The sequence below is a fragment of the Anabrus simplex genome, chromosome 1, assembly GCF_040414725.1.
Source record: "Anabrus simplex isolate iqAnaSimp1 chromosome 1, ASM4041472v1, whole genome shotgun sequence".
NCBI classification, from domain to species: Eukaryota; Metazoa; Arthropoda; class Insecta; order Orthoptera; family Tettigoniidae; genus Anabrus; species Anabrus simplex.
The window spans coordinates 1,109,956,378-1,110,244,735 of NC_090265.1; the positions used below are offsets into that span (position 1 = coordinate 1,109,956,378).

Genomic DNA, 288,358 nt, shown 5'->3' on the forward strand with positions numbered 1-288,358 from the left:
GAGATTTGGTGCAACGAATTCAGTAGGAATACTTTATTCAGCCATATTAAAATTTAGCACCTGTTTTGGCGTGTTAAATTTTGAATATTTAAGGATGGCGTAGACAGGAGTGAGCGACGGGTAGCAGATAGAGGCGGGGCGGCCGTCCAGTTCGTGTTCCATGCTCTCACTCTTAAAGGAGCAAACGTTGACACCCAAAACAGGTGCTAAATATATATGTGGGCATCTAATTTTGATATGGCTGAATAAAGCATTCCTGCTGAAGTCATTGTACCAAATCTCAATCACATCGGAGACTTAGAGCTGGAAGAGTTTCCTTGTGAGCTATGCGCAGCGACTCAAAGTTTCAGACGAAATGATGAGCTTCGTTGAGAAGGGTATCAGGGATTCAGCATCATAAATAAAGGCTAGCCATTTTAAAGACAATCAAGGGTGATATTAAAATAATTTCCTTTCATCTTACAGTATAGCCTATGTCCGACACAGTCGGCCAGCTTCAAAAGCGAACCCTCGTGGACCGTCAAGTTACATGGCATCACATAACCATTATTCCTCCTAAAAGATTTCGTACTGTTTTACCTTACACACGAAACTGGCTATTCTGATCGATTTGCTTTACGTCGCACCGAAACAGGTAAGTCTTATGGTGGGGTAGGAAAGGCCTAGGAATGGGAAGGAAACGGCCGTGGCCTTAAGTAAGGTACAACCCGATCATTTGACTGGTATGAAAATGGGAAACCACGGAAAACCATCTTCAGAGCTACCAATAGTAGGTTTCGAACACACTATCTCCCGGATGCAAGTTAACAGCTGTACGCCGCTTACCGCACGGCCAAATCACCCGGTAAACTTGCTATTCTAATGAGAACAAATTCTATTTCTCCAGGCTCAGGACTGAGACTACAATATGAACACATCTCAGACCTTACTTAATATCATACCACTTTCACTTGAATATGCCCATTTTAAATACATTTCGACGGTCTTGTTTGAATTTATATTCGCTTTCAACCCTTATCAAGACTTCATAACTTCCAAAAATTATTTACTCAAATATTTTGCCTAGAGTACAATTCCGTGTTAAATTTTTATATATTTAAAATTAATGTCATAATTAGTTCTATTTTAGTGAGAATCCAAGTTATGAAATTCATAACGATTGGCTGTTTGAATATCCATTCCCTTGTTTTGTTTGTACGTTATAACATCTTTTTTTTTTTGCCTAATGGTTGCATTCTATTTCCCTTTGAATTTGCATTTAATGTGTATTTTATGTTTCCAAGGAAGAGATTTCTCAGATTTTAGTACATGCAAAAAATTAGGTATATTAGTAACAGCTAACCAATACTCGGAACTGTAAGAGAGATACGAGTCATATCGTTTGTTATCTTGCACAAATAATTTGATCCACTAGCAGGGCTGTAGTTCAGGGTATACGCGAGTATACGCCGTGAGCCCTCTGCTTAACTACTCTCATTAGAGTATGCATTCTGATTTCTTGCGTATAGGCCTACCTTCTGCTTTCGTTTATTTTCAATTTCGTCATTCCCTCAGTGTGTTTTAACTCTCCAATTGCGAACGTGGAACGTTCAGCTTGATCATTAACACCATCAGTCATCACTGTTCGTTGCTTACATCACAAGCCTTATGTTCGTATATTCATTCAAATACCCCATCCAAGAGCTTGTTCTACTGAGAAGTGCGTCTCAAGTCCAAAGAGGCATTTTGGAGTGTTTTTAATAACATACATACTGTAGCTCAAAGTAGCTCAAATAGAAGACTACTATATAAGCAATCTATGGTTCTCAAATTAATGCATTAAATATGGATTTCTTCTTTTCCATGTTAAAACGCCTCCTCTGCATGTATACCCCTTAGCCTCATTTTTTTTTGCTAGTTGTTTTACGTCGCACCGACACTGATAGGTCTTACGGCGACGATGGGACAGGAAAGGGGTAGGAGTGGGGAGGAAGCGGCCGTGGCCTTAATTAAGGTACAGCCCCAGCATTTGCCTGGTGTGAAAATGAGAAACCACGGAAAACCATTTTCAGGGCTGTCGACAGTGGGGTTCGAACCTACTATCTCCCGAATACTGGATACTGGCCACACTTAAGCGACTGCAGCTATCGAGCTCGGTAGCCTCATTTCCTGATAGGGGGTCGGGAATGCGGTGAGATTAAATTATATGGCATGTTTTCGCGGCCGGATACTCTTCCTGACGGCATGCTCAGTGGAGGAGCTAACGACGATGAAATGAAAGATGCGAATGAAATTGAGTAAGGAGGTGGGAGGAAACGGTTTGGCATAAGAATAGGAACTGTTCCGGCATTTTTTTTGAAGTGAAATTTGAAAACCAAGGAAACCATTCTCAGGAAAGCCAACGGTGGGGTTAAAACCCACGCGTCATCCGAATGCAAACCTTGGCTCTATAAGTGTAACGCTTACCTGCACGGACACTCCGCACGGTCTTAAAATATCTTCTACAGTATATGCCGACTTAATGCAAAACCAGGGAATTTTGTTGTAACTAGCTGTAACCAACTACATTTTTTTTAACACCAGGGTGGTCTGGCATCCAATATTTGTCATGAGGTGACTTAGCGAACAAGAAACGAAACAAACCTCATGGCACTGCAGCCCTGACTGGCCTTGGCCTACCAGGTGACCGCTACTCAGCCCGAACATTATGAGCTTCAGTGCGACGAATCTTCCCGGCAGTTATTCTTGGTTTTCTAGACCGGGATCGCTATCTTCAATAGCTCCTCAATTGTAATCACGTAGGCTGGGTGAATCTCGAACGAACCCTCAGGTCCAAGCAATAATCCCTGACCTGGTCCGGAATCGAATCCTGGGCCTCCGAGTGAGAGGCAAGCAAGCTACCCCTAGACCGCGGGCCTGGCACGACTAGCGTATACATTGTGAAAATTCTGGGAGTAGAGCGCTGTCCACTAGTACAGATTATGAGAAGATACTTGTACACTATATTGCTCACACCTTCACAGAAATCGGTATTTATAAATATATTTCATTTTTTCACAAAATTGCTTATAAAATAATTTAAAAACGTGGGAATTTTAAAGAAATATGCAGAATAAGCATGAATAACATATTAAAATATTCTATGCTTGCTGGCTAACACAAGGAAGGAGAGGGATTTCTTAAGAAAATAAATTTACTGACTCCAAACACAGATATGACTATTAGAAATATGTTACGAAGACTTCTGTATGGAAGTGAAGTGAGGACAGGAAGAAGTGCAGGAACAAAGAAAATACAATCTTTTGAAATGTTTTTTTGTTACAGAAGAGTGATAACGATGAGATGGGTCGATCGAATCATGAATGTTTTTTTTTTCCCTTTTGCTATTTGCTTTACGTCGCACTGACACAGATATGTCTTATGGCGACGATGGGATAGGAAAGGCCTAGAAATGGGAAGGGAGCGGCCGTGGCCTTAATTAAGGTTAAACCCAGCATTTGCCGGTGTGAAAATGGGAAACCACGGAAAAACATCTTCAGGGCTGCCGACAGTGGGGTTCGAAACCACTATCTCCTGGATGCAAGCTCACACCTGCGCGCCCCTACCCGCGCGCCCAACTCGCCCGATAATCATGAATGAAGAGATAGTCCACTGAATTGGTTTGGTGAGATGAGAATGATTTAGTGAAATTTGACCACAAGAATGGATACTTTGACAGAACAAATCTTCAGAAAACCAGGCCTTGTTCAAATATATATATATATATATATATATATATTTTTTTTTGCTATTTGCTTTACGTCGCACCGACACAGATAGGTCTTATGACGACGATGGGACAGGAAAGGACTAGGAGTGGGAAGGAAGCGGCCGTGGCCTTAATTAAGGTACAGCCCCAGCATTTGCCTGGTGTGAAAATGGGAAACCACGGAAAACCATTTTCAGGGCTGCCGACAGTGGGGTTCGAACCTACTATCTCCCGAATACTGGATACTGGCCGCACTTAAGCGACTGCAGCTATCGAGCTCGGTCAAATAATTTGTTTGTGGAAAGTGTACTCGTAGAGGGTAACAATGTTAAAGGATAGAGTGGCATAGAGAAATGCATCCAACCGGTCTCTTGAATGATTTTACAAACAACAACAACAACAACAACAACAACAACAACAACAACAACAACAACAACAACAACAACAACAACAACAACAACAACAACAACAACAACAACAACAACAACAACAACAACAACAACAACAACAACAACAACAACAACAACAACATCAACAACAACAACAACAACAGTTGTCAGTCTAAGGTTCAGTTATTGCGCCTTTTTTAGAATTTGTTTTACGTCGCACTGACACAGATAGGTCTTATGGGATAGGAAAGGCCTAGGAGAGGGAAGGAAGCGGCGTGGCCTTAATTAAGGTACAGCCTCAGCATTTGCCTGGTGTGAAAATGGGAAACCTTGGAAAACCAACTTCGGGGCTGCCGACAGTGGGGTTCGAACCCACTATCTGCCGGATGCAAGCTCACAGCTGCGCACCCCTGACCGCATGGCCAACTCGCCCGGTCAGTTATTTCACATAACTTATCTCGCATTAAGGACTCAACCACGCTCACCTGCTACATTTACTCGGTCCAAAACGACAACATCATAAATAACTGGGTTCTACGATCGTAATAAAATACCTACTTTAGTTACGAAGTACCAGGGTTGTAATAAAATAATGATCTTAATTGATGATGCACATTACGAAGCGATGATAAGAACTAAGAACGGATAGTAACTACTTCTTTCTTTCTTTCTTTCTTTCTTTCTTTCTTTCTGTCTTTCTTTCTTTCTTTTCTTTCTTTCTTTCATTAGCTTATCCCACTTATTTCTGGGATCGCTGGAGCCACCCACGTTTAGTTTGGATTTGGCCGGGGCTTTAAAGTCTGATGCTCTTCCTGGCGCCACGTGGTTTTCATATCAGGAATGTATCATGTTATGTTATGCGTTATCGGAACAAAGTAATTACAGTAAATGCAGAAATAACAACGCGTCGCTGGAACAACATCCACTACAGAGCTGGACAAGTTTTCAAAGTTGTTCGTCGCTTCAAGGGTAAACAACAGTAAAAGTCAACAAAATCTGGACTTGAACACGCTGATTTTTGTGGATCGACTGGGATTCGAAGAACAGTCTTCCGGATGGCAAGCCACCAACTAAGTCACTGAGATAAATCACGGTCTCCTAGTAACTACTTCACTACTGTTAAGTTACCTCGGTGCAGTGCGTACAGGCTATTATCCAGCTGACTTCAGCAACTATCTGCTGCCCGTTACTGACATCAAGGTGGGAAAAACAGTATCACCGTTATCAATTCCCGACCTGTCTACCTCCTTAGTCCATTTTCCTGACATGGGGTCGGGGATACTTTGGACGGCCCGATGTCTTTTCTGACGCCAACCTCAGTTGAGGAGCTTATTAAGATGAAATGAATGATGGTGAATGAAATTTGGGTAATCAGGTGGAAGAAATTGGCTGTGGCCTATGAAAAAGAACTGTCCAGTCATTTGCCTGGAAATTAAAATGAAAAGCCACAGAAAACCATTCTCAGGACAGCCGACTCGCTCATCACCCGAATGCAGAATTTGGATCCATAGCCGCAGCGCATTAACACATGCGTGGACCTTCCGCTCGGTAAATTTCCGACCTATGGTCATTTAATAAAACGTACTTGCTTCGATCTATTCTATCATCGCTAGGATTTTGAATATTGCCTTTTTTTATGCTATTGCCCGGTATATTGAATTTTATTACATCCAAATTCTCCGAGCAACGAACGGTGTTATGTTCACATTTGTGTACTGGACGCATCTTGTTCCACCAAGTAGGGTAAAGAGAGAACGAAAGATGAATATGGTAAGTGTGCTGTACTTGTGTAAACATGGCCACGTGTTTCTGGAAGTGAGCTGCAACCTTGTTTGAGTTGTTGACATGCACTGTGGCGGTGTAGCAGGCAGCGCCAATCGACATGCAGTAGTTAATTATTCATCAGGCTGGTGAGCAGGCGGTCTAGCAAGCCATGTTAAGTGTCACTCCCGTACACGTAGGATTTATACAGCCCATTCTCTAGATTGACTTTCAGCACGAGCTCAACAAGATAACAGTATCCACTGGGATACGCCCGCCAAAGAAGGGAACCAAGTTTTATAGACCACCACCTCTGACCGCAATCGTGTCACGAATTTTCATAGATCTGGCAGATCTCTTCTTTGTTACTCTGAACTGCGACAATATTGGGAAAACAGTATTCAACAAAATTACTGAGTGAAGATTAATTTTGGCTTTGGAAAATATTTTTGAGCTCTCAGATGGTTGAATTGTATAAGTTGCCAGGAATTCATGTCTTTTCAGAAAGATTATGTACCATATCACATTTAGAATGGTTTATACCTACACTGAAGTTGAAGTCTGGCTTTGACAATATGGTCGCCGCAGGGTCTACGGTTTAAGCCTCCCTGGTTCGATTCCTTTTTAAATTGCAATTTGTTTTATGTCGCACCAATTCAGATAGACCCTTGGCATCATGAAGACGACGGGCAGATGACTCATAGTCGATTTCATTCAAAAGTACAACCTGTTTGTATATGTTCTTCTTGGCATCAAACGAGTGTGTTACTGGTACGACAGTCAAAATGAATTTTGTAATACCGGTGTGTTAGAGTTTCGTAATCGTAGGAAAACATTCCTTAGGAAAATATGCTTCTTCATAACTTCCACAAATACAATTGTATGGATCTGGCATTTGAGGTATCATGTTCGATGTGGGAGGCTATAGCTATAATTTTATTTCTTAGAAAAAACAGTTTATATTCAGGTTGAAAGAACTTCTTTAATAAAACTTTTAAAAGTAATGAATATCACCATTGAATTCTGTAATCTACTAGTTTTACGAGGATATGCAAGATAACGAAGAATGTGTCTCTGTTCCCAATATTATGACAACAATAATAACTCTGGTAATGACTGCCGTTAGACCATCGACGTCTGGGTCGGCCAGGCTGAATAGCTTAGGCGGTAGAATACTGAGCTCAAGTTGGCCGATTCGAACCCGACTTAGTCCGGTGGTATTCGAAGATGCTGAAGTACATCAGCCTCGTGCGAGTAGATTTACCGGACGTAAAAACTGCGGCAGCGCGGTGTCTCCAAAAAACCATAAAAGTAGTTAGTGGGACGTAAAACCAACATTATTATATTTATTATTATTATTATTATTATTATTATTATTATTATTATTAATATTATTATATCTGGGTCTTTCTCAGTATCTCTTTTCCATTTTTATTTCCATATATATTTTTCGGCTCCATGGCTAAATGATTATCGTGTTGGCCTTTGGTCACAGGGGTCCTGGGTTCGATTCCCGGCAGGATAGGGAATTTTAACCATAATTGGTTAATTTCTCTGGCACGGGGGCTGGATGTATGTGTCGTTTTCATCATCATTTCATCCTCATCACGACGCGCAGGTCGCCTACGGGAGTCAAATAAAAAAGACCTGCATTTGGCGAGCCGAATTTGTCCTCGGAAACTCCCGGCATTAAAAGCCATAAGCCATTTCATTTTTTCCATATTTATTCTGGAATTCATACTTAATTGAACCGTTTTACATGTGCAAGCTATCTCAAGATTAATATTCAACACTGTATTAGATAACTTTTCCACCTTTATATCGTTCCATACGTCTTCTTGTTATAGAACGAGGACCTAATTCCAACTGAGGTACTGCCTGATTCTTCTCTTGCCAAGCAGAACATTTTCCCAGGCATCATGTTAGCGGACAGCCCCGCGGTGTAGGGGTAGCGTGCCTGCCTCTTACCCGGAGGTCCCGGGTTTGATTCCCGGCCAGGTCAGGGAATTTTACCTGTATCTGAGGGCTGGTTCGAGGTCCATTCAGTCTACGTGATTACAATTGAGGAGCCATCTGACGGTGAGATAGCAGCTCCGATTTACAAAACCAAGAATAACGGACGAGAGGATCCGTCGTGCTGACCACACGACACCTCGTAATCTGCAGGCCTTTGGGCTGAGCAGCGGTTGCTTGGTAGGCTATGGCCCTTCGGGGATGTTGCGCCATGGGATTTAGTTTCGGATTAAGCTAGGAAATCAAATATATCGTAACGACCTATTGTTTAGTGAGAACTGTCGTTAATCACTGTTAATACTAACATTCGAGTATTTATTACATTAGTTTCTTGTTATAAGGTTCCGTTGGATCCCAAACAAAGTCAGTTGTTTTCTGAGACTTTACGACACATCATGTCGTTTGAAAAGCCACGTAAAGGTGAACATATTCATTCCTCAACTGAGCTTGACGACAGGAAGGGTATCCGGTCATAAAAATGTGCCATATCATTTCATATCTCCTCACTCCCTGACCCTTATCAGAAAACGGGTCTAAGGGGTAGACGTACAGTTTTATTATTTTCATTCTTGACATTGTTTTCTATCTTGTTATTATCCTTCATTTCTTTTCTTGTTCTTTTCCTTTAGAATTGGTTTTACGTCGTACCGACACAGATAGGTCTTATGGCGATGATGGAACAGATAAGGCCTAGGAATGGGAAGGAACCTGCCATGACCTTAGTTAAGGTACAGCCCCAGCATTTGCCTGGTGTGAAAATTGGAAACCACGGAAAACAATCTTCAGGACTGCTGACAGTGGGGCTCGAACCCACTCTCTCCCGGATGCAAGCTCACAGCAGAGCGCCCCTAAGCGCACGGCCAACACGCACGGTTTTCTTGTTCTTATCCTTGTGGTCATTCTTATTCTTGATTCTAATTCTTATATTTTATTCTTGTTTTTCTTGTTCTATAGGCCTAGAAGATTTGAATAGGATATGACTACTTTTATCTCATAATACGGTTTGTGGTAATGTGATTTTTATGTAATGTCCCAGTTCTTTTTTCCGTAACCTATGGTGGAGCATCTTGGGGATCTAATCAACATTGGCTTCAGACGAATAATAAATATCACTGGGAGAGCATGTGATTAATGAGAGGAAGTGTAGACAATTTCTCCTTTTGTCTAGGTGGACGTCTTCCTGCTGCTAATATGCAATCCCGCCCACAAGAGCGGAAGTGGTGGTGCGAACATGACGGCAAAGTACTCCCGAAAAGTGGACATTTATCATACAGAAGGGGGAGCTTACGGTCATAGGTTCCTCCCCGTCATTTTTTTGCCACTCTGAAGCACAAATCATGAAGATGCACAGGATATGAGTCCTCTCGCCGACAGTCATATTTATACCCGACCAACGTACGACTTATGCAACCCTCTTCAGGATAACGCGTAGAAATTAATGTTCACCGATTCTGTAAATTCAGTCCTTCTATGGCACAGAGCTTTTTAAAGCCGAGCCTCAATTGGCTGGGGCTTTAGATTGAATTCCTGTACCACGCCACAACGAGTTATGTATTCGATGGTTTCGAGGGACCGAGAGTAATTAAATATTTCTATCGATATATGGTTAAGGCCCCTCAGTATTCATGATGGCCTGATGTCGACCATTTACCACTGTGTCCCGGATTCAAATATTGGTGAATCTAAGTAAAATTTGCGCTAGACAAAGCGGAGACGGAACAGATTTTCTCTGGGATCTTCTATATCAATTTCATTGCAGTATAAATTCATTATCATTAATTTGTCATCTTAACAGGACTGACCACCTGGCAAACTTTCATAATTTGCTAGTAGTTGGGGATTCATCATTCGAACCACACCCGTCTATAAACGTGTGCATGTGTTATTATTATTATTATTATTATTATTATTATTATTATTATATGAGAAAAGCCCATTTAGGACTACGAAAAGTACTTATAGTTCCGTTTCTATGAGTTTTGACTTGACAGTTAACCGGAAGTCAGACATTGATGCCAAATTTTTACGAGTACAAACAGCTGATTCACGACTCACAACATGAACGGAAATGTATAGTCGAATATAAGTCCAGAATCAATTATTCCTTGTAGCAACATGCAAACTTTCATAATATTAGAAATAACACATAACAGATAAAACGCAAGAAAATGAAATTAAATTTCTGCTCACCATCTTTGCTGGTAAATTCAATTTCTCCTGAGGAAGGAAAAAATCCTACAAAGGGAATACACCGCTCATTTCTGAGTCACAATCTGCATTGTCATCTTCTGTTGAAGTTTCACTCTCGCTTGACCGTAACGAGATAATAACGTCTTCGACATAATATTCTGTGATACTTTCCTTCTCCCAAGCTTCACTTATCTCCTATTTTGTCTCACAAACTTGCTCCAGCCTTCCGCACTTACACGGCCTACGGCTTCCGAACGAAGTCTTTCAACTTCCGAAACTGTGAAGAGTCGCAAATCAGTTCTCTGGCGTTAAAACTGCAATGGAATGGTGGAAGACGAACAACTTTATGCCCATGTCTCCTGGCTAGGTACTAGGTTTTGTTTTATTTCACAAGATGCATGAGATTCTCAGTCAATACTCAATCAATCAGTACCGATCTGCATTTAGGGCAGTCGCCCAGGTGGCATATTTCCTATCTGTTGTTTTCCTAGCCTTTTCTTAAATGATTTCAAAGAAATTGGAAATTTATTGAACATCTCCCTTGGTAAGTTATTCCAATCCCTAACTCCCCTTCCTATAAATGAATATTTGCCCCAATTTCTCCTCTTGAATTCCAACTTTATCTTCATATTGTGATCTTTCCTACTTTTAAAGACGCCACTCAAACTTATTCGTCTACTTATGTAATTACGCCATCTCTCCGCTGACAGCTCGGAACATACCACTTAGTGGAGCAGCTCGTCTTCTTTCTGTCAGTTCTTCCCATCCCAAACTTTCCTTATGTCATCGCAAACCGAAATATTGTGCTCCTTCAACCACTCAATTAACTCATTATTTCTAGCCGTCATTGTTATCGCTTTGTCAAGAATGACGGAGTGAACTGACAAAGACCGCAAAAAGAACTAAGCACAATATAACACACATCTGATAGCACGTGGTTACAGTAAACAACTTATCGACAACACTGGTTACTGGAACTAGAGTCTAACGCGCTCTATGGGACTGATCGGCTGCCTATGATTGGCTCTTTGTTAATTCACTTAGCCTCCGGCAAGAGGCAACACTGAAATGTCAAATCGAAACTCATAAGAACTGAATTATAGATGCGTTTGTTTGCCTTCTTTGGTGCGTATATTTCCTTCATTTCTTTGCCGTAGGCTTCCTTTCTTTCTATGGTCCAAGTTTTTCCAGTAGTTTTCTTCAATTCATATTATTATTTATTGTCTCGGTCGACTTGCCATTTGCAAATTTGGATTTAAAGAACTCCCGGTTTTGGATTTCTTCTTGAGCGATTTAAGGTCGTTTCTGATTTCGCCCATCGATTTCAGAGTGTTTGTTTTGGAATCTCCTGTTTTTATAGAATTTATCTATTTGTTATGTGAGTCTGACAGGGTACATTCTTTTGATGATTCGTAAACTTTGTGTTTTCTAATGTCTACGAGATGAGCCTCAACTACCGGCGGGTCGCAGACGGCGGATAGTGGACAGCCCTCAGGTATAGAGTTAGTCGTGAATAACGAAAACCCCCAATAAGCAGCCCCTGACCAAGGTGGCACTTGTCAGCAGACATTTTTTACAATTTTCTTTACGTCGTACCGACACAGATAGGTCTTATGGCGGCGATGGGATTGAAAAGTCCTAGGAGTGGGAAGGAAGCGGCCGTGGACTTTATTAAGGGCACTTGCCTGGTGTGAAAATGGGAAACCACAGAAAGCCATATTCAGGGCTGCTGACAGTGTGGTTCGAACCCACTATCTCCCGGACGCAAGCTCACGGCTGTGCTCCCCTAACCGCACGGCCAACTTGCCCGGTTATCAACAGATTGTAGAGGAGCCTAGGGACGAGGGAGCTCCATTAAAGCCGCACAAGATCAAGGATGACAGTGTGACAAGGCAAGCCTTCACTTCCGTGTAAGTGAGCACACATGTAACTTCATGCAAGTGAAGTTTGCCAAACTGCTGCCTTGCAAAGAGTAGAAAACCTCAAAGGCTAGGGGAGAAACCCCGAGAGAAAGTCTAGCAGGCCAAAGGCTAGAGGGCCCTTCCACAAGACTTTGGAACTAGTGCTGGTACCCCATATGTCCGAGAAACAATTATTAAAAGAAAAAAAAAAACCGGAATGATTTAGCTGTTGTCGGCAAAGAAAGAGGAAATGGCTATGAATATGGCAACATGGAATGTGCCAGGGTTAGCCTGGTAAGGAGTGCGAATTAGTGTTTGAGATGCTTAGAACACGGCTGAATTTACTGAATGACTGAGACGATGGAAAAGAAAAGGAAATGGATGCGAACAGCTAATGAAACCATATAGCGGTGAAAGGTTTCTATTCATTCAGGTATTAAAAAGAACCAGAGAGCTGAAGGAGGTGTGGCCATAATCATCCCTGAAGGATACAGACATCAAGTCTTAGTGGAGGACCCCAACGAAAATTTGGGTGATCTGAAATTTGAGCAGCAAACCCTATGATAACAGCCTGCGGGCCTAACGGAGACGATGTTGCAGCAGACAAGAATAGGTTCTACGATGAGTTGCTAAGGGTAGTGGACGACGCCGGGGGTAGCATAGTTAAATTTGGCGATTTCGGTGGTCGATATGGATACTGAGGAAATGTAAGGCCTTCAGAGGATATATGGACAGTTACACCAGAATGATGATGAAAAAATAATCCTGTACGTAAGCGTAGAAAATGATCTTGTGCTCACAAATACTTTTTCGCATAAAGAAACACATCAACGCAAAACGGAAGTACCTAACCTAAACAAAATAATCCATGAACGACTACTAAAGCACTATGCAAAATGGATAATGGTACAAAAAATTAGGACGAAGCCACTCACAAAGGCTATCAGGAAGCTGTCAAAGAGCGGATGGGCTCAGCGCAACTACCCCCAGAAAAGGAAGAGCAGCTGGAAGAGAGGATTATCCTAGAGGCAGCGACTGAGGCTTGTGGTAAGATTAACGGGAATGGAAAACAGAGAAGGATGTCTTGGTAGACGGATGCTGTGAAGGGACATGTTAAGACGGGTTATGGAGGAAGAACTTACTCACCAGGTACACAAGAGGCCATGAAGTCTATGGGCGCCAGGAGAGTCAGACGAACATGGTGAGAGATGAAAAACAACTGTCTTGGGAGATGTTTGGAGATGTTAGAGGGCTGAACAGCAGTGAACGGAGAAACAGTGCTCTATCAAATTGAAAAAGGCAAACTACTACGAAACGAGGGTGGCATTATGGAACGCTGGAATGAATATTTCAAAGAGCTGCTTGGAGAGAGCACGGAAAGCGTAAACGAGGATAATCATGTAAAAGGAGAACAACAGCAACGGGAGAAAACTTGGATGGAGAATAAGGACACAACTTCGAGGAACTCAAGCAAGCAAGCAAGCAAGCAAGCAAGCAGGCAAGCAAACACTACGCAAAATGAAACCGGGAAAAGCTGTAGGCCACGATTAGATAGCACTTGAAATGCTCAAGTTTATGAGTAAAAGCGACGAAGTACTCTCCAATGACCAGTCCGGTATACTATTATCAACCAATTGACCATTTTCTCCACAATTTTATTGTTTTACTGTTACCACTTCTACTTTTTCGCTCCGACGTGAAATTGTTACATCAATTCATGACCACAGACTGCTCAATTTGATGAATCCGATTGCCAACATATTGGGAGACTTTAGTCCAAAGAGTTAAAGTGCAAAAACAGAAGAATATATTTCTGAACTGGTCGAAACATATATTTATGCATTTTTATTGATTACGTATTTAATTTTGTATTTATTCTCTAAATAGATGCAACTCGAGATCAGGATGAATTCTGGAGCTCCTGGCTCTTAACATGTCGCTAAATCTATTCACACTGGTCTGTCTAATTTATGCACTCTTAAAGGTCACCGACTACGCTAGGATTCGATTCCACAACCATAAACGTAGAAGGTAAGTTCCTCAACCAAACAGAGACGAACTGTGAGTTGATCAATATGTTCCCAATATCAGGGCATGGTATTTAGTCGATTGGTTGACTGATTGACGGATTAAGAATGTGATGGACCGATACAACTCAAGCTTTATTTTATTGGAAACAAGAAACGGAAGAGCGAGGAAGCACCTTTTGTTGGGTCGTGAACATGACAACCTTCCTTACAGACACAAATTTCTATGCACGGCTGAAAATATTATACTATTTTAAATGTAAGATTTTTGCCTAGTGTATGTGATTAGCCCCAACTGTGTGACGTGCTTCGCAACCGAAGTGCTCAACCTATGGTCATAATTCTGAAAGAAGCGTTCTGACGGTTCTTAGAGGGAGATCCGTTTACTGCATGCTTGGGTGGGAATAAGGGAGTAGGGGGTATGGTTGCCATGGAAACGTGGGTGGGTCCACTGTGGTTGCCATGGTGGCCGACTCGTGTTGCTTGGAGTTGCCAAACCTCTCACTTCTGAGCAGACTGAACGAACGAACAAGTGGGCCGGAAGCGAGGGGAAGGAGAAAAGCATCCAGGAATGTGGCAATACCGTGCAATGGCATATGCAATGCTCCTCCCTCCAGCCCTATCTGTCAGAATACTTCTTTCAATATTACGGGCCTAGTCTGACATTGCTTTCTGTCACATTTCTTTCATTCTTCCTTCGTGAGTTCCCCTAGTTAACTCTTGTACTCTTTCGACCTATGTAATAGGTTTAGGAGAAATGTGAAGTCTTTCCTCCTTCTTAACTGAGACCCTCACTGTTCGAGAGGCTGGGACTCTTTTTTCCTTTCTCCTTGCGTTAGTATAAGGAGTGATTGGCAATACAGTCGCTTCTTCCTCTTCTTCTTCTGTTGCTTTCCTACACCTATGGGTCGTGGGTGCGAAATTCGTTGCACATGTGGATTTGGCCCTGTTTCACGGCCAGATGTCCTGCCTGACGCCAACTGTTTGTAGAAAGATGTAATCACTACCGTGTGTTTCTGTGCTGGTTTGAGGTGTGGTGTGTGGTCTGAATATGAAGAGGAGAGTGTTTTAACAAACATAAATAGACAGAAGAATTAATCAGACGAGATTAAAAACCCTGATCAGCTGAGATCGAACCCGGAAACCTCTCAACCGAAGACCTTAACGCTGACCATTCAAACACGGAGTCCGACTAACAATACAATAGCTTGTTTCTTACAATATCAAGTACCACCATTAGTTAAGTAAGATGCATTATACTCTTCAGGGGTAATTTTTAATACTGCGCTGCCGAATTTTAGAATGTTCTATAAAGGAAACTACAATAGTTAAAACGGAGTGTAACCTTTCGATTCATTAAATTGTTAGGAGCCAGGCTAAGTAACAGAGTCAGTGCATCGCTGACCATCTGAATTCAAGTTAATGGGCTTGATCCTGGCTCAGTGCGGTGGTAATTAAAGTGCTCAAATACGCCAGCCTCGTATCAGTAGATCTACTGGCATGTAAAAGAACTCCTGTGTTATAAAATTCCGAAACCTTGGTGTCTTCGAAAACCATAAAAATAGTTAGTGGTACGTAAAACAAATAAGGGCATATTATTAAAAAATTGAAATATAACAACATTCCTGAGTTTGGTTTCAATGGATCGAGTGCATTATAATCGAATGTGCTTTTTAGTGCCAAATGTGAACGAAAGTACTCATACTCTCTGAAATAAAATTTAACGCACTATTTAGCTCTCTTATAATATTATCGATGTCCGACTCGTTGGCTGAATGGTCAGCATACTGGCCTTCGGGTCAGAGGGTCCCGGGTTCGATTCCCGGTCGGGTCGGGGTTTTAACCTTCATTGGTTAATTCCAGTGGCTCGGGGGCTGGGTGTTTGTGCTGTCCCCAACATCACTGCAACTCAAACAGCACGCATAACACTATCCTGCACCCCAATAATGCTCAGTTACCTACACATGGCAGATGCCGCCCACCCTCATCGGAGGGTCTGCCTTACACGGGCTGCACCCGGCTGGAAATAGCAACACTAAATTATTATAATATTATCGATTAAATTTAGATAGCTAAGCTGTTAGACTGATTATATCTTCTTTCTTTCTTTCTTTCTTTCTTTCTTTCTTCCTGTTTATCTCTTTTTTTTAAACTTCAAAATGTCTCTCTCGCTTAATTTGAATATATTCTATACTAACTGAATTTAAAACGTCGGCACTGTCACTTTCCATTTTGTAATAATCGAATCTATCTCTCTCACTCACAACAGAACCTCGGTATTACAGGTGCCACTAGATATCCCATCATACAAAGCTCACAACTGATTACCGACTGTTTTCCCAGCTATTGCTAAACGTCGTTGCATTTTACATTTTGTTGTCGTTTGAAGCTAGCTTGATTTCTGTGCCTCCTATTGAATACTCGCAAACAGAGCAGAGGATTTACTGTCTGTAGTCTATAACTTTAGAATGTGTGGCTGTGATATATCGCTTGTCCAGGAGAGTTTGGCAGCCAGCCATACCAACTTAACAATGGGGTGTCTTGGTTCGAGCTTTATCTCTCTAAGCCCGCTTCCTGCCCAGTTCAGCATTGAGTTCGTGTCTTTGTATGGATAATGTTGATAAAAATGTAGTTCACATGCCATTGTAATAGGTCGTCATTCAATATATCTCTCTATCGAATTGATCTCTATGCATTACGTGCAAACTAGTTGACTAAAGCTATAGTATACTATATACTACGGAGAAGGAAACTGCTAATTAGGCACCTCATATTAAAGTCGTTCTGCTTCTTCTGGATCTTAGAACATGCTATTATGATTTCCAGATAGCTGATTAAATAATGATAACAGATTCGTCTTATATTTAAAACGCATTGGTAAGAAACAGTAATTAAAACAAATATTGTAAAATGTAGCACTTAGGTTTTTAGTCAATTTATATAAAAAAAATATCGACTGTTGAGAAATACTTTATCTGAATTCCGTAAACAATAGTAAGTGTACGACTATGCACTCGTTACTCTGTAGATACTCGTCTTTTGCTCTTCATTATACGATGTGGCTCTGCCTCAATGATATGTGTATAGTATAGTAGTTAAGTGGCCTGATCAATCGGTCTGCGAACTATATAGCCTTCGATAAGTTATTGATGTGAGTGGTGATTCCATATATCTAACATGCATTTCCTAGAAGTTCTCTGAGGTTAATATCCGGTGATTTGGGAAGTCGGTCAGATATTTTGAAATAATATCTACATTTGTATTAGAGATGATTGATGTATGAGGTAACTTAACATTAAGTTAGAAAGGGATATCAACAGAACGAAAGGACATGTCATGACATGGAGGAATATACCCAGACCTAAACAGCTTCATAACGCCGGCGTTACAAAGGGATGAGCTGACTAGGAAAGATGAAAGTTAAGAGCCTGATATAAGAAGCAATCTTAGTACAGATCATGCAAGCCATTGGAGGCGTCCATAATATCGATACTAATTGGGATAGCTTGGTTAGTTCTATGGCCGGCCTCCTGTTCTGCAAGGTATTTATTTCTGACGTAGGCTGAGTGAAACTCAGGACCATGCGTTTCTGAATTGTTCGACTTCTTACAGGGAAACAATTCCACGTTACTTCTGGGTGAACTGAGCTAGGTAGCCTCTACCTGACTCAAATGGTTCTGATGATTACCACTCATTCTGTTTATATATTTCTTCTTAAAACTAACTAAGCGGTTAGGGCCGCGCAGCTGTGAGCTTACATGCGGGAAATAGTGTGTTCGAACCCCACGGTCGGTAGCCCTGAAGTTGGATTTCTGTGCTTTCCCGTTTTCACACCAGGCAAATTCTGGGGTTGTACCGTAATTAAAGTCACAGCCGCTTCCTTCCCACTCCTAGGTCTTTCCCCTCCCATCGTCGCCATAAGACCTATCTGTGTCGGTGCTACGTAAAGCAAATTTGTAAATATAAAAATTACAAAATGTGCCGCATGAGATATGATACTGCCGTTTTAAAATACACGAATGCCACTCGAGTAAAGATAAAATAAGGTTGGATGATATATCAATCATTCTTGATATCATTCACACATATGTGTATTGGATATCCAAGTTCCTGTCCGTTGAACATGCCCAGAGTTGATGTCTGCCTGCTTGTACTGCCTACACCATGCACTGTGGATGCAGAACCTTGAGTTGGTAGCACACAACATGAATACAATCTCCCACGGAGAGGAGTAACAACAACAACAACAACAACAACAACAACAACAACAACAACAACAACAACAACAACAACAACAACAACAACAACAACAACGGGGCCCATTCTTCTTCTTCTTCTTCTTCTTCTTCTTTTTCTCTATCGCTTTTCTCACACCTGTGCGGTCGCGGGTGCGAGCTGCGTTGCAAATGTGGATTTGGCTCTGTTTTACGGCCGGATGCCCTTCCTGACGCCAACCCTATATGGAGGGATGTAATCACTATTGCGTGTTTCTGTGGTGGTTGGTAGTGTAGTGTGTAGTGTGAATATGAAGAGGAGAGTGTTGGGACGGACACAAACACCCAGTCCCCGAGCAAGAAGAAGTAATCAGAAGCGATTAAAATCCACGACCCGGCCGGGGATCGGACCCGACACCTTCTGAACCGAAGGCAAGTACGCTGACCATTCAGCCAACGAGTCGGACAATAACGGGACCCATTATGCCTTGATACCTTCCACTCATCTGAAATAACCATTGGCATGATCGTTGCATCGGCGACTCACTTAATTTTCGAATCCCAGTCAGAAGACAATGCTGGAATGAAATGAAATCGCGTATGGCTTTTAGTGCCGAGAGTGTCCGAAGACATGTTCGGCTCGCCAGGTGCAGGTCATTTGATTCGACTCCCGTAGGCGACCTGCGCGTCATGATGAGGATGAAATGATGATGAGGACAACACATACACTCAGCCCCCGTGCCAGCGAAATTAACCAATGATGGTTAAAATTCCCGACCCTACCGGGAATCGAACCCGGGACCCCTGTGACCAAAGGCCAGCACGCTAACCATTTAGCCATGGAGCCGGACGCTGGAATGAATATTGGCTGTCTTACGTGCAAGGATAAGCCACACCGAGCTCGATAGCTGCAGTCGCTTAAATGCGGCCAGTATCCAGTAATCGGGAGATAGTGGGTTCGAGCCCCACTGTCGACAGCCCTGAAGATGTTTTTCCGTGGATTCCCATTTTCACACCAGGCAAATACTGGGGCTGTACCTTAATTAAGGCCACGACCGCTTCCTTCCCACTCCTAGTCCTTTCCTGTCCCATCGTCGTCATGAGACCTATCTGTGTCGGTGCGACGTAAAGCCAATTGCAAATAAAAAGGATATGCCACGTGATCATACTAGTGTAGATATTCTCTCTCGTTAGCCCCACATACATTCAGTAGTTCTATTGCTCTTTGCAGGTCTTCTTAAACCGCTGTGCCCTGCAGTTCTTCAAATTAAAACAGTTCTCATAATTTATTGCTTAAGACTGCTATACTCCTGGAGTTTATGCCGATTAAGATATTCCGACAAATACAATGGACAGATTCCACCATAGCAGGCACGATCTTGAAAATCACACTACCGGGCGAGTTGGCCGTGCGCGTAGAGGTGCGCGGCTGTGAGCTTGCATCCGGGAGATAGTAGGTTCAAATCCCACTATCGGCAGCCCTGAAAATGGTTTTCCATGGTTTCCCATTTTCACACCAGGCAAATGCTGGGGCTGTACCTTAATTAAGGCCACGGCCGCTTCCTCCCACTCCTAGCCCTTTCCTGTTTCATCGTCGCCGTAAGACCTATCTGTGTCGATACGACGTAAAACAACTAGAAAAAAAATCACGCTTTGTGTTCAGTCTGAGCATCGTTCTGTAAAGAACTTCACAAGCATGGGAACATCTGGTATACCGTTTCTACTGGATAAGATATTCGATAAACGGGTAACTCTTATGATTGATAGGGTCTTGTGAAATTGTGTGATGATGAAGTTTGTTGAGATGTATGTTAAGAAAGGGGAAAAATGAAAGCTTCACTGTCACTTAACAAATAACACAAAAATAGTGATTATAAGTTTACCTTCCGCACCCCAGTACTTGCTACATTCAGCGGCGCGCGGAGCGACTGGTGTTTGTTTACACGCTCGGGAAGGATGTTGTCAAGCGGTGCTCAGTGCTGCCAACCTCTGTACTTAAGAACTAATGAGGAGTGGTGCTTCGATAGCTGCTGGTGGTGATTATTTTTACACGATTCGGCTGGACTGGTTCTTGCCGAGCGGACGGTTAGAAGCCGCAAAGCTGCCCTAGGCCTCTAGTTTCGAGTGGAAACACGATTAGTCTGGTGTTTTTTGTTTGTGCTTTTATTCAGCCGGACTTGGTAACACAATGTATTTATCTGCATTGATGGCAATGACGTCACACTCTATTCGCGTTCACGTTCACGTTGTTCACGTTGACCAATGAGAATGCAAGTAGCTACTTTAGCCACGGCCGATGGCGGGTGCTGCTCTTTATTAGGTTATAAAAGTAAATGTAATTCTGGGGGCGGGTTGGTAGGTTCCTAGACATCGCAATGAACACATCTCTTCTCTAAAATGAATTCCAAGTAAGATTTGCATTATTTTAGCTTCTTTATAATGTTATAAACTTTACATAGAACAACTGATTTTGCTTTTTTGCTGGCTGTCATCATTTTCGATAACGCTGAGTTATAGGAGGTCTAGGACTGATTAAGTAATGGCTTAAAGGCAAAACCTTAAAATTTTCCTGGTATAAATTTGAGAAACCACGGAAAACTCTCTTCAGGACTCCTGGTGGTAGGTTTAGAACTTACTATATTATTAATGGAAACTCGCTGCTACGGCATCACCCGTACCACGTAAAAATCTCGCTCAGCCAGAGCTCTTGGAGCTGAATATAAAGAGACATTGCCTCATTCTGAATTCACTGGTGTTAAGATGAACATGTAGTTTAATTTCCTAATCCGGTACGAACCGTGAAGCGATCAAGCAAGTATAAAGCATCTGATGAACGTGGGGAGAAGTAGGAAAGACGTTCGCTTGCGTAACGACAGGGAACAAGAGAACAGCTTATTAGTTCTGATATTTCAAGAGGACTCTGTCTTCAAAATATAGCGTAGGCCTATATTTATATTGGTTCATAATTGGAGCGAAGCGATGTAGGAACCTTCTGTTCCATTGGCCAATTTTAATGACCAATTAAAACGGCGAGGAAATAAATTCAAATATTTCCTCAAGCGCACTCCTCGCAACGTCCACAGGGTTCTGAACAGCTTACTATGTAAAGAATATTACTGTAGAATAACTGAATTTATTTGCGAAGCATGTACTGTATTTTCATTCATCTATGTCACTGTGTATTAACCCTACGAGCTCTTGGCTTCTGAGCGTGGGTTGGCAAACATGGGTCCCCTAGCTGAGCTTGGCATTTTCCCACTTACTTGTGCTAGTCTCCTCACTTTCATTTATCTATCCGACCTTACTTCGTCAATTCGCGTTCTCGTCTAAAGCCGATGGTATTAGTTTTATGAGGCCTATGGTGTCCTCATTTGCACGCCCTTCGTGGGCCTTCCCATTGTTTACCGATACTCTCATTCCTTGAAGTTTCGGATCTCTTCCATTTTTCAACCATTTCTTTCACCTGTTAATCGGAGCTGAATCGACGGCCTCTTAGAGCATTTTTAAGTGGACCAAACAGATGGTAATCCGACGGGGCGAGATCGGGAACGTACGCAGGTTGCTCCAACACCTTGGAACGCATCAACTGAAGAGTTTGAGCGGTGTGGGCGGCGGGATGTATACGCGCATTGTCATGCAACAAAAGAACTCCTTTCGACAATCGACTTCTGCGTTTGTTGTGAATTTCAGCTTTATCAGCATATCACTGTAACGTTCACTGTTTACTGTTCCCCCCTTTTGCTGGTAATGTTCCATGACTGGACCTTTAGAGTCCTAAAACACTGTGATCATCACTTTTCCTGCAGAAGGTTGATTCTAGAAAAGTTTTTGACTGGGAATCCGAGATGCTTCTATTCCATGCTCTGACGTTCGCTCTCTGGCTCAAAGTGGTGAACCCATGTTTCACCTCCAGTGATGATCCGTTTCAGAAACGTTTCGCCTTCGTTAGCATGACGGTCCAGTAGGTGCTGACTGATTCGCACACGATTACGCTTCTGCTCTTCATTGAGTTGTTTTGGAAGCCATCTCGAACAAACTTTGTGAAAGTTAAGCTTGTTATGAATGATTTCATATGCAGAACCATGGCTAATGTGCATATGCTTTGCACATCATCAACAGTCACTCGTCTGTTATTCAGGATCATATCACACACTTGTTCAGTATTGGCATCAGTTATGGCTGCAGATGGACGCCCTGATCTTTCCTCATCCTTAACGCTCGTGTGACCCCTTTTGAACTGTTCAATCCACTGGTAAACACTTCGCTCTGGTAAAACATTGTCATCGTATTGTGATGAAAGACTTTTATGAATTTCCGCTCCTAGTACACCCTAAGGCCATAAAAAACGGATTACGGAACACTGTTGTTCCTTGGTGCAAACAGAGAGTGGCGCTGCCATCTTTACGTAGCAGCAGCGTAAGCTGTACTGATCTGACAACACTGAAACCTACCACAGACATAGAAAACGGTGCCATCTAGCGGCTAGTGAGCACACAATGCCATAGAAACAACCTAAAGGCAATCAGAGCAAAATTGCAGGTACTTACTGACTTGCTTACGTAGGTGTATGACGACTCCATCGCCCAGAGTCAAGAAGGCACTGCATTCATCCAGTCGAATGACTCCCGGAATAAGGAGTGCCTCTTCACCATGACAACGACCTCCTTGGACGGTTGATGAGCAGGCGCAAGTTCTGGGCAATCTCTTATCCTTAAGACTAGAAATAATTCCTAAAGTCAGGGAACCTAAGGTCAACGTCATGAAGATTTAGAAAGCTACCGGAAATCACTACATTAAAGACCTTCAGGATATCCTTAGTACAGCATCCGTGCTGAGTTTTACTACTGATGGTAGGTCTGCTGATCATGGGAATCTTATACAAGGATCCGATACGAAATAAAAGAAAACAGCAACACCTGCGAAATCCTCGATAAGGCGAACAACAAGCCTTTTTGCTGGCACAGGTAATGTTAAAACTCTACTTAGACTGGTTGAATAAATGGGGTAAAAAGCTCAATGTCGAAGAGTAAATTAGATGCCTGAGGGATTTGTGAAACGCGAAGGTCAAGTAATGGAGATTTCAATTTTGAAGACTTTAGGGCACCGACGACATGCTCCAGTTACCTGTTCTAGTCTGCGTGTAATGGTTAAAACGTGCCGAGTGGAAGCATAAATCGTAAACGGAGACATCTTCCAAATACAACGAGGAATGGTTATTTATTTAATGTAAATCACGGTCACTCTATGTGAGATTTGTGCTGGACAAAGCGGAGGCGGAGGATTTTCTCCGGGTACTTCAGTTTTCCCTGTCATTTTTAATTTCAGCGATACTCTCCAACATAATTTGACTTTATCTCTGTCATGTCCGACTCGTTGGCTGAATGGTCAGCGTACTGGCCTTCGGTTCAGAGGGTCCCGGGTTCGATTCCCGGCCGGGTCGGGGATTTTAACCTTCATTGGTTAATTCCAATGGCCCGGGGACTGGGTGTTTGTGCTGTCTCCACCATCCCTGCAACTCACACACCACACATAACACTATCCTCCACCACAATAACACGCAGTTACCTACACACGGCAGATGCCGCCCGCCCTCATCGGAGGGTCTGCCTTATAAGGGCTGCACTCGGCTAGAAATAGCCACACGAAATTATTATCTCTGTCATTATTCATTGCTCCAGTGGAGTGCGACAGTCTTCAGCAGCCATTCCTAACCCGGTCGAATGACTGGAAACAGGCTGAGGATTTTCAACGGTTATTCCTTTCATGACAGAGAAGCACAGTGTCTTATACTGTATGTTATAAATATATCATACGTGAGAAGTTTAATGTCTGGAGGCACTATTAAGTATATAATTTCTTACCACAAGGGCGTCACTGGAGAGATCAGGAAAGCCTTAATAGCCGAACTATCAAATGGTGTTCAGTCAGTAGCCTATTTTCTTTTGTTTATCTTTTTTATCATGTTGTTATTTATTTATTTATTTATTTATTTATTTATTTATTTATTTATTTATTTATTTATTTATTTATTTATTTATTTTATGCTTTTTTATGTGGCGAAGTTAGGGCTCACGGCCCTCTCTTACACTTAACCACAACATACAGTACATAGTCGCATGATTTGGAAAAATAACATTGTTATCATACTCTCGAAACTACCTAAAGTAATGGAGTAATATTATAACATATTATAATTGTTATTTTTTCACCTAACAATAGCTGTAAATCATAGCTGTACTCATACACACTAACATTCATACAAGCTGATCACGTATTTAAGAGGAAATCACGACAAGACCGTTTAAATGAGACTATTGAAGTGATAAGGAGAGTGTTCTATAGCCTTGCCTCAGACAGTTGGAATGAGTGGCTGTATACATATGAGTGATTAACTGGTATCATAAGGGTAGAAGTCGATCTGGTATTATGTCCATGGGTAGATGAGAGGAAATTCAAATGTGAGGATAGGTATTCAGGTGTAGATTCATTCAGAAGTCGAAAAATTAGTGTCGCAGTATGTAGATTTCTTAGTTGATCGATTTTCAGCCAGGGAAAAAATGTGTCCTAAAGTTAAAAGAAAATATAAATAGTATGCAAGAGTTCATTGCCCATTGAAGTTTCATAGCTTGTTCTATTGTTGCATCGGTTAATACGACATCACATGTTCGGCTCGCCAGGTGCAGGTCTTATGACTTGTCTCCCGTAGGTAATCTCGCGTCGTGATGAGCGAAATTAACCAGTGATGGTTAAAACTCCCGACCCTGCCGGGAATCGAACCCGGGACCCCTGTGACCCAAGGTCAGCACGCTAACCGTTTAGCCATGGAGCCGGGCTAGGGGGTAAAGGGATGTATATACCTTTCTGCAGGCAATTGTTATATGGTCATTCCAGTTTAATGCGTCATTCATGACAATATCTAGGTTTTTTACAGACTTCTGAAAAGGTGTAGCTTAACCACAGAGCATGAGAGTAGGCTGTTGTGTGATGTTTAGAGTATTTTAAAGCCTAGACTGTCCTATTATGATTGCTTGCATTTCCTTCGCGTTAATTAATAGGCAGTTCTCTTTTGCCTACGAGCTAATTGAATTTAAAGTCGAGTTCATTTGGTGGATTGCTTTGTCAATGGCGGAGACTTTAAAGTGTGAGTATATCTGAAGATCGTTTGCATAAAGGTGATAGTTGCAGTGATTCAGATGAGAAGAAAAGTCATTAATATAGATTAAGAATAAAAGAGGTCCAAGAATAGACCCTTGGGGATGCATAGTAACACGAGATATATTTCTATGAGTATATTCGATATTTTTCATTTTCTGGAGCAAATATTCAATAAAAAATTCTACTACTTTGAATCACCCTGCTTACTTACTTACTTACTTAGCCTAGTTACCTACGTTATTCAAGACGTCGATATTTGAATCTGAATGTGCTTTCTTGAGGAATGGAAATCGTACGGGTGTTTTTATAATTCTATAAATCTTACAAAGTAAAAATGAAAATAAACCCCCAGTGATTGTTACGAGAGAGAAAGAGCATAGTTATGAACGTGTAATATACTCCCCTCAAGGCTTGTAGTATCTGATAAATAGAGATGAGAATTATAGGCATTAAAACAGCTAAAATAGGCAGGCATGTAGGCTATTAAATTAGCCAAAATAGACACTAACGTGTAAAACAGGCATGAAAAAGTACTTATAATTTAATAACACACTCAATGACTATAAAAGGAATTTACAACAAACAACTTTTCAACGTTTTCCGGTAACAATCTTGTTCTCCTGTCGGACAAAATGTTTTGTACTGAGAGAAAGATCTCTCAACATCACAGGAAGTGATTAGAAAAAACTTCAATGAAGACACTTCGTCTGGTTTTAGTTCAACTGCTTCATCTACCTCACCTCGGAGCTCCCTGGCTACTTTTACCGTCGCTTTCCATAACTGATTCTGCTGCAGGATTCTTATGGAACTTTTTGCTGACAGTGGCTACCTTCCCAGAGGTTCGGTCAAAACTTCTCCTGACTTCTTCCACAACCCTAAACGACTCCACCAGGGGAAAGCCACTCTTCTCCAACTCGGTGATTGCTCCCGGCAGCTTGTTGAAGTTTGAAGATGCTCCAGTTTATGCAGGGGGATATTAGCTCCCGCCATTGCAGAACACAGGTCTATAGAAAATTGCTGTTGGTCGCTGTTCACAGTGGACTGGTAGAAAAGCTGCGTTGACACAGCTTTCTGTAGTCGTGTCAAATGCGTCGCAGTATTTCTATGTTGATCTATATGGTATCTTTCCACATTTGATATGAAAAATAATAAAATTGACTTAAATTACAATATTTTTATATCTTAAATTTTTACAGCTGGGCTAATTGGCAACAATGCTTAGTATAAACAAGCATTTGTTTATTAAAAAAGAAAAAAACATTTGAGGTGATATTTGTGGAAGTACAAAACTTTAAAGTAGGAACAAGAGAATTCGTAATTTACATGGAAATATGTCTTCACAAATATTCAGTTACAATCTGGCAGTTTCCTGTCGAGTTCACCGGGTGAAAAAAGTAATAAAAATGACGTGAAACGGTACCTGAGTAGCGTAGAGGAGAGATCCTTCCTATATGTTTGCCAAGGACTCATCAAGCTGCCCCTAGCAGTATTCTTACTTATATAGAAGAATTAAAACAGAGGTACTATAAATATCAGATTTGTGAACATTTTATATGTTGCTGTTCCCTGGCTTTGGTCAGCCGGGTCAGCTGTCATGAAAACTAATTTATGTCACCTGAAATAGATCCTGCATCACGTGTGCCCACAAGGCTGCCACCCTCGTTGGAAATGAGAAAACTGCGCGATTTGAAATTGTCGTGACATACGCCCATAATCTTACTTTTTGTCACAATTGAGCAAGACATTAGATGAGATGCTAGAGCTTACGCCTCCCAGTCTCTCTTTGCTTGCCCCCCCCCCCCAGAACAGCGGTTACTAACCGGACCTCACCAATACCACTTTTCTCCCAATTCTTCCCAGCCCAAACTTTGCAACATTTTTGTAACGCTACTCTTTTGTCGGAAATCACCCAGAACAAATCGAGCTGCTTTTCTTTGGATTTTTCCAGTTCTTGAATCAAGTAATCCTCGTGAGGGTCCCATACACTGGAACCATATTCTAGTTGGGGTCTTACCAGATACCTATATGCCCTCTCCTTTACATCCTTATTACAACCCCTGAACACTCTCATAACCATGTATATTTCTAGAAAATAGATCTCAGAATAATAAGATCAAATGAAATCCAGTCACAGTTATATGGGATGAAATCGACAGTCACCACATTCTAATTGCGGCTAAGTGTGATATAAAATTTGAGAAGTATACCCTTTATTTACAATCCCATTTATGAGATTACCCCAATGAAGATCTTTCCTTATATTAACACCTAGATACCTACAATGATCCCCAAAATGAACTTTCACCCCATCAACGCAGTAATTAAAACAGAGAGGACTTTTCCTGTTTGTGAAACTCACATCCTGACTTTTAACCCCGTTTATCATCATATCATTGCGTACTGTCCATCTCACAACATTATCGAGGTCATGTTGCAGTTGCTCACAATTTTTTAACCTATTTATTACTGTATACAGAATAACATCATCCGCAAAAACCTTACCTCTGGATCCACTTCTTTACTCATATCATTTACAGTATATAATAAGGAAACATAAGGGTCCAATAATAATGCCTTGAGGAATTCCCCTCTTAATTATTACAAGGTCAGACAAAGTTTCGCCTACTCTAAGTCTCTGAGATCTATTTTCTAGAAATATACCAACCCATTCAGTCACTCTTCTTTCTAGTCCAATTGCACTCATTTTTGCCAGTAATACTTAATCTTCCCATTGTATAAAAATCAAATGAAATCCAGTCACAGTTATATGGGATAAAATCGACAGTCACCACATTCTAATTGCGGCTAAGTGTGATATAAAATTTGAGAAGTATAAAAGCCTTAGACTTCAGGAATGTGATTGTGGCACAAAAGTTTGGAGATGCAGCTAAAAGAGTGGCGGAAGGAACGGGACCTCGGGATAGGATAACATAAGAAGAGACTTGGAGAAAGCTACCACAGAAGTCGTACGTAAAAGAAATGTGGAACCAACGAATCAATGGATGATAAAATAACCGTGAACTTACTGAAAAGAGGAACAAATTAAGACAAATAAACCCTGATGAACATGTTTTTAAAAACGTGATATTAATGAAATATTGCATAGGAAAGAATAGGTGTATGAAGAAAATAAGCGGAGAAGTTGAAGATGATCTATAGAAGGGAAAATGACAAAACCTGCTACGATGTAAAAATCTTCGAGCTACAAGCAAAGAAACAAAAGCAACAAAATAAAGAGTAAAGAGGATACGTTACAGTTTCAAACTGAGAAAGTATGTTGCCCATGGAAAGGATACCTTGAAAACCTGTCTGATGGCACAGTAATTACTGACACAGGTTTTTCTATAGAAGATGAAGAGCTAATTGAAGATGATGATAAGAGTTCCAGCCGTTATTAAAACCGAATTTACAGCACTCCTAAACTGAATCGAAATGAAGCAATTCATGCGGACAACATTCAAGGGCTCTTAAAATGTGATGACACCTTTGAAGGACACGTGTTCCAAGTTATTACTAACATATTTATTTAATTCCATGAAAAACATAAAAGAGAACAAGTCTCCAATTACAGTATACTTTAAACATTAAAAGTATAACAGTACCCATATTGATGAACATAATGATGACAAGGAAGAAAAAACAATCGTGTAACAATCACTACGAATCTAATTACTACTTAACTGATGGAGAAAATGTTGCTTGTTCCAGCCGAAATTTTGATTCATATTGTTGACGGCCATGCATATTGTGTGAAGTGTTGAGTTATTGTGATTGGCTGTTTTCACGTTTTCACGTAAATGAAACTCGTGTTTTCGCTTGTAGGATATTGAATGTGAACAATAAAAAAAATGCGAATGATCAAGGATGCTGTTTGCAAATTTGTACATAAATCTCTAGGTGATATAATATATTTGAAATGGGCATCTATGAACAGGTAGTCGTAGCTCACATTCAAAGGAAATTCACCATATTTTCTCGTGAATGGACAATTACGGAAACGTTTCCGGACTCTTTGTATTATTTCTGTACTTTTATTTTACACGGGTCATGTATAACAGTAGCGTATTCCAAGTCTAGAGCGTAATAATGGATTGTAGAGTACAATAATGGTTGCTATTCCATTAAATAGTTTTACATTTTGCATGACAAATCCTAGCATGTTATAATAGCTGTTCTTTCAATATGACTTTGGAATGTTAACATGAGATCGAATAATCTTCTATGATTTTTAAAGTTCTCCCCTAACATAGAGTAAATAAAATTTCCGGCACTTTGGCTCTTGAGAAAGAAATAGTTGCTTATATAGAAAATTGAATTTTAGTTTGTTCTTAATGCTCCATTCGCAGATGTCATCTATACTGCACTGTATAAGATGGAAATCCTCTGTTGTTGAAATACACCTGTATAGTTTCAGATCATCTATATAAAGTAAGCATAATTTGGGAGATCATCAATAAACAATTAAAAGCAGAATGGGTCCCAGATTTGAACCTTGCAAAATTCCGGAGAAGATAATTCTTTAGATGTGTTTCTTCTAAAAGTGACGTACTGTGCTTTGATTTTAAGTATGAACTGAAGAAATGAAGTAGTGGCTTATAAAACATATCAAATTTAATTTACTTAGAAGCTACCCATGATCACTTTGTCAAATGCATTGTTAAAATTTGCGTTTATTACGTCCGTCCGAAAGCCCTCATCCAAGATCTTAGAAATATCCTTTGAGAAACTTACCAAGTTGGCAACTGTTGACCTCCGGAACATGAAGCCGTGTTGATACTCTGACACACATCAGTTTACATTAGAAACGATATATTTTCGTAATATAAACTCGAATAATTTTGATACTGATGATCATATTGCGACAAAACAAAAGTTATTAACCAGTAGCCGGTTTCCAGATTTAAATATTGGACGTATCTTGTACTTTTTCCAAGCAGCAGGTACCATATTGGTCGTAAGTGCAAGGCCATAGGAGTGTGTTCATCTCTAATTGGTGACGTCACTGCTGTAGTCTACAGGTTAATAATTTGGACTAAGAATAAATACTCGGAAAGACAAAATTCATGGTAGTCGACAAAAATAAACAACCTGCTCAAGACAATCTAATTTTAAATAACCTGTCAGGGAATTCTTCTTATTGGTAAGTGTAATTAACTCAGAAAGTACATAGGTATCAAAAATCAAGAAAAGGACACAAAAAATTTGTTACTAAATGAAGACATCAGTTTGGAGACAAGAAAGTCGATCCTCAAGACCTTTGTTTGGAGTGTTCTGCCATAAAATTATGAAACCTGGACTCTAAAAATATTGGAAGAAGCAGGACAAGAGGTCGAGGATATGCGGTTCTAGATAACTATGACTGGAATAAGCTGGAGGGACAGAAAGTCAAATGACCTCGTTTTAAAAAATTCCAAAGGAAAAACGATGTCTACTGAAACGATCAAGAAGAGGAAACCGAAGTTAATTCGTCACATATACAACACTCTTCTTAACTGGCAAGTTTTGGGGAAGAGAACTTGGCGACGGCCAAGAAAATCCTACAGGGCATATTAATAACACTGTTGATAAATTGGGTTGTGATTCGTACATCGATATAATGAGGACAGCAGAGGAATATCAGGCATGACTTCAACGACACGACCTTGCCTTTAGTTGATAATGATGCCACTGCAATATGGGTACCATTTAAAATCAGAATATTCCAAAAAGGGAGGATTATTAATAGTCGAGCACAGTCAAGTGACGCAAAATAATGGATAATGATAATGAACTTCACAAAACAGATTTTCGGTCGAAAAAGAGCCACCTGAACCGCTCGAAATAGGTATGTTGTGCAGGAGGAGAGTGGAGACTGAGATTTTTATATAATTTCCTTTATGAATGAATATTTGATTCTAAATGGTGAGTCCATGAACCACACTTCAATCAGATATTCGGCCCCATTGAGAATAAATATGCCGAGTGAATGGCTGCTAGGTTTAAGTCACGTAGCTGTCAGCTTGCATTTAGGAGATAGTGGGTTTGAACCCCACAAGTTTTCTTTTTTGATAAGAGGAGATTTAGCTTCAGAAGTGACTCTGGACGCCAGTTAAGCTGGCGAGAGTTTGTAAAACGGCATTGCCCCCGAAATATTATTGGTGTAGGTGTTGTCGTCTAGGGAGGTATTATGCTGGATGGACGTACAGAGCTTCATTCGTCGGACTCAGTGCGAGATCCCACCTCTACCACCTCAAGGACAGTGTCCTGGAGCGTGAGACTTTGGGTAAGGGGGTAAAAATGGGGAAGATGACCACTACCTCGCCCAGCCGGCCTCACCTGCTGTGCTGAACAGGGGCCTTGTGGGAGATGGGAAGATTGGAAGGGATAGGCAAGGAAGAGGGAAGGAAGCGGCCGTGGCCATAGGTTAGGTACCATCCCGGCATTTGCCTGGAGGAGAAGTGGGAAACCACAGAAAATCACTTCCAGGATGGCTGAGGAGGGAATCGAAACCCCCTATACTCTAACTGGTGAGAGTTAATGCAATGAGATCATTCCTCCAGATGTGCTTCTATTCAGAGGTGCTGTTGGCATCGAGTGTTTATTCATGGACGATAGTGCTAGGCTATACTGCACTGCATCTGTTGGGAGGTGAATATATTCCAAGGATGGATTGGCCAGCCCGTTCTCTCAATTTAAACCTCTGAAGAAAACAAAACAAAACATGCGTACGACGTCGTGAGAAGGCGCCCAGCGGTACGTGAACACCCCTCGAAAATTTACAACAACTGAAGGCCCGGCAGAGGCTCGGCGGGTGGACGCGGTCGGAGCCAGGGTTCGGAGAAGTCGCCGTCGGCCTGGTCGGAATCGTAGTCGGATGCCGTGTCGTCCTGCAGGTTCGGTGTGCCGTCCTGCTCGCCGGTGAGTGCCCGGTCGGGAGTCAGCGCTTCCTTGTCTTCTCCGCCCAGGATGTCTCACGGCGCGGAGCGTTGCCGGAGCTCAGCCGGATACAAGGCGGGCCCAGGATAAAAGTATGGTCAATCCAAATATAATTTTTGAAATGAGAGGTAACCTCCCTGTGATTCGAATTCCACGTAAAACTGAAGTCCTATTGAAATGAACACAATTACATCAACAGTAAGAAAATTATGATGGTACTTCTTTACGATAATCATATCATTGCTCTGTTCATTGTTGAATTTAAAAGCTGCTGATGTTTTTTTTATCCCCCATCATGACGTTTGTTTGAGCTTAATCGATTGCATAGCCTGACTGCGTTGTGTGATATCGATATGAACTTCAAACAGATAATAGCGTGCTTGGCACACATGCTAACCAAGTGACCGTGAGCACGCGATTAGTATACCGTGTATATTATTTCCTGCTTTTATTGATGCTGCTTAGAGGTTGCTGACATGCCATAATGGGCAGAATTTTTCGATTATAACAGATCAGTAGGTTAAGATTAGAAAATTCAATTTCTGAAGTTCTTGTAACAGGTCTCGTAACATTGTCTGTTTCAGTTCCAGTAACTTTTCAAATTACCGACATGAACCTACTTAGTATGAAGTGGAGTGGTATCGTTTATTAAACACTAACTGGGTCCTGTTCTTGCACACCTATGCACTATGTAACAAACAATGCCTCTCGGTGTTCCAATAATAAAGGTGATTTCCTCGTAGTCGGAGGGAACAGAGATCGGTCACTCGTTGCAACATGGATGTCTATCTTGTGTCCTACTTTCCTGCCGCTTCCTGTTCTGCTTAATCTGTTTTAATCATGAATACTTCAGAGGATTTTCTCAGACAGTGGCTTACTTATCTACATTTGTCGGTCAGAGGAGTGTGAATTTTTATCTCTTCATCCCATTCATGTCATCACTGCCGTAGTGTACAGGTTAATAATTTCGTGTAGCATTTATATCAGGACGCAACCCTTGTAAGGTAGACCCTCCAATGAGGATGGATTCTGTTGTGTGTGTGGGAAGCTGCGCGTTATTGAAATAGAGTACAGTTATTGTATGTGGCCTGTGAGTTTCAGGAATGTTGAGTACAGCACAACATCGAAACCCTGAGCCAAGAAAATTAACCGTTTACAATTAAAATCTCACAACTCACCGGGAATCGAACCCGGAGCCCTGTTTTCCGAAGACAAAGACACTGAATCACTCACTAGGGGAACCGACAAGTGTAGAAACCCTATTTCCCAGAAACTTCGCTAAGCGAAAGGGGGGTAGAAATAAGCGAACACATGTTTCGGCTTTCCACCACGAAATTTGAAAAGTGGTACAAGGGCTGGAACGGGCTCCAGTCAGCCCACTCAGCTCCACTCCACTCATTCCCCTCTTCTCAGCTGACCTCCCGAGGCTGAGTGGAACCTGTTCCATCCCTCGTACAACATTTCAAAATTGGTGGGAGAGCCGAGAATTGAGCCCGGTCCTCCAGGGGTGGCAGCTAATCACACTAACCACTACGCCACAGAGGCGGATCTTATTTATACGATCTATGAAACTTTCCTGGAAATACTGGGCTGTGACATCTGGGTGTTGCCTCTGGCTTCTCACCTACGCAACCATGTTTTCAATCACGGCCATTGCACGTGGGATTTTTAAAAATGAAAGTTCACGTCCCAGTAGTTCATATTCCACGCACAACTGGAGAGCCCATGGTTGTGACCACGATTTCAGCAATCACTTAAAGCTTGCTTCCTTTTTCCGGGAAACTTCTTGTAATAATTCATCATACATGGACGTCTTGAATTACTTGCCTGACTTCAGCTAAGTTACGCAGAGTAGGGTACTCCTCATGCATATTATCATTACTTACTACATGCATAGTCTCTCTGTTTACTTTACTTCGGTTTCCTTCCCACATTACTCTAATGGTATTACATTATCTTCCTGTTCTCTCTGCTGTGTTTCATTCTCTGTTTAATAACATAACAAGAGTGTAAAGTTCCAGTTCACATCTCTCTCCGTCTCATATTATTATCTGATATTTCTTGTTTCTTCACAATATTTCGGTAAGTGTGCCCCTCGTGTGTCTTAACTGCATGAAGTGCATTGATTTTTCTTTTCTTATATTGTCTTTATTCCTACGGTAGGCGGAATAGCTTCTCGCCCAACTGACTAGGGTTCCATTCTCTACACTGGTATGACGGATTTAAATCCTGGAATGAGGTATGAAGGTTAGTTTCTTGATCTTTGATAACCTGTCTGTCTCTTAGCAATATACGCGGAATGAATTCATGATGGTTGGGTATTTTAGCAGCCCCAAACCGATGATGGGCTGTGTGGATGGTAGATTTTGTGTAATTTTAGTTATATGAAATTTCGAACAGGATTAGAAACACTGTGAAGATAAGTGAGTTCGAATTCTTATCTCAGACATCCTCCATAGTTTACTCATTTTCATTCGAGGTGCATGTAAGCTTTTTTCCTTCGTAATCCTACTCACAGTGAATTACAAGGTATTCTTAATTCTTTCTTTCTTAATCCATTTAACCTCCAGGGTTGGTTTTCCCTCGGACTCAAGGGCAGTGTCCTGGAGCGTGAGACTTTGGGTCAGGGGATACTACTGGGGAGGAGGACCAGTACTTCGCCCAGGTGGCCTCACCTGCTATGCTGAACAGGGGCCTTGTGGAAGGATGGAAATATTGGGAGCAATCGACAAGGAAGAAGGAGGGAAGCGGCCGTGGCCTTGTGTTAGGAACCATCCCGGTATTTGCCTGGAGGAGAGGTAGGAAACCACGTAAAACCACTTCGAGGATGACCGATGAGGGAATCGACCACCACTCTACTCAGCTTACCTCTCGAGACTGAGTGGACCCGGTTCCAGCCCTCGTAAAACTTTTCAAATTTCGTAGCAGAGCCGGGAATCGAACTCGGGCCTCCGGGGATGGCAGCTAATCACACTTACCACTACACCACAGAGGCGGACTTTCTTAATTCTAAGATTATAAAGTGCCGAATCGACATTATTATTATTATTATTATTATTATTATTATTATTATTATTATTATTATTATTATTATTATTCCTTGTGCTCGGCTAAGGAGCATGATTCGAACTTTTTCAGCTGATTACCCTTTACTTCTCAGCTTTACTCTACTCAGCTGACCTCTCGAGACTGAGTGGACCCGGTTCCAGCCCTCGTAAAACTTTTCAAATTTCGTAGCAGAGCCGGGAATCGAACTCGGGCCTCCGGGGATGGCAGCTAATCACACTTACCACTACACCACAGAGGCGGACGTTCTTAATTCTAAGATTATAAAGTGCCGAATCGACATTATTATTATTATTATTATTATTATTATTATTATTATTATTATTATTATTATTATTATTATTATTATTATTATTATTATTATTATTATTATTATTATTATTATTATTCCTTGTGCTCGGCTAAGGAGCATGATTCGAACTTTTTCAGCTGATTACTTTACCCTTTACTTCTCATAAAATCTCTTCAGCTTCTAATTGCTGCTTTTCTTGCGATCTTATGACCAGGTTTTGTTGCTGGATGTTTTGCAAATCGGTGATCCTCAGCTAATTTTCTTAACTTAAATCTGTCTAATACAGTTTCATCTGTGATGCCTATTTCCTGAAGATCTTTTCCAATTTCAAGCAGCCAATTGCTTTTACTTTCATCAGTGGGGCAAGATTCAGAACTCTTTCGTCAATCCCTGATTACTCGTTCTGAGAATATGTCCATAAAATTTCAAACGTCTAATCCTAAATGTATCGTAGATACATGATTTGCCCACAACTATCAGTGTTCCAGATGCATATAGTGCTTCAGTCCTGATAACGGTGTTGTAATGCCTTAATTTTGCATTTCGGGATATGGAGTTCTTATTGTATGTGTTCCAAGTGAGTCTGTACGCTTTTTTAATTTGGAGATCCTTTCTTTGCTTGCTTTACGATTCAGTTTTTACAAGCGAATCGACCACAAAGAATTATGCTACAACTTCATTTCTTTCTCTTCGTGCGGAGTTTTCTCTGTGTCCAATACTCCTTCATGCGTTCGCTGGCCTGCTTCCGTTGTTCATCTGTCCGGTCTCTTCCGGTCTTCTTAGTTCTTCCTGAGGCTTGAACACATTCCAAATTTTTCAGTGTGTTCCTAAGCGTATTCCTTTCTAACAGCTGGATTTCCGAGAGACTTAACCTTTCTACACTGACTGACAGAGCAAATGCAACACCAAGAAGGAGTGGTTCGAAAGGGATGAAAGTTGGGAAAAAAACAGAGACGGCACGGACGAATAATTGACGTTTATTTCAAACCGATATGCAGGTTACACAATGCGCACGGCATCGACTCAGTAGGATGTAGGACCACCGCGAGCGGCGATGCACGCAGAAACACGTCGAGGTACAGAGTCAATAAGAGTGCGGATGGTGTCCTGAGGGATGGTTCTCCATTCTCTGTCAACCATTTGCCACAGTTGGTCGTCCGTACGAGGCTGGGGCAGAGTTTGCAAACGGCGTCCAATGAGATCCCACACGTGTTCGATTGGTGAGAGATCCGGAGAGTACGCTGGCCACGGAAGCATCTGTACACCTCGTAGAGCCTGTTGGGAGATGCGAGCAGTGTGTGGGCGGGCATTATCCTGCTGAAACAGAGCAATGGGCAGCCCCTGAAGGTACGGGAGTGCCACCGGCCGCAGCACATGCTGCACGTAGCGGTGGGCAATTAACGTGCCTTGAATACGCACAAGAGGTGACGTGGAATCATACGCAATAGCGCCCCAAACCATGATAACGCGTTGTCTAGCGGTAGGGCGCTCCACAGTTACTGCCGGATTTGACCTTTCTCCACGCCGACGCCACACTCGTCTGCGGTGACTATCACTGACAGAACAGAAGCGTGACTCATCGGAGAACACGACGTTCCGCCATTCCCTCATTCAAGTCGCTCTAGCCCGGCACCATGCCAGGCATGCACGTCTATGCTGTGGAGTCAATGGTAGTCTTCTGAGCGGACGCCGGGAGTGCAGGCCTCCTTCAACCAATCGACGGGAAATTGTTCTGGTCGATATTGGAACAGCCAGGGTGTCTTGCACATGCTGAAGAATGGCGGTTGACGTGGCGTGCGGGGCTGCCACCGCTTGGCGGCGGATGCGCCGATCCTCGCGTGCTGACGTCACTCGGGCTGCGCCTGGACCCCTCGCACGTGCCACATGTCCCTGCGCCAACCATCTTCGCCACAGGCGCTGCACCGTGGACACATCCCTATGGGTATCGGCTGCGATTTGACGAAGCGACCAACCTGCCCTTCTCAGCCCGATCACCATACCCCTCGTAAAGTCGTCTGTCTGCTGGAAATGCCTCCGTTGACGGCGGCCTGGCATTCTTAGCTATACACGTGTCCTGTGGCACACGACAACACGTTCTACAATGACTGTCGGCTGTAAAATCACGGTACTAAGTGGGCCATTCGCCAACGCCGTGTCCCATTTATCGTTCGCTACGTGCGCAGCACAGCGGCGCATTTCACATCATGAGCATACCTCAGTGACGTCAGTCTACCCTGCAATTGGCATAAAGTTCTGACCACTCCTTCTTGGTGTTGCATTTGCTCTGTCAGTCAGTGTATATCCTTTTTCGTTTCTTTAATCCATGCTGTAGTGGTCTTTCTTCTCCAGAAGTAATCAAATATCTGTTTGGTAAGTCTGTTTGCGTTCATTCTGTACAGATGTTCATGAAACGAGAGCCTCCTTTTCTTCATGGTCTCTGAGATTCTTTCCACCTTCTGGTAAACTTCTTCGTTGCTCTAAAGTTTCCATCCGCTTTTAGTTTGGACAGCTCCCATAATTTTTATGATGATCCTTATTTTCAGGACCTCTAGCTTCTGCAGCTTGTAGTTCATGGACAGGCATTCACTGGCATACAGGCGTTCTGTTTTGACCACGGCATTGTAATGTTTTAAGTTGGAATTCCAGGATAAGCACTTCTTATTGTAGATGTTCTTTGTCAAGCCGTATGCTCTCTCCATTTTTGAGATCCGATCTTCCACTGCAGTTTTTTCTAGTCCATTCTCCTGTATCGTCTCACCAAGGTACTTGAACTTCTTGACCCTTTCTGTCCGTCCTATATCTGTTTCCAGGAGTTTTGGTCCATCTTTGATGTTCCTCATGAATTTGGTCTTTTCTGCTGAGATCCGCAGTCCTGTTTGGCTGGCGATCCTTTCCAAGAGGTTAATCTGGATGGTTGCGACCTCTGGACTTTCTGATATTATTATTATTATTATTATTATTATTATTATTATTATTATTATTATTATTATTATTATTATTATCAGAATGTAAATACTTATCCGGTATGTCATAAACACAATTTATAATAAGCATAAGGATGCTGAGGTGGTCAGACGGTGTCTAGGGGTGATGACCTAGATGTTAGGCCCCTTTAAACAACAATCATCATATCAGCATCATCACCATCATCACCATCATCATCATCATCATCATCATCAGACCGTGTCACCACTGGATGGTGACTCCAGGTTATTCAGGTTCCACTGACAAAGCAGAGTGGCCGCGTTTCATCTGCTTATTGCGAGTGCCCTTCTACCATTGTTTTAAGCCACGTGCAGATTCAGCAACACTGCCTCGCAAATCCCATTTGAATTCACCCACCAAGCGATCTGATTGGCTAAATTCAGCAGCTGATAACATGGTAACGGCACAAGATATCCATTTTTTTAAATGCATATGTTCCGAAGTTTCCATCCACTTTCCGTTTGGACAACTCCCATAATTTTTCTGAGGATTCTTCTTTCCAGGACCTCTAGCTTCTCCAGCTTGTAGTTCATGGACAGGAATTCACTGGCACTGGCATATGTCCAGTTCACGTTGTTTCCGACCAACCTGTGTGTTCTTTAACTGAAGTGTGCGATAGTAGGAATGACAAAACCACGAGTGCATGGAGCCATGCAGGAGTATTGTGACTAGTTAAGACTCAGGCTACGAAAGAATTGTTGTAGTTCAGTTTGTAGGTCGAGGTAACCCAGATCGAACTTTGGTATCAGGCAGAGTGCCAGGCGACCTCATAGAGAGACCCAGACTTTTAATCTCTGAACCTTAATTAAAGTTCAACCTCAGATAAAACCAGCGGCGACTCTAAGTGAGGTGGGAGAATATCGCAGAGAAAAGTCCAGTGGACGAGGAAGTAGCGCAGCAAGATGAAATGATGTGTAGTTGTAATCATTAGACTATGACATGTTCAATTTCACATTTTATGAAGTAAATCGCTGTTCTAACTCAATTGACGCCAGAGAGAAAATGCAACCTAAAAGTCTTGAGATTCAAAGTCAGACTCTGGTTTAAAATTACAAATGCTCTTTTCCAATATAATAGATCCTTATCTTACATAGTAGATGCATTGCAAACCTTCTGGTTTTATTACTTTATTAGATACCATTTCTGTAAGGCGGCAACGGGAATTATTATTTTAAGGGGAAGAACAACTAGGCAACCATCTGCTACTATATAACATGAAAACCTAAACGATGTACCTGTAGCAATAAAATACTCTGGAAATTAAAATGTTTATTATTGAACACAGTACGTATGATTTGTAGCTACATTAAATTATTTGTGCTTCCTACAGCGATAGGTTGCCTACATCTGACAAAGTATACCATAACACTTAAATATTGAATATATGTTTAACCATGAAGACTCTTCTGGACCGAGCTCGATAGCTGTACTTGCTTAAGTGTGGCCAGTAACCAGTATTCAGGAGATAGTGGGTTCGAACCCTACCGTCGGCAGGCCTGAGAAGATGGTTTTTCGTGGTTTCCCATTTCATACCAGACAAATACTGGGACTGTGCCTTAATTATGGCCACGGCTGCTTTCTTTCAACTCCTAACCCTTTCCTGTCTCATCGTCGTCGTAAGACCTATCTGGGTCGGTGCGACGTAAAGCGACTCGTAGAAAAATAAAATACCGTAAAATTCTGGAGTTAGTCGTTCGTAGAACTATAAAGGTGATTTCCAAAAGTTTGAACGGAGCCTCTAATGGACAAGACTGCTAAATCACAATATAGATTCTTAAATTAATCCTGCTTTTCGAGCTTAGAAATATGTTGTGGCTGGTTGTTTAGAAAACGGTAAAAGTGTGATATATTGTCTTAGGAATTCAGTAAATGCTTCTACTTTCTGACCAAATACATCCATTTCAAGATTCTCATTGAATGTAATCTGCCATTTCTCCAATTCAGTGTTAATAATAGTAATTCGGTTAAAGACCATTCGTAGATGTACTTGCTTACATAACGTATATTCAACGCAATTCATCCTGAAATGCAACACAAAATTATTATTCTAAGCATAAAGCTCCGGAGTATCTCATGATTGATAACGTTAAGATATTTTCTTGTGGTGCATTAGGATGTTGGTCGTAGAAATGTAAATACTATTGTACAAATTCAAACCTTACACTTTAAGAAGGTTTCTATACTAAGGTAGTCAGATATTCCATTTTGATGCAGACATTAAAAGTTACTTTTACACATAACACAACTTTCTTCTTGCTGAATTCAACAGTTTAATTTATACTGATCTTCACATGATTAGTATTACAACTCATATGAAGGACAGAATAAACAGGTTTTTCCTTCCGAGTTAAATACATCAAAAGCAAAACTCCACAAGAGAAAACAACGAGGAAGGGGGAAAAAACTGTAAACAACGATTAGAATAAGAGACAACGTTGTAGGGCATGTACGGTAATTGGACACGGTAATTTTGCAATCACTGTTATGGAAGGAATGGATCAGGTAAGAGAAGGAGGGAAATACCTGCACAAAGTACATGACACAGGCCAGAGAAAATACGGGCTCAGGTTCAAAGGAAGATAATTCAGGCTGAGAATATTTTAAAATATATTTACAATTAGCTTCACGTTGCACCGCTACAAATAGGTCTTACGATGCCGATGGGTTGGGAAAGGATTAGGAATGTGAAGGAAGTGATCGTGGCCATAATTACAGCCCTAGCATTTGTCTGGTATGAAAATGAGAAACCCCAGAAAACCATCTTAAGTGCTGCCGACATTGGGGTTGGAACCCTATCTCCCGAGTGCAAGCTGACAGCTACGCGACGCAAACCGCGCAGCAACTCGCTCGGTAGTCTGAGAATTAGGAAGTTAAGAAATAGTAAGGTCTCATTGTAAAACAATGGCTCAAACTGTGAAGGAGAATCTGTAGTCTTCTGGAGCTTCGATTAATGAAACTGTTACTGAGTATTGACAACGTGCGCTTGTAAAATGCCATCAACAATGCTGTTTCTGCATTTCATTTACTGTCTGAATGAGATCTGAAAGAGACTAAAGTTGGTCGTATTGAAGTGTTGGTTTTTAATTTGTTAGTCTCGCATATTGGTTCTTTTATTCATCAATAATAAATGGTGCTTGTAGAGTAAGCAAGAAAAAATATTCATAAAATTAATAGAAAAATAACGACATTCTTAATCTTGGATATTAGTAAAGGACTTCGCTGACGAAGAGCAAACTCGAAATCAACTAATTTCTGGTCTCTCCATGCAGGTTGGTGGTATATGACGGACCTGTCATGATCAATAATAATAATAATAATAATAATAATAATAATAATAATAATAATAATAATAATGGCTTTCCGGTAGAACTGTTGCCTAAGCCTCCTGATGGAATATATATCAAAACTAATCGAATAATTAACACAGTACAGTTCTCTTCAAAACAGGTATTCACTTCATCTGCCCAAAAACCTCCCGTCTGAACCTTCAGAGTACGGCGCAAATCCCCAGATAAAAGAAGTGTGGTGCCTCCCATTATGAAATTACAATGTCAATTAACGTGCGGTTGAAAGCCACAGCACACATTTTTTTAAGTCATTTTGCTTTCATCCCACGCGATAGGATTACATTCTCTTACAACTTTGGCCATTCCAAAATCTCTTCATAAAGAACAAACAGGAATATTATTACGTTGAATTTCAAAGGGATAAAATATAAAATATGGTGTACTTCGGTCTGTTAAGATAATTGAATTAAAATTTCACGGCTAGAGTTTCCCACCACTGTATGTTTTGGCAAAAATTACGTTCATGGCGGATGTTTTCCTCACTACCGCAATGAGTGTCGAGAAATGACATCACCCAGTGCAGACGATGACAATATGCAAGATAGTGCCATATGTCACGCAATGACCGTTGGTAAGATGGGCATCGTTTGTGTCAATATGCCAATAAATAATATAATAATAATGCTATTTAGGGGCCGATGACCTTCGATGTTAGGCCCCTTAAAACAACAATCATCATCATCATCAATAATGCTATTATTTTCACGTCCCACTGACTACTTTTGACGGTTTTCTGAGACATCGATGTGCCGGAATTTTATCCCGCAGGAGTTATTTTACGTGCTATTAAATCTACTGACACGAAGCTGACTTATCTGAACACCCTTCAAATACCATTCAGACCGGGGACAATAAATACTTACTATCAGAAATACAGAACTGTTCATCTGTCAATTGTTCTCTAAGCAGAAGGAACAGTCATTCAATTAATTCAATCTTCCAGTCGAAAAATCTTGGAACAGTTCCAGTTAGTGAAGAAACAATGATATAATGATTAAATGTACCTTCTCTTGTATTTTCCCTTAAAATAATAATCACCACTACCCTATTTAAAGATAATAATAATAATAATAATAATAATAATAATAATAATAATAATAATAATAATAATAATAATAATAATAATAATAATAATAATGCCCGTCTCCCTGGCTGAACGGTCAACGTTGAGGCCTTCGGTTCAAAGGGTCCCGGGTTCGATTTCCAATTTGGTTGGGGATTTTAATCACGTTTAGTTAATTCCTCTGGCTCAAAGCCTGATATTTGTGTTTGTTCCAACACATTCCCGTTCATATACATGCAACACGCAACACTATCAACCACCACAGAAATTCGCAATAGTGAATACATCCCTCCACATAGCGTTGGGGTCAGGAAGGGGATTTGTCAGTAAAAGAGGTTCAAATTTCTATACGCAACATATTTCGCACTCGTGAGCCCACAAGGGTGTGGGAAAAATTCTATAATAATAATAATAATAATAATAATAATAATAATAATAATAATAATAATAATAATAATAATAATAATAATAATAGTCATGATAATTATCGTTCGGCCTCACTTACCGTGTGAAGGCAAATGAATTTGGTCGCCTTTAAGTTGCTTGCCTGTCAATTTTGAAGTTCTGCATTAGGCTACTCTACCAGATGACAGAGTTGGCTGGGTGATCTATACCTGAACTTTAATTCATTTTGTCGGTTAAACACCAGATGTGTCCCCCGAAATTTTCTACATGCCGACACGAATACACTCCAAAAATCCGACAATCTCTGCCCGAAGGCCGAAACTCCACCACTGCCCTATTGAAAGAGCTTGCATACAATTGTCCTCTTCTCCGGGGTCGCTCAGTCGGCGGAGCGAAGGTCCCAAAAGGGTGGACTGTTCGCAGGGCCAACTTGCTATTACGGGACCGACCTTCAGAAGATTTATATTTGCAGGGCCATTGGTGACTGGATAGGAGACATAATGTGGAATAAGAATCAGAACAAAATAACAAACTGGTTTATTAAAATGAAATAAAATTCAGTCTGGACAATGCTAGGAAAGAAATTACATTATAACATTTCTTCAACATAATTCAACTGATTATTCTTCTCGTTAACAAAATGACTATGAGTCCTTGGCATGCTTAGCGAATTCATTGGATTCAACTACACCTTCAATGAACTCAAACCGAAGCTATTCTCTGTAACATTTCATCAATCACGTAATTAGTGATACTGTCGTTATAATTGCAACAAAACAATGTTACGCTGAACATGAAATAACCATATTTCATTACTTCCTTAATTTTTACGGATTACCCATTAATTAATTCTTTCTTTAGCACATCTTTGAAACATTTTTCTGTCTAATTTATATTGGCATATTTTGAGAAACAATTCTTGAGAAACTACTTTGTCATACTTATGAGAAATCCTTCCTAACCCATTTTCTCACACCTTTGAGAAATTCTTTACAACTTATTCTTGAAAAATTCCGTACACTTTATTTTTGAGAAATGCTTTACAATTTTGAGAAATTCCTTGAGAAATTCTTTGGCGTATTTCCCCTCTCTCGCAGATTTCGCTCGACTGTATTCCTTTATAAATCATAACAACGATTTCTAACTGACTAGTATTCTATGGATGGATACAGCATCACGTAACACCACGCGTAATCAACAACAACAACATTGACTAATAAATCACATAAAAACATGAAAAGAATAAGCATTCATGGAAAGACATGGATAACTGTCACGTAACAACATTATCACACCAACAATTTATAGGCAGATTTATCAGACAGTTGAAACTATCATACTTTATTATTCATTTATTATTATATTGTCCTCTTCAATTTTATTGAAGACCCTTATAGCCTGAACCGATCATAATAAGAATTCATCAAGACTATAAGACGAAATAGGATGACTAAATTAATCTTGAAGAAATAATCATCACCACCATCATCGGAAAGATGCGTCTGTGAGCCCCAGGAAAGGCTAATAATAAGCAAGTCATACATTATTCAATATCGGTTGTTGAGCGAAGGAAAGAACTATTATTAGTCCCTAAACATTATCAAATCCCCATAAATCACTATCATCGCTATAATTCACCATAATCACTATGACTGACATGCACCCTAGTGGGCCCATATCGTCAATTTCATCGCAAAATTCACCATCACAATATCGTTCAATTTTATTCACAACAACCAGTCAAATACCCGACTTTCATTATTATTATTGTAATAATTATTTTTATTTTTCCTACTATGGCTCCTAGAAAACGTCTTCTCGATGAGCTGTTTCTAGTATACGGCAATTACCATCCCTTCTGATATCAATTTTAGTTTTAGCCAAAAGTTATTGGGCACGATTTTGAGAAGTTGAGCAGTGCTTTTTAAGGTGTTTGCCTAGACCCATACAAATAGCAGTAAATTCCAACATTTTGAATTACAGAAGGACATGTGTTCTAAAGATGGTCCCTGGACCTGCAGTTAAAGCACTTCCTAACATTAGGATTCCTGGTTAATTTAGAGGGAACAAAGGGAACAGGACACACAGAATTAACAGGAGGAGGTTGATGGATGGGTTTTGACTCGTCCCCATGGTTCACATCTTCTGCGAAGGAGAAAGCGGCATTCAATTCAATGAAATTACTAGGGTACTTAGTTAATGAAAGGTACGACCGATAGGAGGGTGTTATTCCTTTCAATATTCGAGCGACCACCTCTTCCTCAGGTACAGAAATCTTAAAAACCTTACAGAAAAGTCTAAGATCAAGTATATAATTAATAATATTTTCATGGAGGAATTGAGTCCTAAAACAATGTTTTGGGATTAATCCTTGGAGAGCTAGGGAAGGGATGAATTTGGAAAGGACTAACTCATGGAAATAATTTATCTTCAGATTCTATGAGATGGCTTCAGAAATTTCCCTTTTGAAAATCCCTACACAATGTCGGAACAGTGCCCGAAAAATGCCCAGATCATCAATGGAGTACACACTTCATGATACAGTCAATTCCACCAGAAATATTAAGAATCTAATACACTCCTCTATTGAGTTTACAGGAAAATTCCTGACTCCATGAAACAGTTCTCTTAGGGAGTTGTGACCAGGGATTGCATTTAACCGAGGCAAAAGACCTTCTAAATCTGGCGTAGCTACACAACAATGGTTTTTATGATTACCGGGAGGGGACTCAGCAAGGTTGGGGTTACCATGAGACATAGAATTAGAGAAGTTCCACTTTTCATCAATAGACAGGTTCTCTATTTCTCTATTTATTAAAATTTGTATTTCTTTTAAAGTTAAATGAATCATGTTCAAATACTCACCAATTTAGTACTTCGATAAGGAGGAGAGATTAATGGATACCTGAATAAAGGAAGACAGTACAGATGCGCACTCGGCAGCAGTACCAGCAGGTTAAGCTTTCCCGATTCTAAGCTCATATATTAACTCATCTTTCTCAGCATGTGAGGATACAGCACCGCTCGCGCTAAGGTGAAGGTACATGAAAAAAATTGAAATATTGAAACAAGATAGAAGCACTCCTTTCCACAAGATATTTGACATTTTTTTAACACTTCAATAAATTAATACCGGACAGGGAAGAGACCAAAAGAAAGATGGATGTAGGTAGTTACAAGCAGACGGTACCAACATAAACAACCACGCTCTGCTACCCCTTACTGTATTGCTATGGTACTGACATGAGTAGGCACGTGTAACAATACCCTAGGATTACAATCACAGAATAGAAAACACCACACCAAAAAGAAGGCAGAAGAACGTACCCTAAAACGCCAAGGGTGTCACGTGGAAAGGATGGATCGGGGCACTTCCGTTCACGGTATTATACTCAAGATTTAATTAAAAGAAACCACCCTTGAATGAAAATATTCAAATTTAATTTTGGAATAATTAAGCTTAAAATTAAAACAACAGAAAGCAGAAATTAAGGTCACCCTCAACTAAAATTCCAATAAAGTATAAATAATTACAATTCATTAACCCTACGCTGCATGAATTTATTTACACCAACAACAATGACGTGAAAATATTATTAGAGGGAGATTAGATATGTAACTTCACATTGACAACATACACTGACTGACAGAGCAAATGCAACACCAAGAAGGAGTGGTCAGAACTTTATGCCAATTGCAGGGTAGACTGACGTCACTGAGGTATGCTCATGATGTGAAATGCGCCGCTGTGCTGCGCACGTAGCGAACGATAAATGGGACACGGCGTTGGCGAATGGCCCACTTCGTACCGTGATTTCTCAGCCGACAGTCATTGTAGAACGTGTTGTCGTGTGCCACAGGACACGTGTATAGCTAAGAATGCCAGGCCGCCGTCAACGGAGGCATTTCCAGCAGACAGACGACTTTACGAGGGGTATGGTGATCGGGCTGAGAAGGGCAGGTTGGTCGCTTCGTCAAATCGCAGCCGATACCCATAGGGATGTGTCCACGGTGCAGCGCCTGTGGCGAAGATGGTTGGCGCAGGAACATGTGGCACGTGCGAGGGGTCCTGGCGCAGCCCGAGTGACGTCAGCACGCGAGGATCGGCGCATCCGCCGCCAAGCGGTGGCAGCCCCGCACGCCACGTCAACCGCCATTCTTCAGCATGTGCAAGACACCCTGGCTGTTCCAATATCGACCAGAACAATTTCCCGTCCCGTCGATTGGTTGAAGGAGGCCTGCACTCCCGGCGTCCGCTCAGAAGACTACCATTGACTCCACAGCATAGACGTGCACGCCTGGCATGGTGCCGGGCTAGAGCGACTTGGATGAGGGAATGGCGGAACGTCGTGTTCTCCGATGAGTCACGCTTCTGTTCTGTCAGTGATAGTCACCGCAGACGAGTGTGGCGTCGGCGTGGAGAAAGGTTAAATCCGGCAGTAACTGTGGAGCGCCCTACCGCTAGACAACGCGGCATCATGGTTTGGGGCGTTATTGCGTATGATTCCACGTCACCTCTAGTGCGTATTCAAGGCACGTTAAATGCCCACCGCTACGTGCAGCATGTGCTGCGGCCGGTGGCACTCCCGTACCTTCAGGGGCTGCCCAATGCTCTGTTTCAGCAGGATAATGCCCGCCCACACACTGCTCGCATCTCCCAACAGGCTCTACGAGGTGTACAGATGCTTCCGTGGCCAGCGTACTCTCCGGATCTCTCACCAATCGAACACGTGTGGGATCTCATTGGACGCCGTTTGCAAACTCTGCCCCAGCCTCGTACGGACGACCAACTGTGGCAAATGGTTGACAGAGAATGGAGAACCATCCCTCAGGACACCATCCGCACTCTTATTGACTCTGTACCTCTACGTGTTTCTGCGTGCATCGCCGCTCGCGGTGGTCCTACATCCTACTGAGTCGATGCCGTGCGCATTGTGTAACCTGCATATCGGTTTGAAATAAACATCAATTATTCGTCCGTGCCGTCTCTGTTTTTTCCCCAACTTTCATCCCTTTCGAACCACTCCTTCTTGGTGTTGCATTTGCTCTGTCAGTCAGTGTATTTTTGATGTATGTGATCATACTGGTGAGCAAAAAGGGAAAAATTCAGGAATGTGCAAAAACGCTACATCATGCGTTGAAGGTTACTTATGTAAAAATGTTACCCAGCACAGTATATGAGCAGAATTATTGTTTATTACTTATAATAACATAGAAAACTAATAAAATTATTTTTAAACAATTAGAAGAGATTTAATACATTGAAGGAATTGGAAAATAACAGCTTGCTCAAATGGATACGTCATGTCCGCAGTTCAACTGATGTGATAGCCTTTGAAACAATCTGCATTCTTTTTCAAACACAGTGCTGCTCGGTCATGGCCATCCATCAACGGCTGCTAATTCCAGATGCCCACCAGGCATAAAACATAGATTGCATGATTGCTGGGTAACATGTCTTGGTTATCCCTCCCTCCCTCCCTCCCTCCCTCCCTCCCTCCCTCCATCCATCCATCCATCCATCCATCCATCCATACTTCACATCACAGCCTGCACGGTTCCTAGGTAACATTGTCTGGCCATCCATCCATAATTTACATCACCGCCTGCACGGTTGCTAGGGTTACACTTTTGTCAAGCTAACTTCTGTAACGCATACTTTCAGATGATCCCCAGACATAAGATATTTATGTCAAAAGGAATTACGAATATATTTGATAAATGTAAACAAACCATGTTGAGAAAACGCAATATAAATTACAATACATATTATTATTATTATTATTATTATTATTATTATTATTATTATTATTATTATTATTATTATTTGGACTTAATTCTTGCAGCATTAATGAAATAATCATTAAATAGAACACTATCAATAAGTACTTCAAATCATTGCTGCCCATAACCTTCAAACATGCATCTGAAAACAAATGCCTTAGCTGCACGATGTAGCAAAAACGCTGCGCTCATATTTGATGACTTTTTAGTAACAAATATTGTAAATTAAACATTGTTAGATATTTATGTTAAAAGATAAGTATATTGAGGACAGTGCAGTATTTTTGTTAAACAATCGTCAGCGAATCACCTAGAATTATATTTCAATGTTACTCACGCCTGTACAGCCGCCTTGACACATGTCCAACTGCCTCAGGCTAAGATAACATAGCACATAGATGGAGAAAAACAATGCCCTTAGCCCCCTGTAGCATAATTTCTGGAAGTACAGATTTCAAAGATATTATGCGCATAGCTAGGTTTGCCATCTTTTAGCATATTACTGAACTACAAAAAGAAGAATATTATGTAGCGAAAACGCTAAACTATGCAGTGTAGGGTTAAAATGAGAACAAGATTAAGAACCAGGAGACTAAACCTACTTGAAACGCGATCGGCTTACGCATAAATAAAATGGTAGAAATACTAAACCTATTACTAATGAATTAACTTAAATATAACTTCATGTACACCCTTAACTTCTTTCTTTTCATAAATCTCCAGTTTTGTAGTTAAATTTTGATGGTATCAAGAAGGCCCACTGAGTTTCCGCAAGGAATTTCACCGTAATTGTCTACTAGATTGAGTTTATATCAGTTACATTAAAAATACAAATACGCCTGAAAAAAATACCACGAAGGAGTACAAGAAGGCATGCAAAAATCACTTAGAAGGGAAGAATTAACATAAAATACTCCACAAAGACTAAGTACTTCCACAAAAAAATTTGCCACGCTGGCTTTCTCAAAATCAACAATCATCTTCACCATCACCATAGCAACCCCCAAACAAGGTGGAGAAAACAAGGAAAAGCCAGAGAGGGTTTCCAAGTTTGACGGGAAATGAGAAAAGTAAGGGATCAGCAGTCACAACATTTATTATAATCTTTAAGAAAACAACAATAAATAATTTGAATAATTTAAACAATGACTAAGCTTGAAAATCCAGTAGCGAACACATGTCCTTGAGCGAAAAAACGGTCACCGGCTGTGCATATAAATGTTAATATAAATTGAAGCTGACAAAATTCAGAATATCTGAAAAAATTATATTAAATTGAAGGCCGGTCCAAGCCAGACCAATATTGAAACTTGATAGCAAGATTAGATGTTAAGACATAAAAAAATGACAAAGTTGAACATAAAGTGGTCTCTGTGACCAATAGATTAACAAAGACACAAAATTTAATGACAAAACTTGCAGCAAGGCTTACAGCACTTTTTTTTTGCTAGTTGCTTTACGTCGCACCGACACAGATAGGTCTTACGGCGACGATGGGGCAGGAAAGGGCTAGGAATGGGAAGGAAGCGGCCGTGGCCTTAATTAAGGTACAGCCCCAGCATTTGCCTGGTATGAAAATGGAAAACCACGGAAAACCATTTTCAGGGCTGCCGACAGTGGGGTTCGAACCTACTATCTCCCGAATACTGGATACTGGCCGCACTTAAGCTTACAGCACTAAACTCTCCGCCGGGGAGATAACAATTGAAAGAAATGGTTGCCAAACATTAAACTGGAAAATAAATAGTCCAACACTGCAGTGCTATAGACAAATCTTCGAACTCAAACCACTTGAATAAGAATGTAGTCCTCCAGAAACAGACATGCTGACAAAACGTAGATTAAAATATTCATAAGATTGATGCACAGATTTGTGCAGAATGCAAAGTCCAGGCTGTCATGAGTAGAATTCAGTAAGAGAATAGAAGTGCCGGACAGGCCAGCTGCAGAAGTGTCGAAAGCGCTCGGCTTGACATGCTTTAGTTCAAACAGGTGAGCAAAGCCCAGGTCAACGGCCCCAAGCACGGCGAAGTAAAATGCATGTCGTCAAAATGCCGCCTTCAGTGTGCGTGGCGAAATATCAGCCTGGACGAGAAGTCAGCATACAAGGCTGCCGCGGAGCGGGAATTATTGTGAGCTCCTCGTAGGAAGTGAGGAGCCGAATCCTGGAGAACATGATGAGGGGCAGTCGTTAAGAAGCACAGCAGAAGGTTCCAGATCCGACATAAAGTAGTGCTGTAAGACTAACAGTAGTAATTACTAAAAAGTACATACAAATCCTTATCAACAAATACAAAATAACGAGAGAAAGGAAGTCCAAAAAGAATATTAATAATTTCCAATTGATTAATAATAATAATAATAATAATAATAATAATAATAATAATAATAATAATAATAATTTCGTGTGGCTATTACTAGCCAATTGCAGCCCTTGTATGGCAGACCCTGCGATGAGGGTGGGCGGCATCTGCCATGTATAGGTAAATGCGTGTTATTGTGGTGGAGGATAGTGTTACGTGTGGTGTGTGAGTTGCAGGGATGTTGGGGACATCACGAACACCCAGCCCCCGGGCCATTGGAATTAACCAATTAAGGTTAAAATCCCCGACCCGGCCGGGGATCGAACCCGGGACCCTCTGAACCGAAGGCCAGTACGCTGACCATTCAGCCAACGAGTCGGACATTAATAATATAACAAAGGCAAAAGTCATATAACAGAAATAACCAATGAAAAGGTAAAATGACGCGGAAGAATATATTCTCGGTACCAATTGGAAATGAAGTTGCCGTGACGCAAACAGTCATGTCAAGGTGATGTAACCAATCAACAGTAAATAAAAAATGACGTAAGTCAGCGGAGCCAGAGAAACAAAATAGGCAAGCAGTGTTCATATAACCTGTGACATGATTGCACGTCAAAGGGATCTTATAATAAATCAACGAAAAGTAACCGAACCAATTAAGGTAAGAGCAACATCTAACATAAATTCAGACAAGTAGGAGAGGTACCGAAAATAGTGAAAATTGCCACAAATTGTACGTTCATGGACGCATGAACCACAAGGAGATAGAACAACCAATCCCGAAACAATACGCAACAATAGGAAGCTCACGCTAGATCAAACAAATTAGAATCAGTAGATTCCATAACTCAAAGAATTAAATTTTAATAATAATAAAAGGGGGACAGAAAAATAATATTAAAATGGGATTTGATCATAATTTAAAAACTCTTGTGGAAACTCACATGGTAGTTAAACCGCCTCTAACAAAATTTTGCAATTAATAAAGCATTACATAATAGTTCAAAGGGAGCTGCTGGCGATAATAATAATAAAAAGGTAATTAACTCAACTTTCATACACGGTGAAACAGTGTAACCCAAACATGATGGAAATAGTGTATAACTTGTTAGCAAACTTAAATTTCAAAATACATAAAGAGAAGCCCTATTAAAAATAAGTTTAAAAAACTTCTCCAATGTTCTAAACAGGGATGTCATATTCGTAAGATCCGCGACGTAGTTCAAAATGATGACCACGTGAAGCTGATTTCTTGGTCCAGAAGGATTTTTGAATCACATGGCGAAAGATTCCAAAAATGAATTCAAAACGTTACTTAGTGTTTCTTGAAGATCGACTGATGCACCTTAACATGTTATTTTAAAAATAGGATAATTCACAGTAAAGTTGATGGAAGAAAATAACGAAGATGACCAAAAATATTCCTGGGTGATGACACCCTGAACAAGTGTGTTTATCCCGGTACCATCACTACAGGCCAAGCTCGTACGCCACGCCGTTTCACTCCACCAGTTGGCTCCATGTCGCCAGTACACAGAATGGCGCACAAATTCTGGCTGACTGCCTACCGCTTAGCTTAAAGAAGCAGCCATGCGCTCATTGGTCAGAGCAAACGAAGTTAGACTCGTTGTCAACTGGGGGCAGCACCAAGCATGAGCTAACCCTCCATGAGCAGAGACGGAAAGATTCATAAATGAAATATGACAGAATATCAGCGCTCAGAGGCGAGGTAAAGTTTTAAAACAAAAATGTGACAGCCAGTCATAGAGAAGATAAAAGAATAATAATAATGGGACATAAATTCCCAGGTAACACAAATTTCCAAGGCGGAGTTCCATACCCAAAATGTTAATAATGGAAGGGACGATAGCATAACCTCGGTTACAGTGTCAAGGTTGAATATGATTATGTACTCTCTCTTTGCTCAATTTTCAAAAGCTCAACAATGTGTCCAATCCCTCCTCTACTTCCACGAATTTCGTAACAGCAAATTTCGTTTAATGATATTGCTTGTTGTTTGAGCTTCTTTGTGTCCAACTGTGTGTACTTTCTGTATTTACAAGATGGTGGATTACGAATAATGAAATGAAGAAAATAAATTTTCGTACTTTCTGCAGTGTCAATTTTCTTACTATGAGTAAATGAAAATATAAAGCTTTGAATGACGGGCAACGATTAAAGGTTTTTGAAATGCTAACATCTACTTGAGGCAAATTGTCTCAAAATGAAATCTCAACATAGTATAAAATACAGACGTGGATCCCATCTGTCTGTCTGTGTGTTCACTACCGGAGGAGAAACGACTAATGCCGTATACAAGGAAATATTATAATTGCTCCATTTAAAGTAACCTATCGCCTTAAAGTCATAATTGTTCCCGTGCGAAGCCGGGACGAGTAGCTAGTTAATATTAAATTCAAATAAATCAGTATTTTTATAAACGAAATTTGCCAGTTTTTTGCCACATTTGGACGTGAGATGGAGGTAGGGATCACGTGGTAAAACACTTGGAAAGGAAATACTTGAACGCGACTTACAAGGATGTGCAAACCTATCCGATTTTGTGTGTGCTTTGTTTGCAAAAAACAGAAGAGTCAGAAAAGTTGTTGTTAAGAAGCTTATGTTGCTTCAAGACTTGAATTCTATAAACCAAGTTGATCTAATCGATTTTCAATCACATGCTAATGAAGAGTACAGATATGATATATCAGGACAACTTAACGAAATTTATTCTTCTTAAACCTCTTAAATCAAAGAAGGCTAAAGAATTCTGTGGTAGCACCACCGAGATATTTGCACTTCTCAGAGCACCTTCTGTTCTATGGCCCTACAATGGGAGGGAATTTATAAGAAAATATGAATAATTTGAAAAATTAAGTGGCCGAATTTTAAAATCATCCACGGAAATCCGAGGCATTCCCAGAGTCAGCTAAGTGTCGAAACAGCTATTCAGGATGTCAAAACTCATGTTAACCATTTGGATGTAGGACAATGAAATATCTCATTGAAGTGAAGCTCTTAGGTATGTCTAACTCAGAAAATTCTTTAAAATGTACGGGGCCCTTAGCTTTAAAATTATTCAATAGCCGTTGAAATAGTTTTATATTTATGTATATAAGGATTGTATTTTAAAAATAAAAACGCCAACTTTCTTTAAATTGGTTATTGCGTTTTACACTATAATAACAAAATACATCATCGCCATCATTATCATTTTATAGTTCCAGTTTCCCGTCAACCCTCTTCCACTCTGTCTTTATAACATACGTTCTATTATTAATGACATCCTCTAGTGTCCCCCGATCTGCAAGGTCTATCTTTACAATGTACATTCAGTGCGTTCTTGGTCTTCCCACTATCCGTTTTACTGCCACATTCCTTTCCATTTAACCTAAGCTGTCCTTGATGGCTCCATCTTCATTACATGCCCGAACCACTTCTATCTGGATACTCTGACCCGAAGTAATAATGTTTCACTCCCAGCTTCCTTTTTTCACCATATCATGCCTTAACTTGCCCAGTTTTGTATTTTGAATTATGCACCTCAGGAACTTTACCCCAGATACATGTAACCTTGATGAGTCCTTATTGTTGAGGGTGCATGTTTCGATAACATAATGAAACATGGTATCAGTTATTCAACTGAAATAACTTTGTCGTTTATCAAATTCAGTGTTCCAGAAGTTCATATTGCGATAAAATTTATTACTGCTCCAAGCTCTCCATTTCATGAAAAACTACACTATTGAATTGTATAAAAATGTTGTAAATCTACTTGTCACGGTTCGCTTTTGTACTGTAATAAGTGGGAAACAATACCAATTAATATGTCATAATAACAAAATAATTGAATGTTACAAAGTTATTCAAAACTTACTCTGATTATGTTCAGTTATAATTTAATATTTACTGAATTTTTGAAGTATTTGAGTAATTGGAGTTCAGTTGGTAAAATCAGACTTGAAGAACATAGCAACTTGCTAATAACTTTTCCCCTACATGGTATATTAGTTATCCTCAACATTCTTTGAACTTAAGTAGGAAAGATTATCATTCACTAGCATTAGTCTACCTTCACTAGTTAATGTTGATTATCTCAGCACTGTTCGGTTCCATGGCTAAATTGTTAGCGTACTGGCCTTTGGTCACAGGGGTCCCGGTTCAATTCCCATAGACCATAAACGTTTAATTCCGCTCATCATGACGCACAGGTCGCCTATGGGAGTCAAATCAAAAGATGTGCATCTGGCGAGCCGTACTTGTCCTGGGACATTCCCGGCACTACAAGCCATACGCTCTTCTTCTTCTTCTTCTTCTTCTTCTTATTGTCTCAGCATTTGAGACTGATATATTGAACTTACACTGAGAGGTTCAGTGAACATCGACAATCACTAGAAAATAACAATCTTCACTTGGCTTTTATTTTTCACTATAACACGTACACATATACATACATGATTTATCAGTTGCCTTGGCCTGCGAGATCACCATACCTTTCACCCACTGAGCACGTATGGAGCATTATGGGACGACAAATCTAGCGTCATCCATTACCAGCATTAACCATTGATGATTTGACTGACCAAGTACAGCAGAAGTGGAACTCCATCCCACAAAATGACATACGGCACTTGTAAGACACAATGCAATTAACATCGTAGCATCTACAGCGGTTATTAATGTACCATCATGCCACGTGACTTATCGCGCATACGTGAACCTGTAATCTGGAAACTTTAATCAATTAAATATGTTACCTAGACAATTGCTTAGCCTGAATTAGCCTCTAAACTCATGTCTTCTTGGTGTTGGGATTTCATTTTCTGCCAGTGTAGAATGAATATATTATGCAGTTGGTAGGATTCCAAGTATAATTTCTTCGTCGTAGTGGGCTTGTTGAAGCTTAGCCAGTTTTGTTATTGAATAACAGGTAACCTTTAAGCTCTAAAGGGCAAGTTTCATTACAAGGAAGTACAACTTATGTAATGATCAGAAACAAATTTATCACAAAATTCATTAATAAATCAATATGACCGTCTTTCTACCGATGGATTATAAAATATGAATTTGGTTACACCACGATGGCATTCTGAGAAGCTGCTGGCAAGGATTCTACTGTTATAAACGAATCCTTTCATTTCGTTTCTCCTCTTATTATGAACTCACAGAAATCTCTTGTGAAGAATATCTATCGAAGACCTCTCTTTATGTAGTTTATGACTGAAGTTGGCGTTTCCTTGAGTCGCTATTGTATCTGGTTGAGAGACTCTCTATGTATGCTTCCGTCTTTGGGAGAGATGCTGTATGTTTCAAATGAACCATCTTTATACTCTTCTGCTTTCTCCGCCTTACTTCCCTTTTCACTTGATTGTAGAAAATGTTTCAAAGGAGACCGACAATCTTTATCCAGCTCATCAGTACACCGAGGATTTAATTACTTTAGTTATTGCTGTTGTGGATTGAAATATATTTACTGATTAATTATTTATTTTAGCTTTTGCAATAACAAGATTATCTAAATGTTGTGATTACTTAAATATAGGTTCGAGATATATGTGATTGAGCTTGAAGTTATTGTGGAAGATACTGAGGAACGGTGCAGTCACCATCATAAGTCTGAATGCAATAGCCTTGTAGTTTTGTCGAGAAGAATCAGTCGATTCACTCAGATAAGGAATTATTTTTTGGCTCTATATAATTCATTATAGGGAAGGTAGTATCAACACATGCCAGTATGAGACTAATTCGATGGTGGTCATTCAATAATACTGATTGTTTTATTAAAGGCGAACACATTACTACATTTGATTTATATTCACAAACGTTACCTAACCTGTCTATTTTAGTAACTAATAACTGAAATAGGGTTTGAGTAATTAACGGTACATCACTAATTTGCACAAAGAATGGAATGTAAAAATTAAGTCGTTCAATATTTTTGTCAGCTTAGTTATTTTAGGATATCTAAGACATTTTAACAGCTGGCGATATCTCACATTAATGACGAGAAGTAACATACAAGATTTTCAACAAGAAAATATGGGGAGAAAATAAATTTTAGTACTAGAAAAGACGTGAATTTTCGGTTGTACTTAGGAGGGAGAATACTCCCACTGAGCATCATTCTTCCCTGAATAGCAAGACGTTGTGTTTACAGGAATGAATTCGCTCACCATAGACGATTTGAAGGAAAACATTCACCATAGGATAACATAATTTATGAAAGAGAATTAAGACGCTTACTGGCCAGTTTCATGCACAGATGCCAGAAAGGTGTGCAGGAAGTTTCAGCCTTTTGTTTATTTGCATGGATAAGTATATGAGATAAGATTCACAAGAAGACGAGTCAATCCTCCCTCTCAAAAAAGTGTTGGTGACCAAACGATAACAAAAATTTGGTGACATAGCAATCCACAGAAATCTAAATAGCGCCACCGACAGCAGAGTGATCAAGCTCGACTTGAACGTGACAAAACGCATAATTGAAGACTACGTTGGAAAAAGGTGCCTCGTCGACAACGCACCTAACGGTAGGCCTACTTCATCCTCAAAACTATTTACATCAGGGCCTTTCAGAGTGCATGCACCAGTGCATTGCGCTGTGCACGGTGCAAAATACGACTTCGCTTGGTTTACCAGGGTGCAGACCCCCACTCCTCGATTTGGAGCAATAGCGCTGTCTCTCTCTTTCCCCACGCCTGTGTCGCTCGCTCCGCCCACTTGCTCCGTAGCGCTCCAAATCCGAGCCGAGTTGGGCCGAGTAGTCCAGAGGCGAAGCGTTGGTCCGAGCCGAGCCGAGTAGAACCAATGCATTGTGCACAGGAACTCTGCGCGTCAGTTTTCACGCGTGAGATTTTTGGTGTTTGAGAGGACCTGGTTTACATTTACCAGAACGACTCCAACTTGAAGCTCAACATGTTTCTTCTTTAGTTATGATGATCAGGCACTCCAAGGACGCCAAGAAAACCATACAAGGATATGAGTATAGAACAGAGGTACCGTGATAATCATAAGAGGCTTTAACGTCGACGCAGGAAGAAATCTAAACAAACTCGATTTCATGAAGACTCAGTTCAACCTGGTCTTTGTGCTGTATAGGTTGTCAGTACATTGAGAACCTCGTACATCGATGTGACTAGAAAAATCAGCGTCGATCTCATGCCACACATGAGCTACGTCTCAGGTGGTGGTCGTGATTACTATTTTAAGAGGAAGTACAACTAGGCAACCACTTATCAGAGAGAAAGAATGGAAGGGATGCGACACTTCGAAAAATGAAGGTATCGGCCAAAGAAAGACAAGGGCCATGAAGGGCGTGAAAATGAAGGCCTCCATAGCCCTCGGAAACCTAATTGAGCTACGTCTCATACAATCGGCATGTCGTCAACAAGACCGCCCTCAGCCTAGAATGAGCAAGCTACTCTCTCAAGAACACAAGATTTCTGTAAATAACCAATATAATTAACATTATAATTGTATCTATACCCTCAAATTTTGACTTCATACTTCGTATTTATCTCGGATTAGGTACAAAAAAAGTCGAAAATAAGTTCGGTTCAGTTCAGTTTTCGTCTGTCTGAATTTTTGTCCCAACATCACAGAAAACATAACTTGTCGGCTTGCCATAATTTCCTGAAACTCGACATTTAAGGTCAAGTATAAGAAGGAAATGCCAATGAACCAGTCATGTACTTACAAAAAATTAAGGTACATCCTCAGAATTTGCTCAGTCTGAAATGGAAAATCAACGGAAAAATCCTCAGGGCGGCCGATAATGGGATTTGAACCCCCATCTCCCGAATGTAAGCTTACAGCTACACGGCCTGCACCACACAGGTAATTTTACTCTGTTCACTTGAGAGCATGTGATGAAGTTCCCAGAACATTTATTTTAGTGATCTGGTTTGAATTATTTTACGGTATTCATCATAACAAAATTCTCTATCACTACTCACTGCAAGCCTTATTTTGTTAAGCTGTCTGCCATGACTGTTGTAAATACATATATTTTTAATGATAACCTCTTGAGGTAGATCGAAAACCTAGTAAATCAAATTCAGGAGCCATGTTCACAAAATAATATAGAAATTGGTCACTTGATGAAGTCGATGTACAGTACTTCGTTATAGGGTACGAAAGAGAGGTTCAAGCCATTTCATCGTTCAGTTAACATGTTTAATAAATTGTCCTCGGATAAAATCACTACCGTTCAGTATCTTCAACTATAAACATGAACAGTGCGGGAATACTTAACGAGTTTGTTACATATTGAAATTTCATATTATTCTAAGTATATTAAACCATATTAAACATTATATCGCATTACATGACATGAAATTACGAAAATAACCATTAATAGAAAATGCCACATCATTTTTGGGTAGTATATTACGTTATACATACATACTTTTAAGCAATCTACAGTATACAATATTTACCCGTCGTCAAAAATTACTACAGTGATAACATTATACATACATTTCAACAATATATATTTGCTCATCTATATTTAGCTCCTAAAAGGACTCCGTGGAACAACATTCCATTTTTGCTAGTGGCTTTACGTCGCACCAACACAGATAGGTCTTATGGCGAAGATGGGAAAGGAAAGGTCTGAAGTTGGAAGGAAGTGACCGTGGCCTTAATTAAGGTACAGCCCCAGCATTTGCCTGGTGTGAAAATAGGAAACCACGGAAAACCATCTTCAGGGCTGCTGACAGTGTGATTCGAACACACTATCTCCCGGATGCAAGCTCATAGCGGCGCGCCTCTAACCGCACGGTCAACTCGCCCGGTGAACAAAATTATGGTGTGATACAAGTGATATAAATGATTATAGATTTTGTATTATTTTAAAATTTATACAAAGCAATGTGATCTACAATATTTATAATATATTTACAAAAATGATGACATAAGTGATCAAACATTTGTATAGAATATAATCAAAATATTTTTATGTGATATCAAATTCAAACGGAGCAAGGGAAACTATTGAATGTGATTGAGCATACTATAAATAACTGATTTGGAGTATTATGAAAGAAAATAGTAATTATCTACTGATTTTATGATAGAGAGGAATGTAAGTTTCTAAAGGTTTATACTATTTATTTCAGACCTTAGTTAATATTATTTCATCAATTTTTAATTTATACTCAAAGAGAAATATGATACGTTTCTTGTGGTTTCCGAAATGTCCGCGGCATTTCTTCAATTTCTGTGGAAGGATATCGTACAGTTGCGGTGTAAAATAGAGGAAATTATGTTTGGCTACATGTAAATTTGATTGATATGAAGCAGAATGGTTTTTCATTATTTTTCTGGCCCCATACCTGTAGTTTATTACTTGAATTTTATTTTCATTCCATTATTCGTAAAACATAGCACTGTTTAATATTTAAGACGTTCTCATCAGCTTATTATCTAATATTTGGATACAACCTATATTTATTTAACATTATTCAGAAAAACAAAAGGTTATGAGCTATCTGAAGTTAATTTATGCTTTCATTTTACTTTACAATGTCTGTTGTATATAATATAATTAACGAATAATAATAATAATAATAATAATAATAATAATAATAATAATAATAATAATAATAATAATAATAGTTTCAAGTTCCACTTACTAATTAAACGGTTTTCGGAGAAACCGAGGCGCCAGAATTTTTTCCCACGGGAGTTATTTTAATAGCTATTAAATCTACTGACAAGAGTCTGGCATTTTTGAGAATCTTCAAATACTACTAGACTGAGTCGGGGTCGAACCCACCAACTTAGGAAAGCCAGTGTACTATCGTCTGAGGTACTCAACAAGGGTGAACAATTGTTCTCTATTTTATGAACTTCACCTGCGTATATATTTGCCGTTAGTAGGTTTCTTGACATACATTCAGATGAAGGTGAGACTAATGAAAATTAGTCTGCTCGGACATACGAAGAGAGTTTGCTGCAGAAGAAGTTTACCTTTACCGCAATCCATGTTCAGAACTTCCAACAACTTTTACACATTTAATTTAAGCTTTCATTTACATGCTTTAAAATGAAGGTTTGGTAAAGTTCCTGTTCTGATCCACTAAGCGATGTTGGAGACAAAACCACATTCCTTTCTCAAATCCTTGGAGCATGAGATGTGGATAGCATTGTCAGCACTGCGGCTTGGTCGACTTTTATCCCCTGAGGGAATACTCCGATGGTGTGGAAATCTGTCTGGCACTAATTCAGATAGACAGCGTATTCGACCAACAGCCATCTGAAAATGGAAAGGCAGTCTTTTATATTCATATGTTAGGATTGCTTCAGGTGGAGAGCCCACACCCTACCTATACCCATATTAAAGCTTGCATCACCTTTTATTTATCTTTAAAAGTAATTTACAATTAATATCCGTACCGTCACTTTATATTGCTTTCTTCTATTCTCCCGCTACTCTTGTAATCACAATTGTATTGGTTTTCTTTATACAGTTGCTAATTTTCCAATCTTCCAACTTTTCAATTATTGCACCTGGTTGTCCTTAGAATTCTCACACACCCTTTATTCAAGGCACAAGATCATCAACAAATAGTATTGTGTACACGGTGGGTTTCTTGCGCTGCCTTTCATGATAACATTTATCATAATTTACCATACACTGAATAGCTTTGAAGCAACTCAGTCTAGTGCCATGATTTCAGCATTGATGAACAATAAGTTAATTAGTTTACATAGACCTACGTAACAGTTTGAATTATTTTACTGTGTGCTCGACTTAGTCGATTACAAACGTACGTTGTTTAATGACAGTAAAACAATTCAGTTATTTTCTTTTGTTTTATTCTATTCTATTAATTCACAGTGGTGTCTCATGGGAGGGTGTGAATTGTTATGTTGTAAAGGTTTGCTTCCCTGAGTTATTGTTCCTGTGAAGGTGCAGGCATAAGGAAGGTAGTTTTGGGTGAGTCTATAAGAATGTGAGTGTGAAGCAGTTGTGAAAGCAAGATTAAGAGCTGGCTAGAACAAATGAAGAGAAGTGTCTGGAATGTTTATGCTGCAGAAGAAACAAAAGTAAAGTCATCTTCGTACAGGACATGGAGGTCCTTGGAGGAGTGGAAGGTACAGACCTCCACTTTTCGTAACCTCGGCACTAAGTGAGGTACAGTGGTTACCTCTATGCCCGACCATGTTTGCTCCCATTAACCTGGTACTCATTTTTAGTGTCGGCTGAGTGGATCTCAGGGTCATAAGCCGCTCCAGAAGTAGAAATCTCGTTTCTTATATTTATCAACTTCCTGACGAGGAATCGACCCCACATCATTCCAGGTGAACCAGACGTACCTTTACCACCTCGGCTAGGCGACAAAAAAATAAAAAATAAAAATGTATTGAACAGTTGTAAGACCGGGAACATGGGCTCTACGTAAAGAAGATAAGTTTTCTGAAGAGAACAGAGATGATAATGCTCAGATAGATACCTCTTTGAAAGATAGATTAAGGAAGGAAGAGAGCTGTAGTGACAGTGATTAGTGAAATTATAAATGAAGCAAGATTAAGATCGTACGGTCATGTGATGCGAAGAGGCAAAGAAAAGTCTATTAAAAGAGATGCAGGTTATCCGTTACAGGGAAGAGATCTAGAGGAATGGAGAGGTATATCTGAGAAAGACCTGATGGGAAACGGACCAAAAGAAGAGGGCACAACGAATCAACAGTGGTGGAAGAAATACATCGAGGCAACTGACCCCTAATATTAGGTAATTTGGAAGAAATATTGTGAAAATATAAGTTCATTAATAAATAATGTGACTATCAGATTTTAAGAACTGTCTGACGTAAATTCTCTAACTATGATTTAAGAGAGTACGATGTTAGGCACTCGTACCCGAGCAGGTTATGAAGGCCAATAGAGGATTCGAAATTAAAATTTCTACTATTTTTAACCTCGGTATTGAGTGGGATAGAATCGTCAGCTCTATGCCCAGTTTTCTTATACCCTCGCCTTAATCTGGCACTCATTTCTAGTGAACGCTGAGTGAACCGCAAGAGGATGAGCCCCTCTAAAAGTAAAAATGCAATGTCAAAATTTGTCGATATCCTGGCTGTAAAGCGAATCCAGCAGTCTCCGAATAAACTGAGCACTCCTTTACTGCTTCGGATGGACAGCCATACACGAGGTAGATTACTACAAACAATTTTTATACACTTAAGAAAATGGAAATTGCAACACCATGAAGGCAATGGTCGTTTCTGTTGATTTTCAAGATATGGAACGATGTCATTTAGGTATGTAAACGATCAAAGTTTCAGACCCATTGCATTGTTGCTACAGATCTCACCACGTGATGGGTCGCGGAGGAATCAACTCCAGTATACGGATTCTGGTGTAGCGTAGATGATTTGCAGTCTGTGCAGTGAAGTGTTCACCGTCAAACAAGCCTCGACAACAGAGAAGAGCACGCTATCAATAACTGTCGCCGTTTGAGAGGGTTCGGATGTTTGGGCTGTGTGAGGCTGGATTATCGCTAAGGACTGTCGCTGCACGTGTTGGCCGACAGGCATCTACGGTACAACGTGTATGGCAGCCAGCAGTGGTCAAATGAAGGTACCCACACTCGTAGACCTGCCACAGGCCCAGCGCGACAGACAACTGTGAGAGAGGATCGCCGCATCATTCGGATGGCCCGGATGGAACCCTATGCAACAGCAGCGCAAATTCGAGCAGCTGTGGCACCCAACGTTACACAACAAACAGTTGGTAATCGCCTGCGTGCAGCTGGCTTACGAGCCCGTGTCCCTGCAAAAGGTGTTCCATTGACCCCACAACAGCGACGTGTAAGACTGGCCTGGTGTCGAGAAAAATCGACGTGGGTCGACGAATGGCATAGGGTCGTCTTTAGTGATGAATCGCGCTTCTGTCTTGCCCACAGTGATCGCCGGAATCGTGTGCGCCGACGTACCGGGGAGAGGGGCCGCTCAGATCTTATTGTGGAGAGGCACACAGGGCCAACACCAAGCATTAATGTCTGGGGAGCTGTTGGCTTTAATGTGAAATCACAATTAGTGCTTGTTGAGGGCAGTACGACTGCTCGACAGTACGTTGATAGGGTACTCAATCCAGTGGTTGTCCCTATGATGGCGAACATTGCTAATGGGATGTTTCAGCAGGACAATGCCCGGGTTCACACTGCACGCATCTCCAGAGAAGCTCTCGACGACATCACAACCTTAGAATGGCCCGCCAGATCCCCGGACCTCAATCCTATTGAGCATGTGTGGGACATGATGGGTCGACAACTGGCCAACCGTCCTCAGCCACCCACAACTCTGGAACAACTGACCCGTGCAGTGCAGCACGCATGGGCCACAATTCCTCAGGAAGCGATCCAGGGCCTTATTGACTCCATGCTTCGACGAATTCATCAATGTATTGCAGCTTGTGGTGGGCACATCCTGAATTGATTGGTGTCCAAACTTGCGGTTAGAGGGACCTGAAAGTGTAATCATCGAAGCACAATCAAACACTCATCCTGCATGTTCAATTGCAGTTATGTAGTGCCACTCCGTCTGGGTGTTTCAATTTCCATTTTCTTCACTGTATTAGAAACGTGATCATATAGATTTTTATAGTTAAAAAAGCTTAGGTGAATTTACAATTCCTTAGTATGACGCGCAAAGTTTAAATTAACTGTATATTTTATTTAGATGTGTACCAGTAAGCCTGTTAACATAAATGAATAGAGACCTAGAGAAAGGAAGTACTCTCTGTCTGGCATGTCGTGGTGAGCCTCCTCTTGAGCTGTCATATGCAGAAAATGAGAGATGCTGAGGCACGATATTTGTGAATGTGGCACCATGTCTACACAGTCGTTATTTCGAGACGACGAGGACACCAAGAAAAATCCACGATAATAATAATAATAATAATAATAATAATAATAATAATAATAATAATAATAATAATAATAATAATAATAATAGTAGTAGTAAATCTTCCTACTGCGCTAATCAAGTAGCAGTTTATTTTATATTTGCTTGTTCATGAATGCGGACAGCGATGGGGTTACTTTCCTGAATTTATATAGGATTCGGCAACACATTCATTTAGTAAATTAGTTATTAGTTAGAATTATTTAAAATTATTTTTATCATAAACTTCTTGAAGAAAAGAAAGTGCAGTGGCGATATCAGTGACTTTGCTCATGCACTTCCAGAGACAGTTAGCTATATAAATAACCTGGATATAAATATATAGTTTGTTCTTCAAAATCATTGTGTGTTGTACCTGTAAAGCCATACGCTAAATAAATAAATAACTGCACACTTCTTCGATTTTCACGAATAGTACTAACTACGCTGGCGTTCTAACAATGCCGAATTCCAGAGCTTGAATAATCCGGTCACACGAAGTTTACCTTCAAGTATTCACACTCCTCATAGCTTGGACTGAATAGCTGAAATTCTATGATGATCAAGTGTGTTACGTACCAGTAGTTACTGTATCAGAAGGTGTAATACCAGAAGAATGACACCTTAAAAAATAATTCTAACTCCATAGCTATTTCAAAAACTGAGGTTCCTAGAAGGAAACCGTAATTTAATTTCATCGATTGAAAATGATAAAAACATTGAAAAAAGCCTAAAGATTTAAGAGCTTAAATATTTTTAACATTTTCAATCAATGAAATTAAATTATATTTTCTTCCTAGGAAACGTATTTTTTGATATAGGCCAAAGGCAGGCATTTATAGAAGTGAAAGCACATGCTTCCCCTAGTGCACCGTCATTGCATTGTCCTACGGAGTAGGCTTGCAGTGGTGTCTCAACGGCGCACTAGCGCGAGCGTCTTGGAAAGTTGCAGCAGCATTCCAACTGATGAGCCTACTGCTACACTGAGCGAAACGCTGGTAATTTCATGATTGAAAAAGCCTAAAGACGTAAGAGCTTAAATGTTCTTTTCCCTACCTATTTCCCGCCACTCTTCAGGCAGACTGTTCTACTCGGGTAACTCCCTTAGCTCACGCGGCGCGCAGCAGTAATGCCATCTATCGGAGAACGGTAATGGCAGAAGAGGCAAAATGCATCACAATAAGCAGTAGTCAATGTAATGCTATCTTTGATTAATTTGATGGGCTTTCTATATTGTAGGCCAGGGCCTCTCAAACGCCCAAAATCTCACGCGTGCAAATCGAGGCGCAAGAGCTCCGTGCACTGTGCATCGGTTCCGCTCGGCTCGGCTCGGACCAACGCTTCGTCTCTGGACTACTCGACTAAGCTCGGCTCAACTCGGCTCGGATTTGGAGCGCTACGGAGCAAGTGAGGAAGAGGGAGACAGGAGGAGCAAGCGAGACAGGCGTGGGGAAAGAGAGAGACAGCACTATTGCTCCAAATCGACGAGTGGGGGTCTGGATAACCAAGCCAAGTCGTCTTTTGCACCGTGCACAGTGCATGCACCAGGCGCATGCACCCTGAGAGGCCCTGTTGTAGGCCTTCACCTTTAGTTTTCTTCACACTCCTTTCACGACTCCCTCTTGTCATATTCTTCAAGCGATTGTTCCTTCACGATTTTTGTTCCTCATTTGATAGTCAACTTCACAATTTTTCTTGTCGAAATGGGCTAATGACCACGTGGTTTTTCCTTAAGACAACCACGACAGAAACCACCACCATCGTCAGTTAACATGATTGAACACGATTAACACGTTAGCTGTTCTAGGCATTGATAATGGACTAAGCACCACTAGGACCACTAATAACACATATATTTGAGAACTACATTTGAGGGACTCTCCTAAGCTACCATTTCATGGGGTGAATAAAATTATTCATATCATAAACTGTAGTGCCTTATTCCCCGAGTGTATATACCGTTTTTCCTTAAATTATTTTCAGCCATCTTTTATACAATCTGCTTTACGTCGCACCGACCCAGATAGGTCCTACGGCGATGATGGGGTAGGAAAGGACTAGGAGGGGAAGGAAGCGACCGTGGCCTTAATTAAGGTTACAGCCCCATCATTTACCTGGTGTGAAAATTGCAAACAATGAAAATCATTTTCAGGGCTGCCGACAGTGGGGTTCGAACCCAAAATCTGCCACGGCTGCTATCTTCCCATTCCTAGCCCTTTTCCCATCCTTGCGTTGCCGAAAACCTTCGAAGTGTTGGTGCGACGCAAATCCATAGCAAAGGAATAACAAAGATTAAAAATCGCGTGGCCTCAGTTACCGTGAGCAGGCATTTTAATATGATGAATTTTGACGTTCCTTTTACCTTCCGATCTCTCCTTTGTGATGTACGGATGAGATTTACTACATTTTGTAAACTATAAATGTGTCACCAGAGATCGTTTACAAGCCGACATCGTGTGACATGAAGTTTTGAATGTAGTTTCTTCCGCCCTTCAAAACTCTGACTACTTCTTCCGGACTTGGGATATGGAGGCTAACACCCTGCCACTGATCAAAAGAGGGAGCTGTAATTGAGAATAATATAGAATAAATGAGGAGATGACAAATCTGACAACAGTCCAGTAACTAATTTTTACAAAACTGGGATGTGTAGTTGAAACAAGAATGTAATTTGAAATACATTAAAATAATCATACGTCAATAGAATGCCAGTATGAAGCTGATGTTTAAAAGAAACATGTAAATAAATTATTTAACACCACTTTCATTAACTTACCTGAGATTATTGAAAGCAAGTTCACCTTTAAGAGCTGCGCTTGTGCTTCAGCCCATAGACACTAGTAAACAAACCTGGAGCAGACATATTGGTAGAATGGACGTAAGGTGGATATGAAACAAGCACTATAATATGTTTTCACTAAGAAAATATATATTGTACTCTCTCACACAACTGTTAATGGTGTATGTATATTAATTTTTACCTTTATCAGGTCGCGTGTTTCTCTTTCCTTCCGAGTGTGTTGTGTGTGTCCTCCTCGCAAATCTCTCACGCCCCCATTTTGCAAACCACTGTTCTAGGTTGACCAAAATTGGTTTTTAACCCACTTCTCGTTTATATTACCTAACGTTAGACCTTAACCAGTGTTAACGTCGTGGCTGAGCTGGGAATCAAACCAGGAACACCTTGTCGGGAAGCTACTCCATTAATCTAATAACAATAATAGCAGACACTTTTCTTGAAGCTGGAACTTTGTTCAGTTTGTCCAAAATGCAATGTTTTGAGTCTAAACAATAGCGATGAAACGCAAGATGTCGAAAGGGACATAGAGAAATACCGAACATTGCAACTCAGACAGACCCTCTATAGATCAATGAGTATGTAGTGGTGAAGTGATTTATAGCTTGCCATTGAGACGAGTAAAGAGAAAGAGAGGGTAGAAATTCACTAGAAATTCAGACGAACCTCTAATGTTAAATATCACTGATTGCAGAAGCGAGCCAAATAAATAGCAGTGAGTAGACTAAAATGGAGAAGGTATAATTCAAAGGAGAAGAGTAACTTGTTTACTTTTCTTCATGTAAGGTGCTAGAAATGGCGCTGTCTGTAGCTCTGTGAAGTTAGCATGTGCGCAGTATTTCGGCCCCAATATTTCTAAGGGTAAATATATTAGTAACTTGTTTCTCCTAATGGTTTATTTTTGCTTTACGTCGCACCGACACAGATAGGTCTTATCAATCAATCAATCAATCAATCAATCAATCAATCAATCAATCAATCAATCAATCAATCAATCAATCAATCAATCAATCAATCAATCAATCAATCAATCAATCAATCAATCAATCAATCAATCAATCAATCAATCAATCAATCAATCAATCAATCAATCAATCAATCAATCAATCAATCAATCAATCAATCAATCAATCAATCAATCAATCAATCAATCAATCCTCATCTGCATTTACGGCAGTCATCCAGGTGGCAGATTCCCTACCTGTTGTTTTCCTAGCCTTTTCTTAAATGATTTCAAAGAAACTGAAAATTTATTGAACATCTTCCTTGGTAAGTTATTCAAATCCCTAACTCCCCTTCCTATACATGAATATTTGCTCCAACTTCCAACTTTATCTTCATATTGTGATCGTTCCTACTTTTGAAACCGGGTGAGATGGCCGTGCCGTTAGGGGCCCGCGGCTGTGAGCGTGCATCCAGGAGATAGTGGGTTCGAATCCCACTGTCGGCAGCCCTGAAGATGGTTTTCCGTGGTTTCCCATTTTCACACCAGGCAAATGCCGGGGCTCTACCTTAATTAAGACCACGGCCGCTTCCTTCCAACTTCCTAGGCATTTCCTATCCCATCGTCGCCATAAGACCTACAGTATCTATGTCGGTACGACGTAAAGCCACTAGCAACCTACTTTTGAAGACGCCACTCAAACTTAATCGTCTACTAATGTCATTCCACGCCATCTCTCCGCTGATAGCTCGGAACATACCACTTAGTCGAGCAGCTCGTCTTCTTTCTCCCAATTCTTCGCAGCCCAAACTTTGCAACATTTTTATAACGCAACTCTTTTGTCTGAAATCACCCAGAACAAATCGAGCTGCTTTTCTTTGGATTTTTTCCAGTTCTTGAATCAGGTGTTCCTGGTGAGGTTCCCATACACTGGAACGATACTCTAGTTGGGGTCTTACCAGAGACTTATATGCCCTCTCCTTTACATCCTTACTAAGTTACAACCCCTAAACACCCTCATAACCATGTGCAGAGATGTGTACCCTTTATTTACAATCCCATTTATGTGATTACGCCAAAGAAGATCTTTCCTTATATTAACACCTAGATACTTACAATGATAATACTTACAATGGCGACGATGGGTCAGATAAGGCCTAGGAATGGGAAGGAACAGGCCGTGGCCTTAATTAAGGTACAGCCCCAGCATTTGCCTGGTGTGAAAATGGGAAACCACGGAAAACCATCTTCTGGCCTGCCGACAGTGGGGTTCGAACCCACTATCTTCCGGATGCGAGCTCCAGCTGCGCGCCTCTAATCGCACGGCCACCTCGCGCGTTCTGCTAGTAGTTTAACGTGGTGCTATCACTGAAATGTTTCTGACCAGCACTGGGAAGGAAGTGAATGTAGACTTAAATAATGTACAATCCCAGCGATTGCTTGGCGTGAAAATAGGAAACCACGGAAAAGCATCTTCGGGGCTGCCGACATTGCTGTTAGAACTCACTGTCTCTCTAGTGCAACCTTGCAGCTACACGACCCTTACCGTACAGGCAGCTCCCTCGGTACGATATTCGAGTGAATGCGTCGTCTTCAACGTGGCTGTGATTCGAATCACGATGAATGCAAGTTATATTTGCAAAATGTACAGTCACTTTCCAGTGGTTGGGATTCTTGGCATTAGTCTAGGTCCTGTAGCTTATATATGAATTCAGAGAGGCTTACGAAGAGAATACTTGATAATTTTGATAAAAAGAACAAAACACTTATCCGACGGTTCGTTGAAAATAAAGAGGGTATGACTGAGTGGGATATCGCAAAAATATTTTATGAATCACAAGGAACAGGACGCTGCTGTAGATAGAAACATTTTCCGAAATAAGGATGAATGAGTTTGATGACGTTCCAAGAGGGAGAAAAGAAGCAGAAGAAATCTGTCTGAATGCAGGAAAGAAGGAGAGAACATAGTGAAAGAATGAAGAAATACTGAGAAGATAGGAAGGCAAGGAGAGGAAGAAAATCACGAAGTTACTTCTCGTGGTCCATAATAATAATAATAATAATAATAATAATAATAATAATAATAATAATAATAATAATAATAATAATAATAATAATAATAATAATAATAATTCAGCCCCGTGGTATTTATTCTTAAATGAGTCCTCAGATCAAAGAGGAGCTGCAAAAATGAGAAGCTACAGGCCCGGTCACGAAAGCCTAGCAATAAGATAATAATAATAATAATAATAATAATAATAATAATAATAATAATAATAATAATAATAATAATAATAATAATAATAATAATATTGATTTTACGGCCCACTAAGTACTTTTATGGTTTTCAAAGACACCGAAGTGCCGGAATTTTGTCCCGAAGGAGTTATTTAACATGGTAAAAAAAATCTACCAACACGAGGCTGACGTATTTGAGCATCTTCAAATAGCACCGGACTAAAAGTAATAAGCTAAGGATGACGTCATTCTTACCAGTTGGCACTCAGCTACTGCAGGTCATCTAGCTGAGCAGCAGTCGTCTTGGCATGCCAAGGTGTTTAACGGCTATATGTGCCGTGAAAACGCAAGAAAAATGTCTACTTCTCCGGCTCCTTCGCTGAATGGCCAGCGTATTTTTATTTCTGTTCAGAGGCCCTGGGTTCAATTCCCAGCCATGCTGAGGATATTAACTGCTTATAGTTAATTTTTCTAGCTTGAGAAATGGCTGTTTGTGTTTCTTGTAATGCACTGCTCTTCATCTACATTCAATACACCACTAACCACTACAGAAATACACAGTAGTGAATGCATCCCTCCATGTAGGGTTTGCGTCGTGAAGGACATCAACCGTAAAACTGGATCGGCCTCAATAAACTGGAAGAAAGGCCAGGAATATATTTCTTAACCAACTTCCATTCTCAATTAAGGCTATTTTAAGACAGTGGTAGAACCAGAAATCGAGTCCAGGCCATCAGAGTGAGAAGATAGACTACGGGATTGTGTACGTTCAGAAATGAATAGTATTAAAGAGTAAAGTGAATCAGTTTAATGGCGTGTGGCCTCCGGGGAGGCCTGGTGCAGATCTTGGGAGTTGACGTCTGTGAGAATGGGGCCATACCTGTAATACATTCTAATGCTGAAGACTGGAATTAACGAATCCCTGACCCGGCCGGGAATAGAACGCAGGATCCCTTAGACGAAAGGTCAGCACGGACATAGAGCCGGACAGTGAATCAATATAATGTGTGTTCCCAAAATACGGCGAAGGTTAATGTAAAGCACGTCAAGACGCCTCTTGTATTCTTTACAGTAGGATGTCTCTCTCCTTTCCAAGTGCAGGAAGTTAATTAAGGAAGACGGGCTGTCAGGCTCGGAAACGTGACAGGACTAAAGTGGGCGAAGTTTTCATTCTCTTCTCGGCAGTAAACTGTCCTCGAGTTGAGTATTATAATATCTGAGTACGTCAACAAAGGTTTACTGCATGATAAGCATATTTTACTATCTTTTATACATTTCATTGAACCAGAGTTAGATTTCACGTTACAAACATTACAACTAGAGCCCGGATTGATATATACAAACAAATGTCAAAATATACATGAATCAATGGAAAAGATCGCACTATAAAGTGCAAAAACAAATGGATAAAAATTAAAAAATAAAATTAATCATTTGTTGTGTGGGAAATCTTATGTTCTTTGTGGCACGTAATACTCGCCGCACAGTGATGTGCGAAATATTCATTTCATGTGCAACTGCTCGAGTGATGATTGCAGGCGCCTTATCTTCGCGAGCAAGCACTGCATCTCCTAAGTCGGGAGTTCGTGTAATTCGTCGTCCTCCTCGGTCATTGTACTGTGGTACCAATTGTCCTATTTCACTTACTGTAATCGTTAGAACAGTCGTGAAAACATGGTGGGACCCGGCTGTCTCCTACGTCGATATTTGGTCCTGTACAACCGTTCGGCTTCTCTGCTGCTGCAATTTGCTTGCCCATACACGAACACCATATCTGTAAGTTTCGTAACCGAGTACAACTCCACTTGGATAGGGCTGATCAACGTACCCCTTCAACCCATAAACACATAGGTTACAGCATCACGTTAGTACACAGTACGCCATCTGCATTGGAGTCGTTGAGTTATTATCCTAGCTTCTTCTGATCGTCGGGATTGTCTCCCCTATTGTACTCTTAGTAGGCCTACATGTAGTGTACAGTACAGTCAGAGGTATCCGACTGAGTTTTGCTTTTGACTTTTGACTGCCATCTGCAGTGGTGTAGTGGACACGCCGATGGTCTACTAATCCCAAGTTAACCCGTTCAAACCCGACTGAGGTCGGTGGCTTTTAAGGATGTTTAAAGGTGACACCTCTATATCGCTGGCTTTCGGCACGTTAAAGAACTACTGCGGGACAAAAATTCAACACCTCGGCGTGTTAAGAACGGACGGACGGCCGTTAAACAACGTGGTTTATTATTATAACTTTTGACTCGAACGTTTCCGGACTATGGTTCGTTATTTGAAATTGATCCATTTGCCGTCCTCTCCCCTGTGGGTGGGGGCGATAGAATAACACTCACAGTATCCCCTGCCTGTCGTAAGAGGCGACTAAAAGTGGCCCCAGGGGCCTCTGAATTTTGAAGCGTGGGTTGGCGACCACGGGACCCTTAGCTGAGACCTGGTATTGCTTCCACTTAATTGTTCCAGGCTCCTCACTTTCAGTTATCCTATCCGACCTCTCTTGGTCAACTTTTGTTCTTTTCCGACCCCGACAGTATTAGCCTACGTATGGAGGCCTAGGGTGTCTCATTTTCACGCTCTTCATGGCCCTTGTCTTCTTTTGGCCGATACCTTCATTTTTAGAAGCGTCGGACCCCTTCCATATTTTCTCTCTGATTAGTGTTATATTGAGGATGGTTGCCCAGTTGCACTTCCTCTTTAAACAATAATCACCACCACCACCTTTGCCGTCCTCCATCATCCCCGAAATTTTATAACACCACGGATACACGCTGTATGTGCGGAAATTATTAACCTGCATTATGACATTAAATATTCACGTTTCAGAAAATTTGCTGTCAGGGCTGGAACAATTGTTTAATCTGTTTATACTTGTGTCAAGAACTGAAGTAATAATACCCGTTTTACTCTTTCCACTTCAGTGTTTTATTCTAATTTACAAACTTCAAGCATACTTTCATTTTTTTAAACTGTCAAAAACCCTTACATAAACAGTGCCATTCCTACGGTCTCATATTGACGTAGAGTAAACAACTCCCGTTGAGTAACAAGCCCAAAAGAATAAACACTCCCTCAGAATACAATAAAGATTCGTTTAGAACCTAACACACTCCCGCCTTTTTGTTGTAACAGCTACACAGTTAAATGAAAACGAAACATGATATAAAAATAAAATGAACACAATAACAAAGAGTTTATTCCAAAAAGTTCAGTGGGAGTTCAATTCTTCTTTAACTTCTTGTAGTCAACTCTTATCTTGGAGTGGAAGATGGGCGCCATTGATTTTGGCGTCGGTCCTTGTTCCTGCTCTTCACACCCAGCGGATACTGCTATCTCGAGACGGAAGACTCGCTGTGTAGGTCTCACTATCCCTCCACCAGCCGTTTTCAGCTTCACAACCCTGACTTGGCTATCATTTCCAGGGTAAATTTCATTGATCTGTGCCATGGGCCATACTAGTGCCTGTTTTAGTTCATTCTCCGCAAGAACTACGTCTTCAAATTTAATTGGTTCAATTTTGTTTTCCTTTCGTTTACGTTGTTGTACCCGTTGGCTGAGATATTCTGCCAGAAACCTTTTCCTCAACTCTCCTCTAAGCCGCTCTTGATATCTAAATCTCTTATCCACTTGGTCCAGGTAGTGTAGATCAGGTAGGGCCTACCCCTGCTTCCGTCATGTCCTGAAGAAACATAGCTGGTGTCAGTGGTATAGGATATTCAAGATCTTCTAAGGTGTACATCAAGGGTCGCCTCGCAGTCACACAACACAGTAAGTATTTCTTCATAGTTTAACGACGCCTTTCCCAACGTACGGTGCCGGTCCCGCGGTGTAGGGGTAGCGTGCCTGTCTCTTAACCGGAGGCCCCTGATTCGATTCCCAGCCAGGCCAGGGCTTATTACCTGCATCTGAGGGATTGTTCGAGGTCCACTCACCCTACGTGATTACAATTGAGGAGCTATCTCACAGGTGACATAGCGGCCCCGGTCCAGAAAGCCAAGAATAACGGCCGAGAGGATCCGTCGTGCTGACCACACGACACCTCGTAATCTGTAAGCCATGGGGCTGAGCAGCGGTCGCTTGGTAGTCATGGTCCTTCGGGACTGTTGCGCCATGGGGTTTGGTTTTGATTTTGGTTTTCCCAACGTAGGCCTACGTCTCAGTATTCTTTCCACAGTCTGTATCAGGCGCTCACACCAACCGCCCACCAGGCAACTGTGGGTGGATTGAACTTCCACTGAATTATTTTTGTTGATGCTTCGGCTTCCACTTTCTCCCAATCAATGTATTTCAAATTATTTTCCGCTCCAATGAAACTTTTAACATTATCACTGTATATTATCACGTCTAACCACAACCTGTGACAATAAAGTTCGGTGAATGAAGTCAGAACGGTGATCCGGCAACACTGGCGACACACAACGCTGCACCTGCGTAGCAGCAGGTTTTGACTATCTGCTCCCAACGTTGTTCAGTTGAGCATCGTGTGTGTGGAACATGAACGACCAAAAGATCAATGTACACTTTTGTTTTAAGCTTGGCAAGACATCCAAAGAAACGCATGCGATGCTGGTACGTGTTTGTGAAGATCAAGCACTGTCCTCGAAGTGTGTACGAGTGATTCGCCCGTTTTCGAGGAGACCAAGAAAGTGTTCTGACAACCCCCGTAGCGGAAGACCGGCGACCGCCGTCAGTGACGCAAACAATGAGAAGGTGAGGACATTAATCACGATCGATCGGCGATTAACTGTGCGCATGATAGCGGATGAACTGCAGATTAATCGTGAATCCGTGCGATAAATCGTTACCTAGAAGTTAGGGAAGAGGAAAACGTGTTCTCGTCTTGTGCCACATCACTTGACTGACGATCAGAAGCAGGCACGTTTAGAGGCTTCACGGGATTTTGTCAAGACGGCGGATGCGACACAAAATTTCTTGAATTGTGTTGTCACTAAGGATAAAACCTGGTGTCTCAGGTACGACCCTGAAACGAAACGGCAAAGCATAGAATGACGTTGTTAGTGATCCCCTCGTAGGGAAAAGGTTCCACGACCAAAACTAGCATTGAAAGGAACGAGATTTGACGATATTCCTGACATCCAACAAAACGTGAAGAGGCTTTTGAACACCATCCCAAATGAAGCCGTCCTGTAAAGTTTCCAGGACATGTATCGCCGATGTCAGCAGTGCACAGTTATGGGAGGGGACTATTTCGAAGGACAGTAAGGTCACTGTCGTGCATTGTTCATCTATATTGATAGCACAGGACTATCACAGGTTGTTGGTCCGCATTGAACTGAGATTACATACTTCAACATAGCTTGGTTACCTAATTCACCAATGATCAAATTTCTGCTTATGCTGATACAGTATATAATCAACTCTTCACAGATTCTTTTTGAGAGGATCTCAAACATTTGTACATACTTGTATAATTTTATTATATATGTCACGTTATATTGTCCATTATTAGTACCATAGCACTCGGTCCACAACCGTAATATAATACCAGGACTTACTGAATTCTATCTGAAACAATGTGTCTAACATTTTACTTAAGTTGATCTACAGCATTGAACACCTCATTTGTACTTTTATACCCAGACTTTTTAACGTGTTTAGTGTGCTTTGTATTATACGTATATTGCTCACCTATGTCACTCGTAATATTTCACTTTCATTTGCAACATTTTGAGCACCATAGTAATTCAACCACACACGATAGTGTTAATTATATATTCATAATGTTCATACTGCTTGGAAACATGTTTTAGGATTTCGTCAAAATTTGTGTATTGTTTAAATATAACTGATGATGACCCCGAACAGGGTTGAAACTAGTCTCATGTAATGAAAATACACGCATATTGGATAGGTGGAAAACTTTTCTGTTTATAATTATATGTAGTACAGGACTATTCACCAAACTTTGTCACAGGTTGTATTAATCTCCTGAACCCCCATAGAAAGCACTTTGTAGAAAGTAATGTTGTCAGTTCTACATGCATAGCTCGAAACACTGCACATGTGAACAATACGATCCAACATTTTCCACAATCTCTGAGTACCAAAAGACCTGTTAACTCTGCTCCTGTAACTTCGAATACACTTGCATCTCTTATTAGATCTTCACGCAATGTAACAGAGTACCTTCCGTACTGTCTTTCTTCATTTTGGAATCCAGGACTTATCTCGTAAGGTCGTAAGTACGATATGAACTCCGGCATGGTTTGACTTCAAGTGGTGGTCAAGTATTATTAAATCAGTCATCCTGTGGTTATTTGAAAGGAGCATAGGAAGCCGAAAGTTGTCTTCACCTTGACGTCTTATTAATTCAGTTTTGAGTCTGATAAAATCATTACAGTCCTTCAAAACACACAATCTCTTGGGGATTGTATTTATTCCTGAATCAAATGACTCCCATTGTATGATATTTACTATTGATTTTTCGGCAACATCTAACTCACAGAAAGCTCCCCGTCAACACGTAACTCGTATTTCTTTCTTGCATTGTTGGGAAAATGCAAACTCCAGGCTACCATTCTCAGAATCTTCGTGTAAGTCGAAAAATAACTCGAGTACCACTTCTCTTGGTGATCGGTGACAGCTATACGTGTCATATCGAAGTATTCTTTCTCTTGGTCAACTAGTTCTTCATTGGCAACTGAGTCTGATTCGGCAAGTCATATTCGGGAAGTTTAAGCCAACTCGGTCCTTCCCACCATCAGGAATCTAGTAGTTTAATTGTGATACAGCCTCTGGGTGGCAGGAACACGTTTCCAGTCTTCGGTGCTGGAGTAGTCATGAATTTCTTTGACTCTGTTTTTTTTATGAACATTGCTCATTTCCCTTCTCTAGTAATCCAGTGCAGATCTGTTGTAGAGTTAAGTAATATTCTCTTATCTCTCCCATATTAAGTTCACGCTTCACAAGCTTAGCCAATCGTAGGCGTAATCTAATTAAACAGGCCAATAGCTCCAGTCTTGGAATAGTTATTATTCTTAAAGGTGCAATTCTAGATTTACGAAGTAGCTTGTAATAATTGCACATACACAGTCTGGCCATTTTCACACCTGAGAAATACTAACGCTGCATATGAAAATTTGAATGCATCGCGAAAGGTATGCAATGTATAAACGTTTTCCTCTTCCTGTGATATCCACCTCGGGCTGTTACATTCATTAGATGCGGCAGTTCTTCGATCCACCTTAAGAATTTCTGACTCCGTTCTTCTGGTAGTTCAGGATTCCAGCTTAATTTTGATTTCTAACTTTATTGTAGAATCAGTGTGTTACGGAACAGCAGACGAAATTCCTTATACAGTAAAAAGCCCAGGGCTGAAACTGATAACTTGATAAACGTAATTAATCCAGCTTCTTCGATAGATGTTATGGAAGTAGAGGTCTGGAAGAAAAGCACGTCCAGGATTCTAGTGGTCTACTGTATGGTGAGCTGTAAAAATATTCCGAGGTACTGGATATCACAACGCATATTATAGAGTTGGTTCATTGTGGATTGAAAGTAGGGTGGGGATTTCTATGTACATAAATACATATTTCTCCATTACCTGGAGTTAATACATTTCGCTTGTTTACGATTAAAAGCATACCCTATTTCCGTACTTGTCCATTTTACCGGGCGAGTTGGGCGTGCGGTTAGAAATTTCGTCTACTGTTCTCCTCAACTTCATCCAGTAAGCCTAGTTCGTCATGTTCCTCCAGTTCATGTTCCTATTCCATCGTCGCTATAAGATCTATCTGCGTCAATGCGACGTGAAAAAGACACATTTCACTTGTTCATTATAACGTTTTCCAGCCAGTGTTCAGTAGGCTATTTAATTCTTTTGTAGTTGAAACCAAAATAATATTATCTTACAAGACTAAAAACAATTAGAGATCAAAGGATAAGCAGCAACAATTAACTGAACAAGAAGACTCGCATTTGATAAACAGGTTATATTCCGTGATTTGAGCTTGCATCCGGGAGATGTTGGGTTCGAACCCCGATTTTGGCATCCCTGAAAATGGTTTTTCGTGGTTTTCAATTTTCACACCAGGAACATGTTGGGGCTGTACCTTAATTAAGGCCACGGGCGCTTCCTTCTCACTACTAGGCCTCTCCTATCCTATCGTCTCCATAAGACCTATCTGAGTCGCGCGACATAAAATGGACTGTAAAAAAAGAAAAACTTGTCCAATATTTCTGGTTATAGTATATAATTTTACATATTTGAGGAAAACCCACATACATTTTCAATAAAATTTTTATTTTAAATATCTTTCATATTTTATGGTTTCAAAGTTATATTGGTCAGAAAATTCATATAAAATTAGTTAATATGGCTGACATTGATGTGACGCTGTGAAAGTGTTCTGTGCTTTAACAACAGCATTTTATGCAGATGAAAATCGTGCGCCATTCGCTGTGAGGCTGCGTGACTCATCGCTTCCTCTCTAATTCCTTCATATATGAAACCCTTCAATAGCTCCAAAAGTACTCATCAGATTTGCAAAATAAGTACATCACTGAACTTATCGTTCGATTATTAGTTTTCCTATTGGTGAAATGAGTATATTCCCATTAGGAAAGGAAATGAAATGAAATGGCGTATGGCTTTTAGTGCCGGGAGTGTCCGAGGACATGTTCGGCTCGCCAGGTGCAGGTCTTTTGATTTGACTCCCGTAGGCGACCTGCGCGTCGTGATGGGGATGAAATGATGATGAAGACGACACATACACCCAGCCCCAGTGCCAGCGAAATTAACCAATGATGGTTAAAATTCCGGACCCTGCCGGGAATCGAACCCGGGACCCCTGTGACCAAAGGCCAGCACGCTAACCATTTAGCCATGGAGCCGGACATTAGGAAAGGAAACAAAGTTTCTCCCAGTTTCTTGGTGATTGCCTAAGTGATGGAAACGAATTGGACAGTGTTCTTTCTATGAGTCCATTAATACAATTTAAGAATTTGAAATCAGAATAGTTCGCCTCTGTGATGTAGTGGTTAGTGTGATTAGCTGCCACCCCCGGAGGCCCGGGTTCGATTCCCGGCTCTGCCACGAAATTTGAAAAGTGGTACGAGGGCTGGAACGGGTTCCGCTCAGCCTCGGAGGTCAACTGAGTAGAGGTGGGTTCGATTCCCACCTCAGCCATCAAGGAAGTGGATTTCCGTGGTTTCCCCACTTCTCCTCCAGGAAAATGCCGGGATGGTACCTAACTTACGGCCACGGCTGCTTCCTTCCCTCTTATTTGCCTGTCCCTTCCAATCTTCCCATCCGTCCACAAGGCCCCTGTTCAGCATAGCAGGTGAGGCCGCCTGGGCGAGGTACCGGTCATCCTCCCTGTTGTATCCACGACCTAGAGTCTGAAGCTCCAGGACACTGCCGTTGAGGCGGTAGAGGAGGGATCCCTCGCTGAGTCCGAGGGAAAAGCCAACCATGGAGGGTAGAAAGATTAAGAAGAAGAAGTATAAATCAGTATATCTAAATATTTTTACCGAATTAGAAGATATTTGAGGTGGACAACTTAGCTGAATAACCCAGCATAAGTTACTGTATTACGCGTCTGACGAGTGATTGCAGCGAACGTATATTTTTGTTTTGTTTTACGTCGCACTGACACAGACAGGTCTTATTGTGACCATGGGACAGGAATGCAAGCTCATAGCTATATAACCCAAACCACGTAGCCAACTTACTTGGTGTGAGCGGAATTACTCGGTGTAGTCCTACTCCGTAGTGCAATGGTCAGCGTTAATACCTGACGTCCTCGATGGCCAAGGTTCGATTCCCATTACTGCAAGAGGTAGATGGACATAGTATGAAAATTGGCTGCACCACGTAGGGACGATTAAACATTTATCTCACACGCTGTAAGCAGAGTGACGAAATTGTTATTTCAGCACGAACGATGCGGTCACAATACGAGTGAACTGTATTAGGAATAGTACTATCATTGCAAACTGCCGTCAGAGGTCAGTTGTTTTTGTATTACTTCTGTGTTGGTTAATGGAACTCTAGCTATTTAGAGAATGGAAACGTCTCCAAAGAAATCACGGGATGTGATCCGTTCTCGAAGTGGAAAGATCGCATGCAATTTTGTAAAATTCTTTAGGAACGTAAAGAGGAAATATCTCAATATTTCATTACAGAAAAGACTGCTAAGTACGTAACATTGTTAGGCATTGTAAAGAAACGAATTTGGGCAGAAGTGAAATTCTAACTCCAGGTGAACGCCGACCACGCTCGAAGTAGGAATATGTCGACTTCGATAAAAATGTTGGGTACCAACATTTCTTGGAGTTCTGTGAAGTATGGAAATAAATTCCTACTTTACCCAAACTCCTTAGAGAAGATACAATTTTCAGGGAAAAGAGGCACACTGTAATAATAATTCTGAGACTAAAATGAACGCGGGTTTTAAATTTACGAAGTATGAAAATGTAGGGCACATATTGCATTTTTGCGCGCAATGAGGCTAAACAGACATAAGCTAAAAATAAGACTGTTGCGTATTCTGACGAGAGATGGGTTCATTCCCGTTACCCGTCGAAGAACTTATTCACTTTTTTTGAAAAAGTCTATATCAGCACACATTAACTTGATTTAATTCATAACCGGTTTTCGGATAGTTCCCTCATCAATGAATCATTACTATCAACATATTAAAATTCACATTACTGTTTCGTCTTGATTTTAAAATGTAGAGGAGAGTTGTGTTGCAATAAAGATAAAAAACAATAAAACAAGCTAACATTATAGAAACGTTTAAATCTAGTGAATATAGTTAAAAATATACCTTATAAAGACAAGGTCGGGCTGAGTGGCTCAGACGGTTGAGACACTCGCCTTCAGACCCCAACTGGCAGGTTCGATGCTGGCTCGGTCCGGTGGTAATTGAAGGTGCTCAAATACGTCAGCCTCGTGTCGGTAGGTTTACTGGCATGTAAAGTAATTCCGGCACCTCGGCGTCTCCAAATACCGTCAAAAAGTAGTTAGTGGAACGTAAAATGAACATTATTATTATTATTATTATTATTATTATTATTATTATTATTATTATTATTATTATTATTATTATTATTATTATTATTATTATTATGACATATGAATGACCGATCATGTCGACTTATTTATTACAAGAATGCTAAGCAACCTTCACGGCGTTAACGAGTGAGTAGCAAGTAACGTTGCGTCATCTCATAGTTGTAAACATTACGTTGTCCGCGGTGGTTTCATTTAAAATTTGAAGAAGGGCTGGCAACACGAAGAAGTTGCTGGAGTTATGGCTAACCAACGTGCGGTACATTCGTAGGGAGAGGGGGGATGGAGAGTAGCGGGGGTTAAATGGGATTTATTCAAGGGGCAGAGCAGATTTATGATTTCAAGACTCAGTCCCTAGATTATCACGACGAAATGAATAGCACGGCGTTACGTGGCTAGAGGAGCGGCTCATTCCTCTTCTTCCGCCTGGTTGCATTGTTGTTCTTGACAATGCATCCTATCATATAGCGCAGGAACAGATCTCCAAATTTCACTTTTCATAAAGGCATATTGTCTTCGTTGAAAGATAATACTATTTCAGTGTCAGATGGCATGACCAAGAGAGAACTGGTGGAATTTGTGAATGAAAAAACAACCTCAATCTGCAGACACGGCGTTTAGGAGTAACGAATTTATTCTGCGATTGCTTCCTTATCATTGCAACCTGAATTCTATCGAAGTACTATAGAATTTAATGCAGTAAAAATTGCCTCAAGCAATTTCACGCATCTTTCCCTGTCAGCATTGAAAGAACTGGCCCATCGCAGATCTGTTCCTGCGCTATATGATAGGATGCATTGTCAAGAACAACAGTACAACCAGGCGGAAGAAGAGGAATGAGCCGCTCCTCTAGCCACGTAACGTCGTGCTATTGTAAATACAAGGTGGTCGAAAAGACGTGAACCGAATGTATGAGCATTAGAGAATTGACCACAGAGAAACATAATTTGAGAAAAATGATTCGGTATCTCACGCCGCTGTCATATTGTCGCATCTTTACGCAGGCGAAAAGAGCTACGACGAAAAATCAGCATGAAACTCAAACATACCGTTGCTTTCAGCCGATATCACCGTAGCGTTCTTGGTATAGGGTGGTCCTATTAGCAAGGAAGTCCGTGTTCAAAATCCTCCCCTGGAGAAGTTTATTTCTTTTATTGGGCGCTCTCAAGCCGGTCATAAGCTACGTTCAGATTTAGCAACACGGCATCGCAGAACCCATTTGAACTCGCCCGCGAAGCGATCTGACTGGCTAACTTCAGCACCTGACAAAATGACAAGGGCGCAAGATATAATTTTTTTCAAACTATCTATCAGTAATTTTTTTCAAAGACCTGTGGGAACATGGCAACAATTGGTGGGAGTAGTGGGACTGCCAGCAATAGAAAACACTTAACCCGTAGTATGTAGTGATTAAAAATAGAAGAAAAAAAAATAGAAGAAAAAGAAATGCTAATTAAAGTGACCAAACCTGCTCTCATCATGTATTTAGCTTATGGCTGGAGATACAGTGGTTGTCTTAGGTAAGGTATACAGTTCTATATACGTATATCTGAATTTTGGATGTAGTCTATAATTTCTAGGGTCGCGATAGTGAAGTCACAAGTACAGCCATTATACTTTCTTGTCTTTAATCGGTGATGATGTGCTGGATCGTCTGTTGTGTAGCACCGCAGTCACACTCAAATTCTGTTCCATTGGAGTGGAAGGCTGCAGATTTCCCGTGATTGGTTCGAATCCTGCTCAGTGTAGACCATATTCTAAGGGTAGGCTGAAACAAGGTGGTGGCGTTTTCTTCACAGGAGGCATTGTTGGGTAGTATTTGTCGTTGAATCTCTTCAGCCATTCAACGGAAGTTTGGTAGTTGCTGTTGAGTTTTATTGAATGCAGGCGATTAGTATTTGCATCACCGATAGCATCATGCATCGACAGTTCTGGATTGTTCATTATTTTGTTGAATTCTCTTAGGAGAACATTTTTACGTCTGAGATCTGGAGGAGGAAAATGAATTAGCACTGGTAACCAATGTATGAATGGCAGTAATGAGACTCATTGTGGTGTTCAGTTGAGTAGATATCTATGAAATGTGTGTGTGCACTATTTAGCCAGATATCAGCACAGTATTCAGCAGTCGAATACACCAACCCTAGAGTTGAGCATCGCAGAGTTGCAGCTGTAGTTCCCCAAGTTGTTCCACATAGTTTATGAATGATGTTGTTGTGAGTTCTTACTTTTGCAGCATCGTTCTGGATATGTTGTTTATAAGACAATGTTCTAGATATTTAGGATATCCATTGTGTCTCAATTGCTGGTTGTCCATGTACACCTTTAAATCCCTATTAGCTATTTTTTTTTTTTGCTTAGATGAAAGCACTAAACTTGAGTTTTGATGGTGTTTAGTTTGAGTCCCCACATTTTAAAGCAGTATGTCAACTTCTTAAGGTCTTCTGTCAAGATCTCTCCCGTTTGCTCAACTGTTTGGTTTCTGATACCGATTGCCCAGTCATCAACGTATCCAAATTTCCTTGAAATTGCCTTCGGCATTCCTGTAATGTATAAACTAAACAGCAAGGGAGTAAGGAGCGACCCTTGATGTAGTCCGTTGTTCAGCGAGCTTTGGTTGCTTACATCTTTCCCCTTGTGTACACGAAATTGTCTTTGACTCAACATGGTGTTCAAAAGTCGTGCAGTTATTCTGCACGGGATAACTTTCAGGAACTTGTAGAGTACTCCATATCTACAGACTGTATCATAGGCCGCTCTTAAGTCAATGAATGCCACTGAAGTCTTGAGTTTTCTTTGGTAGCCTGCTTCTGTGTAGGTTGTAAGAGACATACCTTAATCTGTTGCATTTATCTGCGGTCTAAAACCTGTTCCACTGGAATTTTCTTGAGGATATCAGGACTAATTCTATTAATCAGAAGTCTTTCTAGGAGTTCGTATGCAACGCTGAGCAAGGTAATAGGGCAGTAGCGCTCCGGTTTTTCACTTGGTTTGCCTTTCTTTAGCATGGCAATAATCTTTGACTGTTTGAAAAGCTTTGGTATTTAGCCTGTTTCGAGGATATCAGTGTAGAATTTGGTCAGCCAGGCGCAATCACCTTCTCTACAATGCGTGAAAAATTCCGGGTGTAAGCCATCCTCACCAGGGGCTTTATTATTATTAGGATTAACTCTCACTATATAAGTGCACACACTGTCATTGTATACTCTGTTTTATGTCTAATAGTAATAACGCCCTAGTTATATTAGTATATCCCCGAGCTCGATAGCTGCAGTCGCTTAAGTGCGGCCAGTATCCAGTATTCGGGAGATAGTAGGTTCGAACCCCACTGTCGGCAGCCCTGAAGATGGTTTTCCGTGGTTTCCCATTTTCACACCAGGAAAATGCTGGGGCTGTACCTTAATTAAGGCCACGGCCGCTTCCTACCAAGTTCTAGCCCTTTCCTGCCCCATCGTCGCCATAAGACATATCTGTGTCGGTGCGACGTAAAGCCAATAGCAAAAAAAAGTTAGTATATCATTTATATATTGTTGTATATTCCAATTGACATACGCTAAATAATAATAATAATAATTCCAGGGGTTTTACTTAACTGAATGTCACTGATGGCGGTGTTTATTTCTTCAACGCTAAATGGTTGTGCCACGTTTAAGGAGTTTCATTTCCTTCTTTATGTCCTTAGTATGATTTTTGCTCATTTTAATTTTCGAAGTCATGACTATATGAGAGAAGATCTTGTTTGGATGGATTTCTGACGTCATCCGTGCAGTTATTTTTCCATCTCCAAGTTTCCTGAGAAGAGACCGTTTTTCTCGGCTTGATTTTGTGCGGTCAAGTGAGCTAACTTTATCTCCCCATTTTTCCACCTGGCTGTATGTAGACTTTGTAAGAGTTGATCTGCAATTTCATTGTCACTATTCTCAAGAAACTGTTGGCAAACCTTTTCGCATTCTTCATTCCACCCAGGGATATATTCTTTGCGAAAGCCTCTATGGATATTGCCGCAGATGTCATAGCTCCTAAAAATCTTTCATAAGCTTCGTGTTTAGGTGGTATCCGACGTATACATTTATCAAGTACTTCTGTGAAGCCAGGCCAATCAGTCTTATTGAAATTTCAGGGTGGTCGGCGGCTAGAAGTGATCACAGGGATTTGGATGCCAATTTTGTATATCACAGGTCTATCTAGGCTATGTGGGAAGTCATTAAGTCCCCTTCGAGTAGTTGGTAGAGGTTTGTTTCCTTCGTCTCTGGACACAAAGCATAGATCAGCACAATACTCTCTATTCCAGGCTGCTAATTTGAACATATTTCGGTCTTCGGCATAAAAGGCGTGAAAGAGGTTGTTTCTGTCAATCGGATTCCACTACTGCTTCACCATTCTCATCATTAGTTTTGTATTTCAAGTCTTGGTGGTGACTGTTGAAATCCTCAATGTATACTGCTAGGTGTGGTAGTATATAGGCTGCACAACACGGTTGGCCCACTTGGATTTCGGAGGTTTGTAGATGTTTGAGACCTCACTGTCACCTACTTTAAAGACAACTGAGTGGACGTCCTGCTCGGTACTAGATGACAGAAGAAAGGCATTATCTATTGTATTTCGCACATATGAAGTATTACCATATATCTGATGATAGGTTGCACCCAGAAGATCGTATCCTGGTATTTTCCTCCAGCCCGCAGCTGCTATTCGCCAATGGTGAGTCTTTCTTGTATGACTGCCAGATCAACTTCATAAGAAAGTAGTAGTTAAGACAAGGCTTCACTTTTAGCACGACTAATACCTTCACTGTTTAGCTGACGTACACCTAGGACAGCTTTTACCTCCTGATCAAGGTACAGTATAAAACAATGTGTGCATGTCCTACCCCTTAGTCCCGCTCTTGATACAGGGTCGGGGATGAGATGAGATTAATTTATTTGGCATGTTCGGCGGCCGGATGCCCTTCCCGACGCTAACATCAGCTGAGGAACTAATGAAGATGAAATTAATTATGGTGAATGATGCTGGGTAAGGAGGTGGAAGGAATCGTATACGGCCTCTGAAATGGAACTGTCAACCCGGAATTTGGTTTGAAGTGATAATTTGCACTCACCATATTGCCAATATACATGTATATACAGTATATTGTACCCTTTTAACACGATAACGGGTGCAATATTATACTATCAATCTTATCTTTAGTTGTATGTTGAAGATGTTCTTATGTTATGTAGCTCATTGTCCCTCAAATCATATTCATAAAACTGGATGCATTTTAGGTGTTTGAAACTGAACTGAGTCAAAAATATTTTTTTTACTGAATTCGGTCACATTCTATTCCCTTTGCTTCCACTGTGCTTCCATGAAACTAAAAATTATGCGCCGACATTGTAAACAGGTAGCCTATAGCATAAAAAACTCATATATCTTTAGAAATTCAGAACAGAATGACATTTCAGTAGCACTGAAATAGCTTACCCACTTTTGCTTACTGAACTCCTTATCACCCTCCTGTCCTCTCAAATTTGAAAATACGACAGCCCCGTGTCGGTAGATTTACTGGCACGTAAAAGAACTCCTGCGGGACTAAATTCCGGCACCTCGGCGTCTCCGAAGACCTTAAAAAAAGTAGTTAGTGGGACGTAAAACAAATAACATTATTATTATTATTATTATTAATATTATTATTATTATTATTATTATTATTATTATTATTATTATTATTATTATTATTATTATTATTATTATTATTATTATTATTATTATTATTATTATTACAAATTTGAAAATCACCAAATAGGAGGGATTTCTTAAAATTAATAACTTCTTTATCTTGAATTAATGCTACAGACTTCTCAGTATTTAAATGAATATGAATAGTAGCCAATGAAATTAGCTGTATAAGAACGGCTCGCTGTTGACTGATATATTTTATTGTTGGTAATTACGTTAACTTTGCTGGCAGTATTGCGATTGGCTGACGCTCCTTCCCTAGCTCCGCCGTATATTCATTTAATTTCAATTTGTTATTTAATTAGAATACTTAGTACAAGAAAAGTGTATACAAGAGTACTCTACGAAAAACAGAGACAGAACAAAAGCAGACATCCTAACAAGAGTAGCCTACATGTAGGTCTTCTCTTAAAGAGCAGTTCTGGTGACCGTATCCATGTTAATGAATTGTTATAGCGTTTATCTGAGGAAAGTTGTAGATTTAAATAGATTACATTGGTATCAGCACGTGACTTGTATTCTGCATTCTCATCCTGATATTAATCTTGAACAGTTCTTCGAAGTGAGTGTGCATACGTCTGCGCATCATACGCCAACAAACGTCATCGCGCTCTCTTGCTAGCGGTTATTTGACTGATAGAACAAGTAAAGGGCGAGTCCCGCAACGGTTGCCGCCCTTCCAGCATGCCGTGTGTCGGTAAACGAGATCTCGGTTGCTGTCACACCATTTCTTTACGCCCGTAGAAAATACACATTTCGATGAATGGATAATCAGATTGAAAAGCAAAACGAATACGACTTCCTCTAGCACAGTATACCCAAGTGTTGATAAGCAATGATAAGCATTATAGCATGTGGAAAATAAATGACGTGTGGCCTCTGAAGAGGCCTGTTGCAGGTCTTTCGTGTTGAAGTGGTATATGCGACCTGCGCGCCTGTGAGAACGGGTCCTTTCCCATGATGAATTCTAATGAAGATGATGTCACACACTCCTAGCCCCGGAGACATCCGAATTAACCAATGAAGTTTAAAATCCCTCACTCGGTCGGGAATCGTATACGGGACCCCCTGGACCAAAGGCCAGCACGCTAACCATTTAGCCATGGAGTCGAGCGTAGCATGTGATGATATTCAAGTTTATTTTCTGCGATTCTGCCTCATGAATCTTAAAACGTTCGATGTGAACTTCATTTTAAAATCTACAGCATACAAAAATACGCTGTTCAGCGCTTAATTAAGAACCCATGAAACCCATTAAACCGATTGATTACTCCTGTATAAGAAGCAATGATGTTGGACGCTGTATTAAAGTTTATCGCAGACTACTGAGAACATGATATCACAGGGTGAGCTATATGGGTCAGGCGGCTCTTACATTATCCAATCGCTCAGATACGACACAGGAAATAAACCGCAACTCGACTGAAGCTCCCACTGTATTAACAGATGGTTCTATAACAAATGTTTCCACAATTTTTATCTGATCAAAAATAGTGATACAAGAGCGTAATTATCTTGTAATCTTTGTACAACTTGTTGCAATATATTTTTCTGGCTTTACACCACAAACAATAGATGATCGGAGTCTTGCTTTAATTTTGTTTCAGTGTCCCGCAAGTTGCGTCTCACGGAAGTCCGAGTTCCTACTCTGGTGGACGTACGAGACGCTAACGCTACCTTGGAATGTCGATTTGAACTTGGGGGTACCCAGGGACTCTACTCGGTCAAATGGTACAAGGATGATTTGGAGTTCTTCCGGTATATGCCGGACAACAGACCTCAACATCAGTCGTTTCCTGTTCCGGGAGTAAAACTACAGGTGAGCAATATCATTGATGTTCTACTTTTTAAATACTGTATGGCGACATTTCCTACTTTATACTTTCTACGTACTACTTACAGCTTGTCTGTCCTTAATATTCATTACTATACGCGAACCTTTTCTTGATACCAAGTTTTACGTGGGTGAGGAGTAAGGAGGGAGCTCTCCCGGTTCCGGTTATACGGCCAACTGAATGGAAATGAAATCTAGATTGAATCTATAATATGATCGATCGATATGAATTTTCTCAACTTTTATTAAAGCCAACAACTGTGTCACACATACATTTTATAACATTATATAACATTTCTCGATGCGAATCTTGTTCCTAGTATGGATTCTATAGTTTGGCTTTACTGTGTAAACAACAACAGTACTAGTACGTAAAGTGTACGCCAGATGTCTCACGGCGATGCATAAGCGATTGATAGGCTCAGGTATCAAGAAAAGGTTCGCGTACAGTACATATTCCTGCATCTATAATAAGTGTCAATAATTCCATCCCCTTAAATAATACGCATTATTTCAAAGTTGTATCCGTTACGAACTAACTAGCAATGAGACTGAAAATTCCACATCCTGTTTCCAGTCATTCGACCGGGCCAGGGATATAATGAATGAAGCTCCCATCTAGCGGCGAGGATAGGAATTGTGCCGGCTACCGAAATCTGTCGCACTCCTCTGGGGCAATGCTTAATGAATGACAGATAAAACGAAATGATATTGTAGAGAGTTGCTGGAATGAAATATGACTGGGAAAACCGGAGTACCCGGAGAACAATTTCTCCCGCTTCCGCTTTGTCCAGCACAAATCTCGCATGGAGTGACCGGAATTAGAAACACAGAACTCACCGGGAAGTGGCTGACGCGCTGCCGCCTGAGCGACGGAGGCTTAGACTAATGAAATTATGACTGAAAAATATTTAAATAAACGTTTTGAATTAGGGGAGTAATGTAGATAAACATACTGTATATGTTATCCACTGCAACATCACGTTTAGCAGTTAAGAATTCAACATGGTCGACACCTGAAGCTCTAAAGCTTATGTTGACCTGTAACTTATTAATCTGATTGCTTCTACCGAAAAGCAAGAATAAATTAATTGTTACCGTATTCATTATTTCAGTATGTTGAGAGTCCAGTTAGAAAACATCAAATGCTCGTTAAATAATCGTGTGATTATGTGACAATTTTCCTCATATTCTGGACTCGTCAATATACTGCACGTTTAGTTGATAATTTGTTAATGAGGGATGGACGAATGTCAAAAAAAATAATAATAATGAGGCAGACGTTCATGGCCAATTGATTGCATTTTTGCAGAAAAGTCGGTCAAGCTACGTGGTGCATAATTGTCATATACAGTTAGGCCTATATCATTGGTGTTCTACTTTTTAAATACTGTATGGCGACATTTCCTACTTTCTACGTACTACTTTCAGTTTGTCTGTCCTTAATATTCATTACATGTTCCTGCGTCTATCATAATTTTCAATAATTCCAACCCCTTAAAAATTATGAATTATTTCAAAGTTGTATTCGTTATGAACTTAGTAGTAATGAGATTGAAAATTCAACATCCTGATTCCAGTCATTCGACTGTGTCAGGAATGTAATGAATGAAGCCAATAAGTCACATAATAAGTGATATAAGCAATAAGTGAGATGAAACACCTAAGCATCTATGATTGCCGACAGCCTTAGATATATTTCATATGAAAGTTCACCCTATGGTGTCGTACTGCTTTGAAAACGATGTACGCGCACCTAAGGAAGGAACAGCTAAGTAATATAGCGTGATGAATTCAGTATGCGAACCCGGCAGAAGCTCTCCTTAACGTACATTGTCGGCATAAAAAAGATCTTTGGTGAGACATTTGTAATTTATTCAACAAAATTAATTAAAACTCACCGAGTGAGTTGGCCATGCGCTTAGGGGCACGCGGCTGTGAGCTTGAATTCGGGAGATAGCGGTTTTGAACCCCACTGTCGGCAGCCCTGAAGACGGTTTTCCATGGTTTCCCATTTTCACACCAGGAGAATGCTGGGGATTTACCTTCATTAAGGCCACGGCTGCTTCCTTCCCACTTTTAGCTCTTTCGTATCACATTGTCGCCATAAGACGTATCTGTGTCGGCGCGACGTAAAGCACATTGTAAACATTTTAAATTGTGTAATTAAAACTCAACTATAGATCGACCAGCAGAGATCCACTTCTCTGCCATTTATTGAGCAAAAATAGACGTCAAAATTGACGCACAGGCAGCCTAAATGACGTCATATTAAAACTTCTGGACACGATAAATGAGTTCATACGGTAAAAGAAATAGAATAATGGGTAAGGTAGTGTTATGTACAGTTCTATTCATTTTATGGTGCTGTGCAGTTGAATATATTGATCTTATTGCAATTACTCAATGTACGTTTTCCGCCAAGCTGATGGTCATCATCAGCAATTAACTTATTGAAGAGCGCTATTGATATCAATGATTCCTAGGAACATACCAATGGATGCCTGAAAGACTCACCTAGCTGCAATTCTAAAACGGAGGGAGATACGTCCTGTCAACTTCCTGGCACCTTCTCCGGACGTCGTGAACGATTCTCTTAGATTCACAAAGCAAAGCAAAGCAAAGTCACCTCCGTACAGGCCATGAAGGCCCTTGGAGGAATGGAAGGTAATGGCTTCCACCATTGTTAACCTCGGCAAGTGATGGGGTAGAGTGGTTAGCTCTACGCCCGGTCGCCTTTGCCCCCAGGAATTAACCTGGTACTCATTTTTGGTCTAGGCTGAGTGAACGTCAGGGCCATATGAACCTCCGAAAGTGGAAATCTAATTTCTTAAATTTTACGACTTCCTGACGGGGATTCGAACCCATGTCCTTCCGGGAGAACCGAGCACGCCTTTACCGCCTCGGCCAGGCAGCCCCTCTCTTAGATCCAGAAACTATCCATTGCCTGATGAATAATATGGCATGTTGTCCACATAACATATTTATTGATTATCTGAAAACTACTCTCCCAGGTTTTGAGGAATTAAGTCATTCGACTTGTGAACTAATGCTTACGTCAAGGTACAGTACCAGACTGCTGGACAAAGTCCACAATAGAAATGCTATATAAGGGAAAAGGTAGTGCAGCAGACCCCAATTCATAGAGAGGGATTCTATTAAGGTACACACTTCTAAAGATCCTGACTATGCTAGTGTCCAAACAAATTTCATAGATGATAAATTTCCGGACTCACAGTTTGGTTCCAGCAAAAAAAGGAAATTACTCAAGCAGTCCAATATCATTAAGAGGACATAGAGGAGGCCTGGCACGACTTAGAGGGAATCTGCGCGTCATATTTATCTATTACGCCAAACCTTCTGCACGATCCGCAGAACTATCCTGTTAGAGAGATGATTATTAGACCGAGTTTCTATCTACTCCCACTCATCACTAATCAGCTTACTAACACAGGATAGGGATTAACAATGGCATCGACAAGTCATGCCAAATAATGCAAACTATTGGTGTTCTACCAGATAACTCTCTCAGTCCATTGCTTCTCATTACTGCCACGGCAGACATCACCGAATTAGTAGAAAACGCAAAACTTATCATGTACTCCGATGGCATAATTCGGATGTCTATCTCGGGAACAAATCTACGAAAAGTGATAAAACGGGCGAATAGATAGAGATGAGGCTAAATGAACAAACGACAGTCTCAATGATCTTTCGAAGGGGCGGTAAAAGGGGAAGCTTCGACATGTGACCGGCAACTGAAGTTAGTCACAAATTTTTGGCACCTTGCGGTTACGTGTCCCACACCAGGAAACCTGTTCTCACTACACGTGAAGAAAGGGCCATAAGAGCAATAACTGACCTAAAACACCTAAGCAGTCTATGATTCCCGACAACCATAGATTTTTCATAATAAAGTTCACCCTATAGTGTCGTACGGCGTGGAAAATATGTGCGCGCACCTAAAGAAGGAACAGCTAAGTAATATAGAGAAACTGAAAACAGCCTACGTAAGAAGAGTGATTTGCCTATCAAAGTACACCCTCTCACGCCTTGTATATCAAATGACAAGACAGATGTTCTATGCGGAAGAGCTGCGCCTGAAGCTGCTTCTGACAGCCACCACAGCTTTTAAGGAGCTCCTTGAAGAAATTGAGTAAAAGAGATCCGTCAAACCTGGGGAATTCTACTTGAGCGACGTCATATTTCCATCATTTGAATTGTGTCTGTAACTAAGTAAGTGAGAATTTTGATACTTCGCTATATAGCGTGATCGTACACTTCATATCGCTGCGGGTTTGTCTTTGGGACTGGTATGGAAAAGTGTCATGTATTTGCTGATGTCATTCTTGTAATCAATGTAACGGAAAAGTAGATTTTCTTTGTTGTGCTTCGCACACCATGCTCTCAAATGTTATCCTAATTGTTAATAAATAAATCGACAAGTTCATTACATATCAGCTTGTTAACATCTATTAATTTGCACTACTTCAGTGAGCAGTGCAGTGGTTTTGAGTTGTTTCCTTATGGAGTCGCTGTACCTCGCTTTGAACGCTATTCCTAAAAGGCGTGTTCACTTACTGAAGCTAAGGAGGTTCAGAATTCTATCATGTATTTAGATACTTTTTTTATTACATTGAAGGTTGAGTAGAGTTGTTGGAGTCCTAACATCTGGACCATACCGAGGTGATGAGAATTTTGACTTGACGCTCAAAAGACTATTTCAAATATTATCCCATAGTGTTGTTGACATTGTCGAAATGACCATACAGTGATTAATTCAACAACACAGCCAATAGAAAACCTTGTCCACCAACAATGATGTAAATTGTACCTTTTGGGTTATGGGAAGAGAATCGGTCTCTGAATGGGAATATGATTTTTGGGAGACATTCCACAAGATGGTCACCATCAGAGTTCACAAAATGATCAAAGGAGAATTTAACATCACAATAAGTAAGGAATGCAAAACGAGTCACTGATCACATACGCCCACTTAATTAACTATATAAATTAAAGTGTTGGTAACTACTCAGGACAATCGGATCTAAAAAATTCTTAAATAACACATGCCGAGTCGCAGTGTGATCATCCTGTACGGTTTACCACACCGAAAGAGTTCTTTTTTGACTTAAATCGAGTGAAGATTTGCTATCGGTGGGATAATTCGTTCTTCATTCACTGCTCATGTTTGAATTTGAAAGCCTGCTTTTATCATTTCGTGAACTCTAATTATGACAAGTTTTGAAATATAATTCCGGTATCCTATCGATCATTTTCCTATCCAGGGGCAGATGATCATCGCACAGCTAAAAGTTAAACTTTAAATCCTTTTCCCGTGGGCAAAGTTTTGCATTCGCAGTTATAACTGTGCGAGCGAATTATAAGTAATGTGGAGTGTTTGACGATATGGAAAATACTGTACTATTTCGACCTCAAAGTGAGAAGGTTTCCTCGCTAGAGAAGACTTTCCTTATAGGGAAGGTTTGAATAATTAAATGAAAATAAATGGTTTACTTCTAGTGGAATACTGGTTCTACTCTCTAATGAAAATGTTCTTATTTTCCATTCATATCACTTTCGTTTGGCAGGTACAGTGGATTTAACTCACTAGATACGTTCTAAACTAGAACTAGACTCGAGGTTCCACTAATCACCTGGTGGACGTTTACAAATTCGAATGGAGGAACGGAAGTAGCTTTAAGTTCATATTTTATCAACCACCCACCCCCACCTCAGTGGCGCTACAGTCTTGAACGACCTTGGTATATGAAATGATTGCTGCTCAGCCCTAAGGCGGGCAGATTACGAGGTAACACTTGATCAGCGCGACAATTCCTCTGCGTAGTTAATCTTGGCTTCCTAGACCGGGGCCGTTATCTCACTGTCAGATACCTACTCAAGTGTTTTCACGTAGGCTGAATGTACTCAGATCCTCGTAAGAAATCCCTAACCTGGTCGGGAATCGAATTTGGGGCCTCCGGTTAAGATGCAGGCTCGCTACACCTAGATCACGGGGACGGCTTTCTTACGTAGTCCACTTAAAATGTAAAACCGCTCGTAACGAAAGACAAATATCATACTGTTTTAACTCATTACTTTTGTCAAAACCTGGTAAATGATGTCAGAAACACATAAGTGGCATGTGGAACCAGAAATCTGAATTTTATAAATTCAGCGCATTGAGAATTATGTTCTCACAGGGATTAAATATTCAATTCAACCACTTCCGAGTCAGACGCGCTTGCATTCCCATTGCCCGAGTGGCTGTAGACGTACTTAAGCGATCACTTTACACCAGCTGAGAACCAAAAATGGTGTACAACGTTTATTCCAAAGAAAGTCCAGGATTTCCAGCCACTCAACTTTGTAAAAATTAAAATTGATTTTAAGACGCCTTTGTAGCACATGAAGTTACAGTTGTTCTTATTTATTTATTTATTTATTTATTTATTTATTTATTTATTTATTTATTTATTTATTTATTTATTTATTTATTCATTCATTCACGAAGCACAAGATACAGCTACACTGAGCAAATTTCACCTGCACTGTCAACAGACTATTTAACAAACGTAAATTTTCATAATAAAATATAACAAACATAACAAAATATAACAAGATCACGTACACAGCCTACTAATAACAACTGTCCAGATCGAAAACCATGAGAATGTCCATGTTCATAGTACACCCTACCGGGCTTCGAATGGATGACCCACGCATAAAAATGCCTCCACGTAACGGGGTAAACACCCACGGATGAGATTTGGATTGAAGAGCGGGTCGAATTGCTTAACGAGCTTCGAACCGCTCCCCTTCCTACTTTCTGTGCCGGCCCGGCAGCCTGAGCACTTGGGGAAGTGGTACGTTCAAAGAAAAACAAAAACAACAAATCCTTAAGATGGAGCCTTATGTCTATAATATGAAAGTAGGATCTCTGGGTTCGAATGCCTACTGGATACTGCTTACCACTGCTACCAATGACAAGAACCATAAAATAGGGGTTACGAATGCAAATTTATTCAAAAATAACAATTTAAAAAGGTTGATACAGCTCTATACAATGATTCTCCACATATGGGATGAAAAGAAAATAATAATCATTTTAAAATACGAATCGCCCATGGGCGTCGTCTGCATAACGGTATGATTGAGGTTTTGCGACTTGCTATCGTTCATTTTTCCTCATTAATTCATACCGTTCATGAAATTTGTACATTATTCTGTCGATCACACCGTGAGATGACTTGATGTCCCGATACACAAATATCACTAGCTGTTCTAAGCTCGAACATAACCGGGGCCTACGATACATAATATCATATTAAAAGACACATTTGCATAATGCACAAACAAACACAAATACCATTTTTGCTAAACCCCGGACTTCTCATCTGTCACCAAGACCACACGTCGTGCACATAGGTTCTGTTTGAACTCAAAAATATGTGCACATCATTACGAAACATACACAAAACATATGGATATATACACTTCATGCACACCGGAGAACCCTTCCTAGAAAAGAAAACAGCATGGTTATCACAGTCTCCGGCCCAAAGCGCAAGCTTGTAAGCAGCTCGCTCAAGGGCGCCGTCATCATCCGGCGTCGAACTGGCAGACTCCCGACCGAGAGGTACTGTGGGTTTCTGTAGATACCGAGAATAGCTACAATCTCATCTCGCCGGATATCTGGGGGAATCCCTACTCATTTATTAAATACCCTTTTAAAAGAAGTTACCGTGATATTATCATTATACAAGTATTCTTAGCTGAGCCATTTAAACCAACCGAGGGGAGCGCGAGGTTGACCCAGGGCTCCAAGTTAGTCTTAACACAATGGTTTAAAGGGATCCCTCTGTCGCGAGGGCGAGAGCCAGTCATTCACAACAGAAGGAAGGCCGGCCATTCACTTCGCACGGCCGTTCTGATTCTTCTCTCGCTCACACGTCTACCCTCTCATCTCGGGGACACACATATCCACAGCCCGCTTCATTTGTTTATTCATATCATTATGGAATTCCCATGAAATACTCTTTTTATTCACTCCCTTCTCATTATTATCACTGAGACTGTGGGCACGATCACTTCTCAATCATCTCATCGTAAGTTCCTATTCGGCCCTTCCACTACGCCTCATACCGCGTATCTTCTTCCCTTGGGCCTATGGCTCTCATGGCTCCTCGTCCATACCACATAACTACACTTATATTTAAACCTTCTGGCCAAAGATTAGGGACTCATGCCCCTGGGTCTTACCCCGGCTATAGATAAAAAAATACACTCCAAACCATTATGGCCCATTAATCAAAAATCACGGGAGACTTGCACATGGTCCCTCACACCTATCTAGATCACACAGTATGTACCTCTCCCGGTCGGGATTTTCTTCATTCTTGATGTACATGCACGGATTATATCTGTAAGCTAGGCATGCATTATCTGACTGACCCATGAGTTTCCCTGGCATATCCGACAACCAGGTGGGACAGTGACTACCAACATTTCGACATATTTCCCTGCTTGCCAGCACTATGTTTCCAACCGCCCCTACGGGAAACTCAAATATTCTCCTAACCTTGTTCCCATATTTGCTAGGACATTCTACATTAAAAATATAACCCTCACGATAAGCTAACCATTAAGAAAGAAATATGAGTCGTCCGGGAATTTAGCTCCCTTAAATTTTACTTCAACATTATAAAATCAATAAAATTTCCATATAGGACATGCATTAACTTACAACATTTTGATATTTACAAAAGAACGCTAATCCTATCCCCGGGTTATGTCATGCTTAGAAATTAAATTTGGACATCACTCATCTGTTTGGTGGCCGTTGTTTCTTCCGCCACGGGAGACCCATGGTGAAGTTCTTAGTACTCCATGACCACTCGGTAGGTGGCGGGCGTGCAGTCCTTCATCCCTGGTCCATACAAGTCCGACATCATGGGGAACTCGTCACAGCTGAAATCTTACAGTAATCCAAGTGGGTAACACTTTTACACTCGTCACACGTCCTCTATTTCAGAGTTTACACCCGCGTTCACAGTAAGAATCGGGTGGCTCACGAGATTCGAGCCCCTGATTCAAAGTAACACGTTGGGTGATACCAAATTATGAATTTGACTGACTCATTAAAGCCGGCACTGTCTCAGCCGAATTCCAATACTTGTTTGCAAATTATGCTCGCGGGTTTTTACTAGTTTGACACGCAGCACAGGAACAATACCTAGGCTCGTTTGGCCTCCCGTTCACTTCACAAAGCGTGCTGGACACAATGGCGCTTTCAATACACGGTCAAGGGTTTCTGACTTAAACTGGGGCACCGCGGGATATAGTGTCCTCCTCACCGACCCGTAAAAGAACAACTGTCTCTACAATGGCCTGCCCGGCTTATATGATCTTACCCGCCGGAAGCTCGGGGGCGTCAACGTTCACGGTTCATTAAGAACAAGAGCTCCTTTCGTACCAAGAATTGACGATATTTGAATAGTGCATCTTGTAGCCCTCTGTCTCCTCTTTCATTTGAGCCTGGCGTGCTGGACCGACGATCAGCAGTTTTTATGTAATTTGCTTCCCGCCTTTGATTAATTCATAGCGTCCTCTGGGGGGTGGAGCTATCTCCTAAGCGCGATTCTTGGCGTGGGTGACGCCGCTGTATCCACATGTGTTAGCGATATGTTACATCTTGACAGCTGGTGACCTCATTTCTTCCCCTGCATAAGTTATTACATATTTTTAGTCTGGAGAACGCAGAAAATTCCGCTCTATTCAATGGTGTGTCTCGCATAATTTTCCTATGTCTGGATTAAAATATCATTCTATTGTTTACGCGCCAAAATCCGACGTTGGCACCCGTGACACGTGCATAAAAAACCGGAAGTTCCTTATGTTCGTTTGGAACTCGGGAAGCTAAGCTCCACCTCGGGGCGTATCTGACTACTCCAGCATCGCGTCCCCTTCTATCTCTCTCTGCGAGTTGAGAGCGTATTTCCGCGGGGGCTTGGCTGTTGCTTTGTCCTCCCTTTGTTCGCAGGCGCTCTTTTCGCGGGTTCCGTTCTGGCAGGACGCCGCTCGATCCCCTTCGCCCATACTGCTACCTATGACGCGACCTTTAGGAGTAATTTTAATGGAGTATAAAGGCCCATATCATTCCCATGGAGCTGTACAGGACACTGTACGGTTTCAATAGCCAAGTCGTCGTGGGTCAAGATGACGGTATAATCCCTTCACATCAACTTATCTTTAAGAGGCTATTTGCACCCCTCTCGAATATGCTTTAATTTTATGCTATATCAAGCTCTTGTCTCCTATTAATATTGTTAAAGAGTGTTGGGAGGCGGATTAGGAAAGATCGTTGAAGTATTGAGTGCTGAGTGTGGGGAATGTGGAGAAGGTCTTTGGTTCTGGTGGAGCGGGAAGGAACACGGAGAGAGAAGAGTGAGACAGGATGTTCCGAGCGGTAATGCCCATTTAAGATCCCGTGGAGGAAACTCAGGTCAGCTACCTGTCGCCTGATGTGCAGCGGTGACATATTAATTGCCATTAATACCTGCTGCGTAGACAGATTTCGGAGCTTGGTGTTTCTGTTCCTTACAATTGCAGCAAAGAAGGACACTGCTCTGTTAAACTGCTTAGTATTAGAGGGGGAAGCTGTTGTCCAAATTGGAGAGCAGTGGTTTAAGAGAGGTTGAATGATCGTGAGGAAGAAGTGCTGTTTTAATAGCGTATAGTAATTCTGTTCGTACATCACGTATTCAAGAAATGTCTGAACACATGAGTTGCGATTTTTAGTTTGTCGTTCATCTCTGGAACTTAAGATTGGAAGAAGATTCATTTGGCTATAAGTTTAAAATTGGATGATATTTAAATTCCAATCTCCCCTTTTTCAAACAGTTTGCGGACAGTGGCCACCTCTTAAACATCAATCGTAAAAGATTTGAATATTAATAATCGTGTACACTGAATATGTAGTTACATACCTACCAATCAAATTGCTGTAAAGATTTCTATCTGAGTAAAATGTGCGTGAGTCATGACTTCAGTTCATTATTTTGCCTGAATTTCTCCAAAATACTTGGATGTTACTGACTAAACTTTTAGCAGTAAGTGATACGATTTGAAAATACAGCTAGAAATGGGCATCATTCGGTTATTCGATATTTTTATCCCGACTTCGAGAACTTCTCTCCTTAGTGTTCTCTTTCTCCGAAAGTTTTTCCCACTGACTATATTTTATTTATTTATTTATTTATTCATGTATTTATTTATTCGTGTCAGTAGAACAATATAGATTACAGATGCAAATTAGATCAAATATATGAAATTACAATATTTACATAAAATTAAAGAGTTATTTACAAAATATCGGCCCAGAATTTGGCCACGTTAACAGCACTGATAATGGCCTGTGCCAGATCAAGTTATGTGCATTTAACAGGGCATAGCGGGCAATTAATAAGCTGCCTTGTCGTTTGTACCACGCCGCATTCACATAGCGTCCGATCCCCCTTCAGGAGGTCCCATTTCTTCATATTGTCCTTTGATTTTCCAACGCCTTCTCTTAGTTTGTTCAGTGCCTTCCATGTAGTCCAGGTTTCTTCATTACCAGGGGGAAGATTTTCCTCCAATTTAGGCGTTCTGGATGAAAAGGGATCTTCTGATTCCAGAGTAGAAGTCCGATCTTCCTTGCATCTGCACTAGCGGTGGATGAGGAGTGCATAAAAATGTTCCTTGACTTCAATCGAGTTGGTGGTATTTTGTGTCCATGTAGGGGGTGGGCTGAGCTGGTAGAAGGCCTTAACCTCTCCCCATTTGCAGATACTTCGCGTCTGATCTCAGGAGGGGCTATTCCCTATTCCTGCAAGGGAGTACAGTTTGTCTGTTGGTGTTGGTTTCAGACATCCTGTAATATGTTTGCATGTTTCATTCAGCGCAACATCGACCTTTCTGGCGTGTGTAGATTTATACCAAACGGGACTAGTATACTCCCCTGCTGAGTGACAAAGTGCTAAGGCTGTTGTCCTTACCGTATGAGGGTGGGCACCCCACTTTGAACCTGTCCCTTTACGGAGCAGGGAGTTCCGAGAGGAGACCTTTGCTCTGATGTTTGAACAGTGCTCCCTGTAAGTTAGAGAACGATCCAGAATAACACCCAAATATTTCGGTGTGTAATTGTGTTCTATAACTTTGTCCTTCCACTTCACTTGCAGCTTCCTTGAAGCTTGTTTGTTCTTCATATGGAAAGCACATACTTGAGTTTATTGATGGGTTTGGTTTGAGATTATTGGTCTCATAGTAGTAAGACAAAATATCCAATGCTGAAGTGGGATTGTTTTCTACTCTTTCAAAGCATTCACACCAAGTAGCGAAGGCCAGATCCTCAGCGTATAGGAAGCTTTCAGTATGAGGTGGATGTGGCTGGTCGTTGGTATATATATTGAAAAGTAAGGGGGCTAGCACACTTCTTTGAGGAAGACCATTCTTTTGCGTTCTCCATCGACTTCGCTCTCCCTGAAAGTCAACAATGAATCGTCGATTCTGTAAAAGGGCAGGAACAATTCTGGTTAGCTTGAAATCCTTTGTAAGGCTGTACCGATATTTTTAACATGATTTGATGTTGTACGGTGTCATAGGCATAAGAAAGGTCTACGAACGCTACTCCTGTGATTTTTCGGGATCGAAAACCATCTTCTATATACTGTGTTAGGTTTACTACTTGTGCAGTACAGTTCTTTCCTGGCCTAATACCAGCTTGCTCTGTGATCAACAAAGGCTCCACAGATGGTGCAAGACGGTTAAGAAGCATTCTTTCAAAGATCTTGTAGAGATGACACAAAAGGGATATCGCTCGAAAGTTCTTAGGGTCATTAGGGTCCTTGCCGGTTTTAAGGAGAGCAACTACTCTGGCCTTCCTCCAGATTTTTGGAATGTAACAGCGCTCCAGGAAGTTACTGAAGAGTTGGAGTATCCATTCTTTGGCAGCATTTCCAAAATGTTTAATTTGCTCTATAAGAATGTTGTCTAGACCATATGCTTTTCTGTTTTTACACATCTTGATGGCGTTTTCCAGCTCTCCAAAAACAAAAGGTTTGGATATTTCACAGGTTTCATCTTCAATGTTCCTTGAAAATTTTGGTGGTCTAGCTCTGCGTTTAACTTTGCCATTCAACAAGAGCTGATGGGCGATTTCATTTGGGGATACATTATAATGCACAGATGCCTTAGTGGGGTCATTATTCAAACGTCTTAGTAGTCTCCAGGATTTCAAGCTGCTCTGCGACATATCCAATTTTTCCATCAAATTAATCCAACGTCCCCTTTTCAATGTACCATCAGTCTCTATCAGTTTATTGCCAGCCTGTATTGTTTCTTCACTAAAAGGATCCGCTTCAAAAAGCGAAATGTACTTTTCCAGATCTTTTAATGCACAGGGATCTAAACCTTGTATGTACTGAGTTATGTAACCACGTGGGATTGACTTGCATGAACATTTCTTGATAGCATCAGTGAACTTATCATATGATTCTGGACTTGGATCAATGTTCAAGATCGTTTCATCTAGACGCTTGGTGAAGTTATCCCAGTCAGCTTTCTGAAAATTGTACTTTCTTCGAAAAGGTATTATTGAGGTCGAACCGCTGAGAACACCGGACAATTAATTGGTCTGTGCTGAGTATGAGGAATAGGTTCACAGACTTCCTTTACACATTGATGGGATATGGTATCAGTGACAAATATGAGATCATAATTGTATCCGCGTCTCCATCTGCCACAATTGAAGGACGGTGGAAGCTTGTTGTCATGAATTAAAGACAAGTGATTCATTTCAGCCCAATTTGTAACAGCTAGTCCATCTTCGTTATCATCTCTATATCCCAAATGGAGCTGTGGCTATTGAAGTCATCCATAACAAAATGGATTTCACTTCCCAGAAGATTAACGGACTGGGAGAAGTGAAATGGAACATTTGGTGGTTTATAAACTGACGTTAACATACAGTTTGATAATTCTGTTGATATCAGTTCTATATCATAATTTTCAGAAACGGAGGTTGGTAGTATATTGAGTTCAGGGCTTTCAGAAATGGCACTGCCGTATTTTCAATGAGGTCTCTCGGCGACAAGTCGCATTCCTGGTACTTTTGTTCGGTTTTGTGTACTACTTCAGTGAGTTTTCTGAACACAAAGAACGTCACATGTGTGTGTGTGGCACATTTGCTGTAATATGGCCTCTTTATTCGATGTCATGCCCTCTATGTTTACTGACAGGATTGTTAGCTTTGGTCCTGAAAAGGACCATTTGAAATATTTATTAACCATTCTGAGTTTGTAATAGTGTTACTGGAGTAACAGATTCAGCCGTCTAGGAATAGTCCTAGTCCGTTGCCCAGGAGACACCCGGACGTATGACAATATCACATATAAATACACCCTTCTGGGAGGTTTCTCTCGTGTCCCCCTTCTCTCTGACTAAATAATATATTAAACACTTTTAGTTAGGCTATTGGGTGAAAAATAAACTTCAGGGGCATCTCTTCGTATCGTATCATCATATAATTTAAGTACACACGTAGCCACTGACACCACAATAACAGAGGTTATTGGTCAATTTTTACACTCACGGCTACTTCAGGTTTATGAAGGAACATTTATACCAGTTCTTCGATAGTTATTAAAATAACTTTAAAAATGAGTCAAGGAATATGAATGAAATGTCTGTCTGTCAGGTCATCAGCCCAGAGGCTGGTTGGATCCCCAAATAGCACCACCAAAAACTATGCAGTTATGCCCAAATGAGGTGTACTAGGTAAGATGAGGAGTGAGGTAGTTTGCCATTGCTTTCCTCACTGGACCAGAAGGTGCTACTGCAGCACGACTGATCTTATGCGCAACACCTTTCGTAACACTCAGACACTAGTTGTGCTCCAAATGTCATTACTCAGCACCACCCATACCCCAGCAGCTTCCATATTGTCACAACCATGGATGAGACTCGGACTTCAATGGAAGCTACACTTTGCTCTGACCTGTGCCAAGAGATGGATACAAAATTACTGCATCCATCAAGAAATGGCAACAGGCGGATGAATGAAATAATTTAATTAATATGTTATCAATTTTAGTTCCGTATTGATTGTTCAACAGTTCACAATCGTAGGTTTGGGGTTATTCGCCTAATCCATTCTTGTACGGTGTTAATTATCTTTATTTACGTTTGAAGGCACATTATGAATGCAGGACTAGTTTCGATCCTCTGTTAGGATCTTCAGCTGCTAAATGTATCATGAACATAAATATATCAAGATATCAATGTATTAAATTAAAAATATTACACTGTTTAAGATATGTACATATCTAAACTATGGTGTTAACAGCATTGTTAACATCATAATCATGTATCTGAGTTCGTTCAACGTTCACTTTCACACCTTCACATACTACTGTAGTTGCAGCGGTTTACATAGCGCATTGTTGAATCAAAATTCACATGCACAGATCTGTGTCTAAATGTTAGTAATCGCAATAGCACTTGTAACCATTTGGTGGGAAAACCGTACAGGATCTGCTATGTCAGACAGGTGTACACAAATTGGTCAAATTCGTCAACAGAGTCTGTAATAAAACATGGTTCAAATCAGTGACGCTGTCACACTCAGTAAAACTGGGTTGAAATTGTTCCTCTTTCAAAACCGATGTACTCTGATATGGAAGTTCTTGCCGTCTATTTATTTCATGCCTTCATTTGTGGCGAAGTTAAGGCCCACGGCCCTCTCTTACACTTAACCACATATCTAATAAACTATATAAAACAGAATAATGAAATAATATAACAAAATATAAATCCTAACCTCATTCATTCTTCCTTTCATATTGCCATTCATACAAGCTGGTTATACATTTAATAGGTAATCTCGGCAAGACCGCTTGAAAGAAGCTAAGGAAGTGCAATTCCTAACACTAACTGGAAGGGAATTCCATAGCCTTGCACCAGACACTTGAAAGAAGCGGTTAAATGAAGATAAGTGATGCACAGGAATTGCGAGTGTAGTAGTCGATCGTGTGTTTTGTTCATGAGAGGAGGAGAGTAAATTAAACTTTGAGGATAAATGCTGGGGTTTAGATTCATTCAGCAGACGAAATACGAGAGTAGCAACGTGAAGATGTTGCAGTTTGTCGATTTTTAACCAGGTGAGAAGTTCATAATAGGGGGAGATATGAGTTGAAAATTTAATTGAAAATATAAACCTAATGCATGAGTTCATTGCCCTCTGTAATTGTTGATGTGTTGTCTTCTTATGAGTATTGCATTGATGGTTAGGAGAGAACCTCCCTTGAATACTCGTAAGTTGATCTAATTTGACTAACAATGAGCTGTTGATATTTGGTTGTGTAATATGGGATATACAGAATGAAAAAGAAAATTTGTAGCGTTAGAAAATGTCTATGAAATTTGTAGGAAGTATTAGAGTTAATAGTATGACTTACCTTTTATATCCCGCGCTGGTTGCTTGTGACCCTGCTGAATGTACTCATTGGTGAGTAAGGGTCACAAAGTTATAAAAGCTTTTCTTAGATTTCATGTTACATACATTTTGTGTGTTCTAGAGCAAATCGTCTGCAGAAGACAGAGTGCAGGTCACACTCACTCAGCTGACTTTTAACAGTTCTGGTACATATGGCTGTGAGGTGAGCACGGAGGGGCCTATTTTCGAGACAATACTGCAGAAACAGAATATGTCTGTAATGGGTGAGTTTATGTTCAATACCTAGTCTTTTTCTTTTTTAAATGTTATTTATTCGGTGCGTCGACCTTTGTGGATCTTTTGTCCCTATACCTAGTCTTTAGCTTACGAAAATTGTTGTGGTAGGCCTATATGACTGGTTGTCAAATCCTTTTTCACATAGAAAATACTGTAAAATAGATGATAAGAAGCTAAATAATTATCAGCACTCTAGATTTAAAAATAGGTTATTACATAGCTATTACTTCAGAGTTCGTTTCGAATTTTGAGAAAATGGGATCTCTCCGGCTGGTGTGTGTGCATATCGTCGCTGCCGGGACAAAACCTCCTATGTGAAATATTTTAGCCGGTTAGGTTCTGTCATCTAAGGTGCAATATTGTGTGAATATTGTCAAGGCAATCTCGCTCTTCATAATGTATGTGCTGCGGGTCAGTATATCTCCAAAAATGTTATCACATAGGAGGTTTTGTCCCGGCAACGACGATTTGTCCATCTGTACGTAGGTCGAATTATAAGTCATGGCAACTACTTTTTTTCTCGCGAACAGGAGACAACACGGAAAATCTAAGATAAGCATTTGGAAACGTGGGGTTTGTACGTGCGTATGATGCTACTAGATGGTGTATGTAAACGGCAGTGTGGGTCTAAGCATGCCCCCAAGTTCATTGTGTGAGTGAGAGCGTCACAAAATGGGAGTCAACAAGCAAGAGCAAAGATCGTATATTAAAATAGTAGTTCTCCGCGGCAGAAATGCACGCCAATGCCATGCAGAGCTGCGGGAAGCATGAGGTGTGCATGCCATGCCCTATAGAACAGTGGAGAGGTGGGTGGAGACGTTCAAAGGGGATAGGGTATCAACTGATGATTTTCCTCGTCCAGGCCGTCCAGTTTCCATGGACAAAGATGTACGCACAGTGGAAACCTTGGGTGATTATTTCGAAAGTCTGTAAACAGTGGAGACCTGTCCTTTGTACGTAGTCTTGTGTATTTGCTGTCTATACCAAAATAAAACAATGTTTATCAATGGTCTGTGTTCTGTCACTTTCCTACGAGAATCTCCTGAAGTCAGAATTTGTCTTCAGGCACTATGCATAAGTACATGCTCTATATTTCCAATTGCATATCTTAGATTTTCCGTGTTGTCTCCTGTTCGCTAGAAAAAAGTTGCCATAACTTATGACTCGACCTTCGTATATTTGCGTGGCTGGTTCCGGAATGCACAAGCGAAAGGCTGATCTGACAAGAACTATGAAGCGTCATACCATTAGTGATTTGCTTGCGTATACCTAGTTATTTTACTTCCATAGACTTCGGCAAAGTCAGTGCAATGAACCCAGCCGGGCTGAATAACACATGTGATAGAGGCCTGGCCTTCTGTGAGCTATTTAGCGGGTTCAATCCAGGTTCAGGCTGGTGGTATTTGAAGGTGTTTCAGATGTATTGGCCACGTGTCTATAGATTTAGCCACGTGTAAGAAGAAATCCTGCAGGACAAAACACGTTGTTAGTGGAATATAAATAAAACCAACATTACTATTATTATTACAATGAAACTTTGAATGAAGCATTTTTAACAATTGGAATACTTTTCAAATGATTTCTAAAGAGTTGTTAAAAATGAATCAGAACTTTTACGATGAAGGCTCATTTACAAATAGTTGATTATTGGAGTTTAGAGATAACTTACTGTTGTTACTGTTGATAGACATTTATCCTCTTCGACTACATCTGAGCCGTCAACTGTAAAATATGTCACTACTGAATACTTACCACTGGCTGATATCGTTTCAATCGAACATTTATGTGATGGAAGAATTATTTTCTCATTGGCATTCGACTTTTGTTGAATATAGTCACATAATCACTGCTTTGCAGTTTATTAACGACTACATTTAGATCACACCACTTGAGTACGAGTGCAGCCTCATTTCGAGTAACACCTAGTGTCTGCAGTGCACTTTTTTTGTATGGGCTAGTAACGCCATCCCCTATGCAGTTAGTGTGCGCGGTGTTTGCGGGCTTGGCAGACTGGTATGTAATAACACCTTCTGGCTCGGTGAGGAAAGCAATGGAAAACTAAACAGCTCCTCATTCCCCTAGTATGACCTTTAGTGAATCCTAAGTCATCTATGGCAGCTGAAGGTATAGCTTTTGGTGATACAACCAGCCTTGGTGCTGTGGAATCAATATCCATATACGATTAACTCCTAAATTACAGTGTATAATTCGAAAAGTGATCTGTTATTAGAATCAGAAAATGACGCAAAATGCCTTCTTAATCTGAGTCAAATAGAGATAGACAGGTTTCAGTACCTTTGAGATCGGTAGGACCAGTTATTACTTTGCCTATTTTGTATGCCTATTTTAGCTCTCGTTGCCTATTTGAATATTTACTGCTTTTCTTCTACCTTTCTTGAGTTGTTATGGATACTTTATTCTATTATTTACATATTAAAATTATTGAACGGAAATCAAATAAGCGATTTCATGTTAATTTCATATATAAAAGATTGCATTAGTACATTGACTGACAGAGCAAATGCAACACCAAGAATTAGTGGTCAGAACTTATGCCAATTGCAGGGTAGACTGACGTCACTGAGGTATGCTCATGATGTGAAATGCGCCGTTGTGCTGCGCACATAGTGAACGATAAATGGGACACGGCGTTGGCGAATGGCCCACTTCGTACCGTGATTTCTCAGCCGACAGTCATTGTAGAACGTGTTGTCGTGTGCCACAGGACACGTGTATAGCTAAGAATGCCAGGCCGCCGTCAACGGAGGCATTTCCAGCAGACAGATGACTTTACGAGGGGTATGGTGATCGGGCTGAGAAGGGCAGGTTGGTCGCTTCGTCAAATCGCAGCCGATACCCATAGGGATGTGTCCACGGTGCAGCGCCTGTGGCGAAGATGGTTGGCGCAGGGACATGTGGCACGTGCGAGGGGTCCAGGCGCAGCCCGAGTGACGTCAGCACGCGAGGATCGGCGCATCCGCCGCCAAGCGGTGGCAGCCCCGCACGCCACATCAACCGCCATTCTTCAGCATGTGCAAGACACCCTGGCTGTTCCAATATCGACCAGAACAATTTCCCGTCGATTGGTTGAAGGAGGCCTGCACTCCCGGCGTCCGCTCAGAAGACTACCATTGACTCCACAGCTTAGACGTGCACGCCTGGCATGGTGCCGGGCTAGAGCGACTTGGATGAGGGAATGGCGGAACGTCGTGTTCTCCGATGAGTCACGCTTCTGTTTTGTCAGTGATAGTCACCGCAGACGAGTGTGGCGTCGGCGTGGAGAAAGGTCAAATCCGGCAGTAACTGTGGAGCGCCCTACCGCTAGACAACGCGGCATCATGGTTTGGGGCGCTATTGCGTATGATTCCACGTCACCTCTAGTGCGTATTCAAGGCACGTTAAATGCCCACCGCTACGTGCAGCATGTGCTGCGGCCGGTGGCACTCCCGTACCTTCAGGGGCTGCCCAATGCTCTGTTTCAGCAGGATAATGCCCGCCCACACACTGCTCGCATCTCCCAACAGGCTCTACGAGGTGTACAGATGCTTCCGTGGCCAGCATACTCTCCGGATCTCTCACCAATCGAACACGTGTGGGATCTCATTGGACGCCGTTTGCAAACTCTGCCCCAGCCTCGTACGGACGACCAACTGTGGCAAATGGTTGACAGAGAATGGAGAACCATCCCTCAGGACACCATCCGCCCTCTTATTGACTCTGTACCTCGACGTGTTTCTGCGTGCATCGCCGCTCGTGGTGGTCCTACATCCTACTGAGTCGATGCCGTGCGCATTGTGTAACCTGCATATCGGTTTGAAATAAACATCAATTATTCGTCCGTGCCGTCTCTGTTTTTTCCCCAACTTTCATCCCTTTCGAACCACTCCTCCTGGGTGTTGCATTGTCACTGTCAGTCAGTGTATTTGCACTGACAATCTCACTCCACAAGCCAAATGGTCGAGAGGGTTGCTGAATATCGTACCTGCTATGTAAGATGTGATGCAGATGTGTATTAAGTAGCTTACATTTAAACCATTTTTATGATTTTATTGCCCATTTTTGTCAAATGCCTATTTTAATTATTTTACTACGTATTTTCTAAATTTCAAGTGCTTATTTGCCTTCCTATTTTAACCAAAATAAATGCCTGAACTTTCGTGCTTTATTATGAAAGAACTACTTAAATAGTTCCTACTTTTACACAGTTTGTTGTTGTTAATGCTGTCAACTGTAACTGGTGCACTGTCACTGTTTACTCTTTTCTCCTGTAACAAATTTGATCTAGGAACTACTAAAATTCGCATGATAGTGGACATTGACATTTCCGACTATGTAACCACTGCTCAAACTGTGGACGATTCTCCTATTAACCACTCCTCCCTCTTAATACGGAAATTTTGTATATTGGAGGAACATTCTATTCTACGGATGTTGCAAAACTCCCATTACAAATGTTGGGTTTATAAAGGGGAGTATATAACGCTTTGAATACGAAACCAAGTCCAGAAATGTATCTTTTCCGTACTACAGATACAGCAGTTTAAATCCTCCACTTCTGCTGGAAGAAGGAGCGATAGTAATATATAATTTGTGATCGTTGTATTTCTAACGAACCAGGTGGTAACGTTGTTCAATGTCAAGAAAAGTAAAGAAATACTTTGTCCCACTAGCGATTTTTAAAAATAATAATACTATTGGTTTTACGTCCCACTAACTATTTTTGGAGACGCCGAGGTGCAGGAATTTTGTCCCGAAGGAGTTCTTTTACAAGCCAGTAAATCTACCGACACAAGGCTGACGTATTTATAACACCATCAAATACCACCGGACTGAGCATTAATCGAACCTGCCAACTTGGGCTCGGAAAACGAGCGCCTTAACCATCTGAGCCGCTCAGCCCGGCATTAGCAATGTTTACAAATAAACATAACAATCTGTTTTCCCTTCTTCAAATTATGGTTAGCAATCTGGTCCGCACTTTGTCAAATGTTGTAGAGGTGGTTCAAACTCAGCGCGCGTAGCTTGGATTTCTCGAACATCCCAGACTGAGCCTGCGTGTGAGCTAGCGGGTGAGTGTATTACATCTGTTTCTAGTGGCCCAAGTCGGGTGCGTCGGTAGCTAACTTGACGACCATTCTGGGTTGAAAATGTGATAACTTGGCAGCTTTAAATAATGCCCCCATCTTCGCTTGCTCACACACCGTCTCAGTTTGGGATGTTCGAGAAGTCTACGCGGGCACGTGGAGTTTAAGTGGGCACCAAAACATCAAGCCGTTTGCATACAAAAAGAGGTCAACTTGATACACCTAGCTGAAGCGGGAAATGTGGACACTTGATTAGAAGTTATTGTACACGTAGCACGGAAACTTTACGTCTCCGGACATGAATTTCTGTTTAAAACGTCTTCTACTCTGTCCCCTCCACAAGCCAAAGGATTTTCTGATGGAAATTTCTGAGCACCTTTTATATTCACCTCTAGTTTTACAGTATAAAAAGTTACCTTTACGGCTGTACTTCGGTGTATACACTTTGTCCTTTAACATCCAACATTCAGTGTTCGAGAAAGACGACTTTTGTAACGAATTCCTTAATTTTGAACATTTGAAAATAAACTATTTCAGTAAAGTATGCTGGAATTGTTAGTTTTTAATTGTGGACGTAATTTATCCTGTACTAATACCCTAAACAATTAACAAATTAGGAGTATGATAGCCGAGTGGCATTATAACAGACGTTTCACCGAGGAGTTGCAATACATGTGAGATATTTGAAATGAAAAATTCATGTCCCTGTGGTTCGGATTCCACGTAATAAAACTGGAGATACCGTGGCTATGATCACGATATCAACAGTCACGTAATGGTTAAACAATTAGTTTAAATTATTTTGCATATTGTGACTGCTTACGACTCATACGTGCCAATTATTAGGTAAACCGGCTGGGAAGCGTACGCATAGGCACTCGTTTCCTACGCTGAAAGTTGTGGCATCAAATATATCGGCACCGAGTACTTCAATGTGAGAGACTCAAATAAATAAATTTACTGACCTACTTCTCAGAGCAAAACTCCAGAATTTCAGCAACTCTGAAGACCGATAGTTGTTGAAGGGACATGAAACATTCATTTTTCTTATTTATATAATAGAACACGTTACTGTTACTCAGTTATAGATAAATGCATTAGAGTACCTTCTCTTAAATTAATTTAAAAGTCGATATAGTTTTGATTGTTATATAATGGACGACCTAAAAAGCCATTACACATTTTCTAATTTAGATGATGTCATTGCCATCTCAACATCGTGTGCGACTTTATTAAGTGTTCTACTAATTAAAACTTCTGGACTAGTGATTGATTTTTAATATAACCTAGTTGTATGAATGAAATCTTTTCTGGTTGTATTTTCCCAAAAAGTCTATAACCGAATGTGATTGATTATAGGTCCATTTCAACTTAAACAATTTCTTCAAAACTACCTGCTTCAGTGGAACAAAAATAGAATATCAGACTCATAAAAACAAGTTCCTAATTTCGATCTTGGCTGAGAAATCCGATTGTTGAAGGGGAGGCAATCATCTTGGCACTCCGTGACATAATTGTATGTTTCACTCTGTGTTCCACCGATACATTCAACACAGAACCCGTTAAATGAGGCCTGCTTCGTTCCTATATAGGAGCAAATACAGTAGAGACGTCGAATTGGTACGCAAACTGACAAAATGGCTCCAGTTCACAAGCCTACAACCCGATGCACGATTATTATTATTATTATTATTATTATTATTATTATTATTATTATTATTATTATTATTATTATTATTATTATTATTATTATTCAAAGGTAATTAAGAAGGTTTCACTTGCAGGCAAACGTTTGACTCATTTTTTATTATATGAAATTACTATCCGCTATAAATACTGTAATATGGCACTGAAATTTCGGGAAACGTAACAACTAAAGAAAACAATCATCCAACCAATATATATTTTATTTTGTATATGCGAAAGGAAAATCAAATCAATAAAATCGGTATTTTCTTCGAGTAAAAGAATGGCGTGTGACCTCTAGCAGGTCTTTCGAGTTGACGCCGTATAGGCGACCTGTGAGTCTATGAAGATAGGGCCCTAACTGTCATGAAATCTAATTCTGAAGGCGGAATACACACCCAGACCACGAGCCTGCGGAATTAACCAATGAAGGTTAAAATCCCTGACCCAGCGGGGAATCGAACCCGGGACCTCTATACCAAAGGGCAGTACGCTAACCATTCAGCCCTAGAACCGGACTTTTCTTCAAGTTAACTACCGTTTTGAATAGAAAGTCTCGTATTAATATAGGTAAGTACTGTATTTTAAAATACAATACAATAAAATGTTCTGGAGATTAAATTCAGTATTGGTGGATTATTTATTACATCATGAAAATTTGAAGACGTATAAAATGCAAATTTATTACAAACAAAACCATGTAACTGGCTTTGAAAGGAAAAGAGGTTATAATTCTGTTATTCTGCTACTTGAAAGGAACAGTCTTATCTGATCACAATTTATTGTATGGTGGTCATTTTTTGACGTTCAAGACTCTAAAATACGCATCAATGGAGAATACTGATATAAATTTTAATCTGAGATTAAACAACCAATAGGTACTCTCATTGAATTGTGTTAATTATTTGTTCTTTTAAAACCTGTAGGGTTAATCTATACTAATATTATAAAGACGAAAAATGTGTATATTTGTTTGTAACAGATAGACTCAAAAACTACTGAACCGATTAAAAAAAAAAAACTTCACCTATAGAAAGCTACATTGCCAGTGAGTAACATGAGCTCTATTTTATATTCAAACAATTCTAGGTGGGGGGCACGGGGGTGGATAGGCTAATAAAGGCAAAATATCGAATTTGTCGTACAAGGACGAGACAAAGCTCATTTTAATCCCCTTGACGCAAAGAACAAAACTCGGTAAGCCCTACGGGCCCCAAAACCAACCTTTACGGAGATGTTGGCACCACACTACCCCTGCTCCAGGAATCGGATAAAATAATGAACTGCCGTAACCATGGCAACGTCAGCTCCAGGATTCTACAGCAGCGAAATTCTCTACAATATATCACTAAAACCTAACATGTTACAGGCATGAAAATTGGTATTTGGAATCTCCTTTAAAAATAAAAGAACGCAAATGTTCGTTTTCAGAAAATCCACTTAAGGAAGGGGAGGAGAGAGAAAAGAAGCGAGGAAGGAGTTGAATTAAATATATGAGGATACATATTACACTTTTCCGGGCCTCGAATGGATGACCCACGCATACGAATGCATGCACGTAACGGGGTAAACATCTACGGATGAGATTGGATTGAAGAGCGGGTCGAATTGCTTAACGAGCTTCGAACCGCTCCCCTTCCTACTTTCTGTGCTGGCCCGGCAGCCTGAGCACTTGGGGAGTGGTACGTTCGAAAGAAAGAAAAAAACAAATACTTAAGATGGAGCCTTATGTATATGATATGAAAGTAGGATCTCTGGGTTCAAATGCCTACTGGATACTGCTTAGCACTGCTACAAATGACAATAATCATAAAATAGGGGTTACGAATACTAATTTATTCAAATATGACATGTTAAAGAAATTGATACAGCTCTATACAATGAACTCTCCGCATATGGGAGGAAAAGAAAATAATGATCACTTTAAAATATGGATCGCCCATGGACGTCGTCTGCATAACGGTGTGATTGAGGTTTTGCGATTGCTATCGTTCATATTTCCTCACTAGTTCAGACCGTTCATGACATTTTTATATTATTCTGTCGATCACACCGTGAGATGATCTGATGTCCCTACTCACATATTACTTCCTGTTCTTAGCACGAAAATAACCGGGGCCTACGCTACATAATTACCATATTAAAAGAAACATTTGCATAATATCCAAACAAACACACATACCATTTAGCTAAACCCCGGACTCCCTCATCTATCACCAAGACCACGCAACGCTGCACAAAGGTTCTGTTTGAACTCAAAAAATATATGCACATTAATTCTACACATACACAGATATATATTTATACACTTCATGCACAAAGGAGAGCCATTCCTAGAAAGAAACAGCATGGTTATCACTGTCTCCGGCCCAAGGCGCAAGCTTGGGGCAGCTCGCTCAAGGGCGCCATCATAATCCAGAGTCGAACTGGCCGACTCCCGACCGAGAGGTACTGTGGATTTCTGAAAATCCCTAGACTAGCTACAGTCTCATATCACCGGATATCTGGGGGAGATCCCTACTCATTTATTAAATACCTTCAAAATCAGCGTGATAATATCATTATATAAGTATTCTTAGCTAAGCCATTTAAACCAAACAGAAGAGCACGATGAAGACCCAGAGCCCCAAGTCTTAATACAATAGTACAGCGGGATCCCTCTGTCAGGAGGGCGAGAGCCAGACACTCACACACAAAAAAGAAGGGCGGCCATTTACTTCGCACGACCATTTCTCATTCATTGGCCACGCCAGATTCTTCTCTCCCTCACACGTCCACCCTTCTCATCTCGGGGACATATCCATGGCCCACTTCATTTGTTTATTCATATTATCGTAGAATTCCCATGAAATACTCTTTTATTCCCTCCCTTCTCGTTATTACCGCTGAACGCTGACTGTGGGCACGATCACTTCTAACTCATCTCATCGTAAATTCCTCGGGCATTCGGCCCTCTCACTACGTCTCATATCGCGTATCTTCTTCCCTTGGGCATAGGGCTCTCATGACTCCTCAGTCCACTGTTTCCATACTCCTCGTTCCTCGCACAGGAAATATACATATGTTTAAATCTTTTGACCAAAGATTAGAGACTCCTGCCTCTGTGTCTCACCCCGGCTATAGATAAAAAACCCACTCCAAACCATTCTGGCCAATTAATCAAAAAATCACGGGAGACTTGCACATGGTCCCTCACAGAAATAACACAGCATATACCTCTCCCGGTCGGGATTTCTTCTCTCTTGCGGTACATGCACTGATTATATGTGTAAGCTAGGCATGCATTGTCTGACTGACCCATGAGTTTCCCCGGCATATACGACAGCCACGTGGGACAGTAACTAACAACATTTTGACATGGTTTCCCCTGCTCGCCAGCATTATTTTTCCAGCCACCCCTAAGGGGAACTCAAATATTCTCCTAACCTTGTTTCCTTATTTGCTAGGACATTCTACATATTACTAAAACTATAACCCTCACGATAAGCTAAACATTAAGAAGAAAATGAGTCGTCCGGGAATTCAGCTCCCTTGAATTTACTTCAACATTATAAAGATTAATAAAATTTCCATATTTGGACATGCATTATCTTACAACATTCTGATATTTACAAAAGAAAGCTAATCCTATCCCCGGTTACATTATCATGCTTAAGAAATTAGATTTGAACATCACTCATCTGTTTGGTGGCCGTTGCGTTTCCTTCCACGGGAGACCCATGGTGGAGTTTACTGCTGCATGACCCCGGGGCTGGTGGCGGGCGTGCAGTCCTTCATCCCTGGTCCATACAAGTCCGACATCCTGGGGAACTCGTTCACAGCTGAAATCTTACAGTAATCCAAAATGGGTAACACTTCACCACTCGTCACACGGCCTCTATTTCCAGAGTTTACACCACGAATAAGCCGGTCTTTCAAATCACGGCGGGTGCGTTCACAGCAGGGATCGGGTGGCTCACGAGACTCGAGCACCCTGATTCAGAATAACACTTTGGGTGATACCAATTTATTAATATAACTGGCTCCTTTAAGCCGGCACTGTCCCAGCCGTCTTCCGCTACTCGTTTGTAAATTACGCTCGCTGATTAACTAGTTTGACACGCGGCACAGAGACAATTCACCTAGGCTCGTTTGGCCTCCCGTTACACTTCACAGAGGCTTTGTACTTCACGATGCGACGGACACAATAACCCTCTTAGTAAGCGGTCCATGGGTTCGGACTGTAAAACTGGAGCACCGCGGGACACAATGTCCCTTCTCAACGACCCGCAAAGAACTGTCTTCTGCGATGGCCAGCCCGGCCTATATCATTTTGCTCGCCGGAAGCCTGGGGGCGTAAACGTTCACGGTTCATTAAGAACAAGAGCTCCTTTCATACCAAGAATTGAAGACATTTAAATAGTGTATCTTGTGGCCCTCTATCTCCTCTTTCATTTGAGCAAGGCGTGCTGGACCTACGATCGGCAGTTTTTATGCAATTTGCTTCCCGCCTTTGATTAATTCATTAGCGTCCCTTGGGGGGTGGAGTCATCTTTGAGCGCGACTCTTAGCTTGGGTGACGCTGTTGTATTCACATGTGTTAGCAATATGTTACATCTGGACAGCTGGTGACCTCATTTCTTCCCCTGAATAAATTATTACATATTTTTAGTCTGGGAAACGCAGAAAATTCAGCTCTATGCATTGGTGTGTCTCACATAATTTTCCTATGTCTGGATCAAAATATCCCCTTTTTACGCGCCAAAATCCGACGTTGGCACCCGTAACCCGTGCATAAAAAACCGGAAGTTCCTTATGTTAGTTTGGAACTCTGGGAAGCTAAGCCACACCTCGGGGCGTATCTGACTACTCCAGCATCGCGTCCTCTTCTAGCTCTCTCTCCAAGTTGAGAGGGTATTTTCGCGGGGGCTTGGCCCCTGCTCTGTCTTCCCTTTGTTTTCCAGGCGCTCTTCCGCGGGTTCCATTGTGGCCGGACGCCGCTCGATCCCCATCGCCCATACTGCTACCAATGACGTGACTTTTAGGAGTGATTTTAATGAAGTAGAAAGGCACCTATAATTCCAATGAGCTGTACCAGGACACTGTACGGTTTCAATATAACTAATAAAATTAAGACTTTAAAATTGGTACTTGGAAAAGTGAACACTTTTTTGAAAATCCACTTAAGGGGGTGAAAAATATAAAAAACCGGGTGTATTTTTAAAATGAGTATATTTTTTCTACCGCTTTACCCATACCTGTGCGGTTGTGGGTGCGAGCTATGTCGCATATGTGGATTTGACCCTGTTTTACGGCCGGATGCCCTTACTGACGCCAACCGTATGTGTAGGGATGTAATTACTATTGCGTGTTCCTGTTGTGGTTGGTAATGTGGTGTGTTGAGTGAATATGAAGTGGAGAATGTTGGGACAAACACAAACAACCTGTCCCCCAGCCAGAAGAATTAATCACAAGCGATTAAAAACCCCGACCTAGCCCGGAATCGAAACCGAAATCCTGTGAACCGAAGACCTCAACGCTGACCACCCAGTCAAGGAGTGGAGAAGTTTTTATAATGAGTATATTTACATTATATCTCATCAACGTAACATGATACAGACGTGAACAATGGTATTTGTAAACCCCGGTACACGTACTTTTTGTTGCCGTAAAATCAACTTAAGCTGGAGGTCGAAAATAAGTCAAGAAAGAGTTGAATTATCTTGATGAGGATACTTATATCTCAAAAAATAAGATGTTTCAGACGTGAACATCGATATTTGGAATCTCCTTTAGACATAAAAAAACCCTTTTTTTCCGACTTAAAAGAGGACTGTTTCTCACATGTAGAGTTCCATGACGCATGTTCCAGATTTAGCTCTGCCAGTAGCCTGGTCAGCTTAGTCCCAAATGGCAATGCCACAAACGTGGTTTACAAAGAGGTTCTGGTGTAAATGAAATGAAATTTTTCGGCGAGTTTTTACGCTTTACGGATTTTCAGAAAACGTCTTAAGTGTAGTACGGCTGAACAATTAATTTTATCAACTTACGAAATCATCACGAGTGAAGCCGCTGAAAACCGATAATTAACAATACATTTTGTATGAGTATTTCACTAATGCGAGGTAGTGGTAGCCTGAAGTGATCTTGAAGGTATTAACGAAAGATACAAGCAGTGATTAAATACATACATACATACATACATACATACATACATACATACATACATACATACATACATACATACATACATACATACATACATACATACATACATACATACATACATACATACATACATACATACATACATATTCGTTATAGTCTGCAAGCCTCTGAATAAACGAAGCGCCTCGAGAATTCTCTTCTCGTAAGTAGCTCTGTGGCCTCCTTCAGATCCACATCTGTTATCTCCAAACAATTACAAATTGAGTCGTCATCTTGTCTTCTCTCCGCTTCTCTTAACCTTCACAGCGAGTCCATTAATCTCTAAGGTAACCTGTCCTCTTCAAATCGACTCACATAACCGAAACATCGAAGCAAAATCACGCATAATGTCATATATCGAGTTTGCTTCTAACTTAACCTTAACTTCCTCGCGAGTACAAACCTGGCATTGTTCCCACCTCTTTGTACCCGTAATATAATTCATACTTTTTAAATCAAAACTTTAATTCTTTATGGAGGTTACATATAAAGTTAAATAATAAATGTTACAATCCATAAATAGAGAAGATAATCCACGAGTAGGGCCTACTACTTTTATTAGGTGGCTTCATTCATAGTGCCTCATCTCTGGCCACATAAAAGGAAATGTTATATACTTGAAGTGCAGGTCAGTCGGAACAAAATATATTTTAAATTAGATTTATAGGTCTTCGGGTTATAGAGTACAGCCTCGATAGTGATTCCGATTCTCTTGTGTCATTATGTTGGAGGATCTGAACGGACTCTCGCGTCCTAGATATAAAGGATCAGATGTGATTTTATGTGACCAGCTTTGGTGTGGCCACGGATGAGGATTACTTGGCGTCGCCGTAATCAACGAAAAACTTCAGTACAAGCACTTTCGTTGGCATCATCATTGGCCTACGATGGAGTGACTTGTATCTCGTGGGACGTGAGTTGGATGTTGAGCAAACAAGGAGATTACGAGATACACAGGCTGGTATTGGAGGAGAAAAGGAACACTAGGGCTTGCTGCTTAGTTTCAGTTGAAGATGATAGTCTATTATACAGTAGTCACACGAGGTGACTACGTGCAATTCTGTCGGCACTGATTAGGATGGAAATACATAATAATAATAATAATAATAATAATAATAATAATAATAATAATAATAATAATAATAATAATAATAATAATAATAATAATAATAATAATCCTGTTGGGGGTTTACCTGTTCCCCTATCAGGCGTGTCCCAGGTGGCGGATAGGGGGGCTCGCCGGACTTGTCCGGAGAGTCTGAGGGAAATAAAATTATGGCGTATGCATATATATCACGTATTTCGAGTATGTGTAGACTTGAAAATTATCTAAAAGTCTTTCAAGGCCCAATGGTATTGTACACGATTCATAAGAAGCACTCTACGCAATTGAAACATCATCAATAAACATCAACATTAGAGCCATTGAGAAAATGGAACGATAGATACTGAGGGAAATATTCGGACCCAAGTTTGAAGATGGCATTTGGATGCGAAAAAGCTCGGAGGAACTCTATTCATTAGCTGAGCGATTCACTTCACGTGCACGTAAAAGACGAATGAAATTCTACGGGCATATAGCTCGAATGGATGACTGACGATTGACCAAGAAAATATTTTTCTTTACCAATGGAACACGACAAACTAAAGTGCGCTGGCTAGTAGACACCCAAAAAGATCTCGCAGTAGTCGACATTAACCCACTGGAAACCACACGGACAACAGACAAAAGATCAACACCCACAAGTTTGCACCCAAGAAACCGACGGCACGAAATTTGAAAATACAAAACGCGTGGACACATGAAATACAACAGGCCTATAATGAAAGGATGAGGAGCTTTTGCGAAGATAATAAGAACAAGAAGATCAAGAATACCAATGTTAAATAATGGTTCTACGTGCTCCTTAGAGGAGCATGTGTATATATACTAATAATTCTGTTTTGCCTCTGATAATCTCAAAGTATTTCAGACATCTGAGCAATAATCTGCAAGCAGCTGTATTTCAGATTCTTGAAGCTGGAGTACAAGAAGATAAACAAAATGGAATTCCAAGATGAAAACTGAGTAAAAATCATAATATGAGGAAGTGCTTGACAAGTAATGCATTTCACTTACCTGGGATTAGTGCAACATAGTTGTTGCGCCTGAATCGACTGTTATGTGAGAGTGTTGTCGGAAAAATACTGACCCACAATTCCTTATGAATGAGAATTTTGATACAACTCGTACAATATTGAACATTACTGCATGTGACAGAACATTTCTGGCGGGAGTTCTACGCTGAAATATTTAACATAGCATTTTTCCAACGTGCAACGACAAGCAATTTCGTTGGCTTGATCATTGGCCTACGATAGATTTGTATCTGGCGGGACGTGAGTTGGATGTTGAGCAAACAACGAGATTACGAGATACACAAGCGGGTATTGGAGGAGAAAAAAGAGGAACACTATGACTTGCATTTAGAAACTAACAAATACAGACAAATAAGTGGCACAGTGAAGCACGCTGCAGAGTACATTAAAGAACAAGCCCAGGTCGACTTCTGTGAAGATTATTATTATTATTATTATTATTATTATTATTATTATTATTATTATTATCAGATAATTACAACATGACAGTGACATCTGGGTACTAAAGTCAAAGATTAGAGCTCAGTCACAGATTTGCAAGGGTGATATACGCACAAGAGTGCGATTGTCTGAATTAAGATACAGTACTGGGGAAGCTCTTATCACAACATTGACTAACGGATAATTATTTGAAGCTTTGAGGTAAATATGATTTTGTTCATTGATAGGTCAAGAATCATCACATTAGCCTTCCTTATAATCAAAAGGGCGAGAGAGATCTTGGACAACCTAATAAAAGATGGTTGATATAATGCCGAAACAAGATAATCCTTTAAGTTTGATGATGGCCAAAATTATTATTATTGAAAATAATACGAAGAAAATAAAAATAATAAATATATTGTATCTCCGTGCTGTTGAGTGAAGAACAACTTTATCCACATCGCAATAGCCTAAGGTAGAAAGTATTTGATTACAATTCCTCGTTTTGGGACAATATAAATTAATTTAAACATTTCTGTCCAACAATATTTCTGACCTATAGTAATAATAATATTAATAATATTCGAAAACCGTTAAAGTAGTTAGTGGGACGTAAATACAATAAAATTATTATTAATAATAACAATAATCGTGTTGTTTTTAATTTACTCGGCTGCTATTAGCGTTAAGGACACGACGGAGTCACTGTCACAGCTTTCCTAAAAGACAAAATATTGTGTCAGGACTCACATTTCCATTGACTTACATGAACATTAGGCGTTTTGGTCCTAAATAACCTAGTTTTAGTAGATATTAGCCAACGGCCGTAGCCGTGTTGAAACACCGGATCCCGTGAGTTCTCCGAAGTTAAGCAACATTGGGCGTAGTCAGGAGTTGGATGGGTTGCCACGCGCTGTTGGGGGGGGGGGGGTAAGGGAATGGAGGAGCGGAAAGGAACTGGCCACCCTACCGCACGTAAACTCCGGCTCAGGAACACCTCTGCGGAGGTTCGGACCTGCCTTCGGGCAGAATAACCTTTACCAAGTAGATATTAGGTTGGCTCTCCAAAGACCCTAACTGACGTTCTCTTCAGATCGGCATTCAGATGTGTTAAATCAGGTTTATCAAGTTTCATGTAAGCTCGTTCCGTAAGCCACCATTGGTGGTATCATAACAAGAAGAAGAGCAGTAGTATGATGTGCACTGGCAGCCACGATAAAGCTTTTGGACCCGGCAAATATCGACAACGTTGAAAAGGTAATAGTTTCAATATGAGAAATATTGAAATATTAATTTAAAGAGCATATATTAATATAGTATACTGTATTGCTGTAATATCTTATGGTGGTGTTGCTTTAATGGTCACTTGTAGGTGGCTAAGGTGCTGCAAAGTAATTTGATAAGGGTATAATTTCGTTAAACTGAAATGCTTTACTCTAATACTGGTACGCATTCATCAGCAGAATTAACAGAATATTCAATAGGAATGTTCATTTGCGAAGTAATTCATGGAATGGTTCTTTTAAGGATAGATACTACTGAACAGCCTTTGAAAACGCCAGACAAGAAATGGTAATTTGATACCCATACTGCCAATCGCATTTACTCCTTTAATATGAATACATTATGACGTAATTTAGTTAAGATTCATAATGAACTATCAACCTTTCTACTACACAAGTAATTTTCTCTTAAATTAGAAACTGTAGTAGATGGCATAGCCTAGTTAGAATAGATCTTAAGAACAATATCTTTCGAACTCAAGAGTTAGTTCTTCGTAGTTGCAATGAACTATTAATACACTATTTGAACAAGAAACGTGAATATTGTTAGAATGTATAGTGCATAGGTTACAATGATATTGCAGTACGCCTGAGTGCAAAAATAGTATTTCCTTTAACATTCATTCATCTTATAAACGCTTCATCTCACTATTTGAGACCGATCAAAAATAAATAAATAAATAAATAAATAAATAAATAAATAAATAAATAAATAAATAAATAAATAAATAAATAAATAAATAAATAAATAAATAAAATAAGAGTTTTGTCTGTACATTACTTAGAATTTAAAAAGAATGGTATTTCTATATCAGTAGTGTCCACAGTAGCAAGGAAATGCACTTTTTAATTTTCCGTAATTTCTCTCTGTCTGTATGTACGTATGTATTTACACGCATCACGAGAAAACGGCTGAAGAGAATTTAATCAAAATCGGTATGCAAAGTCCGGGAATATGTTGCTACAATCTATACCATAAATAATTTTATTCACGCTGAGTGAAATGGTATTTTAGTGGAAGGCCTGAAATTTAATTCTCAAATATTTATGTTATTAGTGGTCGTATCGATAAATACTCCATAGCTGAAGTTATATAGTATTAAATTTACGATCATTTATGTCTTATACATTGTTACCGTACCGGCTATGATCACATAGATATTAATCAATTTTGATTTTTGTCACGAGAAAATGACTAAACAGATTTTAATGAAAATATGTATGTAAATTTGGAGAATAAGGAACTACAGTCTACGCTATAAGTAATTTTATAAGACGCCCTAATATCACAGAGTCGAAAGAAAACTAAATGTGAAGGCCTACAATATAGAAAGCTCATAAAATTGATCAACAATAACATTACATTGACCATTGTTTGTTGTGATGTGCTTTGTGTCTTACTCATCTCAGATAGGATTACTGTTGAGTACCTAGTATTTTTTTAAAATTTGCCTTACGTCGCACCAACACAGATAGGTCTCATGGCGACGATAGGATAGGAAAAGGATAGGAGTGTGAAGGAAGGGTCTTGGACTTAGTTACAGCCCCAGCATTTGCCTGGTATGGAAATGGGAACCACGGAATACTATCTTCAGGGCTGCGACAGTGGGGTTGGAATCCACTATCTCCCGGATGCAAGCTCACAGCTTCGCGCCCCTAACCACACGGCCAACTTGTCCGGTCCTACCGAGTGTAACAATCTGCTTGATATTGGCGGGAAGTAGCTGGGGTGTTAGATAACCTTCTTCTTTAGCATGCCATTCCTCTGGTTCATAAATTTTCTGATACTATTGGTACATAACACATTGGTTCATCATAGAATTCGAGCTATCATTCCCTACACTGAGTCACTGATTGGAATGAGCTGTGTGCATATTTAACGGAGTATTGGCAGAGGAGTGTTCACGGCTGTGTGTGGCCTGGTCATTCCAGTTCTGGAATTTTGGACTGTTAAATCGGCACCGTAGTACTGTTCGTTAAAAGTGAGAAAATGTGCGGTTTTTCATTTATTTTATAAGGATAACATTGCTTTTAAACGCTACTTTCTTACTGACGTCTTTGTAATGACCTATGTTGACTTCAATTAGGAAAACCACAAAGTCGGTCTTTCTGAGAATCCCGTAGCGAAGCACGGGCACATCGGCTAATAAATAAATAAATAAATAAATAAATAAATAAATAAATAAATAAATAAATAAATAAATAAATAAATAAATAAATAAATAAATAAATAAATAAATAAATAAATAAATAAATAAATAAATAAATAAATAAATAAATAAATAAATATTCAGTTAAAGGACATATTGAATATTGCGTAAATGCAGAGATCTTTCTGGATGTAATGTGTTAACTTATACAATCCACTAACTAAGTAACGAAATGTGCAGAAAATAGTGCTCCTTTATGAGGAGCAGAGTGCTGTTAGTATAGACCCCTTAATGTAGCCAGGTAATAGAACCGCCAATAAATCTCTTGCACGAAATGTTAATGTTCAGTCTGGTTGTTCTCCTCTATAGAGGCTCCGGCAGTAAATTACAGAGATTACACTTCGTACTATTTCATTACTGTTTGAGATATTCCTTCAACATTGGCTGTGTTTATAGCAGCCAACAGTGAGGGATGAATTCGATCCAATTGTTCCTATATCGTAATTCAAACACAACGCGGTGTACTGCTTTGTCAACAAAAGTCACTGGAAATGTAAATATGAAAACATCTACCTACTCCTACCAACCCAGTTTCAATCAACATTTTGGAAATACAGTCATTCACCGTGTTAAGAGCTTGGATAAAAGGGGAATTATACAGTCTCGATTGAGTAAGCAGTGTGAGCGGATGTATCGAGTGAGTGCTGAAGGATGGGGATTACGTTGGAGTTTTATGGAGTGAGGATTGGAAGTTGGCTGTGCAGGAAGAAGAATGAAACGGAGTCGTCTAAGAGGATGAAGGGAGAAAAAATAAAGAAGACGGCAGGGCTGCTGGTGGCGGCGGTGATGGTAGCGCTGCTTATAATATGGTGTGTGGAGATGAACCAAGGGCCTGGTCCAGTAGGTGCCCTGGGGTGGGAAGAAATTGAGGCAATAAAAGACGTGGTGAGGGAGGCCTGACAGATAGAGCAATTGAAGGAAATTATAAGAGATCATTCCAAGAAGCTTACGGACTTCAGGCAGTGAGCTACGAAGGAAGTGGAAGAGATAAAAGAAAACGAGAGTAACGAGGAGGAAATGGAAAAAATGCAAAAGAAGTGCAGTTGTTGGAGGGAGAGGTGGCGAAACTGAAGAGAGAAGTAGCGGATGGAAACCAAGAACGAAGGAAGAGGAATATTTCTATAGATGGAGTAGAAGAAGATGACACTTATAAGTTGGTTGAGATGATACAGAATTGAATGAAGATAAAATTTAATGAGGTGGACATCGATGAGGTCCAGAGAGTGGGAAGTGTGAAGGGAAATGCGGTAGGTCAATTAAGCTTACATTAGTATCTGCCCTGATGGCAGATATAGTTTTAAGGAACGTAGGGAACCTAAGAGAAGAGAAGATCTGGATGAAACAGGATATAGGCAGTGAAGCGAGTAGAGATTTTGAAGTGTTAAGAAGACATATGGGGAGAGTGAGGCAACAAGGGTTGAGAGCGTTCATAAGAGGCCAACAGTTGGTGGTGAGGAACGGAATATAGTCAAGAGTAAGGCCAGTTGATAAGTTGCAAGAAATGGACAAAAACTATCTACCGGCTGTTATGCAAACGGTAGCGGAAGGTGTAAGAAGATACGAGGAGGGTGCGGCTGGTGATGACGGATCAAATACTGAAGGTGATGAGAGGAGCAAGGTCCAGTGCAAGGATAGGGGAGTCAGCATAGAAGACCGAAGGGTCGAGGAAGCGCATGATCAACGAGCGGCGAGAGGAGGGGGCAGCAGAGTGACAGTGGCAATTGCTGTGGTGGTGTGGGAGGGGAGAAGCCGAGGAAAGGTAATGAGCATGGCTAGAAGCTTAAGTCTAAAATATCTGTGGGGGAAGAAAAGCAAAGGGCAGGAGGAAAGGGGGTAAAAGAATTTGGTAAGGTTTCTAAAAAGGAAAAGAGCAGTGAGGAAAGAGAATGAATGCGGAGAACTAGAAGCAAAACGACAAATACAGCAGATTGAAATAGAAATAATGGAGAGAAGGTGGGGTCAAGAGATGATGGCTGGTAACTAGGGTGAGAGATAGGCTTTATAAACATTGGAGGGTAATAAGTAAATTGGGCAATGTAGAAGTAGGTAAGATTGTAGAGAGTTTCGATATAGTGGCCCTCCTGGAGACATGGCTCGAAGAAAGGAAAAATTAACATGGGTGGATTCGCGGTAAAGAATACAACGAGAAAGAAGCAGGGAAGGAAGGGAAGGATTCCTGGGAGAATATCGTTACTAGTTAAAGAAGAGTTAAGTGATCTAATTGTAGAAATAGAAAATGGGATGGATGAGGTAATGTGGGCTAGGTTTAAGTTGGAGGGAGGAGAGATGAAGAAGGTGTGCTTGAATTTTATATACAATCATGCGAGGGGCTAGATATATGCGAATGATTATTTTTTGACGGGTTGATGGAGGAAATAAATATGATTGGCGGGGAGTGCGAAGAGGTTGAATTAATTATGTTAGGGGATTGGAACGCGAGAATAGGGAGTTTCAGCCCAGTGTATAGTAAAGAGAGAACGGGATTAAATATGGGAAGTAGGAGAAGTGAAGATAAAGGAAGGAACGGATACGGGAAGAAGTTGGTAGACTTACGTGGGGTGAGCAACTTGTATATTCTGAACGGGTGGTGGAAGAGTGATAAAGAAGGAAAAATGACATATATTACGAACAAGGGGGAAGTATTGTTGATTTGGTAATTAGTTCGGAAGATATGTTAGATAGAATAAGCAAGATCGAGGTTGTTGATTGGGTGGGATCACACCATTCCCCGGGATATGTAATCGTGGATAGGAGAGGTATAGTGGAGGAGAGGAGATTAGGAAGAGAGGGGAAGGAAAAAGATCGTAGAGTTCCTGAGTATTCATGGACAGAGGAGGGCAAATTTAAGTTAAATAACAACCTAGAAGATACACAATTTCAGATTATTAGGCTAGGGATCGATGTAACATTAGAGGGTGATAATATTGATAGGGATTTAGTGTTACTGGAATATCCTATTAGGAGAGGGGTGATGAAAAAAGCATGCAGGAAGACGATTAGAGACGAGTGAGAGGGATGGTACGATAAAGAGTGTAAGGAGAAAAGGAAGTTAGTGATGAGAGCTCTAGGTGTGTATTGGAATCATGGAGGGAGGGGTATAAGGGTACAGTTTTTCAGGTTGAGAAAATAATTTAAGAAAATGCTAGTAGAGAGGAAAAAGGCATGGTGGAAGGTCCAAACGGAAGCGATAAACTCGGAGTGTAAAGGAAGGAGAAAATGTGTGGGTGAGAGTTAATAAAATTAACAGGGGTGCAAGTGGAGCTTCAAAGCCAAAATTGAGTGTGGAACATGGGCGAGGTATTTCCAGAAACTATTAGGAGAGAAGGAAGTCTGGGTAAGGGCATGAGGAGGTTATGAGTTTGAAAGGGTGTTAGAGATGGGTAGTCGTGAGTTGGGAAAAAGAATAACAGCTGATGAGGTGGTGGAAGTGATAAGTAAATTAAAGAACAGGACAGTGGGAGGGGAAAATGGGATAGCAAATTTTATTGGAATGAAGTAGCAAAAATATTCAGATGAGGGAGAGTTTGGTTACATTTCTAAACAAGGTATTCGAAGAGGCGAAATTCCCGAAAGAATTGCAGAAGGAAATCATATGTTCTATTTATAAAAAGCAAAGCAGAGGGGGCATTATAGAGGCATAACCTTGATGGACTCTCTGAGCAAGGTGTACACGGGTATTTTGGCTAATAGTCTGAGGAAGTGGGCGGAAGACTACTCTATTTTATCGATATTCAGAGTGGCTTTAGAAACGGTAGAGGGACGTCGGATAATCTAATGATTCTTAGAACAATAATAGATAAATACGGGAGAAAGGAAGGTATCAAAGTGTTTATAACAGCTATAGACTTTGAGAAGGCGATAGATACAGGGAGCAGGGAAGCCTTGTTTGAAAGACTGAGGAGGGTAGGGGCTAAGTTTTTGTTTACTACAACTTTAATTTTAGGTACACTTATTGCCAAGATGAGAAGAGCGATTAAAAGCATATATGATAAAGTCTTTTGTAGCATTAGGGTAGAGGAGGGAGTGATTAGTGGATTGATTGAATCGAAAAGTGGGCTGAAACAGAGGTGTAAATTGTCGCCAAAACTTTTCCTGTTGTTCATTAACGACTTATTAGGTGGCCATGGGGAGGGAAATTGGGCCTGTTCAGTGGTAGGGGTTCGACAAATTCTAGGGTTGATTTTTGCTGATGATGTATTATTGTTAACGTTCACAGCCGGCGGTCTGAAAAAGAGCTTGAATGAGGTTTACAGTTTCGCGAAGAAATGGTCATTGAAGTTCAACAGTAGCAAGGCGAAGGGGACGGTTTTTAGGAAAGGTAACAAAAAGAAGTCGGAGAAGAAGTGGACAATAAATGGTGAGGAAATAGGGGTGGTGGATAAGTTAGAGTACCTTAGAACAAATAGGGAGTAAGTTGTGCGCCGCGAGTGTTATGTGTAAATAGTATATCAAGATTGACATTCACCGAGCTCGATAGCTGCAGTCGCTTAAGTGCGGCCAGCATCCAGTATTCGGGAGATAGTAGGTTCGAACCCCACTGTCGGCAGCCCTGAAAATGGTTTTCCGTGGTTTCCCATTTTCACACCAGGCAAATGCTGGGGCTGTACCTTAATTAAGGCCACGGCCGCTTCCTTCCAACTCCTAGCCCTTCCCTGTCCCATCGTCGCCATAAGACCTATCTGTGTCGGTGCGACGTAAAGCAACTAGCAAAAAAAAAGATTGGCATTTTTAGAAGGGTGCTTAGTTACTGGTGCAGATTGAGAAGAGGTAAAGGGGGCCTAATTCTGCAGTCGGTGTACCAGTATATAAAGAGTAATTTTGGTGATTACTGGGTAGATAACGTGAATAATGCTTTAGATATACTGGGTTTAGGAGATTATTACGATATAGAATGGGAGAGGAGAAATGGTGAATATTGGAAACATGTGATAAAGAGGGCAAGATATATTGCAGAACAAGAACCGAATGCAGAAAGAGAGTGACTCTAAAGATATGTATGAGCTTAAATAAGGCATTGAATATGAAAGTGTAAATTATGAACAGGGTGGAGAGAAGAGGCTTAATATGGTGGATATTGCTTGCTTGATGACGATGCTTGTTGTTTTAAGAGGCCTAACACCGAAGGTCATCGGCCCCATGGTGATTATTAGGAATATATATGAATAGGGGCTGGAGTAAGTTAAAGGATAATACGGTGTGTATATTATGTGGTGATGAAAGAGAGGATTTTAATTTATTGACAACGTGCAGGGAAACGTATATTTATGCCGACTGAGCAGCAGTTGAAGATGGTAGCTCAACCGGTTAATTGAGATAAACTTTTAAAGTGGGTAGTGAAAGAATGGAAGTGTGCTGAAAATTTATGCAAATTTTTAGTAGAATTAGGAGCAGATGTACAATTGCAGTCAAAGCAAAATCGCAGGTGTGTCAAGTGGAGAGGGACCAAGAACTAGATGTAGAATGAAATGTGATTCTGAAGACACGACTCAGCGCTGGTTAGGAGGACTTTACCACTACTGGCTAACAGGGAGGAAGGGAGGGGTGAGAGCAAGTGTTCACGTGGAGGCGACCTGGCCTACTCGAGAGAGTAGTGACCTAGGTAGGGAGAGGTAAAGGAGCATGTGCGGCCACAGCCCAAGAGGAAGCTTGTAGATGCAGTTAACCTTTTATGCCGTTAGCCTTGTATTGCATTCTATTTTATGTTCTTGTTTTGTTTTCATTTCTATGTCTATTTCCTCCGAATAGATTAATTAGATTCATCACTGTACTGATCTTGAGAAAATACAGGTTATTTGATAAAAAAAAGAGAATTCTAAAATCAAGAAAGTGATTTTAGTGAATATTTCCTTAACATGTAAAATTACACACGCGTTTCTAAAATCTTTACCTGCAAGTAACGTTGATTGGAAGAGTTCAAAGAAACTTAAAAAAATGGTTATACTCAAAATGCATCAAAGCAGAACCAGTGGAATTCATATGTCTGTCCCAAATTTGGTTCACAAGAAGGTGTTACATATTGATAAAAATGTCAGGCCCACGGAACATTTATAACATTTAATACAGGGTGGCAGAAACACACAGAAATACCGTAATAATGAATATAAGCACCCTGGGTGGCCACAAAGGCAACTGACCTGGCAGATACTTGAGGTAAAAATCCTAAATGTCAGTCTCACGCTTGTCGTACAACATAGCAGAGCTAGAAATATAATTTTAAGTACATTAGCTGACTCCATTATTTGATCAAACTAACCGTTTAGGCACTTTAAAGATCCCAGGCTTACAGATTACGAGGTGTTGTGTGGTCAGCACGACGAATCCTTTCGGCCGTTATTCTTGGCTTTCTAGACTGGGGCCGCTATCTCACCGTCAGATAGCTCCTGAATTCTAATCACGTACGCTGAGTGGACCTCGAACCAGCCCTCAGGTCCAGGTAAAAATCCCTGACCTGGCCGGGAATCGAACCCGGGGCCTCCGGGTAAGAGGCAGGCACGCTACCCCTACACCACGGAGCCGGCTTAGTAGTTAGTCTATGTTAACCAAAGGTTTCGGTTGTATGCTTGCTAAATTTGAGAATGGTTCATCAAGTAGCTTTTACCTGAAAGAAACCAGGACAAAGACACCAAGGATAGAGCATACGCCCAAACATAGCAAAATATTTTTCTCGAAAACTATTAGAGATGCGAAGAAAATTCATATCATGTTTTTCTGGAAAATCGAATTTCAGGTACACTTGGTGCGGTCCATTGTTCAAAGGACTAAGCGTTTAGACAAGGTATTCAATTTGAAGGGTCCTAAGACTTGCTACATATTTCCTTTCGCTACATAACCCATTTAAAATATAGCGTAATAGTAAGTAGCATGTGTGTTAACCAAATGTATGAGCTATATGAGCAGAATTTGAACTCCATCAGTCTAATAGCTTTTACGTGAAAAACACAGATCGGCAAACATACAAACTCTGAGATTTATTATTGCTGCCATCTTTTATTAAATCAAGGTTCTCGCGGGAACGCTTTTGATATTCGGGATGATGCATAGCCTATATTATCCGAAATGATATTTGCCTTTCAAACGATGAAAGAAATTTCAAAATTGGTCAATTAGTTTCTGAGATTACCCGTTACATACAAACAAGCCTCTCATCATATATTAGTATAAATTTTGAAGTTGGGAATTTATCTACATCTCCCTTAGTAAATTATTCCAATCTCTAATTCCTCTTTCTATAAACAACTATTTGCCATAGTTTGTCCTTTTGAATTCCAACTTTATCTTCATATTGTGATCTTTCCTACTTTTACAAACTCAACTCACACTTTTTCGTCTAGGCAATTCCACGCAATCTCCCCACTGACAGCTCAGAACATACAGCTTCAAATTTTCAATTTTTTATATTCTAAACTACCTTAAAATAGCTTAAAATTATTCCCAGGGTCTGAATCGAAACTTGGCGTAATGAACGGAAATTTATCACTTAAACTATTATGATTTTGTAATAACTTTTTATTCCTTGACATTCATGAGGATGAGATGAAGTCTTCCGCGAGAAACAGGAAATTTAAAGTAGACAGACTAAAGCGAGATCAGCCTCCATCTAAATTATTCAGCCCACATCTCTTCCTTTTCTAGTGAAATATCCAGTGAGACGTAGTTTAGTTTACATAAATTCGCTTCTGCCTTTCCCTTTTGGTATGTGAAATAGATTCCATTCCTACTTCTACTCCCTCGGGCTATCTGCTGTCGTATTTTCTCGGTAAAAGAACTGTTTCGTTCAATACAGCCACAAACTAGAGCACGACGTTGCATCGTAAACTATCTTCCAGTGTATTGGGAAGGTTAGACGTTGTTAACCAATAGATGCCGGCAGGTCAGCGTGTCCTATGGGAAGTGCGAATAGAGGAAGAATTTCAAATCTGACTTTAGAAGACGTCGAGCCATTGTTCATTAATTTTTCCATAGTCTGATTTTTCGTGATGGGGGATTAAAAACGTAAATATCTAACATATAAATCTTTAGATGCAGGCCCTGAAGGAATACTTGTTCGTTTTTCAATTCAAACTCCTAGCAGTTAAACAAAAAACGAAACTTTTAATGGGTGTATTGCTCATGTATTATAAGATACTCGCGAGGCTCAGAAAGGTTATCAGACAAATGATATAGATACACCAGTACATGTAGATAACGACCAAGACTCTTAAGGGCGTATGGAAATTTTCAATGATCTTTTATATAAAGAGTATATTCACCTTTTAACTTTGGTAGAATTATTTTGTTGATTTTGCAACTTTAGAAATATAAATGTTACTTCGTCCATCCCTCTCCGTTATATGATTTTTACTCGCTTGCGATCTTTAATTTTCACACATAGTCTTCGTCACAATTTAAAATCTACAGAAATTATTTGAACTTAAAAGTACATGTTAGTGTATTTTATTTATGTGAGTGACATGCATCAGAATGTTTTGTTGCACTTAAGTAATGTCACTTTTAACCAGTAAATAGTGGTGCGAAAATGAGGAAAGAATGATATGGACGTTACTTTGTTTATATAAAGCTTAAAATACGAATAAATTCAGCAAAGTAATCATGTTTTAAAATGAACTGTAGTACTTATAACACAAACTCCACTCAACTCAATGAAACGTTAATATACAGATTTCATACAGTATTGCAGATAATTACTTGTCCTTTAAAAATTTGAATATTATTTCAAAAATGATAAAGAATTTGTGTGAATTGTCAAGTTTTTAAGTATAGTTTGTAAATGAAGAGCTACAAAAGTGTTTCGATATATTTAAGCCAGCAGAAAGTATAAGATATTTATTTTACCCTACTGGGTCGACAAACAATTAGATCAATACAAACAAAGTGTGACACCACGTAACAAAACAAAATGTATCATTTTCCTGTCCATTGCCCTGGCTAGTTTAGCAGCATCGCCCGCGGAACGTCTGCAATTTATTCTTCAAGAACCGCTAAGTAAGGTCTCTTAAAGATGTAAGTAGGACATGAATTGCACTTGTATGAGTGAATGAGAATTCAAGTGAAATAAATTGGTTTGAAATAGTTTAATACGCTATAAAATAAAACTTAGATAAAGAAAATAAATCCCCTTAAATAAAACAACAACATTTCTGATATATTTTATAGTTGTTTGCCATCGAGTGACCGTCTAAAGAAATCTTAAATCATCAATATTGGAATACGTGTGTGAATTACATAAACGCTACACTGAATATTTAAATAAGTCTGAAGAGGTTAAGATTTCGCGTTTAAATAAAACTTCTATGTGCCTGAGATTAAACTATAGAAACTTCACATTAAATAAAAGTAACGTTAAAATGATTCCCTAAATCATTAGGTACACAAATATACACTATAGGCTTGTTTATAACCTTCCTGTTACGTCCAAAATTCACTCTATGTAGCATGAGAACGGTCCCATAAGTACAGATGAGGAATAAAACCTCTCTTCCCCTAGAAGCTTGCGGGCTTCGTCCTGTGTGCAATCAACAACAATGACAAGCAAAAACATAAACCGAAAACTACTTCAATAACATATTCACATAATTATTTACGTGGCCAGAAAATAAACCCATAATAAACAATGGTCTTGAGTAATGAGGAATGGTTTCGGACACTCGACCAGCTGGCTCCACCGACGTCAATGACCTTCATATGCCAGGAGAAAGGCTAGGACGCCTGTAAACTGTTTATACAAAATAAAACATTCAGCCCTTCGCTAGTTCACGTATAAGGTTCACAAGTCTGGCATATTTCTCTTCTCATGCAGAAACCCTGTGTGTTTGACATAACACATGGCAACGCTCAGCTGGACACACACACACACACACACACACACACACACACACACACACACACACACACACACACACACACACACACACACACACACACACACACACACACACACACACACACACACACACACAACTCTCCCCCTGTTACTCGAGGAGATAACCTTATATGGGCTCACTTTTCGCGCCAGAAAATCACTCGTTATACTAAATATCTTGCGCCTGGTCCAATGATCCCCAGAGTCGTACTTTCAATAAATAATCCTCGATATTTATTCACACATCAGGTATCAGGAATATCTTTCTTACCTCTCATCTCAACGTGCCATAGATCCGGATTCGTGCCCCGTGCTCAGGCTCGTGTTACTTTGCCGGAATTATTTTGAAACCCTTTATAAGTACAACGTTGGGTAAAATCATCATTTCCCCCTCTGAGAAGCTGAAATTTACGTGCCTTATCCTAACATTCCACGCAAACCTATTCCCTGTGTTGCCGCTATCTCATAGTAAAAGCTGAATTTTCGACGTCCTGGAAGCTACTGCCGTCCTTCATCTTCGGATGACCTTAGCATCTCAAAGTAATCCTACATCACTCTCAGACAAGCTTATCACTGGATAACGTAACATTAAATGACCCTAATTGAATACATAAATTGAAAACTTGACATGGAAAAGGATGTAAGTGCCAAATTTGTCAAAAATCAGATTTTGTATCGACAACAACCTATGTACCATAGCATAGGATTTAATTGCACGCTTATTGGCATGAAGAAGGATGAAAATGCCACATGTTATTTGAAGCAACGCTGTTCAACGTTCTGTGTTACATTATCTGTTTACCTTAATCAGCGTTACATTTTCTGTGAACTTGTGCAGAGTGTCAAATAACACGTGTCTGGTGGTTAGAGAATATTATGATTCCACTAAACTGAAATTTCTGGTCTTTGTACATTCTTATGCACCTTGTGATTGAGACTTTATCGTTATTGTGAAACGAAAACGGGTTTGCAAGACCATGGTGCCTGAAGAAATTCAGAATGTAGTGAGAACAGCACCATTTCAACATCCATTTCGGGTGATTACATTGGAAAAATTTGATTTGTTCTATTTCTCAGGTGCAGCTGATGTATTTATAAACAAAGAAAATCATTGCATATCACTAACAAATCGTAGATCAAACTAACAGTGACATATTTACCAAAAATTAAAACAAAAAAATCTTTCAGTGAAATGGAAAATTGGGAGAACCATGTTGTCTTCACGAAGGGAAATCATGCAGAATTCAGGAACATAGAGGTTTTCAGAAATGATACACAGGTAATATCGTAAGTGATGGTAGGAAAAAATACTTATTGGCGATACTGGATTACACGCATGCACAATATCACGACTTCTACCAGGAAATCTGTCCTTTCTAATTTTGTATTGTTCAGAATTATCCTTATTATGTTCAATACAAATTATTGATAATATTATTAGTGATACTAGTTCTAAACACAAAGCCACACTGATTGTGCATGACAAATAGACAAATGAAGCATTTTTGAGATCCCAACTACCTTTATCCTTTCTCCTGAAACATTTACTTTTTGGCACTTACATCCTTTTCCGTCAAGTCTTCAATTCACACAAAGCTAATAGAACTGTATAACGCATGCATTGGTCCTAACGTATTTACACTACCGTCCCTTAGGCCCGTCGAACACTTACATACAAAGAAACAAAACGAAATTACCTATTGCTCCCTCATACTAAGAAAAATATCTATTGTGGCTTATCTGTGACACTGCGACGTCATGGCTCCTCTATCTGAACAGGTTACATGGATTTAGCACATCCTTGCGCTAACGGTGTCTTGGTCAGCAGGCCCGCTGTTCAGCTCCATGGTATGGCCCATTGTATTGCTGTCTACTTGATCACCTGGTTTGTAAGACGGTCTCGTTTGTAAAGCTGATTGCCTGCCCATACTGGTGGTTGTAGGAAGGTCTCAGCTCTTGTCGTTAGATTCACGTACTGCCGGTAACTGCAATTTACGCATACAATTAATACGATTGTCGCTCCTAGATTAATATCTCGCCGGTTAGGACTCAGAAATCTATTGAATATTTCCTCTATTCGGGCTCATAGCCCGTCCCGTATAGATCCGAATTACGGGTAAGTTACACCCACATGAAGAAATTATTTATTACGAACTGCTACTGAAATCTGCGCACTGATTCTTCAATATAAGTTTATTCCAATATTCTGCCTAGCGCCATGTTACTACTATTGTTCACTAGCTACTCAGAATGAAGCTATCAACACAGACTATTATACTACTTGATTGCTTAGCTCCCGCAACTTTGCGACGCACTCTATCTCGCCGTCAGTTTTCCAATGCCTTCTGCATCTTCTCTCAACGCTCTTTTATATGTTCTAGAAAGAGACGCCACGCTCGAAAGAAAAACAAGATAAAACACTTCTCCTTTGTGAAAACTAAAGATTAGTTCCCACGCTCATCTCATGTATATCATACTAAGAAAGGCAATTACACTCAGTATAACGGATCAACTCGAGACACTCAGTAAATTACTTCAAAATTTCCTGTTATTTTAACTTTGCAGAAATTTGTTCACATAAGTAATAATCATCATGTTTTCATGCCTTGCCAGGCCTGTTTCATCCCCCGTTTCTTTTTATAAGTGTGGTATCTATGAATCTCCAGACAGCATTCGAGTCGTTCAGACCTTTTCCCTGGCTATGGATATTGTTAAGAATAAACCTTAATGTAACGCCGATTAATATCTTATTCCAGTACTGTGGCAAGGTTCGCTTGTCACCACATCTGTCTCATTTTTTCCCGATCCAAGGTATCCTAATGGATGATGCTCACATACTCCATGTCCTCCATGATATGGTGCATCCACCGCTTCTAATTTCTACCACATGGCCTCTATCCACCAGGGTCAAGGCACATATCTGTCCTTGACACTGAGTCATAATTGCTGCGTACCACTTGTCCATACCTTCTAAACCTGGTTTTCCGCAGTTTCGCCCCAACTGGCGCAACTCGTTGAGCGCCATTGTTCATGGCAAGGTCAAGCACTTCGATCACCTGCAGAACCTGCTCGTGATTTGCTGTTTCTGGCCGACATTCTGACCCATAGAGGGTGACTGGGTTGACTACTGTCCTGCAAATCTTCGTATTAAGATGCAGGGAGATCCGTCGACCACATAGAACCCCAGTCCCTTGGCGCCCCTTCATCGCAGTGGTGTTTGCTCGTGCACGAGCATCCGGAACACTGCCGCCGTCACTGCATATAAGGGAGTCGAGGTTCTTGAAGTGTGTCACTTTCTTCAGATCTTCTCCACCGATGTTGATAGTTCCATCAGTTTGGCATCAACATTCCATATGTTCTATCTTCTTGGTATGGCGAAGTAAAAATTGGTTCAAATACTTCAAATAGACCCATCTTTAACCTTCAAAATATACAGTACACTAGTGTTTACTGAGCGTCCTAAACGCATTCTTTATGAATTTAAACTGTATGAAACCCGACAAAATGAATTACTTGACGTGTTGATTCTGATGATTTTGTTATAATTATTATGAAGATTTAACAGGATGGCATTCAGATGATAAGATAAAGGGTAAATTAGTCATGAACTCGATGGATGCGTATATGTGATGTGTGTATAAACAGACTTCGATGGTGGGGTCATGTGAGGTGACCAGAGGAGTACGGGTTACATAGGAGAATAATAAATTCGACCTTGAAGGGTAAGAGAGAGAGACCAAGACGATGGTAGTCAGATTCAGTGTTTAATGATTTAAGAGGTGTGGAACAATGTGAGCCTACAGGACGCGTTGCAAATAGAGGATTAAGGAGGCGAAACGTTAGTTCACAGAGACTTGCAGACTTTTTATTGAAAAGCATAATAGTCTATACGGAATATGTATGCATGTGTGTATGTAAGCCTTTTTCCTTCATCTCTGGTATCTCCTAAGTTAATATACATACTATAGTGTAAATATCCCACTACAACGTAACACACAAACGATCTTGGTAGCTTGAGGTAGCTTGAGGGGTCTCCTGTCCAGCCAAGGTCAAGAAATGTTTGTTTTATGATTTCTTTCTGTAGTTCTACTGCGAGGTATAAAACGGGAGATTTTTTTAATGGAAACATATTCTGTTGCTCTATTATTACAAATATTCTACAGTTAACTATATTTTTCCATAGTAAAAATTAATAATGTAATCCACATATTGAACTGCCCATATTTTAACGAAAATTTCACCAAATGTTCCTCTAAATTCGTACTAGTTCCCTGTAAAAATCGTATGCCTGAGACCAAAAGTTTAAGGACAGGAATCATGTTCATGAAATATGCAGGTGTCTTTAAACTTTTTTAAGAACTTATATATATACAACAGCAAGAATTTATACTTCATGAGCAAATCATCATTAGGTACGAAGTTAGTGATAATTGTTTGAAGAGAAGTACCATAATATACTAGTATCAGAGTATTAAGTATTACGTCAACGAATACTTCTGTGAACACATTTCTGACATCCTAGCCTCTCACGAACAGTTAATAGGGTGTAAAATGCATCCTATTAATGACTATAGAAGGAACAATGTCTAAGGAGGTCAGTAAACAATCATGAACGCCATCACCATCATCGTGACCGATATGTGACGACACAGTTACAACCCAGTGGTCTTTACCATTGTAATGAAACATGGTCCACAGTGACTGCGGAGAGGGAAAAGAGTGGTCTGGTAAATCAACTGTGCACGCGGATGATTGGAAGTAATTGGCTGATTGTGTACATTGGGAACCTGCCAATTAAAATGTGCTGCATCGGGTGATACTTGACACGAGCTAATTACTTGGTATTTTATATTATAGGCTCACGGGCACAATGCACAGGCACAAACATTTAGATGGAATATCGTAATAGGAAGTATGATGCTTTGTATGTTTACACCTTAAACTATACTGATATCCATTAATGCTGTAGACTGTATATTGTGTTATTCTTATTAATAGTGAGAGTTTTATATATGTAGTTAAACTTTGTTCTTATGGCAATGCAGAATGTCTACAAAGTCGTTCAGTTTTCAGTAAAAAGGATTAGATTAAGATTAGTTTAGAATAGATTTAAGTTAGGCTAGGTAAAATTAAGTAATAATTGTTTGTAAGTTCTCTGTGTATCACAAAGAATGCTGGTGCAATTCGGATGAAAATCCTGTAGCAAGCAATAAATTAAATTAAATTCATCTTTCCATATATAGTTCTGGACTATTTTTTTTTTACAAATTAGCAATTTCCAGAAAGCCGTAAAGGACACCTCCAACCTCTCTCTAGACCTCGTGATGTGGTGACAGTGAAAAAAGACCATTTACGGTTGAAACCCACCTTAGAAGAGTTCAAGATTATCAGTACCATTTCAGAGTTTGCTGTTTGAATATGAAGTCGAAAGTAATGTGTGTGCTGTGTGGCTGTGTAATTTTTAATTATAGTAATTGCAGTGTTGTTCACTATAAAACAGTAAATTATGAAAGACGTATACATCGTTGAAAGAATAATTCTCTGGCCTCGTAAACTTCCCATATTCAGCACGGGATGTGGTTTCTTGTGAAGAAAAAGTAAGAACGGTGAGTGAGGTTGGGGGATGAGGCGACTATGTCTTACATTTAAGTAATTACAACTCAGCAATGGGTCACCCAAAAGAGTTTGGTTCCCCAATATCTAGGAAAGTAAAACGGAACATGGAAATTGGCACGCAAGCTACGTAAATGTCGTCAAATTAAAATGGCTGCTGAGGCCATACGATGATAAAGTGAGTCTAATAATAATAGTATCAAAATGATGCCAGTTTAAGCCCATAAGCTTCGGTTAGAGAAACAGTTGGCAATGACTGCTACGAGGTTGGTTTGAAGAAGTCCTTCTTTCCATTTTACAGTTTTGTTTTCGTACCTTGAGTTCTCCCTAGAGTCTATCACTATAAATTTATGCTGCTGTAGCGATTGATTATTCAAGTCACCTCCGGGATCAATAAAGAAGAGGGACTTGCTTCTTAAGCTCTTATGAAGCTCGTGGAGTTAGGAAGTGGGTTATTAAAATTGAAGCAATACAGACATGCCAGTAAACATTGACATCAGCGGACGAGTTGGCCATACGGTTAGGGGCGCACGGCTGTGAGCTTGCATCCGGGAGATAGTGGGTTCGAATCCCACTGTCGGCAGCTCTGAAGATGGTTTTCCGTGGTTTCCCATTTTCACACCAGGCAAATGCTGGGGATGTACCTTACTTAAGGCCACATTGCCTTCCTTCGAACTCCTAGGCCTTTCCTATCCCATCGTCGCCATAAGACCTATCTATGTCGATGCGACGTAAAGTCACTAGCAAAAAAAAAAAAATAAAAATAAGGACAACATTGACATCTCAAGAACACGTGAATGATTAAACGTGACGTCCGATAAACTTGTAAATAATTTAAGAGCTCGATAAACGGTACGGCGAGCGAGTAGAGATTAACTGGTGACGTAGTAACTTTTTTGTTTAAGGAAGTTATTAACCATTAGACCTAACTGGTGATACTGTTGTCTTACGAAGTAAAATATGATGATGATCATGATGATGATCATGATGATGCTTGTTGTTTAAAGGGGCCTAACATCTAAGGTCATCGGTCCCCGAGGTAAAATAATGGGTTTATCAATCCTATCTTAGCATTAACAGGTAGAAGAATTCCGACACTTGGAATAATAATAACAAATATATAGATCTCCATTATAGACGGTTATACAATTCACCGTAAAGTCTGCAAGCCTCTGTGATTTTACTTAACTCCGCCACAAGCCTTTATTTGCCACTTGCTCTGTGGCCTTGTTTAGTTCATCACCTTTTTGTCTTTAATGGGTTGGGTCAGTGAGGGTAAGAGAAGTAGAGGAAGACCAAGGTCACGATGGTTAGACTCAGTTTCTAATGATTTAAAGCTCAGATAACATATATTCCTCCATAAGCCCCATCACCGAAGCCAGTTTATGCCAACAGCTTATCAGTCGATTTCATTACCAAATCAGCATTTATCTCCTTATTCCTAGTGCCCTTGCCATTGTTCCCATCTGTTTGTACCACCGATCATTCTCACTACTTTCTTGAAAGTTGCTTCTAATTTATTAATAAGATATCCTGAGTCCACCTAGTCACTCCCGTAAGGTAAAGTTGGTCTGAAAACACACCGGTGTAAACATAGTTTCGTACGGGGGCTCCGTACGGAATATTGTTGATCGCAACGGCGAACTCACTGCATTAGCTTTGCTGCAACTTGATTCAATCTCACTTACTATACTACAATCCGGGGGGAATATACATCCTAAATATTGTACTTGAAATTATCCACCTTTTCCAGCTTTGTATTTCTATCCTGACATTTAATTCTTTCTTACCTATTGACATTAGTTTAGTCTTGGAAAGGCTGATTTTCGTAATTATCATACTCCAACTATTTTCAAGTTCCAAGGTATTAGACTGCAGGCTTTCAGCGCAGTCTGCCATTAATGCCTAGTCGCCGGTATAGACCAAACTGATTACTACATTTCCACATAACTGCCACTTTATACCTTTCAGTAGACGATCCTTGTAAACTATGACCAAAAAAAGTGAAAGATTACAGCTTTGTCTAACCCCTGTAACTACCTTGAACCAAGATCACATTCTACCATCAATTCTCACTGCAGCACAATTGTCAATATCCATAACTTTGATTGCTTTAACAATCTATACTTAACCCTATAGTCCCCCAGTACCGCTAGCATTTTTCCTCGGTACTCTGTCATATTCCTTCTGTAGATCTACGAAACATAAACATAGCTATCTATTCCTCTCCTAGTATATTTCAATTACCTAGCGCTTACTGAAAAACTGATTTTAACAGCCCTTCTGTGGTCTGAAACCACACTGTTTATCTTAGATCTTACTCTCAACCACTGACCGCACCCTCCCTTCCAAAATACGAGTGAACAACTTGTCCGGTATACTGTTCAACGAAACATCTCGATAGTTGTGCAATCTTTCCTGTTCCCTTGTTTATAGATAAGTGCAATTACTGCTTTTGTCCAATCAGAAGGTATCTTGCTAACCTTCCCTACTAATCTTATGCTAATCATATTACTCTATGGTGCCAATTTATCCCTGTCTTTCCACTATATTTCACCCTTTCAGACCTGACTTCTTCTATTCCTTCTGTTTTATGACAACGGGGTTTGGTTACCATTCTTTCGACTTCCTCAAGCGTAATAATTATCCTCCTCCCAATAAGCTTGATCATTCACGAAGTAACCAGAAAAATTTCCTTTAGGTTGAGAATATTTTTAAAATATTCCTTCCACCTCTCTAGTGATTCCCTGGGATATATTATGAGTCCACCTGATTACACAAAACAGTATTCATTTCCATTATCCCCTCCCTTTGTATGACTATTATTATCCATAAAGATTTCCCTGCCGCTTGACCTAGCCTTCCCAGGTTATTACTGAAATTTTTCCACAACTCCTTTTTGGATTCAACAGTTATTAGTTTCACTCTGTTTCTTTCATCAATGAGCAGTTCCCTATCCGATTTTCCCATCTTTACACTCATTTGTTATCAGGCATTCCATTCCTGGTTCTATACATCCCTGTATGCCACCTTCCTGTCGCCTATTGCTTGGAACTTTTTACTAATGATATCCAAGCATTTCTGCCTAATTTCCTTCTCCTGGAGATTTTATGCCCTTCGTCTGCAGACAGATTTCGCTTCGTCTACCGTAGGCTTAGGGATACTTAGTTCACTGACGATCAGATACTGGTCTGTACCATTATTAAATCCCAATAATACCCGCACATTCGTAATAGATTTACCGAATTCGAAGTCGGTTAAGATATGTAACTCATTATGCATCTGGTGTCCGTCCCCACCCATGTATACTGGTGAATAGCCTCATGCTTGAAGAATGTATTTGTAACTTCCAATGCTATACTAGCACGGAAGTACAGTAAACGTTTCCTATTCCTGTTAGCTTCCATATCTTGCATACATTTACCCATCACCTTTTCGTAACCTTCAGTTCTATTTCCAACTCTAGCACTGAAATCGCCCATTAGTACTATCCTATCCTTGCTGTTGCCTTCTGACTACGATGCCAATCACTGCTTCACAAAACTTGTCAACTTCACACATGGTGAATACACGGAGACAATTCTCGTCAAAATTCACCCAACAGCCAAAAATACCCATCTCATTCGCTCATTTGCGTGCCTAACAGAAACCACGTTTTGTGCAAGAGTATTCCTGATGAATAGTCGTACACTACACTCTGTCCTTCCCTTTTCAATACGTGTTAAGAATACAATTTCCTATCACTTCATCGTTACCTTCCCTCACCCGGATATAATTAACTCCTAACTTTGCTGATTGAGCCAGTTCTTCTTTCTTTCTTTCTTTCTTTCTGCCATGATCTCCTTTGATATTAATAGCTTCCCATCGACTTCCATTTCGTTCACCAAGTTGTTTCCAAGGAGTCCTTCGCTTGTCAAATGGAAGTGGGACTCCGTTAGTCCCATAGGTCCGAGGCTTGTTTAAAATGTTCTGAGCTCGGTAAATTCACGAAGCAGGATGCTACCCTACTTGCACATAGTCCCAGTGATAATATCTCCTCTAACGGGTTATGGACAACCGGTGGATGGCATAGTCCTAGCCGCCTGAGCACATGGAGGGCTACGACTTATAATATGTCCGAGATGCCCACTCCAATTCCATAATAACTGGTATCCCGATTCTCAGGACCACTCACTAGGCCTCGCAGTCGTCCTTGGATCACGAACTAGGACATGACTACAGTAATTCATACCACGAATGGAATAATAATAATAATAATAATAATAATAATAATAATAATAATAATAATAATAATAATAATAATAATAATAATAATAATAATAATAATAATAATACGGTATCAGCTACCATGTGTAGACGTTCTGATTTGACGCTATCCAGGCTGCCCGGATGTCAATTTTTACACTACCAAACAGCAGACAAATGGATCTCTTTTGGGTAAGATATAGCTGAGTTTTCGTTAATGTTGTCGGGTAGACACGAAATGTGACACCAGAGATCAATGATATGGACATCGTATGGCATGGAGTGCCGAATGGACTTCCTTCAACCCTTAAAAAAATCCGACTAGTTTGCCGGATTTGAACCCGCGATCTTCGGATACGGAGGCCACCACTCTATCATTGATCCACAGAGGGCGGTAATAGTAATAAGTTAATAGTTGTTATTCTAATTATAATACTATTAGTTTTGCGACCCACTAACTACTTTAATGCTTTCCGGAGAAGATGTTTATATATTTGAGCTTCTTAAGCTACCTCCAGTTTTATCCTGGAGGGAACTCACGTACGTGGACTCTACCATCTGAGCGCCACTCAGCCCTGTTTTCAAGCGACGGAGTTAAGGGAAAGGCCATGCAAGGTGAGAAAGGCAATATCTCCCTAGGGATGGGAGAGTAATACCGCCAGTGTTCGAAGTGAACTTCAGTCGAGTAAGGGCTTGGTCGTCATGGTGAAAGAGAAGAGTCTGAGCAGAATGCGTCGTATAGCTGTAATTACATCTATAATGATGGGCTCGAATTACGCAGCCCTAAAGGTGATTTTCTGCAGTTTCTCATTTTCATATCAGGCAAATATCGGTGCTCTATCTTCCTTAGCCCTTTATAGGGCAGAACACTTACACGGTTTAAATAATCTAAATTTGTTTGAATTATTTAAAATAAGTGAAAAACACAAAATATACATATTTTCTCTCTTATACAGAATGTTCTCAAACATGAAGATGTAATCTGGGGGTCGAATGGAATAGTTTTAATAATATTTTAAAACTATTTGCAATAATTCATAAACAGAGAACTGAATTTAACTTCGGAAGCTGGCAAAACAAATTGTTCAGATAGTTCTTTCATATTAGTAAACACTAGAAACTAAAAATTATAAACACTGAAAACACCACAAACAGCATTCCCTTGCTGTTGCTACTACAGCATCCCTGTATGCCACCTATTTTCTTTCTATATCCTGAACCTGCTTACTATCCACTGTTCGGAACTTCTCCTTAATGATATCCATGTACTTCTATCTAATTTCCTCATCCTGGAGATATTCTACAGTACTCTTATTCGTTTGCAGACAGATTTCACTTTCAGTATCCTAGGCCTAGAGATACTTACTTCACTACATCAGATAGAAAAATCCCCGAAAAACCGATACATTCCTAACAGATTTTCTGAATTCGAAGACGGTTTAGATATAGTCTATTATGGATCTGATACTCCTACTCTCCCGTGTGTTGCGGTGAACAGCCTTATGCTTGAAGGATGTATTCATAACTGCTAAACCCATACTAGCAGAGAAGTCCAGCAAACGCTTCCCATTACTAGTAGCTTCCATATTTTCCGCACATTTACCAATCACCCTTTTGTATCTTTCAGTTCTATTTCGACTCTGGTATTGAAATTGCCCATTAGCACTATCCTATCCTTGCTGTTGACCCTGACTACGATGTCACTCAATGCTTCATAAAACATGTCGATTTTGTCCTCATCTGCACCCTCACATAGTGATTACACTGAGGCAATTCTCGTCCTAATTCCTCCAACTTCCAAATCTACCCATATCATTCGCTCATGTACGTACCTTGCAGAAACTATATTGCGTAGAATAGTATTCCTGATGAACATCCCTACCCCAGACTCTGCCCTTCCCTTTTTAACACTCGTCAAGTACACTTCATAATCTCCGATCTCTTCTTCGGTATTTCCCCTTACCCGAATATCACTTACTCCTGGCACATGCAGATGCATCCTCTTTGCTAACTCATCCAGTTCTACTTCTTTCTTTAATATTGATATTAATATTGATAGCTCCCCATCGAATTACATCTCGTTTGCCAAGTTGTTTCCAAGGAATCCCTCGCCTGTCAATTGGGTGTGTTTGACTCTGTTACTCACATAGGTCCGAGGCTTGCTTAAAATGTTTTGAGTTAGGTAAATTCATGAAGCAGAATGCTTCACTACCTACACATAGTCTAAGTGAGGATCTCTCCTTTAACGGGTTAGGGACCACCGGTGGATTGTATAGCCCTGACGGCTTGAGCACAAGGAGGGCCATGACTCAAAATATGTCCACTCCCATTCCATAGCAACTGATAAACCGACTCTCAGCACCACTTACTAGGCCACTCAGCCGTTGCCCATGGTTCACGAACTAGGACGTGACTACAGTAATCCACACCATAAACAGTTATGTAAGGATATTAAAACGTTCCATTGGTAGTTGATACTTGGCGCGAGTGAAATTTCCTCTAAACGGAAATAAATACATTTGTATAGTGAGAAATTATATATAAAATACTTTATTTACCTGTTTACGTCGTTTCTTCGTTATGCCAACGTGAAAAACTCGTTAATGCGTTAATTTAATCTCGTGTTTTAATAGTTTGATTACACTGTAAATTGTGTTCTACTGAGTGGAGTATTTAAAATTATTAACAAGTTAACAGATAAAAGTATGACTTCAAACCGATCGTATTCTTCTTGTTTAATTATACCCATTCATAGAGCGCGTTGGAACGTGTGCATTGGCTTGATGACTTTCGCCTTCCTATCTTCCACAATCTCTTCATGAACTCATGGTGTTGTCTCTTCCGTCCTTCTGATCAATTTATTACAGAGTTCGGTAGCTGCAGCCGCTTAAGTGTGGCCAGTATCCAGCATGATGGTGGGTTTGAACCCCGCCGTTGGCAGCCCTGAAGATGGTTTTCCGTGGTTTCCCATATTCACACCAGGCAAATGCTGGGGCTGTATCTTAATTAAGGCCACGCCTATTCCTCCCCACTCCTAGCCCTTGCCTGTACCATCATCGCCATAAGACCTATCTGTGTCGGTGCAACGTAAAGCCCCTTGTAATAAAACTTGACCACTTTGTACCAGTCTTGATGCTAGTTTTGACTACACATGTGTGTATATTTACTGAGGTCCTGAAGACTTGGCGATTCTTCATGATGTCTTCCCTGATGTTCACTACTCTCAGATCCCCTCTTGCTTCCCCCAGGCAATTTATTCTCCTGTTTTGGGAATTCATTACATTGTACAAACTGTTTCTCAGTGTGTTATCAACCATCCTCAAAATGTGTCCAAAAATTTCAGACTTCTCTTCGGTACAGTATTAATGAAACTATTTGTGTAACTATAGAAGTCTGAATAAATCAATCAATCAATCAATCAATCAATCAATCAGTCACTACTGATCTGCATTTAGGGCAGTCGCCCAGGTGGCAGATTCCATATCAGTTGTTTTCCTAGCCTTTTCTTAAATGATTTCAATGAGATTGGAAATTTATTGAACATATCCCTTGGTAAGTTATTCAAATTCCTAACTCCCCTTCCTATAAATGAATATTTGCCCCAATTTGTCCTCTTTAACTCTAATTTTACATTCATATTGTGATCTTTCCTACTTTTAAAGACACCACTCAAACTTATTCGTCTACTAATGTCCTCCCACGCCATCTCTCCACTGACAGCTCGGAACATACCACTTTGTTGAGCAGCACGGCTTCTTTCTCCCAGTTCTTCCCAGCCCAAACTTTGCAACAATTTTGTAACGCTACTCTTTTGTCGAAAATCACCCAGAACAAATCGAGCTGCTTTTCTTTGGGTGTTTTCCAGTTCTTAAATCAAGTAATCCTGGTGAGGGTCCCATACACTGGAACCATACTCTAGCTGGGGTCTTACCAGAGACTTATAAGCCCTCTCCTTAACATCGTTACTACAAACCCTAAACACCCTCACAGCAATGTGCAGAGATCTGTATTCTTTATTTACTATCCCATTTATGTGATTACCCCAATGAAGATCTTCCGTTATATTAACATTCCAGATATTTACAATGATCCCCAAAAGGAACTTTCACACCATCAATCCAGTAATTAAAACTGAGAGGACTTTTCCTATTATCGATTTTCCTATTTCCTATTTCAAGCTCACCTTTTGATCCAAAATCCATTTTCCTGTATTGGTCTGAACATCTTCTAAGGAATTTTGCGTTCCTTTTTTTGTCAAAATCTGCAATTTTAGAATGACCTAAAGTTAAGGTTTCTGATGTATATAGACATTTCTGTAGAATAACTGTTTTGTAAGGTTTCAGTTTTAGCATTATGTGATATTATTATTATTATTATTATTATTATTATTATTATTATTATTATTATTATTTTATTCTTATTCTTTCCTCGTTGTGCCCAGCTAAGGAGCGCGATTGAACTTATTTAGCTGATGTCGTTGTATTTTTCTTCTCCCAAAATGTTTTTGTTTCCTCGGTGGCTTGTTAGTGCACTTGGCTGTTTTTACAAGTTCATCTTTAAGTTCTGACCAACTAATAGCATTTTTCTCGGAGATATTGACCAGGAAAGAGACTGAGTTTTGCTTCAGAATCTCTGGGTCGATTCGTGGGTTTCGCCGTGATCTACATTTCGGTCTTTTAGGTTGAAACTTCACTCTGATTGGGGATAGGTGTTGATTAGAGTCGATGATAACCTTCTTGATTTTTACATTGATGATCTCCTTTTGGTTCCTCTTTGTAATAGCCACATGGTCTATCTGAAATTTCCCTAAATAGATGTTCGGGGACCTCCAGGTTGTTTTCTTCTGCGGGCGTGCTAGAAAACGAGTTGACATTAGTTTCAGATCAAATGTCTGACAGAAGTTGATTAATGTTTCTCCATTTTTATTGGTTCTTTTATGGGCAGGTTAGAGACGTACGGTGGCTTTGTTCTTCTTTTCATTGCCTATTTGTGCATTGAAATCTCCCATATAAATTTCGACACGATGTTTAGGAATTTGGGCTTCTGTTTCTTCTACAAGTTCCCAGAATTCTTCCACCTTTTCTGGGTCTGTTTGGTTGTAATTTTCTGTAGGTGCATGAGCATTGATTAGTGAATAGGCTTTGTTTCCTGATTTGATTCCCATCACTGAATTCTTTCAGAGGCAAATGCGAAACTCATAACTGAATTTATGATATTCCTTTTTAGTGCGAACCCGGTGCCTGGTGTGTTAAGGACTGGAATTGCTGGTTTATCATTGTATATTCTGTAGTTGCCTGGCTCGAAGACATTTTCACCGTATATATGTTTTTTTGAAGAGTTAAGATTTGGATAATTAGTCTGTCCAACACGTCCGATAATTGCTTCAGTTTGCCAGTTTTGAGAAGTGTGTTGATGTTGATGGTGCAAGGGAAATGCTTCCGTTTTGGATAAATAGATTTGGGGAGCTCCGATAGATTCCTGCATGAAGTTTTCGGTCCCCCAGAATCCGATTACCGAGAAAACCTAGAGCAATCACTAGGAACGGGGGTAGTTTCTATGTCAGGTAACATTTTCATCATGCTAAAAGGTTGAAGGTAGTGGGGAGATCGCCAATTTTTTATCTCAATTATTATTATTATTATTATTATTATTATTATTATTATTATTATCATCATCATTATTATTAATTTCAACATTATTAGACAACGTCTTTTTAAAGTTTTAGCAAAGAATTTTCTGTTTTATCTCGTACGAGAAAGTGTGACACGGCCCTTGTGCTAAAGTCTCGTTGCCTGGCAACAAATTATCTTTATTCACCATATGGAGCAATTATGACTCTATTGCCTTTCTTGGTAATTGTGTTACAAGCCAACTCTCTTCATTCAACACTCGTTGAGACTTTAAGAGTCTAGGAGGGCATTAGATTCACTTATAGGAGCAGAGAGAGATTAAACAGCAATATGGGAAAGAAACAAAATGAGTTTCAGCATTCTGTACAAAACTGCCACGAGATTTGGTGGAATGTTGCATTAGTACGAGCGAACAGGTAGGGAAGTAGTTCGCGTTGTGGTGCTTTATATGGTTATCAAGTTCATTGTTAGATCTAACTCACTGAATGTCTAGATAAAAATCTTGTTTGTAGAAATAAAAATCCACGTAGACATAACATTCCCTTCGTCCGTGTTAGCAGTCCGAGGTAAAACTATTTCATCACAGAATGCTATTTGACATTTTTATTTTATATCCTTGCACCCTGTGATTTACTATAACAATTAACCTGTATATTTTGATCGCTGATGGGGTCTAACACCGGAAACAACTGTACGTGGGCTGAGAGACAGGATGAATTGTACTGTTTACTTCAGAGTTTAAATGGAGAACTAAAATGCAGTGGAGGTCAACTGACGAACGAATTCATGACTTTTACGTTCTTTTACATTGTTATTCTTACAATGGTCATTGAATTGTTACTTCTAGCATGTACTTCTCTAGTAGGTATCTCACCAACCCAATGATCTTAAATAAATCGGAGGAGAACTTCCTCTTTGATAAATTCCGAACCCGTGTACTCGTACATGGTTTATAAATATACATTTTAGCATCATGTGGTTTGTTTAAATCTCATGAATTTTTACATAAATAAATGTCCTTCCTACACCTCATTATTATATCGTTGTGTAATTTTCGTAAGCAAATACGTCTTTTATGTCTAGTGTGAGTTTAAGAAGTATTTCTGTAATCCACGTTGCAGCGCTGCCCAGATCCGAACCCACAATCCATGGGCTACAGCCATCCTACTCTATTGGTGAGCAAGTGACTGCAATCTGTACAGCTGACAAGAGTTACCCTGCTCCTGCAATCACGTGGTACATCAACAGTATCAAGGTGAGTGTGTCTAGTGTGTCAGCGAGAAACTGGCTGTCATTATTGCATGGCCTTAATAAACGTGTCTAGTTCTAATACCACATATCTGGCACGTACCTGTCCTTTATTTCCCTTAAGACTGGTCACGCCTTCCACCCCACACATGGATATGCAGTTCATAGCATCAATTTTCGTTGCCTTCATTTCTCTATGCTTATGTGTAAAGGAAAATGAAACTTACCGTATCGTAGTGTACGAATGTTGTTTGTATGACGTATTTAAGCACTCAAACAGAATAATGTATTTAAGGTTCATTTTCCTTTACCCTCATGCATAGGAAAATGAATGAACAAACATTTTTCTAATGGACTGCATATCAACGTGTGGCTGGAGATGATAATACTGGTCAACAAAAAAACCTCTTTTTTCTATTGTCAATAAGTTTTCAAAGAATTTATAGGATATTGAGGGTTCTGATTCCATAAATTATGGTAGTTCTTCCAGATTGGCTCTAGTTTTTGATATACAGGGCATGAAAGTAACAATGTTATCGAAATGTGCTTAATTTTTATTTTAATATTTTATTTCAGTAAGTCTTAATAACTCTTTACAGTATTTTAAGTATCTATTATTTTTTTCTACTTCATAGGTAACTTGGCTATTTTTAAATTGTCAGATCAGTATGAGTTCTTTATGAAGAAATTGTTTGAATAACGCTAATGCATTCTGTTACATTTGTGGCGAATATTGCCAGGAGAAACGTAGAAAAAATATTACAAACTTTGTGAAACAAGCATATCTGGCATATTTTGGAACAGAACTTGGAGACCAAGATTTGTCTTGGTATCTCCATGTGGTTTGTAAAACATTTGTAGAAACTCTCCATCATTAGACAACTGGAGGAAGAAAAGGTGTACCTATGGTATGGAGAGAGCCAGAGTGCATGTTGTTTTTTGTGTTGTGAATGGGAAAGGTCTCAGCCGTTACAAGAAAAGTGAATGAGAATATCAGCAGGGTGACCTGTGTCACACAGCACTTCCTGACCTTCCAGTGTGTGATGTTGAAGATACGCAGGATTTGAGGTAGTTAGTACGAGACCTAAGTCTGTCAAAGCAAGACTCTGAACTTTTATTAGCATCCAAACTAAAATGAAAGAACTGTTTAAAGCCTGAATCTAAAAGTGAGGCAGCACTTCTTCTTTAGTCAAGATGAAGAGCTAGTATACTGTAATAACATTCATTGACTCCTCCAAATATGGATACATAAATACCAACCAGAAAATTGGCGACTTTTTATGGACAGTTCCAGCAGAAGAATAAAATGTGTTTTTCTGCATAAGAAAAATTACTACGCATCTATTCCAATAGGTCACTCAACGAAACTTAAAGAGGAATATGAAAATATAAAAATATTCTAGCAGAAGCTTCGATACCACGAGCACCAGTGATATATATGTGTCGATGCAAAGAAGGTGAACGTCTTACTAGGACAACAAAGTGGATAAACTAAATACTCTTGTTTCATCTGCTTGTGGGAGAGCAGAGTAAAAGAAAACCTCTGGAGAAACGTAGTATGGGCTTCAAGGAAACATGCGATTGCAGGTGCTTCAAACATCATTAAAGAACCATTGGCTGGCAGGGAAAAAGTCATTCTTCCCCCACTCTCCATATAAATCTGGGGCTTATGAAGCAATTGGTTAGGGCCGTAGACAAAAGGTGGTTATTGTGTCAAATACATTTGCAGATTTTTCCCTGGATTGAGTACGGAAAACTAAAATCTAGGATTTTTAACGGCCATCAAATTCGCCAACTCATCAAGGATCAAAATATCATGAATTCCATGACTAATACTGAATCATCTGCCTGAGACAGCTTTTTCCTGGTTGTTAAGAACTTTCTCTGTAACCACAAAGCTGAAAATTATGAACTGGTACAAAACATGCTTTCTGGGTGCTGATATGAGTATTAAAGTTCACTTTCTTCATAGTAACTTAGACCGGTTTCCAGACAATCTTGGTGTTTTTAGTGAGGAACAATAGGAGAGGTTTCACCATGATATAAAGGTGATGGAAGAAAGTTACCAAGGAAGGTGGGACGCGCATATGATAGCTGACTAATGTTGGAGTCTTCAACGTGATTGCCCTGATGATACACATAGAAGAAAATAAATAGATGGAGATTTGTTAAGTGTTAATTGGGATTATTTTTCATCGCACTGAATTGAACGATATTTGGCATTTCATGTACGTCGTCTAAAACAATTTGATTTATTTTTAATGTGATTTGTGGATAGCTTAAGCCTTAGAATATACACATACATATCTTTATTGCCCACCCTAGTATACACCATCGGCTTACACGCAATAAAGACAGAGCGAAACCAAAAACAAACAAGCAATAGCTACTACATCTCTCTTAAAACTACTTAACTACATTAACTACCTCTACATCTACACAATATCATCCCACACGTATGCGGATAGCCAGCATACATGCAGGACGCTACCGCACTACTAACTACCCTAAACCCAACCCCTACCTACCACCTAAAAAAATTAGACTGGTCGCTGCGTCAGTCCTGGTATGGAATACATGCCCACCACCCCGTCGACAGCAGCCACCAGCCTCGCCACGTGAGAACTCATATCATATCTCACCGACACTCGCTGACACTGTGTTCCTTTCCTACCTTAGAATATATATATTTTGCATTGTTCACGAATTTATGTTACGTACAGTATATCTAAAAAATTAGAGCCGATCTGGCAAAATTGATGTCATTTTCAGAATCAGTGAAAAAAAAATTCACACTAAAGTGACTTTCAGATGAGTGGCAACAAAATATGTGTTGACCACTGTAATGGATACGAACATAATTGTCAGATAAGTGTCATTAGAACTAGGCCATCGATATATGTGATGCTCTACGAAGTCGAGTTCTAAAATTAGAGATGATTTAAGTAAATTTTCTCTCGATAATTAAGTTCAAAATTTTCGAGTGTTTACATTGTCATGACGATACTTTGCTTGTCTACTTGACGGCGTATAATTATGACGATAGAAAGTGTCATATTGTGGTGCGATGCCATTTTTTAATAACGCCTGGCTGGAGCAAGTCTGCCTGGCTCTAATGGCGGGCGAATAGACGAGTTGCGTACTCCACCCTCGCGCCACTACGGACAACTATTTGGCGACGAGACGGGCTCGCTACTTTCCCATTGCTGCCAACTTGTATCCTACCAGGCAGTGCAGAAATGACAAGATTCTGAACCCAGAGATTTCTACCTCCACAGAATTCCAGCGGCTTTTCCTCGTCTGAAGGATTTCGAAAGGTTAGCTGTAAAGAGGCGACGGACGAGCGCGAGGTTGGTCAGTGTGAGCGCTTCAGTGAGCGGTTGAAAGCGAGCAGAGCAGCGATCTTGACGGTTCATTTCGGGAGCTAGTGCTTCAGAGCATGGGAGGGCAGCGTGTGAACGGAACAATTCAGCTGATCAATGCGAGACCTGGACAGAGGACTGCCGTGTGCGAGTGTAAACTCTGTACCATGAACAGACTTATACTACTGTGTTGTTGTTGTTGTTGTTGTTGTTGTTAGTCGTTTAGTCGCTTTCGACTCTCCGTGACCCGATAGACCTGCACCATTTCTTCCTGTCGTGTGCTATTTTCTGAAGTCTTTCTAAATTGAGAGCCGTGGCTTTATTGATGCCATCAATCCACCAAATTCGTTGTCGCCCTCTTCTCCTGTTACCATCAGTCTTCCCCAGCATTAAGGTCTTTTCCAGTGAATCTTTCTCATAATATCACTAAGTACTTTAGTTTTGTCTGAGTATTTGACCTTCCAGTGAACAGCCTGGGTTGATTTCCTGTAATATGGACTTATTAGATATTTTCGCAGTCCAAGGAACTCTAAGGAGTTTTCTCCAACATCATAATTCAAATGCGTCTATTCTTCGACGCTCAGCCTTTCTTACTGTCCAGGTCTCGCTTCCGTACATTGCTTCACTATACGAATTTTTGTTCTTAAATTTACGTCTCTACTCTTGAAAATGTTATCAATGTTGATCATTGCCTTCCTCCCAAGGAGCAAGCGTCTCTTTATTTCATGCCTGCATTCACAGTAATCAGTTATTTTGGAGCCTAAGTAGATAAAACTAGGAACAACCTCTATTGTTTCACCATTTATATGCCAGGAGGCGATAGGTTTAGTTGCCATGATCTTTGTTTTTTTGACATTCAACCTTAGCCCAGCTTTTGCTCTTTCTTCTTTCACCTTAATTAGTATATAATTTTCTTAACTTTCTTCCATCAGGGTGGTGTCATCAGCATATCTAAGGTTATTTATATTTCTCTCACCAATTTTAGCTCCAGTTTCTGTTTCATCTAATTTGGCATTCCTCATCATATACTTTGCATATACGTTGAATAAATGAGGTGACAATATGCAGCCTTGACGAACACCTTTTTCAATCTTGACCCATTCAGTTGTTCCATAGAGGGTTCTCACCGTAGCTTCCTGATCAGAGTAGAGATTTCTCATAAGGCAAATAAGATGATCTGGTACTCCCATAGTCTTGAGTACTTGCCACTGTGTTGCGCGCTTAAACTGTGAACCGTACGGCCAGTAAATATTGTTCCGGGAGCTGTATCGTGAAGTGTCCTAGGGCTCGAGTGATAGTGTGTATACAGTGTAGTTGTTTAGGCTGTAGGAGTCTGTGTGAATTAGTGTGACTTAACATTAAGAACAAGGAGAGAGAGCACTAACTAGCGCAACTATATGTGAAAGTAAGTATTAGTGATTAATAATAAATCTTAGAGTAGAAGCTACCAGCCGTGTTTTTTATTTATCTACTACCCCACCATCATGTTACAATATATTATTTATAGTTTCCGGTGATTCGTTTTAGGCGGGGATGGGCGTAAATCTCTCAGGCGTGCAGTTCGACTGTCGTTGCCTTGCATACTTTCCCGTCATAATCAGCTTCCCAGAGGCGGCTGCTCGCCATCAGACTGGAAGGAATGCAAGTCTGGATAACAGAGAATAGTGATGGAAGTATGTATTACGATTGGTAAGAGAACGCCAGTATGCGTTTTCGATGTTATAGAATTATAAACACTTGCAACAAGCCCTAGCTGCTCCATTTGGATCGTCTACCGCCGAGCATTCGCTCCTGCATCACTGTAATAATCCATCTCCGTAGTGCAAAGGTTAGCGCTATCAGCTGCCCGCCTCGACGCCCTGGTTCGATTCCCGGTAATGTAACAAGATTAAGATTGGCAAGAGGGTTAGTATGTGGTTATAATGAAATGTACTTGTAACTCACCTCCAATGAGTCCGACTCGTTGGCTGAATGGTCGGCGTACTGGCCTTCGGTGGTTCAGAGGGTCCCGGGTTCGATTCCCGGCCGGGTTTGGGTTTTAACCTTCATTGGTTAATTCCAATGGCCCGGGGGCTGGGAGTTTGTGCTGTCCCCAACATCCCTGCAACTCACACACCACACGTAACACTACCCTCCACCACAATAACACGCAGTTACCTACACATGGCAAATGGCGCCCACCCTCATCGGAGGGTCTGCCTTACAAGCGCTGCACTCGGCTAGAAATAGCCACACGAAATTATAAATTATATACCTCCAATGAGGGGGAACCTCAAAAGATTTGCACCACCTCGGAACGTGGACACCAATTTACATTACAGTATCATCCCTGGAGAGGAGAAGTGCAGGCAACCGTCCCAACCAGCAAGTGTGTTCCGTCTCTACGCCTTCCAAGAATGTGTTTTCGTTTTCTAGGATGTTTACGTTTTTCTACCAGGCTTCTGTCATTACGTGCGAAAAACATTTCAAGAAGACATTTGCTACATTATAAGAGCGTTAAGGAAGAGCCTTGTTATTTTACTATTACCAGTCGAAAAGCCTCCGTAGCACAGGTGACAGCGCGCCTGCGTCTCACTGCTGGGTTTCTTGGTTCATATCCCGGTCACTCCACGTGAGATTTGTGCTGGACAAAGTGAAGGCGGGACAGTTTTTCTCCGGGTACTCCCTGTCATCTTTCATTCCAGCAATATTCTCCAATATCATTTCGTCTGTAAGTCAATAATCATTACCCCAGAGGAGTGCGACAGGCTTCGGCAGCCGGCAAAGTTCCTCTCCTCACCGCTAGATGGGGTTTTCCTTCATTCCATTCCTGACCCGGTCGAATGACTGGAAATAGGCTCGGGATTTTAATTTGGAAACAAAAACGGAGTTAATGTCTGGGACAAAGTTTCTGCACAGTCAAAACAGAACGATCTTCGGAGATAGTCATCTGTAATATTTCTTCGCAACCTCGATTCATTATTATCACAACTGATAAAATCTCTCACATATATATGTGGATTAGCCTGGTGTTATTTCTTAATGGATTAACTAATTTTGCTTCTGTCTCTTGGCACAGAGCAGATAAAAATATAGCTTCCACAGAAATATATCTCATTTATGGCTGTAACTTTATGGAAGCTACCGAAGTATGGTTGGTGACATTTAGAGCACGACTACTGCCTTAAAGGGCCGGTCGTTCTGCAGTAATACTTTCTGGCCTATGAGGAAATCAATTTAAAACTACCTCATTCCTTATCATGCTTCGTACTTTTTTTCATGGTGCCGCCATAAGTTTTTGCTGTTTCCCTCTAAACGTCTTGAGGATTTAAACCAGCCTCTGTGGTGAAGATTGACTGAACAGACATAAATGTGTTACCAAAGTTACGACGGCCAACGAGTATACGGTCGCATAACGAACACTTGAAATTTGCACTTTTTTAAATGAAAAAACTGCACGTCCCAGATATACAGTATTTAGATGATGACTGCGTCAACTTTTGAAATGTAAACACAAGAGTGTTCGCCAGGAGTGACCTGGTGTGCTTTTGCACGTTATCAACACTGTGCGTGCATTCAGTTGTGTGTAACAGTTGTCCAAGTCTGGGCTCAGAGGTTCACCTGTGTGTGTGCATTGGAACTGTTTATAACATGATATTTTAGATTCTATGGTAGTAATGTTAAATGTATTTATAATGGCTTTGGCTCGAGAGACATTGAACGAGACTAAACTCTAGAGTTTGTTTGAAGAGACTATTAGAAAACCTTGTGGAAAATTCGCAATATAGGTAGTCACTGAAAGTGACGAGTTTCGAACCCAGACGACAGTTGATCATATATTCGATCCTCTACTATTATTTTTACAGTGATTTTCTATAACTTCAGTAATGAAGGATATGCAAATAATTTTAGTTTGGTATCGCATATTCATTGCTTGATATCCGATTTCATTTTGTCCTTAGTCCTGGTAATACTCGAAGTTGAATTCTTTCGGAGGTCGGAAATTTTTGTGTATCAGGGCTGGTGACACATTTCAACCGACAAGCTGCCGTTTCATTAGAATTTTAAATGAAGAGTAAATATATCTGCTATTGGACACTTTTGTAGATATGCTAATAGGAAACTAAAAAAAGAATCTGTTCTCCAACCAAAGTCCACACTGAGATCTGCTGCTCATGTGGAGCAGAGAACAAATATTATTTCTGCCTTTCCTCTACTGCTCTTTGTGATGAAACCAAGAGGAACTTCAAAGGAACAAAAAGTTGGAAGTCAAAGGACAAACCCTGGTTTCAGTAACTGAGGGGAGGAGTTTAAAACACGACGTATGAGTTTGCATTAAATGATTTACTTGTACTGGAGGTCTCCATAATTAAGGAATATTAAATGTTAGGATTAGTTGAGTTGTACTTGTTAGTGTAGTAGAAAGGACCGAACGAGTTGGCCGCGTGATGAAATTTATGTGGGTGGAAGTTTTTCATTCGGGAGATACAAAGTTCTAGCGCAACTCTCGGCAGTCCTAAAGATGGTTTTCCACAGTTTTCTGAAATGCACGAAATGTGAGTGATAGAACTGCCTAAAATAAGGCGACGGTCACTTCCTTCACAGTCATAAACCTTTCTCCTCCTCACGTCATCGAAAATACGTCTGCTTCAGTGGAACGTTAAAAGAACTAGCAGAAAAAAGTGCAGTTGAAAGGAACGAACCAATGCAACGCTAAGAAATGTTCTGAACGAATTACACAGTCACGAATGCTAAGGAATGTTTAACAATCTTGAACATGGTTCGATGGGTTAGCAGTAATTCACATAACGTAAAAAATATCTCGTTGAGTCTTCTGTAAATTGTTTGGATCGAAGTCGTAACACTGGGGAAAGAGATTATATTTTCGTACATTACTACGAGATAATTGATACTGTTTTCCTAACTATCGGACATCCACATCTATGTAGAATCCGAATCCTGGGGAGGTGAAATTCCATTTACTTAAACCATACATTTTTGTTATTTGACTCTCGGCCACCTTGATGAGAAGCCAGCGACTTGTCATTTGGTTATTATCTTTCCCACACAATGATTGCAATTTATATTCTTCAGTAAGTTATTTTAAAGAATTAAAAAGACTGGAAAGATGCGTTGTGGTAATTGTATTTCATAAGTATGATGCAAATGGAACGAAATCCCAATCGGGGATGAATTGCAGCTCCTATCACTACTACATTTAAGTACGATGGTATTGGACATTTGATAGTAAGACATGCTTCAGACAAGCGAAAACAATGCAAAGTATACCAAAACAAAATCCTGTACTTATATGAGAAGTGTGAAACTCTCACATCCAGAATGTTTCAAGGCCTACTAGCACCCTCGCTGAGTAGTTTATGGATCAGGCCATTGGTTCGAATCCGACCCTTGCTGTAAATATTACACTCTCTCAATTATTTTTGAAATTCCTTTTTATTTGCGATAAATTACATTAAATTAATGGATACTAAAAACATGTATTTTGTAATTATTCGTAACTTTGAGTGAAATGGTTTAAAAGCTACTTTTAACATCAAATTTGTCAGCACTACATGTGATGGTGTATGAACAACTTCGATGTCAAGGTGGATAGTCGATTATTCGAAGGAAATATTCTGGTCTTGGTCTTATAGGTATTTCAAGTCCACCTTCAACCAGCCTGAAATACGATAAACGAACAACATGGTTTATATGACTGAATGATACAGTAGGCTATATAATACTTGAGTTGCGAGCAGTTATTACATTTTATAGAGTGATATTCGTAGCCCGATAGTACCGTTTGTGGGAGGAACGTGTCATAACAAGAGAAATGTACGACAGATGATTCACTGAGCGAGTTAGATGTGCCATTTTGGATCACGAAGTTTGGATTTGGGAGGTGGTTGGTTCGAGCTCTACTGTCGGCAGCCCTAAAGATGGTTTTTCCTAATTTCCCATTTTCAGAGCAGGCAAATGTTGAGGCTATCCCTTAATTAAAGTCACGGTCACTACCTTCCTAGTGCCAGCCCCTTCCTATCCCATAATCGCCAGAAAACCTGCCTGTGTCGGTAAAACAAACAAAAAGTCGGATGGGCTCCGTTGGAGACAAGGTCACAAGGATTATAGTTTACTGACGACAGTAAAGGGGGATCGAATTAAATTCCCCACCATGGCGCAATCGGCCAAACGACCGCTGGTCAGTCCAAAATCCTAGAGAATATGAGGTAAAGAGTGTTCGAAAAATCCTCTCGGCCGTTAATTCTTGGCTTTGTAGACCGGGGCTCCCATCTTGCCATCAGATAGCTTCTCAATTATAATCACGTAGGTTGAGTGAACCTCTAACCAGCCATCAAGTTCAAATAAAAGTCCCTGAACTTCCGAGAATCGAACCCGGGCCCCCTGGTAAGAGGCAAGCACATTATCCTTACACCACGGGGCTGGCGGATGGAACTAGACATAAGAAAAATATTTATTCAATGTGCTTTTAAATATCTGTCACTATAGACTAATGCATCCTGTCCGTCTCGTTGGCTGAGTGGTCAGCGTACTGGCCTTCAGTTCAGAGGTTCCAGGGTTCGATTCCCGGCCGGGTCGGGGATTTTAACCTTAATTGGTTAATTCCAATGGCCCGGGGGCTGGGTGTTTGTGCTGTCCCCAACATCCCTGCAACTCACACACCACACATAACACTATCCTCCACCACAATAACACGCAGTTACCTGTACATGGCAGATGCCGCCCACCCTCATCGAGGGTCTGCCTTACAAGGGCTGCACTCGGCTAGAAATAGCCACAGGAAATTATAATGTATCCTGAACTGAGTAACAGATTAGTTCCTGGGGGCAATGGCGGTCGGGCCTAGAGCTTTGCACTCCACCCTACTAAGAGCCGAGGTTACGGATAGTGGATGCCTTTATCTTTCAGTCTTCCAAGGGGCTTCATGGCCTGCACGGAGATGACTTTTATTTGATATGTATATTAATCTATTATTGAGTGGATGAAGACGCGGCGAACGATGATCAGGAACGTTGGAGAACGGTCTTGTTGATGACAGACCTATGATAGGAGAAGTAACAAATGTGCGGCATGTTGTAAGCGCAGGTAAGGTATATGAACGTGTTCCGCTGCGTAGTCCGATTGAAGACGAGATCCAACTGAAATATTTCGTCATAAGATCTAACAAGATTGTGGCAATGTTAAAATCTTCCATTATAACTATAGGAACGTAATCGGCGATATGACTCGCATCCTCCACTCGGGTCTGGTCATCCTCCACGAACTATTGGCGGTCATAGATAGTTTGCGAGAGGGTCTGTTTCACCATCTACAGCTGACTCTGGCCCACATGAACGACAGCCGCATTATATATGCTGGGCTGTACATCCTGCTGTGTAGACGCCTTCGCTTTCTTGAGCTTTCGGTTTTCTTTGGCATGTTCTAATACAGAGTTATTAGGCGTTCTTTATTCCTCAGATTTCCATCAATCCTCTATCACAGGGTCGCAATCTGTTAATATGTTAATCTGCAATATGTTAATTTTACTGTGTCGTGATAATATAAATTTCAACACAAAATGACGGATGACCTCACCACTCGCCATGACACCGCCCATAATTGTCTTTATAGTTATAGTTGAAACGTTATGAATTCGAACTTACTATACATTCCCGTGTGTGACAATCTAAATTATACACGGGGCACATAACTCGAAAGAAACGAAAGACGTCTTCTATGTCGAATTATACAACTTGCGTCGTTGTCGAAGTCTGGTTAAGGAAAAATCAAAGAATTAATATTCGTTGAATTTCAGGTGTTCACCACACTTAAGCAGAAAGAGTACCGCGAAGGAAGGAGAGTTGTGAAATGCTGGGTCAAACATTCGAATGTTCATGATGACTGTGTTGAAAATTATTGCATGGTAGTATTAAGTTGTACTTATACCAATTTTGTGAAGTTCATATTCGTTATGTTGTTATAATTGTGACTGTATTTTAACTACTGAACCACCACATCATTGTCATTTCCTGAAGTGTGCGGTTCTACCGTCAGCCTCAGTTCTTCTCTACGGCAAAGGTATACTGTAGTCTTGATTCATAATTTAAGGAGTAGTGGTGTTTGATTACGCGATGGCAAGGCGTAGTTCAGTCGAAACGTTTCTAAAACATTTTCTGCGACGTAATAATTGACTTTCCGCTCTCTCTATGAGAATCTGTGTATGGTTTATCTCGTTAAAAATATGTTCGTGATAATTTTCAACGCTCTTTGATTAGTGCTAAGTGGACGAGCTGTCTCCCTACAAGAAGAAGGCTTACTGCCTACCCAGACTCCAACATCACAATAATCCCAGTCAACTCCTGCAGCTGACGGCTTTAGAGAACCTGCTTGACAGATGAGTCGCGTGGGTTGCATAAGCGCATGGCGCTCTCCATTGGGCACGGTCAATACTACTCTGCCGAGAGCTAGAAAACAAGCTCCTGACTGATAATATGCGGAGCTATTATTTACGTAGTTCCTACTTTTTTTTTGCTTTTAACCATTGAGTTACGTCACAATGTAGATTTTTTTAGTTAATATTGGATAAATTATCTTCATGAATGACGTGATGCAAACTTCAAATCGCTTGTTGGAAACCGGTGCCGGCGTGTATTGTAAGCTCATTTTTCAATGAAATATGGCAAAATGTATAGATCTTTGCAGTAAGCACTAATACAACTTAGGGATGGTAAGATCATGTTTTTCCTAGACTATATAACACTGTACGTCTAGGACAAAATAAAAAACAACATAAAAACTATAATTTAATAATTGGATTGCAATAGTTAATAAGTTTTATTGTAACGTTTAATGCGGTAATAGATAAAAAATAATACGGAAAAGATTGTATGTATCAACACGCATTTTATATTACAATAAATTATTACTCCCTGCACAGTTTCAGGCGATCCGAAAATGGGGGAGGGGAGTATTTTGTTCTGTCCTGTTCTATTCTATTCTATAGATCTCTGCTAATCACTAATACCAAGGATAAGATATTACTTTACTGAGTAATAAACTAGTGATTATTTAATAAATTATTTGTCCGAATATATATTATCAGGAGGAAATATATGGACGGGTATGAATAGAAACATACATCAGTTAAGATACGGGTGAATTGGAGAGCACTGAACAGACTGCGCTCTGGTGTTACGCGGTGCAGGGTAAACCAGAAGAAATGGGGTTTCGATGTGGACAGTACCTTGTGTGTATGTGGAGAAGAGCAGACCACAGCCCATTTGCTGCAATGCAGTTCATGCCCATTCAGCTGCACAACAGAAGACCTTGTTAAAGCGAAGACAAATGCACTTGATGTTGCAAGGTTTTGGGCTCACATTGTTTAATGTGGCTCTTCGCCATTGGAGTATTTATATTATGTTTTATGTTTTTCCTTATCTTTAATTTTAAACTTATGTATGCTTCTGACACGATATAAATAAAATTAAACAAGAATCAGATGAAGGTGTGAAGCCAACCTGGACAACCTTTAATTGTGATCACTATTTGTGAGATATGTGGTAAATATGTACTTAAGATTAACAAATACATGAAACTAATACAATTTGCAGTAGGTGGTAAACTAACTGTAAACTAACCTATTAAATAATTGCAACTGTGTTACGAAGTTGATACTAATAATAATAATAATAATAATAATAATAATAATAATAATAATAATAATAATAATAATAATAATAATAATAATAAATTATACAAATAATAATAGTAAGTTTAACAGTAATAACAGTCCCAACTAAACATATAGTAAATATTTCTTTTACTGGTTTTCGAACGAGGAGCCTGACGTCAGGCTATGGAGTTCCAGACGCGCGCTGTACCTGCCGTGAAGGAGTGAGGGTACCGTTCGTGGGTGTGTGATGGGATGGTCATGATGTTGTTGCGTGAGAGCGAATGCTTAGTTGATGATTCTCTGAGAGCTCGGTAAACCTTAATACTAGGAACTGTGGTTCAGACGTACTTACAATGTTGTGCATCAGGCAAAGGGCATGAAGTTTTCTTCTCAATTGCAGAGATTTATCACAGACATTTTGTTTTGATTTGATTTATTTATCATCAACGAAGTCAATACGTCTTCAATTAGCTAGGATATAATGAATATAAATAATAACAAAGTACCAGACTGCCAATTCTACTACTATTAATAACAATACAATAAATATACGCTATATACATACTTACAAAATTAATACAGAAGAGGAGAACATGAAAACCGAAGAGTATATGTATATTAAAATTGACTGAAGGATGAAAGAAGGAGAGATATGTTGACGTGGTTTCACACTGAAGATGAAGCTAGCGAAACAATTTTGAGCTCTTTTTAACCTGTTATCTTACTACTGTACAATGAAATTGGGGTATTATTAGAATGCTCACTAAGTTAATTTTTGTTGATAAATTAAGGAATTTTCCAGTTCTTTGCAATATATATTTTATATGCTCTCGTCATGAAAGGTCTTCGGCAAACATAACAACAAGATCTTTTACTTCTTTTGCTCAGTGCACCCTTTGTGTCATTTAACGCAATGCTAGGTACAGTAGATTTTCACATCTAACATGAAGTAAAGATTTTGTCTGTCCGAATACGATGATCTGAGTCTTAGCGAGGTTGATGTTAAATCCAATTTTTGTAGCCTAATTACCAAGAGATGACAGTTCAGACTTTAGATCTAGTATGGTTTCCGAGATTTTACACGAGTCAGTGTTTATAATTTGCAGATAACCGGCCTAGATATGATAACCAGTGGTTGTCAATGCCATGGAAATATCGTTGATAGCAAGTGAAAATATTAATGGCCACAGGACAGAACCTTGATGGACTCCACGGTTTACTTTACTGTAGGAAGATGAACTATTGCCAAAAATTACACTGCGATACCCATCCCTGAGGTAATAATTGAATCACTGCACCATGCCATTCATCATATTGAGGTTTATGAACTCTGTAATACGGATATCATTACCCCCACAGTAAAATGAATGGCTAAAAGTGACTAAAGACAATAAAATTACTTTCTTCTTATCCATAGCACTTCTAGTGCCTTCAGTGGCTTTAATAAGGGCTGTGTATTTTAATATAAAATACTACTTGAGCGCGTTTACAGATTAAATTTCAGTAGAAATTCTAGCATTTGAACAGGGGAAGATCCGGCCGAGACCTTCGGAGAGAGCTGATATGATATTGATTCAGAAATGCCAGCCTTCAAAGATAGTCATCAATAGTGTGAATCTCAGAAGAGATGGTGGTGAACGCGACATCTCGGGCGAATTATAATATGAAATTTCAAACTATATCAATATGTTTTCATATTCCTACGTGTTAGAAAAATACACACACTAACATAAATAAGGCACTCTCCTTGCAACATATTCACAGTTGTTTCTTTAGCCACACATGAATCTTTCTCAGAAAACTGCTTTTGATAAGAGATCTCAGAGTACTGTATAACAATATTTTTATTTCTTCCACCGGGATAGCAGAAAGAGTCTTTGTACTTATATTTGGTTGAAAGTTGGTGTGATTCTTGCCAACAATACTACATATTCACTCAGCTGAAACATTGCTGTGATGTATCACTAGAACGGCAGGCATCACTTGAAGAAGAACTGAATATTTAATTTTTCCAGAAGCGTATTTCAGCTTCGAAATTTTAGCCCATCCTACATCCACTGTTTCACAGTTTGAAATGTCATAATTTAATGGTTTTCCTCGATAGGCAGCAAAATCCACTTCCAGTTTGTCTTGGTCAGGGCTCTCAATTATGTCTGGAAACAATTCAAAATCAAATTGCACTAATGAAAGCGAAGTGGTTGCTCTCATTGAAACGTCCAATACTCCTGCATGCTTCATCACAGAGCCACGAAAAGGAATTTTGTCCAAAATAGAGTTGTATGCTGTAGTGAAAACATTTCTGTCCGATTTGAAGAACTGTCCCACGTCATCGCCAGATAAATGCCAGCTTCACTTCCTCACTTAATGTGCTCTCTTCTTGTAACTCCATTTACAAAATAGCAGTCATCTTTCTGACAACACCTGCTGTTAAACTTTATATCGGTAATGCATTCCAAACATACTAATAACTGTTATCCAGGAAACCTCACAATTAACTCCATCGACAATCCATTCATATATCTGGCCGCTTTATGTATGGAGGAAGCTTCTACTTGCAACATGTTGTTGTACTTTGAGAAAACGGGATGTGTTATTCAGAAATAACAAGTAATACTAAGTGGCATCATTTTTCATTGTTGCTTTCACTGCAAGAAGTTTTCTGTTGCTGCTTTCTTCGTAATTGACTTCTTCACCAACATGAAAAAACAATTTAAGGGCCTCCCACTGTTTTAGTTCACTGCTTATTAAATCAGATAACCGTCTTAAGCTAACATATTTCAAGATTTTGTGACTTTTAAGCTCGAGAACACTCATTTCCTGATGCATCTTCAATTGTATTTCCTTTCAGAGCTTCTTTTAAGAATGAAATGTATGCCTGCCCACGATGTTTATACTTGTTTCCAATGTTTCAGTAGCCTTCTGGGTAGATAATTAAAGAAGGTAACAGATACACACTCGTATAATTTTTGAAGGATTCTGCTGTTTCAGAAAGGCTGAGACTCCCTAAAATGTGCATGCCAATGCATTTGCATTGTCGCAACTAAATTATAAACAGTTTACCCATGTTATTACCTTGGTATTGATTTCTCTATCCAAAACCTGAAATAATTCTTTCCCAATAGAGTAAAAATATGTTCTTTTTTCCCTCATTGTATTGCACTTTTGTATGAATTTAGACAAGAAGTTCAAGCTTCCCTATTTGAATGCGAGTTTGGTTTTAGTAGCAGATTCACATACGAGCCGCGGTTGTGAAGGTTAACTTTTTTGGCTAAAATTTTCCAGCGCTTGGAAGAAAACCTGCCGTGTAAATATACAGCTTCCTTCATTGCTTTTGTGAAAATGAAGACTTTGAAGAAGAAAAGGAATTTGATGCAAAAGAAAGAACAAACTTCTACCTTTCTATGTATTGAAAGTTCATACAAGAAAATGAACCTGGGCTTCATAGTTCTGTAATCAACGACGTAGCTAAATCCTGCCAAATATTTATTGAAGTCTTCAAAGTATATTTCCTGTGAATTTGGATAACGAGTTTTGGATAGGAAATCCACATTCTTCAGAAACTAATCCGAATGAACAGGGTGAAATTATTGAACTAACTTGTGTGAACTTCTCAAATGTAATTTTAAGAAAAAAATTCTGACCGACTTCTGGTTGCACAGACTGAACGAATTTTCTCATGTTGCTGAGCTTGCCATCAAGTTTCTGACAGATTTCTCAACAACTTACGTTCTTGAGAGTAAATTTTAATCTCTGTTGCACGTGAAAAACAGACGTCGACATAGACTATATTTGAAAATAGACCTCCGTTTTGAACTATTAACTGGACAAGCAGAAATCAAAAGACTGTATGAATGATATGCAAGCGCTTCTCTCTAATTGGAATGAAAGAAGAGAATAACATTCAGAATTTTGTTTGTACGACCTCAGTTTTGATATGTTCCTACCTAAAATGATGACAACGGTTTTTAGTGAGAGCATTGTTAAACGATAAATTATTTTTGTTAAAAAACGAATTAACGCTTTCGGAACGTATGAAATACTTTTAATAGGTATACTTAAGCTGTAGGTAGAATGCAGATAAAACATTTTCTCAGTAATTTATCAGGTATGTATGACAGACGATTAACTGGAGAAAGTTGTCCAGTAACTTTGCTGTCAGATTTAAGGGGTACAATATAAAATAGATTTGACAACTACTGATCTAGACAAACACCTATGCACCTTAGGTTAATTTACTGATTACTAGCATCTATCCGCGACTTCACCCACGTTTATTTATTCAACAGGTAGATGATTTTCAAACCATTTATTTAAATGCAGGTTCACTCAATTCGTTCTTACATAAATTGCATTAATTTCATTATTTTAAAAATATTGTAACACTAATGCTTAAGATGTACCAGGTTGGTGGATGGTAAAGATAATATTAAATAATATGATAGAGCTTCCTGATAATCTATATTAATTGTCCTTACATTTGGAGCTAAGATGTATAGTATGTTTACCTTTCAAACTCTTGAATAAACCACGAACAATTGATCATAACAAGCACCGTTTTCGATGATCGAGTCCTACAACTTTATGCGATTGCCCTTCTGGATTTTGGATGCACAGATCGAAAATAAAACAAAATATGGAAACTGCAGACGTCTAAGCTGAAACGATATATCCGAAGAGATCATTTGAATCCAAGGAATGAATACTATACCCACCGAATAACCAGTCATGATGGTGGCTTCAATAATATTCGGGGTCAGTTTCTTGACTGAGAGTCATATTCCTTTGCACAGGTAAGGAGGATTCATATTCCTGAGAACGATAATTGGTGCCATAATCGTCCACTTCTAGATGTTCGTGGGTGCTCCAGGTGACTCCAAGTTGTTCTTTTGCTAGTTGCTTTACGTCGCACCGACACAGATAGGTCTTATGGCGACGATGGGATAGGAAAGGCCTAGGAGTTGGAAGGAAGCGGTCGTGGCCTTAATTAAGGTACAGCCCCAGCATTTGCCTGGTGTGAAAATGGGAAACCACGGAAAACCATCTTCAGGGCTGCCGATAGTGGGATTCGAACCTACTATCTCCCGGATGCAAGCTCACAGCCACGCGCCTCTACGCGCACGGCCATCTCGCCCGGTCCCAAGTTGTTCAGAAGCTCCGTCGTGTAGTGGACAACCTCATCCCTATTATATGTTGTGCCGTTGGACTTGGCAATTTGTAGAACACAAGATAATTCTTGCAAAAGTCGCTTGTTGATGATGTTCACAACTTCATTTCTTGGTGTAAGAATTTCTCTTTGACACAGCCGTGGGTGATCGGTGTAATGCAGTATCCACCTATGACAAAAATTTCAGATCTCTCCGTGTCGTGCATTTGGTTGGGCATCGCACACATACACACAGACACTTCCGCTTATTACGAACTGAATTTGGCCCTTCGTGTCAGGGAACGAAAATGGCTTCCTACGCCAAGAACTTAAAATGACTCCTTGACTTCTATTACCTGTCTTATGTACGTAGCTTAGCGACGGTGAATCTATGCATTTAATCCTGGTGGCAGCACTTTGAATTGCCATAACCCAGCACACGTTTTCGGGAATTAAAATTCCGGGTTCGAGGTGCATTTGGACTTCCTTACATCTACCTATGATAAAAATTTCAGATCTCTGCGTGCCGTAGATTTGGCTGGACATCGCACGCACGCACTCGCATGCAGGCAAGCACGCACCCAGAAAAGAAACACACACACATGCGCAAACACACACACAGACGGGCTGTATATCTGACATAAACAAGTTCAAAAAGGGCTGCCATGTTTCGAGCTGTCAAAAGAAAGCGAATTTGCGCGAGAACATATGATCTGATGTCAGGGAGATTGTACGTAGCGGTTGAACGTCATGATATGGTAGTGTGAAAAATGATATGCCTTATGGGCCTTAATTGTTAAAATCCCAGCATTTTACTGGTGTGAAAATGGAGAACCACGGAAAACCAACTTTAGAGCTACCATCTCTGGGATCCGAACCCACTATCTCCCGAATGCAAGTTCACAGTTGCGCGATTCTAACCGTACGGCAACTCGCTAGGTGGAAGAATGAGGTTGTAACCTACCGTAGGGTTCCATTCGTTTTAAGGGTTTGCGTCATAAATACTCAATAATGTCGACGGTTTTTTTATTGTGATATACGCTTAACCACAACATCCGACCAGGGTGACGCTCTTGATCCGATTTCGTAGCCGGTTCGTATGACACTGGATGACGATTCTTCTTATGTACCTTTCGAACTACCCTACAATCAGCTCATCGTGATCTTGCCTCACGCCACAATATGGATGAAGTGGCTGTATTCGCAACCTTAACTAATATTAATGCTCTACACTTTCGGCTAACGATCTTAAATTTTGCAATAGTTACTATATAATGCGTATTTTCAACATTTTTCGTCATTCGAGAGCCACTCTCTCTTGCTTTTGTGACACTGGAAACGTGGTGGACGTTCGTTCAGTTAGCTTCAGCCAAGCAGCGCTTCCTCCTCTCTGTGATATTCTAGCTCATTGCATGCACTACAGGAAGATATGATCCAACTTCCAGTTCCTGAGAGAGGAGTTACCCATCATTTTGCCCGTCTAATCAGTTCATTGTTGTGGTTTGGTAGATACCGCAGCGTTTTAAATTGTACTATAATTTGTGAATATTCTTCTTACTGTAGTTTCTTAGATGTTACGCTTTCCGTAACTTATAGCTGTAATTTTTGTTACCTTCTGAGAGTACCTGTGCAACAACCTGTGCCCGTTTGTTGGGGCGTAGCATATGTCTACGGTATCCCCTGCCTGTCGTAAGAGGCCACTAATAGGGGTAGAACTAGGCTCTAAACATGAGACCGCCGGGCCCCTAGCTATGTTTGATATTGTTTCCATGGACTTCTACCATCTTTACCACATTCATCTTTCTATTGGACCTCACTTATTCAACCCTTGTAGTCTTCCGAGTTCGACAGAATTTAGCTTGCGAGACCTAGCCAAACTTTTAACTTTCATAGCTCCTTGAACACAGACTATAGATACCCATCTCTTACTCAGGTCCGACACCAACGTTGTTACGTTTGTGAGACCTAGGGAGTGGAATTGGTCCGGTTTTACGACCGAATGTCCTACATGACATCAATTATATGGCAAGAACTACGCCATGGTGTCGTAAGTTCGTCCCGCAGCATTCATTTTACGTGCCAGTAAATCTACCGCCCTGAGGATTCGTACTTGAGCACACTGAAATATCACTTCTACTCTCTGAGGTAATCGGTTCAACTCACAACTCTGTAGTCTCATCTTTTCTGCACTTTCATTATCTCGAGCTTTTTAACGGCGGTCTGCTCATTCTCTCTTAGTATCGCCAGATCATCTAAAAAAGAGAGGTAAGGTATGTAGATGTAATCTTTGAGAATGTCCAGACGGATTGGCTTCCAAAACTCACAGTTCTTGAGTTATTTCTCCAATTCTTCGATAACCTTGTCTAGAACGACGTTGAACAGAATAGGAGAGAGACCATCACCTTGTATCACACCTGTTTGAATATCGAAGGGTTCTGAGATTTCCGCCATAAATTTTAGATTTAGTGCCAGTCAGTGTTTGTTTTATAAGTTCTCCAGTTTTGGAATCTAGTCTCCTCTCTTCCAGAATTTGGAACAGTGGGGACCTGTCGATTGAATCGTAAGCCATCTTGAAATCTACAAATGTGCATACGAGGGGTTTTTGTCTGATAGCTCGCATTATGAGTATGGTTTTGAGGTTAAAACATTCTTCGGGGCATGACTTATTTGGTCTGAATCCTGCTTGATATTAAGTTAATTTGGGTTATAACGGTCTTTGTGTTCTTGTCAAGAGACATGCTTATAAAATTTTATAGGTGACAGGTACTGGAGAGATGCCTCTATAATTATTTACAAATAATTTGTCACATTTCGTATGTAGTGAATGGATTAGAGCATTCTTCTAATCATCTGGGAGCTTTCCTGTTTGACAAATGTTTTTAATTATTTGTATAATATTTTTGAGTGAATTTGCGCCTAAATGTTTCAAAAGTTCAGCTAAAATTCCGTCTCTCCCTGATGCTTTGTTATTTTTAAGTTTCTTGTTGTGTGAAGAAATTTCTTCTTGTGTTGGTAGTGACAAATTTTCTAGTGTTATTTCTGGCTGTATTTTCGGGAAGCCCTCTGTAGGTTCTGGATAATTTAAAGGCTGTGAAAAATACGTGGCTAGTTCCTGGCAATTTTCTTTATTTGTTAAGGCCAGTTTACCACCTTGTTTCCAAAAGCAAAGGTTCTGTAGAGAAAACCCTTTAATTTTCTTCGTGAAGGTCTGGTAAAAATCGTGCGTGTTGTAATTTTTGAAATCGTCTTCAATTGACTTCAGTTTATCGTTGACGTATTACCGTTTATTTTGTCTTAGAATCTTAGATGGTTGTTTTCTAACTTCGAAAAATTTATTTTGTGTTCCTTCAGATTTGTTGCAATTGTAGTTTTGAAATGCCTGTTTTCCTTTCTTCTGGTGCACTCTCACATTCTTGATTCCACCATGGGTGTTTTGGTTTCTTGTGAAGGGGATGAGATCTTTCGCCGTTTTAATGATCTTAGTTTGAAATTTCTCCCAATCCTCCGCAGGTTGTTCTTCCCATTCTTGTTATTTTGGAGTCTTTAATTTTGTGTAGATCAAATTTTGGGATTACCGGCGTTTTCCTAGAGAATTTTATTTTGGGTGTGAATTTAATTTTGATCCTGGTTAAATAATGATCCGAATCGATGTTAGTACGTCTGCGCACTTGCACATCGTGAATTTCCTTTTGGTAAAGGCACGATATTGCCACATGATCAATCTGAAATCCTATTAAATGGTGGATGGGCGATCGCCATGTCTTTTGATTTTTGGGATTTTTCTGGAGTGAAGTTGATGTCATTTTCAAGTTATTTTGCTGGCACAACCCAATGAGACGTGTGCCATTCTTATTGGTGAATCTGTGTGCCGTATAGTCTCCTACTGTCTCCTTATATCTGCCTTCCCTGCCAATTTGTGCTTTGAAATCACCGAGTAGAATTTTCACATCACCTTTTGGGATTTTGGCCATCTCTGTTTCAAGTTCTTTCCAGAATCTTACCATTTTTTCGTGCTCTTTTTTAATTGTAATTGTTTGTTGGGGCATGGACATTACTAAAGGTGTAGCTTTTATTGGTGTGTTTGTTTCATAAAATCATAAGTCTATTGTTGATGGGTTTCACCTCTTTTACGGGTTCTAAAACATTTTTGTCTACAATGAAGGACATGCCACATAGTGCTGCTCCTTTGCCAATTTTCTTGTTTGTTCCATTTCAGAAGGTCCTGCATCATCTATCATTTCTGAGTCTGTGAAACGTGTTTCTTGCAGGGCCAGAATTTGAATTACCGAGCTCGATAGCTGCAGTCGCTTAAGTGCGGCCAGTATCCAGTATTCGGGAGATAGTAGGTTCGAACCCCACTGTCGGCAGCCCTGAAGATGGTTTTCCGTGGTTTCCCATTTTCATACCAGGCAAATGCCGGGGCTGTACCTCAATTAAGGCCACGGCCGCTTCCTTCCCACTCCTAGCCCTTTCCTGTCCCATAGTCGCCATAAGACCTATCTGTGTCGGTGCGACTTAAAGCAACTAAAAAAAAAAAAAAAAAAAATTGAATTTTCTGCTTCGTAAGTTCTGTTGTGTGATTGTACAGTTTTCCTGTTTGAATCAGTGTTTGAATGTTGAAAGTGCCAATGTAAGTGTGTGTTTTCTGTGGAAGTTTACCAGAGCACTCCTACTTGCTCTCTCGTAGAAATCCAGGCTCCCCAGAATCCGAATGCTTGGTTACCACTTTAGCGTGGGTTGATCGTTCACCTGGGGTAATATTATCTTTACTTATACGAGTCATGATAGCTTGTAATCAATCTTCTAACTTTCGCTAGTGGTGTTGTACCAAGGATTGTTAGTTCTTGGAGCTTGTTTACAGCCGTACCTCTGATGAACAGACGCTGACCACTTTGCCGCTTGCTAGAAGTCAGACGCGAAGTGGTTTTGAATCGGTTCTTCCTTCCTCTCTGCCCACTTCTGTCGTCGAGGCCGTTGACCTTTTTCCCTTCACCTCAGGTGATCCGCGAGTGCTTATATGGCTAAGCCTTATTCACACATGTCCTGCATATCTACAGGAACTTCTCCTATCAGCCATTAGAACACCACGTGTCGGGGTTGAGGTGCCCCCACCCCAGTGTCTGACGCAGGGTTGTGCTTTGCTCTTACTCAGTTCGGAGCTTAACACACACCCAATCTAACTTTCTGGTTACGGTTATTATTATTATTATTATTATTATTATTATTATTATTATTATTATTATTATTATTATTATTATTATTATTATTATTATTATTATTATTATTATTATTATTATTGCGTTTCTGCCTTCTAAGGACCACGTTGCAATTTCAATTGTTCCTCCTTAGTTGTTCTTTCCTTTTCTTCCAGTATTCTTTCATTGTTTCACTGTGTTTCTTTTTCCTGTCTTCAGTCCACTTTGTGACTGTTTTCTTTTCCTTTCTCCCTTGGAATCCTTCCAATTGTAACACTTTCTTCCTAAAAATCTTTCTTTCCAATAATTCTTCTTCTCGTATGTTGTTCCTTTCCAGGTCTTTCTTGACTTCTTGAATCCAGGTGGTAGTTGATTTCTTTTCCCAAAGGTACTTGAAGATTCGTTTAGTTAGTCTATTGTCATCCATTCTGTAAATGTGTCCAAGAAATAGATATCTACTTTTTCTTATTGTTTCTGATATTTTTTCTACGTTCTGGTAAATTTCATTGTTACTTCTTAATTTCCAAAACTCTGCAATTCTTAGAGGACCTAATATTTTCCTTATAATTCTTCTTTCTAATGTTTCTAATTTATCAAGCTTGTAGTTCAGTGCTAGACATTCGTTGGCATAAAGGCATTCTGGTTTCACTACTGTGTTGTAGTGCTTTATTTTAAGTTTTCTTGATAAGCACTTTTTGTTGTAATCATTCTTAGTTATACCGTGCGCTCTTTCCATCTTTTGTATCCTCTCCTCTATAGCAGATTTTTCTAAACCATTTTCTTGAATTGTCTCACCCAAATATTTCAATTTCTTTACCTTTTCTATTTGACCAATATCCGTTACTAAAAACTTTGGGGCACTTTTTATATTCGTCAAAAGTGTTGTTTTCTCGGCAGAGATTCTCAAGGAGATTGACTTGCATTGCTGCATCTGTAAGGCTCTCTGAAAGTATGGCAAAGTCATCTGAAAATGCTACGCAATTTATTGCAACACCTTTGTTCTTCTTCCCCAGCATGAGTGGCAACATTTTAGATTCTTTCAGTTTTTCATTCCATATTCTTATAATTTTCTCCATGACACAATTGAAAAGGAGTGGAGATAGACCATCGCCCTACCTGACGGCTGTATTTATTTTGAAAGGTCGAGATACTTCACCCATAAATTTTACTTTCGAGATAGTGTCTGTAAGTGTTTCACGAATTAGGTTTACCAATTTAGTTTTAAATCCAAATTCACGGTTTACTTTATCTAGGGTTTCCCTATCAACAGAGTCAAAAGCTTTTTTAAAGTCAATAAATGTTACAACTATGTCTTTGGAGTTTATTAATCTGTGTCGAATTATAGATTTCAGGTTGAAATTCTGTTCGGAGGAAGATCTTCCTTCTCTAAATCCACCTTGATATTCACCCAATTGACTGTCCAGTGTCGATTTTACTCTATTTAGTAGTATTGTTGAGAATATCTTGTAAGCAACTGGCAAGAGAGATATACCTCTGTAGTTGTTGACATCTTGCTTGTTACCCTTCTTGTGTAATAGGTGTATTAGAGCCACTTTCCAATCCTCTGGGATCTTTTCTGTTTCCCAAATTTTTTCAAAGATTATTTGTAGATCTATAATTTTTGGTTCAGCCCATGTTAAAAGTTCAGCTGTTATGGAGTCTTCCCCACTAGCTTTGTTATTTTTAAGATTTTTTAATTATTCCTTTATTTCTTTCTCTGTTTGAGGTGAATCAGCTTCTAGATTTTCCTGAATTTCTAAAAATTCTAATTTATGATCTGGCTCAGGGCAGTTCAGCAGGTCTTCGAAGTGTTTTGACAGAATCTCACAATTCTCGGCATTGTTACGGCCAATATTACCATTTGCATCTCTGAAGCAAATGCTCCGGGATTGATAACCTTTCAGGTTATTCTTAAAGGTCTGATAGAAATTTCGGGAGTTATTTCTTACAAAATTATTCTCAATTTCTACTAGCTGCGATTTTCTTGTTGTTTCTTTTCTTTGTTGTTTAAATAGCTCATAGTGTTCATTCTTTCCGGAATATTTCCATTTTTTACACGTTTTCGTTCTTTCCACAAGTGCTTCCTCACATACGTTATTCCACCATACTTTCTTTTTAATTTTAACTGATCCAAATACTTTCTTCGCTGCACCATTAATCTGTTTAGATAATTCTGGCCATTTGCCATGCTGAGTTAATTTCTTCCTGAAAGTTTTCTATAGTTGCTTGTGTAATGTTGAGCCTATCTATGTTGTATTTCATTAATTTTCTCGACCTTCTTTGATTCCTGTGACGTAGAAGCTTTAGCTTAATTTTAGAGAGGTAATGATCGGAGTCAAACTCCCCACTTCTTATTACTTTAACATTCATAATTTCCTTAATACTTTTTTGAGAAATAGCTACATGGTCCAACTGAAACTCACCTAACATCGGATTTGGGGACACCCATGTTTTAGCCTTTCTTGGAAGTTTCTTAAAGAAGGTCGACATTAATTTTAAGTGAAAGGGTTTACAGAGATTAATTAGTCTCATGTCATTTTTGTTTGTTCTTTTGTGTGCCGGATATGCCCCTACTGTTTTGCTGAAAACTTTTTCTTTGCCTATCTGTGCATTAAAATCACCTAGTAGAATAATAACATTTGATTTTGGAATTATTGACATTTCATCATCCAGAATTCTTCAGTTTTACTTGGGTTCTTGCAATTATCTTCATTTATTGGTGAATGACAGTTAACAAATGTATACTTTTTGTTCTTGCATTTAAGTGTGAGAAGAGATAACCTTTCTGAACTAGATTTGAATTCCATAACATTATCAACTATTGCTTTATGGACATAAAAGGCGGTACCTAGTAGTGGCATTCCTTTCATAATTTTGATTGCTGGTTTACCTTTAATGATTCTATAATTTTTGGTTTCTGTTACATTCTCAGCTGCTAAGATCTGGATTTCATGTCTATCTAAGAAAATTTCCAGTTCTTTCTGTTTGCCGGCTTTTAGCAAGGAATTTACATTATTATTATTATTATTATTATTATTATTATTACTATGAAAAACTTTCGGATATCATTGACTGAATGCGGCTCTTCGTGTCTTGGACCGAAGGAGGCTTCTACACCATGGACTTAAAATGGCTCCTTGACTAGTATTGCCTGTCTCATGTACGTTGCCTAGTGACAGTGAATCTATGCCTTTCATCTTGGTGACAGCACGTTGGATTGTCATATCCCAACACATTTTTCTAGTTCATAACTCACCAACAAAAATGAAAATGGAAAATCCGACTTCGAGGTGCATTCATGAACCCTTCCATTTACCTATGTTCAAAATGTCAGGTCTATGCGTGCCGGGCATCGGGCACACGCACACCCAAAACACAGACAAACACTTCCTTTTATTATTATAGATGAACGAGGTGTATATGACATTACAGGTGATAAACTTATGAGTACTATGATACACGTCGCGAATGACAGCAAATGAAATTAATATTTTCGGGAGGTATGGAGGAACAAAATAAATCAGAGTCAGACAGTGGATTAATGATAAAGCGCTGGCTTTCTGAGACGAAGTTGTTGAGTTTGATTACAGTTCAGTGCTCAAATACCCTAATATCGCGTCGGTGCTTTTAGAAAAAGGCAAAATAACTCCTGCCGTAGGAAATTTTGGACATCTCGACGTCTTTTAAGAACTAAGATCTTAAATAAGTGACATAATTTCCATAAATGTCAGATCATCGTACAAACGTTTGTGGTAATAGAAGTTGAGACGCAAGGGTATGACTTCCACTTAATCCTCTGTTACCCTTAATCTAAGGTTATATTTAGAATTCACTGAATGAACATCCACCATGGTAACATTATATTCATATTGACTGACCACTTGGAAGTCCTCTAAATGAATGCATATTTTCATTAAATTGGTTAATTTGGAAAAATACAGCCTACGCTACTTTTCTTTTCAGGCAGAGCGCTGGTTGTTACACATAGATCCTCCACATGATGAGCTGGATAGCCAGGGTCTCATCACTAGGTCCATCCCTCTACGATTTATTGCAGAACGCCGTTTCTTTGAGCGTCCAGGAGGCGTCATGGAGTTACGGTGCACTGCTACTGTAGGGGACCGAGTGTGGCAGAAGTTGGCCACCCCTGTCTTGGGAGCGTTCACCAACCAGATACTGGCTCAGGAGCAGCTTGTTACTTCAGGTGAGTGATATAATGATCCTGTCAAAATGTAGACAGAGGTAGCGTATTTATTTATACCAGCAGTTACTGCTTGTATGGCGTTTCCTACATCTAGTCATCTAACCAGTGTTACTACATTCATCCTCTCAAGTTACAACTTCACTAAATATTAAATAGATTAAGAAATTGTTTTTAGAGGAAGAATCATCGTCTCTTAACACTAATCAGAGGCAATGGATGATATCCAAACCTTAGGGCAAAGAAGGTATCGGGAAGGGTGACGGAGGTCCTAAAATTAGTGGCTCCCTAGGCCTCCCAGTCTAGTACAAGAGTTGAACATGGAAGGTTGGATAGGAAAGATGAAAGTGAGACGTTTAGGCCAAGTAAGTTGATCAATGCCAGAATCAGTTAGAGTTCCATGGCCACAATCCGCGTTCCAGACTTGAGAACTCGAGCGGGGAAAGCTTGCCAGCCACCTCTGAAGGCACGTAGATATACTGTAAAATGGTTGAGCGACTTGAATCACATAGCTGCCAGCTTGCATTGGGGAAATAGACGATTCGAACTCCACTGTCAGAAACCCCGAAGATGGCTTTCCGTGGTTTGATATTTTCACATCAGGAAAATGCTGGAGCTGTCTCGTTGACGGTCGCTTCCTTCCGACTCCTAACCCTATCCCATAGTCGTCGTAAGACATATCTGTTTTGATGAGTTGTAAAGCAACCTGTAAAAAAAGGAGAAAGGAAAAGAAGGATACTGTAAAAGAGGAAATTACGACAGTATTTATTGATAAACTTTCACTTATTCATTCATTATTTGAGTGATTACAAATATTCAAAAAGAGGAGATGAGAGTCTGCACTAGGTACAGCCGTTAGAGTTATGAAGCGTCTATCGTGTATTGTAATTTGAAATGATAAAACGAGCTGAAATTTTCATATCGTATAATTTATTCGAGTAAATCTTCAATGCTACTTTCACTTATACTCGTGTACTTATAGAAGTAATTCAGTTTATGCAACATCCGCATTAAATGAGGCCAAAGCGTTTCATTCGTACTCGTCACAAAGAACTTAGACGACTAATCCAACTGTTTCTTCCTCTCAAACAAATACTTCTTACGATTCGTCCAATACTGAACTGAATCGGAAATGAATTTTAGAAGTGAAAGATTCCTTTCTACACGCGCATTCAGGAATACACGAATTTCAATCATCCGTCGAGTGATACATTCTCTGTATGAATATATAGGAACGTATTAGTCTTCTAAGTTTCATGGCCATGTATAATACAATAATCTGGCGTATCTCCCCTAAGATCTCTGTGGCATTTTTCACTGGCATGGAGGCTTAAACTGGCTGTCTAGCCCGCAGTAAATACTTGTAAAGAAAATTCTTCTGCATACGCAACATAAATTATATTTAATGTGATTCAATGTTGACATGGAGTGATATCTGAACAGGTATCCTCGTTTTGATCATAGCATGTTGCTGGCGTTCATAACTTCTGAGTCGGCGTATTTGAATAATCGCTTTCTCACTATGACCTTTTTACTGTTCAATATTAGTCAGTCAATCTTTGTTTGATAATGCTAAGGTATTGTTACCAAGTCTTCAATACACTTTCTTTGCACATCCATGTAAATACGAAGACTTCTTAATAAAGTTCCTGTAGATTTTGTCAGTTATGACATGATCATCATCTAATAACTGTCTCCGTAACGGCTTAATAATATTATCATTATCTCAGGGAACACTTCACTTTCATAGTTTGTATCCGCCATTTGCAGTTTAAGAATTTGTTACTTGATTTTGTTCTCCACATTATCACTTGGTTGTTTACCTAAGGAAGTCCACTGACTTCGAAGTATTCTGGAGTAAAGCCCATGAGAGCAGTATTCAAAATCGTGACGGATATACAAAATTTGAAACTTTACGGTAACTGTCGAATGTGGTTTACACTCAAGTACCAAAGACGTCATGCAAGCTCCACCTTCTACCAAAAATTATATTGAACATCCGTCTTACAGGCACATAAAAATTCACATATACTTAAGAACGTGGTCAACGTGATTCTTACCTTCTGAAATGAAGAAACTGAAACTTTAGAACGACAACTCTGTAATATGAGATTTCGATATATCTCTCCCTCTCTCTCTGTCTTTCCATCTGTATGTATGTGAGTTCGCGAGTGTGTGACATATCTGTTTGTGGTAGGAATTTGTCCACCACCTATTACCTTAATTGTTCAAGGAGCGAAAAGTGCTACTTAAACTAGCAAGTATGTAATAAGCTAATTCCGGAGAGGTTCAATATGAGTACATTGATTTTAGATTCCTGTCCACTCAGAGTTCAAACTTGTAATGTGTGGATCTCCACTGTGGCCATTATATTCTGTGCAATTTAGCATGTATAACAAACACAGTATTTTACATTTTTAAAATTCAAGATTAACATTTTTTGTAGACAGGATGTATCAGTAATTTTGTTGAAATTTGTAGTCATGAATATAAAATATTAAAATACCGTTTTAAAAATCTCATTAAATTTTATGTGGTTTGGTACCATGCATGGAAGAGTGGAGAAAGAGAGAGAGAGAGAGAGAGAAAGAGAGAAAGAGAGAGAGAGACAGACAGACAGACAGACAGACAGACAGAGAGAGAGAGAGAGAGAGAGAGAGAGAGAGAGAGAAGGACAAATAAAGAGAAAATTAAAGAAAGAAGAGGAGAATATGAAGTCTGTATGATCCTATATTTTCTTTACTGGATTAATGATCAGCATTGTGGGCTTTGGTTCAGGATATTACGGGGTTAATTCCCGACAGAGCTGAGAATTCTAGCTGCGTCTGGTCAATTACTCTTACTCGGGGTCTGAGTGTTTGTCTCTTTATATGCACATCACACTACGAAGCATCAAACAAACACGCAGTGCCAACTCGACATGTGCGGCATAGTGCGTATTCTTGACCCTACCAATGTGTGGGAAAGAGAAGAAGAAGAAGATTTTCCAGTATTTTCTTTTAACACCATACTTATTGTTGCAGTTATACTAGTTAAATAATCACGCCATGCTCCCTTGTTCATTTCTAGATGGCGAATGTATCATATATCGATAACTACCTGCTGTCAGAGTTCTGGCCTAGTTTCTCCATGTCGTAACCCCCCCACTGATCCCTCGAAAACGAGGCAATTGAGTCGTGCGTGTTTCATAATATATTCTATAATTCAATGTTCTAACCAGGGCATATTTTATTTCTTCGGTCAATTTCTGTAGTATATTTAATTTTGTTTCTAATCTAGGGTTTTTATAGTTGAGTCACACCATCACTGCCTTATCACCAAGATGACCATACCTCAACACTCGGAATTATTGCAATGAATATTCACGTACCTGTGGTTCGAACGTGAAATAAAATTACGAACTTGCTTTGAGACTCAATGTATTCAGGTATCTCCAGCTTTCTTCTATAAAATTACGTTTCAAATGCCTCATTCATTCTTCTTACTCTAGATATTCCTTATAAATATCCTGTATTTCCTCGCTATAGTTGCGGTGCGCTAGAATACATTCCTGATATCCACTGCAAGGCTGAGAGGAGGCTCTCTACTTTGGTTGGCGACTACGGGACCCATAGCTCCGGTCTGAAATTGCTTTCACTTATTCCAACGTACTCACTTTTATTTCTCCTATCTGCCCTCTTTGGCAAACCCTTGCCTCTTCCGACCTACATTATTAGATTTGCGAAGCCTAGTGATTCATTCATTTTCACACCCTAACTTTTATCTGCTTTACTCAGTCAGATACGCCCCGAATGTGCTTTCTAATACACGTATCTACGTTTGATGAGAGAAACTACCATTATTTAGGGAAATTCTTCCAGACTCTTGCTGTCAAAGCTTATTTTACTGTTTAGGATATTTACCCTATTATTTCAATTGTTCCTCCTCTTTGATATTGGGGACTGCCTATCCGAGGTCGTGAAGGCATTCGATTACCCTCAAGAAAGTTGAAGGTTTTAGAAGATTTCAAAATTTCAACTTTTGGAGAAGTTTATGTACCTAAGGTTACATCACAACTGAGTATTCGATTAACTCCTGGAGGCAACTCTAGCCAGTCGTAGAACTATCCACTCTGACTCACTTTGTGCCAAGTTTGCTAATATTGCAAGCCTTTATCTTACACTCTAGTTGAGCTTATACGAAGGTGACTTTCTTTAGTCTGATATTCTTTCTTTTATTGTAGTTAATCCTAAGACTGATTTACAATGGTTGTCTCTCTTCTTCGCACTTTCGTCTGTAGTCGGTCAACCCCTTCAACTCCACGTATAAGGAGCAGTCCAGGTCCCCTGTTCGATGTACTCCAGCCTGGGTCTGTCAGGTTGCATTGGAGCTGTCGATGGCACCCCGGTCATCCAGGCATCCCTTCGTGAGCGGGTGTTCCAAAGACCTCGTTTATCTTGCTTAGCACCTCCTCATTGGTAGCCTTGCCTTCGCACGATATCTTGAGGATCCACCGATAACAAAACATGTCGAAAGCGAATTATATTCCTTCACATTGAATCAAGATTCCTGTTTTTACTATCGCTGAGCAACACGATCGAAACAAATGTCATGAAGAGATGTTTCCTCTGGACTAAGTTGGTGTCGTTGGAAGTGAAGAGTTCTTTCCCCTTGTTGAAGGCCTTCTTGGCCTGGTTAATCCTTTTTATAATATTTGCCATACTTCGGTTGTCGGATGTTATCCTGCGTCCTATATAGGTAAAATCCTCCACAGTCTTTAATCGGTGTCTACGCAGGACCACGGAGGTCTCCGCCCACACTTGCTCATCACGAGGGTCTTGGACTTGTCCTGATTTTTCGCCATCTTCTCCTAACTTCCCTCTTACTTACTTACTCACTCACTTAAATAAATAAATAAATAAATAAATAAATAAAGAAATAAATAAATAAATAAATAAATAAATAAATAAATAAATAAATAAATAAATAAATAAATAAATAAATAAATAAATAAATAAATACTTGTTGGACGTACACTTTGAACAGCGGGACAGACAGTGAACAAGCCTCTCTTAACCCATGCTTTATTCTTGCTTCTTTCTGATCTTAATTTTACCTGATGACAGCCACTTCATTTTTGTAGAGGTGCCAAATGACCTCCTGTCCTTGAATTTTACTCCTGCCGATCTCAGCACCTGAAAAAACTGAGGCCACTTCATTCTGTCAAATGCGTTTTTGAAGTTGATGCTCCAGAATTCGCTTCTCTAGTATCAGCCTCATCGCCATGGCCACTTTACTTTTGCCTCTTTTCCTTCCTGGAGTCGATTTGGCTCTCAGTGAGCATCACCTCAATATTCTGTTCCATCCGATACATGAAAATTGTTAATAGGATATTTTAGACTTGCGAAAGTAGACTGAAAGTATAGTATAGTGAAGTTCACCGCTTTTAGCAAAAGGTTTCCTTGGTCTTGGGACAATGAAGACCTCGTGAAGACCTCGGCAAGCGTCCAGTTTTATAAATGGTGCACACCAAGTTGAATTGCTTGTTCTTCATTCCATCACCTGCAGCTTTGATCAATTCAGCTGGAAGCTCATCAGTACCCGCTGCCTTTTTGTCCTTAATGGATTGATGTTCCTGGTTGAAATCTCTATGTAGGATTTTCCCTAGACTCATATCGTTGCGTTTGATTGCATTCAGTTCTGATATCTCTCCTTGTTCCCTTCAGGACTTTACTCCCTATGTGAAATTTTCCTTCCTTCTCACATTACCTTTATACATTCTACATTATGTATATAGTGTGAATACATTCCTAGGTTTAGAATGTTGTTGCAATCCTATGGGTAACGTAGTGAGATATTTTAGGATTTATTTATTTACCGTATGGCATACATAAAAAATATTTATAATTCTACGTCAAGATTACAAATGTATTGAAGTGCCTGTGGTGTCCCTAGCAAGAAGTCTCTTAATTCACAACTGTAAGATGTTTGTGGGCATTCTTGAAATAAGTGCTGAACAGTCCGTCTTACAGCTCCACACTCGCAACATAGTGAAGGTCTTTTCCTCCACTTGTACAGGAGATCCCCACATACACGGTGATTGGTCCGAATTATTTTTAATATCGACCAGATCTTTCTAGGTTGAATGAACCTTGGCACCTTGTCAGTTATGCAGGGCATTTCAGAACTCTCTGGAGGGGCAAACAGTTTCCAATCATGAGACCATCTTTCAGCCATATTGAATTTGTGAGCTACAAGGTTGTCTTGAACGTAATCGTTTCACATGTAGATCGGCAACGTCACCATGCATAGGTAGTTGTTTATTGGCCTGGATCTTCCGATATTCTCTTATCAGAATGTTGTACCGCTGCAAATGGCTGAGAATAGAGAGCGATTGTGTGGGAGTTGATATAATTGTTCCTGTAATCATGCGCATGGTATTATTCAGTTGTACATCTATTAATCATATATGAGGACTGTTTATCCACACCGGAACACAATACTCAGCGACAGAATAAACTAGACCTAGAACTGAGCAACGGAGAGTAGTTGCACTGGCCCCACAAGGGGTACCACATTATTTTCCCAACATGTTGTTTCTTGTCTTCATCTTGGCAGCAGTCGTTCATAGATGTTCTTTAAATGTCAGTGTTCTGTCCAGTGTTACACCCACATATTTGGGATGTTTGTTGTGGCAAAGGAGGGTGTTATTAAAGTTCCCTTGTTGCCATTTTATTGTTCAGGTGGAAACAAGCAACTTCTGTCTTAGTTGTACTTGGCTGAAGTCTCAATTTTTCGGAAGTAGTCACCCAGAACAGAGAGACCATTTGTCAGCATCTGTTCTCTCAAAATATGGATCTCTAGCACCAATTGCCCAATCATCAGCATATCCAAACCTCCTGGATTTTGTGAAGGGTAAATCTGATATATACAGGCTGAACAAGAATAGAGCAAGCAATGGTCTTTGAGGAAATCCATTGATTAATTTACTTGGCTTGCTGATTTCACTCCCAACGATAACCTGGAAACTTCCATCATTCAACATGTTGCTTATAAGATACGCTAATATCTTACAAGGGATAACCTGAAGTAGATAGTAAATAACACCCCCTCTCCAAACAGTGTCATATGCTGCCTTAAGGTCTATGAATGCCACAGTTGTATTTTGGCATTTCTGGAACCCTGCCTGAATGTAGGTGGTTAATGAGGGTACTTGGTCCGTGCAACTCCGTTGTGGTCTGAATCCTGCTTGTTCTATGAGAATTACCTCAAGCACTGTTGAGGCGATTATGTTCAAGATTATTCTCTCAATTAACTTGTAGCATACACTCAACAGTGAGATAGGTCTATAGCTGTCTGTCACTGGGTTTCCCAGACTTCAATATGGCAAGGATCTTCGTCAATTTAAACAAAAGAGGTAGCTTGCCAGTAAAGACAATATTAGTGGCTAGCTTGGATAGCGAAAGTCGAGCGTGTTTGCCAAAATTTATCAAGAAATCGGAATGTATTCCGTCAAATCGTGGTGCTTTACCGCTTTTGACATCTTTCAAAGCTGTGTCAATGTCCTAGCTGGTGAAGGGTCTAGTATATTCTGACCAGAATTACTTGTGGCTTTTAGGCTGGCCATCTCCTCCTTGATATATCTTGTGTGTGTTTTCTGTATCTAGCTGTTCGAGACATAGAAACTATATACATACATACATACATACATATCTTTATTACCCACCCTAGAATACACCATCGGCTTTACAGGTAATAAAGACAGACAGAGCGAAACCCAGAAACAAAAAGAACAAACAAACAAACACTAGGCACTACATCTCTCCTAAAACTACTTAGCTAAATTATTTACCTCTAAATCTACTCAGTGTCCTCCCACACGCACGCGGATAGCCGGCAAACGTGCAGGAAGCACCGCACTACAAATTACCCTATTTCCCTATTCCCCTATTCCTACCAACCACCTAGAAAAAAAAATATATATAGTAGACCGGTCTCTGCGTCAGCCCTGGTATGGAATACATGCCCACCAACCCGTTGATCGCAGGGACCAGCCTCGCCACGTGAGAACTGATCTTATTTCTCACCTACACCTGCTGACAATGTATTCCTTACCTACCATGTGTGCCAAGCCAGCTTGGCGGAAACCAGACCCATCACATGGCTTGTCACACACTTCCGCTATATACGTCACACCTTCTCTGTTCATTGTCAGCTCACGACCTTCCCTCTTCTTTTTCTTTTCTTGCCGTGCAGACATGCTAAAGCCTAGCTTCTTTGGGTTGGGTCAAGCCCCAACCCGTCCCTCTTCCCTTGATACGCCACCTTCTCCTCTCTCGCACTATTCCCGCCCACTACATCTCACCTTCTTGAACTTAAGACTTAAACATCAACAAATTTTTTTTTCACTTACACACAAACAGACAGTTTCCATTCCAAGTCCATCAGTTCACTCAGTCTTCACAATCTACAACACCACACTTGCCTCAAACCGTTGGACTTAATTTTTATACTTCCAACATTTTCTCCTTAACTACAGTCCCCCTTAATCTATCTAAATTACTCATAGAAACTATATGGGTAAAACCATTTTTGGGATGACAGTCTGACTTCCACGAGAGATTAGGGTACCTCCTCCGAGTTTTATGAGGAGTGACCAAGCTTTGCTGCTGGATTTACTGAAGTTAATAGATTCCACTTCTGCATTTTCTTGTTGACCACTGGCCAAGGACTCTTGGTACAGATTTTCACTTGTGTCAGTCCACCCAGGAACATATTCCTTCCTGAACACTCTTGGAATATGTTTTTAGGCTATGGCAATTACAGCTCCTACAAATCTCCCATAATTGTTACTTGTTGGGAGTATCCATCGGACACATTTATCTAGCTCTTCTGAGAAAGCTTTCCAGTCTGCTTTTTTGAAGTTCCAGCGTGGGCGAGGATATGAAGTCACGAACGAGCCTGTACTCCAACTTCGAGATCAAATGGGCGGTGTTGACTGTGCGGAAAAGCTGGAAGAACTTTTCACGTAGGACATAAAGGCCGATAATTATTGTCAGTGGATACGAAAACCAGCTCCAGGTTATATTCCTGTTTCCATACAGCTGATCTAAATGTGCCTCTATCTTTAGCATCGAACACAATCATCATTGGTATCATTCTTCCTTTCCTCATGATGGCTATAAAAATCGCCTTTATAGTCAGCAGGATGGTCTTGCACTTGAAGGACTCGAGGTAGTCGTGTAGAAACTGGAGGCTTATAAATGTTTGTAACGACGATCTCAACGATCTTTATGCCAATTGCATGAATGTTGTCATCGTTGTTAGCTTTCAACAGTGACACATTAGGAACATTATGTATATATAAATTTAGTGATGAGAGTCTGTAAGCAACTCTACTTTGTTTCCCGTCTCTAAAGAGCAATTTCGTACATTCCTTTGCCTGTTTCAAACGATTAAGTGATGTTAAAGGTTAATTTGGCCTCATTTGACTTCAGAGACTATAGGAGTGAGCCTCATTGAAAACCAGTAAATGAAATATAATAGTTATTGGCTCTTTAGCGGACTAGGCATTTTCTCAAATGGTACTATCTGACTTTTCCATTACTAGGCTCTAGTTAATAGAGTGTCAATAGGGTTAGTTACGGGTCCGATTCCCATATCTAAAATAAATACTAATTTAAGTATCTGGAACGTGGTGAACTGAACCTAAGGACGTGACTGAGGAAAGAAATGAGTCAAAGTTTCTTTACTGTCATATCAAGGACATTTGCTCTGTGTTTCTCGAAGAGAAATCAAAAAGCATGTGGGACACACCGACACCCTTCCCATTCCCGGACCGTAGTCACTGGAAATAGATAAATCATTTATAAGTTATAAATTTCAAGAATACTTATAGGACCTTTGAAATGTTACTGATGGCTAATTTTGGTTATGTATGTTTCAGGTCGATCAGACTTAGGCGTGACACCACTTCCACTGCTGGCAACGTGTCTTCTGGTGGTCAGGACGCACTTCTCCTGACGTTAGGTATGATCACATTGTAAACTTATAGAAGGTCGTTCAAGTGGGAACAGAGGTCCCTTGGCACATGCCTAGTTCGATAAATAAAACCCTCCAATGAATTATACTGCCGATTTCATTCTAATTAATAGACAAGTTTAACTATGTCCCGGGTGCATCCGATACATACACCGCAGGAAAATGGGTGTTTTCTATAGTCCGCTGTAGAAACATTCACTGTGAAGAACGAATCAGCTATACGCAACAAGTAAAGCTTCAGAAGTTTCAGAATAATGCAGGCACGGCACACCTCTTCCTTAGAAGAAGTACTTTACGTCGCACTGATACAGATAGCTCTTATGACAATGATTGAATAGGAGAGGGCTAGGAGTTGGAAAGAAGGGGTCGTTGCCTTAATTAAGGTACAGCCCCAGCATTTACCTGGTGTGAAAATGGGAAACCATGAAAACCATCTTCAAGGCTGCCGAGAGTGACTTTCGAACCCACTATCTGCCGAATGCAAGGTCAACTAACCGCACGGACAACTCGCTCGGTGTGCTACACACTAATAGGGAATTCAATTTGCTGAGGCAGCGAGATCACTCTGTGCTTTTTTCAGGGTACAAACAGCAATAGCACGTAAACATTAACTCTAGCCAAACGCATTGTACTAAAACGATCACGTTATACGAATGACGAACTTGTTTATACAGCGTGGTTCAGCCGCTCCTTCCAATGTAGTTTTCTGCAACCCACAATATTCACTCCGTTCTGAAAACATCTGCCCTGCCGGTATGCTCAGGCAACACAACCGGATATATTGGCATCTAACGCCTCACCATGATAGGATGCCGTAATGTTATACTCGTATTAAACATTGGAAGACTTGCATGTGCCTTCTAGATCACATGAACCTGACATGCCCGCGAAACACTAAATTGATAATGTGACCGCAGTGAACCTAATACTTGCTATAAGTTGCCCAGTATGCCCTACGGAACAGTGCTGTAGTTGGTAAAGGCGTAGCAGAGCGGGCTTGCTTGTCAGGTGGGAGTTTCGAGTCCGGGGCGAAGATAACAACTTTTCGAAATACGTACCGCACGCAATGTAAGTACAATACCCAGTTTCATGCACATTGTGTGTGAATGAATGTCTTTGTGGCACTGACAAGGACCGATTAGTCAGTAGGCTGGACACATACAAACTGGAAATAATAGGAACCCAACTGCCCTGACAATGGTTTATCGCAGCAAACGCTCGATGTGATGACCGTTTTGGTTAATGTACATTCTGGCCCAATGTCCAATAAATCGTCCAGCGTGCTGAAGCATTCCAGGTGTAATTGCTCGGCAGGCGCCCGTGATGAGTTGCCGGAGCTGGTCGGAGTTTTCCGGCTCTTGAGTGTAAACGACGTTCTTTAAATGTCCCCACAAGATGAAGTCTAACGGAGTAAAATCCGGTGATCTGGCGGGCCAAGAAACGGGGTCTCCTCGTCCTTTCCATTTTTCTAGCAGTTCCTCGTTCAGATGGTTACGAACGGGCCAAGTCGAATGTTGAATATGGTGGAGCTCATCCTGTTCCAACCACGTCGTCAAATGGTCGTGCAAGGGCACGTCCTCCAGCAGCAGTGGAAGTTCCTGACGCAGAAATCTCAGGTAGCGTGGGCCCGTCCAATGACCCTTAAAGAAATAAGGCCCAATTAGGCGATCCCCAAATGATTCCACACCAAACATTCACTCCCATCGTATTTGATGGGCCACAAAACCATCTTTAGTGCTGCCAATAGTGGGGTTGGAAAGCACTCTCACCCGAAAGCAAAATGATAGCTACGTGACTCAAAACCGCGCAGTCATACGTAATTTATACTCACATACTCGTTTGTTCAGCGATCAACTCGAAAAAATACAATGGGCAGAGGCATACCTCTCCCACCCAGTGAGGATTGTCCGGACTCCAATAGTGCATGTTCATATTACACGCTCATTTTACCGTATGTAATAATTTAGTCATATTTGACAACAATGACATTGCTAGTTGTTTTACGTCGCGCCGACACAGATAGGTCATATGGCGACGATGGGGCAGGAAGGGGCTAGGAGTGGGAAGGAAGCGGCCGTGGCCTTAATTAAGGTACAGCCCCAGCATTTGCCTGGTGTGAAAATGGGAAACCACGGAAAACCATTTTCAGGGCTGCTGACAGTGGGATTCGAACCTACTATCTCCCGAATACTGGATACTGGCCGCACTTAAGCGACTGCAGCTATCGAGCTCGGTAACAATGACATTAAAGGATAATTTTTATCATTAGGCCATCTATGACAGCCAATAGTTGAATTGTTGACGATCCAACCAGAGTTCGGGTTGAGGACTGAACATACACGCAATATAGAAATTTTCGCCATTACCCAAGCATTATTCACATGTTTTGTGACGACATTGTCAAATGGTTATGCTTTTATTTTGTTTTTTTTACATTTCTTTAGAAATGTTATGGTTGGATTAAGTTTGAAGGTAACCGGTTTTGCGAGCATTATGTTGTCGAAAGAGAAAGAATAAAAGGATATTAGGTATGTGACCAGTTTGTTGCTGGTCTTATAAGCAAATGTTGCATTATATTTAATTTCATTTGTATCATATTTTCCATTTTTGATGTCATATTATGGTATTATTGGGGCATACCTGCATGTTTCCGGGTTTTTAGGTCATAGGAATATGAGCCCTAATAATCATATAAGAGCTACAGCCTTCATGACCATAAGAAAATCCGTGTGGATTTGTAGGGCGTGGTATAGGGATCTTTGAAGCTTCCAATGTTTCATCGAAGACTGTGTTTGACATTCTCAAGAGGGTTGTAAAGATCAGTAGCGCAATGGAACTGAAGACCGCTTGTCACCGTTCATATCACGGGTGAGGCGCGTTGTGGACGATCCCCTATTTTGCTGCACGGAAACGGGGATCAACGCCGAGTGGCTTACGTGTTGGAGAAGCTGTCGTTAAGGGGCTGGAATAAGGATAGCTCTTTCTGTCTCATGGTGATGGATGGTGCAGTCTAGAAATTCTTCTCCTCCAAGGTTCTTTCTTTACTTTGAAGTTCTCGAGAAGATGAAACCGGCCTTTTGTACGTTTCAGAAATAGCTGTAAATAAAAACAATAGACATTATGGAAGACAGAAAGTAGAACTGGTTGAGTTAGCAAAGAGCTTGCATCAATATGTGTTAGGAGTTAATGATGCCCGGGTAAGTGGAGATAATGAGGAAGAGATCGAAGATTATGAAGGTATTCTTAACCCTACAAGTGTCAATGCTATATTCTGTAGTGCCATGCGTTAATGCTGAAACTGTAGTGGTTTAGAAAATATTTTATAAAATTGGTAAATATTATCATAAACCAACAATATATGCACCATTTTGATACATACAGTTTTTTCACGATATAAAGATGTATACAAACTGAAAATATTGGAACTAAATATCTTTTATAGAAATCAAACGTTTTGTTGGTTTGAATTTTTGTTATCTTGAAAACACAACGTAAAATTGCACAAGAAATGTCATCATAACAAAAAGCAGAAATACGCAAAATTTTCCACATAAAATGTCGAAATAACCCTGAAAGTTTCAAGAAAATCTGTACGTAATTGGCACTCCTAAAACAGTTTATGTCACAATAGGGAAGAGAACATTCACTTTTTTCTTGCAGCTTATTCTGATTCTACTTCCTTTTCCTGGACTTTCTTCTTCTTGTGACCCCTTGCTCTGAAGAAGTGCTCTAATTGATCTCAGCATGTTTCATGCACTCCCATATTACATTCTGGATACCAATGTCTGGATCGCCCTCGCTTTTCTATTGTCGCACATACAACGCACTTCCTCAGTTTACTGAAATGGTGTATTGTCATCTGACAAATTATCCAAACTTCCTGCAGCCTTACCTGGATTTTCAATATCCTCAGAATCTTTTCATGATCAATTTCACTGAACTCACTACCCTCATAAAAAACTTGTAAAATATCCGTTTCAGTTAGCAATGCTTTTAATTTCGACGCTGAAATGTTTGTTCACTACAGTCACATGGTAACTACTAGATACAAGATTTGTATAGACATGAAACTGTAACAATTACTACCGAAAGCGACAATAGTGGTGATAAGTGTGAACTAGAAACATTCAAGTTGATGTAGTACGAATGTTTCCCAAACAGGTGACATAACAGTAAAGAAAACACACATTTACTGAAGATGTCAAAAAGCGATCCTGGCACTACAGGAAGGCGCAGTGAGCCACTTTTAGAGATCCTTGACACTTCTTGGGTTAATATGGATAAGGAAGGAAGTGCTGAATGTGACGTGGGATTGTTGATTAAGAACATCACAGCACGCAACATAGTTTATGTTAGGCACATAAATACACGAATAATGTGGGTATATTTAGCATTTGGAGGAATTAGGACGAGAATCGTCTCAGTGCATTTCACGTGTGATCGATCAGATGAGGATGAAGTTGACGAGTTTTATGAAGCACTGGGTGAAATCGTAGTCTGGATTGACAGCAAGGATAAAACAGTGCTAATGGGCAATTTCAGTATGAGAGTTGAAGACAGTACTGAAGGATATTAGAATGTGAGTGAATGTGGGGAAGATGCAGAAGATACCATGAAATAATAATATTGGATTAGCAGGCTATTTATCGCTACACATGGGAGGGTAGAGGCACAAAATCCATAATAGGCTATATCATATCCCACATTGAAGTCAGGAAATCTGTTAGGAATATCTGTGTATTTCCGGTTTTTCCGATGTTACAGATCACTATCTGATCTGTAGTAAACTACTACTAGACCAGGGATTGAGAAAGTAAAGACTGCATGCAGGTGAATGAGGGTAGAGAATATTCAGGACGAGGAAATTAGACAGAAGTACATGGATATGATTAGTGAAAAGTTCAAAAGAATAGGCAGTCAATAGGTTCAAGGTATAGAAAGAGAGTGGGTGGCATACAGGGGTGCGGTAGTAGAAATAAGAAGGAAATGCCTAGATACAACTGTGTGTAAAGATGGGGAAAACGAACATCTTGGTGGAATCACGAATCCAGAGCAGCTTGCAAACGTAAAATATGTATCAAAAATGGCCACAAACAAGAACCGATGCAGATGGTGAATTGTATGTATATGAGAGAAACAGATCTGTAACGGCGTTGACAGCAAAGGCAGTAATAGTAGTAGTAATGACAGCAAAGTAAGAAACTGAAGTAAAATTTCCGACGGGTAGAAGTACAAAAATAAATAATCAGACAGTAATTCATGTTTATATCAACATTCATTCTCTATACTTTCAGACTGTTACTTCTAATTCTTATCAAAAAGATAAATTACGCAAAAACCAAGTTTATATATGAAGCCATTTTCCCCTGTGCTCTTTAGTGTGATTTATAACCTATGTTCCACCAATGTCCTGATTGAAATTAATAACATATAAATGCAACGAAATTATAATATGTAAGTTCCATTTCTATACAATAAAAATTATAAATAGTAAACTTTGAAAACAATTTTGACCTCACAACAATAATATTAAACTACCTTTCATCACTTAATTAGGAAATAATTAATCACAATCATATCAATTAACCTTGTAAACAAATTTCATTAGCTCAAGTTATTCAATTTCGTAGATTAAAATTATCAAGTGAATATATTCTCAATATCCCCAACTACCCTTTAATTAAAGTCGAACAATGTTACAGACTATAGATAGCAATGAATCGTATAATCATATCGGAAAACCTTGAAATCAACGTTCCAATAAACCTTCAGATAAATAATTGAAATTATCTAATCTTGCAAGATAACTATTAAATGAACAATTGAAATTGATCTTAATACCCTACATTGCTTAATAATTGAACTCGAATAATATTTTAGACTTTTTAAACACGCCTATCTTCCACCAGTTCCAGATAGTGATTAATATATCGTCATGCATAAAAGCAAAAGCAAGGTAACCAAGACAACCGGATAACGAAATAATAATAGTAACAATAATAATTATTTTATTATTATTTAGTTAACGTATGAAATATTACGTTCCAAACAAGAACATGGATTTTTTACTGGATTATGAAGCAATTAAGTTTTTAAAATTATGATTTTTTAATTAATTACATCGTCATAAAGTAGCAGGATTAAATTCAATTAGACCTGAATAGGAAAATTATAGTGGGAATGCAGGGGAAAATGGCTTCATATATAAACTTGGTTTTTGCGTAATTTATCTTTTTGATAAGAATTAGAAGTAACAGTCTGAAAGTATAGGGAATGAATGTTGATATAAACATGTGGGGACAATGGCAGCAGGGCACTCGTAATGAGGATAAAAAGGCGATTTTAGGACTGAACTCAGTGGATGAAGATCTGTGCATAAACCGGTTTTATCCGGGCGAGTTGTCCGTGCGGTCAGGTGCACGCGGCTGTGAGCTTGCATCTGGGAGTTAGTGGGTTCGAATCCCATCGTCGGCAGCGCTGAAGATGGTTTTCCGTCGTTTCCCATTTTCACACCAGGCAAATGCTGGGGCTGTACCTAAGGCCACGGCCGCGTCTTTCCAACTCCTAAGCCTTTTCTATACCATCGTCGCCATAAGACCTATCTGTGTCGGTGCTACCTAAAGCAACTAGCAAAAAAACAACAACAGCTTTGGTGGCGGGTAATATAAGGCAAATAGCGAAGGATGGATTACTAGGATAAAAATGCACTCTGAGTTGGAGGGTAAGATAAGTGGAGGGAGACAATGATTGTTAGACTCAATTTCTAATGATTTGCATATGGAAATAAACGAGGTCACTGAGCTAGTACAAATAGAGGATTGAGGAGGTGTTTGCTTTGTTTGCAGAGTCTTGCAGAAGATGTAGGTACAGTCTATGAGTGTTAATTATTATTTATTATTATTATCATTATTATATATATATATATATATATTGTTCGCTGGGGCCATCAAGGACCACGTTAAGTCTTGTTGCATTTAACACTGAACTTGGCCTTCTTTAGAGCCCAAATTTCCCTCATTTTTTGTGATTGGGCCTGCTTACGCTCCTCTGTACAAGGGGTACCGTGTCTTCTCTTCGGTTGCTCGTCTCGGTTTACCCCGTTCGTCAATATTTTCATGCGGAAGAGATCTCTGTTAAAGGCGTCTTCAGCTGAGATATGTAGCATTTGCAGGTCTTCTTTGGTATTTCTAAACCAGGGAATTGTGGTTTTGGGGTTTGAATAAAAAAAGTTAAAGATTTCTTTAGTTAACTTTCTTCTGTCCATTCTTTTAAGATGACCGTAAAATCGTGCCCGTCTTTTTCTGATTGTGTCGGTCATTTTCTCTATTTTGCTGTAGACTTCCTTGTTGGATCTCTTTCGATGGATTCCATTTCTGTACTTTGATCCCAAGATTCCTCTCACAATTTTGCGTTCTCTTTTCTCCAGTTCTTCAAGGAGTCCTTTGTTGGCATTTAGAGACAGCGTTTCGGCTGCATATAGAACTACTGGCTTCAGAACTGTTTCATAGTGACGTATCTTGGTGTTTTGGGAAAGGCATTTTTTGTTGTAGATTGTGCGGGATGTTTGGTAGGCTATTTCCAGTTTGCGTACTCGCTCCTGAAGTACTTCTTTGTCCAGTCCATTTTTCATGATGATCTCACCCAGGTATTTGAATTTGTCTACTCGGGTGATGTCCCCGTATTTTGTATGGAGTTTTGGTGGGGCCTCTTTGATGTTAGTCATTACTTCTGTTTTCTCAAACGATATCTGCAAACCAGTTTGTTCGGCAATTTTCTTTAAAATTTCAACTTGAGCTCTAGCGGTTTCTATGTCGGTTGAGAGAACAGCAATATCATCGGCAAATGCTAAGCAGTCCGTTGCGATCCCCTTGGATTTGGTTCCTATTCTCAATGGACTGTAGTTGGTTTCCTGTAATCTCACCCGCCAGGTTCTGATGATCTTTTCAAGAACACAGTTGAAGAGTATCGGGGATAGCCCATCACCTTGTCGGACTCCTGTTTTGATGTCAAAGGAATGCGAGAGACATCCGTGGAACTTCACCTTGGATTTTGTATCGGTCAGGGTGGCTCTAATTAATGCCAGCAGTTTCAAATCAACTCCAAATTCATTTAAGATGTTTAGCAGGACTTCCCGGTCAATGGAGTCGTACGCTTTCTTAAAGTCCACAAAGAGAGACACATACTGCTTGGACCTTAGTGTACAATATCTGATGATCGTTTTGAGATTTTGGATCTGTTCAGCTGTTGAGCGACCTTTTCTGAACCCTCCTTGGTATTCACCTATTTGATGTTCGACTTGTGCTTCCAAACGCTCCAGGATGGCAAGTGATAGAATTTTGTAAGTCACGGGTAGCAAAGATATTCCTCTGTAGTTGTTGATGTTCTTGATGCTGCCTTTTTTGTGTAATGGATGGATCAAAGCTATTTTCCAATCTTCGGGTAGGGTCTCCTTGTTCCAAATTTCTTCTATTTGCTTTTGCAAGATATCAAGTGATTCTTCTGGGGCATATTTCCATAGTTCTGCTACTACTGAGTCTTCCCCCGGCGCTTTGTTATTTTTGAGACGGGCAATGTGGCGCTTGATTTCATCTCTGTCGGGTGGTCTGGAATCTGGGTACCTGAGTAAGGGTTCCTTCGTCTCAATGGCGCTTTGCGGTTTAGAGCAATTAAGTAAATTCTTGAAGTAATCTGCCAGAATGCTGCAATTTTCTTCATTTGACGTCGCCAGTGTGCCATCTGTTCGCTCAAAGCATAGAGATAGTGGTTTATAGCCAGTGAGTTTGCGTTTGAAGGCTCTGTAGTACTCTCTGCTTTCATTCTTCCTAAAGTTTTGTTCTATCTTTTCAATGAGAGATTTTTCGTATTTACGTTTCTCAGTTCTGAACACCCTAGCTACTTGGGCACGTTGGGTTTTGTAGGTTTCCCAATCATTTTCTGATTTCGTAGAGTTGTACTGTTTCCACGCATTGAGTCTTTCTTGGAGGACTGATTCGCAGGTACTATTCCACCAGGCATGCTTTTTGCTTCTCTTGATTTCTGCAACGTCTTTGGCGGCCTCAACAAAGAGACTTTTGGCGTTGTTAAAGTCACAGTCATTTGGTCTAGCCTTCTCCTGGAACTCCTCGACCCTTTGCCGAAGTTTATCATTGTCGAAGCGTGTGATCTGTTTGGTTGTCTTCCTTGTGTTTGCGGGAATTGGTTTGAATTTGATAAGAGACATATAATGATCTGAGGCCACATTCTTTACCTTGACATTCATAATCACAGGGCTGTTTCTCCTGAAGATCGCAACATGATCTATTTGGAACTCCCCGAGAGCTTGGACGGAAGAACGCCAAGTCATTTGCTTTCTGGGTAGATGGCGAAAGTGGGTCGACATGACCTGCAGGTTGTGATTTTCGCAAATGGTCACCAGTCTTTTGCCGTTGGGATTGGTTCTTTTGTGAGCAGGGTAATTTCCTATAACTTTCTTGTACTTCTGCTCACGACCTAGTTGGGCATTGAAGTCACCCAAAAGAAGCTTGACATGGTGTTTGAGGATTTTGTTCAATTTTTCATCCAGTAGGTCCCAGAAATTATCAACTTCGTCTGGATCAGACTTGTTCTTATCGTTTGTAGGAGCATGTGCGTTAACTAGGGCATAGGTTTTTTTCGCGCATTTAATTGTGAGTATAGTCAATCTGTCATTCACAGGTTCGAAATTTGCCACCGATTTAAGGATCTTGGTTCTAACAGCAAACGCGGTTCCAAGCATCACAGCTCCGTTGAGGATTCCTCTTTGCGCTTTGCTCTTGAAAAATCGGTAGCCTTCAGATTCAAAAATCTCTTCATCTGGGTACCTTGTTTCCTGTAGGGCCACTATGGATATCTGATTTTCGTGAAGAGCTTTGGTGAGGGTTTTCAGCTTGCCAGTTTGTGTAAGTGAATTTATGTTGAAAGTTGCTAGAAAAGTTTTAGATTTTGGCCTGAGTTTTTGACTCTTCGGGGTACACCGAGACGCTCCGACTCGTCTCTTGCATGATGTCGAGTCTCCCCCAGAATCCGAACGAGACTCGTGCGCCGTGGCGTTCACGACGAGCGATTTATCCGAAGATTTAGCCCCTGGGGTATGTTTCTTGAAATGTTGTGCCATCATGCTTTTTGACTTGACTTTGCTTTGGACGGGTACCCATCCTTTTACAACTAGGGTTGTTAGCCCTAGAGGTTGCCTCAAGATGTTTTCTGGCTTCTGGTCATTTACCAGTCTTCGCCGTAACCCTGGCAAGGGACCAGTTTTTTTCACGGTGGTATTTTATTTCCCTACTACCCTCTGACTCTGCTGGCGGCAAAGCCAGCGAGCTTCCCCAATTCCAATGGGACGCGCCCGATGGAGGTAACCGGTAAATCCCCACAGGGTATTATTATTATTATTATTATTATTATTATTATTATTATTATTATTATTATTATTATTATTATTATTATTATTATTATTATTATTCCTGAGTATTACAGTTTAATAAAGTTGTACTTGTGATCGAATGTTTTGTAACGATCACGTCTGAACGATTTAATGACCCCGGATTAAATTTCACCTACCCATATACGAGGGCTGTATTGGCAATATTGATAGAAAGCAATATTTCATCAACTAACAAATACAACTGCAGTACATTACATTCCTTCAGCGTGGTCATGCACAAAGTAAATATGCCACGTCAGGAATTCTGCGGCCTCGGAAACAGGTCGAAGTCACAAGGACTCATGTCTGGTGAGTACGGAGGGTGTTCCAAGATCTCCCGATGCCACAGTTGCAATAAGAACTTGCCATTTTTTGCGCACGCACGAAACGCATTGACCCATCGTGCAGCTGTCCTATACGGTAATACATTCTCGCCACAGGTTTCACGTAATTTTCGATAACATTCTGATGTATTTTTACCACGGAAAACTCGATTTTAATCCACGAATGCTGATCACCTTTTGAAAACTTGCTTTAGATCAGTGAAATCGACACTCTTCACTTCAACGCCACCGGGCGAGTTGGCCATGCGGTTAGGGGTGCGCAGCTGTGAGCTTGCATCAGGGAGATAGTGGGTTCAAACGCCATTGTCCGCAGCCCTGAAAATGGTTTTCTGTGGTTTCCTATTTTCATACCAGGGGCTGGGGGTCAGTTCCTTAATTATGCCAAGCCTGCTGCCTTCCCACTCCTATCCCATCGTCACCATATGACCTATCTTTGTCGGTGTGACGTAAGCCAAATTGCAGTATTTGATTTGCAGTTTTTGCATTTGCACAAAATTGATAGGTGTGAAGTCATACGAGTTTTAATTACATTTATTACATTAATTACATTTAATTTATTGAAGTACATTTTGTATTTATTTCGTTTCAGATTGGCGAACTTGTGGTCACCAGTGGCTGTACACCGCTCGTTTTAATCAAGAACAATGAAAACTGACTTATGTGAAGTGAAAATGTCAACCACTATGAAAGTCCGAATTTCTCTTTGTAGTACCTATCTCTCACGTATGTCTATGTCCCTATGAACTGTTAAGTGCCTTATTTCGAACGGAACTGAATATATATGAATACTGTCTCTTACTTCTACGTGCATTTTAAAGTCATAGTTTTAAATATCACTTATTCATGACACGACCTGCAAGTTAAATAGAATATCTTCAATGAAGAAGATTTGTGGAAGTCAATAGTATTTTTATCAGTGAACTATATACAGTCAGAAGAAGCCATGCACAGTACGTCCAAAGCTACACCAACTGGAGTGTATCCGAGTTGTTCAGTGTTTATTGTAGTAATTTGCATTATGTGCTAAGGCTGTAACTTCTAGAGCTATAATTCTCACGTTTATTTGGTTCCTTCACATACAAGTTTATGGTAGTAAATACTGGTTTATTTCGTGACTGTAATCATTCTACGTGAAGCATGTTTATGCAAGTTTTAGAACATTGAATAGGGGACGTAATACCTTAGGTTGCTGTTCAGATGGCCGAGGTTAAGTGACCCCAATTTGGAATTTTCCTGGTAAATAAGATGAGTTCGTGAAGGGCATCCTGTCACATCATTGGCATGGGTGGTTCCAACCATCCCAGATATTTTGGAATAGGCTGAAGAAAGAAAGAATGCAAACAATGTTATTGAACAAAAATTTCTTTAGTTTCATCCGCTGTCCTTCGATACGTTCATCTTCCTCCTTGCATTTAGCGTATATTCAAATTTGTAAGGTGCCTAGCGCAGTAGGATTTGCTGGTCCTACTCAACCGTTTACTGATGTATTAAGTTATTTTCTAAAGAAACGTCCTGTGTTATCAAATTATTTATTGATCTTTTTATCCTATGTTTAGATTCATTTTAGCGTTATTAACCTGAATAATTAATCATTTTATAACAATATTATTTATATTTAATTTCAGTTTTTACATTGTTTAGGTGTGTATGTGTTTGGGGGTTTACACAGTAATGATTTCGGGGTGGTTATCTCATTCGAATTATGCATTAGGAGGTTCGTGCGGTTGCACAGACGAATTTTTAGGATTTATGATTAGCGTTGATTTTGTTGAGATATATTTTCAGTTGATAGCTATTATTTGATAAGATTTATATCTCAGTCTGTCAAGTCTAAACAAATATATTTGGTTTATAAAGTGCAATCTTCTTATCGCGTACAATACAGGTGTGTGATGAACTACGAAGCATGTTGTCATCCACTCATCGATTTATTCAATTTCTATTTGAATTTTTCTTATCAACCTTCGTAAATGTGCACGTCTTACAGCACGGTTTGACGATCGAGATTCATATTAGGCTATCACAATGGTTATCGAGAGTGTAATCTATACTTACATTTTCTACACTTATCCCCGGTCTAGGCTAGATTAGGACGATACTTGTACTTAATCCCTAAAATTAATAAAAAGTATTTGCAATTACACGAACTTTTATAATAATATGTGTTTACAGACAGCCCCTGATAAGAAGAAGTAGTGCGGTGAAATTTTTAGGGTTGCTTATAAGCAAATACCGCCAGCAACAAAAAATTGCAAGAAGTGGCAGTTGATTTTTGGTGGAAAATATTTCGTATAGTGTATAGTATCGATTAAATCAGTCAGTAACTCATAACTACCTATAACTTCGGTTTGCGGCCTTGAAAACGCCGTAAAATCGGAGTAGAGTGAAGTCTAAAATATGGAGAAGTTAACTGATTGATACGGTCTTTTTAGCGCGTGCAGAACGACCTATCCTTGTGAATTTACTCAACAAATACCCTCCAAGAAGGGTTTTTTCAATATCCTGGTTGGTTCCAATAAGATATATATGTTTAATTTTTCCAAGTTTATAAAATTCCAGCGCCCAAAAAATGCAGACATAAGAACAAATGACACAACTAGGCAATATGATATGCGTCCTACATATCTCGCATTCGAACACTCACACAATAGGTTAAACGGAGGTCCAAGAAACAGGGAACGTATAAAAGATAACACTGGTCAAAAGGACCCCAAAAGTGTGGAAGCACGGTTCATAAATAACGTCTCACGCGGGTATACGTCCGACTCGTTGGCTGAATGGTCAGCGTTCTGGCCTTCGGTTCAGAGGGTCCCGGGTTCGATTTCCGGCCGGGTCGAGGATTTTAACCTTAAAGGTTAATTCCAATGGCCCGGGGGCTGGGTGTTTGTGCTGTCCCCAACATCCCTGAAACTCACACACCACACATAACACTATCCTCCACCACAATAACACGCAGTTAGCTACAAATGGCAGATGCCGCCCACCCTCATCGGAGGGTCTGCCTTGCAAGGGCTGCACTCGGCTAGAAATAGCCACACGAGATTATTATTATTACGCGGGTATACGAAGCCAAACCCACACACGATCGGAAGCCCAAATCACATCAAACCACCACAAACCATCCATGTACAGGACCTTCCGACACACAACAACGTACCCGGAACATCGGAGAGCAATTTGGTAAATGAATAATAACGAAGAGACTTCCACAACATGAACCGTAGAATAAAATGAACGTGACACACATCCAAGGTGAAACAGTGCTCATTCACGCAATAGACACTCAATTACAGTAAGACACAATTTAATGTACCGTGGCACAAAGAAAAACATAGCTGATATAAATAACGTTACACGGGCCACCAAATTAATAAATACCCACGGAGATCAAGACATATTGGCCAACCAGAATGAAATATGTTGATATAAAACAAACATGATCCATGAGGCCAACCTCAAATAACAGAAAGAAATCGAAGAAAAAGTGGTGTTTATATTACCTTAATCAAGCCATTCATATATGTGCAATAGAACACGTTAGAAACATCCGAGACGAAAATCATTTACGTCATAAAACGTTTAAAATAACGCTTGTAGAAACAAGCGTATTGAAACAGAGTGTCGCTCGCCATAACCCTTCACCAAGACAAGAAAAGCTTAGAAGAAGAGCCATGGAGAAACAAGAAAGACAGGATCGGGAACAAACGTCGTAAAATTACAGGACGAAAAGGCGACATCTTTGGTCTCCTTGGGCTAAGTTTGCGTGTACAATAAAAGTCGAAGTCAGCCATGATACCGAAGTCAATGAGTACACATAAGTAACACAGGGCAAGCAGTTCGTCCGAAAAGCGAACCACATAAAGATAGAGATTGCCAGGACATGGCACACAGGGCAGCGTGGCTAGTTTCCTCGAGCATTAAAGCACGACTTATGTTGCCAGCGATATTCACAATGATGAATAATGACATCTCACCATGGTAAGACTTTAAATTCTTTTCAGTAATTTCAGTAACCAAATCTGGGACAAACGTAAATACTAGATGCTACCTGATATCGTTCTTACCCAGGATGAGTTACCGACAGCCAGATTGGGATAACGATATGGTTGTAAAATGGCGTAGTCGAATTGAGGGTGTGCGGTATATTTATATAAATTTGTACAAACGATGGCATTTTTCGCTATGCTGAACATGTCTATAGAGATATGAATTATGTTCTCACAAACTTGAATATTCCACCAGACCGGCTTTGGTCAATGTATTAGTCTTCTGTGCAGAATCCCTTGGGTTCAATTACCGACGAATCGGTGGTTTTAGCCGCAGCTGATTATTTCCTCTCCCTCAGGGACTCGAGTTTTGTGTTTGTTTCAAGATACAGATCTCAGTACATGCAACACACAAGACCGCCAACCACCACAAGAACACACACTAATGAATACATACCGCCACATACGGCTGGTGTCGGGAAGGGGATCCGGCCGTAAAAATGAACCAAGTCTACACATAAGGCAAAATTTACATCCGCGACTTCACCAGGTTGTGAGAAAAGCGGGCGAGCAAGAATAAGTCCGAGAGACACGACTGACATTTGTACATGAATGTTGTGGTTTTTGTGACTCTCACAAATATTCCACCAGATCAGTTCTTTGAATGAATGGACAGCGTATAGGTATTATGCGAAGAGGCACCTGGATTTAATTTACGGACGGGCAACGGATTTTAGCCGCGGAATGCTACCTCCCTCAACACACCAGCGAACTCCCAAGCACCCAACGGGTTTTCAAGGTTACGCTGATAAGACAACGCAATTGTTTACTGGGCACTACAGTTCATAATGAATCCAATGTGCAATGCTATAAACATTTCATGCCAAACGACCCTTTGTTATTATTAGTGCAGGTAATCAGGTTGTTTACATGTGATAAATGTATTTTCTCGAGACCTGTTCAATTACTAAACACAGTTTACGATGCTGTTCAAGTTGAAATATTAATTTATCGTTTATTAAAATATGTTCCATTTAGGTATATTATCTCATGTAATTGTCCGCCTCTGTGGTGTAGTGGTTAGCGTGATTAGCTGCCACCCCCGGAGGCCCGGGTTCGATTCCCGGCTCTGCCACGAAATTTGAAAAGTGCTATGAGGGCTGGAACGGGGTCTACTCAGCCTCGGGAGGTCAACTGAGTAGAGGTGGGTTCGATTCCCACCTCAGCCATCCTGGAAGTGGTTTTCCGTGGTTTCCCACTTCTCCTCCAGGCGAATGCCGGGATGGTACCTAACTTAAGGCCACGGCTGCTTCCTTCCCTCTTCCTTGCCTATCCCTTCCAGTCATCCCATCCCTTCACAAGGCCCCTGTTCAGCATAGCAGGTGAGGCCGCCTGGGCGAGGTACTGGTCATTCTCCCCAGTTGTATCCCAGACCAAGTGTCTGAAACTCCAGGACAATGCCCTTGAGGCGGTAGAGGTGGGTTCCCTCGCTGAGTCCGAGGGAGAAGCCGAACCTGGAGGGTAAACAGATGATGATGATGATGATGATGATCTCATGTAATTTGTACCGTCTCAGAATGGGAAGCAAACGCTGCACAAAAATTTATTAAAAGCAATTAAAAGAAAAAATGCATTGCATAAAAGGTTCATCGTCGAACGACTAACAACATCTAAATGAACGTAGAACATCAAATGGTACGCATATGCCCAAAATGTGGCCAAATAACGGGCACTGGGTGTCACAGCCATCATGTCTTCTATTGTGCAGGTTAATGGGCCATAATTTGATCATCACATTTACAAAACTGGGAAAACTGCGAAGCCATACTCTCTCTGGATCTACAGGCACTAGTACGAAGCCTGTTAAACGATTTGCAGGGAGTCCAATGTTCCTCATGTTTTTTATATCTTCTGTTTTGTATTTATAAGTTTTTTCGTGTGGCTATTTCTAGCCGGGTGGAGCCCTTGTAAGGCAGACCCTCCGATGAGGGTGGGCGGCATCTGCCATGTGTAGGATAACTGCGTGTTATTGTGGTGGAGGACCGTATTATGTGTGGTGTGTGAGTTGCAGGGATGTTGGAAACAGCACAAACATCCAGCCTCCGGGCCATTGGAATTAACCAATGAAGATTAAAATCCCCGACCCGGCCGGGAATCGAACCCGGGACCCTCTGAACCGAAGGCCAGTACGCTGACCATTCAGCCAACGAGTCGGACTATTTATAAGTGAAAGCATGGTCAAAGGTTAGGACTAATTACTTGGATGTTGGTCAGTATTATAACTGATTACGCTCCCAAATTACTGGAAATCTCCTTCAGGCCTGCCTGTTCTAAGGTAGTACGCACATACTTGAATTTATTAGTGTCGGTTGATTTTCACTGTAATAGTAGGTGATTTCAACTAGCGCTTCTGAGGGGTTTTCTTCTACACACTCAAAATGGATTCTCCGAGTTACAATGGCTCGCTCACCGGTATATATAAAGTTACCACGCGGGAGAGGCTTGTCGTTCGTATAAATATTAAAGAGGATTGGGGCAAGATCTCTTCCTTGGGAGTAAACCATTCTTTCGTTTCCTCTAACGACCACAGTGACCTTGAAAGTCGATAAAGAGAATCTACGACTTTGAAGAAGACAAGGAACAATTTGTGTAATCCACTAGTCCGTTGTCATGCTATAGAGTTTACGTAACAGTATAATACGGTGCTTAACTGTGTCTCACACTGCACATGTATGATTTTCAGGTCGTCATAACCATCATCAATACACTGCGGAGATGTAGAACCTTTGATGTCAACCTTATTTTGTGTTCGTAAACCAGAAAGATGGGTCTGGAACGAGAAATAGCTCGATGGCGACTGTAAGTCTACCAAAGGTCGTCAGTTCTACAATCGTGTATAAATAGCATAGCAGTGAAATGAGTCAGAAGCTTTTTGAAATCTTGGTCTCCGGTTTGAGAGCTGCAGTTATTATTATGTCTTTCCTCCACACTCGTGTTCTCTTTCAGATGTTTATGCAATTATTGTACAATTACATCAGACATTCTTAGTACATAATTCGCCACAATTTTACCTCTTGGATTTCCGCTTTCTCATTAAATACTCATCATTTCTGCATGGCAACTTGGAAGGAAGAAATCGCACACAATGATTGACGATTAAATTTACTTCAACTTGTTCTCTTACTTTTTCAACACTGTCTCACACCCAACATTGTCTAAATATGAATACAGTGTTGACACTGCAGTGAGATATCATGTTAAAAAGAAGAGGTTACAAAGTTACTGAAGATATGAAGAGGATGATTTTATTTCGATTACGAGTGTTTAGTGATTTGCCATAAATACGGGTAACGTATAACAAAACATTCATAGTCATATCTTCACCCTACTAGCCACAGCTTCACCTCGATTTACAGTTCGTAAATATCATTTCACAACAGAATGACTATCACCATCAAGTTCATAATACCCTAAGTGGTCATCCTACCAAAATTATTTGCAGTTGGTCTGGTCCAACCTAAACAGGCCTCTGGTAAGGGGAATGCATTCCTTTCTTTCCAGAGATTTAACAACTAGACAAAGAAACTCAAGAAAGCCACACATTCGACACAAAGTGCACGCTGTGAATTCAGACGGCGCGATGTGGAGACTCTCCTACCAAGAGCTCCTGTGTATCTTAACAATTTGGTACGTTATCTCTCTGTGTTTGACAAAATAAACTGACTACGACCTGGAAAGGGATTTTGTGACTTGTTCCTTTGATTGTTACAAATACTTGATAAGAAAATATTTCTTTAGGATCGTGAAGGCCTTGGTTCTGAGTCTACAAGGAGTTTTCTAAAATTCTGATCAATGCAGCGGAAGGGAAGTCGACTTCAACGTCATCCGTTTAGTGTACATGCAATGCGCAAACATGGGAACGTTGACACGTCCTAAAATAAGATGGACTTGGAGAGTAATTCGTGGGAACACTACAATATTATAGTGGTGGTGAGGACCTGCCTCTCAATTCAACATGTGGTGCCTTACGAGATGGCTATATTTGCCGATATTACAAAAATATATTGGAACGGAACCCTGGACTGAGTTTGAGAGTATATTAAACCACATACAGTATATTGTCATAAGGGTTTTTATTGTAATATGTTGAATATGTTGTTCTTTCTGAAATAAATATATGTATATGTGTATAATTGTAAAATATGTATTCAATTTATCTACATTTTCCCTCTAATATGTTCAAATGTGTATACTTTTGTTTATTCATTTTATTCCTAGGTTATTTGATAACAATAACCCACCTCAAACCCATTGTATGTTATGGAACAATGTATAATAATTACGTTATCATAAAGGGATAACTAAGTGATGGCGATGGTTATTTCGTGTTCCATTGTCACCTCATTTCTTGTTATTTTCGAAGGAGCCATCATAATTCCCTTCTATTGGGAGAGATGGCCACGCAGCTGTGAAATTGCTCCGGGAGATAGTGGGTTCGGCAGCCCTGAAGATGGTTTTCCGTGATTTCCCATTTTCATACCAAGCAAATATTGAGGCTGTACCTTGATTAAGGCCACGGCCGCTTCTTTTCCTTTCTTAGCCTTTTCCTATCCCATAGTCGCCACAAGAGCTATCTGTGTCGGTGCGACGTAAAGGTAATTGTAGAAAAGAAGAAAAAAGAAAAATCACTTCTAGGTTTAACCGGTAGCTTATGGCCGGATATTCTATCTGCATTTCGTAAGTATACAAGAAAAACATCGTGGATACTCAGAGTTTAAGACTGTGACCTTCAGGTTGAGATAACAATGACAAAGGACAGCAAAGGTATTGAAGAAAAATCAGAATGAACCAAATATGACATAAAATAATGTAAGTATATATTCAACAGTGTCATTAATTTTTTCTTGTTCAACCTGTGGGTATCTGTGTAAAAAGAACTTACAATCGAGTTCTCAAATGTCACTTATGGAGCAGTTGGATTAGGGACATCTACCTAAAATCCATCTCTTTTCATGACGAAGGAATTAGCTTATGCTGGTTATATTTAAATGGTCTCTAGGACTTCGATGAATTTAATAATAAGCCGCAGGTCATCCTGAGTTTTGTGAAGATATTACATCATTCCTTATAATATTACTGTATGATGATGACATTTGTTTGCTAGTTATACGTTTAAAAGATCCACAGAGATTTTGGAGTTTCGTATATTTAAAAAGAGAAAACCCCTGTATGCCGTACATCCTTCTGTTATCTTCAGTTAAGAGACTGTGATTTTCAGGTGAAATGAATAATAATAGCATGTGGCCTCCGAAGAGGCCCGGTGCAGGTCTTTCGAGTTGACGCCGTACAGCGACCTGCGTGTCTGTGAGGATGTCGGGCTATCTATGATGAACTCTAATGATGAAGACGGCCCACACACCAAGCCCCGAACCATCGGAATTAACCAATGAACGTTACAATCCCCTACCCAGCCGGGAATCGAACCCGGGACTCTCTAGACCAAAGACCAGCACGCTAACCATTTATCCATGGAGCCAGACACTTTCAGGCTGAGATTACAATGACAAAGCACAGCAAAGGTCTTACCGAAATGTCAGAATTAATCAAATATGACAGAAACTAATGTAGATATATGTTCAACAGCGTAATTAATTTTTCTTGTGTAACGTGTGCGTATCTGTGTAAAAAATATTAATAAAAAATCAAGACAAGAAGTTATTTCTCCATTGAACCATTTTACCTGTACAGATCACAGTAAAATGTCTCTAACACGGACGAATTCTAGGGAAGAGCAGATTGAAAGCACCAAAAGGTTCAACACGAATTGTGCGCTAATTAAAGTGACTGCACGAAGAAGGATAGTCCTACGCAGAGCTCCTGTGTATCTTAACAATTTAGTACGTTCAGCAGACTAACCTCCAGTAAATACAAAGCTAGAAAATACCGAGGTTGTACCTTAATTAATAGCATGGGCGTAACTTTCTTTATTCCAGCCTTTTCCTATCCCAGTGCCAGTAGAAAACCTGTGTATTCTACCGTGGCTTTAATCCTCTGATGCACATTGTTACTTCTACTACTACTACTACTACTACTACTACTACTACTACTACTACTACTACTACTACTACTACTACTACTACTACTACTACTACTACTACTACTACTACTACTACTACTACTAATAATAATGAAAATGAAACGAAGTGGCGTATGGCTTTCCGTGCCGGGAGTGTTCAAAGACAAGTTCAGCTCGCCAGATGCAGGTCTTTTGATCTGATTCTCGTCGTGATGAGGATGAAATGATGATGAAGACGACACATATATCCAGCCCCGTGCCAGCAAAATTAACCAATGATGGTTAAAATTCCCGACCCTGCCGGGAATCGAACCCGGGACCCCTGTGACCAAAGGCCAGCACGCTAACCATTTTGCCATAATAATAATAATAATAATAATAATAATAATAATAATAATAATAATAATAATAATAATAATAATAATAATAATAATAATAATTGTTACAGGATTACCCGTGGACGCAGAGGTGAAAGAAGGTGCCGGGGTGAGTGGGTCTAACTACCAAGTCAAGAATGGAATTTAAAACTTTAACAAAGGTTATATATATATATATATATATATATATATATATATATATATATATATATTTTGAATTTCAAAAGGTAGTGAATTCTACAAGTCCTGGGCTTCAAGCCCCTCGCTTACATTTCCTGAGCTACACGCTCGAATTTACAAGGATCACAACTTTACTTAAGGGCACAAATCCCCTAATACATGGAGCCCTTGCTCAAGCAATTACAAAATCCGGCCTCCCCGAGGCACTTTTACAGCATTTGAATCAGAGCTAACGTGCTCTCAGTTCTCAAGCCTACACAAGGCAATATCAGAAAATTTTAATTACTTGCCATCAAGGAACAACTTACAAAATTTGAAACGGGGATATCTAGTACCCAACCTATTGGGCCGTAGCAGAAAAGAACAGCTTAAGTAAATGGCCCGAAACACAAATTGAATGAGGCGAGAACTTGCACACCTAGATATGATTTCTTAAAACCTAAGGGGCACTAGGCCGATGAAAGAAGGGCTATTCCCAAACTACTGAGGTGACTCGTATAAGAATAAAGACATTACGGAAAGGAAGAAAACCAGTTACAAAACGTAGTCACCTAAAACCGATATGAAGGGGAGCTCGAGAGGGTACATCACTCTCTATCCCCAAGTTACAGTTAGAGATTTTATGATTTTTTTTATATTAGCCGACAGAACTTACATTTTAGAGAAGTTGGTTACATAGCTAAAGTTTTGGACCTTTCCCTCAGGTTAAACTGCGGAGCTAGCAAAAGTAAGATGTTAGATGGCCATTACCTTGCTGAAGAACTGCTGCCTGATGGAAGAGGCGCCTCCCGCCTCCTGCTTGACACACACACTTAGTTAGACGACGATGAAATGGCCAAGAGACGAGAAAATCCGCAGTTTATAAACCCTCGGGGAAAGTTCAAGACCTTTCACGAACAAACCAGCCACACCCTCTCAATTTTATTGGAGAATTTAAAAGTTACTCTCAAAATCGAAGAAGAAGAAGAAGAAGATGGCGATTGATCGAAAATTAATTACAGAAATTCTTGATTGGCTAAATTCAAAACTGGTGGAAAGAAAATATAAATATTGCCAACCCAAAAATGAATGAACATAATTTAGTAAAACAAAAACTTATGAATACAAAATTTCTTCAAATCAAGGTTCTTCCACTTCGCACCAGGGTGCATAATCATAGTTTTTTAGCAGTGACCTCTGTTGAAGAAAGTCAAAACTTCTTGAGAATGGTAAAAAAACACGTAGAATTTCATAGTACATGAAACTTCACAATAAGAAAATTACATCAAATTACTGTAGTGACATCTTCTGAGTAAAGGTTTAAGTAGGTCTAGTTTCCAGTTCACAGTTTCTCCTGTAGAGGAGTTCTTTTAGACGCAAGATTTAAATGTGCGTCTTAGAGGTGTACCTCGCGGTAAAATAATAATAATAATAATAATAATAATAATAATAATAATAATAATAATAATAATAATAATAATAATAATAATAATTTCGTGTGGCTATTTCTAGCCGACTGCAGCCCTTGTAAGGCAGATCCTCCGATAAGGGTGGGCGGCATCTGCAATGTGTAGGTAACTGCGTGTTATTGTGGAGGAGGATAGTGTTATGTGTGGTCTGTGAGTTGCAGGGATGTTGGAAACGGCAGAAACACCCAGCCCCTGGGCCATTGGAATTAACCAAATGAAGGTTAAAATCCCCGACCCGGCCGGGAATTGAACCCGGGACCCTCTGAACTAAAGGCCAGTACGCTGTCCATTCAGCCAACGAGTCGGATATAATAATAATAATAATAATAATAATAATAATAATAATAATAATAATAATAATAATAATAATAATAATTGTTACCGTGTTTTTGTGGTAGTTATGCGTGAAAGAAGGTGCGGTGTGGTGAACGGGTCTGAAGCTACTAAAGTAAAATTAATTTAAAATTTAATCAGGTTATATTTTCTTTTCAAAAACAAGGAAATAACAAGCATGGCAGGTACAAAGTAGCAAGTCAAAGGGTAGTTACAATATTTACAGGATTTGGGCTTCGAGCCCTGAAAACACAATGCTTGGGCAATCAGCGCAGTTTTACCTCCAAACACAAGTTTCAACAGAGGGGCAGAAAACCCCACATTCATGCCTAGGAGCCCTAGCTCCAAATTACACTGAAAAGCCTCCACGAGGCATACAACACTCAATTTTCAAAAGAGCCACTCGCTCTCAAATTTAAGCCTCTCCCAGGCCACACCAAACTCCACCTTCAAGTTGTCCTCAACGGACATAAACACAGGGGTAAAATACCCAATCTACTGAGGTCTATTAAATGCAAGGGAGGTTAATTAAATGACCTCTAAAATAACAATTTGAGAGGAGGCGAACTTGCACTCCTAATACACTTTGATTAAGACCTACTTGGCACTAGGCCGTTAATACAAGGGCTAATCCCATACTAAAGAGGTGACTTAAGAAGAGAACAATTTGTTTTACATTAACAAAGAATAGGTTGAGAAAAATAATTTCACCTCAAAACAATATGAGTGGGAGCTCGAGAGGGTTAGCACTCTCTATCCCAGTATGTAGCTTTAAAAGAGAATATATAAAAGGAGTAGTTACATTTAGGAAAAGGTTACATGGTGGAACGCTTAGAACCCGCCCCGAGAGTTAAACTGCTGAGCAAGCAAAGAAAGAAGTTATTAATCGGCCATTACCTTGTTGTTGACCGCTGCCGAGGAAAGAGGCGCTTCCCGCCTCCTGCTATGTACTTAATACACTGAAAGATGGAACAGAAGTGGCCCGGAGATCCTAAAATTAGCAGTTTATATACTCTCGCGGAAGTTTCTAGGCGTTAGGGGAATGAGAACACCCTCCCACGAGGATTTTATTGGTTCATCCATAAACCCCCTACACAATACTAAGAAGAAACACATAATTGGTGGAAAATTAATTTAAGAAATTCGGGATAGGCTAGATTTAAAACAAGGGGAAAGAAGGGGTTAATATTGCCAACTTAACCAATGACTGAAAGAAATTTAGCAAAGAACGAACATTTGAAATAAAAATTTCTCCAACAAAATAGTTCTTTGACTCCGCACTAGGGTGCACTATTGTTGATCTTCAGTAGTGTCCTCTAGAAGAGAAAGTTCACACTTCTTACTTCAAGCAAAACAAAAACACATCAAAAATGACACAGTTCAAAAACTCAAAATTTTCCACGTGGTGACATCTTCTGAGAAGGTAGCGAATTAATAGCGTATATAAAGTTCAGACTTCCTCCAGCAGAGGAGTTTCAACTGGCGCAAATTTTAAATTAGCGGCGTGGAGGTGTACCGCCCGGTACAGACCTCCCCCCCCAAAAGTACCTCCAGGGGTGACACATGAAATCTGTTTGAAACAAGGTCCAAGTTATGCTGTGGATATGAAGATTGATTGCAGAAGCATTTATAAGATTTCTTAATTTGGTTTGATTCAGTATCAAAATTTTGTTTTTGCAGGTGAAGTAAAGTCTTTATATTTGTAGAAGTTGAATTTCTGAAGATAAACTTTTAATACTTAGAGGTGAAGAAAAATTTTGCAATTGCCACCAAATATTGCTGTTGAATTCCCAAGTTTAGTCATGGCTTATCGTAACTGTCCATGTAGTTGATGTTGATTAAGTTGAATGGCCAGACCGGCCGTTGCAGCTTGCGTCCAAAGGGAGGCCGCTCGGACCCCTCAAGTACCCTGAGATACCGCTCGCCCGCACTATGAGGGGAGCAGAGGTGTTGAAACACGCCGCGCCCGCGGTGAACATATACAGGCTGCGGGCAAGTAGCAGGTCGTGCGCCGCGCATCAGCCTCGGCCGGGAGGAGAGCTCCGGCTCGCCGTGCACCTGACGTACTCGCTGGAGAAGAGGGGGCCCGTCCTCTGCCCCAGTTGCTGCACGGCGCCGCGCAGCTGCGGGGGCACTGAAACATTAAAGCTAGGCGGCAGAATTGTGTTGGACCATCATCTTTTTGAGGGCCGGGCTTGGTGAAGAGGTTGAGGGGTCAGCGGCGTGCAGATGTCCATGGGATTTAATATAATTCAGCCACAGTGTGTATTGGAGCAGGAGACGGGAGCGTGGTAATGGCCGAGGCAAGGACAGGATGGCAGTTTAACAAATCGGGGGAGGTTTCACACAAATGCTTACATATAAAACAAAATATTATAGAAGGGGCAGAAAGCCTTAAAAGTGAAACTCCAAAAAAAATATAACCTTCATATTCCTTTCAAAATAATATGAAGCAAGTTAACACAGAAATTACACCGGTTTCACCTGTGACAGGTAACCCTAAATATCCTCTCGGTGGCTGGATTGCTTACTAACAACGTAACTGGCGTAAGAAAATCGAGAATGATACAAGGCCCATGAAATCTGGGGGCAAGCTTGCCCGCGGGAACAAAGTTCTTGACCATCACCTGGTCACCTACATTCAAAGTGGTGGGTCTCCGTCCACGATCATACCTTTCCCTAACCTTTTCATGAGATATCTTAAGATTGGCTTTAGCCTTCTTCCAAAGATCTTTAATATTATCCGGATCTATTGTCTCGGGTAGAATGTCACTCAGAGACCAGAGGTTAGAGAGCGGCGAGTTGGGAACAAACTTGAACATCAAAGAAGCTGGAGTAAATTTATGTGATTCATGAACCGCCGAATTCAAAGCAAAAGCTAACCACTGCAGGGACGTGTCCCACCTGGAATGATCATCATGATGATAGGCAATAAGTGCGGACCTGAGATTACGATTAACCCGTTCAGCCAGAGATGGTTGAGGGTAATAAGCAGAAGTAGTTACATGAGAGATGGATAAGTCAAAACAGAATTTACGAAAAAGATTTGATGTAAACGCCTTAGCATTATCGGACACAATATATTGGCACGGACCAAAAGAAGCAAAAATAGAATTTAGGCAAGTAATGGTGGACTGAGCGGTAGCCAGCTTAGTCGGAAATAACCAGGAAAATCTTGTAAAACCATCTACACATACAAAGATGAATTTGTTGGCATTTCCCTTCGACTGGGGGAAGGGTCCTACATAATCAATATACAGGCGTTCCATGGGGCGCGATGCTTGATGCGAAAACAAAAGGCCTACCTTGGTGGACATGGTGGGTTTACTGAGCAAACAAGATTTACAAGCTTTTACAAGTTCACGGATTTCACCGTCCATACCTTTCCAGATGAACTTTTCACGAATCTTTTCACGAGTTTTAAATATTCCCAGATGCCCCCCCAATGGGGTCTCATGATAGTATTTGAAGATCATAGGCACAAGGACAGCTGGAACGACAACCTTCATCATCTTGTCATGCCTCGAAGGGCAACATAAAACACCATTCCTCAGAACATAAGGGACGACATGTTCCCCAGAAGAAAGGGTTTCCATTATCGGAGCCAGCGTCGGATCTTCATGTTGGTATTTCTCGATATCCCTAAAGAGCATGGGGGCATCCGTTAAGATGGCATTAACATCAGATAGTATGGACTCGGGAGGTGATGAACTGTCGACCGGTTCTTGGGTCTCGACGTCGTTTGCAAACATACGGCTGAGTCAATCAGCGACAATATTTTCGGTACCTCTGATATGTCTAACATCAAACTGGAAGGCAGAAATACGGATGGCCCAACGGGCTATACGACCAGTACGACGCGGCCTACCTAAGACCCAGCTTAAGGCTTGATTATCTGTCTCCAGATCGAATTTAACATGTTCCAGATAGAGACGGAACTTCTCTAAGGCGAATAAGACTGCCAAACCTTCGAGCTCATATATGGAATACTTGGCTTCTTGAGCCGACAAAGTCCTAGATGCATAGGCGATGGGTCGCCTCCCTAGTTCAGTCTCTTGAAGAAGGACTGCCGCTACTGCTGACGACGACGCGTCGGTTTGGACGATGAATTTCTTCGAGAAATCAGGCATAGCAAGTACAGGGGCATTACAAAGCGCTAATTTAAGGTCTTCAAAAGCGGCTTGTTGAGAAGGTCCCCACTCGAATTTGATGCCTTTCCTACGAAGAAGGTTTAGGGGCGCCGCTCTATTAGCGAAGTTAGGAATAAACTTCCTGAAGAAATTCACCATACCAATAAACCTGGCGATGCCTTTGATGTCCTTGGGAGGTTTAAAATCACGGATGGCCTGTGTTCTAGAATGATCGACGGCTACACCATCAGTTGACACAAGATACCCTAGGAAAGACATAGAGGGCTTAGCAAAGGCAACCTTGGACAACTTAACAGTTAACCCAGCTTTACGAAGGCGATCGAGAACTTCTCGCAGATGATCTAGATGCTCTTCAAAAGTCTCTGAAAATACGACGACATCATCCAAGTAGTGATATAAGTACTCAAATTTGATGTCGGAGAAGACCCTATCTAGCAACCTAGTGAGTACAGCTGCTCCCGTGGGGAGCCCGAAAGGCACGCGGTTGTATTCATATAAATTCCAGTCCGTGGCTAACGCTGTAAGGTGTTTAGACTCTTCGGCAAGGGGAATTTGATTATAGGCCTGATTCAAGTCCAAGATAGTAAAGAACTTGGCCTTACGAAACCATGAAAAACAAGAATGAAGGTCGGGAAGGGGCACAGATTGTAACACCACCTTCCGATTGAGAGCCCTGTAATCAATGACAGGCCTGAAGCCCCTTTGGGGTTTCGGGACTAGAAAAATAGGCGAGGAATACGCTGACTTAGAGGGCCTAATAATACCATCCTTCAACATCTGATCGATAATTTCTTTCAGAGCCTTCATTTTAGGTGGAGATAGCCTATACGGTGGAAAACGGACAGGAATCGAATCCGTGACCTCAATTTTGTATTCTATCAGGTCAGTAACACCAAGAGTATCAGAAAACACCTCTGGAAACGACTGACACAGCTTACGAATACTATCAGCCTGCTCCTCAGGTAGATGTCTAAGGTCTAACAACATCTCATCCTGGGTAGGCGAAATAGAAGAACACGATGCAGAATTACACTTTAATAAAGGGATGCTACAATTAGAGGCAAATTTGAAAGTGCAAGACCTACTCTGAAGATCGAGTACCAGACCAGTGTGAAAAATAAAGTCCGCTCCCAATATAATGGGGCAAGACAAGAGCTTGGCCACAAACAATTTAACTTTCCAAGTGAATTTAAAAATACGAATTTTGACCAATAAGGAACCTAGAATTTCTAATGGGGATGAATTAGCCGAAACATATTGAACAGGAGATGAGACATAGTCAGGTAGTTTACAAACAGATTTCAATTTAGAATACCATTCAGCCGAAATAATCGAACAAACACTGCCTGCATCTAAGAGAGCTGAAATAGGCTCGTTACTTAACTCAATCTTAAGAAAAGGAACAGGTGCGGGGGAATCCGCCGCAATCCTAAGACACTCTTTGGGACCTTCAAAAGATAAATTTGAAAATTGCTCGTTCCCTGAATTTACAACCTGTTTACCAGGGGCTGAGTCTCGGGAAGATGGATTAGTCGACTCAGCCGAAGCCACTAGTCACTTTTTATTATTGGCATAGGTAGAATTTGCACCAGAAGTTGAGCAGGAGGGGGTGCTATTCGAGTTTGGGCAATTCTTGGCGATATGTGAGAAAGCCCCACATTTAAAACAGCCTTGTGCTGAACCAGCTCCATTATTTGCCCTACTAGCTTTGACCAATGGACATTTATTGCGAAGATGGTCAGGCGACCCGCAAGCATAACATTTACAGGGTGTGACTGGTCGGCGAGGTGGAGGCCGAGTATTACTAAACGAAGGAGGGGGTTCTTTTGCCACACGCAAAGAATCGGCGTACCTAACTCCTTCCGCTGAGACGGCCAACGCTTCAAGTTCAGAGAAAGTTTGCGGGCACGCCGCGAAACACAAATATGACCTATAAGATGGTGAAATGCCTTCTACAATAGCCTGTACAATCTGATCTTCAGGAAAATGAAGGGCAAACACCCTAGTATAAAACTTAATGTCTTGTATGAAATCAGCCAAGTTCTCATCCAAGCGCTGTACACGATAATAGTACTTCTGAATCAGAGATGACCTCGCGCGGGCGGGAATAAAATTTGCAAGCAAGTGTGCATGAAAATCTTCAATAGATGACTGTTCGGCTATGGCTCTTACTATTTTGTCAGAAAGAATACCAATTGCATAAGGATAGATGATTTGCAAAATTTGACATGGAGAAAGAGAAAACACAAGGGCATGATCCTGAAATTCAACCAGAAATCTTAAAAATGAAATTACTTCACTGGTGGTATTAACCGAAAACTTAGAGATACCTCTGAGCAACATTGCCAATGGATGAGGCAAGCTGCTAAACCCGGGTGACATAGTAGGTAAAGATTTCAATGGCAAGGAAGTTAATTCAGAACGGATGTTACTCAACGATGCACGGCGTTCAGATTCGTTGTCCAATGGGGCAGAGATAGTTTGAGCGGCGATGGTTTTCCTTTTTACTTCTCCCTTAGGAGGTTCTTCCTCACTACCTACATTCACTATGGTGGGTTGATCAGATTTGGGAGGAACTTCCCCAGTTAACAATTGAGTGACCTTGCTAGATAATTCAGACATATTTTCAAGCAGCGTACTAGCTTCCTTCTTCTGAACGTCAATCAACTTTAGAGACAACAGATCGTTAACTCTATTTGAAAAGTGATATAGCCTAGCTTGCACACGCTTAATTTGATTAGGAGAAGGATCATTTTCATCAAAAAAACTAACTACAGAAGCTAGCCCAGTAATATTCTCCGTGATCGTGGAAAGAGAGTCGTCAATTTCTTTCTCTCCCAAATTGGGGATGGAAATGGGCAAATCTAGGGACTCTCTAAGATTGTTTGTGTCTACTGCAACCGTGCCTCCGGATTGTACATTTCTAATAGTCAATTCATAGATCAACTCCTCCTTGCGCAAATAGTTAAGATGGAGAACATCGCGAGGACCGGGCATGGTGACAGAACAATTTTGAAAAACTCAAAAAATTCCAGCAACTGAAAAAATAATTAGAGTTCGGAACAAAACAATGTTTAGCCGTCAAAAGGGGCTAAATTGAGACCCATTCAACCACGCTCTGCTACCACTTGTTACCGTGTTTTTGTGGTAGTTATTCGTGAAAGAAGGTGCGGGGTGGTGAACGGGTTCTGAAGCTACTAAAGTAAAATTAATTTAAAATTTAATCAGGTTATATTTTCTTTTCAAAAACAAGGAAATAACAAGCATGGCAGGTACAAAGTAGCAAGTCAAAGGGTAGTTACAATATTTACAGGATTTGGGCTTCGAGCCCTGAAAACACAATGCTTGGGCAATCAGCGCAGTTTTACCTCCAAACACAAGTTTCAACAGAGGGGCAGAAAACCCCACATTCATGCCTAGGAGCCCTAGCTCCAAATTACACTGAAAAGCCTCCACGAGGCATACAACACTCAATTTTCAAAAGAGCCACTCGCTCTCAAATTTAAGCCTCTCCCAGGCCACACCAAACTCCACCTTCAAGTTGTCCTCAACGGACATAAACACAGGGGTAAAATACCCAATCTACTGAGGTCTATTAAATGCAAGGGAGGTTAATTAAATGACCTCTAAAATAACAATTTGAGAGGAGGCGAACTTGCACTCCTAATACACTTTGATTAAGACCTACTTGGCACTAGGCCGTTAATACAAGGGCTAATCCCATACTAAAGAGGTGACTTAAGAAGAGAACAATTTGTTTTACATTAACAAAGAATAGGTTGAGAAAAATAAGTTCACCTCAAAACAATATGAGTGGGAGCTCGAGAGGGTTAGCACTCTCTATCCCAGTATGTAGCTTTAAAAGAGAATATATAAAAGGAGTAGTTACATTTAGGAAAAGGTTACATGGTGGAACGCTTAGAACCCGCCCCGAGAGTTAAACTGCTGAGCAAGCAAAGAAAGAAGTTATTAATCGGCCATTACCTTGTTGTTGACCGCTGCCGAGGAAAGAGGCGCTTCCCGCCTCCTGCTATGTACTTAATACACTGAAAGATGGAACAGAAGTGGCTCGGAGACCCTAAAATTAGCAGTTTATATACTCTCGCGGAAGTTTCTAGGCGTTAGGGGAATGAGAACACCCTCCCACGAGGATTTTATTGGTTCATCCATAAACCCCCTACACAATACTAAGAAGAAACACATAATTGGTGGAAAATTAATTTAAGAAATTCGGGATAGGCTAGATTTAAAACAAGGGGAAAGAAGGGGTTAATATTGCCAACTTAACCAATGACTGAAAGAAATTTAGCAAAGAACGAACATTTGAAATAAAAATTTCTCCAACAAAATAGTTCTTTGACTCCGCACTAGGGTGCACTATTGTTGATCTTCAGTAGTGTCCTCTAGAAGAGAAAGTTCACACTTCTTACTTCAAGCAAAACAAAAACACATCAAAAATGACACAGTTCAAAAACTCAAAATTTTCCACGTGGTGACATCTTCTGAGAAGGTAGCGAATTAATAGCGTATATAAATTTCAGACTTCCTCCAGCAGAGGAGTTTCAACTGGCGCAAATTTTAAATTAGCGGCGTGGAGGTGTACCGCCCGGTACAATAATAATAATAATAATAATAATAATAATAATAATAATAATAATAATAATAATAATAATAATAATAATAATAATAATATTTAAATCGGCATCCGTAGTTTTCGAACGAGGCCATTTTGCCGTTACAATTTTTTTATCATTTTTTAGACTTCTCATGTTTGTACTTCAACACTCAAGAATGATGATCTAATTAAGATTAACCTGGAATTACGAATTACAAATAACAGAATTCTACGGATGCAGTGCAGTCAACAGATGACGTATTCTATGTAATATAGAACATATTGTGATTGATTTCGGTGAACAGTGGTTACTATATTTGTATTCTGTACGCAATGAAGATATCCTGTATGCCACATGATAGGAAGTGAATAATTTGCTGAATTTACATAACTGTTATTAACTCTAGCCGGACGCTTTGCTTACAGTGACAACAGCTGTACATAGTACTTGTGTACCATAGATGTTTACACTATGTAATGCATGATCGTACACAGACATTTTGATGGACCTCTCCTCTCCGCACAGGTTAATGGACCTCTGGATTCTCGTAGCGATTACAATATATCTCTCCTAATATTGTAGTCGACTTCAGACATTCAACTTCACTCAAAAATATTCTTATTCTTTGTGAGATAGTAGAAGCTGTTACCAGTTATATGTTAAATTGTTTACTCCACTACGCGTTACAGAAATTTGCTCCATCGTCAGATGGTGAAAGAGTGACAAATAATTGTTCCTCTACTTTATACACACACATTCTACAGGGATACAACTGAGCATTTTACAAACCAAACCGAACTTCATGGCACAACAGCCCCAAGCGACCGCTGCTCAGCCTGAAGTCCTGTCGTGTGATCAGCATGGGGAATCATCTCGGCCGTTATCCTTCGCTTTCTAGGTCGGAGTCGCTATCTCACTGTTAGATAGCTCCTCACGTACTGTAGGCTGAGTAGACCTCTGGAAATGTATAGACATCAATTAATAGGTCCAGAAAACATGTTCAATAAGTCTTTTGAATTCTGGTTACAAATCCCAGAATCGTGGGAAAAACTGAAAAGATCACTGGAAAATATGGGCAGAAGAACGGAAAAGCACAACAGCGAATTCGTGAAAAGATTTTGGAACAAGAAGAAGAATAATAATAAGAAGACGTCACATCAAGCTAACAGGTTCAACCGCGCTCTTTAACTTGGACACAACTAAGAAAGGAGGTCCGCCTCTGTGGTTTAGTGGTTAGTGTGATTAGCTGCCACTCCCAGAGGTCCGGGTTCGATTCCCGGCTCTGCCACGAAATTTGAAAAGTGGTACGAGGGTTGGAACGGGGTCCACTCAGCCTCGGGAGGTTAACTGAGTAGAGGTAGGTTCGATTTTCACCTCAGCCATCCTGGAAGTGGTTTTCCGTGGTTTCCCACTTCTCCTCCAGGCAAATGCCGGGATGGCACCTAACTTAAGGCCACGGCCGCTTCCTTCCCTCTTCCTTGTCTATCCCTTACACTCTTCCCATCCCCCCGCAAGGTCCCTGTTCAGCATAGCATGTAAGGCTGCCTAGGTGAGGTACTGGTCATCGTCCCCAGTTGTATATTCCGACCCAAAGTCTGAAGCTCCAGGACACTCCCCTTGAGGCAGAGGAGGAGGTAACCCTCGCTGAGTCCAAGGGAAGAAACCGACCCTGGAGGATAAACAGATAAAGAAGAAGAAAAAAAGGAAAGCAGTATTAAGTTTTAGCAGCACGTTGGCAAGCCTGAAGAAGAGGACGCCGAGAGTAAATCAATGTGAGAGGCAACCGTAAACTATTACAAAAGCAAATAACACCAACACCATATCTCCGTGCATGGACTCATGAACGGAGCTTGAGGCACAATAACTAAATTTCTCGTACTGCTACGGGACTCTCTTGTTCCCAACCGGACACGACTTCATGACACTGCTATGGCTGCAATACGAGGTTCAATATCCATCCTACGCTATCATGTACAGGCTGATCGGAAACAGCGTGAACTTGAGCGTTAGAGGGTTGGTCGTACTGATAAATCATTTCAAAAAAAATTCGATATCTCTCGCCAATGTCATTTTATCAGCTGCTAAAGTTAGCCAAACAGATCGCTTCGCGGATGAATTCAAATGGTTTTTGCTCGGCGATATTGCTAAATCTGCACGTAGGTTATAAGGGCTTGAGAGCCATGCTGAGAAATCAACACCGAATACAATCACACTGTGGGTGTCACCACCGTAGTGTAATTGTTAAGGAACGATCGTGTCAACATGGAGGTCCATGTTCAACCCCCCCCCCCCTCCGCCCATGGCGAAGTTTTTATCGTGCTCTCAAGCTGGTCTTAGGCACGTGTAGATTTAGCAACATCGCCGCGCAAAGCCTATTAAAATTCGCCCGCGAAGCGAACTGATTGGCTAACTTATTTTTCTTCTCCTTCTTTATCTGTTTACCATCCAGGGTCTTTTCTTCCGTCGGATTCAGCGAGGGATCCCGCCTCTACCGCCTCAAGGGCAGTGCCCTGGAGCTTCAGACCCTGGATCGGGGGATAAAACTGGGGAGGATGACCAGTACCTCGCCCAGGCGGCCTCACCTGCTATGCTGAACAGGGACCTTGTGGGGCGATGGGAAGATTGGAAGGGATAGACAAGGAAGAGGGAAGGAAGCGGGCGTGGCCTTAAGTTTGGTACCATCCCGGCATTTGCATGGAGGATAAGTGGGAAACCACGGAAAACCACTTCCAGGATGGCTGAGGTGGGAATCAAACCCACCTCTAGTCATTTGACCTCCCGCGGCTGAGTGGACCCCGTTCCAGCCCTCGTACCACTTTTCAGATTTCGTGGCAGAGCCGCAAATCGAAACCTAGCCTCCGGGGTTGGCAGCTAATCACACTAACCACTACACCACAGAGGTGGACTGGCTAACTTCAGCAGCTGATAAAATGACAATGGCGAGAGATATCGAATTATTTTTTTGAAATTATTTATCAGTATGACCAACCCTCCAACGCTCATATAACTTACTCGCTTCACGTTGTTTACGACCATCCTGAATAGAGCATTTGACGAGTTGTACGTTACGCTATATTTCCAAACTCACTTCTGAACCCTGTGTTCTTTGCTATTTCCATCTGACACATCCTAGAAAATTTCCCAATGCTTTGGAAAACATACTATTTTGTAATCGATATACCTAGTTCTTGAAGCAGCCTGCTCATGGGGGAAGTTGAATCAACATAGATGAAATAAATTTATAATGCACGTAGCTCTTCAAAGACCTCATAAAAAATACAATGCTGTACGCTGCACCCGCATGGGGAGTTGCAAAATATTGCTACATTAACAGACTTCAGCTCCTTCAAACGAAACTTCCCCGCATGATCGATGATGCCCCTTTCCATACCACGAATAGAGACATAGGGAAAAAGTATCAGGTCATCAAAATAAAGGAATAAATTATTTCTTATGCCAAAAGATTTTACTAGAAAACACCAAGAGCTCGGAACCCACTAATAAAAGATGTACACGGCATGGACGAAAAGGTGTACTTCTTGAAAAACATCCCAAGGCTCTAATCTTACTATAAAATCAGAATATCTGTCTGTCTGTATATATGTCCTTCTGTTCGTTACACAAATCCATACCGTTCCACCAACCTGAGCCAAATTTAATATACTTACTTCCTAGGAAGCTGCGGGTAACCCCATCTACAAGGCATTTAAGCACCCCTCTCCATTCCGTAGATTTAGACCCTTCGACACATTAACAAAGGCTAATATAGGCAAAATATTCAATTTGTTGTATAAGGACAAGACAAATCTCATCTTAAGCCACACGACGCGTAGAACAAAACTCAATGAGACCCTATAGGCCAAGAAAACAGTGTTTTAAGGCCCTAAAAGCAACCGTTTTGGAGATATTGGCATCACTACCCCGCTTTAGGAACTGGTTGAAGAAATGACCAGCAGTAACCATGGCAACATCAGCTCAAGGATTCTGCAGTAGGATACAGGCCTGGTGTTCGAAATAGACACGTGCGTAAAAGTAGGCTAGGTCAAGGAGAGATTTTGCTGCACATATGACTGTCACAAAAAAGCACTGAGGAGGTAAGCCACCCCTCGGCGGTTGTGGTCTGGAGGTGTGGCATATATAAAAACAATCGAAAATAGGGTCGAAACGATAGATTTAGGGGTCGTTCAGGTGAACATTGACACTCCGAACGTCATTTAGTCCAAGTTCAGTCCCCATCGGCATGGGGGTGAGAAGGGCTGAAAAAGGTCCAAAATGGCCTAGTTTATGGATTTATATGCATTCGCCCATCTGAGCGGGAGTGGAAAGGGGATGAAGTGTAAAGTAATAAAAAACGACCAATATTAAAGTAGAATCCATAGTTTTCGGCTTCGGTGAGATGAATATTGACACTCCAGATAGCGTTTAAGTCCAAGTTCACCCGGATCGGCGTGGAGGTGAGAAGGAGTAAAAAGGAAAATATCCAAAATAACCGATATTATGGAAGAATGTATGTTCCAGCATAAATTTCAAACGAACAAACAAAAATGACTGTGGGGGTAGGACTCTCCTAACACCATGACTCCTTGGATGCCGTTTAAGTCACATTTCAGTCCCAGTCGGAATGGAGGTTGAGAAGGGGTGAAGTAAAGAATGCCCAAAATGACCGAGATTATGGATGTATGTGTTATATTCCAGCATAGCTCTCAACTAAAACTGGTGTACACGCGACTTACTATACTATCTGGGGAAAAAAATGTGGGTTAAGACACCCCTGGTGGAGGGGTTCATACTAAAAGAATCAAAAACAACGAATATTACCGCCGAATCCATAGTTTTCTGGATCTTTTAAATGAATTCTGACACTCCGGGTGCTTTTAATTTGAAGGTCATACCCCACCACATCCCTCAACTAAACTCGGTATGGGTATGAGTTACTATCTCGAAAAGATACTGTAGAGGTAAGACGCTCCTGAGGGAGGAGGTGACATGAAAAATAATCGAAAGCAGCCGATATTAGTATCGAATCCATAGTTTCCGGGGTCACTGTGATAAATTGTGACACTCCGGATGTCGTTTAAGTGCAAGTTCAGCCGTTGCCTACGAGATACATAAGGCCGCGAAATACAGCACACTAGACTCGGCCCCGAACAAGCGCCGCTAGAGTTCTCTTTACTGAGCTGTCTCGCCCGCTCATTGGAACACGTTCCAGTACAAATACCTATAAAAATTCATTAAAACTAGCAATTTCACAAGACACCAAACAGATGTGAGATAAAAAAAATAAACCAAGAACAGTTGTATGCCTTACTTTCTACAACGTATTTCTTACACTTTGCTTATACGAAAACCGAGATGGATAGCTGCAGTCGCTTAAGTGCGGCCAGTATCCATTATTCGGGAGATAGTGGGTTCGAGCCCCACTGTCGGCAGCCTTGAAAATGGTTTTCCGTGCTTTCCCATTTTCACACCAGGCAAATGCTGGGACTGTACCTTAACTAACGCCACGGCTACTTCCTTCCAACTCCTAGCCCCTCCCTGTCCCATCGTCGCCATAAGACCTAACTGTGTCGGTGCGACGCAAAAGCAAGTAGCTTATACGAAATACGTAATTCACGAAATAAGCAGAGAAGTCTATTAGCGAGTTTGTCACTTCTTCCCGTTTTCTATAATTCTGCCTCAGTGAATACGATAAACTGATCTAGATTGCGGTCATAAATAACTTTGGGTTTAATCACCATCTTGTAAATTATCAGCCATCTTACCTTTTCCACCACACATCCGATGATGCGACATTCGTATTGAAGCCGCTGTTTCGAGAGCGATGTTATGCCCATTTCGCCATTAGAAAATCCTATATAATTTTTCAGAATCTTATGATGTGGTACAGTTAGGCAGTACAAATATCTCAAATCTGTAGCCGCTAGGTGCTTTCCTATGCCAGAGGAGGCAAATTTTCACTCTTTCTTCCCGTAAGATTCAGTTTGTTCTAACAGGAATAAAGCTCCTAAAATGATAATTTGTACCATTATTTTCAATTTGGATTACTTTTTGGTCAAGTTCAAATACCTTGAAGCACTGTTGTGTACAGAAACCTGACATCTAGCGGCCAAACCGTGAACACGGTCGGGCCACCTTTTCAGCGGCAAATTAATAGATATGCCCGGCCTTGTATATCTCGTAGGCAACGGTTCAGCACCCATCGACATGGTGATTTAGAAGGGGTGAATGACAAATTCACCGAGATTAATGTTGTTTACACAGTTTTCGGTGTCGCTAGGCTGATAGGTTACAGTCCCAGTGACAGTTGGAACCGTACACATTATATCTATGATGCGACGCGTAAATACATTACGTTATAACTTAATCCTTTACGCTTTGCAGATAACGTTTTATTGTGGGTTGAACATTGCTCACGTCCGTAGGCATAACCTTAAATTGCTCTACACGTGACCCCCGGGTGGTGCTAAATAAGTAATAGCGATCAGGCAGTCAGAATATCCCTGTGATCTCCTGGCTATCAAACATGAAAATGAAAAACAAACGTGATGCAAAAGGTTCTTTTCACAACTAACAACAAGCTAACAGTAATTGTATAGGACCTACACTCAAAATTTATCAACTAAATGTAGAAGGTATAAATAAATCCAAGTGCCAATATTTGTCAAAATTCTTACTATGTGGAAAAATTGATGTGGTTGTTATTCAGGTAACTCATATTGCAGATGAAGACCAACTGGGATTAAGAGGGCGAATACTAGGATATGGTATAATCGGTGCAACATACCACCATACATATGGTGTGGCGACTTATGTGCGGAGTATCATTGATAATGTTTCACTATTGAAAGCTAACATCGATGAGAACATTCATGCTGTTGTCATAAAGATCTCTACATGGCCACCTCAAGTCCTTCAAGTACAAGACCATCCTGCTGTATATATAGGCGATTTTAATAGCCACCATGAGGAGTAGAAGTATGCTGACACTGATGTCAATGGAAAAAATCTCATGAGTTTGGCTGAGGAACATAACAACCATCTTGTGTTCGCTGATAAAAATTGAGGCACATTTAGGTCAGTTGCATGGAAACAGGAATATAAACCGAACCTGGTTTTTGTATCCACTGACAAGAACTATCGGCCTTTGTGTGCTACGCGGAAAGTTCTTCAAGCTTTTCCGCACAGTTAACACCGCCCAGTTTATTTTGAAGTGGGAATATAGATTCCTCTCGTGAGTTCACATCCTCACCCATGCTAGAACTTCAAAAAATCACACTGTAAAGCTTTCTCAGATGAGCTAGATAAATGTGTCCGATGGACAACAAGTGACAATTATGGGATACTTGTAGGAGCTGTAGTTGCCATAGCCTAAAAACACATTCCAAGATGTTTCAGGAAGATTATGTTCCTGGATGGAATGACAAGTGAAAAGATGTACCGAGAGTTCTTGGCCAGTGGTGAACAAGAAATTGCAGACGAATTACATAATAGCCTTGATAACGCTTGGAAGGAAAAGTGGGTTGAAAGTGTGAAATCTATTAACTTCAATAAATCCAGCAGAAAAGCTTGGTCACTCCTAAAAAACTCAGAGAAGGTACCGTAATCACTCGTGGAAGTCAACCTGTCACCACAAAAATGGTTGCTACCCATATTGTTTCTATGTCTCGAACATCTAGAGACAGAAGACGCACAAGATATGTCAAGGAGGGGCTGGCCAACGTAAAAGCCACAAGTAATTCTGGTCAGAATATACTAGAACTTTCACCGCCTAGGACATTGACACAGCTCTGACAAACGACAAAAGCGGTAAGGCACGGTGGTTTGACGGAATACATCCCGAATTCTTGATAAATTGTGGCAAACTCGCTCAATTTTGGCAATCTAAGCTAGCCTCTAATATTGTTCACACTGGCAAGCTACCTTGTTTATTTAAATTGGCGAAGATCGTTGCCCTATTGGAGCCTGGAAAACCCAGTGACAGACCAGACAGCTATAGACCTATCTCACTTTTGAGTCTATGCTACAAGTTAATTGAGAGACTAATCCTGAACGGAATCGCCTCAAAATTTCTTGAGGTAATTCCCATAGAACAAGCAGGATTCAGACCACAACGGAGTTGTACGGACCAAGTACTCTCATTAACCACCTACGTTGAGACCGGGTTCCAGAATCTCCAAGAAACATATGCGGTATTCATAGACCTAAAGGCAGCATATGGCACTGTTTGGAAAGAGGGTGTTATTTACCAACTACTTCAGGTTATCCCTTGTGAGACATTGACTTGTCTTGTGAGCAACATATTGAATGATAGAAGTTTCCAGATCATTGTCAGTGAAATAAGAAAGCCAAGTAAATTAATTAGTGGACTTACCTCAAGGATCAGTGCTTGCCCCACTCTTGTTCCGCCTGTATAAATCGGATTTACCCTCCACACAATACAGGAAGTTTGGATATACTGATGATTGGGTAATTGCCGCTAGATATCCATGTTTTGAGAACACATAAGAGATGCTGACAAATGATCTCTCTCTTCTTGGAGACTACTTCCGAAGACTTCAACCAAGTACAACTAAGACCGGAGATGCTTGTTTCCACCTGAACAATAAAATGGCAACAAGAGAACTTGCAGTTTACTTTAATAACACCCTACTTCACCACAACAGACATCGCAAATATTTGGGTGTAACACTGGACAGAACACTGTCATTCAAAGAACATCTCCGAACGACTGCTGATAAAATGAAGACAAGAAACAACATCCTGTGGAAACTATGCGATATCACTTGGGGTGCCAGTACAACAACTCTTCGTTGCTCAACTTTAGATTTAGTTTATTCTGTCGCTGAGTATTGTGTTCCAGTGTGGATAAACAGTCCTCATGTAAGATTAAGAGATGTGCAACTGAATAACACCATGCGCATGATTACAGGAACAACTATGTCAACTCTCACACAATGGCTCCCTATTCTCATCCACATCCCTCCACCTCATTTGCGGCGATACAATGTTTTGATAGGAGAATATGGGAAGATCCAGACCAACAAACAACCACCTATTCATGGTGACGTTGCCGATCTACATGTGAAACGATTGCGTTCATCTATCTGCAGAGCGGAGAACCTTGTAGCTCAAAAATTCAAACTGGCGGAAAGATGGTCTCGTGATTGGAAATTGTTTGCCCCTGCAGGGAGTCCAGATATGCCCTGCATAACTTTTTTGCTGGTGGATTTATGTCGCATCGACGCAGATAGGTCTTATGGCGACAATGGGATAGGAAGGCCTAGGAGTTGGAAGGGAGACCGTGGCCTTAATTAAGGTACAGCCCTAGAATTTTCCTGGTGTGAAAATGGGAAATCACGGAAAACCATCTTCAGGGTTGCCGACAGTGGGATTCGAACCGACTATCTTCCTGATGCAAGCTCACAGCTGTGCGCCCCTAACCGCGCGACCAACTAGTCCGGTGCCAGGTTTCATTCAACCTGGAAAGATCTGGTCGAAATTAAATAGAATTCGGACCAATCACTGTGTATGTGGGAATCTCTTGTGCGAGTGGAGGAAAAGTTCTTCACAATGTTGCGAGTGTGGAGCTGTAAGACAGAATGCTAGACACATAGTTCAAGAATGCCCATAAACATCTTACAGTGGTGAATTAAGAGTCTTCTTCCTAGGGACACAACAGGCAATTCAATACATTTGTAATCTTTATGTAGAATTATAAATAACTTTCATGCATGCTATACGATAAATAAATAAATAAATAAATAAATAAATAAATAAATAAATAAATAAATAAATAAATAAATAAATAAATAAATAAATAAATAAATAAATAAATAAATAAATAAAATAATTTTTTATTATTGCTTTAAGGTAAAACAAAAATATTTCAAGCTCAAACGTAAAATTATACATATAAAGAAATTTTTAAATTTACAAATTTACAAAAGATTTCATAAACAATCAAGTGACGTCACAATTAAGCAAACCACTTGAATCAGGTAATACGAATTCTAAAAGTAAAAGGTGTGAAAAAGAAAGTTACCCAAATTGTAGATGTACGCGTGTACAGTGTCTTCTAGAATGGTTCTCAAGCAAACTTCGTACAAATACGAATTACTATCTCACAAAGATACTGGAGGAGTCAAATACCTTCTAGCAAACATAGGGGAGGGGATGACGTACAAGAATAATAAAAAACGACCAATATCGGCGTCGAATCCATAGTTTCCGTATCGTTGAGTTGTATTGTGTCACTCTTGATGCTGATTAAGTACCAGTTCATTTGAGTAGGTATGGCGAAAAGTGGTGATGAAGAAAATGTCTAAACTTACCGAGATAAGTTTGATTAACGAGAAACAAAACAATCTATAAGAATTGAAATTAAACACATAACAATAATGTCTAAACTGCAAAATATTTATTAATCAGTCAATGTCACAATAACGAAATCTACAAAAATCTCTTCACACATAATTAACAGGTAATAAAATACCTAAATGTAATCAATCAATAAAATGCCCTGGCAGTGCCGGGTAATATAGCTATAGTCCGATATAAAGTTGAAGACTCAAGGGGACTATAGGCAACACGTTCAACATACAAGATTAACGGGTAGCCTGTCTCACACACACATATCGCACAAGGAGAGAGGTTTAGGGGGGAAGTCAACGATAATTCAGTGTTTGTTTAAAAAACAACTGTGGGCTTCTTTTTCAAGATAGGATTTTTATATTTTGCACATGTAATAAAATGGTATTAGTGAGTCTAAGTGCTTTATTACAATTAGAAATGTTATACAGTGTGGTCAAAAATTTAATACCATTTTTAGAAAATCCACTGTAACAAAAGTGCACCTTTTTCTCAAGACCAATGGACATATCACTATGAAATTTGTTGTGCTTAATGTACAAAAGTATGTTAGTTTTGGGAACTAGAATTTTGTATTTGAGTGAAATGATTCTGTAGAAATTAAAATTGTAATTTCCAAATTTTTCAACCCCATTTTTCAGTTCATAATAACCCCATAATTTGGTTTCTAATAACTCTAGTCTCGTTATTCTAGTTCTTAAGTGATGTTGTGTTGCTATAAGTAAGTACTGAAAATTGCATTACTCTGACTCTAATAGCTGCTGAGAAAAGATACAAAATAGTTTGAAAAATGTGATTGTGAGAAATGAGGGTTTAAAATTTTGTCTTTGCAGTCAGTATGAACATACTCATTTTTTAAATCCAGAGAATTAATGTCCTCCATAAGAATAGTGTTCTTCATAATCCTCTTGCCTTCTCGTCTCTGATCTTCTGTGCTGTCTTGCAGTCTGCTGTAATTTTAGTAGACTCGCTTCAGCTTTCGCAATCCTCTCCTGATTTATTTCATTTAATATCCGGATAGTATGTACTCCTGGTTCCATTCCTGCCTTCCTTAGAACTTCAACTCTGCCTTTATTTCCCTCATTAAACCACAACACAGCATCATAAACAGCAATAGACAACACTTTCAGTCCACAGAATGTAGTTTTTGGACACCGACTCCACACTAGGTTGTTAAAACTTTCATTATTATTTTGTGTCTTCCCATGAATACACTTTTTTAGTAATTCTCGGTCAGCCAGAACTCTGAATGTTGGCTTTATTTCATTCATAACTGCTTTTTTCTTGCTAGTTGCTTTACGTCGCACCGACACAGATACGTCTTATGGTGACGATGGGACAGGGAAGGGCTAGGAGTGGGAAGGAAGCGGCCATGGCCTTAATTAAGGTACAGCCCCAGCATTTGCCAGGTGTGAAAAAGGGAAACCACGGAAAACCATTTTCAGGGCTGCCGACAGTGGGGTTCGAACCTACTATCTCCCGAATACTGTACACTGGCCGCACTTAAGCGACTGCAGCTATCGAACTCGGTCATAACTGCCTCAGGGAGTGAATGTTTGTGTTTAAGTGGTTCTGTCAATATTGTACTTACACCAGTCATCCTTGGGGCATAGACGGTACTGAGTCAATTTTTGATGATGATAATGAAGAAGATAGGTTATGTTCTGATGTTGTTGCTGGTAGGCCTACTGCATTTGCTGCCTTGGTATAACGATTGCCACAAAACTTTCTCTTCCTATAAATATTACTTACCCTCCCCACATTATATTACCAATTTTTCACAAATGTCACGGAAAATAACACTCCCGCAATTCAATCAACAAACCAACCAAAACGAAAGACTCGATCTCCATGCAGGCTACTGTTTTCTGTTGCATTCTGGTGGCAAAACAAGGAACTACAAAGAGAAAAAGGAGCAATTTAAGCCATAGATATTCACAAGAGAGTTGTATATTAGCTTTAAAAGGATTTCTGAATCCAAAAGCAACAGAGTAGGTTGAAACTTGGTGCGACACATTCGCGCACCCACATAAACATTATTTTTTTTCACCCACTTCTAGAAAAGATATTACCATGACACTTTCAGAAGATGAAAACATCCCAAATATTCAAAAAACACCATTTTCAAAAAATCAAAATTTTCAACCATTTTCACTGACATCCCCCCTTATCAGTAAACATTAACATATAGCACGAATTTGATATAGACAATCATATTGCAAATAAATCTACTTGCACCAGGCAATAAATCCACCCCCTTGGCATAGGACATAGGCCCTAATTAGGTCTGTGGTCCCACGTTACAAAATCCACTGGGTCCCCTCCCCACCTTCTGGGGAACTCAGGGAGTAGCAAACAGTATGGAGACATGATAATAAGCTTTTCGACTTTTACCGTGTCAGAACACAAGGTGAAATTCTTAACGCTTCGCAGATAACTTTGCTCTGCGTGTTCAGGAGAAAATCTGATCTGATCACGAGCAAGACTTCCCCTATAATGAAGTTTTGAATTCAAGAATGCTTTACAGTTAATTTATAGTAGCCTACATTAAATTCAAAACTATATTATTAGAGAAGTCTTGCTCATGAACAGACGAAATTTTCTTCTGAAGACGCGGATCGAAGTTCTTTCCGAAACACAAAGAATTTCACCTTGTGTTCTGACGTACCAAAAGCCCAAAAGCTTATTATCATGCCTACAATGATGGGGCGTGAAAGCAGCAAGGTTATGTTTATTCCATGTGTACTACTCTGTGGTGCCAGACGAAAAGTCAAATTTTAGTACTATTTAATCAATTTTATTATTCTTTTCATTGGCAATTAAAACTGACTTCATAGATTTAAACAAAAGCATTGGAGCTAAGTGCTTGGAAATTAGTGAAGCCCGTTGATTGAAAACTTCTATGAAATCGATGTAAATCAACTAGCAAATTGAAAAAGATGTTGAAAGGAATAATTCGAATGGGACACGGTCATAAGTTTTGTCGTAGAATACGTAACGCGTGATAAGGTCAATGTGTTTTATTTATCCTGGCAAAGTTACCAGTATCAATATGATAGGCATTGGCGAAATAAAATATCTAGACAGTATGGATTTGAAATGTTACTGTTGATATTTTATTTCTCAATTCTGTCCGGCTCCATAGCTAAATGGTTAGCGTACTGGCCTTTGGCCACAGGGGTCCCGGGTTCGATTCCCGGCAGGGTCGGGAATTTTAACCTTAATTGGTTAATTTCGCCGGCACGGGGACTGGGTGTATGTGTCGTCTTCATCATCATTTCACCCTCATCATGACGCGCAGGTCGCCTACGGGAGTCAAATCAAAAGACCAGCATCTGGCGAGCCGAACTTGTCCTCGAATACTCCCGGCACTAAAAGCCATACGCCATTTCATTTCTCAATTCTAAATAAAAATACCCCTTTAAAGACAAAGTCTATGTAAAATAGATCTGTGAAAAGGATGGACGGCATTTTTACGGGTGAAAGCTAAATCTCTGTTTGTGACACTCAGAGTCTTCGATGGGCGCACCGGAGTGTCTTCATGATCATCAGGGTGATCAGTATCCATATGAAAATGAAAATCCACAGTCAGTTTTCAAGTACTAGACCAGGTCAGGACTGAATGAAGCCCCATCTAGCGGCGATGATAGGAATTTCTCAGGCTGCCTAAAACTGTCGCACTCGTCTGGGGCAATGATTAATGACTGACTGATGAAATGAAATGATACTGGAGAGTGTTGCACGAATCAAAATGACAGGGAAAACCGGAGTACCCGGAAAGAAACTGTCCCACCTCCGCTTTGTCCAGCACAAATCTCATATGGAATGACCCAGCGGCGAGAGGCCGGCGCGCTGCCACCTGATCAACAGAGGATCACCCAGTATCCATATGCAGGAGTATCAAACCCATTTCTATCGTTGATCCTGGGGCTCCATTAACGCGGAACTAGCCTCAAAACGCTCAGCCGCCTTACTTTTTCAGACGCTTCGCAAATGCATTTTTACGCTCGTCGTTGGATATTTTGTATTTTTTGGAATTTTGGAAAGCTACTCTATCGTCTCGAATAATTTTAAAATAATTTTGGAGTGATTTTTGTCCATGAATCATGAAGGAATATTTTTTGGACTTGTTCTCACCACAGTTTCCCCAAATGCTCTCTATTGGATTGTTTTGCCTGTATTCACTGATAAAAATCAAATACGATATGCTGCTGCATCAGAATCTAGAAATACACTAATTATTAGCCACGCGCATTGCGATTTTAGTATTTCAAGATAACACAAGTATTGCATCATTCATAAACGAATTATGGAGGTCAGACTATCACTACTAGGTACAATGTATTTTTTTAAATTTTTAAAGTAGATACTGAACACTGTAATTGCACGTAGTGTGTAGAAATTATGTCAATTTTGAAAATTACATGTTTGTATAACGCTCACCGGCGCAAGTACGGTTTTGAAACTGTGTAAATATTCCAGATAGATATCATCCTTACTATTGGTGAAGTTAAGGAGGAATCAGGGCTGCTTGTTACACTTATGGACATCAATAAATCTTAATAAATTGTACATTTTACATTATTTGTTCACTGTCGTAACTAATATTTAGTTCTTTGGTAGCCAACTGTGTTGTTAACATCATACTTCTCTAAAATGCCAAGTGTGTAATAAAACTGAAGGGTGTTCTATAGGGTCACAACTTGACGACATTTACGCAGTGCATTGCACACAAACAATAAACCTAGTGTGTCTTCTAAGCAGGTACTCGTAACTCAAATGGAACAGCGAGGTTCAGAAAGTGAGTATTTTTAAGACATGTGTCGGGCCATGGTAAGTCTAAACATTCCGTGGAACAAACTTAGGTGCCGTATTAATGTTCATTTTTTGGAAAGTATTTCAGTGGGCTAATTCCAGATGAGCGTAAGCTTCGAAAGAGTTTTCTGGACGAGTGCAACTAGAATATACTGACATATGTTCGAGGTGATATTCAGAACTCCTGCATCTGGATCGCAGTGGATGAAACGACAGACGTATTGGGATGTTATGTTTTCAACATTGTTGTTGGGTAACCGGATCCAGAAGACCCTGCAAGCCAATCTGTTCGAGAAACCTGCAATTAATGAACTATTTAACTATTGCACGATTTGTTAAGGGCAGGTTGTAAGTTTCGTGGCCTGCAGGAATACATGCAGATCCTTGTTTTATAGCCTGTGTATGACGAAAGCCGCTAAAACACTGCGTTTTTACCCTAACACCGTTCATTACACAAGTTTAGCACACTGATTACAACGTGTCATTGAATAACTGAAAAGTAGTTTTACAAACGTACATAACTTAATATCGTCAACAGAAACGTATTTGTGAAGCTCCAGTGAGAGTTCAATATTATAAACGATATATATTGCATGCAGCCTTATTACTTGAACATATCTTAACACTGTGGGGAAACTGGATTAAATCCGTTTTTCTTAAATGCATTTTGAAGCTCTTACGTAAATTGTATGTTTATTTCCTTCTGAGTCTGCAGCATCAGAAGACGATTCTCAGAGAGCATTCACTGACCAGTTTTCTGATTTAATCTCATCAGTCGTCAAAAGAAAATTGGTTCATGTGTTAATATGGTACAAGAATGTCGACATTTATTTTCTAATGCCTTTACTTCAGACGAACAGTTCTGCCGTTCGCATGTAATTACTGCCAGGCGTCATAAGACTACCAATCCCTCCGTTATAATTGACTTGGAGAATGATTTTAGTGTCATAAAACAACGACGAAACATTATAACGTACTTTAATATAAAACAAACTTAAACTCGTGTTACCTCTCTCTGCTATTAAACTTCGCAGTTCAATCAAAGAAACGCCTCAAGTTACTCCACCTCTATAGCTTGTAATATTCCTTTCCTTAGCACCGTGTGGCTACTCTTGCATGTATTCTTCCCATTATAGGTTTTAGACTTTTAAATTCCGGGACTGAAGTAATCTTCTCTGTCACGATATGCTTATTATGAACAGATAAAGGGCTCTTTTCTTGCCATATTTTCTCACACTAGCCTTTTGCCACGGTCAAGTTTAGCAACCTGGATTCTTTCCATCTAAACCATGAAGGAACTCTCTTTATCATAGAAGAGGAGACTAACTGTATTACTTGAAAATCAGATGTCGATGATTTTGTATTTTTAATGTCCTTGTGAAACTCGCATAATGATATAACCATTTTATTATTAACTGTTATGTCTAATCATTTAAATGTTCACAGGCGAGAATGATAAGACAGACTTCACGATATACTTGGTCCACACCATGTAAAAGTTCACGGTTCAGGATACAGTGTCGGTAAACTGGTTTATTTTTGAATAAATAGAATAAAAACACCAGTGCAAATAACATTCAAGTACTGTAAGTTATATGACGGACTTCACACGCACTAAGTATATCGGGAGTTAAGCACGATAAAACAAGTCTCTTTAAAATCATATATACAAATACTTGGGCATTTCTTTAACATTCTCCTGATACTTCACTATATGATTTGTACTTTATACCTGGACGAAATGAACGCTGGAAAGAATGTGGCGTAAGGACTTTTCTGTTATCTAGGGGACTGTTGTCTAGCTGAGGTACTTTATGAAGTCCCTTCCATAACCTTTTGGAAATTGAGCAGTTGCGTTTTTTTAATAGAGGAATACTTTGAGAAAAATAAGAACCATTGGTCAAAAAGTTGAATATAATATATCAAAAAATATCAGTCTTGGATTTGATTTTTATGAAAAAAATGTTGTACTGTTCTGCTGTTGTTCGTAACAGCTCTGCGTAGAAGCACGTGAAGGCTCTGTGATGACCTATTTGACTGTGATATTTGATTTCATTTATTGCAACACAGGAAGATAGATCGTTTCCTATGCTCTACAAAGACACCATCGAATTACAAAATCCTGGATCCTACCCCAATGAATATGGCTATTTTATTTACTCTGCAGGGGAAACGAAGCGATTAATTTCTATTAAATCAAAGAACATATCCATTACATAATATGAGAATTTCAATTATACAAAATTATGCCTCCAAAACAAACCAAGAGCTTCCTCTATTGTGAAAAGTGTTTTAATCAGCTGTGAACCATACTCTCGAAAGAAAACTTCGAGAAGCCATAGAATTATAAGCACTCGAGCAATGTGAATTTAGAGGATTATAAAATTATCCAGTTTGGGACCCCGACGTTAGAGAACAAATAACGAAACATTTCCATCTACCACCGGGCGAGAGATACATACCCGATGTTCCAGAGATATCCTTAGGACTCGCGTGAGGTTAGGGGTGAAAATACTGTATACAGCAAGGTAAGGCATAGAGACCAGCTTCCTAGTTGATTTTAGCTAGCTGGGAAGTGCGAAGTCTTCAGACCTAGAAGGGAGTTCTTCAGGTGACTTGATGAAGAATACTGAAATGTACTCGAATTGTCGGCTACAAGGTACATAAAACAACGTCATGTTCAACCCAGACGAAGTATGAACCAGCAGTTTAACGGACCATGGAAGTTTCAACTCAGAGATAAAAGTCTCTCTAATGCCTTGCCTGACAAAAATAGTGCAGAATCGAATTATCTATGCAGTTCTTCCTTAATGTTATAAGTGGTGGCTGCAATAATCCATGACCTAACATAGCATGCGCATTTGCAAGGCTACCAGTTTTAAAATAGATTCTGTCTTGACCGCGATCAAAATATCCTGTTCATTAGCTACATAATAGGTTCGTTTTACAATTTCCATCTTCAAAGTCTTGCTGGCAGTCACGAACCGCGAATGCACGATGGCTGTTCAGCGACAGTGAGTCCAGCTCCGGGGATGACTTTATACGGTGAAGGAGTAGCCTTAAGTACCGGTCCTCCAATAACTTCCCCTTTCCGGAGTGACTGGATGTAGATGGCGAAGTACTAGCATTTCCACACTCCCTCATTACTGTTGTAGTGGGCATTTTCCCTGCGTTAATAATTCACTAGTAGGTCATTCATAAAGGAGGTAGGTCACAGCGGTTTGTGCCTCACATCACAGTACAAAAACATAATTCACGAGTTATTACTACATGTCACCCAAAACAAGGCATACCTAGTCATTTATATACTTCGAGCGGGTCTGAGGGGTTCAGATGATAGGGCGCTAACCTTATGAGCCCAAGTAGATGGGTTCGATCGTACAAGGACTCATGCAGGACAATAGTCCGGCTGCTTGACGTCTTCGGAAATGTTAAAGTGGTAAGTCGGAAGTAAAACCACCTGTTGGATATAGACTGGCATTCTCTCTGCTAACAGGCCTAGCCTCTGCATCACTCTCCGAATTTTGGGAAATACTTCTCCTCAATCTCACCGCATTCAGGCTGGCCTCACGTTTAGAAACATTATCAGACTCCCTGCACGTGAAGTGACATTCTGTATGGGCACTGAGTTTGGGTCTATGCCCAAAAGTAATCTCAGGCACTTTGGATAATATTTCCTTTTAGCTTTGAACGAAAATTTTCCAAGGATAGCTCGTTTCGTGGGGGTCATTTTAAGTGCCACCAATTCAAAAAAGTGTCAAAACACACCAACTAACTTTACTCAATAAGTTATAGTTAACGGTACATTGTGAGACTTATCCAGGGTAATAATAGAGTTGATGGGATTTATGTAGGAAATAAATATTAATCATAAACATAATAATATAACTGTATTTTTATGGTTTATGGAGACTTCGAGGTGCCGGACGTTTGTATTACAGACGTTCCATTACGTGTCAATAAATCTATCAATCCTAGGCTGATGTATTTGAGCCACCTTAAAATACCACCGGACTGAGTCAAGATTGAACCTGCCAAGTTGGGTTCAGGAGACAAACGCTCTACCGCCTGAGGTGAGTCCAGGTTTCGGGACTAGCAGTCCCATACAGAGCGGAATTAAGACATACCGGTAACTGAAAAGTTAGAAACTATTCAAGATAGGATGATATTTGAGGATGCAGACGGGTAGAACAACTAATGTGTAAATAGGCATACCATGGTGATGACATTACTTATTGCCCAGCAAACTATGTTGGAAATATTAAGCGTCCTTCCCTAAATTCTGGTCATAGCTGGTCTGGATTTCAGAAATCGGTCTCAGGTGAGAAATTTACGATCAGGACCTGATAAATATTCAGATAAGAAGATGACTGATGTTGTTGTCACCAAGGTCTAAAGAGCAAGGTAGAGTAAAAAGTGATAACCAAGAAATTATAAACAGAGGAGAAGTACAGGAAATGAACTCCTAAAAGTGTGAAGAAATGGACTACATTCCACAAGTACTCTTCGAATATTGATAACTACGCATAGCATACAAAAGTACGAGTGTAACTTACAATGGTGCTCTGTTCATCTTAACAGAATGGCAGCTTGATGCCTCTCTCACCTGCTACTGAAGGAACTAGCACGAGTTTACGCGGATGATGACGAGCATGGCATTACCTGACAACCCTGGTGACAGGCAGGCTGAGGCGTTGTCATGCCAACCGGTAGATTCACTGCCTAGCAGTGCCGACTACAATTGGACAACTATACTCTCTTAACTATCATCAGAAATGAAAACGAAAAAGTTCCAATCTTTCCAAGAATGAGGGTAGCGGCAAAAGAAGGGAAGGGCCACGAAGGTCATGAAAATGAACGACTTCTTAGGCCTCATGAACTAATTCAGTCGGTGTCGGAAAGGAACAAGAGTTGACCAAGGGAGTCTATTAGAAAGAAGGAGCCGGCCGCAACCAAGATCGAGCACCGCCAGACTCACCCAGTCACCTCTTACCACAGGCAAGGGATACCGTGGATGATTTCTACTGACCCCATCCACATTAGAAGCTGCAAGAGAGTCAGCCACTTGTAGCAGACCACAAATCCCGAAAACATTAATTTTTTCCAAGAATTCAAGAGTAAACAAAAACAAGCACAGGACAAAACATGTTCAAAATAAGCAGATGTTTTGCAAATGGTCTGTATATACAGAAAATAAACAGTTTATGAAATAAAACATCAGTTAACTTTGTTCTTCCCGTAAACTTCCTGTCCGGTTAGTTATTTGGAAATCATATGCATATCCAAACCTGCTGCTGGATGGGTAGACGCTTTCCACGTAATAGTAAAACAAACATACAGGAAAGCTAAAAATCAAAGATATTATCTTGAGCTGATCTAAAGTGGATAAATATCTTAAAAATTACACAACGAACGAATGTACATACAGTAAAGCACATACAATAAAACATAGACTACGTTGGTTTAGGGCTGGGGAAAAATTTGTTGTGGCCTGTATGCTACATGCTCCTTTACATCCGCTTGGAATTGAAATTAAAGCCATGCAGTTTACATTCAGAGGTGGAATGTTGCCCACTTGCCATCTTAGTTGTGGAGTCAGGAGTCAAACCTAGGACAATAATGTCGGAAGATGGTATGTAGTGGCGTGGGAATATAATACTCCGGTAATTTTATACTTTGAAATTGGGATGGGTTGACGACGAAGATCAGTCACATAGAGCTAAGCAGTATATTGAACTCAAGTTGGAGCGTTCGATCACGACTCAATTGAATGCTGCGTTCAAACACGCCAGCCTCGTGCCGGTAAATTTATTGGTGCGTAAAGGAACTCCTGCGGGACAAACTTCCGACATCTCGGTTCCTGATTTTTGAGACTATTTTTTGAGGAAGCCCACCAGGTAGCGTCAGGCCTATATCGTCGGACACTATGGTTATCTGGTTTGAGTCTTGTTAGTGGAAAACATTTCCAACATCAGAATATATCCTGGCAGGTTAGGAGAGGTGGTGGCATACAATTCATAATAACTAGTTTGCGTGCCAAATGCCTTGATTAAATTCCAAACCTCTCCACATTGTTCATATGGAGTTATGACATGTGGTGCTCTTCAGTGATGCATCCATCGGCTGGGGACATTAAGCCTTGAGGGGACATCTTAATGATATTCGACAGGTGCAGGCTTTGTGTACATTACGGATTTAAACCCTTTACCTACCTATCATATCATCATCATCATTATCATCATCATCACACAAGTAGACACACAGGTTGCCGATCGCGTTACATAGAAAAAGACCCGCACACAGGCGAGCCGAAAATGTCCTCGGACACCCACGGTACCTCCAATGTTAAATGTAAAGAACATTTTCTTCTAAACTATTAACACCAGATTGATGAAACTTTTACAGTAGTATATTACAGTACATTTACTTACCATCATGTACCATAGGAATTTTAGTGTGTTGGTATTTTATGGGGAGATATTAATTACTTTGTTACTGAAAATATTGCCACATACGCTAAATAAGAATATAATTTAAAAGATAAAGTGCAATCGGGCAACTGTCCTATCTCGGCATCTCCGAAAACCGTAAAGGTAAATAGCGAGGCATTAAAAATCAATAATATTCTTATTTTCTATCACTAACATGAAATATAGCAAGGCCTCAAAAAACTGGAGTTGGAAAAGGGTCTAGTATTCATTACAAATGAATGGAGGAGACGGATCCGCTTCAGCGACTCCACGTGTCAGCGGGGCTAATCACGCTGGAGCAGAAGATGAAATGGCTCATTATTGACACAATGTTGGAGCATTTTATTTCAGTTTGTTCTAGTGTTATTAAGGGAACCGGGAAGTGTGAAACGATAGTAAAATATAACTTCCGATGTTTAGTTAAATATCTCAGAAAATAAAAGTGGTATTTTCTTAAATGTTCTCTTGATATATTCAGAATACATACATCAATATTTTGGTAGAATATGAAGCTTCTATGTTTAATATTTCGTGTAAGAAAATACATGATAAAGTATTGTTAAAAATTCCCTTAACTGATGCACTTTTTTCTGAGAAAATACTCAAACGAGACCCAAAAAACTCTGCGTGCATAATATTTAAACCTTTTCTAAGCTGATGAAGCAAAAATTATTGTCCTATTTTTTACAAGAGTTGAGGAATTATTATTTGTTTATATCCTAGTTGAAACCTGAAATTTTCTGTAAAATTTTCAATACTGTTCAAGCTGGCCTCCATGAACTAAACAATGTATCTGATTAAATTTACTTCCGCAAGTAGAACCATATAGTGTCTAAGATACTAACCCCAACTTGGCAGGTTCTATCCTGGCTCAGTCCGGTGGTACTTGAAGGTGCTCAAATACGACAGCCCTGTGTCGGTAGATTTACTGGCACGTAAAAGAACTCCTGCGGGACTAAATTCCGGCACCTCGGCGTCTCCGAAGACCTTAAAAAGTAGTTAGTGGGACGTAAAGCAAATAACATTATTATTATTATTATTATTATTATTATTATTAAGAATATGACGCGGAAAATCCAAAAAGAATGACTTGTAGCTGGCATCTAATGATATTCAGAGTGCAGAGTTATGTTTAAATATAATTTGATTGCCTCAAATATAAATTCAGCACAATAATTGATACATGAAATTCTTCAGGAAAAGTTGGAAATTTTTAAGGGAAAAAACGAAAATTGGCATTTTTGCGCCTACCACATTTCCCAGTTCGCTTATTTCACTTTGTTCTAACGTTATTAAAGAACGAAGTGTGAATACATTTTATCGGGGCTGTCTGTATACATACAGTCACTAGTTAATATTCAACTCCAATAACAAGATATCACACGTCGGAAAGAACATTACTATGTTCAACTAAAGCAAATGTTGGTTCGTTGCCATTAAAACATAACTAAAACAAGGTTGTCAGAGTAAGAACTATAAACGCAGTGCGAGAAGTGTATATTTTGCTAAGTGCCAGCGACTTTTCGAATTGAGTTAGATACTACTCCGTTTACCTAACATAATATTGCATTTCAAAAGTCAGATACAACAACAGGGAAGTAAGGGAAGTGAGTTCAAATCACACTCTTGATCATGCTAGAAGCGATATTGCTTGGTTCCCTACTTCAACACCAGAGAAATACCTGGACGATATCCGAAATATAGACCCCCAATTGATTCCTTCGAATCCAAACATCTGCTGGAATAATAGTATAAATATTATTGACATCACTTAATAAGAAACGATAAAAATACGAAGGTTTCAATGATTGCCTCTGAAGGTTTCGGTGATTGCCTTCCTGGCGGGGCCAGTGTAAACTAGTCAACGTGTAGTTAATCTGAGTGTGGGGGTCTGATGTGGGATATTTCACGACAGAAGATTCTCGGTTGTCCTCATTGGCAGGTTGAAACCCGTCTCCTACTCTTATGACAAGCTAGAGGCTATACAAGCTGGATAATGCATCCCATTAAGGAGACCCGGACCTTCCTATACCTCCAATGTTAAATGTACGGGACATTTTCTTCTAAACTATTAACACCACAAAGATGAAACTTTTACAGTTGTATATTACAGTACATTTAATTACCATCATGTACCATAGGAATTTTAGTGTATTGGTATTTTCTGGGGAGATATTCATTATTTTGTTACTGAAAATATTGCCACATTATTGACACAATAACTTTTGACATAAAATATGTCATCAGTTAAATAGGAAAGTGTATATTGTCATTGTTTACAACCCATGAAACGTTGAGGTCCGTATTGTGCCCTTTTAAAGGCACCCAATGCGGTGGTCTTCTTTCTTGATATGTGCGCCGGCTGCTCCTGGAAATAATGACATTTAAAAAATACCTACCGCCTCATGTAGACTCTTCTTCCTCAGGGGTAGTGCGTCCTTGGATCCCTCGGGTTGATGGGACACACGTCGATCGGGGGGTGAGGAAATGAAAGATGGGGTAAACTAAACTATTAAATGACGGTACCCAAAGACTGAATTAAAATTGAAATAAATAAAATGTTTTATTTAACAAAAAATTGTAAAGTGTAAAATGAAAGTAAAATGGTGTAAGATAAAATAATGTAAAATGAAATTAAATTTTAAAACAATTAAAAGATCTGCATTACAATAAATTAACTATCTGCCTTAATAAATTTCGACTGAAGGTCGATTAAATTTAAATATTCTGAATTACATCGAACCACTGTCTCCATGACGATGACGTGACCACATTCAAACACTGGTCGGAAATACAGCATCATTTGCATAAATGATTTACAATACCTTAGAAAATGTCCTCTCGAAATAAATTTGAGTAATTATTAATTAATTTGTTAATTCATCAACTCGACATTGACCTTGAGGTGTCTATCAAATATTTAACCCATGTTCAACTCCAGTTCGGAAACACCCAACTCTAAAATAATAGTAGAATACACTAACCATGTGTAACAATAAAAAGGAGAGAAAAACAAAACAAAACAACCATGAACATGGTACTTTATCCGTTATATAACCTTTGCCACATATTTAAACTACTCGTGGCTGAAAACAAGAAAATTTATTGAACCAAAAACCTGAGTGCTACCACCACTCATTTAATTATTTAAACCTTACTTACTTAACTGTGATAGTCTGGACGCTTAAAATACTTAAATTAATTAGGCCAAGTGCCTCAAGTTTACATCTCAAATGAAAGCGATCCCTTTACATCGTTAACTTTACCTAGTTTGCCGCTACCTGCATTTTATTGCGAATGCATATTTGTGTAGTACCAACTCTAGATGGAGGCAGATCCCATCTTATTTATGTAATTCATCTGCGGCACTTGTGAAACAACTGCTTATTAAAGATCGCTTCATTTGCCTAACTGAAATGTAGTGGATTTCTAAGGCTTGGTGATTGCTGACTGTCTTTTGGTATGAGCATACCACTACAATGGTTTTGACTGTGAACTAATCGATGATCTCTTACCCTAACACATGAAATCTTATTTACATAAATGAACATGTCAATGGAGAAACACTGCTCCCAAGAAATACTGAAATTAAAATAACCTGACTACACCTATTTTATTTTCTTTACAGACATTAAATCAAACACTATTCACGTATCAGATTCTAAAATGATACGGTGACAAAATATATACAAAGAAATGATATCATAATAAAAATCTAGATCCCAAAAATCGCTGCCTAATAAAATTTAAAATAAAAATGCGCAATGTAGAATGTCACCCTGATTCAAGTAGCAAAATTACGTGAGTTTGATGGCAATCTTCTCACCTCAGACGAAAATGTCTGGACATGACACTATTCAATCTTTACGGACAATAATTATTGGTATTACATGTCATCAATGATTATATATGACTGTCGAAACACACATTGATCGGTCGCTCTGTTCACAATTTACCTCGGACTCTAAATTGCATATTTTCCGAGCATCTACTTTCCCTGGAAATTATTTGAAACAATACAGGCTTTCCGCCTACAACCATAACACATGTCGTCGCATATTTAACACACCTGGGTTAAATTATTCATCTCTCAATTCTGTTTATTCATCAATATTCTCGACGTAGTAACTCATAATACGGCCACGCTCATATCAGGCGGGCGAAATAACTGTGTCGTTCACACATCCATTCTTACGACATTATTCATGACATGGTCCAAATATCACATTTTCCATTTCTCAACGCAAATCATCAGGGATATTACTATTACTTTGCTCGTTATTTTGATCATCTACCGTTTCACATATTATGAAATATCAAAGCTAACTTACCAATGGCTTCCTTTCACTAATTAATTAACTGAAATGACGAGATTGCCTCTCAAAAACACGGCTATAGAAATGTGTAACCACGTTTACATAAAGAAATTAACTCTCGCGTATCAACCAGATCTTCGCGAAATACAAAGTGTGAGAGTTACCGGAAACGGTCATCTGACGAATGGTTACATAACATGAAATAATAAACTGAATGCGCTAATAGCAAAAATAAACATTACCGGGCGAGTTGGCCGTGCGCGTAGAGGCGCGCGGCTGTGAGCTTGCATCTGGGAGATAGTAGGTTCGAATCCCACTATCGGCAGCCCTGAAAATGGTTTTCCGTGGTTTCCCATTTTCACACCAGGCAAATACTGGGGCTGTACCTTAATTAAGGCCACGGCCACTTCCCTCCAACTCCTAGGCCTTTCCTATCCCATCGTCGCCATAAGACCTATCTGTGTCGGTGCGACGTAAAGCCCGTAGCAAAAAAAAAAAAATAAACATTTAAACTAACACGGCGGCATCTACAAAATCAAAACGTCAACAAAATAACACTCATTACCTCAATTATTATTATTATTATTATTATTATTATTATTATTATTATTATTATTATTATTATTATTATCACTTTAAAATCTGCACTACACTGTATGTAAATTTCTTAGTAAAATAGGATTCTCATATGTCAAATGACTTATTTCAAAATGATCCAGAAATAATATGAAAAACATTTACTTAAGGATACTGCGTAGATAACACACGCTAAACCTTATTTATTATTATTATTATTATTATTATTATTATTATTATTATTATTATTATTATTATTATTATTATTATTACGATCCTAATTTCACAATTGCAATTATCGTGACAGTATGGCATTTATATTCGGAATCGCCAAATATAATTGTCGTAGTCTCAAGTTTAACTCAAAAATGAAAATGATATCAAACTATAATTAATACCATCTGATCCGTGAATTATCTACAATCCTATCTAAAATTCTAAACTACATTTTTGATAATCGATTGTTCATTTTTTTTGCTAGGGGCTTTACGTCGCGCCGACACAGATAGGTCTTATGGCGACGATGGGATAGGAAAGGCTTAGGAGTTGGAAGGAAGCGGCCGTGGCCTTAATTAAGGTACAGCCCCAGCATTTGCCTGGTGTGAAAATGGGAAACCACGGAAAACCATTTTCAGGGCTGCCGATAGTGGGATTCGAACCTACTATCTCCCGGATGCAAGCTCACAGCCGCGCGCCTCTACGCGCACGGCCAACTCGCCCGGTAATCGATTGTTCATAGTCCTACATATTTACATATTTACATTTTGCTCATTTACCTTATTTGTGCTGGAGGCAGGTCAGATCATCCTCCGGACTCCGTCATGATGAATTTAGTACTCCATCTTCAAGCTGATGTTATCCAAGAGGTCACACACGCAAACTTCATGCATTTTTACAATAGCGTTGCACACGTCCATATTTATATTAGCACTCGCCTTTTTAACACTCCTACGAAGAATATACAATGACACTGCATTGAGCACCTGACGTGAAGTTGAAAGTCTGGACTCCGCAACCTGCCTGCTGTCGTCTCTCTCTCACCCCTCTCAATTAGTTTGTGTAAAGGATTATTGGTTATTCACCTTCTCTGACCATAACACTGGACTCAAGGTCTTAGTGCGGCAGCATTCCAATTGTGAAAACAAAGTTTTTCTTCCTGTAACTGGCTTGACTAATTCTGCTCCCAAATATCTCACTTGCAATAATAGTTCTATGAGAGTGTGGAAAAATTAAATGTGATGTTCCCAATGATGTGGAGAATTTTATAATAATATGACTTTTCCACGAAATATACAAGATACACGTGAACTAGGGATATGTTATGCAGCTACGTGTTACGAAGAAATTCATTGTTCATTCCGGTCCTAGCACGTTATAAGTTCATTCAAGACAAGTGTTGAGAATATAACAACCATTGTCATTCGTTAATTTAATTGCCTTATTGTATGTTGTATGTTAGGTATTCAGCCCGAAGGCTGGTTTGATCCTCTACAGCTCCACCAACAGCTGTCATAGATAGCCTTATTATCTCTGCATAAACTAAAGTTGAATAAAAGTTTGTCAAAGTGTTCATTTCGGCTAAGATATTACCCACACAAATAAATACATTACTCACTCGAATGCCAACTACTGTATAAGACTGCGAATTCTTACAAGATTGAAATTCTCCAAGACTGCGATTCACCACAAGACTGAGAATTCTGACGAGACTGAGATTTCGTACAAGACTGAAGTTCACCACACTGGTGTTGTCGTTTTTGTAAACAGTCCTCCTCCCACTTCGAAAATAGTTCTGTGGAAGGGATGTGGCGTAATAATCCTGCACTTGGGACCGATTTATCATATGTCCGTAGGTTAGGATTCTAGAAAATGTGTTCAAAACATTCCTAATTTTGGTCCGATTTATGTGTTACATTGCGTTATGAGAAACGGTCACAGGTTAATTTATACGACGGTGCGCGTCACTGACTCTATTTTCTGTAAGAGTATGGCGCCTTCCCGCCCTGACTGTTCATTTCCTGGGCGATACCACTCTTCAATGTAAAATTGAAAATTTCTTATTTAACCACTGATTAACCGCACATTTGCACTGATAAATCCTCAAATATTGTTAGGAAGTAAGGACACAATCTTTCACAGCTACTTCGGGCACCAAATCGCGAAATACTAGCTGTAGATTCCCGCTATGACAAGACATTAAAATTTGCAATTTTGTGATTGGCTGAGACGTTCGCGCTCTTAGTAGTTTGGATTCTTCCATTTTCTGCCAAGGGATGACGGGTAGTATTCGTGTCTCTCTCGCACGTCTTAGGCAGGGCAAATTCCGACGTGCGGATTCACGTGGGAACTGGATAGAAAGTTTCCACTTCTCGTCGGCATCATAAAACATAATTGGACGTACCACTCAGGCTAGCTACTTCCTGTTCGTGCCTTAAGACGTATTCTGTGGATATATTTTAGTCTGAACGGCGCCTGGCTGTTGCTTTGTGAGACTGCAAGCTTTTCCCAGCCTACTGCAGTATTCCCATATGCGAATTATTAAACATTTAATTTAGGCATTAATTATGCACATTCGCTTATGGGTGCAGTATCTGTAATATTTAGGAAAAAATGTTCTTTGTATGGGAGAAAGGTAAACTTGCGGTAGAAAAAGAGGTTTAGAATTTAACTAAGTTTCTAGAGGAGTCCAGCACCATAAGAGGGTTTGTTATTACTGTCAGTAGACATCTCCCGATCTAGCCTTCCTTTTACACCTTTTATTATTTGTCTGTCTTGCCTCTCACACGCCTTTTATTTCCTTTCAGCATTCCCCTCTCATTATCTAAAGACATCATAGCAGTGATCATGTATTCTCCGGGTATCACTCCCATCTTCTGAAGCACATCGGACTTTATAATAATACCTTTCTTGTATACAGCAATAGCATCATATTACTCAAAGATAATGTGAACAATTCCCACGAACTCATTTATTGGGGATTCTTTCCCAAATTACATTATTCACACTTTCATTTTGATTTTGAAGTCCGTTGTGCCGGTTAAGGTAATTTTACAACATTCATTACAAAATACTGAATTATCTGTCACCTTTTGTATCAATGAAATGTTAGTTATTTCGTTCGCATTATCATCAGTACATTTTTCCAATAAATAGGAGTATTTTTCAGTTGATCCATGCAACTTCTTGTTTATGATAGAGACAGGAGTATATATCACTTCATATATTACCTCACTACTTGCAGAATCATTTCCTACAGTACGAGAAATTGTCTCAGCCCCACTAGTGTCTCCAAGGAGGATTTTCCGTCTTATATACTCTATTACTAAATCGAGGAGTGATCGATAAAATTCAGTTACACAATAGAAATAATGCAATACAAATCTTGAACTGACCACCGAATGACTCAATGTAAACAACGATATACAATAAATACGGCAATGCAGACAAAAATGTAACCTGACAAATCATGAAGTCAACACAAGATAAATGCCATACATACTTAGAGGGAAAGCTGTAGTATTTTATTTCATAGTCAACCGAAAATCCAAAATGTCATCTTTCTCAGGACCTGGGTTTCCTTAAAACTCTGGCGGTTAATTTATGGCATGACTGTGATGGGAAAGTGTGAGAACATTCCATTAATTATTAACGTTGGAGAGAAAGAGACATATATAATGCTTGGAAATATCACAAAGAGTTGGAGTTCATTTGGATATGTGTGTGTATATTACTTCATTATCTTTAATCTGGGAGGTTCAGGTTAGTGACAGAGTATTGGGTTGCTCTGGTATGACTAGAGTGGTAAATATTACTTCGATACTTTGCACGAAATGCCTTCTTATCTGGATGTGGCCTCAGTATAAGTTCCTTTTAAGATGAATCTACAATAGAGGATAAAATTATGTATCATTGTTCATACGACAATACATGATATACATTGGTGACCTGAGTAACGATCAAAACAATTAAATAAATCCCACCAGTGTCCAGTATTCGGGAGATGGTGGGTTCGAACCCCACTGTCTGGAGCCCTGAAGGTGGTTTTGCGAAGTTTCTCATTTTCACATCAGACAAATGCTGCGGCTGTACCTTCATTAAGGCCACGGCTGCTTCCCTCCCACTCCTAGCCTTTCCTGTCCCATCGTCTCCATAAGACCTGTCTGTGTCGGTGCGACGTAAAGCAACTTGCAAAAAACCCTCTGGAAAGCACCAACAGATAATTTTGAAGATTTAAATGAGAATTTATAGCACTGAGCGAATTGGCTACTCGTAAGTTGTCATGTAGCTGTAACCTTGCATTCGAGTGCCAACGTTGGCAGTCCTGAAGATAGTTTTTCTGGTTTCCCCATGTTCACACCAGGCAAATACCAGGACTGTACCTAACTAAGGCCACGGTGTCATTCTTTCTTATCCTACCATTGCCAAAAACCTTTTAGTTTTAGTGCGACCGATAGAAGAAAAGAAGAAAATTAATTGGAGGTTAATTTGCGTATCCCTTGGAAATATACCGTACACCATTAAAAATGGAATATGTAATTGTGGAATAATAAGATGATATCGAAGAAATTATACACCTGTGTCAATTTACATTAAACTAACAGAATAAAAATGCTAAAAAGTAGAAATTATTTCGAAGGTCTGTAACTCAAAAGAATAATGAAGAATGAGTGCATAGTACTGTTCCTCGCAGGTACACTTTTATCGGAAACAATAATTTAATTTATAGATATAACCCTTTTGTGTGTATCCACAGAGTTTTAATCTTCATAGTACGTGAATAATATTTTGATTAATAATTAAAATGATGACAAAATATTAAAGGTGAGGAACATACAACACAATGCATGCATTTCTTTTACGAGCGACTATACAAGAAAGGAAGCAGAGGTAGGTGTTATTCCCCGGCATGTGGTGAAAGAACGAGCCACTAACTGTACCCCGTACACCAAAAGTAAAGTATGAATGTATTTACGTATTTTATATTTTCCAAGCATGTACAGTATTGTGTCTTATATAGAAAATATTCTTAAGGCTGTTAATAGAAATGTTGCATAGCGAGAGACGACGTCTCCTTACTCTTGAGGGGAGTGATGTCCGTTACCGATTAAAGTCCATATGATTCATCACAAACTGTTCTTGCGGCTAGACAGATGGACGACATGTGCTCGTAAGCTATTTGAGAGTGACCTACTTCTCTGGAGAAATCACTCTTCTACTTCCATAAGCTCCTGTCTTCTTTCAGAACATCATGTCAAAATACATATTAGTAGTAAAGTAACTGTCTTGGAAGTTTCTACAAGCTCCACTCAACTTTAAGAAACTTTTAGCATGTTACGTGTGATAACTGGTATGCCAAAGCACAGTTAGAAAAATTGGTTCTATCGTGGAGGTGATGTATCAATGTAGGGAGTTATCATAAGAGAATATAATTAAATTTACTGAGAGATCACAGAGAAATTAAATACAAATAAAAATGTGCATTTTCAGAAATAACGACATTAATGTGGCACGTCCACTAAATGACTGAAGAGACGAAAACATCACAGGAAAATATAATAATGAGGAGTACTGAAGATTTGAAAACGAGCTTGAACTCGATAAATTATTAAACAAACTATTTACCCTTCATGAATCAATGACCAATCCGATAAAATATCAGAAATTTCAAACTGTCACAGCTGCCTGTTGCCATAATTTTATATTTTTTCGTATTATCACTTAGTATTATCGCCCCTACGTGAACGTATTCACCAGAACAGTGCACTGAAATATCTTCACAGTTTCTACACATCAGTTGTCTATTATAACACATTTGACCACAGAGCGCAGAATGAACAAGCTGCAGTTCTGTTCGTCTGAAGAGGCCGACAGCCGACATACTTGGCAGTCTGAGCCCAGAGAGCTTAAAGTATAAAAATAAAACAGTATACTTTCGTGCTGAAAGTTATGTCCTCCAAATAGGTTAATGCCAGTCCATGACACTCAAATCAGTTAGCTACGAAGTTTGGTTTGTTTTATATTTATTCAACTTAATTTTTATTATTATTTCATTTTGTGGTTATTCACTAAATAGGAATAATACGCAGGGTGGTTGGAAACAACGTAAACAGGGTATTTGAGCATTAGATTGTTGGTCATGCTGATAAATAATTTTAAAAATGATCTCATGCCGTTGGCATATTATCAGCTGAAGACGTTAGCCAATCAGATTGTGTTCTGGGCAAATTCAAATAGGCTTTGCGAAGTTGTTTTGATAAATATTCACGTCGTTTAAGACCGAAATGAGAACATCAATCGAAGAAAAATACTTCACCAGTATAGGGATTTGAACTCGGACCCCTGAACTGACAGATATGCTACGCTGACACCGGCTGAACCCCACGGTGTGTTTGCGTTTGATGCTGAATTTTTGGTATGGCTTTCAAGCCGGTCTGAGCCACGTGCAGATTTATCAACACCTCCGAAAAGTCTATTTGAATTCACCTACGAAGCAATCTGATTGGCTAAACTTCAGCAGCTGATAACATTACAACGGCGCGAGATATCGGTTTTTTCAAATTATTTATCAGCATGACCAACCATCTAACGCTCATGTACCCGGTGTTTCCACCTTTATACAACCCGAACTCCAAATTCTCTCTAGAAGAAATCTGGGCCTCTCATTATATTACAACAGATAATTTCTGCTAAAATTATCTCTATCTTGTACCTGTCCCGGGCATAGATATTTTCCTGGTTGTTTCCACTGCAGTCTAACATTTTCACTCCATTTTTTGAAGGTGGTTCATTACATTTTTTTTTGCTGTACGACACGAAAAACCACGCCTTTGGTTGTGGAATTAGACTGAACCACACGCGAAGAAGTTGAGTCATCTCTTCCCTTACAATCAAACCAAAATGCACGTCTCCATGGCCGAATGGTTAGCGTTCCGGTTTTCGGTCCAAGGGTCCGGGGTTAGATTCCCGGCCGGGTCGGGGAATTTAGTCTTCATTGGTTAGTTCCGGGGACTGGGTTTTGTGCCAGGTTCATCATTAGAATTCATCATAGATAGGGCTCCATCATCACAGACGCGCAGGTCGGCTATGGGAGTCAACTCGAAAGACCAGCACCAGGCCTCTGAGAGTCCACATGATATTATTATTATTATTATTATTATTATTATTATTATTATTATTATTATTATTATTATTATTATTATTATTATTATTATTATTATTATTGGTACAAGCTCCCCAGAATCCGAAGGCTTGTTTGCGCCGCCTGGTGCGACGGTGGATTTCCATTGCTGGGTACCACCTGGGGTAGTTTTCCTTGAAAGTGTTTCCATCATGCATAATGTTACCTCATGGTAATGCTTGGTGGGACAGAAGACAGGCTGCCAGAGAGAGGATGCTGAAGTTCTGGGCTGTGAGGAAGGCTTCCAGAAACATGTATATGTTATCTAACGTGGTCTCTAATGGCCGTAAACGAATATATATTATTATTATTATTATTATTATTATTATTATTATTATTATTATTATTATTATTATTATTATTATTAATGGAAAAATTGATAGCTATTACCTGGAAGGCATGTTTAGGCTGGACAGGAAGCGACTGTGGCATTTGTTACGCTACAGCCCCAGCCTTTGGTTAGTGTGAAAATGGGAAACCATAGAATGCCATATTCAGGGCTGTCGATGATGTGATTCGTACACACCATCTTCCGAATTCACCCTTATAGCTCCGCAGCCCATATTACCTAGAAAACTTCGTAGGATATTTCTTAGTCTCCTTCCTTGTTCTGCAATGCATTCTGGACAAGAGCTACGAAATCCAAGAAAATAACAAAAAGCAGCCGAATATATGATATGACCCGGGAGTTCAATTTCCATACAGACACTCCGAAAGAAATGCTGCGATTATGTAACCGTCTGCAATGAAATGGATGCATAACCAGGAAAGTGATGTTTTGAAGATAAATCATTACTGTTATCTCTCTAATGAAATTGAATGTTTGAGCTTGAAAGTCTATTATTGGCACAGTGGTTTAGTTATTGTTCTTCTCCTCTCTGGATATTGGGATCGTATCAGAGAGATCATTGAAATATGACAAAGATGAAGAGTGCCGATACTTCTATTTATGTGTCTGAAAATCTTGGCTCAGTCCGGTGGTATTTGAAGGTGCTATGTGCTGTAATACGCCCATCCTGCTGTCGGTATGTTTACGTCCGTGTAATAGGTCTCCTCCGACAAAGTACCGACAACCATAAGAGCTGTTAAAGGTTCACAAAACTAATAACATTAAAGATATTATGTATTTTTGTTTGATGTACATACGTTCAATTTGTAGTTCATTTCTCCTTCAACAACACTGTACATTTTTGAAAAATTTTAGGGTACCGAATAGGCTCACTCTTGGCGTGCCGTGAAGCGCTTTCTGACTTTAAATGGGAACATCTATTTTGTAATCCGTTGCTGCGTTTCTACTTGTTGCAAGAGACATACCCATTTTAGATGATCGTGTAATTAAACGTTCAGTCCCACTGTTCTTTCCTCTCGACATTGTGTTTTGTCTATCCAGTGAATTTTCCGGTAAGTTATATTTAACGGACCGTTTTCCATGGGTCGCTCTCCTTTAAGCACAATATCACTCGATCTCGTTGCGTTACTCTTTCAACCATTGAAATGCTACCTTTACATAACTTTCGTTTTTCTATCATAAGACTTTCTGCACCTTGTGCTTCCAATTACTCTGAAGCTTTTTATTTTTTCAGATACGGACGAGGAATTGTGAAAAAGCTCTGATGTATAAAATTCTCTGTATGTACACTTTAAATATCTTCATTTACGAGGGCTCATATTGTTGAAAGGACTCATGCTGGAGTAGAGACACCTCTCCCAAATAAATTTAGGCCGACCATTACTAATATGCACCGGCAATGCTTACAACTATGCTTGACGTACTTGGAAGTCCATACGAATGCATTCAAATAATACCCCTAGATATAACTATTTGATATGCCTTGATGCTGTTTCGCATGTTAGATCCACGTATGCGTTATTATAGACTCCCTCTCTCTTTCCTAGTGTCATTCTCGCAGTGCAGTGGAGTATCGGCTTCACTTACTACGATTGCCGGGGTAAGTGGCTCAGACGGTTGAGGTGCTAATCTTCGGACGCCAACTTGGCAGGTTCGATCCTGGCTCAGTCCGGTGGTATTTGAAGGTGCTCAAATACGACAGTCTCGAGTCGGTCGATTTATTGGCACGTAAAACAACTCATGCGGGAGTAAATTATGGCATATCGGCTTCTCCGAAACCATAAAAGTAGTTAGTGGGACGTAAGGGAAATAACAGTATTATTATTATAACTTATAGCGTTTAATGGCAACCTCGGGGGTGACACTGGATTTATTCATGTCTTTGTTAATTTGGCCTAGCTGCCGCTTCTTTGGTCTTCTACGTGATCTCAGTTCACTGTGAATGAGCCGCAGAACCGCACTGGCTTCTGCAAACATGGCCATACCATTTAAGCTTCGTCTCCACATTTTCCACGTTAACGCCACACGCAGTCATTGGCGAACACCATCATTTGTGATATGATACTAGCGCATAAGCCCAAGGCTGCAACGAAGTATTCACATTTCCGCCACATAGAGCCCTTGTTCGTGTTTCGATGTTACATCATTCTGTTCTGTAGAGAGTAAAGTATTTTGAAGGAAATATTTAGACATCACCATGTGTAGCAATAATGACAACCTGTCATAGAGAATACACATAAAACCCATTCAAAATTCACACACAGCAGACAACGAATCTAGCCACCCATACACTATCAAATTAGCAAGGCTAAATACAATGAAACAGAAAAACATTTCCATACCAATAAGTACAACAGATGATGAAATACAAACAACGCGGAAGAAAATAACCACCCTCCTGACACAGTAGATAAATTGTCAAATAAATAAAGGGAAAACACCAGAGTAACAAACATTGAAGACAAAAATACATTATTATGAAGTACGTGAACAAGAAAACGTACAAAACAGCTAATAATTTCCAAAAACAAGGTCTGAAAGTAGCCTTCAAAATGAACAACACGCTGCAGGGATACATATGCAAATTCAAGCTTAATTTCAATTTATTTTTATCCAAATCAGAAGTTTATGAACAGAAATATCAAGAAACAAACTGTAACGCCACACATATAGCTCAAATGAAAACCTAATTGCCACACCGGATACAAAGAACACAAAAATGCGATTAGATACGATCGGCATTCAGCCTTCGGAGAGTATGTATACGACTACTCACACCATTTTACAGACATGACAGAGATCTAAAAAGTTTACATATCGTTCATAAAAGCATATCTTCGAAATTTAAGAAGCTATATAAAGGCGCATACCGTCCGACTCATTGGCTGAACGGTCAGCGTACTGGCCTTCGGTTCAGAGTGTCCCGGGTTCGATTCCCGGCCGGGTCGGGGATTTTAACCTTAATTGGTTAATTCCAATGGCACGGGGGCTGGGTGTATGTGTTGTCTTCATCATCATTGCATCCTCATCACGACGCGCAGGTCGCCTACTGGCGTCAAATAGAAAGACCTGCACCTGGCGAGCCGAACCCGTCCTGGGATTTCCCGGCACTAAAAGCCATACGACATTTCATTTCAAGGCGCATACCAAGAAATGTCACCAAACCAACCTCAACGATCACAAACATTTAATAATTCGCCATCTTCGCGTTACTTAATTTTCGGAACAACATTTCTTACTTTTTGAAATAGCTCGTAATGAATCTCAGAGGAGGCAGCACTGACGCTAAACGTCTAGAATGTGGTTTTGCACATTATTATCTACATCAATAAAGTTTTGAGGGGTCCGTTGTCTCAAATTTCGTTTGTTTTGCCATTTTTAGATGTTTGTCCGATTCAGGTCAAGTCAAGACCGTATCAGTGGTTTTTTGCTTTCTTGTCTGTTTGTCCATCTGTTCCACCATGACGACGGAACGGCTAGATATATCTCTACCAAACTTTATATAAAGAGTATACTCATCCAGGGGAAGGTTTAGATATGCATACGATTTAAGAATCATTGAACAGACTGGGGGTTTATAGAGAAACCACTTCAGTTTCCTTCCATATTCTCTTATACTATTGAATTTTTGTAAAATCCGTGGACGATTTGTGAATCGTCGCTTCATATTAGACAAATTTTGATACGTGTATAATTTCGTTTGGTCACTGGACAATCTTCCCTTTGCGGGAAAATTCCAGGCCGTTCAAATGTATTACTTTGAGGCCCCGCCAAGTATCGAAATCTGGAGGCAATTTCAATACTGACCTTGATGTCGTGGTGGCTGCTTTCTAAACGGTAAGATATTTCACAAAGCAGATTACACAATCGCTGCTCAATTTGGAAAGATCTTCAACTTTGGTCCTATGCCTTATTTTCGTATCTAGATTCTTAGTACTTTAAATAGCGCACCATATCCCGATTATTACCTAATCTCTCCAACTCGATTGTGACTGGCATTAGGGGGCCAGTCATTATAATGAAAACTATCCATCTCTGTTGTAAATGCCAGTTGGCAAGTGATTCTGCCGTTATTGTAGAAACTCCAGAACTCGAACTCGATATGAATGGCTTAGGAAGTGTGGCCTGTCATTATCATGAAAATTTCTCCACTGTGCAACTCTCAAGTAAAACTCAGTATACAAGGTAGAATACCGTAGCGAAGCACGGGTACATTTTCTAGTCTGCACTTAGTTCTCTGAATTTAGGCAGTGCTCTCACCACTCGAGACATTCCATCACAAAACATAATATTCTACACGATTCTCATTAATTAAATTCCGCACTTTTGTTGTAACATGGATACCATTGTTATGCATTTGCTTCCAAATTCTAAAAGGGACGTAAGATGACCAAAACAGCACTCCCTCTCCTCTCTCCACTGAAATAGCAACTACGATTGGAGTAAGGGAAATGGCTTCAGCCCAAAACGTAATCCGTGTAGGTAACGGACGATAGGCAGCTTTGGCTAAGTATAGAAACTTTCCTGAAAGTTAGTAAGGTTACAGTGGAGAACTTCTGCAATCGTAATTATTGTCTCACATTGTTCACTACATCACCAATTCACAATAAAACGAAAACAATATTGCTCATGTAGGCTTACACACACAATTCAAGGAGATTTCATAGAATCTCAGGATGTTCTTGCCGAACAAAACATATCATACCTTTCTTATTAGTGTTGTTTTTACGGGTATGCTATGGTGTTACATGACGTGTTTCCAACAGACTGAAAAGTTTCAAAGTTACACTGAATGATAGAAATCCAGTACAGACTGGACAAATGCAGTCACTGAGAAGTCACGAGAGAGCGCAAAATTTAGACCTAGGGCTATAGGAAGAAATGTAGACTTTGTGATAAAAATCGAACAGGGCTGTGTCAATGTCTAGGGTGAAAGTTTTGATGTGAATTAAGCTGAACATGACAAAAATTGTTCTGATGGACTGCATACCCACACATGGCTGGGATGCCTGACTAGTACTAAGGGAAATAATGGATAGAAAAGGCATTGTCAGATAGGCAGTATTGTTTCTGCAGCGATGATATACTTATTTTCATCGAGAAAATAAGTTATAAAGGTACCAAACATGAATTAATAAAATATTGTAAAGAACATTCCGAACTATGAAAGAAAGAAAATGTAAAAACTAAAACAAAAGTAACAAAACTACAAATGTGTGGATAAAATGTTCAAGGAAATCTTCAAGACCTTACGGGATAAATGTTTTAGATCGTTGAGTGTTAATCCGAGGTTCTTGAGGAAGGAGCTTGTGCCGTTAAAGGAGGTTCCTCTGGCTCCAGTGAGAAGACCCTTTACTTCCCATGTGTGTTCAATATTGTATTGTAGCTCTCACTTAAGTGAGGAACACGTGGGAAATAAGCAGTTTCTTCTCCTCGTCTCCCAGTGACGCCTTCTGAATCCAACGGAAGCTATTCTTTCTCCTTGCGGTTGTTGGCAACAATATCCGCACGCTTATTTGAGCCATTCTTATATAATTTCCACTTATTTTGGAAGGACCTCCTGTATTTACAGGCTACCGCTGAGAACAAGGTAAAACATATCAATTTTCTGTAAATATCTATTAATTAAAGAAATTTCAAAATTAGATGTAGAGGTGGTGCCTCAGGATCTTGATGGAGCCTCGGAGGACTAGGATCGCGATTTCTGGGATGAGCTTCTTTGGGAGCTGGAAGCGCTTCCACGTAGCGACAAAGTGAGAGGTACGGTACCGCGAGCTCCGACCATTATCCCTATTATTTCAATTTCCTGAAGGTGGTATTTAGATTTATAGTAAGGGATAGTGGGTTTGTATTTGTTAATCTTTTCTAGATTAACCTCCTCTGGATGGCCGCTATGGTGCTCGAACCTGACAGTCGGATCTAATATGAATCCTTGAGAGCTGTTGTCTTTATAAGCTATGATGTCAATTCTCTGCCAACTACCATTTATGGCCAGTCCGTGTAACTCCTCGTGTACATTTAATCCCTTCTTTTTCAGTTCTTCGGCAATGAAGGATCTGATCTGGTGGTGTTGCATGTTTCTTAGGAGCTCCCCGCGTGTGCAGAATCCCAGGACATGATCAAGAGTTTCTTTCTCTCCGTGGCAATGCCGACATAGGTTGTTGTCCAGGGATTTGCCTGGCACCGAACGCACCGCAGAAACATTAGCAGTCATCTTTATAGCCTCTTTCCACTCGTTACAAGACAGTCCGGTATGATCTCGCACCCAAGGGTTTGCTGGTGTATACTCTTTGAAAAGTTGTACTCCTTTTTGGGGTAGTGAACACCAGGAGGTGATTTCACGTTCTCGTAGCTCTTGACGGATCTTTTTAGTATCGTACAGGCCGTTCTTGGTAGTTATTTTCTGGGTATCAGCATTTGTTAGTTTTAGGCGTTCTGTACATTCCCGATTCGAATAAAATGTAAAACTATTCTTTCTATAGGCACGGTAATTTTTTGGGTTTATGTTGAGTTATAATTTCGAACGGGACTGTTTCATGGTCACGGCCGCACGTTTTAATGTAGAATTCATGCAACGTGATAGGCATTGTCGAAATAATATCTAAGTAATGAGGGTTTGAAGTTTTTCTTTCATCATTTCATTTCTTAATCCTAAACGAATTTACACATCCTCAAAGAAATTTCGCTGTACAATTGATCTGTGGTATGACAAGTAACGTGCATAGGGAAAAGATCGATATTGGGAAAAGATCGACATAACATTACGAGCGAAAGTCGATTATATATTTTTGTACTACTCAGAGTTGTGGGAGCTTCAATAGGCACACCGCATCTAGTGATCAGTAACCACGTCCAACAGTTCCAAATCGTATTTCACCACTGAGGCAGTAGATGTGTTAGGAGGGGCTTCAGTAGCGCAGAACTCGCTTTTCGACGCTCGTCACTGGTGATTTGGGACCTTTTAGAAAGCCACTCTACCCTCTAAAATACGTTTTCATAGCTTTGAAGCCAACCTAATTATTGCCCGTATGTCACTAATGAAATACATTTTTCCGCACCAGAATATTCTCATAATTTCTCTATTTTAATTTACGGTTCTATTGTAGAGCTTACTGATAGGAAACAAGCGACACCTCACGCCGGAGTCCAGAACTATGCTAACTGTTAGCCGCGTGCTACGGCGATTTCAGAATCTCAAGATGACGTCGTACCGAGGTCTGACCCTTCTTGCCAGGTACAGTGGTCCTTACTCTTTACAGTGAGGTAATGAACACTCTCGTTGCACGTGCTGTCTAGAAACTGTTTCGACTTTAACATTTCTATGATTTTGTAACGCATGTAGGGTTCCAAAACTATGTACGCATTATAAGTCAAAACAGTGTTGAAGAAATTACACTTTTACGCACAAATTACTTCGCTTCCTCAGAATTGGCCGAAATCTTGATTCTCTAATGATAACAATATATTTCATATTTAATTTTACCGTTGGCATGTTGATGAAATGGTACCCTTATCCGTCACAAAATGCCGTTATACAAGGACATATATTCGTGGTATTTCCTCAGCAGTATCATAACAGCCGTGGTTTACTTCTGATGATGTCGAGAAAACTCTTTACGGAAAATTATATTTTCCTGCAGTTTGTCTCGTTTCACCGCTCCATTATCCCACTAAACTAAATGATCTATTATTCTAGGATGTAAATGTATCAATAAAAGCATATTCTTACTTTAATCAGCCACTGAGTCAATAATAATTAATGTATGTTCTAAATGGAGACTATCCAAGGCGATGGCGGGGTGTTTGATTCTTGTGGAAGGACGTGGAATCGATTCGCTGTCAGGAAGTCAAAATATTTAGAAAAAAAAATCTCTCGACAGAAGCGATAAATCACTGTATGGTTTATTCATCCTATACTAATAATAAGTACCATATGCAGTTGGGTCAAAGGCGACAGCATATAGAACAATTTTATGCCGAGGTTGCAGATAACGGAACCCTTATTATCTACTCTTCAATAGATAGGGAAGCTAATGGGAATGGGAAGCGTTTGATGGACTTCTGTGCTAGTGTGGGTATAGCAGTTACGAATACATTCTTCAAGAATAAAGGTATTCATCGCTACACACGGGAGGCTAGGGGTACCAGATCCATGATAGATTATATCTTAACCGACTTAGAATTCAGGAAATCTATTAGGAACATACGAGGTTTCCGGAGATTTTTCGATGTTACAGACCACTATCTGATCTGTAGTGAACTAAGTATATCTAGGCCTAGGGCAAAGAAAGTGAAATCTGTTTGCAAAGGAATAAGGGTAGAAAATCTCCAGGACGAGGAAATTAGACAGAAGTACATGAATATGATTAGTGAGAAGTTTCGAGCAGTACACAGTAAGCAGGTTCAGGATATAGAAAGAGAATGGATGGCATACAGGGATACTGCAGTAGAAACAGCAAGGGAATGCCTAGGAACAACTGTGTGTAAAAATGAGAAAAGGCGAACATCTTGGGGGAATGATTAAGTGAGAGTCGCTTGTAAAGGTAAAGAGAAGGCTTATCAGAAATGGCTCCAAACAAGGGCCGAATTAGACGTAGATGAAGAAACAGAGCAAAACAAATAGTTGTTGAATCCAAAGAGAAGCCGTGGGAAGATTTCGGTAATGACCTGGAAAGGCTAGATCAAGCAGCAAGGAAACCTTTCTTGACAGTAATAAAAAATCTTAGGAAGGGAGGGAGAAAGGAAATGAACAGTGTTTTGAGTAATTCAGGTGAACTCATTATAGGTTCCAGGGAATCACCGGAGAGGTGGAGGGAATATTTTGAACATCTCAACGTTAAAGGAAATATTTCTGACGGTGTTGCGAACATCCAAGCTCATGGGGAGGAGGAAAAATATGTTGGTGAAATTACGCTTGAGGAAGTGGAAAGGATGGTAAATAAACGCCATTTTCATAAAGCAGCAGGAATAGATGAAATTAGACCTGAAATGGTGAGGTATAGAGGGAAGGCGGGGATGAAATTGCTTCATAGCGTAGTAAGATTAGCATGGAGTGTTGGTAAGGTACCTTCATATTGGACCAAGGCAGTAATTGCACCTATCTATAAGCAAGGGAACAGGAAGGATTGCAAAAACTATCGAGGTTTCTCATTGATTAGTATACCAGGCAAAGTATTCACTGGCATCTTGGAAGGGAGGGAGCAATCAGCGTGGAGAGGAAGCTGGATGAAAACCAGTGTGGTTTCAGACCACAGAGAGGCTGTCATGGTCAGATTTTCAGTATGCGCCAGGTAATTGGAAAATGCTACGAGAGGAATAGGCAGTTGTGTTTATGTTTCGTAGATCTAAAGAAAGCATATGACATATGTTGACAGTTGGGCTTCAGTGAGAACTGATGGTAGAATGGTTCAGGGTACTTACAGGGGTTAGAAAAGGCTGTAATCTTTCACCTTTGCTGTTCGTAGTTTACATGGATCATCTGCTGAAAGGTATAAAATGGCGGGGAGGGATTCAGTTAGGTGGAAATGTAGTAAGCAGTCTGGTCTATGCTGACGACTTGGTCTTAATGGCAGATTGTGCCGAAAGCCTGCCGTCTAATACCCTGAAACTTGAAAATATGTGCAATGAGTATGGTATGAAAATTAGCCTTTCGAAGACTAAATTAATGTCAGTAGGTAAGAAATTCAACAGAACTGAATGCCAGCTTGGTGATACAAAGCTAGAACAGCTCGATAATTTCAAGTATTTAGGTTGTGTGTTCTCCCAAGATGGTAATATAGTAAGTGAGATTGAATCAAGGTGTAGTAAAGCTAATGCAGTGAGATCGCAGTTGCGATCAACAGTATTCTGTAAGAAGGAAGTCAGCTCCCAGTCGAAACTACTGTATCTTTACATCGGTCTGTTTTCAGACCTACTTTGCTTTACGGTAGCGAAAGCTGGGTGGACTCAGGATATATTATTCATAAGTTAGAAGTAACAGACATGAAAGTAGCGAGAATGATTGCTGGTACAAACAGGTGGGGACAATGGCAGGAGGGTACTCGGAATGAGGAGATAAAGGCTGATTTAGGAATGAGCTCTCTGGATGAATCTGTACGCCTAAACCGGCTTCGGTGGTGGGGTCATTTTGAGGCGAATGGAGGAGGATAGGTTATCTAGGAGAATAATGGACTCTGTTATGGAGGGTAAGAGAAGTAGAGGGAGACCAAGACGACGATGGTTAGACTCAGTTTCTAACTATTCAAAAGTAAGAGGTGTAGAACTAAATGAGGCCACAGCACTAGTTACAAATAGAGGATTGTGGCGACGTTTGGTATATTCACAGAGGCTTGCAGACTGAACGCTGAAAGGCATAACAGATTATAATTGTAATGTATGTATGTATGTTCGTAGGTAATATCAAATGTTCATCTCGTAACAGAGAAGATTGCCTGAAATTTTGTAACTGAGGACGAAATGCTATGACAAGAATATGCAACAACTGGTAGTAATAAGGTTATTAAAATGTATGATGATTTGATTTCTCAGAGTAGTACTTCAACATGCAATGTTCATCTGAAATAAAATCAGGCCATAAAAGGATTCTAGAGAAAATGCACATGCCGAAGGACACAACGACGTCTCAAGATGATAACTTCAGTCTAGTTTCTATTCTTCCATTCTAAAGTGGAAAGAATATGATTACAGTATTTTCGGGAGATAATCTGATACCAATTTCAGACTTACATTTTGTAGTTTATGCTGTTAGCTTTTTCTTGTACGCACCCCCAGTACCATTTATATGACCTTAGCATTAATCAGTGAAAGGGGCTGCCTAACCGATGTGATAAAAGTGTTCTTGCTTCCCTCACGAAGATGAGAGTGCGATTCTCCGCTAGAATGTAGACACATTTGGAAACGAGGCTTCCACTTCGACAGAGGCTAGCTTACTATTCCTGACGTGGCGGGGGCGGGGGGAGCAAAGGACGGGCGTATAGCTAACCACTCCATCCGAATTAGCGCGTAGGTTTTGGAAATTGGAAGCCTTTGCCTTCCTCTTGTACAGGAGCTTGGAGGTAATTTGTTTTGTTTTCTTTGCTATGAATCGATAAAGGAAGCATTATATCAATTATGTCCTCAACACAGATAGAAAACATAATTTCTTTAGTAACTTACTATTTAATACTATTTATTTTTTGCTAGTTGTTTTACGTCGTGCCGACACAGATAGGTCTTATGGCGACGATGGGACAGGGAAGGGCTAGGAGTGGGAAGGAAGCGGCCGTGGCCTTAATTAAGGTACAGCACCAGCATTTACCTGGTGTGAAAATGGGAAACCACGGAAAACCATCTTCAGGGCTGCCGACAGTGGGGTTCGAACCTAGTATCTCCCGAATACTGGATAATGACCGCACTTAAGCGACTGCAGCTATCGAGCTCGGTTTAATACTATTCATTTCTCATAGAAAGATTATACAATTTCTCCTCTCCTATTCTACGCCTGGAACGTGTTGAAAACTCTGTTTTGGCATTATACAACTGTATTATAGAGGACGTTCTATTACCTAATAAAACTCAGTTTGAATAATTGTAGCACAGCATAAAGTTGAACGTGGATTCGTTGAAAGAGATTGCTCATAAATCGTATACGCCAAGTCAATCTTTGTAAGAGTCATAAAACCAGTCTTGGAACGAAGGTTGTTAAGCAGGTTATGTCCCTATTTCTGCTCATCTCCATGTGGCAATAAGATATACTACACTAACAATACAAATATTCGCAAGTCGTTTCGGATAAGTTAATGACTCCTCTGAATAACAAGTACTGGTATGGATATTACAAATAATTTATTGTAACGCATTCGTGCCTTCTTTTCTCATTATTTGAATTTTTATTTGCCCTTGGAAGTCTGAAATTACACCCCCTTAAAGTCAATGATCCTTAACAATACTTTATCATCTTTCATACAGCTTCCTTTCTGAATACAACGTAAATGTAATAAAATATTTATTAGTGTCTACAGGGTTTGTTTGGTCGTCAATTACCTTCCAAAGCAGAAATAAGCATTTAATCCATATAGACACATGTTTTCACTTAACCATCTTCATCAAATTGTGAGATGGCCTTACGGCAATTAACATACATGTAAGTTAATGGAAAGGTTATACATTTAGGTTAAGGGTGTCTGCAGAAGGAGAGTAATGAGATTGAATTTCGCTATATAACATAATTTTTTACAATATAATTATAACGGCGAATTACTTTTAATACAATATCCTCCAAAGGTTAATGTTTTCATTATAAGTGGTTTCATAGCCTAATATATAGATTGATGATTTCAATAATACGATGGCTATTTCCATAATGATGTTCACAAGGAAGCATATGGGTCCAAGGTTGGAAACGAAGTACTTGGTGATAGTTCCTCTTGCAGGAAATATGAGGCCAATGATTTCAATATACTTAAGACCACATATATTCTTATATTAAGGAAAGGTCGGTTAGTAGATTTCTTCTCTTTGTCGACTTCTTTAAGTTGACGTTGATTGGACTCAAACCAGATGGTAGTATCTGTTATGAAATCTTTATTGGTTCCTGGTTTTGAGGGCAATGATGTCGATATGATGAACACTACTATTATCTGCTAAACCATGGACTTCTTCATATGTGTTATATCCACTTTTCTGTAGTAGTGTGGCAATAATGGACCTAATGTTGTGGGCCTGAAGAAAACAAGTATTTCTCTATGTACCAAGGATACCAAGACATGTGCTAGAGTTTCAATATCGTTGAGTCATCGTCTACAATATTTAATTTTTAGGGACCTGCCTGGTATCTCTCGAACAGGGGCTACATTATCAGTCATCTTAATGACCTTTGTGGTGATGGAACTAACTATTGGTTGTAGTACATTCTTGATATAAACATGCACATTTTAGCTTTTGTGGTAGTTGACACTATTTAGTGTGTTCCTACTGACGTAATATTTTGCTTGTCTTACTAGAATTAAATTGCCCTCTATTATTATTATTATTATTTGTTGGATGTATATGATGTTTTGGTTTTTAACTTGTAATTTGAAGGTGGATACACTGAGTATCTAAATACCGTGTAGATAGGGATTTTATGATTCTGATAACATTTCACAGCAATTTATTTGTTGGAGTTTTGTCCCCAAGCTATTTAAACAAACCGAAACCTTTCAACTCTTTCTCAGTGCATAGCAAAGAATCAGGAGTATCATTGGGTTAAGTCATTACTTCTTTCAGTGTTGCTTTTATAATTTCAAAGGTGTCATTCAGAAAATCAATTTGGCATCGTCTAGTTTGGGAGACATAAAAACAGTGGTTTATTAGGATGAGACAAATTGAAGAATTCAGGAAATTGAACTTCTGGTCTGGATGTAGCGAAGGGGAAGAGGAAAAATTTCCAACATCATTTAATGTAGTAAGCAGATTTTGAGAATTAAATTCCATGGAATCGACAAAATTGGGTCCCAAATGTGCAATACACTATTGTTCGTTTATATAATTTATATGTAGGTATTTTAAAGTCTCATAATGATTAGCGGATAATTTTCCCTTCTTGATGGTGATGGCTAAGGATTTACTTCAATTAACTTGTAGATCTAATTCCTGAAATCTCTGGAGTAACATATTGATTAATGTAATTGTTGAGAGTCATCTTTGCCTATAATAGCAGTATTATATCAAAGAGAAGAAGGCACTATCTGAAATACGATTTAGTTCGTTCCCTATACACTATTTTTATATCAATAAAATATAATTTTATTAAATACCACTATGTTACCTCTCATTTTTAATATTTAAGAATTGTATATTCAATGAACTGCCGAAGGATATTAAATATTATTTAGAAAAACACTACACAAGTAGTAAATACAAGGGAGCGAATGATAACGGAGAACATTATGTGCCATCGAAGCATCCGAATGCTCCGTCTGATATTGAGTTCTTGAACTTTGCAGTGACATCACTTGGTATCTCTCGAGATTCGACGTTTGATACAAATAGATGACACGTCCGAACTAATACCGGAGTAGCAATCACTGATAATGGTACAGTCTGGTGTACATAATGTGAGGGCCAAGTGATACGGACATATACGTATATTATAGCAGTTCTGTAATAATATAATTATGAAAGTGCCATATAATTAGATTGTTGGTATTTTGAACGGTTGAACCATGCCTTAGTTGAGAAGGCTAATGCAAGCGACAATATTTGTATCTGGAATCATATTTTTTGGGAAAAAATATATTTTAATGTGAATTTGGATAGTCCAAGTTCAAAAAAAATTCTAATATGAGATCGTATTTGTAGCTGGAACGTATTAAAACTTCCGTAATGTTAATCGTATGGAGAGTATTTAAAGTATGTATTTTATTTTATGGACCGTATTTGGGGATCAACCATTCACCTGACGTAGTGTTAAACTATTACGGGGTATTTACTCTCAGGTTTACAGACAGTATAATAGTAGATATGGTTGTGTTTAAAAATTCTAATTTCAACATTTCCAGGGGTCTTGTGAGTGTGGATTAGGTGACAACGGGGACAGAGCTAAGCGTGGTATTGCTTCCACCTATTGTTGCAGACTCCTCTCTTTCATTTTACCAATCTGATTTCCCTTTGCCAGTTATTATTCTCTTCGACCGCAGTTATAGAAACGATTGTGAGACATAAGAATTCTTAATTTGTCCGCCTTTTATAGTTCTTCCTTTTACCTAGCAGATGTCTTCATACATGGAGGTGGCGGACGTCATTCTCCTATGATTCTTTGTTTATTATTTATGGTATGATAATGCATGTACTGGTGTACAACGAAATTACAATTTTAACTCTGCACTTAAAATGTTTGCCTCATACATCATTTTTGCTCGAATTATGTATGATTCGGTAATTGCATAGACTACTTTAGTCCAAAAAAAGGTAAATTTTACAGAAGAAGTACACGACAATTTAGCATCAAAATGTGGAGCATACTAATGTCTTTTTATAGCTCAACACTAATGGACAGTATTTGAAAATTTTCTGTAAAAAGATGAAGATGATATAGGATGCTCAACAAATTTTTAAACTTTGTGGACTAATGCTGCCCTTGCGAGATAGAAATTTTGGTAAGAACTTTGACGCTGTTAATTTATTTACCTTACAAGAGAACCATTTTATTAGCATGGTTTAAACATTGAACATTTATCATCAGTATCTGTTTACACAATTTTAATTTGTACTAGAGTCATGATTATAAATGATTATAAATTAATGGAAGCATAAAGCAGAAGTGTGTAGAAAATAAGAGAATGGCAGGTTTATGTTTCGATTATGTGCAAAATATTCAGATTTCAAATGCACGTATAAGAATAATTTTATCTACGCCAGCTCACCATTCTGTGTCAAAGATCTGAATAGCACTAAGTCAAAACTTTACGTTTACCATGAAGGTACTGCCAACAAAGGACCCAATTTGCTCTTGTTTCTTCATTGATTGCTTCAAAACAGAAAATTTATTTTTCTGATAGATGACTCGCTCGATAAGAATAACACGATTGTCAGGGTACTGAATTTTTAGTAAGTTCAAGCTTTAGAGTTGCTTCCCAATACTATCTTCTGCGTGGGCATTCATATCAAACATGTGACTGATAATTTGCTGATGTCGAAAAGTTAATGTGAAGAAATTACAGAATATATTGTGAACTAAAATAGTTCATGCATCCATTGATGCAGAAGTCGAAAATAGATTCATTTCCATTTTTATTAGTCTGTTTCTTTGTTTGTGTTGAAATAATGGGAAAACGGCTTTGCTAAATTCAAGTCCAGGAATAGCTAGGTTGTGCACTAGGCTATAGCAATATTAAGGGAATCAAACCGAAAATGTCAAAATCATCATGAAAGTTATGACAAACATAATTTTAGGCATTTCATTTTTCACGCCATTTTATCGTAGGAGGTAGGCTATAATAATGCAGATATTCACGATAATTACATTTCTCACAAACTAATATTTCCGATCATCCATATCCCATATATCAGAGATATTTACGAATTTAAATATTCAGTGTGAAGTCCATCAACGCCGAACATCGAAATATTGTTGAATCGGCATGGTAACGAGTTAACTGGTGATAACGAATGTTGTTGACGTGTTGTTACAAGGTGAGAAACTACGTGGCCATCAACCCAGACTGAACTGGAAGGAAAACGCAAAGAAGAACAAGGGCGACATGAAAGGAAGGGTAAATAAGATTCCCCTGCCGTCGGATGCCCTAAATCAGCGAGTCAGGAGAAAACTAAATGTGATGGCTTACAGATCCCTGACTTATAAATCTGATCAAGAAATGCATCAAACCGACTGACTCTTGTTGTTAGTTGAGGTGTCTTCGGCTCTTGTTCTTTCACTCATCTGCACTAGACGGCATCACTGTTGAACAATGTAACAACAAACATTTCACCCTGATATCACAGAGTCTGAAGAAAACAAAATATGATGGTCTACAATGAACTAAGGATTTTAGAATTGTCATATGGATCCTAAGGCAGTTCACTGTTAAACTCACTGTACAGCTACCGCTGCCGCACAGATCACAATTTGGGTACGCGCAGCTCAGTCTTACAACTCTGAACTTGATACGTAATCCGTACCATCGTGGCGGCCTTCGTTCATTGTCCATCGTCGCTCCGCTGCATTGTTCCGCACCACAGCAGCACGCGTTCCACAGCGTTGTCACTCACAGAACCGATCCGTCTCTATAGCTGGCAGAAATCAACCCAAACTGAAGTAAATAGGGATGCCCGCCCTACCAGATGATTCGGATTTCCAGATGATTTGGATATCTTTCAGTTTCCAAAGCACTAGGTTCTTACACCAGTGAGAGGCCTCCTGCGTGATAAGGGGGCAACGACAGTAGTGGTGGCAGACGTGCTGGCCTTGAGCGCCTGACGCGTCTCTGACTGGTCGCTGCAGTGGCACGAGAGTGCAGCCCTAACACGGTGATGTCGCTCGTGGCAGGAGCCAGGCTAACTTGCTCCTTCCAAGACCATACATTAAAATGGTGGATACTGTAACATTAATAATCGTACGACCTTATCAATTGTATGCAGACATTTTTATTTGATGTCATCTAAACTGTCTTGGTGTTCTGTTTTACTCTACTAGACGACGAAATATACCGGATCTCTCTTGGGTGTTCTATGGCTGAGTTTATGATTAATTTTGTCTGGTAAACACCAAACATGTCCACAGAGATTATTTATATGCCGATATCGTACGACATAAAGTGACGAATGGGCATTTTTGTTCGCCCTTCAAAAATTCGGCTCTCTCTGCCGAGTTTGAACCTATAATATTGGGCCTTGGAGACCGACACTCTATCACTGTGCCACAGATGGTGCTTTCTTCTGTAATTATTATTTGCCTTATGGCAATCCGCAGCACTGTTGTATACGAAACCTAAGATATATTTCACAGCTGAGTGCGAATTAAATAACAATGCAAAAGAATTACAATAATAAAAAATATGCACTGGAACATAAGTAAAATAATGATGGTACAAGATATAAAAGATACTCAAAATGACACTATAAACGTCACTGCTTTAGTTGACAGAAGTTATGTAAACTACACGTTTTAGATTTTAAATCATATTACGTCGCCATACGACCTATCAGTGTCGCTGCGACGTAAAGCAAAAGGCAAAAGAAATCATAGGTTTTGGAAAAATCATTTGAACGTGATAAATTAGGGATTACAAGTTGAGATTATAGCGAAGATTAAGAAAGCTCGAATGACGATATATTTACAAATTTACAGGTAAAAATAATGTTGCAAACCTAACGAGATTACATATTTACTGTTTTACAGAGAGATGGCTTAACCACTTAATTGTCGTTGGGGTGGAGTGCAACATTTCTTCCCAGACTCCAATCAAGCACGTGCGGGTACAGTATATAGTGATGTGAATTATGATTGGGGTTAAGAAGGGGTGATAACATTTTCCCCCAACACTGTTGCTCATTATCAAGCTTTTAAAATCACAAATACCGAGCTCGATAGCTGCAGTCGCTTAAGTGCGACCAGTATCCAGTATTCGGGAGATAGTGGGTTCGAGCCCTACTCTCGGCAACCATGATGATGGTTTTCCGTGGTTTCCCATTTTCACACCGGGCAAATACTGGGGCTGTACCTTAACAAAGGCCATGACTGCTTCCTTCCCACTTCTAGCCCATACCTGTCCCATCGTTGCCATTAGACCTGTCTGTGTTGGTGCAATGTAAAACAACCTTATTTTAAATCGGTTAATAGGTACAGGTGGCAGCGCGACGGCCTCTCACCGCTGGATACCGCGTTTCAATTCCCGGTCACTCCATGTGAGGTTTGTGCTGGACAAAGCGCAGGTGGGACAGGTTTTTCTCCGGGTACTCCGGTTTTCTCTGTCATCTTTCATTCCAGTACACTCTCCACTGTCATTTCATTTCATCTGTCAGTCATTAATCATTGCCCCAGAAGAGTGCGACAGGCCTTGGCAGTCGGCACAATTCCTATCCTCGCCGCAAGTTGGGGGCTTCATTCATCCCATCCCTGACCCAGTCATTGACTGTAAAACAGGTTGTAGTTAATAGCTAGGGGTAAAATTCAACAACCTACAGACACAAAATCTTAACAAAATTCCGTTGAAAATCGTAACTTGTGGATGAGGATGTACGACCACTTAATATTCGGCGTCTTAAAGAAGACGTCCACTTGGCTAGCAAATCTTGTCTTGCGGGTTGTAACATGAAACGTTAAACTGGGCGCAGACAGACAACTCAGCGGAGACTGATTTCCCCCGACAGTTGAACTCACTCAAGTGAACACAAAGCGAGCCGTCTCCTACAGTTATGCAGCACATCGAGCATTTTAAACAGATATCAAAGTACGGGAGTGAGAAGAAACAGCACGATGAATATATCCGCTTTACCTCTGGTTTGATAACACTGGCTTATATCCACTATAATGCAATGGAAGACATTTTAATATAGATAGTACTACACTTTTATGTAAATAAAAAATCTTCTCATTTAAACAATTTAATTGTATTCCATTATTCTCTTCTTTCTCTGACTCGGGCAAAGTGTACAACAACAACAACAACAACAATAACAACAACAATAATAATAATAATAATAATAATAATAATAATAATAATAATAATAATAATCTCTCTATCACCAGGTGAGTTGGCCGTGCTGCTAGGGGAGCGCAGTTGTGAGCTTGCATCCGGGAGGTAGTGGGTTCGAACCCCACCGTCGGCAGCCCCGAAGATGGTTGTCCGTGGATTCCCATTTACACACCAGACAAATGCTGGGACTGTACCTTAATTAAGACCACGGCCGCTTCCTTTCCACTCCTAAGCCTTTCCTATCCCATCGTCGCCATAAGACCTATCTGTGTCGGTGCGACGTAAAGAAATAGCAGGTGGGCTGAGTGGCTCAGAGGTTGAGGCGCTGGCCTTCTGACCCCAGCTTGAGGGTTCGATCCTGTTTCAGTTCGGTGGTGTTTGAAGATGCTCAAATACGTCAGCCTCGTGTCGGTAGATTTACTGGCACGTAAAAGAACTTCTGCGGGACTAAATTCCGGCACCTCGGCATCTCTGAAAACTGTAAAAGTAGATAGTGGGGCATTATTATTAAACAAATATCAAAAAATGCACTCTATCTGCCTTGTGTTGCTTATGTCTTCCTTGTAACCTTAACAACAGCTGCTGAATGTCATTTTTTCGTTTGTATAATCGTGCCTGCTCGGCATAACTTATCAGTGTTACCAAATACTATTGTGTATTAAGACAGTGTAATTTTGTTGTATGATTACAGCATTGGCACCTTTATATGATTTGTTAATTCTGACCACCGGAGATGTGTTGTACGCCACACAACATTTTTGTTCCTCCGAGCCGGATTTAGTGAAACTAAATATCCTTTCAACCGCAGGAACGATTACAATTCGCAATCAGCATATGGTACAGCGATACGTATGGAATTATCTCAGGAAATCGCCACAAGAGGTTTTCGTTATCCACTCCAAGTGCATCATAGATCTCAATCTACTTCTACGCTGGCAGCGGATTGGTGTACTCTGAGCACCTGTATGTATAATCTGGTTCATGAAACATTTTTCCTACCGAATCCTATTCATCAATTTCGTTCTAAAATGGATGCCTTGGAGAAGCGTAGCTTGGTAAAGAAGGGAGCAATAATGAAACCGCGAGTGAATCGTATTCATTCATTCGTATCCTTGTTTCATTCCGATGAGATTCATTTTGACATTAAAGTCAGGAAAAATTACAACCTAGGATTATGATATGATTTTGAGAATGTTTAGACAAAATTGGAAAGTGGTCATCCTTATGATAGCTCCCATGAGAAGCTTTCGAAGAGTTAATCTTACAAACTATGTCGAAAATGGACACCTTATTGTGTTAAGAGGGCTATTCGTAACCATTGTCCGTTAATAATGGTCAGGGCAGTAACTGTGTCGCATTGAAATTGCAACTGTTTCATTGACTAAATTGAATGGTGCTCCGCGTGATTTCATGCATTCTTACGATACTTTGTTGATGTAAATAACCTTTCGAAGCTGGTCCGAACGTTCTCCTGCTTCGAAGGTCTGTGCGTCTACAACTCGTTCACTGGTACGACTCACATGACTGACTCGCACGTCCCGAGCTCTATCCCGTTGCGTGTTATGACAGCACTACTCATCAGGTTTCTTTCGTCCTCAGTGGACTTCAACTTTCTACAGTACGTTCCTCTATGCTGTCTTTAATTCACTCCATTCGTCTGCATGAATGGCCTTTACTCAGTGCGGGTCTTTAGTACTTCTGCTTTTTCTGAGGTTACATCTGGTGGCTCAGTGCTTTACTATTTACTATAGTCGAGAGCGTTCGATTCTCTTACCCAGTGCTCATTCCTCTTACCACTGAGTGAATATAAATTGGACAACCTTGCCTCCATTCTTCAGTTCGTGTTCGAGCTGAGGGTGTTGTGAATTTTAATCCGGGAGCTGGTTCTCTCCGATTCGGTCATTTTCCACGAGGTAGTAAAATGAGAGGAACATTTAAATTCTGAACAACTCGGCGGGGAAGTATGATATTTAAGATCTGCTCCCCCTTCTTGTAATATCAGGTTCTAGTCTGGCCATTCGGAGAGAGTTAAGAATTTGGTGCTTTTTTGTAAAACATAAGTTTAATTAGCGGTTTTGGTTATGCAGTACGTCAAAGTAAATTATCACTCACCGGTCTAGTGAACTAAATTGTTACTAAAATATTTCCGCGAGTGATAACTATCTCTGTGTTCTATTTCAATGAACACCTAAGTACAAATATGTGTGAATCAATTCCTGACTGATTGCATAATGAATTATACTTGTTACTCTTCACTTCTCGAACTCAAACTATTTGCGCTTGCACATCTGACTTCATTATGACGTATCACTGAACAATTTTCCTTTCACATTTATATAACTTAGTTCTTGCTTATCTTTCCCCCTGGTACCTTTGTCCAAGATTTCTTCTTAATTTAAAATGTTATGAATGCAATTTTGATCGATTGTCTACAAATATTGTACGATCAAGACAAAACTCCCTTATCTGTAGTTTACAGTCACTCATATTATAAAAACCTAAAGATTTACCAATTTTATCCTTCCTTAAATGAAACAAATTAGGAGCATCATTTATGGTATAATATTTTTGTACCTACTGTTCTTCTTCAATGAACATTGTAAATTTGAATATTTTTTCTTATTTCCTTATTTGGTTTACGTCCCACTCACTACTCTTTTACGGTTTTCGGAGACGCCGAGGTGCCGGAATTTAGTCCCGCAGGAGTTCTTTTACATGTCAGTAAATCTACCGACACGAGGCTGACGTATTTGAGCACCTTCAAATACCACCGGACTGAGCCAGGATTGAACCTGCCAAGTTGGGGTCAGAAGGCCAGCGCCTCAACCGTCTGAGCCACTCAGCCCGGCTATGGGATTATGTACCCCATATTGATGAGATTTGTGTCAAGTCTACATATACAATGGAGTCTTAGCTAATAGACTAAAGGAGTGGCCTGAACACAACGGTTTAATCTCCAAATATCAGGGAGGATCCTGGAAGGGGAGGCAAACAATATATAATATCATGATTGTGAAATTGATAGCGGAGAAATACGCGGTGCGGGGAAGAGGCAGTATATTTTTGGGTGCGGTCGATTTTGAGAAAGCGTTCGACACCGTGAGTAGAAGGGAGTTAATAGAAAAAAATTAGTGAGGCTGCGAGTCTCTGGGAAAATGATGTGTGCGGTAGAGGCGCTGTACCAGAGATTATACAGCAGCGTCAAGCTAGAGGGCAATGTAATAAGCAAACCGATAGAATGCAAGCTGGGTCTTAAACAAGGATGCAAATTATCGCCTATATTATTTGTACTATTTATAAATGATATAGTGGACGGGCACGGCGGAGCTAGTTTCGCTGTACCGGCGGTGGGCAATATAAAGATCCCAGACTCGATTTTCACTGATGATATTTTGTTATTGAATTGCAGAAATGTTTGGAATAATTAGCAGATTACGCGAATAGGTGGTCGCTGAAAATAAACTATAACACATCTAAGGTGATGATTATAAGTAAGAAGAAGAGGGTAAAAATGAAGCGGATGGTGGGTACAGGGGATAAGAATAGAGGAAGTAGAGAGATTAGAATACCTAGGAGTGATACTAAGTAGGAAGGGAGGATGGGATGACCACATCAAAGGTGCAAATTGGGGGGGATGGCAGCCCTCGAAGCAATAAAAATCCTAGTCGCTAAGTACCCAGGGGTTATAAATTACTGAGGCTAGTCCTGTAAACTCTGGTCTTAAGCAGAGCCTTATATGGAGTTGAATTATAGGAATTAGAAAAGAAAAGGGTGAGCCTGAACCAAATAATATCGTCGCTTCACCGGCAAAAGGTTGTAATCCACAAAGCTCTTCCTATCGATTACTCTCCATAAGACTGGTCACGCCTCCCAGCCACATATGGTTATGCAGTCCATCAGAACAAATTTTGTTGTGTTCATTTTTCCTATGCCCATGTGTAAAGGAAAATTAACTTAACTGCACCGTACTATACGAATGTATGCTTACGCATTTACGAACTCTTATTGTATAACGCATCTAAGGTTCATTTTCGGTTACTCGTCGGTATAGGAAAACGAACACAGCGGACATTGTTCTGATGGACTGCATATCCATATGTGGCTGTGAGGCGTGACCAGTCTTAAGGAGAATAATGGATAGGAAGAGCTTTGTGGAATACAACGTTTTACCGGTGAAGCGACGATATATAAATTCATAAGGCGGTTGTGAGATTACCGCAATGTAGAGCGAATGTGGGGGCATTAATCTTACGCGGAGAATTTATCGAGTTAGACTGTGTCAAAAGGGTATTAAATTATTGATCTTGATTAAGAAGGGGTGGCGGCGGTATCCTGTTGCAGAAAGCACATAGATACGAACTGGAAGGAATGTATGATGAGGGTTGGCTAGCAGAAATTGAACGTTATGTCGAGAAATTGGGTATGGGGTATATTTGGCGAGAGGGTTGGGAGGGGAAAACAGTAGAATGCAGAGGGCTCAGACAATGAGAATTATGGACTCCCAGATAGAGAATTGTTTGGAAGAATGTAGAGAAAGGACTTCGCTCAACCTATTCTATAAGGTCTACCGGATCTCCAAATTAAGTATAAGATTCGGCTGATGGGGTTGCATAGAAATAAGGGGTGGATCAGGAACAAAAAGAGCTCGCAGTGCATACTATGTGATGCTAAGCATGATGACCTACACCTTTTCTGTGATTGTATAGGGACAGAGAAACTAAGGACTAAGTTTCTAAATGTGCAGCAGCAAAACATGTCTAGGCAAAAAGATGAGCAAAAAATTACTGTATGGATAGCGAAACAGTGGAGAAATGATAGCGGCCTGAATAAGTTCCTATGCGCAGTGAAAAAACAATGTCTAAGGGAAATGCAAGGTAGTATATGATGTACCAACCTGGAATGTAAGAGCCAGCATAAGCAGGTCAGTAGGCGATTGGCACTGAGCACTTTAAATGTTATGATTACGTAGGCGTGTAGTGGTAATTTTACCAGCTATGCCGACAGGATAGGATGCAAAAGTAGGTTTACATGGTTGCTCCATCCTTCCTCCTTCACGATTTATTATCTTAGTTTTACTCGATGATTTATGCGGGTCTGTTAAGTAGCCTTAGCAGATTGCTCAACCTTACCCAGAAGTGAGCACTTCGAGTGATGCGGTTTTCATTTTAATGCATACTATGTGATGCATACTTAGGCTGGCCGGTATTTCCTCCACTAGTTCCAGTCCATACTGTCCTGTGAGAAGCGTCACATACCCTGATAAGAATAGTTCATAGTTCTGTAGGGCTAAGCGGCTCTCCAGTAGTGAGTTGACCGTGTGCCATTTTGTATACTATACAACTCTAATAATTAATACCATTATGATTAATATTCGGTTCTTAGTTGGTTGTATGATTTTGAGCATTGTAATGGGCGAAGAAAGCTTGTAAATGAATATAATACTCGTATCACAAATGTACCCATAAAGATGAGTATGATTCTCTCTTATTGTTACTCAATGGTACTTTTGAGACCTAGAATTTATCTAATCCGAAATTAGAACTAATATTGTAAATTACATTGTAATATTAATTTTATTCATGTAAATATATGAATTTTTGAGCAATTCGGGGTAATCGTACTCTGCCTAGCATTCTCCGTTGTGAAAAGTTTATATTTACACTGATTTTGTTCTTTGTATATTTCTCGGTAGCTCATTTCCGCACTTTGTGTATTTGGTATCACTTTGCCTAGCGGAATCATCAGTTCCGTCTGTTGTGTACTTTTATTACCTGCGTATGCTATGTAAGCAGCCAAATATTATATGGGAGCACTCTGTTCGAAATCTCTCTACGGTTGTAACAGTATCCTCTGATCTCGTGATGTCGAATTATCTCTCGAATGCAAGTTCACGGCTACGTGACCGAAGCCGCGTAGCCAACTTGCTCAGTGTGAAGTACTTATGAGGTCATATTATTAGGTTATGGAGGTGTGATATTTTCTCTTTCATGTAGTGCTGGACCTGTGTGTTGATTACGGTGCGGGAAGTCAACCTGGTATTTTCTCCTCTGTCCTAATACCATTTATTCTTCTTCTTCAGCCTGGGGACGTCCACTCCTGGAAATAGGCCTCCTCCAGTCTTTTCCATGACGTTATTTTCTGGGTAAACTGTGTACAGTTTACTCCGCTTCATCTCTTTATATTATCGTGGAACTGATGTTTCACTGCGAACTAACACTCCTACACTCCTCGAATATTGTCGTTACCTCCTATGTGATAATATTTTTGGAGATATACTGACCCGCAGCACATGCATTATGAAGAGCGAGAATGCCTTGACAATATTCACACAATATTGCACCTTAGATGACAGAACCTTACCAGCCAAAGTTCTAAGCTAAAATATTTCACATAGGAGGTTTTGTCCCGGCAGCGACGATATGCTCTCAGACACCAGCATTGGAGACACTTGGTCCACTCCTCCTCTGAGCATCATGTCACATGTCCCTCTCACCTCCATTTCAGCGTTGTCTCCCGCTTTGTAAAGTCTGTCTCTCTTGTTCTTCTCAAGATTTCATTCCTCGCACAGTCCCTTTCGCTGATATCTAACTTTGCCATTTCCATAGTTCCTTGGCTAACGCATAGTTCTCCAGCATGTGTAGTGACAGTGTACCGGTTTCAAAACCGTAAGTCACGACTGGCATGCCTCGTGGTTTGAAAGTGGTTTCTTTTTTTCAGAGTATAGTGGAGTTTCCAAAGGTTGCCTAACTCAGCCCAATTATACGTGTGAGTTCCGCTGTTTCATTTTGTCGACCCAAGTTTATTGTGTGGTCTAAGCAAACATATTATCCGCCAGATTCAAGAAGATTACCATCCACTATAATGCGCATATCGCTCGTACCCACCACTTTTCTTTTCCCTGTTACTAGCCGTGAAATCCTTAGATCACATAACATGCAGCTGGATTACATTATATTTCTTCAAAAAAGCACACATGACAATGTTAAAATGTTGAAGAAATGACAAAGCTTATAGAAAGGGGTCGGATGAATCTTTTAACAAACAAGTGCTTAACTATTCTGACGAAGGATTTATTCGCACAAGCTTTTGTTTTGTCTTTGTTGCTGTATGGGATTGAGAGGTGGTGGTGATTATTGTCTTAAGATGAAGCACAACTGGGCAACCATCCTCTATATAACACTAATCACAGAGAAAAATGGAAGGGATCCGACATTTCGAAAAATGAAGGTATCGGCCAAAGGAAGACAAGGGCCACGAAGGGCATGAAAATGAAAGACTCCCCAGACCTTCATACGTAATACCGTCGGGATCGGAAAAGAACAAGACTTGACCAAGGGAGGTAAAAAAGGACAGATGAAAGTGAGGAGCCTGGCACAAGTAAGTATCGGAGTGAGATCTGGATTGTTAGGGAAACGGAAAGAGAACACTAGAAAGCAGATGAAATGCGGACAAGGAGCTGAATCAAAAAGCCAAGATGATTTGAAGATAAATAAAAATAGAAAGTTATAAAAAAGATCAAGACACGAAGGAAGCTTATGAAGTTGAACGATGGAAGATAAAATTAGTTAGTCATGCAATGAAATCAAGTAATTCCCGATTAATATCACTGAAGGGAAAGTACTGGGAAAGCAAGGTATACTAAGATCTAGACAATCCTCTTTTACGTATTTGAGGAAATAGATATATACGCTCATGTACTATAAGATCTTGTGCTTTTTCTAGTTAATTTAGAGATTTCTTATTATAGATCTACTTTATTTTCTATTAGCAAATTTATACGTACCCGTCGTTGCAGAGCCGATAGTTGGCGATGTCCCTGACTTATTTTTGTAATCATCATTGGCGTGTAAGCTATAATTTGTGAGCTAGTGGTAGCGAAATGGTTAGGTTTTTAGTAGATAAAGCATGCGCAAGTTCAGTAAAAAATTACAAATTAATCGCTACTATCTCTGGAACGCGCACTTTGGGTAACACGTAAAGATCTAGATTCCTCGAGAATCATTAGAATTACAAGGAAATGGGGAGAACTCAGCTTTAATTACAAGTGCTAAGCATTATTTTGTGATGGTATCTAACCATTACCCAATCATTTTGTTTTTTAGCGGGTAAAATACCAGAAAATTCAGTAAGTATCTCAATATTAATATTCGCGATCTTGAAACCGTTAATTATTGGAAAATAAGAAGTCTGTATTTGAAATAAGTACATAAGATATATCATACTAATTTATGTCAGTTGGTCCCGTTGTTTCGGTGTGATTGTATGTTTAGTATTTTGAAATAAGTGTGAAGTATAGAAATAGGCATGGTGACTGCCTCTTACCTGAAGGTCCAGGGTTCGATTCCCGGTTAGGTGACATAATTTTACTTGTATCTTAGGGTCGGTTCAAGGTCAACTCAGATTACGTGAGAACAGTTGAGAAGCTATCTGAGTGGCGAGATAGCATCCTCGGTCTAGAAATCCCAGGAATAACAGTCGAGAGGATTCGTCAAGCTCATCCTGTGCCACCTCGTAATCTACAGGCACTCGAAATACGCGGTGGTCATTTGGTAGGCGAAGGTCTATCAGGGCTCTAGCACCATAAGGGTTTGGAAGTTTTTTTTAAAAACAAAGCATAGTTAATCATGTAAAAGATTACTAGCAGAATGTTTGTGCAAAATTTCATGAAACTCTGCCCGGGGTTTAGACGAGGTATACTTTAGAATGATAGACATACGGCATTTAATTTTTATTAATAATAAAAAATGCAAAAGCAAAGTCATCTCCATGAAGGCCATTGGAGGAATGGATCTTAAAGGCTTCCACTACCCATAATATCGGCATTTATCGGGGTAGAGCGGCTACCTCTATTCCTGGCCGTCTTACCCCTTAGGAATTAACCTGGTACTCATTTTTGGTGTAGGATGAGAGAATCTCAGGATCATGTGCACATCTAGAAGGGAACATTTCGTTTCTTAAATTTGTGGATTCCTGACGGGGAATCGAACCCACGTCCTTGCGAATGAACCGATAACGCCTTTACCGCCTCGGGCAGGCAGCCCCTATACATAGAGATGAGCTCTCCTCAATTCATCGCGCAGTTTCTTCAGATCAACATAATGTTTCTATCTTGTTACCAAATAAAATAGTTCACTAACGCGAAGTCTCAGAGGAACCTCCTTCATGGGCACACACTCCTTCCTCAAAAATCTGGGATTAACACTCAAGCTTGTACAACATATATCTCTAACGGTTCTGAAATTTTCTTTAACAGTTTACCCACACACTTGTATTTCTTAAGACGTCTATCAGTTTTCAATTTTTTGTGTTTGAAAAGTTCCTTTTAAATGATTTATTAATTCAAGTTAGGAGTCTTATCAGTGTTTTAGAACATTCAGTGGAAATACGTATTTATTTTTTCCTTCTGATCCATTTGTTCAACCGCAAGTGCCGTTGAATCCCTATTTGATATCTTCTTCTTCTTGTCGTTTGGGCCTACTGAGGACCACGGGGCTCGTTTCGACTCCTTGTATGGAAATTCTGTTTTTTCTTTGCCCAGAAAGCTTTCATCTTCTGGCTGTGTGCTTGTTTCCTTTCCTCGGTCCACTTCGGTCGGGTGGTCCCTGTACTCTGTCTGCTGGTGAGAGACTTTGGAAAGACACCTTGAAAGGTCAACTGCCGGAATAATACACGATCCTGTATAGTTTGTTCTGAAATCCCTAGCTGTTCTATGTCGGACTTCACTGTGGTGATATATATATAAAATCATTAAATCATGACGGTAGTTTCTGTTATATAATCATGCAAAGAAAGGATGTGAAAGGAACAGAACGACGCCGGAAGTGTACAATTCTGTATGCCATATCTCTGCATTTGACAGTTGATGCTATTATAACAAGATGAAGAGAGTGGTTGCAGTGACAAGGGAAAATTCAGAACATGATGACGATGACAGATTATTCAGACGTAAGTTATCCAAGTTTGAAAATAACTAGCAGTGTGCACTCATCACTTCCGTGCTACTTGGCACATTATTATGAGTCTCTCTAAAGCTATGGAAGATCACAACGGAGATAAAAGAGTAAGCTGTAAGCTACTTAAGCAATACGACATAGCAACATGTAGATTACTTCAAATTGTTCAACTCTTAGTATAACAATAAATTGCAGAAAATCAAACCAAGATTATGAGAGTCAGTACTTCAAGTTACCACCTGGGGCGTATGACATATTTTTTGACATAAATAAGTTCGTCTGACATTAGATTGATTTTGCTGTCTGGAAAAGGAACCTTATTCTGCTCAATGTATTCTACATTAAAGTGATGGTAGCGTTTGACTCTAGAATTTACTAACTAATAATTGCTTACACAACTACATAGGCACACAACAATTTACACTAGGTCTGTCCCTCTGCTCTCACTATCAGTCTCACTAGTTATTCGTTCTCTTGCTTACAGCTAAAACCATCACACGTAGACCCTAGAGAAGTTCACAGTTACACTCGCTGTACACTAGCACGGCTACACAGTTCACGGGTTGCGCGCGCCCAACATAGTCTTAAATATCTGTACGTGGTACACTGTCCGTACACTCACAACCGACTTCATCCGTGTACCTTGCCGCTGAACTGCACGGTCTTGCACTCACTGTTAGTACACACACAGCACTGAGAGTAGTTGTGACCGCTCAACACAGTGAACAGCTCAGCCACTGGCAGAACTGAACTGAACCGTCTCGATCTCTAGCGTTGAAGCTCGTCCAGCGTACGTTAAATAGGAAAGCCCCTCCAGATACTTCAAGAAATGAGAAGCCTGCGGAGTCATCTGGAATCCAAAAGCTCTGGGTTTACTTTCCAGTTCCTTCTCATACCACCGCGTAGGACTCCAGTGAGATAACGGGGCGACGACAGAGTTGTGGAGGAGGGGCTGACCTTGAGCACCTGGTTCGTCCTTGACTGCTTGCTGCAGTGACGGGCCCCTAGCTCGGTGATGTCACTCGTGGCTGGAGCCTGGCTAACTTTGTCCTCCCAAGACCTTACAATAAAATGGCGGACGCCATCACGGTATCTCTCTCATAATATGAGAGTATAGAAGCAACGAAAAATCATCCCTGTACGGGGCAAGAAGGCTCTTATTTCTAGTGTAGGTTCAGTTAACCTCAGGGCCACGTGCCTCTTCGGAACTGGAAATCTCATTTCTAAAGTTTCCCCCTCTATCTGCCTCAGGTAGGGAGCCCTGAAAGACATGGTAGGAGCGAGAATGATTACTGTTACGGAACGGAGTGAACAATGGGTGGTTGGTACGGAACGGAGTGAACAATGGGTGGTTGGTAACCGTAATGGAAGGAGGAAGGCCAAGTTAAAATGAGAGTGTTTTATTAGGTGTGAAAATTTAGATTTCGGGGATAGATCCGTATTATGAAAAATGGGAAAGTTAAAGTTTCCCTAAAATTGAAATGTGGCATAAAAATATGCATGGCTACCTTTTTGTGTGTGGAATAAACAGGTTTAGTGTAACTAGATAATAGCATACTTTATTTGCTGACATTGAAACACAATTGCTTCTGAGCCACATATCAAGAAGGAATGTTGACTGAAATGTGAGAATCAATCCCCGGATAATCTGGCTGTCAGTTACTCTAATCATTAAAGCATGGCGGCAGTCACTGTTACATTAAAATAAAAAGTCATGTGAAAATAACTGTACAGTGTGGGAAATAATGTACTGTTCACGATGTGTTTCTGTCTTTGACAGTTGATGTTGGGAACAAGCCTAGTGACTTTCTTCTGGAAAAGTTACCAGCCGTTAGAATGTTTTAAAAACTCATCTATTAAGTTTCCAGGAAATGTTATATTTTAACACAGGTTTCGCGGAGTGTTTTATGCTTTATCCCTTTTACTGAAACTTTATACAGCTTTCTTTTATTTCCCATTTCCGTTCTCGCTTTCTTACTTGCAAGTTGAATAACTTAAAAGTTGTACCTTATGACGAGAAGGGTCTCGATTTGTGTAGAATGCTCTGATTTTCGATTCACCACTTTTTAGTATGTATACTGTTATTGTACAACCAGCAAGAACGTCTAATGGTGTGAGTAATTATTCACACCCGAAGCTTAAAGTCGTAGGCCTATGATCACCTCATTGGACTAAAACAGTTAGTCCTTGCCCTAAAATATCATTTCACCCACTCATAGCTTAGACTGTAGTGCCTTATTTCTATTTTTACATACCGATTTTCATTAAATTCTATCGAGCCATTCTCTCGTAGCTCGGCGTTGATATGGACTACGTAACAGAAATGTAAATCATGAACATCTTGGTTATCATAGCCGCTATGGCTAAACTCTGTAAGACATAAATGATCGGAAATTTAATAGGCCTACTATATAACTTAAGTTATGTAGTATTTATTGACAGTACCACTTATAACATAAATGTTTAAAAATTACATTTTACGTCTTCCCCTGAATTGCCATTTCACTGAGCGTGAATAAAATTATTTATGGCCTAGAATACCCCGACATTACATACCAATTTTCATTAAATTCCCTTCGGCCGTTACAGAGGACAGTTGTTATCTTACAGTAAAGATTTGAATAGACAGCATACATTTCCTATCGTGTTCTAAACAGGAAAACTTACCTTGATTGTATGATAGGAGGAGGACGTGCAGTACCTTTTTGATTGATGGGATTTAAAAGTGTACAGTTGTACTTCCTCTTAAAAAAGTAATTACTACCACTATGCGGCAAAGTAATCTTACGCTTTTAGTTACTATTTCTCAGCTTTACATCAGGCAAATGCTGGGCCTGTACCTTACGTAAAATGGCAGAAAATCATTGTATGTGTGTTGCAGATAGATTATTTGTTTACAATTAAACATTTATTGTTCTGAACACCTGTGCGTGTGACAATGCGGTCGATAGCTGCGCAGTTTGGGTGACGTAGCTATCAGCATGCATTTGGGCATATCGGGATCGAACCCCACTGTCAGCAGCCATAAAGATGGGTTTCCGTGGTTTCTCATTTTTACATCAGGCAAATGCTGGGGCTGCACCTTATGTAAAACCGCAGAAAGCCATTGTATGTATGTTTCAGATAAATTATACAGCATTTGCTTGTCCTTTATTCAATTCTATATTATTGCGAGTGTGCTGATTGCATAGAAGTGCGTTTGTTATCATGTATAGCCTGTTTCAAACAAAGATATTACTGTTCGAATCCCATAATGCATGTATTAAGATATTTTTCTAATAT

The 288,358-nt window shown here is 40.0% G+C and overlaps 1 protein-coding gene across 1 annotated transcript; it reads left to right on the forward strand.

Moving 5' to 3' along the window:
• The first annotated feature begins 12,946 nt into the window (after positions 1-12,946).
• On the forward strand, positions 12,947-187,543 carry LOC136858173 (uncharacterized). The gene is made up of 6 exons (XM_068225397.1): positions 12,947-13,028; positions 89,776-89,987; positions 106,616-106,757; positions 152,250-152,383; positions 179,689-179,929; positions 187,524-187,543. The coding sequence occupies exons 1-6, from the start codon at positions 12,947-12,949 to the stop codon at positions 187,541-187,543; spliced, it is 831 nt and encodes a 276-aa protein (XP_068081498.1).
• Positions 187,544-288,358: the final 100,815 nt, after the last annotated feature.

What these genes read in the sequence shown, in the direction of transcription:
- LOC136858173 (XM_068225397.1), top strand. Translation starts at nt 12,947, where the DNA reads ATGGGCTCAGCGCAACTACCCCCAGAAAAGGAAGAGCAGCTGGAAGAG. An exon ending in TTCCGGGAGTAAAACTACAG is followed by an intron (nt 89,988 to 106,615) that starts GTGAGCAATATC and finishes TGTGTGTTCTAG; the next exon opens with AGCAAATCGTCTGCAGAAGA. An exon ending in GGAGCAGCTTGTTACTTCAG is followed by an intron (nt 179,930 to 187,523) that starts GTGAGTGATATA and finishes TGTGGCTTTTAG; the next exon opens with GCTGGCCATCTCCTCCTTGA.